The sequence below is a fragment of the Amblyomma americanum genome, chromosome 11, assembly GCF_052857255.1.
Source record: "Amblyomma americanum isolate KBUSLIRL-KWMA chromosome 11, ASM5285725v1, whole genome shotgun sequence".
Lineage (NCBI taxonomy): Eukaryota > Metazoa > Arthropoda > Arachnida > Ixodida > Ixodidae > Amblyomma > Amblyomma americanum.
In genome coordinates, this window is record NC_135507.1 from 29,581,092 (window position 1) to 29,863,373 (window position 282,282).

At 48.4% G+C, this 282,282-nt stretch overlaps 4 protein-coding genes across 9 annotated transcripts in view; 3 read left to right on the plus strand and 1 right to left on the minus strand.

Annotated features, from left to right (window-relative positions):
• Window positions 1–5,096: 5,096 nt before the first annotated feature.
• Window positions 5,097–221,623, plus strand: LOC144110194 (uncharacterized). Of its 3 annotated transcripts, XM_077643033.1 has the most exons (13): window positions 5,128–6,040; window positions 12,062–12,148; window positions 136,689–136,958; window positions 140,340–140,612; window positions 151,295–151,561; window positions 156,161–156,336; window positions 166,138–166,280; window positions 180,954–181,102; window positions 192,095–192,176; window positions 206,330–206,483; window positions 209,493–209,775; window positions 217,268–217,450; window positions 218,197–221,623. In XM_077643033.1, exons 4-13 carry the CDS (start codon window positions 140,444–140,446, stop codon window positions 218,313–218,315), a joined length of 1,725 nt encoding a protein of 574 aa, XP_077499159.1. In that variant the 5' UTR covers window positions 5,128–6,040; window positions 12,062–12,148; window positions 136,689–136,958; window positions 140,340–140,443; the 3' UTR covers window positions 218,316–221,623. The 3 variants fall into 3 exon arrangements, with proteins under 3 accessions (XP_077499158.1, XP_077499159.1, XP_077499157.1); XM_077643032.1 differs by lacking the exon at window positions 12,062–12,148 and having other exon boundaries at window positions 5,097–6,040; XM_077643031.1 differs by lacking the exons at window positions 5,128–6,040; window positions 12,062–12,148 and adding an exon at window positions 118,532–118,753.
• Window positions 221,624–224,223: 2,600 nt separating this feature from the next.
• Window positions 224,224–234,232, plus strand: LOC144110196 (tRNA (guanine-N(7)-)-methyltransferase). 3 transcript variants are annotated; one of them, XM_077643036.1, is made up of 6 exons: window positions 224,224–224,338; window positions 226,092–226,201; window positions 227,835–228,019; window positions 229,238–229,351; window positions 231,591–231,692; window positions 233,965–234,232. In XM_077643036.1, the coding sequence occupies exons 2-6, from the start codon at window positions 226,111–226,113 to the stop codon at window positions 234,094–234,096; spliced, it is 624 nt and encodes a 207-aa protein (XP_077499162.1). In that variant the 5' UTR covers window positions 224,224–224,338; window positions 226,092–226,110; the 3' UTR covers window positions 234,097–234,232. The 3 variants fall into 3 exon arrangements, with proteins under 3 accessions (XP_077499162.1, XP_077499161.1, XP_077499160.1); XM_077643035.1 differs by lacking the exon at window positions 224,224–224,338 and adding an exon at window positions 225,390–225,544; XM_077643034.1 differs by lacking the exon at window positions 224,224–224,338 and adding an exon at window positions 225,568–225,758.
• Window positions 234,233–237,288: 3,056 nt separating this feature from the next.
• Window positions 237,289–282,282, minus strand: part of LOC144110193 (TBC1 domain family member 2B-like) — a 142,900-nt gene continuing 97,906 nt past the window's right edge. The window contains exons 18-19 of the mRNA XM_077643030.1: window positions 239,842–239,919; window positions 237,289–238,799 (exon numbers count right to left, since the gene is read on the minus strand). Of these exons, the coding sequence (XP_077499156.1) occupies window positions 238,701–238,799; window positions 239,842–239,919 (177 nt within the window). The 3' untranslated portion in view covers window positions 237,289–238,700. The remainder of the gene's footprint in view (window positions 238,800–239,841; window positions 239,920–282,282) is intronic.
• Window positions 242,590–282,282, plus strand: part of LOC144110197 (uncharacterized) — a 108,215-nt gene continuing 68,522 nt past the window's right edge. Inside the window, exon 1 of one of the 2 annotated variants that reach the window (XM_077643037.1) lies at window positions 242,590–242,924. In XM_077643037.1, the coding sequence (XP_077499163.1) occupies window positions 242,835–242,924 (90 nt within the window). In that variant the 5' untranslated portion in view covers window positions 242,590–242,834. The remainder of the gene's footprint in view (window positions 242,925–282,282) is intronic. The other variant, XM_077643038.1, reaches the window with a different exon arrangement.

Genomic DNA, 282,282 nt, shown 5'->3' on the forward strand with positions numbered 1-282,282 from the left:
CACACGTGATGGGCCTCGCGTCAGCTTCTCGAGCGATACACCGTACTATGGATGGATGGAAGGTAGGAGCGTCCCCTTTGAAACGGGGCAGTGGTAGTTGCCACCATGCTGTTTTTTTCTTTATTTTTGTTTAACTCTGCTGTAAGTTGTTAATAAAATTCGCCGTTTTCTTTAAAATACGTCTTCCTACACTATAAAACTTTTGTCACCTCTCTGCTTTTGAGCCACCAATCCTCCAATCACTTTTTGCTAATTTCCACCGCAGATTTATTTACATGACTATTGTTATCTCTAAACCCTAAAGCCTCAGGAAGAGTGACTGTGCCTGCATCGACATCGGGATGGATACCATCACATTTTAAAATGAGGTGTTCTATTGTTTCTGCAGATTTACCACACACAACACATGTGTCATCTTCTTCGTTAAATTTCTTTTTGTAGCTGCGCGTTGTAAGACACCCTGACCTAGCTTCAAAGAGGAGGGCACTGCCTCTTGAGTTATCATAAAACATTTCCTTCCTGATCTGCCTTTTCCAGCATCGATATAGTTCCACACTCTGCTTCTTTTCCATTGAATCTATCCAATTTTTACCTTGGACGTTTTTAACCTGTCGTTTAATGCTCTTTCTTTCTCCTTCCTCGTCTCTGGCAAACTTACTGGCCAGCTTTCTAGTTCGTTTCCGCCACTGTGTGTCAACGCTCTTTCTGTACAGGTATTTAAGTACCTTAGCTGCCAACCTGCTATCGTCCAATTTCCTCAGGCGTTCTTCGTATAGTACTTTACTCTGAGCTTCCCGTGCTTCGAACGTCGCCCAGCACATATCCCCAGGGCCAGGGCCAACTCCAGGGCCAACTCGCGCCACCTGGTGATCGATTCGCGAGTAAAGAGCGCTTTCTGTTTTCGGGCCGCGTCGCAGGTGGCGGCGTCGAAGCAGCGCATGTTTTTGAACAACTCGATAGCACACTGCTGCACACTGACACCGCTTACTCGTTAACATTGGTTAGACTTAGGTGTAAGCGTTGTTTTGAATAAAAAAATTAATGAAGTCAAATTTTTTTTCATATCTGAAAGTTCAAAGAAATCGGGAATTGAGAAAAGCTGCTTGAATGCACCTTGAAAAGGCCAGGCCCCCTGGAACGAAATACTCCGAAATAAAACAGCGACCTGAAATTAACTGGAAAGCAATAATTTTAATTTGTTTCACATGAGAGGTGGGCAGTTACCTTTTATAGATGATTTCTTGGATGGCTGTTGTAAGCTGAGGCTGGCTGGAGGGGCGCATATCGTTTACAGGCACCCTATTTATGTTGTTTTGTTTCTGTGTAGCAAAACAATCTTAATCATGGACAGCGCCGGTAAGTAACATTATTTCATGGTAAGTAACGTTACATAAAACTTTAATTTCATCATTATTACTATAAGCAGCCTAGAAGAGTTACATTCCGCCTTATTTTCAGTACGAATTACGCATTGCAGCATTAAATCGTCGAACAGTTCTCCCCGGCAGAATTAAAGAGCAAAATTTGACGAATTTGCTTTCCATAAAATATTTGACGTCAGGTGTACGCGAAAGTAGTAGATAAATAACTTTTTCATAAACGCTGACTTGACGATGTAGTTATTCAGCTTATGAAAGAGTTGGGTGCCGCGTTCCTACGACATGGTTGTGGCGGCAGGCCAGCTTGCAGTTCCAGTTTACGATTCAGCTTACGATAGTATTTAAAAATGCACTTCATACTGTGCGATTCAGATAGAACAAGAGTGTTTCGCGTTGCTCGATTAATAAAGATTAAAACCACGCATGCATGTTATATCGTGCACTACAAGAGGTTTTCAATGAATAGAATACTTGGTGTCTCTGCTTAATTATTTATATATATAAACAGTATTGAACAATTCCGGCCACTCATTGGCAGTTATTGTAGTGATATCTTTCCGATGGTATGACGCATTTTCGGGCTTAAGAAATAACCATTTTCCTTACACGGGTCATATAAAAATATCATAAAGTTAGTTAAAAGACATACTCTGCGATTATTCGCCCTCGCCTTGGTATAAGTGACTTTAATAACTACTTTGAAAGTTCAGTTTCTTCGATCCCCGACAATGCTCCTCAGTTTCTAGGTCACCAGCTTTCTTGAAGGATGGTTTGTATTTGCAGCGCCCATGTTACAGTTGTAAGCGTGCCATCACGGAGGTGGTGCGCGCATGGCTTAACTATTCTTCAAACTTTGTTATTTCAGAAAACAATTTTTCTATACAGACATGCACTTGACAGGATTTACGAAACAGTTCCTGCAACCGATAACCTTATAAGGAAACAACGTATAGTGCCATCACCTTTGAGCTATTGCAATATTAACCCTTCACCTGCCAAATTATTTTTCAAATAAGTGACCAAAAAATATTAATTTTTGAAATTCCTCATTGGATTCTAAAAGAACGTAAAGGAGAGAAACAACGAAAAATATAAATTTATTTCCACACAACATAGTGAAATCAAGTTTTGAATGCGTAAGAAAAATTTCGCATTGACTACAATTTCTGTGGCAGTTTTGATTCTTTGTAGATCATTTCCGGGAGTTAAAACTTGTGCCTAAAGTTTCCGTGCAAAAAATTTGCTTTCTTGTGTCGTTATCTTCAAGAAAATGGTTACAAGTAATATTTTTCTCTGAAATAGCCGGTCCGGCACCTTAAGAGCGTTTGTGCGGTAAATCTCAACGCAGGATACCGCGCCCAGTGCTACGCCACATTCCGCGCATTACCTCCGCATTTTTTTTCAGGTATTTTTTTTTGTTTCTCGCCCTCTGATTGGCTGTTCGAAGTTAAGCAATGGCGTGTAGGCTTCTGTGGCTTTGTTTGTTTGGGGGGGGGGGGGGGGGGGCATACGTTGGAAAGTGGTGACCGATGAGATGTGGCACCGAAATGTCGGACCCTCTTTCTGATTTCGGTTGCGAGGCTGAGCATTTCCAGCATATTCTCCACTTCCTTTAGCTAGAAGTCCTTATGCATCATTATGCCCGAACACTTTAGCCCACATTCGCCGAAGAAGCCGTTTGCTTTGTGGTCCTTGATGTTCTGAAGGCCGCCATGTCGATCAGGTGGCAGAACTTTTTTATAGAAACTTTTCGGCCAATGAAGCAGACACGAATATTATAAGAACAACTAATAACTTCGCAAAAAATGACGGGACAAGAGAGAAGAAGCACACGGGACGAGCGCCTTTTTGCGCAGTTATTCATTGTTCTTATAACGCCGTACCAACTAGCCCCTCGCACTCTTCTGGATTTCTCACACGCATAGCAGGACCCATTCTGGTCACATACTGCTGCTCCACCAGTTTTAATCGGATATACCAGGTGTTTCAACGAACACTTTCAAAAATTGTTAAGAATAGACTTTGCGAGAAAAAAAAGAAAACCTCTACAGGTGGAAACTCTCAGCTGCGGTGGACGTCAGTAGTTGTAAAAAGATTACTAAATAGCTTGATAATGAGGTATAATTTGCTAACTAATTTTTGATTACGAAGTTGGGCGGTTATTGCCAATGACGAGTGTGTAGCCACGGAGAAGACAGTGCCGTACCAGTTTTTAAAGCGAATAAATAGTCATTTTCTAAAGCCCTGCTGCGCGAGAAAAAATTCTTTCCACTCCGGACACAAACACAGCGCACGAGGAGCGCCGGAAGCATGGATGGATGGATGGATGGATGGATGGATGGATGGATGGATGGATGGATGGATGGATGGACGGACGGACGGACGGATGGATGGATGGATGGATGGATGGATGGATGGATGGATGGATGGATGGATGGATGGAACCGGACGGACGGACGGACGGACGGACGGACGGACGGACGGACGGATGGATGGATGGATGGATGGATGGATGGATGGATGGATGGATGGATGGATGGATGGATGGAACCGGACGGACGGACGGACGGACGGACGGACGGACGGATGGATGGATGGATGGATGGATGGATGGATGGATGGATGGATGGATGGATGGATGGATGGATGGATGGATGGATGGATGGATGGAACCGGACGGACGGACGGACGGACGGTCGGACGGATGGATGGATGGATGGATGGATGGATGGATGGATGGATGGATGGATGGATGGATGGATGAATGGATGGAACCGGACGGACGGACGGACGGACGGATGGATGGATGGATGGATGGATGGATGGATGGATGGATGGATGGATGGATGGATGGATGGATGGATGGATGGTCGGGCGGAACCGGACGGACGGATGGATGGATGGATGGATGGATGGATGGATGGATGGATGGATGGATGGATGGATGGATGGATGGATGGATGGATGGAACCGGACGGACGGACGGATGGATGGATGGATGGATGGATGGATGGATGGATGGATGGATGGATGGATGGATGGTCGGGCGGAACCGGACGGATGGATGGATGGATGGATGGATGGACGGACGGACGGGCGGAACCGGACGGACGGACGGACGGACGGACGGATGGATGGATGGATGGATGGATGGATGGATGGATGGATGGATGGATGGATGGATGGATGGATGGACGGACGGACGGACGGACGGGCGGAACCGGACGGACGGACGGATGGATGGATGGATGGATGGATGGATGGATGGATGGATGGATGGATGGATGGATGGATGGATGGGTGGAACCGGACGGACGGACGGACGGACGGAAGGATGGATGGATGGATGGATGGATGGATGGATGGATGGATGGATGGATGGATGGATGGATGGATGGATGGATGGATGGATGGATGGATACGGCTGAACCCTTTAAATCGGGCGGTGGCTCAAGCCACCTAGCCATGACATGAAATTTTACTCTTTAGTGCAGATGGAACGCCCTCTGGCGACACGTTGCAATGACTGCAGTTCGAAACACCTGCGGTAATTTGCCGGACTAGAAAGTCTCAACGTCCAGCTTATATATACCACCGGCGGCGTTATCTAATGCTTCGCCGCTCGGGGCAAAAGAAGTTCCCGTCATCATCATCTACGCGCCGTCTATTCAGTCAGCCTGCAGTTTTCTTTCTTTTTCTTTGCGTCCGCCACTTTCGATGCGATATCGGACAGACTAGACGGGATGCGTCATCATTTAGTCACCAGGCTTCGCTGCTTGTTCGTGCATGATCGCTGCGTGTTAAGAAGTGCATCAGACGAAAAGTTTCGTCCGCGGAGCAAGCAGAGCTTGCGCGGCAGTAACTGTAGGAGTAGCTTATCTTGTGGTTTGTAGCGCCAGTTTCACAAAATGCGTTAACGTTTGCCATTGAGGTGCTTGTTATGGTGGTACGCGTGCGACGTGGCCATTGCAGTGTCAGGGTCTCGAATTACTTAAATGTGCTCAGCTGTCACCTCGCCCGTGTAAATATTAAAACTTCGACGTCGCAGCGTGAATATCGTGAGAATCTCCGTACCAGCGCAGTTACAATACTCCGTTGACAAGACGGTGGACATTGTGATCGCTTATGTGAGCGCGCAAATGGACGCGGAGCTGGCATCCAGACTGCACGCCGCCCAACATCCTGGACTTCATGTGCCGACTCGTCCCATATTTATATTGATATTTAATCGGTTTAGGACCACTGGATCAGTCCGTCTAACAGAAAAGGAAGCGACCAGCCAGTGCTACCAGTGATTTTGACATTGATGTCTCGGTGTAGTACATCTCCCTCAGGTCGGAGTCAAGCGTGAGGGAAATTGCCGGCCCATATGGAGAGAGCCTAATTTCAGTATGAAGGTCACTTTCAAGACACAGCTACCACCCATATAATGTGTGTCCTCACCACGAGCTGAGACCGAACGACTTTGAGAATCGGCTCGATTTTTTTTTTTTTTTGCAACTGCATGGTGCCTGATTCAGAGCGACGAAGACCCGGAACTTCTGCCCAGAGTGCTTTGGACTGACGAGGACCAATTTTGCAGGGACTCGAATGACAATTCTCGCAACAACCATTACTGGTCCGACCAGAGCCGATACTGGCTGCTTGAGCATACGTACCAGGTAAGATGTCAGCAAATTTTTGGTGTAGCATCTGTAACGGCTGTGTTTTTGGCCCTTACTTCATTAATGGAAACCTTTTCTGAGGTTGCATCAGAGTTTCCACTGGGTGTGTTGAAAAAAAAAATGTGGTTCCAGCATGAAGGAGCGTCGCCGCATTTTTCTTTATCGGCTCGGCAATTTATGAACGAGTTCTTTCCCAACCTCTGGATTGGAGTTAAAGAGAGCATGCGGCTTGGCTAGTTGATGCCGTGTTGGGGGATGAATTCACCACTAACACCAGACCAGGGAGGCAAGAAGACACAAGTCATTCACCAGCGCTGGTGATTGTCTTGCGTGCCTTCCTGCGTCACCCGTCGAGTTTTCTTCTCTGCATTCATCCCATCAGTGGAATGGGCGGGGTGGAACCACAACCAGGCCTCCTACGTCGTCAGATTTATCACCCTTTGACTCGCTCTGGAGCTATCTTAGATATATGTCTCAGAATTCCACTTGAAAACATTACTAGACGCATGCCTTTATCTGCTGCGAACGGCATGGAAGACCGCCTCCTTCTGTGCGTCGCAACGGAGGGAAAGCAATTTGAGCACACCATGTAAAAATTGTTCTCGTTCCAAATGATGTTCCTTTCGTTGCAGGGTGCCCGAAATCGGGTTGCAACCAACTTAAACATTGAAATATACAAATTTTGCTTATTCATGTATGTTCTACGATTCGGAACTGCTAAGCACCTGTGTTCAAATTTTCCTAATCATGGACTACCACTTCTTAAAACAAATGAGATGCATCTTTCTGAACGCGTAAACAAAGCTGTGGCATGTGGTCGGACGCAGCATCGCTCTACAATGCCAAAAATTTGTCACCAGCGTAGTGTTTCTCGTTTATTTTAGCTGTCAAGCCGGTACAGTGTAAAACGAACTCTTTACTTAAGAAATTATAGAATGCAAGTCAAGAAACCGCACCGCTAAACAGAAATTTGGACGCCGTCACAGAAGCATGGCTGTATTCCTTTAACGAAACTAGCGTGATGCGAAAAAAAAAAAACCTTGATTCCGGGGGTAGCTGCACAGACAGAGCGCACGGCCAGTGCCTGTCAGGGTTCTGAAATCAGCGGACGCGTAGTTAGCGATGTCTAGCCGTTATCTTGCGCCGAGCGAAAAAGCGTAGGATAACGCCGGCCGGTGTCTCAGCTCGGCGTCGAGGCTTGCTGACCAGGGAAAAGAGCACATCAATTCCGAATTGGCCGCCGCAGTCTTTGCTACACGTCGCCAGCGGACGTTGCGTTCGCGCTAGACTTCAGGCGCTCCTCATGCTCTGAGCTTCGGTTGCTGTCGAAAAAAGCCGCTGCAGAGCTTTAGAAAACGACTTTTTCTTCGGTTTCAAAACTGATGCGGCATTGTCTCCTCTGTGGCTGCAAACTCGTCATTGTCATTAACCGCGAAACTTCGTTAATCAAAAGGTTGAATACTTAATTAGCTGTGAACCCGCCGCGGTGGCTCAGAGGTTAGGGCGCTCGGCTACTGATCCGGAGTTCCCGGGTTCGAACCCCACCGCGGCGGCTGCGTTTTTATAAAGGCAAAACGCTAAGGCGCCCGTGTGCTGTGCGATGTCAGTGCACGTTAAAGATCCCCAGGTGGTCAAAATTATTCCGGAGCCCTCCACTACGGCACCTCTTTCTTCTTTTCTTCTTTCACTCCCTCATTTATCCTTTCCCTTACGGCGCGGTTCAGGTGTCCAACGATATACGAGACAGATACTGTGCAATTTCCTCTCCCCAAAAACCAATTATTATTATTATTATTAATTAGCTGTGATGGGGCAAGGAGATGGTTGAAGGCAAGTACTAAATTTGTAACGTATACCACCACGGGGCACGGCAATGGGATTCGCTGGTATTGGTTTGGTTTGGTTTATGGGGTTTAACGTTCCAAAGCGACTCAGGCTATCAGTTACGTCGTAGTGAAGGGCTCCGGAAATATCGACCGCCTGCAGTTCTTTAACGTGCACTGACTTCGCACAGTGCACGGGTCTCTATCATTTTGCCTCCATCGAAATTCGACCGTCGCGGCCGGGATCGAACTCACGTCTTTCTTCTTCGCTGATATTGACTCGCGCACTTGACAATTAGGGTGAGGAGATAGCGGCTGTCGGGAGCACATCGTTTTTTTTTTGTCTATTGCAAGTTTCACACTTATGTTACCCTGCGCCGTTCACTTACAGGGAAGGTCGTACAATCAGTCGGTAGAATAATTTCTTTGGACGTTCTGAGAAAAGTCTGTAGACAGTCATGAACATTCTACGAACTCACTATAAAAATTCCTGTTGCGAGGGTCAGAGCACTAAATAAATTTCTCGGCACTTAACTACACTGGCAAAGTCTTGACGAAACAGTTGATTCCCAGTGCTTACAAACTTGCATTCTATCGAGTTATCCGGCGTCTTTCACTTACGACGACAGTTCTGTTGGGTCAAAGTGGATAGAACCCTGGCTCGCTCGACGCACTGTTTATGTACGCACATGGTTCTGGAAAAAAAGGAGAGAGACTATACTTCATTGATTTCCGTTGTCCGTCTTCTCATCGAAGAGAGGGGCCCTCTGTCCAGGCCTTCCAGCTTCTTTAACTGGCGAGCACGCCTGCTTCACCAGCTGGAGCTGGTTGTCCGGGTCAAAGCTGTACAGCGCGGCCTCCCATTATGCAGGGGTGGGATTGGGGATCATAGCAGCCTCCGGATTGTGTTGGCACATCTAGCCGGTAATTATTTTTTCCTCTGAGAAGCGGATTCACGCATACTACAACGTTGTTTTCGCACGGCCTTCTGTGCAAACAACACCATTTTTCGCGGTGTCGCAGTGTCAGTGTCATTTTTATAAACGGAAAATCGGTTTGATTCTTGTCTAGCGATTAAACTCGTAGCTTAATTGTGGCATTCTTATAAGGTATTTCAAAGATAGGGACCCATTACGAACGATAAGAAAAATGGCTTGATGAGGCGAGTTTCTGCTCCATACCATCCCTGTCTTTTTGGGCGGATGCTGATACGTTCTGTCCATTGGAGAAGACAGCTCGTTTATCGATCATTGCAATTGAAAATGAAAGAGCCTTTATTGGAGCAATAAGCACAGATAAATATCTGCGGGTGGTGTAAGGACAAAGGCTGAAAAGCCTTACGAGGTCTTAGCCTTCTTTCTCGAGGTTACAGTTTGCAGGCAACCGATCCTCGCGGCAGTATCGTCTCAATGGTCTGCTGGGCATTCTAATGCGAGATCTTTCAGTGAATTCTGCGTCCGGGAAACTTCACAACTCCTTCCAAAACAGCTTTCACCTCTGCACGCATGCGCCTTGGCTCGGAAAGCGTCTCCATACATCTTTAGACACGCCGACTTCATTCGCTCCAAACTGCAACGTATACGCTCCAGCTGTAGGCAACATGTCGCTTGAAGCCTCGGCGACAGCAGACCGTGGAAGTGGCGCGACTTCCAACAGGCGTGTCAATATCTCCCCTCCCCGCCCCCCCCCCCCCCCCCCCCCCCCCCACCCCCTTGCGCACGTGCTGTTTTGCGTGCGCACGTTATGCCCTTACGAGCACGTGCCGTTATAAGCTTGCGTAACTAACCAGACGGTTCATTAAGGCGCAAACTTTACTCTGCCTCACTACAAAACTGTGCAGCACCTCGCGAAGTGGTGCCAGCGGAAAGTGCTATGCGCATTTCGACGACATTCACGGGGCTCGCTTTGACAAAGCACTATATGGCTTCACTCCGCCCATACATGCAGGCTTAGCTCTGCTGCACACTATACTACAGACAGACGCCTGTACAGGTTAATCTCTTGCTGTCGGTGGCATACCTTCAATACAAAATTGCTCCCTTGGGCGTTCAAGCCAGATTTTTCTAGCCAAAGCTCTACGTATGTACTGCTGAGCACAGCTAAAAAGCAATCGCCCAGCTCACCTGAAAAACAACAGACACTCCACATTTCTTTGCCAGCGTGACCACGTGCACATGATCAAGGGTCGAGCCCATAGCATGCATGATAGCTTGGGTAAGACGACAATTTATCCACGTAATGTATATCGGTGATATTAGAAGAAGATGACGAAGTAATAGACGAATAACACTGTCCCGGTGAAATATACAGGCACCCTTGCCAATCCCCCACTACGGCTATTTGCCGCCCCACCTGAGGTCAACAACAACATTATAAGGTTTCTAGACTTTAAATAGAAAGAAGTATAAACGGAGTAAGCTGTCCCCTAGCGCTCGAGGAGCGTTTACTCCTTTTTTTACTCCCATACGGTCCTATTTGTGTTAGAGTGCATGGGGCAATCGCGGCAGATTGCATTTATACACAATTTGGAATCAGAGGAGTTTCGCATATGTATCTGCATTGTTTGCTTGTTATTTTTTTATTAGGTGTTTTCGTTCCCGCTCGTGTTGCTACCCGCCTGTTCAGACCCCAAAGGTAGCATTTCAGACTACTGCACGCATTTAGCGAGACAAGTTTCTAGGCACCTATGCACACATACAACGTCGTCTCAGCAAGCAGCACAACTGTCCGCCCTCGTGTGGTGTCCTCGCACGGCCGAGCTCTATAGTGAAAGCCGTTCTTTGAAAGCGCGCTCGGTGGACGGGGGGGGGGGGGGGGGGGGGGGGCAGTGTCGCAATGCCGCCCACACCCCCAGCTGGCGCACATTCTCTTCGCGTATCTCATCATGGAGACGCAATTAGGAGGCGGCGGCAGGAGGGAGTGATCAAGAACTCGGCGCCTCGGTGAAGGTTAATGACACGCTCGCTCATGGCTGCTTGCACAGGACCCGGTTTCGACACGGGCGTTTTGAATGCAAGTGCTGAAGAGCTAAAGAAGAATGGAGACGCGGGACGTGCCTAGCTGCCGGTCTGGTCCAAGAGCGTCGGAGAATGGCATGAATTAAACTTCGTTTCGTGAACGCATTTCTCCTATCTCGAGAAGGCTCGAAAGATCGCTGGCGTCGTACGAGGCTTGGAAAGTTTGAACAGCGGCGAAGCAGTCGCGTAGTAACCTCCTGAGACCCCGCGTTTACAACATAATGCATAGAGGTTTTTGTAAGGTTTCTTCTTTAAAAAAACAGCGCGCTATGCCTGGAGCCTAAATGAGGATGGAAATCATAGTGCGCGCCGTGCATGCTCTTGCGCAGTCGACTTTTGTGCAACATTTGTGCGATTTGCGCAACAAGAAGCGCTTTGCGCAGTCTTTCCAGTTGGGCGCTTTGTCTGAACAAGTGTTCTGCTCATGGCGGTCAAATAACTACCAAATTTTGCCCGCTTGATTTTCAAATTCTGTACGCTATAACCAACCAACACAAGAAACTAGGGGAACCTGCGCTGCCAAGTTGGCGCTGCAAACGTTCCATTCGGTGACTCAAAACTGCTTTTGTCAGCCGCTTGGGCCGCTGCAAACGCGATAACACATTCTGAGCGATTAGATACCCGTGTTTGGCTGACAGCATTCATTGCCTAGCTTTTCTAGGCGTAGCCCAGATAGCTGACGCACGGCACGTGCGCCTTCGACAGAGCGCGGAGGCTCACGCCAATGAGCGCCTGAAGGTGGCGCGGAAGAGTACTACCCAAAACTACTTGCTCTTCTCGCTAGGCAGCGTGTTATGGCGCTGCAATCAGTACAGCGATCTTCAGCGCTAGTTCCCCATGGCAGGCAATCCGTCTGGCCATGGCACCGCAGCCAACCGCCGTTTACAGTCAAACTCACGGGCCACGATGCGCGACAAACGACGGTCAATTTGTTCGCCGAGACTGATATAGCGACGATAAAGCTGGTACAGCGTTCCAAACGTGCCTTTCCTGCGTCACTCGTAGGTGCCGGTCAGCCAGTGTGGCGTTGGCTCGAGAAGCGTTTGTGCAAGCAGGTGTCATCGTAGGCCAGTTTCTCTGACGACTAGAGTGACGTCTGCTCTAACGCCATACGGCAATGGGAGCACCGACCAAATCCAGAGGATCGAATGTAATGTAGAGGAAATGGGTCGTTACAGGATGCGGCCCCAGCTCACTTCGCGGTTGAAAATTCGCCCCGCTCCGTGGTTCGAACTCCAGACATGGGACCAAAACACCGTTCATAGGTAAGCTAGGATTCCTGTTCCTTTGCGCATCGACAGTCCTTGTACCTCGTGCCGTTGCAACTGGTTATTTCGCAAACGCAGCTCACCTGCGAGCCAACCACGCCTCAGATTTTTTTCTTAATTCAGCCCCGGTGCTTCCACAACACACCTGAAGGGCAGGGCTTTCGAGTTTCACGTCCTTATCGATACCGGTTCCGGCTTCATATCTACCATTCTTTGCAAAAACTAGGCACGTACAGCAGACCTTTTGTGCACCGGTACTAATCTCCGCACGATATCGCACGTTCCTATACGCCACAGAAACCGGATATTCACGCTTGCGGCTTCCCCGCGGCTGGGTAGGCGTTTCGTCACTTCCAGGCGCCGCAACGCCACCGTGTTTGCTCTTGGCCCAGCCCAGCTCCAAGACGACGAGCGTTTGAAAAATGAACCTTCCGGAGAACTCTCGCCTCGCGTTCGCGCCGCTACACGCGCGAAGATCCAAAGCAGCGGCTAGCGCTCGCAGCACCACGTAGCGGGCTCCCCCACCACGGTTATGCCACGCGTCGCTGTAGGTAAATGAGCGAGGCGATCTGACTAGTCACGCTTCAAACTCTGCCTTCCCGCCCCGCCTCCGTCCCTGCTTTCGGGCCCACCCCTCCCCGCTTTCTTTGCTTCAGGCGTGGTCATCCCTTGTTTGCTTCCGCCTTCGCTCTCTCTCTCTCTCTCTCTCAGTTGTCTCGAATCCTTCGGACAGTGTTTGCCTTATGCAGTGTGTCTCCTTAGTTAGATGCAGCGCTGCTGAATCGTCGCTTTGGGACGTTCTCTTCCGTCAAGCATCAAAGGTGCTAAAAACAGCCTGCATTCTTGCCACTTGGTTTGCACAACTTCGAACGTGATAAAGAAGCCAATGTGGACATAGAATGAGATTGGGAAGCATGGATTAACCCGCGAAGCTTTTTTTTAATGCATCCAGTAAGTCGATCCAATAAGCCCCCTCTATCACTGATATCGAGGGCGGATACACCGTCTGAAATCTCGCAAACGTTGTCCTTTTCGTCGCTAACAGTGCACCCTGGTACGGCCCGGAAAACGGAGGCTTAGAACTCTTGCAAATAGTGATATGTGGGTGTCTTAAATAGCCACGCGCAGCGAAATCCGTCAGATTCGCCGAGGTGCTTACGCAATGACAATTGACCCTAGTCATCGCTCAAGTGGATGAAATTAATGCTACCTTCTGACTGGGATCTACGGTGGTAAGATCTGGCTTCTTACTTTGCATTGCTTTGCCTTGCCTTTGCCCAGCGGCGCCTAGCTTTGCTTGAGCAAGGCTCCGTGGCTAGCGAGCCCGCTTGATAGTGGCTTGGCCTTACGCCGGCGTGATGCGCGGAACTATTGCTCGAGACGGAGGGCATCTTTTCGCGCTTGTTACGTCCTCCTCGCAATCGCGGCGTCTTTCCTTGGCGCTTGTATTCCTGGGCGTTCGTAATGACGTGGGCGTCGGAATCGCTGGCCCAGCTGCTCGCGGTCGTTAGGCGCGCTTCACTCTTTGGTTCCGCGTCGACCGGTCAAGCGCAATTTGTGACCCCGCGGGCTACGGCCTTCACTCGACGGCGGCGGGCGCTGCTGTTGCATTGCTCGCCCCCTGGCGGCCGTCAACCGCTGCGTGCGCGACCTCGCTCTGGTAGTTAGTTAATCGACCTTTACGCGCCCTTGTAACGCGCTGTCAGGCACGACGTACACGGTAGAAGGCTCGCGATTAATATTGGCAAGCTGTGGTTATAGTTTAACCTTAACCGAAGTGTCAGTGAACTTGCGGTTTGGATTTCACCCGGGACGAAAAGCGGCTGCCGAGGATGGACGTAATCCGGGAATCTCTGTTCGACACCTGGACTCTGTTCCCACTGAGCCATCGCGGTTAGTAGCCCCGCTCTGCAGTGTTACTGAGCGTGAAATTCGTTTAAAGCTCTAAATCTGCCAAAATTCAGGCTGACACTTCCGGTAACCGCGGGAAATATGCGGCGGAACATGAACCCGAACCTAATATAACGCCGCGCGCGCTATCGAGCTAGAAGGAAAGCGGCTGATGGCGGAGATTAATCGTGTAGTGCAAGCAGCTAGGGAGGCCATACGTCCTTCCTTAGCCGATAAGTAGAAGCGGGAGAAGGTGCTGACGTGTCTGACAAATAAAGGACCTGGCCAATGTACCCTTAAAAAAATTTGGACGGTCCATAGACTGTGCAAACACGCTTGTCTATAAAGTATATAGCCTTTCTGTACACAAATCATATAGGCTTGTCTATAGATAATACAAATTCCATAGATAGGCTATAGATAACCTTCAGATTCGTGGCCTCACACGTTTAGTAAACTTTTATCTATAGAAACTGTGTAGAGCATGAATCGACAGAAGGGAATATCTACAGGAAAGGAATAGTCTATAAGAAGTCCTAGAATGTTCTGTGCCTTTCCTGCAATGCATTTCATCTTAACGCTCGCTCTCCGCATCGAGATAGACTAATGATTGTTTTTTTTTTCTTTTCCGTGGTACTATTGCTTGGTAGTATTTTAATGCGAAACCTCTTTGTGTTCGCTCAGACGTAGTTATAGCGATAGCTGTTAGACACCCGTCCCCTGCTTGCGCGCCGGCGTCGGCGTAACTGGTGATGCGTTAATGACATCCGCCCGGTGGATGGGTGTCATTAACGCACTCACCTTATACCAGCGCCTGGGTAGCATAAGCATACGGGTGACTGTGTTTGGAACAGCCGCCTGCCAATGCAGGGGTGCATCACTTCATCACTACACCAGTGCGATATGAGGTCACTGTATCTATTCAACCTCAAAATATCCCCAAAACTAAATGCCTACGCAGCTGTCACTGAGTCTCGCGTTACATAGTCGTAACCATCTTGTGAGTTATTTTTTTTTCTGGATTCTCAAGACTGTGCGCCCTCTTTTTTTACTTTATTAAGGATGAAAGGGAAAAGAAAAGAAGGGAGTGCTTCGTTTTAAGTTTTCGACGCCACTGGAGGATGAACAGTCCGGGGGTGGCTCGCAGCAGCTCCTCGTGTCCGATTATTAACATCCTTTTACAGCGCCACTAAAGGTTTCCAGATAAATACTGTAGATACTCCTCCCGTCTGTAAATAGTGAACGGGAGGGCCTCCTCTGTTTTATTTTACTTGCAAAGAAACCCTGCATTTTTCGACGCAATGCTAACCACATGCAGTCATTTCATACTTCACTAGCATAACAAAAAATTTGTGCTGTTATAGGCGACCAAAGAAATGTCCAGAGTGAGTGTACACCGCTACCGCGTGCATTACAAGATTTCTAGTTGCAAGAAAGCCTACCTAAGGGCGCCGCTAACACTACTACGAGAAAGCAGAGAGTGAACATATTTTTGCGTTTAGAAATTCAGGAATGTCGTCAACAAAGACTTTCACACAAGGAGCACAGGTCGCGCTACGGTTTTATCTCACGGGCAGCTTTGCGGGAAACAGGCACCTGCGTCTGAAGCAGGAAACATAATTTATATTAATTTCAATTAAAACGCTAGTGAAATAGCCAGATTTAATTGCCCTCGCTGATCGCTAAGAGCACCAAGTTTGTGTTCAAGCGCGTTGGCCTGACGTTCTCCAGAGCACCTTTGTTATTTTAGCCGTTACATCGCAAATAAAAGAGAATAGCTTCTTTAGATAGAGTTCACGTAACACGGTATGGGAAGTTATCTGTAAAAGCCTGCTTCACGGCGATATAATGTACTGGAAGGACAGAATTCAGAGCTTTCCAAGAGCCCCTTAATGCGCCCACGGCTAAGATTACGTATAAGCTGCAACTCCAGATCGTCGGTCAGGCCGCAAATCGCGACACAATGTCGCAGCCTCCTTTCAGCTGCCACCGAGGTGTGCTTTATTTTCTTTCACTTTTTTTTTGCGGTTCAAGCACGAAGTGTGATTTGCCCTTCCTTTTTGTTGTATTTTAAACATCCGTGCTAGCTAAATTGAAAACGCTTCTTGGGACAAGGCGTATGGAGTATCGATGCGGCTATAGTAAATAAAAAAGAGCAAATGAAGGCTGTGCAGCTTTCTCGCAATCGCAGCGGTCAGCGAACGAGCTCTGGCGCGAAGCAACGCTGCGAGCAATCTTCTGGGGGACGGGGCCCATCGTTTTTCAACCCACGCTTCGGCGTTCACGCATGACTTCCGCTTCTAACGCCTTATCTGTTTGCGGTCATGTATCTTGTTTTGTGTTTTGATATATATGAAGCTATGATTCCGCGACAGTGAGATAGAGGGTAACCTACAAGCTGATAATGTACAGTTGGCTTGCTATTGGTTGGGCAGTTGTGTAAGAGCTCCTATGTTCCTTTGGATTAAAAATAAAACGTGAAGATGCTATAAAGATCAGCAAAAGGAAACGATTATGTTATCGAGTAACTCAGTTTTGCTTCCTAAAGCCGACCAGCCACTCAGGATACCTTAATGGGCACTGAAATCTCAGTAAACTATCGTTTAAATGCTAAAGCTTTAGAGGCCCCATTGGGCCAAAATGCGTCCCTGTCATAAAGTTCGGCCACTGGCTGCAAGGAAATGACGTCAGCAGACCGGAGCATTCCCACTGGCTGGAGGAAAGAGATATCACCAGACCATGAAGCGACGTCACTTCCGATTAAGGCATCAACAGCTGATAATGACTTGGTATACCAAACACATAATAGAATTAAGTGTCCCTGTGACTTTTACGTTTTTTGGCTCAATCCAAAGGCACGCACCCTTACCGTGTATCGAAACTCGGGACGGCGACCTAGTGTTCACTGAAGAAATACTGCTAATACGGAGCTACCGCGGAGCTACCAATTTTAGTATATTAACAAGTACTGACAATTCCTCAGGTTATTTGTATCGCATTCCTTATGCAATAGTATTGATACAGTTTCTTTGTCGATTTTGTCGCGGCAATCTACAACTAGCACACCCCACGCGCCGTTTACGACAGTTTAAACATTCATATGTTGTTGGGAAGAGGCCTTTGTGTACGCTTCAAGTGTAGACTGGAGAACAAAGGTAGGGAGAAGAAGATTCTGTCACAGACTATGCGATTTTTATAAGTCAATTTACTGTATTTCACCGACCAATTTTTCTTTGCGGTAATCAGGTGCTTCCCAAAATAAACACATGCCAGGCTATAGTGCGGCGTGGCGCAGCACGCCACTTTAAACAGTATCTTTTTTTTTTTACAGTTGAGAACGTAATTTTTTTGGCTTCGTATGTGGCGTCTGCAAACTCTAACGTTTGAGACCACACAGCAACCGCCTGCTGCCAGGCGGTTGCTCCGCCCCCCTGCTCCGGAGTTCATGGAGATCATACAAGTGGCCCACGCCCATACAAGCGGCCCACGCACGCGCAAGCACTGAAGTGCTTAACGGGGGCAGCAAGCATTGTGCAAAGAAAACCGGAAATTTAGTGTCCTTATTATGCGTATTTTTTTTCATCATCGACACGCTCACTCATGTTGTTGACCTCCCGATTATCATCGTCATGCACAAGCTGTGTCATTTTACTGTCGTCCTGATGCCGAGCAAATAGTGCGTACTCCAGGTCGTGTCTTCAGTTCGTTGTTGAATGAGATCCAACTCAGAGCTCACGCTACGTTGATGATTTAGAATGATTTATGCAGAATTTTTAGTCACGGTCAATTCAGCCGATGCTCTATTTTGTATTTAAATAATACATTCTATTCATACGATGATGTGTGTATATAGGTGCAGTGGTTCCATGTTACATGCAACGGGATGATTAAATCCCGCACAAGTTACGTGATTTACCAGCACCCTGAGCAGGCAGGCTACGCAATGAGTGTAGTGAACTCAAAGGACTCTAACTCACAAATTGAGTGAGCCCTGTGAACGTGACTGCTCGTCAGCGGGATATTAACATGAGTAGGTGCATGCGGGTAAGAAAAAATGTTCTGTGATTAATGTGAGTGAGCCACCGAACAGGGTACCGAAGTATGACCAGCGCACTTTACAATGCTGCCTTGAAAGACTGAGTGGAACTGAGGTTGAGCATCCATCAAAGAACGCCTCCAGGGGAAGCCACCGCACACTTTTCTCGAGCTGGCGACGTGGGCGGCAGCAGCCTTATCTAAAAGCGGATAATGAAAGTCGCCGCCATCTTTGGGCGAGTTCTTTTTCTTCCAGTCCTTTCGGTAACGTCTCTTCAAATCTAGCCTTGAAAATCGTTCGTTTGATGATATCGGCGTGCATTCACCGCGCAGGCCATTATTGAGACCCGAGCAAAAACTCTTCGCCGCGTCACAGGCGTCCCCATTGAAACTCACCACGACAATGAATAGTCCTACCCCGCCCTTCGAAGTCCGTCTCCACGCATAAAACGTTTTGCGTTCTTCAAGCGAGCAACGCAAGTAAAAGAAACGTCACAACGAGGCGCCGGGACTCGCGAAGCGAAGCGGAGCCGGTAACCGTTTGCCTCAGCAAGACGTCCGAAACGCAGCGTCGACTGCACGCCTCGTATACCGAAAGCGCCCGTTAAACGCTCGCCACCGGCGTCGTCCAGCGTCATCGAGCGTCGTCCAGCGCTGTTGGCACCGTCGTGGGAGAAACGGTGCAGATAGCGTCGAGAGACGGCACCGCCTCACGGCCTTAACGGTCTGCCGCCAGCCTGAGGCACCCTCGAGGCGTTTTCACTTTGGGGGAGAAAGACAGGCAAATAAAGCAACAAATAAACAAAATAAGAGACTCCGCCGACGACGACAAGAAAGCCACGTATTCTTCCTCTCCTCTTCCTCTTCTTTGCTTGTCCTCCCCCTTCCGTCTTCGACTTCTTCCGTGGTTCACGGGCTTGAGAAGAAGTGTCTCGGAAACCGGGTGTCGCGGTACGCCTGTGGGAAGTGGAATGGCACAGTTCAAATGGCGGCGCAAGACGTATGCAGCTGTGGAGAGGCTGCATTGTTCGACGGAAGGCGGGGGAGGGTTGAGAGGGGGGGGGGGGGGGGACGTCTCCTCCTTGCCTTACTGTTGCGACAGTGCTCTGCATGGGCCTTGTGGTCGAATGCGACTTGCAGGAATCCGCTCAAGGAGCGGCTTCCGCTCAGTCCTTACGCGTGTATGATTGAGTTACTAGAAGAGTAAGTGAGCGGCATACTTATTTTAGACGTGGTTGGGTTGTTATGATTGAGTTAGTTTCCGGACGCGCCCTGACGCTGGCCAATGCTGATGTTCCACGCATCAAAATTTCAAAAAGCGTAGCATAAACAACTTCATAATTTTCATCCTGGTGTGCGAGGCTTAACGTGCCGTAGCTGCAAGCGGACAATGAGGGAAAGCGTAGGCAATAGGCTCGACCACCTGGCTTCACAGCACCTGGGCGCTTTAGCATTCCACTCTTCGAGTTAGGTGCTCGGCAGATTAAAAGCATACGTTCATTGTCTTTGAGACGAAGTACATAAGATAACTGTACCGTGAACCCTATACAACATTAGCGCCAAATAACCCATGAGCGCTAAGGATCACACTGTTCAGGCGCAAATTGCACCGCATATGCCAGTCAGGGTGAATCCTCGAGATTTGCCATTATCCCAGTCCACATAGTCACAGAGCAAATGATAAATGCGGTATTTTTCGATTGTCACATATAAAGAGGGTGATGGCACTGGCGTTGGTACATGCCATATAGCCCGAAGAAAGTATGATTACCTGCGCAGTAGAAATAAATAAATGGTGTGGATGATTTTTCGCCGCTCCCATTTGGCCGTAAAGAACCATTGTGAACATTTTCGAGAAATGTCCATTTATTGCATCAACTAGCGCTGCCAGCGCAGTTCTGGAGCAGCTCGTCCCTGACTGGATTGCGTAAAGCCGAGATCATGAATTCCATTTTAAATATATAGGTCATCACAGGAGTCCTAGTTTTCTTTATGAAACATACGCTAATATTTGTTGATATCAGTTCGGTAAGTGTTTTAATGCAGGTGTACCGTGGTAAACGACTGAACATATCTCTCTCACTTTTAATTTCGGCTGATCAATGCATTGTACTATTTTGCTAAAGAAGAAATTGCTGGTTCCATTGAAGAACTGTGACGGAAGATCTCCGTGATGGTGAAGTTGATGATGCGGTCACAGCCTTTGGAACTGGTGAACATTATATAAATGTTCGGTCTTCGTAGTGACTCAAGTCCCCGAAGCTTCCAGCTGTATCTTGTGAGAGAACTGTTAAATTGTTTGCTCGCTCAATATTTGCACGTGGTAGACGCAGCACTCTACAAACTTTGCATACCGTGTAGCCTAATAAGAAGTAGCTCCCTTGCACGACTTGGTGGTTTAAGCGCGAGAAAAAGGTGTTGGGCGATAATTGTTGCTTTCTCAAATGTGTGAGACCGTTGCGACCAGATTTTGACTTGTCGAAAGGATGGCTGCAACGATATGCATGTAGATGACGGCTACAAGCAATCTTCCTGCATCGCTATGATATACGGATGTAAAGAGACTTAAAATTAGCAGCGCAACAGACCGCGCGTAGAAGAAGGAAGACAAAGAGGTTATAAAGAGCAGCGTTTCAAACTTAAGTGTACTTCCGGTTTCAACATCGGAAGCCAGCCTTTCTCTCTGTGCTTGAAAGGCTTGACCCAATAACGTAATAACCAGCGTGGCAAATCAGGCTCAGACATCCCCCGGATGAAATTTCGTGCCCCGCTATAGACTCCACGGCCGCTAACAAGTTTAGCGTCGCCCTAAACGTCGATGACTATCTGAACGCGAAGAGGTCGACATTACGTTGGCATAGCGTCGGCCACGATTAAACGCGCACTGCTCGTGACAGACCCGAATTCCGCGCGCTCCGGAACGGTACGCACAACCAGCGTGACGCAACCGCACGAGAGTTTCTAATAACGTCGTGACGACACACAGACGAGATTCTCGTGGGCCGGCCGCTTGACGTCTTCTGGATCGAACGAAGCGCTCTGCCGCGCGCGCGAGATCGCGACGGCACGGCCTGTACACCGTAAAACGTGTTCCCCGATGCCTATCGACCGCTTACCCGTTGTTCCCGGCCTGTGTTGGCCCGGGAGCTCTCCGACCCGCGTCGGCGGCTTGTTACGCAGTTTCGCGTGAGACCTGCGTGGCTATAGCGAGGCCTCGTTGTACACGCTCTCGAGACAGGCAACCAGTGGTAGGGCAGACGAAGACGTAAGGCGTGAGTGCGTGCGTGTTATCTACGGTTAGGCCGGTTAGCCGCCGGATGGAATGCCTGTCACGTGCGCTTGCACTTCCGTTGTGCAGCTTCTGTGCGGTCTGTCCGTAAAATTGACCCACAGTCTTTGAAGGCCTCGTCTGTATAGACGCGTGAGGTTTTCTCTGCCTTCTTAAGTCTTGTTTTTTTTCCTGGTAGATGTTCCTGTTTTTTCTCCTGTAGTTCTGTATGTTGTTGTTGCTTTGTTGTTTAGCGTCCTCTTCATTACGAGTGGTCACTCAGCCAGTTCGAGAGTATCATTAACGCCCCTGGTGGTAGAAAGACTAACTAAACAAAGACTGAAGACTAAGAAAGAACCAATAAACAGCGCATTGCTTGTGTCCTGTTAACCTGCGCCCTGTTTTGCCAAGAATCATGCACCAACTTGCATCACAGCTACTTTCCGTGATACTAAAATGTCGTTTTGACAGCATTTTACGCCAAGGCCGCGTGTGGTAGCAAGGATCTTTTTGAAACTCATAGACGACACTGGCTTCTGGGGCAGAGATATTGGAGTTGTATTTTGCCCAGGGTATTCGATACTCGCGGATCAGTTGCCGGTTTTTTTTTTATCTAGAAGGGTAACCCCGATTGCCTTTAAAGCTACTGCTACCACCACTAGCGCCTACTAGTGTAAGGCTGCATTTGAGAAACACATACCTGTTGGTTGCCTGAGAAGAAGTGGTAGTCTGTGTGCGGGAGTTCGTTTCCAGTATCAGCTCATCATCACCATCGTCATCATCATCGTCAGCCTGACTACACCCACTGCAGGGAAATGCCTCTCCTATGTCTCTCCAATTAACCCTGCTATTTGCCAGCTGTGCCCACCCTATGCCTGAAAAACTTCCAAATCTCATCCGCCCACCTAACCTTCTGCCGCCCCATGCTACGCTTGCCTTCTCTTGGAATCCACTCCGTTACCTTTAAGGACCAGCGGTTATCACGCCTTCCAATTACGTGCCCTGCCCAAGCCCATTTCTTCCTCTTGAATTCTACTATAGGATGTCATTAACACGCGTTTGTTCCCTCACCCACTCTGCCCGCTTCCGGTCTCTTAACGCTACACCTATCGTTTCATGAGTACATGAAAAGGCAGAAAAAAACTGCAGAAAGCAACAGTGAAATCGAATTCGAGTGCATGATGGTAAGAAGTTCAAGCGACTAGACCTGTTCCTTTTGTGAGAGAGGTGAGGGGGTGATGCGGAATACCGGGTAGTATACGTATTTAGACATTTGAAAACCAAAGCGAATGAAAGCGCACAACGAAGACCATGAGAACACTAACGAACCAAGCGTGAACTTCAACTGAGCACGCCAAGCGCTACGTTACCATTTGTACAAGCATAGCAGTTACACTTGCAGACATGAAAACGCAAGGAACCTCACGTACAGGTTCTCAAACCTGCTAGCAAAAACGGATGAGCAAACGGCCCTCCACACAACCACCCCCATGCTCGGATTTGACAGCGTTATCATTGGTATTAGCGCGATTCGAGCTGCACTGCTCCGCTGGGACCCGTCCTGCTTGTCCAGCCGTTCTCGCTTCGGCCTTGTCGTGGACGCAAGAAAGCAATTTCTTCGGTCGCACTTACGTCTTTGCTTTAACGGCAAGTTAATTGACTAAGGCTGAACGAACACAGTCAATTTTTTTATTAATACCATCCGAATCGCAAATTCAAGAAGGCAGTCGCTGTCAGCACTCCAGTCTTTGTCGCTTCTAAAGCCTGTTTCACATGCAAGCGAAACGCTCGCGAATTCTGCCGCCGCGGCGAATACACCCACTTTCAAGCGACGTAGGAAGCCCCAGCGGCTGGAGCGGCGAGGTTCGGGCAAGTTGGAAATTTTCGCGGCGGCGACGCGGCAGCACCGCATCTCAACCAATGACGGCCCGGCGTTGCCACGCGAGTTTGTACGCCGCACGTACAAACTTTTGTTTAAAAAATAAATTGTATAAAGTGCTGTTTAATGTGAAAACGCAAGAATTACATTTATTTAAATGAATTGTGAAAAGAAATTACAAAATAATGTTTTTATATTACGCTTTTTTGTGTTTGCAGGCCACCAAAACCGGTTGCAGGCGCATATCTTTTGCCAGCAACATTGGTTTTCGCAGCGGTGGGAAACGCGCAGAGGCGATGCATGTGAAACGAAAGCTCGCGAACCGCTTCGCAGCACCGCGCCGCTGTTCGCTCTGTTCGCCAGTTCGCTTGCATGTGAACCGCCCTTATCGCCGTATAGCTAAACGCGAAGCCACAGTGTGCGCCGTGCGTCGCTGCATGAATGATGGAGGAGCGCATAGCTAGGGATAGGAGCGAGTTCGCAGATAGACAGACAGCATTCCTTTTCTTTCCCTTTAAGTATGCAATGCCGATTGTTTTTGCTTTCAATAAATTCGGCTCGCCTGTTCTTTCGCCCTTGGCGAAATTCGCCGATTACAATGTTACACACATCCCGGCCCCAAAACGAAGATCAGCTCGTAGCACATTGTAGCATCGTGTTTCCCCGCCGCACAACGGGCGATCATATCGCCGCTGCCTCCCGCACGAGCAACAGCTCCACGTGACCTAAGGCGCTCGCTGGAGACGGCGGATGCATCGGCACGAGCGATTGTCTTCGATCTTCCGCGGAGGATCACGCATCACTCACGAAGCGGCGTCGGACGCGTCTCTGCCGGCCGATCGCGTCAGACCGGCTGACCCGGTAGCCACCGCGCGGGACGAGGCGTCTACAAGGTTCCCACAAGCAGGCATGAGAGAAGGTGATATGCATAGATGCCCGGTGCGCCGCCGGTTTTCTTGTGGAGCTTGCTGCCTGCTCCGCGTATGGTTTTATCGCTACTGGGCGTGTCAGCAGGAGCACCTGCCTTTTCTTCCGCAGTGCATTTTTGTGGTCAGCGCTGGAAGAACACGGCAAGCTTGTCTTGTAACACGGCTCTTCGAAGCGTTCTTCTATCTTCGAACTCAAAAGGAAGGGTGAAGGATTACTGCTTTCTTTTGTTTTAGCACTGCTTTAAACATCGGAGCTTCTTGGAGGGCTTGTTAACATGCTAACTAGTTGCAGGAAATAAAAAATCGACCATTAAACGGCATTGTTCTAGGACGATGAACTGTTTCGAAAAAAAAAAAAGGCAGAGATAAGGTCAACAAAGACGGGGCTTTTTCAAGGGTATTTACTTCTGTTCAGGGGTATAAAGGAGTTTGTTAACTATTTACGAGAGTGAGCAGCTGCCACGGTCCTGGAACAGCAAAAGGCTTCAAAAAGAATGGAAGACAAAGACAATAGCGCTGAAGTTGCGCAACTGTCTTCACCGATGAACTAATTCGACCGAAGGCGTTTTTTTTTTTTTTGTCAACTGTGCGCAGAAGACTCGATGGTGCACGGCTCTGTCGTATTCCGTTCGTTAGGCTTCCATGGCTAGAAAGGAAGCGTAAACGGATGTTTATTCTGCAACCTCGCCGGAGAAGGCTGGAGGAAACGTCCATTGCATTTTGTACCGAGAAGTTCCTTTAGTTTCCGCTGCCTCCCAATTCGGCGCAATTGCTCGTCTATGGGCGAGAAGTACGCGGGTTAGAACGTGCGCAAACTATGGTAGCGGACGAAGCCGCTTCTTTTGTCTTTACCCGCCGGACTTGCTTAGGGACAGTTTGTTCAGCTGCTTAGCCCAACACCAATCAGTCAAGTCAATCAATCAAGTCAATCAATCAAGTCAGTCAATCAAGTCAGTCAATCAAGTCAGTCAATCAAGTCAGTCAATCAAGTCAAATAGTCAAGTCAAGTCAGTCAAGTCAGTCAAGTCAGTCAGTCAAGTCAGTCAGTCAAGTCTAGTCAGTCAGTCTAGTCAATCAACCAAGTCAGTCAGTCTAGTCAGTCTAGTCAGTAGGTCTAGTCAGTACGTCTAGTCAGTAGGTCTAGTCAGTAGGTCTAGTCAGTAGGTCTAGTCAGTAGGCCTAGTCAGTCTAGTCAGTCAGTCTAGTCTGTCTGTCTGTCTGTCTGTCTGTCTGTCTGTCTGTCTGTCTGTCTGTCTGTCTGTCTGTCTGTCTCTGTCTGTCTCTGTCTGTCTCTGTCTGTCTCTGTCTGTCTCTGTCTGTCTCTGTCTGTCTGTCTGTCTCTGTCTGTCTCTGTCTGTCTCTGTCTGTCTGTCTCTGTCTGTCTCTGTCTGTCTGTCTCTGTCTGTCTGTCTGTCTGTCTGTCTGTCTCTGTCTGTCTCTGTCTGTCTCTGTCTGTCTGTCTGTCTGTCTGTCTGTCTGTCTGTCTGTCTGTCTGTCTGTCTGTCTGTCTGTCTGTCTGTCTGTCTGTCTGTCTGTCTGTCTGTCTCTGTCTGGTCAGGTAAGTCAATCAAGTCCGTCAAGTATGTCTTTCTCTATCTTTCTTTTTCTCTTCTTGTCCTCTTCGCCTTCCTTTCGGTCCAGTGTGCTTATGGGTGTTTTTGTTTGCTTCACTTGTTAGTTGAGATCTGATCAAGCGTGGTAGGCCTTCGAAGATGAACGCCAGGCTCGATGCTAGATGCTGCCTTTTTCGAAATTGTGTTTGTAGTCGCCTCAAACAAAAATTCCTTGTAGCGGACTGTTTTTTGCATCGTTTTCAAGACTGCCTTGGCTCTCGGTATTACGGCCGGGTCTCCCGAACTGCGTTCGGCACTTAATTATTACTTATAATTTCCCACTTAAACCTTTCTCAATCCGACTGGGGCACGACCTGACGACTATAGTGCCCGCTCCACGCGCAAGAATTTAATGCCATTAAGAACTTACTGCCTTAAGACTTATTGGCATGTGCGTGGTGCCAGGTGCATACATATAATGAGATTAGCCTTACTGCCATTTAAGTTGTGGTGAACACAGCATAGGTTGTGGAACAGCCTGTGCTGTGGTACACCTAGAACAGCTCATCATTTATTTATATGTTCAGTCAGATAAGACACTTCTCTTACATTTTCGTTACGAACTCGCAATTTTTACCTGCACTTACGACCGACGTCCACTCTCGTCTTGTGTGGTGACACTAAACTTCATGATTAGCTTTTCTATCAGTCTTCCAAGAACAGCAAAGTTTTTCGCGAGATAATTTTTTTAATATTGAATCTCGAGAGCACTGACGACATTTTCTGCTCATGAGAACTGTTTATAAGCAGGCCGATTTTTCTTACCGGCTTGCAGGCGTTATCGTCATCGTGACTTACGTATAAGAACATTATATGTGGACACGTAGCACCAACTACGACAATAATGATATTAACGCACTTACGGCATTAAGTATTTAGTGTCATTACTTGTGCACGTGTGGCGCGAACACGACAATTTTTGTATATGAAATGATAAGGGCCGTCACGGATGATGCGTATTAACATGAAGCAAGAGCGTTGCCATCAGACATGGAAAACGAATGCGTTTTGTTTGCGCCTGTGAAGAAAACATATTGTTTCTTGTGGTGTCCCTCACGTACCGCTTTCGTTGCTCAATTGCAGCAAGCGCCTTTTCTTTAAAACAGACGAGTAAGTTTCACGATATAGTTTTCGAAAGCCGAACAACATTTCTAAAAAAGCTTACGTTTTAGTACGCTACTCAATCAAAGTGACGTAAGCAACCGTTAGCAGCGGGATAACAGCGCGCAAAGCTTCCCTAATAGAGAAATGTACACCCGCCGCGGTGGCTCAGTAGTTAGGGCGCTCGGCTACTGATCCGGAGCACCCGGGTTCGAACCCGACCGCGGCGGCTGCGTTTTTATGGAGGCACAATGCTAAGGCGCCCGTGTGCTGTGCGATGTCAGTGCACGTTAAAGATCCCCAGGTGCTCTAAATTATTCCGGAGCCCTCCACTACGGCACTTGTTTCTTCCTTTCTTCTCTCACTCCCATTTTTATCCCTTCACTTACGGCGCGGTTCAGGTGTCCAACGATATATGAGACAGATAATGCGCCATTTCCTTTCTCCAAAAAACCAACCAACCCTCCGTCAAAAGTATACGGCCCAAGGGGTTTGCGTGTGTGGCCTTCCGCATGCCTCTTTATGCATCATCAGCGACCGTAACCTCACGAAAGAGGGATGGCTTTGCGTACTCAGTTCTCCCAAGCTTCGACGTACAATATGTACTAGGGAACCACGCTAACGAGCTCAGAAGCAAACCCCTCGCGCCGTATATTTAAACCGAGGCTGTACTTGACACCACTCAGCCAATACCAAACGAATCGAATTATTACCCAAAGATAAACAAATTAAGAGCGATTAAGAACTCTCCTGTGGGAAAGCAGCAACAACGCTTGCACAGGCCTCCACCATCGTCGACCATCCTACCGACTCCGCCAGCGAGACATCAGCGGGGGACCAGAAAACGCAGCGGTGGCTGAGGCCAAACAAAACGCCAAAGACGACAGACCCCGCCGCGTTCCCCACGGAGCGGTCGGCGTCCGAAGGGGCCTGCGAACACTCCACGGCAAGCCTCAAGCGTCGTCATAACGGTCGATTCGCCGCACAGCGTCTGGTCTACAGAGGACAAAAGCCTGCGGCGGCGATGGCCTTCAAACATAAAAGGGTGGAGGTGCGGGGAAGGGGGGTGGGAGGCCTGGCGAGGAGAGGGCTGTCGGGCCGTTAGCGTATGCACGGACACTCATCTGCCTCCTCCGCCGCCCCCCCATCGGGCGGGGTGACCCCGGCTAGCCGACCTCGACTTTGAAGATGACCGGTAGGCACTTCTCTCGGTCAGTCCCGCTGCTTCGAGCGCTACTCGCTTCCGTGTGAAGGCCCAGCATGCCGCCAATATACCAGCAGCAGTAGTAGCAGTATCCGCAGCGGCAAGGAGCCTTACCGTGGTCTGGACTCGACACCCACTCGAAGCTGAGATCAGCGGAAGCCGGCTTCTTTGCCGACTGATTCTTTCTCCGGGTCGCTTGACCTCGGACCACATGGCGGTGGCGTCTGGCGTCTGGCTTTGTTCGAAGACGGAGTGACGAGTGCTACAAGGCCGCTCCTGGTGTCACTGTCCCCCCGGCCCTGTCGGAAGTGGTCGTCGAAGATGCCTCACTGCTCCGTCGATGTCGGCGCGCGCTTCTGTGACCCCTTACGTTCGATCAGCAGGCAAGGCGGCCGGCTGGCGACACTGGCCGATTGATCAAGTTCGAATGTATGGTAGTGCGGCTGTGCCGTCCACGAATGGATTGTAGCGGGCCGATTGACTCAGTGGCCCGCATTGCGGTGCTGTATCCAGTCCGGATGACTGATGACGGCAGACGTCTTATTAGAGATGCGTAAGATAAAGGGCTTTACGCAACGACCACTGCCGTTGTGTACTACTGATATACGGTCGGTGTTTGGGAGCGCACGTGTCGGCATGCGGAATGGGGATTGCTGTCTTGGCCGCGAGTGTTATATCCGCTTTATCCCTCGTCTTGGTTCTTCTTATTTTATCTTTGAGAGATAGGATCCCCACTGCGATGACGCACGCGCAGAGTCGAACGCACGGATGGAAGATATTTGCCGTGCTCTCTTCCATGTATATTTGCATAAGTGCAGTCATGGACAAAAATTTCTCGGGATGCAGGTTCGCGGGGAAAAAAATACTTCTACGCGGTGAAACAAACGAGGTTACATCTGATGTGTCTCAGGGCTTCATACTGGGGCCCCATTCTATTCATCATATACATTAATGACGTCATCGAAGTAATACATAACACTCCTGTAAGACTGCGCTTATACGCTTTCGATTGGGTGCTGTGCTCGGTCATAAATAATCCTGGCGACGAGGATGTTTTTGAACGGCACATTTTCTCTGTTTTGTGACTGGAGCGAAAAGTGGGAAATGGCTATCGGTATGAACAAAACCATATCCGTGTCCGTGGTGTTTATTAACAAGAAAAAAAACTTTTCAGTCATTGTCATAATGGGCACGAGTTATCATGCGTCGACGTATTAAATATCTTGGAGTCACCTTCAGGACTAACTTAAAATAGCCCACTAGTGTTGACATCATATGCGCTAAAGCACTCAGAAAACCTTAGTACTTAAAACGCAGACTAAAAAACTCAACTACAGAGTGCGGCGCATTCTTGAATACGCTTCAGTTGTCTGGTCTCCGCACTGCGCATGTGTTACTGACAAACTGCAATTCATTCAAAATAACCAAGAGAGATTGAACTCGGGTCCAATATCGTCAGGGGCGGCCGCGTTTAGCGCTTCCTTGCTTGTACAGTCTATAAGGCTGAGGACACTCGAATATGGAGGGGAGGGAGCCGGGTGAGCAAGAAGGAAGGAGAGTTGGGAGAAGAGGTGGCGGTTTCGCGAGGGAGCCAGGAATCAGCGCATGCTCCAGTTCTAACGCGAGAGCGTTAAGGTTGCCGATGTGACGAATATTCGGCGTCGTCGTCGTCGTCATCCACGTTGTGAGCGACAAAATCCCCGGAAAAGAAACCTAGGTGTGCAACGTAGGTCACGTGACCTCGTGACGTCATCACAACCTTCCCACCGGGTTGTGAACAAACTGACCACAATAGCAGGTGGCAGTTAGTTTAATGGTTCGTCGCGAGAGGTTGCTCAGCAAGAGCAACCTGCTTCGCACAATCCCCACCGGTGGCAGCACCTGCCATCGCAGGGCAGTGGCGCATCACTTAACCGCTGCACGGATGCGCCAAGGGTGGTATGAGGACTCCCAATGTTCTATTAATGTAAAGTCGATAATGAACAATTCCGAGTGTGTGGGCACTAAGCCATTAACGCTATCGCGTCATGTCCCTAAGGCGGTGCGCCCCGCCGCGGTGGCTCAGTGGTTAGGGCGCTCGACTACTGATCCGGAGTTCCCGGGTTCGAACCCGACCGCGGCGACTGCGTTTCTATGGAGGAAAAACGTTAAGGCGCCCGTGTGCTGTGCGTTGTCAGTGCACGTTAAAGATCCCGAGGTGGTCGAAATTATTCCGGAGCCCTCCACTACGGCACCTATTCTTCCTTTCTTCTTTCACTCCCTCCTTTATCCCTTCCCTTACGGCGCGGTTCAGGTGTCCAACGATATATGAGACAGATACTGCGCCATTTCCTTTTCCCAAGAAACCAATTATTATTATTAATTAAGGCGGTGCTTAAGTGTCCCATTTAATCTTTATCAAGGCGAGACGCAGCCCTATGCACGGTAGAGTGATGAAATTTGTTTTAAGAGCCCGAGGCTTCTGCCGTCTGAATCGGAAACGACCGGAGCGCACTCTATCGTGTTTACATACATCAGAGGGAATAAAACTGCCGCTACGGTGCCTCTAGGCAAAGCCATTTGGGTGGCCGGCCGCGTACAATGCCCGCTTGCACTCTTCTATTTGTACTTTTTTCGATACAGAGGTCACACAGTTAACTGGAGACACGGAGCGGCATTGCTCCAAGCACGAAGCGTCAAGTCGCGCGTTAAGTTTGGTTATTGTTCTTCCTCAACTGACCTGCCCTGTTAGGACTAACCCGCACTGCTGCGCAAATTATCCGCACTGAACACTCACGCTACTTTTCTGGTAGCCGGGAAGTTTCAACAAAGCGTCCAGTGTTTCTAGCACGCCGACCCCGTGACGGCGCTGAGCGGTTAACGATGCGGCGAGTCGTCCGGTCAAGTTCAAACTAAGACACGTCCAAGTGCCGGGAAGTTCTGCACAACGCCTTATTTAAGGAAGCTAGGGTTCAGCCTACCCAGGCGCGTCACACAAGAGGTCGACTTAGGTCCGCGGACGCGTGAAGTTTGAGTTATTGCGAACGTTAGTAGTCTACGTTACAACGTGCTCTGAGCCAGGCTCGCTGTATACGTGGAGGGTATCCGGCTTAACACTCTTCCCGAGCTCCGTGTGCTCCAGGAGCGTGGAGTCTATAGTTTCTCTCTCTCTCTCCTTCCCTCTGGCTTGACTCGTGATGGCACGTAGACGAGATTAGAGTGAACGTGGTCAGGCTTTCGAGATATCCATTACGGAATCTTCTTTTCTGCGTGCTTCGCACTCTCCAAAGACGTGTCCCGGAGGCGCTTGCCAACTCTTCCGCGGCACTTCTCGTCTTCCGGGATGACTGCATATGTCTTCGGCGCCGACGTTTTAAAAGTGCTTCCTTTATCTCATTATTCGCTTCACCGGGGCAGAATAGACTTTGAAACGAGCGTGGCGGCATTAAGAAAGAAAAAAATAAAAGAGGGCTAGACGTTCGAGCTTTACCGGCCGGGTCAGACAAATCTAACGCCACGCCGTCTTCGCTTTATGAGACAAGAAAAGGAAGAAATTTAATTGCAAGCGGCGATGTGTGAGAGTGCGCGGGGGGGTGGGGGGTGGGGGGTGGTGGGGGGGGGGGGGGGGGGGGCTTTCAAAAGAAAGCCGAACGGGGAAACCGGCGTGAGGGTTTTGTTTTTTATTCACGCTAAAAGTTGAAAGGACGATAAAGCACGCAGCGCTGTCTTTAAATTTGCGAGCATGAGTGCCCGTCCTATGTGTGCGCTAGCCGGATTATGCGGAGCTTTCCGAGTGAGGAGCGGGTGGAAGTAACGCTTATAGTTTTAAAAAAAATAAAAATAAAGATAAAACTGCGCTGCGGTAGAAGGGGGTTCGGGGGGGGGGGGGGGTGCAGTGAAAGCCAGCAAGATGCGGACGCACAGGCAAGAAGGTAATGGGCTCCTGGCCGGCGAATTTGACGGTATTCGAGTTGAGGCGCGTGATAAGAGTCTTGCGGGTGAAAAAACAACGGCACGCCCTGCACCATGCACGAAACAGGAAAGCTTTTTTATCTTTGCACGCCTACGTTTGCACTTCATGCGGATTACGCGGCGTCAGGGGGGAGAAAAATGCAATAAAATAGGAATGAGAAAGGAGGCTAAAGAAGAAAAAAACGGAGTGCTAGCAGTGTTGCCGAAGTTTTATTTGTGAGTTCACACTGTATATTCACATACGTCTATATTTCGCTAAAGCGGGAGCTGGGTGTGCAGTTGTAGTCGCTATAACCAATTCAGCTCTGATTACAGGTAACCTGACACTCTGAGAATTCATTCTGTCTAAAAAGTCAAGCATGAATTTGGCAGTATAGAACAGTTTGCGATAAATCAAGATCTTCACATTGTGAGATCATTTGATGTCAGCGATCCTCTTTCTGCCAAGAAATATGCTGTAGTACAAGTTGCCCATCTTCTCAGGCTGCAGCGGGGATGGCGATTTTTATGCACAAAAACCATATTTTCCGCCTATACTCGACTAAAGGCCGCACTTTATTTTTAGCTACTTTGGCGCAGTGCGGCTCTTACACAGAATCGGCATTTTGCAGTTGAATTTAGCCCCGCCGCGGTGGCTCAGTGGTTAGGGCGCTCGACTATTGATCCGGAGTTCCCGGGTTCGAACCCGACCGCGGCGGCTGCGTTTTTATGGAGGAAGAACGCTAAGGCGCCCGTGTGCTGTGCGATGTCAGTGCACGTTAAAGATCCCCAGGTAGTCGAAATTATTCCGGAGCCCTCCACTACGGCACCTCTTCCTTCCTTTCTTCTTTCACTCCCTACTTTATCCCTTCGCTTGCGGCGCGGTTCAGGTGTCCAACGATATATGAGACAGATACTGCGCCATTTCCTTTCCCCAAAAAACCAATTATTAATTATTATTATTATTGAATTTACCACGTATATTTCGAAGGAACTACTGCGTTGCACCATACAGTCTGACGCTATATCCGATATTTATTTATTTTTATTTATACAAAATACCCCTAAAGGCCCTCAATTTGAGGGTATTACATAAGGGGGGGGGGGGGTACAGGCAAGTAATCAAAAGAAAGAAACAAATAAGCCAAAAATTCAAGAAACTACAAACAAAAAACAGATAAAAGCATATGTATCCTTGGAATAAGAATACAAAACCGGCATAAACATTGAAGCATAAATGGCAAGAAAACTTCAACAGAGTAAAGTTAATACAAGTTATACAATGTCTATCCACAACGGCATGAAAATAAAACAACGAGAATCGTCAATAACAGAAATAAAAAACAAAAACCTAATGCACTGGTAAGTTAACAACGTACTAAAATATGTTACGCAGAAGTAGTGGCAGACAACCGGAGAAATGACCGGAGGAATGTCACGTCACCCAACCGGAAGCAACGCCACTTTCGGTAAAGGCGTAAACAGCTGGTAATTATGTCGCATGTCTAACACCTAACAGAACTAGGCGTTCCTGTGAATCTTTTTTTTCTTCAGATTTTCGCCTCCCGAGTTGTGGGCAGCGGTCCGCACACGAGTAGGTCTCTTAGTTTGTGTATGTGTGTGTGTATGTAGTGTATGTGGTAGCTGTTAAGGAGGAACAGATATAGAATATCAGGTCATGTTGTTCTCAGCACTGTAGATTTTGTACGACTGTACTGGTGGGGAATCAAATTACATGGCTTTGGTGCTGCCGCAACAACGCTGCGCACTTCATTTACAAGGAAAAAAAATATTTCTTTTCAAAGCCCCGTTTTTCAGTCATACGGAAGAAAAAATTCCCGCTAGAATGAGAGATATAAAAGCTGGCCTCTTTGATTTGTCGTAACAATATCTTTCATCTTTGTAGGCTTGCTTTATGAGTTTCGTTGCTGTTTCTTTTCCTCGCGCTTAATGAAATTAAAAGAATAATTCTGGGCAGTTGTAGGTTACTGGCTTATCTCTAACTAATCTCGGTACATTTTCAATCTACAGTTGAGCCTCGTTATAACGAAGTTTAAAGGACCCCAGTGATTACTTCGTTATAGCCCTAGCTTCGTTATAGCCCGTGTTAACCGAGCTTCCAATTGGAATCGTCATTCCTTCGTTATACGCATATTCCGTTATAATTCGTTTCGTTATAACGAGGGGCGGCTGTACTTGTGTTCAGGGATACTTCAGCCACTATAATAATATTGATAATTGGTCCCGGGGAAAAGGAAATGGCGCAGTATCTGTCTCATATATCCGCGGACACCTGAACCGCGCCGTAAGGGAAGGGATAAAGGAGGGAGTGAACGAAGAAAGGAAGCAAGAGGTGCCGTTGTGGAGGGCTCCGGAATAATTTAGACCACCTGGGGATATTTAACGTGCACTGACATGGCACAGCACACGGGCGCCTTAGCGTTTTGCCTCCATAAGAACGCAGCCACCGCGGTCGGGTTCGAACCCGGGAACTCCGGATCAGTAGCCGAGCGCCATGCCAGAAACTCACTCTCAATACATGCTTTTGCGAGTACAGCTCAACAGCTCTGTCGCGTACCGTCGGAGAAAAATAAACGCCAAGTATAAAAGAAGCCTATAAATTCGTGGTCACGCAAACTACTGCTCTCAGACGGCATTCCCGCGTCCCCCAGAGGATAAAAGAGCCAAAAAAAAAAAACATCCGATTCGGTGGCCCAAAACACCGCCTGGACCTCGAAACTTCGCCGGAGAGGCGCCTCTCAGGGCGCTGATGAAAGCGAAGAAATGCCGGCGGCAATTGGCGGCTTTCGCCAGTGGTCAGTAGGGCTGGCAACACGACTTCATTGGAGAGAGTGAGAGAGAGCCTTCCACCGTCCCCCCAGGAGCAATTTCGCACTCCGAGTCCGATACTTGCGGCCAGCGCTCGCCGATTCGCGAAAGCATTCGATCGCGTGAGGCGACAACAGCGCCCCCTTCATCCACGCACGCGACGATGCGAAAATTTGGACCTGCGCTTTCGTATATGTGCGAGGCATTCCTTTTTGCCAGCCGCTGCTTTCGGTAGGGTGTGTTTGTGCGTTTGTACGTACGTATGGGCGAGTATGCGTGGCTTCTCTGGTAACACGCCTGGAGAGAGGGAAGCCGAGTCCCTCTGGTGGTAATCCTGGAAGATACTTTTGTCTTTTGTGGGGCTGTACGGAACACACGATACGAAACGATGCCGGGATGAGAGGCTCCGCGCTTACGAAAGAACGCGGAATGAATGTCCGCGCGAAGAGCAGTGACCTCTTGGACAAATGATCTCCAACTGAGCGTCCAGTGATGATGGCGTAGTTTTTTTTTTATCTTGGGCGATTCGTAATCAGTGAGCAAAGGGTTGCAGACGCAACCCGTTCGTTGCCCTCTGTAGGGAAGGCTAATCATTGGGCCGACCTCACAAGAAGGTCCTGCTGCCGGCTACTTGCTTTGCCTCTGGCTGAACCCTGGGGGAGGTCGGAGGGGCGTTGTCACAGTTCGAGGGTCGACATCCAAAGTGCATGCGTGGCTGCGTAAGGTCTGGGCAGTTATTTATCCCGGGAGAGTGAAGACATCGCAGACCCATGTCATGAGGAAAGCAGACGCTCGTGCGTTAGAAGAGAGCGTTTGAAAACAACAAACAGCACTAATAATAAATGCCCAAAACATCTGAATACCCTTCGTACGCGCTTTTGGCTGCCTGTAATATAGTATTTACTGCACCGAGAAGTCGTTGCCCATGAAAAGGTTTCGAAAAAATTGGAAGTGGCTTAACTTAGTTAACCCTGGAATTCAGCGAAAAGCAAGGATCCTTGTTAAGCTCGTCCATGGCAGCTTCGCTACACGCTCGCGACAGCAGTTCTATATATGCATCCATACGACCACAGGGCGATGACGTGGTATCACATGGTCTTACAACATCCCCATCGGATGTCATCACGTGGCTTCACATTACCCAATTAGATGTTCTTAAGGTCAAAGGTAAACCAAAAGGTCACCCAATGTCAAAGGTCAACCAAAAGGTCATCCAATGTCAAAGGTCAGGGATCAAAGTTCAACTAAAGGTCATGGGTCCAGGGTTCGACCCCATAAATGTACTACATATGGTCATACACGGCTGACATGGTTGAACTGAAGGTCGTTCAAGGTCATTCCCCGGCCTACGCGACGACTGCTCCACCTAGCGTAGTGAAGCTTTTTGCGGCAAAATCATGCAGTATAAAAACTCCGCACCTTTTTTCGAGGAAGGGAGTACACCGCGAAGACCTCCTTCTAAATTTCGGCACTGATATTTGCCTCGTTTAATATTTGAAGTTACCCAGTGGTATTTAGCGTTGGTTACCGTGCAGTCTGTTTTACCGGTTCGTATTTTCCGAATTTATGGTTACAATCAACAATTTGCGCCTTTCTTTGACTGCTATTTTTGTTAATCACAATTTCTTTCCCGCAACGCAAAGGGTTTAGCGATTAAACCATTTATTGCTCAGCTGTACACATGTCCCATTTGCTTCAAGCGCCGGCAAAAGGACTCGACAGTGATCCCACGCGCCATAGTTTTACATGCTGAATAGTGTGCACTATCAAGCAAACCATTCAGCATGTTTTCATATTTCGCTGATAAAGGTCCCCTTCGAATACTGTTTTTAGTAGCGCGGGTTTCTCTGCTGAGCGTAGACGCTTCCTTTAGCCAGGAAAAATTGCGCATTAATTTCGAATTGGCAGCCATAGTCATGGAAACACGCTACCGGAGGACGTTGCGCCTACACTAGGCTTCCGGCGATCCTAATGCAGTGAATTTCAGTTGGCTGCGAAAAAATACTGGATATTTTCTCGCGTTGCACGGCTTTAGAAAATAGTTTTTCTTCGCTTTAAAAACTGATACGGCATCGTCTTCTCCGCGGCTGCAAACTCGTCTTTGGCAATACCCCAAATTTCGTTAATTAAGAGTTTATTAATATTTTTGTTATTTGTCTTGCTAATAAGCACGTTACGGAAATAAAATGAAGTGAAATGAATTACTGGCGTCTGCCGCTTAGTACTTTTTGACATAAAAAACGCTAAGGCGCCCGTGTGCTGTGCGGTGTCAGTGCACGTTAAAGATCCCCAGGTGGTCGAAATTAGACCGGAGCCCTCCACTACGGCACATCTTTCTTCCTTTCTTCTTTAACTCCCTCCTTTATCCCTTCCCTTACGGCGCGGTTCAGGTGTCCAACGATATGAGACAGATACTGCGCCATTTACTTTCCCCAAAAACCAATTAATATTATTATTTTTGGCATAATAACGAGCCTGCTCCCAGCGGATGGTGGTGTGCCACGAACGCACATGTTTCAACATTATTAATGCGATAAAATTTAGACTGTCGTCATGCAGTTTCCTGCTTCTGCATAAAGAAATTTACTTATTGGAATGAGGACCTCCCCGATGCACTGACTGTAAAGTTGAGAATGACCACTTCTGCATATGTCATTAACGCTATCGCGTAATATTCTTAAAGCGGAGCTTAAGTATTCCCTCCAAATTTTTGTAACTAGAACCACCCCAGAAAATGAATTAAGGTGGATTATTGGGTCGGATTTGTATAATCCAATGTGACAATTCAATGGAAGGCGTTCGAAGATTCCAGAAGGTGTTGACTCATGCGTACCACATAATGGCAATGGAACCATTTCCATCCGGTGTTTCAGCAGGAAAGGCGCAAGACCATTAGACACTTATTGTAGACACCACAGCATTGTAGCACCACCTAAAGGTACCACATTTTCATCTTTAAAAATGTGGTTTATTAAAGGCCCGCAAGGTTTGTTTTTCCTTTCTCATTTTGCACCTCTAATACGCTGTGAGCAGAGTTGTTTTATGGGAAACTATTTGGTCTGAGTGGCAATGCTTGTGGCACGAATAGCAGGACATGAAGGTCTTACGCGGCTTGCAGCGTGTGGCTGCAACACGCGATAGTTCGCTAAAATCTCCTTCCCTATGCGAATACATTTGCTTCTTTGGCTGCGTTATAATTCCCCACTCGGGAAACACAGTAGAAAATTTTCTGTCGTGACAACAGATTTTATGTAGTGTTGTCGCCTATGAACTTGTACCAACGAAAATTTTTGTAATAACAATATAATTATCCGTAGTATTTTTCTGTCCCTTGTCGTAACGACCGAACTGCAGGAAAGGGCTGCAAATAATACAGAAAAATACTACAATACTGCAGAAAATTTGTCGTTACGACAAAACGACAAAACTTTTGTCGTATTTCGGGCACGGTTCTGCCTTTTTAGTTGTTTTTTTCGAATGGAGCAATAGTTCATGCAATCTAAACACGAATGCGGTTTTATGGAAGTAATAATAATAATAATAATAATAATAATAATAATAATAATAATAATTGGTTTTGGGCGGAAAGGAAATGGCGCAGTATCTGTCTCATATATCGTTGGACACCTGAACCGCGCCGTAAGGGAAGGGATAAAGGAGGGAGTGAAAGAAGAAAGGAAGAAGGAGGTGCCGTAGTGGAGGGCTCCGGAATAATTTCGACCACCTGGGGATCTTTACCGTGCACTGGCATCGCACAGCACACGGGCGCCTTAGCGTTTTGCCTCCATAAAAACGCAGCCGCCGCGGTCGGGTTCGAACCCGGGAACTCCGGATCAGTAGTCGAGCGCCCTAACCACTGAGCCACCGCGGCGGGTATTTTATGGAAGCAAAAAAAAAACGAAAGTAACGTGTCCTGTAGCGCATTCCGGACTAAAGGGCACTCTACTCCCATTTTACGACTTTCTGTTTAGAGTGTAGTTTTCTTCCCAGCGTGGCAAACGAACATTGTTTTGTGGTGTGTTGTAATGAAACCATTCCGCATTCACTGGCAAGGGTAAAGATAAGCGATGCGCACCATCGCACTCGCGCTCCCCACATTTCATTCAGAACTCGTTCAGAACTGAGGCGTAATTAGAGGAGAGTGCGGAGACCGGTACGACGATCCGCACTGAGGCGGTGTGCCAGTGACGGCGACAGCGCGAAAACGTCGCCCATCTGCGCGCAGTGACGCCAAGGCGGTGACACACCGACGGACCAATCTCATCCTCACCGCTTCCGTCGCGCCGAGAGCCGTGCCCTGCGGAAGCCTTTAACTCTGAGACTTGTCGAGGCGCGACGGAGTTCAGCGGACAGTATATATTACCATGCATAACAGGAGAGAGGTTTGCATTATGTGCTGTTCTATTATTCTGGTACCTTCGGGAATATTGTTCCATTGCTTAGAGTAGTGTTGTACATTTCCTTGGTAGTGGCACGACTCTGTTACGTGTTCACAATAATAATAATTGGTTTTTGGGGAAAGTAAATGGTGCAGTATCTGTCTCATATATCGTTGGACACCTGAACCGCGCCGTAAGGGAAGGGGTAAATGAGGAAGTAATTGGTTTTGGAGGGAAAGGAAATGGCGCAGTATCTGTCTCATATATCGTTGGACACCTGAACCGCGCCGTAAGGGAAGGGTAAAGGAGGGAGTGAAAGAAGAAAGGAAGAGACAGGTGCTGTAGTGGAGGGCTCCGGAATAATTTCGACCACCTGGGGATCTTTAACGCGCACTGACATCGCTCAGCACACGGACGCCTTAGCGTTTTGCCTCCATAAAAACGCAGCCGCCGCGGTCGCGTTCGAACCCGCGAACTCCCTGGTGTGAACTTGAAAGTTCACACTTTCAAGTTTTTTTATACTTTATCTGCAGTAATTTCGGAAGCAGCGACTCCTCTTTCATCTATTCTAGCGCTATCGACCGCGATAGCTGTTATGTAGGAAGTATAAGAGCGGCTGCTGAAGCGTTTCTTCGTACTTGTCAGGTAAAGCGCTCGAAATTAATTTCGACCAGTCGTTTTTTTTTCACATGCACTCACATCCTACAGCCGGCATTCGTTTTTGCACCCCATTGAAATTATTCCGCCAAGGTAAAGTGCAATAAGTAATATCTGCAGTGCATGCAAAATTTCTTGTCGTTGTTCCGTAATAGAACAGAGAAAAATATGAATGTAATTTCATTGTTATCCCCGGCCCTCAGTGCGCCCTAGCTTCCACGGGGTGTGATTCCGTTTCCTTAATGGTACAGAGTCCCAACTTCCGGTTTCCCCTCTAGGCTGGTTTGGCAGCTTTTTAAGCAGCGTTTTTGGCTCAGATACATTCTAAAACGCAACCCAAATGGTAAGACACAAGGGAACAAGATAAGTGGCTTGTAGTCTCTTAAGTTTTGAAGTGAAAAAAAAAACATGAGAAAAAGTTTTGAACTGCTGCCTTGCGAGTAATAAAACGTAGCGCCACAGCACCCATAAATGAATTGCGCTACTGAAGCTTGTTTTTTGAATGCGGCATTTATTAAAGTGAAATAATGTTTATGTACCAGCAGTGTTTACAAAGCTTTTATGAACCGCGAATAAAGACGTCTATAAAAACGTCAAGGCAATAGAGCACTGGAAGATATAGCCAGGCTGAGAACGCCACGTAGTGGAAGTGCCACTCTGTTCTGTCTGGCCATACACTTCCCTGAGATATCGGGCATAAATGAGGTTTCGTGGAAACAAAATATTCTCAGGGCCAGTCCATCAATCGAGTTTGTCATGAGATGTGCAACCCTCCCAGAAAACGCATATCAAAACGTTCATTAACATAATGCACAGCAGTGAGGTATCGTATAGCACGAAAACCGCAATAATTCGCTTCTTCGGGACTGCTGGGAATGAACGCTTTAATTATGTTCTTATTTTCCACCACGTGGCGCTGATTAACAGGAAGCCGAAATAACTCAGGAGGAAGCGTGCTACTCTGAAGCGAGATCAGGGTGTCTTAGAACGTGAAGCTACAGAAGGAAATTTAACCAGAAGATTACACATATGTGCAGCGTGTGCACGGTAAACCCGTAAAAACAATTGGATATACCTTAGTAAAATGTGGCGGTATCCATCCAGATGTCGGTACAGGCACAGTCAGTCTCCCTGAGGCTTTGGATTTAGATATAAAAAACGTAATGTGAATGACTCTGCGGCAGACGTTATTAAAAAGCGATTAGAAGGTTGGTGGCTCAAGGGCATGGCGGTGACATAACGATGCAAGTTAAGGATTAAAAAATGTCAAACTTAAAAGTAAATAATAAAAACTGGTTTTTTGGGGAAAGGAAATGGCGCAGTATCTGTCTCATATATCGTTGGACACCTGAACCGCGCCGTAAGGGAAGGGAAAAGGGAGGGAGTGAAAGAAGAAAGGAAGAAGGAGGTGCCGTAGTGGAGGGCTTCGGAATAATTTCGACCACCTGGGGATCTTTAACGTGCACTGACATCGCACAGCACACGGGCGCTTTAGCGTTTTTCCTCCATAAAAACGCAGCCGCCGCGGTCGGGTTCGAACCCGGGAACTCCGGATCAGTAGTCGAGCGCCCTAACCACTGAGCCACCGCGGAAAGATCCCCAGGTGGTCGACATTATACCGGAGCCCTCCACTACGGCACCTATTTCTTCCTTTCTTCTTTCACTCCCTCCTTTATCCCTTCCCTTACGGCGCGGTTCTGGTGTCCAACGATATATGAGACAGATACTGCGTCATTTCCTTTCCCCAAAAACCAATTATTATGAAACCTCCCTACATCGTGCTACGTCACCACGTATCTGCTTCCCAGCAGTTTCTGATTCCAAGTTAATGGGAACAACAGTACTTTGGTATGCGAGCCAACTGAAGTCGTCGCTTGTGTCAGTTGTATGGGATGTAGTTTCACCTGTTATTTTTACCCACGTTGCTCTTAAAGAGGAAAGAAAGATACGAACTAAACAGCAGAAAGAAAAGATAGAAACGGGAAAGTGCACTGACTGTTTGCCGCGTTAATCTTCGAGAACCCACGCACCAACGAACGCGAGCGCGAGCATTTTGCAGGCTGGTAGCCAAAGGAGGTAAAACAAACAAACGCCTGCCAAAACGGGGCGCTTAGCGCCGTTGCGTGCAGAGGAGAGTCAGTTTATCCTTCTTCTCGATTGCTCTTTCCACCACCTTCCAAGTTCACGGCCTGACGGCGAGCCAAGTGGCGGAATGAGAGTTACGGTCGGCTGCTCCAGCGCCTCGTCTACTGGCGCCGCCTGGCGCCGTGGCCGCCACCCGCGGCGTCTCTCTTTGAAGAGTGGAAGCGAACGCTCGCGTGACTCGACTTCCTTTCGACGTCGCAGGAACCGGACGTCCTCAGCACGGTATCTCTCTTGGATGGAAGGGTCGGTGCAAGAATATGTACATTGAATCAGTATTCAGACGCCCAGCACGATCACGCCATTTAAAATTTAAAAAAAGAGGAATAAAGTTGCAGGACCGTAGCTTTCAAAAATTCGTGTACCGCAAACGGTCCGAGATTAAAGCTCGCAAAGTCCAGCCACTTTGGAAAACTCCTCGGTCGAGTCATTTGGCGGAATACTTAAGGAAAACCCGAATATGTAAAATATCTTTCTGCGGTGATTACCATGGGGTCCTCTTTTCATTTATAACCGTGCTATGCACTAAGTAGTGCTGATTTCTTTCCATTTTGGTACGTGCAACCTGTGTTGAGAATGCCTACCATGAATTCTTCCTTAAAAAATATCATTCGCAAAAAAAGAAGTTGCGACATGAAATAAACACCGAAGCAAATTCGCCGATTTCTTGGAAAATAGAGCCGCAAAATTCAACCCCTATCCACAGCCTGTTATCGTGTTGAAGGGAGGTGCCGATATAACCAGTGCAGCGCGAGCTGATTGCACACCGTCGCCAATTCGTGGGCTCTTGCCTAGGAAAATATTTTTATATCTTGTAACTTTCTCTGAAAAAGAAAACGTGCCGACGATGTATCTTCTATTATTTAGCTACGGGGCCGGAACTCAGAAGATCAAAAAAAAAGTCTAGATATCAGGATATGAATCGGGCAGCGCGCGATGGAACGAAAAATATTTGCTATAACCGCAAGACACATGATGGGAAAAAGCGTTATCTGGGCGAGCTGACGATATTTTAGATCAAGTTGGAAAAAAATGTACATGGGCAGGACATTCATGTAATGCAATGCACAGAAATGATAGCCGGTCGTCTTTCGTGGTGTCGGAATGGGTACCAATAAAAAGAAAACATAATCGGGGTGACCGAGTCAGATAAAGTGACGAGATAAATAATGACAAGATAAATAGAAAATGTGGCGGAGAGTTTGAAGGTTGCTTCACTTCCGCCACCGGTTGGCCCGGTATTGCACTACCTCCGGGATCGGCCTTGGTCTTTATGCCGCGCGTCTTTACTATCCTGTCTTTCTATCTCATCTTTCAACTCTCCTACTATCTGCACGTGGTAGCGATTGTGGCTCTGATTGAGCGGGTGGGCAGGCCTGTGCACTTTTCTTTCTTCCTGGCAACAGACAGACAGACAGATCCAATAACATAACCACAGGTGGCGTTAAACATCAATAATTGGAGGTCATTGAAAGGCCAGTGTAGTACATGCGCCACAAAGTCAGGTGGGCGGATGAGATAAGGAAGTTTTCTAGGATCAATCACAGCTGACAATGCAGGCTTAATTGAAAGGAAATGGGAGAGGTCTTTGTCCTTTGATGGACGTAGCTAGGCTAGTGATGATTATGATCAAAGGGTTGCTGTGTACTCAATCTACTTGACGTTGATAATGATGTCTAGGAATCAACATATGTTCCGCTATTTACTACATTCGGCTCTTCGTTCATGTTCATGGTATGAACTACAAGCAAGGGCATACAGGGTTACATCTAACTCACTGCATCGTTCCAAATTGAAGTTCCTACCCTTCACCAGACCCGCCGCGGTGGCTCAGCGGTTAGGGCGCTCGGTTACTGATCCGGAGTTCCCGGGTTCGAACCCGACCGCGGCGGCTGCGTTTTTATGGAGGAAAAACGCTAAGGCGCCCGTGTGCTGTGCGATTTCAGTGCGCGTTAAAGATCCCCAGGCGGTAGAAATTATTCCGGAGCCCTCCACTACGGCATCTCTTTCTTCCTTTCTACTTTAACTCCCTCCTTTATCCCTTCCCTCACGGCACGGTTCAGGTGTCCGCCAAGATGTGAGGCAGATACTGCGCCATTTCGTTTTCCCCAAAACCAATATTCAATATTCTCTCATTCTAAACTATAGGGTACGTTCCCTCTTGTGTCCTACAGTATATAGAGAGCCTTCAGGGCATTACGCACCTCATAGGCAACAACGGTGCTTAGAGGGATTGCAGAACGGCTGCGCTTAAGCTCGGCATGCACGGCAGGCTATCAAAGAAATCAGCCGAAATAACGCAGTGCAAGAAAACAAAGAAGAGCAGCGCTCCCGCTTCCTAGGAAGCGGAAAGTGTCGGCGTGAAAAATTCCGTGCTGCTATCTATACAAGTGCAAGAGCTCCAGAAAGACACCAAGAAAAAAATCTTTATAAATAAACGCAAAGAGCGAGCGGTTGGTTTCTCCGGTCTCTGCCGAGGACGGGAAAAAGGAATAACGTCACGTCAGGACGGCAGGTGGCGCGCACCGAAGAGATTTCTGTGTGCACAGAGCACACACACACACGAACACGCCGCCCAGTGGGGACGATATATGTGCGCTGGCCCGGCGACCAGCGGGTGCAGTCGGCTTTACAAGGCTTTCCTTGGTTTCGTGCCTTGCACGAGAGAGAAAGAGAGAAAGGGCGGAAAGAAAGAGATAGTGAGATGCAGCGAAAGGACTCGAGGTTCCCGTGTGTGCTCGGGCTTTTATTCTCCGCGGGGCTTGCCAGGAGGAATGCGCGCCGGAGAAGCCGCGTAGGTGACGCAGGCGTTGTGCGAGGTCGTCCGTTGACTTTGGCCGGCGCGACCGCACGAAGAATAGCGGGAGGCTCAGAAATTCTCTGGAACTCTCTTGCGGTTTCTCCGACCGCGGCGGCTCCGTTTTTATGGAGGGAAAACGCTAAGGCGCCCGTGTGCTGTGTGATGTCAGTGCACGTTAAAGATACCCAGGTGGTCGAAATTATTCGGAGTCCCGATGAGTCTGAGTCGGAGTCAGTCCACATGCGCTGTGAGCGTAAATGAGGCTGAGTCCATGAGTTCGAGTGACCCCGGGACCGGGTGAGTTTGAGCTTTAATGAGCCCGTAGCCTGACCAAACTTTAGTGAGTGAGCCTGAGTGAGCACTCGTGATTTCGGTATGGCGTAAGGACTGTTAAATGAGCGAATGGATAGTAATTCACTGTCGATGAAACTGTCATGCCAGGCCAGTAACCGGCGCATGTAGGTATGCGTTATTACAGGCATAGGCGCGCGCTGAACATTATATCCGCTTTCATGCTTACTCCTGGGTAGTCACCGAATTGCTCTGCGGCACTTGTTGTGGACGTGCCCAGCGACGGCTGCTATCAGAAAACGGCTCCTCAGGGAGGTGGGCCTGCGGTGGAACCGCGAAAGTGACTACGTGAAGTGGACTATGGACAACCGTTTCATTAGCAACCTCTGCGACTACCTCAGCGCAACGGTTCTTCACGCCTTCTTTTAACTTTCAATCCCGTGCATTCCTCCCCCCCCCCTTTCCTTTTTTCAACTTATGCCTCATGGCACACTTATCGAATAAAAAAAAATTGTTCTCGCCGCCATACCCAGAGGAGGATTGCCTCTACACACATCTAGTTAAACGAACTCACGAAGCCCCCTTGTTTTCATCTTCTAAGGTGGGCCATAATAGTCGGCGGTCGTAAAAATCCCCGCCTTGCGCCTGAGTCAACATCACGCGATAATGTATGCGCAACCCGCTTTCACCAAAGCTTGCGTGGGGAGGGTACGATCGCAGCTTAAATCATCCGCGCGCAGCCCAGCCGCCACTAAATTACGTTTACGTAGCTTTCACACACAACGTAGCCACGCAATAGACGGGCGAGTCCATGCTATAAACAGTGCGTTCCACCCTCCGTAACGCATGGTCACTATTACCGCCCTTTCGGGGGCCCGCGCAAGAGTACCGAGGCCTGTGCATACAAGAGATTCAGAGCTTGTGCCGCACATCGAACGCTGAGGTGTTCTGTCCTGTCATTTGTTTTTATATATTTTGTTTAATCTCTCCTCCTCGTTTCTCTGGTGTATAGGAAACTTGGGCGCGCATGTACATTCTTTACCCCACCCTGCGTCGAACGCTACAACGCACGCCCCGCTTCGCTGTCGCTTTTCCAGCCCCTATTTTAACCTTAAATTATACTTAAAACGCCCGCCTTTCCTCCTCTCTCCCTCTCTTGCGCTCTCTGTTTCAAGCGGCTACCGACCCTGGCAAGCACAGACCTGAACCAAAAGGCCGTTTAAACTCGTGCTTTTATAGCTTTGTCTATCGCAAACGCCGCGGCCCCCCGAGCGGCCCCTGAGCCAGAAAACGGCTCTCAAGCAAGGCTGGTGACGTCAGACGAGTGCCTTCAGTGCACTCTCTCACTTACCAGTCGGCTTCTTGCAACTTTCCATTACGGAACCAGTGGCGCGTGCATTACAGCACGCCGGGCTGCGCGCAACGCGTCCTGACACTGCATGATGACGTCGCTGCGCGGCGCACTCCACAGCGCCCCCAGCGGTCGCGATTAGTGCTTTCGGTGGGGCTCCTGCCGCGCAAACGCTGGTTCCTACATAGCGGACTCCGAGGCTTCAGAGGTCAGCCGCGAGGTCTCTTCCCGCGCCCCGCTGGGAGCGAAGCGGTGAAGGAGGGGTTGCCGCGTCGTACGGCCGGCTATTGGCCGGAGAAAGTGAAGGATAGGGATTAGCGTCGGATTACATTAGGAAACACGCCGATGAACCGCTGCTTGCGGCGCAAGCGGGAAATTCCTGCTCTTTTGAATGTCACTCCTTTTATATCATCTCTAAATACGCTCCGCAAGCCGGCTTCGACCGCCGTACCCATGCAACCCGCTATACGTCGGTCCGGAACCTTTTGAGAGTCCCGCTATATGTATACAGCACCCCCCCCCCCCCCCCCCCTCCCCTGCCCGCGAGCGCTGTAGATCATCCGCTCCGAGCAGTGACTCTTCGAGGTCGTCGCTGCGATTTCTTTCACTGTTTATGGATTTGGCGATGCCTTCCTATAGCTTCTCTCCTGGCGTCCGCCGTTTTGCTAATGCTGAAGTATGAGGTCGCTCCGGAGCGCTCTTTAAATTCACTTTCGCCGGACGCTGCGTGCTTATTTCCTCCTCCTCCTCCTCCTCTTCTTCCTAACGGGAAGAAAAGTTTCGGAAGAGGTCATCCACCGCAGCTGAGACGATCGGACGACGGCCGATAGCCCGCGTGGTGTTTAGCCGTCGTCACGAGTTGTCGCTGGTGTGTTCGGGCGTGAGCGAGAAACCGACTCTTAATGAAGTCCACGAGCCATGGCTCTTAACCCCCCCCCCCCCTCCCCTTAAATTCTCCTTCCGCGGTTAATGGTCGGGGCAGTCCGCAGCGGGCTGCCTGATTTATTCGAATGGCGATCTCCAGCAGAGGCTCAGCACCCCGCTGTGTCGACTCGGATGGAATTAACGGGTCCTCTCCGTACTTCTCTATAATATTGCATCATGATCACCGTCACTTCGGTTGGGTATATAGCAGGACAAAGGATCCCGTTCATTAATATCTAATTAGCTCTCTCATACGCCAGCTGCCGCCACCCAATCGCTGCGAATATCTTAATCTTATCTCCTCACTGGACTCTTTGCAATCTGCCCTGCTACGCCCTCCTTCTATTGGAATCCACTCTGCTACGCTAAAGGGCTATCGGTTATCTGTTCCTTTCAATGCATTCACCGCTCATGTCTATTTTCTGTTCTCGATTACTGCTAGGGCATAATTAGATCGTGTTTGTTTTCTTGCCTGATGAGGCGGCATATAAAACAGGAGAATTCGTACGTGGCGTTAATGACAAGAAACTGCCGTAATTAGATTGCATTCGCCGTAATTAGTAGTGCGATGAATGAACTGTGTGACACGGCAGTGCAAGTGATGCGGCTACTTCATACTCGACTGTTCCGGCTCACGTTATATCATGCCGACTAAACTCGCGAGAACAAGCATTTTCGGTTGAACGTACTTTCGTGTACATTTGCAATACAGTTTGTGTCGTTCAAATTTCAATGTTCGTGGCATGTAAAAGACACCACAATTTCAAAGAGATCAATCCCCCAGCAACTAATGATTTCGACCTGGTGACTATTCTTTCTATTATGATATCAATACACTAAAATATAAAATGAACCCTATAGCTATACTTGCATCCTATCCTTCAAGTACAGCATTTAATTAATCGACTGCCTTTCTTATATACACATGCTTAGTTGATGTGACGCACAGTACAGTCAAGTTCTTTTTTTAGCTTTCTTTTTTTTTGCTGGTCTCAATATCTCTTTTAGATTTAGAAGAGTCTTAAATTCAATGTCACTTCAAAGCTGCCAGGCGCCAAATCCAAGTACAACTGGGGACAAAAGTTTCCGGGACGCGAGTGCTAGTAAAAGCGTTTATTGCAGCTCCACCTCGATACCCAGTCGCCTGATATTGTGAAAAGAGGAAGGAGCATTTAGGCCTTTAATGCCTTCACACAATGTCAGGCGAGTGGGTAGCGATGTGGAGCTAATAATAATAATTGGTTTTGGGGGAAAGGAAATGGCGCAGTATCTGTCTCATATATCGTTGGACAGCTGAACCGCGCCGTAAGGGAAGGGTAAAGGAGGGAGTGAAAGAAGAAAGGAAGGGAGAGGTGCCGTAGTGGAGGGCTCCGGAATAATTTCGACCACCTGGGGATCTTTAACGTGCATTGACATCGCACAGCACACGGGCGCCTTAGCGTTTTGCCTCCATAAAAACGCAGCCGCCGCGGTCGGGTTCGAACCCGGGAACTCCGGATCAGTAGTCGAGCGCCCTAACCACTGAGCCACCGCGGCGGGTCGATGTGGAGCTGCAATAAACGTTTTTCCTACAACTCGCGTCCCGGTAAATTTTCTACCTGGGAGTACATACTGAATGCCGCATCCCTGCGCGCAGAACAGAGGAAGCCCAAGCTACAGGTAGGTGCAAGTGAAACGGATGGCGTCTGTCTGGTTGTCTTTTTCTTTTGAATTTTTGGTCTTCCGCCGAACTCGGGAGAAGAAAGTGTATGAACAGCAGTGACGCGATGCATTCATCTGACGTCACGCGAGCGCTTTCTCTCTTTTTGTCTTGCTTTCGCTTAGGGTACCGTTCCGCGGTATTAAATACCCCTCCGAGCACGCGCAGCCGCGATTCGTCATTGCGGCATCGCTGATTTCCGGCAGATTGAATCGGAGACGATCTATAGAAACAAGCGTGGCGGCACGCCGCGCGGTGCCCCGAACCACGATCTCCGCTTACTATTCGTACGCTGATCGAGGCAACCGCTAATTTCACCGCTGCGTCTGTACGCCCTTCCGCAACCACTCACCCTTGCACCCCCCCCCCCCCCCCCCCCAGCCACCTTCTCCTTTACACCATTCTCTTCACAAGCAACCCTTCGAGTACGGCTTCGCACAAGCAAGAAATATTACCGACGTTCATTAGGAAAGCACGCTCCTACTGTCGGGGGAAGGCTAATGCGGCAAAAGTGTGGCTGGCGCCGGCACCAGACGGAAAGCCAAACGTGAGCTGCAATGCCCACCTCTATCTATCTATACCCGGAGCTGCAATGACTGTGTCATTGAACGCTGTGCACGCGGGGAATCCTCTCGCTCGCGGGTTCCTCCCAACCACTTTCATGAACCGCAGCACGCTTTTGGAAGAAGGGGAGTCAATGCCTCCATCGCCACGATGACGCAGTCTGTTTCATGTATTGTTACCTTGCAAATGGAGCAGGGCCCCGCCGCGGTGCCTCAGTGGTTAGGGCGCTCGACTACTGATCCGGAGTTCGCGGGCTCGAACCCGACCGCGGCGGCTGCGTTTTTATGGAGGAAAAACGCTAAGGCGCCCGTGTGCTGTGCGATGTCAGTGCACGTTAAAGATCCCCAGGTGGTCGAAATTATTCCGGAGCCCTCCACTACGCTACCTCTTCTTCCTTTCTTCTTTCACTCCCTCCTTTACCCTTCCCTTACGGCGCGGTTCAGGTGTCCAACGATATATGAGACAGATGCTGCGCCATTTCCTTTCCCCCCAAAACCAATTATTATTATTATTATTATTAATTCAGCGGCTCCTACAGTCTCCTCGGCCAAGGGGCCTAGAGGGGCCGAAGTACCTCATGAGTCGAGGTAACTCATACTGCCTGAATAACTGGGCCCGCTAGCTTCAGCAACATTGTGCTCTAAGCATGAAACGAAGGATGCGCACCCTGGTGTATGCTGGCGAGACCACTGCACGTAACACAGGCAACGGCACACCGTCGGTGGCATCCGCGCCAATGAGTGTGCGCGAAGAGACGATTCCCCGACTACCGTGCACTGGCGCCAGGTCACCGAACTGCCGGAGTTGCTTCATTAGGAGGCAGTGACGGGTGCCCCTGGAACCCCGGCAGTGGTCTCGACTGCTTTTCTCCCTGCTGAGGAAAAATAAATAAACACGCAAAATAAACGACAGCGGCGGTTGCAGATCGAGGAAGATACTTGAGGTTTAACAAGAGCTGCTGTCGGGCTGGAGTTCGTGATCGCCTGCAGAAGCCACTTTATATTGCGCTAAAACCACAACACAAAAGAGAAGAACACATAGCACAGGACGAGCGCTAACTATCAACTGGGTTATTCAGGGGCCGAACCCCTAAATATAGAAAAGGCCCGCGCATGTGCGCTAGGTACATTCACGACAAGCCCTGATACACGTGTACACTCATCATACCGTAAAAGACAGACCTCAAAAATGCCAACTCGTTGTTGTACAAGCCCGCTGGCGCATCACTTACGCAACTGCTATCGTTCTTAATAAAAAAAAACGATTCCAAAACTTATCGCGCGATGAACCTACTGCCCCTGCCAAGAATCTTTATCTCATGAAGACATGGACAGCATTTGCAGTCTCTGCGATGTTCAGACAAAATTGCCCTGCTGTCCTTATCGCCTAATAAACGCTCGTCCTCACCTGCGCGATCATTTTAGCGCAATATAACATGGATTCTGTATCGTTGAGGTTACTAATATTAACACAAAAAAAATGCTTGGCACTGCACTTTCAGTCGGCATACGAAACCCGGCAGCGGCTGCCAGCAGCCCTTACAAAAACTTTTTTAGACAGTCTATAGAATATCCATAGACTTCTGTCTATACACTCTATAGACTCTCTATAGACGTACCTTAGAAAACAGTCTGTAGGCAATACAAATCCTATGGACAGTCTATAGACAACCTATTGATTTATGGTCATGCACTTTTAGTGGACTTTTGTCTATAGACAGTCTACAGACTATGAGTAGACAAAAAGAAATATCTATAGGAAGGCAATAGAGTCAATAAGTCTATAGAGTGTCCATAGACCATTTTTATAAGGGAGGGCTGAAAGCTGCACTGAGGGGCCCATAAGCCACAGACTTGCGCAGAGAAGCGCATCGCCTTTTAACACGTATGTACCTGTTCCTGAGATCGCGGCTATAAGCAGCTACTTCATGTTAAGGCACGTGTGGCTTTAACGGCTACATCGATTTGCATCGATCTCGTCCGTGGAATTAGGCGCACCCGGTTTGACGGACATAAGTATGTCAGCAGTAAATTTAATTGAACCCAGCGGGATCTAAATAATAATAATAATAATAATAATAATAATAATAATTGGTTTTGGGGGAAATGAAATGGCGCAGTATCTGTCTCATATATCGTTGGACACCTGAACCGCGCCGTAAGGGAAGGGATAAAGGAGGGAGTGAAAGAAGAAAGGAAGAGAGAGGTGCCGTAGTGGAGGGCTCCGGAATAATTTCGACCACCTGGGGATCTTTAACGTGCACTGATATCGCACAGCACACGGGCGCCTTAGCGTTTTTCCTCCATAAGAACGCAGCCGCTGCGGTCGGGTTCGAACCCGGGAACTCCGGATCAGTAGTAGAGCGCCCTAACCACTGAGCCACCGCGGCGGGGCCGGGATCGAAATGGTTGGGCTTCATTGAAGCGCCCGTTCTAACATATTGTCACGTGTAGAAGTCAGGCACAGGCGCCTCGCTAAGAAAACCCTTTATTTACTCATTCCAGCTAAACTTTTCAGACTTTTTAGATATATTATAGAGAAATTTTCTTGCAATAATAACTCGTTCTGATATTGTCATTTTTCGCAGTCCGTACGCGAATGGAACGCTTTACAACCATGTATTACAGCGCAGCCAACATTGGAAAAAATTTATTGTGCTCGCTGAAAAGGCAGCTCTTTCTTACACGCATTGTTGAGCCTGTTTCCTCGTGTGTATTCGTTTTCAGTTATTTTCTTCATTTTTCAACCCACTCCTGTAATGACCGCTTCGGGGTTGGCAGTGTTCCAAATAAAATAAACTTGTGCTCAAGCTAAAGAAATTCGAACGGTATGGCGCGGCGGACGTAGGCCGAGCACATTTTGTGCCCGCCTTATCGCTCTTCCGCGAGCCATCAGCGACAGGCGTGCGGCGCTGACAAAGCTTGGTAACAAGGGCGCAGTCGTCGCGCGAACTGAAGATAAGTGCGCAGTCTGTTGCAAGCGGTGAAATGTATAGGGCATAGTTCGAATGGGGAACCTGCGCTGCCAAGGTGGCACTGCAATTGTTCCATTCGGTGACTCAAAACTGCTTTTGTCAGCCGCTCGGGTCGCTGCAAACGTGACAACACATTCTGCGCGATTAGATACCCCCGTTTGGCTGACAGCATTCATTGCCTAGCTTCTCTCGGCGTAGCCCAGGTAGCTGACGCACGGCACGTGCGCCTTCGACAGAGCGCGGAGGCTCACGCCAATAAGCGCCTGAAGGTGGCGCGGAAAAGTACTGATGGTACTACCCAAAACTGCTTGCTCTTCTCGCTAGGCAGTGTGTTATGGCGCTGCAATCGGCACCGCAAACTTCAGCGCAAGTTCCCCATATAGCATGGCGCGCACATCGTAGCCCTTGGACGCATCACTTCCGATCGATTTAGTTCAACGCTACCGTAGATGATGATACATTGCAATAGTATCTGCAGTTACTAACGCCTCTAGTGACGTAATTGTGACATGTCTGGGCGTTCGCATATCGCCGCAACCGAGAACGTAGCGTGCGGACGACGGGGCGCGTATGAACACGTTATGGCGAGCAGCTGCACTGTATACGTATTGAGGGGGTGGAAAGGGGGGGGGGGTTCTGATGCGTACACAGGTACAGTATTGTTTATGTTTTCATCGTGTGCTTTTTTTGTTTTTACTGTGTGAATTGTCCTTACTTTTTTTTTTGGGGGGGGGGGGGGGGGTGCTTTTTAAGTTTTACTACAGTAAACGCGCTGCTCCGAGCCGGTCGTCGAGCTCTACAAGCGCGATTGCTATAAACGCTAAAATACGGCTCCTGCTGGATGCCAGCACTTCAAACTTCTTTCCTGCCTATTCGATAGTTCGGCAGCCAACGGACTTTTTTCCCCTCTGAATTGCACAGTAGCAGCACTAGCAAAACTTCCAAATGAACCCCAAGGTGCATGCAAAGGCTCCTACCATGAATGCGTTATACTACTGCTGCCATGAATGTGCTTTCTCTCCTGTCACGTGGCCCTCATAATCCAGGCCTCTTTGAATGTCGTTCTGTTTACCAACATCCAATGTTGCTGAGTGCCCAAAGTTCACATTTAGGCCTCACAGCTTCGTGACAGACGTGATCGCTTCCTCACCTGCTTTTATCAAAGCCTTTGCCTTCGTAATCATCTCTAAGAATAGGCCCGAAAATAAAGTGAGAATCTTTTTGGACTGCTCAGATCGCGCTCCACTACAGCGAATTCAAAGGCTAACAACTTGATATAGGGGCAGCGCTCGGTGACCTGTGTGCTTATCGTTCTTCAAAGAAGCACTCCTCCAGCTTTTAAGCGCTTCATTTTAAGACATTAAAGGCTCTCGCCTTAGCCACGAAGACTACGCCGCGAACTTCGCCACTGAACGGTCCGGAGTTCGTTGACCTTGACTTCTTAAGACGGGACGACCGTAATTTGCTAAGTTGGCCGCGTATTATCGCTCGTTTAGGAACGCCGAGGCATGACACCGGAAGGGTTAAGCCCCCCGAAGCCACTGCTGCTCACAGAGCAAGCGAGGGCGCGTTCGGCTCACATCGTAAATTATTCCGTTTTGAACAATTCATTCGGGCCATTTTACGAACTCCCTAATTACGGGGCAGCTCCAATTAAAGGTAGAGAGTGAGAGGTGCTAGTATACCGCGCCGAAGAGGGAAGCTGAGCCCAGGGAGGAAGCGACATCGGCCGTTCATCGTCCGTCTTTTAGGGGTAGCAAAGACGTCGCCGACGAGAACCATAACAACGTCGTCGTCGGCGACGCTTTCCCGCGATTGTTTCGTCGCGATTGTTCCGTCGCGATTGTTTCGTCGCGTCTATACCTGAGTTTGGGAGCCGAAAGCAACGATGTGTCGTGCGTACGCGAGCCGTGTTTAATTACACGAGAGGTGACAGATGGCACGACGGAAATGTCCACTCGAGCTGTCCGCAAGATGCGTCAGCGCGACCCGGGAGCGGTCTTGGTTGTTACGGCAGTCGCGGCACGTACACTTTCTTCCTCTCCGAGAAGGCTGTCGCTGCTCACGACCATGTATATTCATATGTGAGCGCGGAAATGGCTTCGTAAGCGTCGCACCCTCTGCAGACTTTGCTGCGCCGGGACCGCTTCCGCCGTGTACCCACTCAACCCCCGCTGTTGGGAGGCGTCGCGGCAAATTGAATTCGGAGACCAATGGCCTTTCTTGACACCTCTTCCTCCTCTGTGTGTGCGTGTGTGTTCCCTCCTCCCAGCGTGGTCGCTTCGTCGTGACCCTTGTGTCGTGTAGTACAGGCAAGGCGCAGTCTTCAACTCTGAGAACGCAGTCTCGAAAGAAAAAAAAACCATTTCAAAAAGTTTGTACGGAACTGTCTAACCCCACCCCGCTACCCTGGCCCGTCGCCCTCCGTTTTCAGCCAGCGAAAAACTTGTGGAATGAGAGAGACATTAAACTTGGAGCAGCGAAACAATGGAGCCTGTCACTTTAGAGGGAACGCGTCCCTTCCACTGAGCCAAAATAGTAGTGGCGAGGTGCCCCATTATTTTGCAAGTACAGATGGAAGGGGAGGTTCCTCGGCTTTTAATTACTGAGAATGTAAAGACTGGAGGCTGGAAGTGTACAGGATGGGAACGGCGTGAATACATGTGCAATTACTTTGGCGTACTTGTCTTTATGCTGTTCCTAAAGAATATGCAATTCCCTAAAAATATGCGCAGCAACAAAGGAGCAGACTCGCGCACGTTTGTTCCAGGCAGACATATATCTGTGAATTGGCGCAAATGGAATGCAACGCGTCTTGAAACTTGTTAGCTGTGTAGTCACTGATTGGTACCGACGCAGGTTAATCCATTTTTTTTTATTTCGTAAGTGCTATAATATGAACTAGATGGCGCTAGCTTGCATCCTCGCCACTTCTCTTGACTCTTTCGCCTATTTAGCACTGTATTTTTTTATTTTTCCGTGTGAAAAAAGGCGCACAGTCCTAATTCTTCGGCGCGTTGTCGAGCACACTGTCTCGCATGTGGTCCTGAGAAATCGTGCACACAGCCGGACACTGCGGCGGCATCCTTAATTACGTCTCGAAAGCTGCGACCTGAAGCCACCAAATACATCAAGCTGCATTCTTAGCGAAGCATAAACCGCTAGAGATGTTTGTAACGGCTGAATGCGCTCAGTGGCATCCATTCAGTGGTGGTGGGACATGGTTCATAGTTTATTGGGTATTAACGTCCCAAAGCGACTCAGGCTATGAGAGACGCCGCAGTGAAGGGCTCCCGAAATTTCGACCACCTGGGGTTCTTTAACGTGCACTGAAATCGCACAGTACACAGGCCTCTAGGATTTCGTTCCGATCAAAATTCGACCACCGCGGCCGGGATCGAACCCGCGTCTTTCGTGTCAGCAGCCGAGCGCCATAACCACTGTGCCACCGCGGCGACCTGGTGGAACAGGTGATCTGGCATACAGATGAGATTTGGGGGTGCATGACTATGGTTTTTAAGTAAACATGTATAATGCAGGCTGGGGCTAGTTAAGAGGAGTTGGTGGTTGCCTACGTGCTTAACTGAAAGCACCGTAACTTCGGCAAACTTCGATCAGCCTTGCTTCAGGAATTTTCGCCCCCAAAGTAATGGCAGGAAGTACGTAACCCCTTTTCCAAAAGTAATCGAGCAACAGGGTTTTGCCTCTCAACCCTACAGCGGAGTATTTACGGAACCCCTAAATATCGAAAGGTGCTAGAACGTGAGCGAAAGGATTCACCTTACTGTACACAGATTCAGCGCTTGAGGGCTGCCATAAGCTCTTCGCTACACGGCTAAACAAACCACATTTCAGCGCTTACTTTTTGGCAAAGATGGTATGTATCTGGGAGTACGCGAAGAGCTCCAAGTGATATGTCTCTCCCCCAAAGCAGTGAAGGTAGAGTCGTGCCCTGTTCATACTACCTCTGTTAATAAGGACGACATGAATTATGAACAGGCCTTGTGGGGACCAGATTTTTTTTTTCATTACATTTACGCCTCGTTAATACGGAAACTCAATGTCCTGACAATGAATAATGAACCTTTAGGGCCCATGTATTTTTTTAGCCTTAATATGTACAGTGATGAGAACAAAACCTTGTCTGCCACAAACAGATGTTTCCTTTCCTGTATTTTGAAAGCAAGCTACTAGCCAAAGGCAGTGCGAAAGTGGAAATGCCTTAGCGATGGTCCCTTTTGGGGGGGCTTTCATCCTTTACAGTGCCTAGCCGATGAGCTTTAAGATTTGCCATATGGCATGAATGGATGTGTATAGAACTCTACCTGCTGCTTGTGCTACATTTCAGGCCACATTCGACAGCTGTCAGCTGACTGAGCATCGATGTACACTAGCGGTTCATGGGATATGAACAGTCGTAGTAGGAGATACGCCATCACATCGCTAGATGTCATCAGACTAATCACTCATCTGAGAGAGCACTGGGCGAATAAAACTGTACCACATTGTTTAAAACAGTATCTGAGGGCGTAGATGCAAAAGAAAGAAAAAGTTCTATCGTCGAGTGTGATAGCAGTTACAAGCTTAACATCCTCCACAACTGCATGGCGTTCGTTTGCACAGACACTCGCCTTTCCGTGAAGTGTGACGGCTGCTGTTTTATTTTCATTGAAAGAGACCAAGTTCTGCACACCCTACTGGAACCCCTTGATCCATCGAGCGTTTATATGGGGCTATTCACATGACGTCACTGGCGCCATTTCGTCGTCCAGCACACAGCTTCAGCAGTGCAGTACGGAGCAGAAGACGATAATCTCTTAAGACACTCCGGCGTCCTTTCGCAATGCAACACAGGCAACAAAATGGCGGCCACTGCGATGTCTGTTAGTATTTCCTTATTTCTTAAAACGGTCGGCTGTTTACGTGCAAATTAGCGTTTATTCAGCACGACGAAATTGTAATGCAAACAGCAGAGTACTGCACTTTTGTGGTCGCCTAAATCCCAAGCAGCACAAGTCATTGGCCCAACATTGGAACTGTATTGGCAAAGCTGGCCCTTCCAAGAACCAGGATTAGACCATCCTGTTGCAACATTGGGCCGATGACCTGTGTTGCTTGGGATATTTCAGAACAACTTTTACATCAGTCGCTAGCTTGGTTAACTGTCTGCTCCCTAAATTCTGATAGAGGCACTTTGTTTTTCGCTAGTTAATAGCTCATCGCCTGACACCTACTTGCCACCTTACGAAAGTGACATACCATAAACTAGGTCCAAAGATTCGTCGTCGGATTGACAGCTCAGCTACAGCTCCTCTTTTAAACCATCGCAGAAAACGAAAGGGAGCCTATGGCACAGCACGTACGCCTGCTTTGCCCTACGTTTAACGACGCAATGTAACGACAAAACGCCCATGCGAGCACTACGCGAAGGTCGTAGCGATGAGACCACCGTAGTCGTCGAACACGCTCCAGCCTCTCCACCGCGCATATGTATACCTCCAGCTTTTCCTCCAGCTTTCCCCAGCCACGCACGCAGGCACACACAAATCCTTGTGACGGCATCGATAGCTCCGATCTCGCTACACAAAAGCGCACTTTCAGAACGGCGTTGTATACACCGCGCGTTGTGTTCAGTTTCCTTCGCTTTTATCGACTCTTCGCGGCTCTCCGTATTTTGCGTTCGTTTCATCGCCCGTATATCCGCAGTAAAGCTACTACCCTCATATCGGAGTCTATGGGGGCTTCCGTGAAGTAGCAGGGAGGGAAGGGGGAGGTATCAGTCGGCTTCTTTATAGCGCACTCGGGCAGTGATCCCAAACAGCGATTTGGCGAAGTCCTTCTTCGGGAAGACGTTTGATACGCTTACGTGGGCCGGGCTCGGCGGCCTCACGCGTTGCGTGATGCGATGCTGGGCGGTGCGTGTCAGAGAGAACGTGTGTAGCGTACTCCCGTGGAAATAAATAAGCGAAAAGAAAAGGGCCATGAAACAGCAGACAGTCCCTACAGCATACGGCCGCAGCAGAAGCAGAAGGAACATCCGGCGCGTTTGTCGGCGGCACCGATGTAGGTAGCGCGGCATCTGAACCACTGCAGAATCATCAGAAGCAGCAGTAGGTATACGTTTTTTTCGGTTCTATTTTCTTCCTTTCTTTCACGTCTTCGTTGCATTCCTTCTCGTGTTCTGTTTTCTTTCGCTTGCTTTCTTTCTATCCCCTTGCTGAGAGTCCTTCCTTTCCTTTCTTTACTTTTTGTTTATTTCTTTCTTTTCTTTTTTATTACCTTCTTTCATTTTTTCTTTCTTTCTTTGTCGCTTCCCGCCTTTGTTTTCCTTTCGTGTGTGCCTCAGTATCTTGCCATGTTCGCGCATTGGAGCTACGGGCTCTCCGCCCGAGCGGATGAGGAACTCCAGCGGGAGTTGTCGTCTGCGCGATGCACCGGAACAGCGATTTGCTCATTCATGCCTAACGGAGGAAAAGCAGTGCGCCCCCATCCCTGCCTGCCTTTACGGTTCTTTTGTTTCTAAACCAAGCGCCTCATTCTTTCCCTCTCAACCCCTCTCGAAGAGCACGGCTACACTGTGGGTGTTGCGTGCCGGGAGTGTATACTCCAGAGGCAGTCTCTCTTACCGTCGTCGTCGACGACGAAGAGAGGCCGCTCTCGCGTGTTTACTGAACCAGTTCCCCGTCGCCGGCAGCGGCGCGGAGTCACGGTCAGCCAGCCGCGAGCACAGAGCCCGACCAACACAGTTCACACAAGCCGCCCCTCTTCGGAACGCGACTACGGATTCGCGTTGTCTGCTACTCTTCGTCTTGCTGCTGCTGCTCCGAAGAGCCCAAATCCGTGCATAGTTTTCCTTGCTTCTCCAGCCTGCGTTGTCTGGCGGGGTAACGTGTCCCGGCAGTGTCTCCGAGGCGGCAGTTTTCTTCGCTGTAATCCGCGCCCTTGAGCGCGGTGGCAGAAGTTGTGCCCTGTTTGTGTTGACCGCATTCTTGTATATTAGCCACATTTTCCGGAGAACTCGGCGCTAATCTCTCGTTCAAACGAGGCCAGCTGCTACTAGTAGCTTAAAGGCGAAAACGATAACTGTTACATGCGCCGATTTCGTGGCCTCTTCTTTTGTTTATACTTTTTTGCGCATTTTCATGGCGAAAGCATTACTTCACGAGGTCTAACCGGCTCGCCGAGTTTGTGCCAAGCTTGACCTAGAGAGTTAACTAGACCCATGCAGAATTAATTAAATATAAATAAATATTAGCCGTGACTGGGTTTCGAACCGGCGGCGGCGCGAACATATCAGCTTCGCTGGCTACTGCACGAGAGCACCATGCTACCTCCACAGCCGATCACGCCTTGTGTTAAACTGCAACACACTCTCGCGCTGTGCATAATAATACTACTACTACTACTAATAATAATAATAATAATAATAATAATAATAATAATAATAATAATAATAATAATAATAATAATAATAATAATAATAATAATAATAATAATTGGATTTGGGGGAAAGGAAATGGCGCAGTATCTGTCTCATATATCGGCGGACACCTGAACCGCGCCGTAAGGGAAGGGATAAAGGAGGGAGTGAAAGAAGAAAGGAAGAGGTGCCATAGTGGAGGGCTCCGGAATAATTTCGACCACCTGGGGACCTTTAACGTTCACTGACATCGCACAGCACACGGAAGCCTTAGCGTTTTTCCTCCATAAAAACGCAGCCGCCGCGGTCGGGTTCGAACCCGGGAGCTCCGGATCAGTAGCCGAGCGCCCTAACCACTGAGCCACCGCGGCGGGTCGTTGCCCATTGTCGCTTTCATCACCTTCCATCTGTCTGGGGAACATATCAGATCAGCTTAACGGGAACAAATCAGATCTGCTCAACATCGATCAGAGCTTAACCTGAGTCTAATATCATCGCCATACGTGCCGACGACCCAGCAAAGCATAACAATGAGCCAATCGGGTTAAACACGTGCTTTCTCACCTATACTCGTCCTTGATATCAAGGGGCAGTGAGCGATGGGCCGTTTTTCTTTGGTAAAGTGCATAAAACTTTGGCCACGTGATGCGAAAATCAAAGACGAAAGAAGCATAGCCCCTCGCTAAGAAAAGGAGCTTTTACACATTAGGACTCTCACTGGCCGTGCCTGTGAAGCGTGCTTTAAAAAACACGGAGGTTAAATTTCGGCAACGATATCGAATTATAAATTTGCTGCCCAGGCGGGAAGTAGCGCGTCTAGGGTTTTTGTTTATTCTTTTGTCGTTGTTTGAACGCCTTTCTTGTTACGCATATGAGCTCATGCGAAATCGTCACTGGCTTCGGGTTTACCAGGAGTGTTTTTAATTTTAATTAAAAATCCCTTTGACAGGCAGTTCTCATCCCCTGTCTCAGTTCTCCTGTCGTTCCCACAGAGCCAAACCTTAAGGTACCGCATCTGCGGATGCGCCTACCATACAGATCTATTCCGTTCACAAGTTTCGTGTCTTTACAAACCTTATCCTTTGTTGTGTACCTATTTGCAAACCTTAGTAGAGGCCCTCGCAGTCCGAGCTACATTTTTAATTTTTTTAATTAGTTTTTTGGGGAAAGGAAATGGCGCAGTATCTGTCTCATATATCGTTGGACACCTGAACCGCGCCGTAAGGGAAGGGATAAGGGAGGGAGTGAAAGAGTAAAGGAAGAAGGAGGTGCCGTAGTGGAGGGCTCCGGAATAATTTCCACCACCTGGGGATCTTTAACGTGCACTGACATCGCACAGCACACGGGCGCCTTAGCGTTTTTCCTCCTTAAAAACGCAGCCGCCGCGGTCGATAAAAGTTGTGCCGGAAGTCACGTGTTTTCGCAACGACTACTGGGAGTCTTTGGCCTATGGCGAAGCCAAGCAGCATCGTCTACTTCGTTGTCTGCTGCGCATGCGCACGCGCGTTGAAACGGCAGCCAACTATCGAGGGGAGCCCTCATATCCGGCTTCAAAAAAATGACGACGTTAACAGCCTCTCCTAAATTCTTTCCTTTCTCCATGAAGCCAACACTCCCGGACACACGGCTTCAAGGATGTGTGCCACAATTTCGAAAGTTTACTATGTATCACGGCACGCAATGCTGATTAACATCTTCGATCCAGACCGCAGCGGCAGCATTTTGTTGGTAATATGGGTGATAAAGTGACCTTGATCGCGACCTTGATCTAAGCCATGAATGTGGGCTCAGCATCGCGTATTCATTTGATTTATGTCAATGCCAGGGTGAAATCGGTAATTTTTAATATGACCGATGCTGCGAGCGTCAACATGGCAGATGCTACACACATTACCATGGCAGATTCTTTCTGCTTGCGCTTAGTTCTCGACATACAGTATGCCTCGTACTCGAGTCATTTTCTAGATACTGTTTACCGTCCACGGAGGCACGCAAAGCTTTGTGCGTGTCAAGAGCACACACGCACACGCACACGCACGCACACGCACACACACCAGCTCCCCGCTGGTCTCTCGTTTCTATGCTTTTACGCATAGCCGTCGTGTGTCGCAAATCGCGTAAGAAGGGTTTCCCTGACTTCGTGCTCGCCGCAGCGGGGAGCCTTCACTATCGCTTTCACGAACTCTCCGGTATAACGAATCTACACGACTCGGCCGCATTCGTTTTCGGAGAGGCCCTGTCCGACGAGTGTCGTGCATTTTTTTTTTTCCCTCGGATTCGGCGGGCGCACTTTAAAGCGCCCTAAGCTAGGACGCACGCACTTCACAGCACGCGTCGTCATTCGTTAGACAATGTAAGTTAAACAATATAAAAAGCACTAGCCCGACGTCCGCTTCGGAGGCAAAACTGGTTGGACCGTATTTACCTCTCCTGATTCTCGAGTCGACAAAAAAGAACAGCGAAAAACACTTAGTATCTGCACGGTCGGTTCGTGCGGGGGCAATGGTTCGATACCTGCTCGCTCTGGTTCGATACCAGCCGCAAAAGGTAGCATCCGAATCCAGCTGAGCGCGTCGCTACGCGACCAGATAACGTGCTCAAACTAGCCGCAGAGAAAGCGCCTCACGTAGGGCGGCATAGGGCCGAGTGCTGACACACATAGCGATGGATTTCGGTGGCCCATGTGTAATGTCCTCGTGATAGCTCCATCCGGATTATCTGAATAACAAGAAGAACGCGCAGTATGTGCCAAAAGTAGCCAGGCTCCAAGGTTCGCTTCTCCCTCGTATAGTCGAACCGCTACGCCTTCCCTAAAAGCCAAAAAGGTGTTTGGAACGTGGGGAAAAGGGTTCTCCTTAACTCACAGTGATTTATAGCTTGCTGGGTGCGATATCTGTTCCGCTATACAACTGAGAAGCCAACCGGGCGGCCTGTTTACTTTTGGCAAAGACTGTGCTTTTGGTATATGAGAAGAACAACGAATGAGGCGGCTACGGAAAGCATGAAAGCATGAATACACAAGCTCTTGCGTCTTCTCCTTTCTTTCATGTTCGTCTTTTCGTCTTCCTTCCATCCAAACATGTACGGCGTGAAACTCGCGCAACTCGCCATCTTGACGCAAGAAATTTGTTTCCTCAGAACGAGCGAATAGTTGCAGGTATTGGTAGTTCCGAAACACTTGCCGGGTGATTTTTTTTTATTCTTTCATAGAGCGAGTGGAGAACAAGAAGAGAAGCCTTCGATTACTGTCGTCACTCCCTCTAAAGTCGCTGATGTAAGATTGTTTCTTTCGTAACTGGCGTTGACATAAAAGCCGTAAAACTTCAAGCAACCACGACCAGAACTGGCTCAGTTTTAGCCAGTAGAATAGATGATAAAACACGGCAAAATGATCTCTTGACAGTCGGTGGGATTATTTCTTGCACGACTGAACACGACATTGTCCTTCATTGTTATATGTGAGGATATTCTTACTTGGAATTCCGACAAAAAGAAATTAAGAAGCATGTAATTACACGACGTTCCAAAGCAACAGCATCACTTCGTAACACTTGCCAATGTCATCGCTTTGCTTCTATGCAAATTAAGGGCTACAATTAATGGCGCGCTTTTTAGCTTCATTTCTCTCTGTCGATAAAGCCGCCGCGGTGGCTGAGTGGTTACGGCGCTCGGCTGCCGGCCCGAAAGACGCGGGTTCGATCCCGGCCGCCGCGGTCGAATTTCGATGGAGGCGAAATTCTAGAGGCCCGTGTACTGTGCGATGTCAGTGCACGTTAAAGAACCCCAAGTGGTGGAAATTTCCGGAGCCCTTCACTACGGCGTCTCTCACAGCCTGAGTCGTTTTGGGACGTTAAACCCCATAAACCATAAACCATCTCTGTAGATAAGACTATGTAATTGATTGAGAAACGTCCAACGAACAGATATTCTTGCGATATTATTCTTATTTAGCGCAGTATATTGGAGAGTAGCGTTTGTCAGAACTGCCCATCGTGTGGTCTAAGAAAACGTAGAATTCGGTTGAAAATAGCTGCAACGCGCAGCTATATGATTCCATTCTTCTGAAAAGAGGGGCCACACCGTCGGCCCAGTCGCGAAGTTCCCACACACAACTCACCCGTATGGGCACCTGACTTGCGTTTATTTATTTATTTATTTATTTATTTATTTATTTATTTATTTATTTATTCACGTTGCCTCACAGGCTCCAAGCATGGAGTATTGTGTGAGGGGGGGATTACATAAATAGGGGTAATAACAGGAGCATGAATGACATGATTATATAATGCTGATTGACTGTTAGTACTCATTCGCTTCTTTACCAAACCAACATGCATGACAGATCCGACAACGGCGATATGCACAGGCGTAATTCGAGTAAATTATTTGCGGAAGGTATCCCAAATTCGTCCTTCGTAATTACTCACCCAGAGCCGGCGCGTGTACAACAGTATGGTAACCACTATCAGAATCATCAACTATCTTCGCTTACATCATCATCATCCAGGTCACGTCCATGGCAGGAAAAAGGCGCGTCTCCCAGTGATGTCCAATCAGTCCTGCCCTGCACCGGCCCTGTGAATTTCCTCATCTCTGTCTCCCCTCCTGATTCGCTGCTGGTCTCTGCCCTGCTGCCCTTCGCTTGAACGCACTCTGTTACCCTAACACACCGTCGACTATCCTCCTCGTTACATTTCCAGCCGAAATAATCCCAGTCACCTTCCATTAGATATCTACTGCCCGAGATACATCACGCCGGTTCACTACGTTCGAACCTTTCCTACGATTCTTGCAACGACGTCTATATCGGTTAGCTTGGGCGGCCCGAACCCTGACCGCGCAACCTTGGCCTCGACCTCGAAGAACAATAACGCTCATTCCTTTAACAGCATCGCACCAAACTGTTTCCACCCAGTGTAAGAGTGCACACGTTTCGGTGTCGTATGCTTCTCACGCATCGCTGCCACCCGGGTTAATTAGTCTCGCATGATGTCTCCACACCTCGCGCCATTCTTGAGGCACCGCTTTTAATGTCCCGTTCACAGACATTCTCGGGGTGCCAGCATGCAGTGGTCGCGCTCGTACTCGCCAGAATTTTATGCGACCGTTATGGCGCGCACAACGGAAGCCATTGCTTGCTTCAAGCTCGAGGGGAGGAAAACGCCGCGTCCACTGACGCCAGAGAGCATGCGCCACCATATACGCACCAGCTCCTTTCGAGGAGGAGAAACTAGGAAGCGTGCACGCGTCCATGAGCGCGCACTGCATCGGCTTCCCTCTGTCAGACTTTCTTCCTCCGTTCTTCTTTCTTACTACTTTATTTACCTCTCCGCGTGATTCCCGTGAGCGCCGCAGTGCGTCGCGTCGGTCAGCATGCAGCGGCAGCGTTGGCTCGGACGGCTGGCCGAGCTAAACACCTCCAGGTCTTCTTCCATAACGGTGAGGTGCGACCCAAGTGCGCTCGGGCACAGCCCGTAGAGACGGAGAGGAGAAAAGAAAGAGAAGACTCTTTCCTCCTCCTCCTCCTTTTCCTCATCGCCGTTCGTCGCCGGGGTCTTTGCGCCACGCCGACGACAATTATCGCTCAAGTGTTTGGTAGCTGCCGGCCGTGACCGTAGGCGCCATCTTCCCCGTCCTCCGCTCGCCGACGCCGTTACGGCCTTCCGGCCAAGTGTGAGTTATAAGGGCTAACTCGCTGCCGAGCACCGTTAGGAAAACGATGCTGCCGCGACAGGAAAGTGGAAAGCGTGGAAAGAGAAAAATGGAAGCAAAGAACCAGGAAAAGGAGAAAGCAAAAAAAGAAGGCTCAGGATGATCAAGAATGGCAGAGACCAGACGGAAGACGGCGGCCGGCAGCGCGTGTGGAGCGCATACACAACTCTCTCTCTCTCTATCTTTCGCTCATTTCCAGGTTCTTTTTCTTTCTTTTCGTCTTCTTCAGACACGCTGGACAAGATGGGATGACCGAGGAAATTGAGCCGGGCGCTTGCTTGCGTAGCGCATGGCTGTACACGAGTTCCAGCAAGGGAAAGCACAGTCGGCGAAGAGGAGAGTGTGCGTATGGAGGGGGGAGGGTGAAGGGGGCAGGATGTTGAAGCTGTGCGCGAGACGCATTACGGCAAATTTGACCGTGCCCTAGCGGTCGGTCGCATAGAAAAGTGACCCGGCGGCGCGTTCGTACGCTCTCCCGTAGTACGCGGCACAACCCCTCCGGTTTCTGCCCGCTCGCCCCCCCTCCCTTACTCTTCTCTACGTATTACAGCCTCTACGTTACGTCATTAGTAAACGGGATGGCGGTGAGGGCACACGCTTTTTTGCTTAGCCGATAGTGTGGCCCCCTTAAGCCTACGTTTCTAAATACGGAAGGCCAAGAAAGCGCACAAATATAATGCGCTGCCTTAATAAGCCCGAGGAAGGTCAAAGTCGTTGCGGCCCCTCATCAGCCAGCCAGCTAGGGCCGCTCACTTTCGGGCAGAATACCGGCAGCCTGATCGAGAGAAGTCTGTAACGAGCCCGTTGACCGGACGGGTCGCTCGAGCCTAGTTGACGCACTTTGTTTATTTTTAAAAAAAAAAAACCTTGGGAAAAGTTGCTGGAGACTTTCGGTTAATAAGAAAGTTGTTGCCTGATACCTGAAGGTGGTCGCGGCAGCAACTGCTGGCTCTGCGGTTTTGGGAAAACGGTTTAATTGGTCTCATAGCTTGTTTAAGTACACGTGTTTCTCATGACTTGTTGATGCATGCAAGCTGCTTGAGGTAGTTGACCCTCGTACATCAAACGGAGGGCTGCAGTCTCTAGTGGGCTGCTGCAGATATGGGGCCTGTTCACTTTTTTGAATTAGCGACTAAATAGTACTACAACAACAGCAGCAGCAGCAAATCTTCGTCCATGGAGCGTAATTTCATGCCTCGAGCGTAAGCCCTCGCATACAGCACTGGAGGCTGTAAGAAGCAATGCCACAAGGCAGAACCCCTTTTACAGGAGAGTGAAGCGCATTGTTCGCAGCGCATTGCTTAAGAGGCTAGCAAGGTGTGAGCGAACAGTTGCTTGAGAGTAGTTTCGTTTTCGCACACGATGACAACAAAAGACGCGCTTAAGTGCATGCTCAAGAGAGTTCTGTGTGGACTAATCGAGGCGTTTATATCTGGGTTTAACTTGTTCGCATGATTAGGGTGCAAAAGGTTTTAAAGAAATAAACGTGAAACACGTGGACAGAATTGGCATTAACCTCGAGAATCCTAATTGCAGTGTTTTCTGAGCGGAAAGACGGTCCATGTATAAAGTTGGTACCCGTGGTTCTACATACGCTTGGGGAAATAAAGAAATAATATCAATTAAATGCCCGAGAGAACGAACTATGGTAAGAAAGAGGCAAGAGGTATGCTAGCCAGTAGCGCCCACATTCGAATGATGTTCGGGTGCAAGCAGTTTTTCTTAAAGAAAATGACTTTATCCGTAGGACAAACGCATTTGCCTTGAGGTTGAGATTTATAGCTAAGCCTTCACTAAATTCGAGCTGGGCGATAGAGCCATGATTCTGGGCGATTCACTTCCACACAGTCAGATGCGCCGGGATGTACCACATAAAAATAAAAATTTCCTAGATTGGACCCATACTTCCCTAATTTATGCCCTTTTCTCTGTGGCAGTTGTAAAAATCTGTAATTTGGAAAACAAAGTGGGACAACTTCGGTTCTTAAAAGCGCCTGAAACTCTATCAAACTTCTCTTTTCGCCAAATTTTACCCCTCGAATTCCCCGAAAAGGGGAAAATTACCCAAATAGAACATTACTGGGTTTGCGCTGTTAGAAATGTTCGCTAAGCCCTTGTCCTTACTGAAGTGCTGGAGTTTTAATGCACTTCTTTGCGCTTGTCGTGGTACTCAGCTGTATTACCTGACCGCGTTCAGTTGTAAGCTGTGAGACTGCCTATCACATCAGATCATGCTTTAACACCGGCGAATATTTCGAAACATTTAGGTGCCAAAAACTGTGCAATGTTTACAGGCAAAACTGGTTCAGGGATCGCAGTTCGTGGCAGATGTGTCCCGCGAAGTTGTGAACGTCAGATTGCGAAGGTTATTAATACAATGGGCAGTTTCCAAGAACTTAATTCGTGCATAGCGACATAGCAGCACACTGATCACTCAATTGTCCTTTTTGTGTGACCTCAGTGAATATTCTATCGGATGTACACTTCGCACTCTCATAATCAGCCCCCGCCGCGGTGGCTCAGTGGTTAGGGCGCTCGACTACTGATCCGGAGTTCCCGGGTTCGAACCCGACCGCGGCGGCTGCGTTTTTATGGAGTCAAAACGCTAAGGCGCCCGTGTGCTGTGCGATGTCAGGGCACGTTAAAGATCCCCAGGTGGTCGAAATTTCCGGAGCCCTTCACTACGGCGTCTCTCATAGCCTGAGTCACTTTGGGACGTTAAACCCCCATAAACCAAACCAAACCTGACTACGCCCTCCGCAGGGCAAAGGCCTCTCCCATGTCTCTCCAATTAACCCTGTCCTTTGCCTGTTGCGCCCACCCTATCCCCGCAAACTTCTTAGTCTCATCCGCCCACCTAACCTTCTGCCGCCCACTGCTACGCTTGCCTTCCCTTGGAGTCCACTCCGTTACTCTTAAGAAGCAGCGGTTATCTTGCCTTCGCATTACATGCCCTGCCCTAGCCCATTTCTTCCTCTTGATTTCGACTAGGATGTCATTAACCCGCTTTTGTTCTCTCACGTACCCACTCTGCCCGCTTCCGGTCTCTTAACGTTACACCTATCATTTTTCTTTCCATAGCTCGTTGCGTGGTCCTTAGCTTAAGCTGAACCCTTTTCGTTAGCCTCCATGTTTCTGCCCCGTAGGTGAGTACCGGTAAGATACAGCTGTTGTACACTTTTCTCTTGAGGGATATTGGTAAACTGCCATTCTTCATCTGAGAGAACCTGCCATATGCGCTCCATCCCATTCTTATACTTCTAGTCATTTCCTTCTCATGATCCGGATCGTCGGTCACTACCTGCCCCAAGTAGGCGTATTCCTTCACCACTTTCAGCACCTCGCTACCACTTGTAAACTGCTGTTCCCTTGCTAGACTGCTGAACATTACTTTGGTTTTCTGCATGTTCGTTTTTAGAACGACCGTTCAAGTTAATAAACAAGCGCAAGGTAGCCGACATAAAAATGTTTAAAATGGATAGAATCGAGCATGCTGTGAAAAACGCAGGTAGCCTAAAAGCGGAGAGGAGGAAAAGAATATCTTGTGTCTAAGCACTCTGTGGTCGAAGCTGCCTTTGCGCCGTATAATTACATCGCCATCCAATATAGTGTCCTGTAAGCATATATAATCGACTACCCATTATTCAAACTCGAAGCAGACCGAAAATTTGTTCTTATAATCCGAAGTCCGTCTTAAACAGAGCGTTCTTGATAACCTCGCTGTTGACGGGATCAAGGTTTGGTTTTTGTTTCGTTTATGGGGGTTTAACGTCCCAAAGCGACTCAGGCTAGGAGGGACGCCGTAGTGGAGGGCTCCGGAAATTTCGACCACCTACATGGGCCTCTAGAATTTCGCCTCCATCGAAATTCGACCGCCACGGCCGGAATCGAACGGGATCAAAGTGGTGGTTCGAATAAACCGAAACTTCGAATTAAGCGGTTTTCAAACAACTATATATTATACTGTATATGGAAGTAAACGTGCGTAACAACGAAAGCACCCTGCATGAGCAGTCCATGCGTTCTATTCGAGTAATTTCCTCCCCCTCCTCCTCCTCCTCCTCCTCCTCCTCCTCCTCCTCCTCCTCTTCTTCTTCTTCTTCTTCTTCTTCTTCTCTTTTTCTCATCATTTCCCCTCTCCGGATCGTACTTCCGGGCCCATCTAAAATTTCTTTCCATCCAGGCTTCTCCGTAGATCAAGAGAGTGGTACAACAGGCCCTATAAATGCTTCGCGCACAAAAAAAAATTTGCTCAGGTTTACTGAGAATAATCCTTAATTCCACATCTTCAGCTGTGCGGCGCCATTAACGGCAACGTTCGTGCTGTTCGGAGTTAAACTACACGCACTAACTGGCTTCGTGAAACAGCTGATCGTCTTTAAAATAATCGCTAAACGCACCGCTCCCAAAGCTGTTGAGTCTTCATCTCCTGCACTGACTACGGAATCGTGCTATGCTTCGCTAAGAACCGAGGCGAAATCTTCCGCTTTCGTTAAACGCTTTCTCGCCATCATCTCGCCAAATTCTGCAACGATCTTCGCTGAGCGCACGCATAAAGGAAACTTTCGCCCGCGTTCCCAAACGCTATACAACGCCGGTCAAATTCAGGAAAATTGCCGCTGCGCTCGCAGTCACGGCCGGCGACTTATCTCGAAATCACGGAAGTTCGGCTCCGAAACTCGCCAAGCGCGGTATACCGTAAAATTACTGCATAAGCTTCTTTCTTGTTTTCAACAGCTACGTGCTCCTGCGGGTTTAGCTACCGTATAATTGCACGAATATCTTCCGTCTTGTTTTTTTTTCCTTTTTTTTTCGCGCTAATCAAAGCGAAACAACGATTGTAGCTTTGATCACAACGTATACACGCGCAGAAGGCACGCGCGCGTCATTGGCGAGGAACAATCACGGTAGTAGAGGGAGCGAGCAGCCCCAGTCAGGAAGCGTGAAGCCCAATCCGGAAACACGTCACGTTCCCGTCATTTCCTGTAACGAGCTCCCGTCTGAGCGAACGCGAGAAAATAAAAGCTGCATAAGAAAGAAAAAAAAATGACCAAAACTCCTGGCTGTGTACCGGCTCCACAAGTTTCTCGGGAAAGAAAAAAGTATTACTACAGAAAAATCGCACCCAAGGAAGCTCGTGGCGTCATATAGACGCGTTCTCTTCAGGTTCATCGTTTCACGTGACACTGGGAAAACAAACCTTTACGTTGTGCCTACATTCCAGACGAATCCTCCAAGTCATGGCTCGTCAGCGAACCGCAAACTTAGCACAGCGAGCGAGTAAACATAAGCACGCATCGCGACAAAGTTCAGTTCCTAAACCAAATGTATTCGTGTATGTAATAAAAAAAGGTGACCTCGCATACTTCGAAATCAGCGCTACAAGTAGCGGGCGGGGTTGCTCGTTGCTCCAGACCCGAGCCCGTCCGACGTGTTATGTAGCGCATCTTTTTTCATTAGCGTCCTTTCAGCCTTGACGGGCTACCTGTCTCTTTATTCTTCATGTATGAGCTGTCTGCCACCTCAAGTGTCTCAACTTTTTTGTTTTTTTGTATTATTTTTGGGTTTTTCCTCCCGTTTGGCTGTACGCACCGAAACGAGATGGCTGAAAAACAAAAGAAAAACAAAAAAACGCGTGACCTTCATGCAGATCACAGACGACCCTCAACTCCGCACCGAGGAGCACTTCCAGTCGAGGAAGTTACGTGTAGGTAAAAAAAAAAAGGGAAATCAATGACGTCAGGAAACAAGAAGCTTTCAAATACAACAACGCGAGCAAAACTCTCCCGGCGCGCTGGGCAGTTGGCTGCGGCAACAAAATATTATTAACGAAAAGGGAAGGAGAAACAGTAATAGCACCAGCGAGTAGGCTTAGCGGTGAGCGACGTGTCTAGACAGGAAGGGCGGACCGCGCGCCGAGCCGCCAAAAAGCGCGCGAAAGCAGCGTGAAGAGCGCGAAGCGAAAAGCCTCAGGAAAGAAAGAAACAAGCGCGCAATCCGAGAGAAAGACAGAAAGGAAGAACGAAAGCAAGAAAGAAGTCAAGAATGTTTTTGCATGCCCGTCCGTCCGCCGCGCGTCGGGGGAGGCATGCGGCCGAGAAACGTGTCCAAAAAAGCAAGTAAAGAACTAGGAGAAAAGTTAGCTAGAGAGATGAGCGGTAAGAAACCGCAAGGAGGAGGAGGAGAAGGAAGAGAGTAAGACGAGATGGCAAACACGCTTCTCAACGTGCTGACCTCTGATGTAACCAACCACGTGCACACGCCGGTACGCTCTCAGAAAAAAAAAAATGGTAGAAAGAAAAAGAACGAACGAGGGATCCCGTTATGAGGCGTTTTTTTTCCTCCTGTTCTTTCCTTCACCCCCCCCCCCCCCCCCCTGTTTTTCCCCGCCCCCTCCGTCCTGGGTGATCCGCGCTGTCTCCTCGGCGGAGTCGGGTGGAACGCATGACCCTGCATACTCCGGCAACCAAGAGACCCGGTGTGGTGTCTCTATTTAAGTCTGTCCGAATTCCCGGCTCCGCCGCTTGCCTCGCGTGTTTCCCCCGAGTCTGAAGGAAACGAGAAGGAATAAATGAGAGAGAGTAAGGTGGTTGTGCTGCAGGCGGGGGAGGACGCCGTCGACTTCTTCATTTTCGGCTCCGTACTCAGCTCGTTAACGTTACGCCAGCACCGAGCACAGCGCGTTCCTCTATTGAAGGAAGAAGCAGCAGGCGCAAGATATTTCTTCCCTCCTTCTCCCATCCTCCTCTCCACGTAGCGCCGAGTTGAACGACCGTTCAGGAAGTCGGTCCGTTCGCATACGCGGCTTTTTTGCTTCCTGGGTCAGTACGGCGAACGGAAGAAGCGCGCGGCTCCCTCACCGTCACCACTTAACCGTTCGTTCGGACCTGCTCTGTTCTTCGGTTCCACGCGCATCCTCCCACTGTCCTCCCTCCCATTCTTCGGCTCTTACCTCCACCCCCCCCCCTCCCCTTCCCCGTCGCCGAACCCCCCCGGTGACGTTTCGGCTCCTTCCGAACTGTTCTCCTCCGTCTACCTCCTCTCCTCTCCTAGATGGCAGCACTCTCGCGTCTTCGGCCCAACCTTTGTTCTCGGCAACGCGTGTTGTCGTCGTCGTCTGCTTGTGCGTTTTTCGTCGTCTGCTCATTTGTTTGCAGACAGCGGGCAAGCGAGGCAGGAGGGCCTAGCCTGCGGCTGTGTGGCCGCCACTATGCACACACAGCAGCCGCGGCGGCCGCTGCCTATAGACCTCACCGCGTTCCTTCGAATGTCGGCCCTTGTGTGTCTGCGTGCGTGCATGCTCGAACAAGGGCAGCGATTGAGTCAAAACAAAAATTTCAAAGACGTCACGCCGCGTCAGGAGCGGTCATCTGTTACGCGCATGAGGCCAACGGGGCTTCGGGCCGCCCTGTGTCGGTCCCGCTCTTCAAGCGAATGCCTCGAAGCTCGCATCGTTAAACGAAAACGCGGTACGCCTGAGGCGACGCCCGAGTAGCTAGCTGCTCCGGGCCAAACAATTTTTGTTTAAGCACTACGAACCAGCACCAGGAACGGACAGGTCAGCGTTGGAGGGTGTACTGTTTTCTTTTGTTTATTTTTCTTTAGTCTCTGGTGTCCAGTGCCCTGGGCAGCTGTCAGTTGCCTGATGACCATGAAGAGACCGAGCGAGGAAGACGGGGGCGCAGTCCCGCTGTGCCGTGGAATGCGTTCGACCATTTACGCCGGGTGGGAATGCAAACAGAAGCCGTTATAATCAATGGGTTCACCGCAGTACGCGGAAGGTCGATGGGCGGCCGGTGTACAGCGTATTTGGCGCGTGTGCGGATTGGCCATAAAGAACGGCTCCTCGGGAGTGCTCTTGGATGTTTACAGAGACTAGGCAGCTGCGAGCCACTTGAGGGTCAGTCGGTTAATCGCAACCTAATAAATAATTATCTAAGTAAGTCAAGTACGTTAAACCCAGTAATATTGAGGAGCTGATGCAGGTCTTTACAGAGATGAGACATCTGTGTTGATTCTTTCTTCAGGCGAGTCACGCGTAACATAATACACCTCTGTGCTGGTCTATCCGCATGGTATGCACGAAAGTAATAAACATCTGTGTAGGGAAGCACGCTGAACACCTGCGCATTATTTACAAACTAGCAGCCTAATCATCTGTGACAGCAGCCAGCACAGGACAGGGTTAATTGCAGAGGTATTGGAGAGGCCTTTGTCCTGCTGAGTATACGTAGTCAGGCTGATGATGCTGACGACCTGCTGGTGTCAGAAACTTGTATTCTTAGGCATGAAGAGGGAACCTCCTAGTTTACTACTAGGGATAGTTTTCTGCAGCTCGGCCGATTTTCCTTAGTGTCCAACTGTTCAGATTTAACGTACGGTTTACAGCAAGTGACCTAAACACAATTTACACTTCTTGCTTCTTCGCAGACGGAAATCATTGGCGAAAGACGCGGGTTCGATGCCGGCCGCTGCGGTCGAATTTCGATGGAGGTGAAATTCTAGAGGCCCGTGTACTCTGCGATGTCAGTGCACGTTAAAGAACCCCAGGAGGTCGAAATTTGCGGAGCCCTCCACTACGGCGTCCCTCATAGCCGGAGTCACTTTGGGACGTTAAACTTCCACAAACTAAACCAAACCAAATCGTTGGCGGTTTCCATGTATTTAGCGTGTGCGTGCTAAGTATAGGGGTTGGATTTTTCGTTGTTAACCGAAAGAAAAAATTAGAAAAACGTACCCTTAATCAGTTCCTACGCTGAACTCATTGTTTAAAATTCTGTTTTCCCCAAAAGAGTTCGGTATGCTTAAGATGTACGCCATGACTTGCTGGCTATTGATTACAATCGGTCACAAAATAGAATTATCAAACTGCGGAAGCCAGCAGCGCGGCGAGCCAGCGGGAGACCGTTGGATTAAGCAGTGGGGGTGTACGTTCTAATGCACTGTACCGCTGCTTTGAGACAAATACCTTGTGCAGACCGAGACGCCCTGCCTCGTTAAGCTTCGTCTACTAGCGTAGCATTTCCTGCTCACAGACTTTCATTCAAAGCCGCTAGTCAGTTATAGATTTTTCGCGCGGCTTGTAAGGACACTGAAAATATTTGTAACCGTGACAAGGCACCTTTAATTCAAAACAATCACAGGCGTGACGAAAAGTGTCATGTTCGTGTTTTCATAACAGTTCATCGACACTTCCATCCCTGCTTTTATCAAGCGGACTATTCGTGATGGGAGGCCGACTGATTCCTCCGAGATTTCGACCTCAGTTACTGTTTTTTTTTTCTAATGCGGTCATACCGGTCAAATAGGCAATTCAGTAAATAAAAATAAGGACGACAGAGAAAACGAACATACTGAAGTGTTACGCACTGATCGCATCATAAACCTTGCTGCAATGCATGTTCATCAACGCCGCCGCGGTGGATCAGTGGTTATGGCGCTCGGCTGCTGGCCCGAAAGACGCGGGTTCGATCCCGGCTGCGGCGGTCGAATTTCGATGCAGGCGAAATTCTAGAGGCCCGTGTGCTGTGCGATGTCAGTGCACGTTAAAGAACCCCAGGTGGTCGAAATTTCCGGAGCCCTTCACTACGGCGTCCCTCATAGCCTGAGTCGCTTTGGTACGTTAAACCCCAATATACCAACGCCATAAGAATATCGAAAATTGTTTGTAATTGCTTTCACTACGTATATATTCATCCTTGGAGCTGCACAGTGTTCTTAAATGTTGAAAAAATTTCCTAGCGCTTGAAACAGTGGACGCATCCGGCATCTAATACGAGGTGAATATGCTTAATATTGCATAGTTTACAAATACTTAAGGAAATAACACAATGCATCTTAACCGCGCATAAAAAAAATAAACACCGGCGTTTGTTAAAAGCCCACTTGGGGCTTCGGTATGGCGGTTTTTTTTTTCTCTGCTTGTTGTCAATTGGACGAGAGGTATCGCATAGCTTCGGGTACATATTCGTCCTGATACCGGGGCATTAGGCTCGGCGCCGCATCCGGTATATGTTCGCCCGTGTTTGCCGCGAATGAAAGGCAAAATAATTTCACGCTTAAAAAAAGGTTTTAAAATTCTTGCACAATTTCACTCTTGCGTGTCGGCAGCTTCTGCGTCCTTCAAGTGACTCGAACTTGTATATAGGGCCTAGGGCGTGGACTTTCCTACATCTCCTCCTTTCCTGCCATTAAAATGCCTTTCTCTATTTTCGAAAAAAATCATCGACTGTTTTTCGGCGTTCATTTACTTCGGAGAAATCGGTGCATCTCGGCTTCGACCCATTCCGTAATCTTTTTGCCTGCGGGTGTTTATCCGTGTTTGTCGGTTAAAACCGGAAAATGCGGGGCCTGAGAACTGAGAAGAAAACGAGTTTTCGTGCCACTACCTCAGAGACAGACGTCTAAACGTAACAGAACGTGTCCAATACACTTATCTCTGTGCATATATCTCGTGAGTCTTTGGTTTGCTGTTTTCTCACCCGTGACGAACCTCGCCCAATGATGCAACTTTGCTGTCTCTATTGTTCTTGTTTGTGTTTTCCTTCTTTTTTCTTCCTGTCCTCTCCTTCCCGCTCCTTCTCGCTCACAAGCATTTGACGTCCGTCCAGCACGCTTCCATCTCCGTGTCATCGACAAGCGCGAAGTCAAGCATCCGCCCCTCCCCCCAACCGCCGCATTGTCTTAACCCGCTATCACGCCGCGAGCTGGCCCCACCGGAAGGAAGCGGCTCAGCCTCCCTTGCGTATCTGGTCATCGAAGTTGTCTTGTTTCTTAATGGCAGACCCCGTTCCTTTACGAGAGCGCCCCCGAGCGCCCACGTTCAATGCGACGAGACGGGAAGTGGTCAAAGGTCACCGCAGCCTCGTCGGGTTACCTTTGCGGCGCGCCGCCGTTATAGGCCTGTGTGCGCGCGGCCAGTCTGTACCAGTCACTCGGCCGCCAGCGCCGCTATGTCTCGGCCGCGCAGAACGGGACAACCAAATTGCAATGCCGGCCACGAGGCCTGACTAAAGGATGCGAGCAGCAACTCCGACCTCCTGTATGCCTTTTCCGCTTCCTTACTCCCACTGAGTAATCTTTATTACGTTTTTTTTTTTGCGATGCCATTAAGGATACCCGCTGTGTTGGAGGTCTCTGGAACAGCCTAGTTTTTTTGTAGGCACCCAAGTATACACGAGTTATGCGCATGCGTACAAGGCGCCCCGCGGCTGCGGTGCATATGCGCCTGGTGCATCCTGCTGGCGTCCGATTATACGGTTCTCACGAAAATTCCCCCCTAGTCATCCGTTAGTCCGGATTAATAGATGTTGAAGTAATGTTTGCGTGTCACACCGGGGTTAAGGAAACGTGTAGGAAGCGGTTTGCTTGGCCAGCGACGCTGGCCGTTTGTTATCTTACGGATATACGTTACTTGCTCGGCCTGCAGAACACGCTTATTTATGGCGGTCAGTGTGCGGTCCTGTGGTGGAGCTAACCACAGAGCTGCACGACCACTCGAATACGCTGATGTGAAACTAGCTACACGCCTGCGCTCATTTATCGGCCAAGCTGACGCGAAGTTGTAATTTTTTTACCTATTTTTAAGACGTGCCGAATGGGCCTGTCAGGCTGCCTAAAACCCTGGGCAGTCGAAATTAGTTCCGTACCCTCTATAGCAGTGGCAAAGTGTAGCCTAGGGACATTTAACGCCCAATATGATAAGTACCATACCACACCGCACCACACACCACACCACACCTCACAACACCATACCATACCATATCATATCATATCATACCTCACCATCTGCACCACCTCACACTAACTTACCTGAAAAAACTTTAAGATGCGTTAGAATCGTAGTTTTATGTATTATCAGCATTACTGCGATAGCATTTAGGTACTTATCTCACAAAAACATCCGGCTTCATCTGTCACGATATTCCCCGAATAGTCGAGAGAGGTCGAGTGGATTTGTGACGTCATATCACAACCTGCCCACCGTGGCAGGTGACAATATGCCCACCGGATTGTGAGCAAACTGCCGTGGCACGTGGCAATGAAATTAATTGAAATAAATTCAACGCAGTTGTGACCTGCCCACCGTGGCGCTGAGCATGAGCCTTACGGAAGCTGGGACAGAGCAGCCTTGGGCTAACAGTTGTCATTAGCACAATATGAGGACCGCCAAAAGAAGTAGTCTCACCCCAGAAATTGGTTTCACGTGAATTAGGCGTGTTATGTTACTGCATGGATTAAGGTGGATTAGTGTCCCAGATTAGTATAATCTCACATCGCAATGATAATAATAAGGTGACGATAACGATTCATGCATATCATACAAGGGCATTGGAACCGGTTCCAACCGGAGTTCTGGCCGGAAAGTCGCAAGAACATTAGACACTCATTGTAGACATCATAGCAGGCAACCTAAATGCCATCGCATTTTCTTCTTCAAAAACGTAGTAAGAAGGCCCACAAGATTTTCTTTTTTGTTACTTCAGACCGAGTAATAAGCAGTGCGGCCACTTAAAGCGAGGCGGTTCCGATGGTGTAGCAAAGAGGACACGCTTTTATATTATTTTTCTCCCTCTGTAATGCGTCGCGTCTGCAGTGGCTCAGTGCCTTTGGTGGTCGCCTGCTGATCCCTAGGTCACGGGTTCGACCGCGACAGCAGCGGTCCTGTTTCGATGGAAATGAAATAGAAAAACTCCCGCATGTTGTGCGATATCAGCGTACGTTAAATAACCTCTGGGGGCCTAAATTAATCCGAAGCATTCTATACTATACGGAGTCCCTCATTGCCCGTGTGTCGCTTCGGAACATTAAACCCCGCAATGTAGAATTTATAAATACTCTCGTTTACAGTTCTTGGTAGTCTTCACACTCGTATTTCCAACTTTCGGGCATCCAGGGTTCACGGTCAGTCAGAAGGAGCAGTAAATGCGCCTGCAACGAACTGTACAGTCTATGTCACCCTTGTCTAGAGCGCTTGAGGACTGTGCAGCATGGAATAAAAATTCGACAGAGGCACGTGTGGGAATGCGAAAGCATGTCGTGGACGCAAGACGTTGACGTTTAATTGAGGTTTGTGAAATGTGTTTATTTCAGGCGATGAGACTTTTTTTAGTATGACACCACCCAGCCACACACGCACACGCACGCGCACACACGCACGCGCACACACGCACGCGCACACGCGCTCGCACGCGCACACACGCTCGCACGCGCGCACACACACACACACACGCACACGCACAGACGCGCACACGCACGCGCACACACGTATGACACCACCCGGAGCTCTGGACGACGATAGGTTGCATCTCAATTTTGATATGAAATTCAGCGAAGGCATACAATTGAAGGTAAATATGTCATCGGTTCGAATTCCGCCCACAAGCTAGCATCCAACCTGACTAGCAAATGTGAGCCATATACAGGCAACGAGAAATCGTATGACTCCACCCGGAAATATGTACGGCAAACGGTTGCGTCACAGTTTTGGTACGAATGTCGGGAAGAGTGGCCCAACATGGAGGTCGGCCAGAGGCGAGTGTATGTAGACGAACTACATGTATGGAATAATTGTTTCAAGTGGCGGTGCTCGGCTTGTTGTATGCGTCTTACAGCCGCCGTTTCATGAGGCCACCCTATTTTTCTTGCCATCGCTACGATTTTTTTGTACCATCTGCGAGTGCACACACACACACTCGCCGCCGGCTTTTCTCGTAATGGTAAAAACTGAAATTAAAAAGCATTCGAGGGTTTCCGGGCAAACTCCTCGTACCCACCTTGTTTAGAGATCTGTGTCGCTCCACTTTTGCGCAAGCATCGCCTCTAAACTCTATAGAAGAGACCACGAGGTGTCAATGTTTATGCAGGAAAGCGAGCCTCTCGAGCGCTCTACATACAAGGGTGACGCAGACTATACAAGAGACGCTTCCCCCGCACCATAGTGAAGCACTAGCTGCTCCTGGCTCTGCCCGTACTGGACGGGCGGAGGACCTATCAGTTCCTGCATCCCTGTACACGCACTGCGATAATCACGGCAGCCCGCATGTTCCAACGCTATACACCAAACCTCAAACAAGCTCATGCGCCGCTCAACGATCAGCAAACCCTATTAGCGCACCTATCTTGGTCTCGAAATCAACCAACCGTGCCGGGCGAATCGCAGAACGGGTTACATAATCGGTCTCTAATCGACCGGATGCACAGAGGCGTCCTACGTTTCAACGCCAGCAGCTCGGGGCGTCGAAGCTTGGGCATCAAAGTAACGCCGGTACACTTCGTTGCAGGCCACCGAATGAGCCGCGTTCGAAACGCAGGCAGCTAATTGTTTCCAGCACGGCAGCTGGCTGGCGGATGGAAGCCGCAACGTCGCTGAACGAACGGGAGGGAGACGAACTAAGGTGCTTCATCTCGGGGTCCTTCGAGAAAGAACGCGGTCGCCAAGACACGCGTCGTCGTGCGCAGGTTGATGACACCGAAGAAAGTGCTTGCGCCTGCGTGTATGCGGCCAGAGACACGAGAGGTCCGAGGAGGGTGAAGCAGCTCACTGGCTATACGCCCCAAGAAGCAAGGCGGGGGCGGCGACAAAGGGGAGCTCGTTTACAAACCTCGCCTCGCTTCGTCCAAGCAGGTCGCTGATTTCGCTTTCTTCTGACTCAGCAGAAAGCAACGACTTCGCCGCTACCGGCCCTCGCGCATGCTTGCCTGCCTGCCAGCTTGCCACGCTCGGAGAAAGGAGCATCGCACGTTCTTTACCCCGACTGTTATTGAGCGAGGAGCATCGACCATCACACTGCGTTGACTCGTAACAAAAGCTGCCCGGCGAACGTTGCATGGCATGAAGCGGAAGAGTAGCGACACGGGTATGGTCCTTCTATCCTTTCGTCGCTCCTTTTCTTTTCCAGTCTTTCGTCTGTCTTTTGGCTAGGTTCTTAACTTTTCTTCTTTTCGTCTATCTCGCTCTTTCTTTGGCTATCTGCGGACTATCTGCGCCGAGCGGGGCGCTTTACTTTCCCTTCTGTTCTCGTCCGGCCGTGCGGCGAGGCTTCCGTGCTAAGCCTAATGGTGTCCGCCCGACGAGACCGGACAGTATTGCGCCCCGAGGCGAAGAAGAAGGCGGGCTCGCGCTGGCTGAGCTAATGGCCCGCCGGTTACTCCGAGTGCGCTTCTGTTTGCGTGCACCCACCCCGTAGTCGAGCAGGAAGAGAGAACGGTCACTCGACTGATGAACGGTCACTCCACTTTCTTTATTTCCTCTTATTTCATTCCGTTCCCCGCTCAGTGCAGGCCCCTCAAAAAGCAGGAAAAAGAGAAGGGGTGAGGCTTCGAGTAACGATGTTCTCGCCTAGCCAAGAGGAGTGCCTTTGACTAGCTCGGGCGTGCAATGAGTTACGACTCGAGAGGAATGATGCGCCGTTGAAAGGTTGGGTGGGCATCTACAGAGGGCGCTATATACGGCTTGACCACCTTCGGAAGCTGGGGTTCGCGTTTGTTGACTTGGCGCATGACTGATGGAAAGCGACAGTGTTTCTACCGGGATCACGAAGCAGTACCGGGCCTTATATCTCCCCACGTTTACTCTGGCTTGATACTTTCGGGCGCCTCTGTTCTATCAGGCCCTATCTTGGCATCATGTCCACCGGGTTTCTCCGCGATTCTGAAGCTAGTCCGTCGGACGCGGTCAGATTGAAGAGCCCTGCAACCTCATGTATGCGTCGCGGGTACTGGTCTCTAAGGTTTCCTTTGTGCTTTTAAACGACATTCCAGAGCTGCATTTATTTGGAGGTCACGCTTCTTGATAACCTGGAACTGGTTTAAACCTGACCCTCGCATCCCTTTCGGTTGCCTTTCAGCACGTACAGCACCGTAAAATTATGCGTTCTTGAATTCACAAGTGCGACTAGAACCACCAGCATTGATTGCGATGGCCACCCAGGCCTTAAGTGCTAATAGTTTGCAGCCACGCGCTAACTAATTTTCATCTGTCCACGTCCACTGCGTTTGAGGTGAAAACGGCTTCGAATTGCACCACTCGCTTCCGGCAGAAGGGCGTACGGACAGGTAGCACGATCTCGGGCAGCCTTTCTTACCCAGGCGATCTATCACCCAGCCCCGTTTCCATCGCCTTATAGTTAGTTCCGCGCGTGTATACAGGCGACTGCCAGAATATTCATAAGCCTTCGGAGCTAACTATAACGCGTTGGAAAAGGCGGCTGTCTATGATCGATCGCCCGGGCACAGGAAAGGCGTCCTGAAATAGTTAGCTGGCGGACCGCCACGCCTTAGTACCTGAATGCTTGCGCAAGAATTACTGCCGCCACTGTTGAACAGCAATAACAATAATAAACAAGGGAATAAAAAAGCCCTAAGTGAAGGGTGCGCGGGTTCTTCATTGGCGCATCCCGAACAGCCTTCGGGCCTAGGAGAACTCACGCGCCCGCCCAAATGCATTGGCGCCAACTCTTTCCTTACCGCGAAGCGTCCTGTACGCACACACCGTTGCACGCGAGCGAAAGAACGGGCGGACCAGCACGCAATCGAAGCGCGAGAGGTCGCCGCCTCCGCTCTGCTGCCGTTCGTGATACATCGAACTTCTTGTAGCACGTCATTGCTGATTAGCGCGCTTCGAACTGACTGCCCCCTTCCCTCCTTCTTATCTATCCCACTTTAACCACGTAGATAGGACATCAAAAACAACAACAATAGCAAAGAGAAGCCCCCACGCCAACGGGCTGGGCGCAGTGTGTGCACCCCCTGCATATACATATGTACAGGGTGTGCGTATGTATATGCGCCGCCAGTTGTACTAGGTACTGGGGGTTCCCGCTGTCGCCGCCGCCGCTACTGCGAGAGCGTTGCTGGCGCGCGCGGGACGTGTTTGACCGATCAGACACCCCCTTCCTTCCGCATTCTCATCGAAGCCGGCAGAAGCGCGGCGCCCTCTGGCGTGGTGTCAATGCGACCGATCTGACGCTGCTTAGTGGCGCAGAGGCGAGTGGGGAGGGGAGGAGGGGGGGGGGGGGGGGGAGAGAAGCCTCCAAGCCGGCACACAAAGGCCAGGGCACAGCGAAAGAATGGCTTCTTGTACGAAGACGTGTTTCGCACGACCTCCGGGCAGGGGGACCACACTGACGTAACAGCGTGCACCGATCACCACCTGGTGTGGTGGTGGTGGATGGTTGTTGGTGGTTTTATTTCTACCGACGCGTTCCGCAGTTGTATGGGTCGCGGCCGCAAGCGGTTACACGGTTGCTTCTCTAGGATAGATAACAAGGATCTCGCCTCACGTTGAATGGACTGTTTGTTATCGGCACGGTGGCCCGCCTGTAAAGTAACCGACACTAACGACTGCGCGCGGATAGGCGAGTACTTCGTGTACTTTAGCTTGACTAGTGTCTCATTTGTTCCGTCTGAAGGCAGCAATTAGCACAGTTTGTTTGTGTCCGTCTTCATTTTTTTTTTTTTGTTCCAAGCCGCCACGGTGGCTGAGTGGTTATGGCGCTCGGCTGCCGGCCCTGAAAACGCGGGTTCGATCCCGGCCGTGGGGGTCGAATTTCGATGGAGGCGAAATTCTAGAGGCCCGTGTGCTGTGCGATGTCAGTGCACGTAAAAGAACACCAGGTGGTCGAAATTTTCGGAGCCCTTCACTACGGCATCCCTCATAGCCTGAGTCGCTTTGGGACGTTAAACCCTCCATAAACCATAACTTTTTTTCCATTTTTTTCTGCTGTCTACCACGAGAGATATCAGTTTTATTTTTCAGTTCAAGGGCGAATCCACTTATTAGCCTCTCTGTTACAGACTCCGGTGTAATAGAGGTAGTGCACAGCGGCCGATTCATTTTATCATTTTGAAAGTGCAGAATTCTCAGTCTAAATAGTGTTAAAAAAGTGGAAAAGGATAGGCATTAAATAGAAAAGGAATTTTTCATGTGCGTTCTCACAGCGTCCGCTCCGGTACCATTGCTGATTAACATATAGCCTTTCTTTCAACAGCAACAGCGCAGCTGACAAGACACAGTAGGGAGGACACTACACAGCGATGTGTCTATGTCTCGCCATTTGCGCTTCAAATACAGGGACCATGCAACTCGCTCAAGAAGTTGCTGGGGCATAACCTCTTGTTTAGGAAGGCGCGCTGTTCACCGATAAACTTACCGGTGAGTTGTGGATTAACGTTCGCAAACACATGCTTAACTAGTTCACCAGCCTCGTCGTCGTTTGTGACACTCATTCAGTACGTAATAGCTTGAGCTATTAGTCCAAAGATTGCCTGGTCTTTCATAGAGGTTCAGTTCATAAAGTTGGACCTTGCGAGGGGTGAACGCACTTACTCGAGAAGTTCCACTCAAACAAGGTAGAGCACTGGTACTGCTTCAGTGCAGTGCCTTTGTTGAAGCACATAATTGCACTCCTAAACAGGTCCCCACAGAGACTGCCCCGCCAAATCGTTCAACCCGTTCCAACAGCTCCGCTGACCTGTCTGTGCTATGTTGGTCTCCTATAAACTGGCCTTCTTCCTGACTTCCAACAATAGGTCGCTTATACAGCGACCTTTTACACCAACGGTCGCCGTCATAACCACCGCCGACCTAGTTTAAACAGGCAGCACCCGTTGTGTGCGCGCGCGCTGGAAATCGTTTCGAGCGCCATCTATGAGGCGCGCCGCCACCTCTCCGTAATGGCTCCGGAGCAATCTCGTGCGCATGCCGACCTACCGCTGAAGAAGAACTGGCTCGCACCGCCGCCACGACGTTGCTGGATTGCGATTCTCAATTAAACGACGAGGCACGTCTGCAGGAATGGGGTGGCTGCTGGCGATGGAAAGAAAATGAGTAAAGACCAAAATGGGAGTTGAGAGAAGACAGCGAAGGGGAGGGGGGGGGGGGGGGGGGGGGGGCTTTGAGAGACGCAGACAGAGCGACCTAACGGGACCCGCCATCTAGCAGGTCGTCCTGACAGCGTGCACGAGGTGCGGAATACCGGAACCAATCTATCTGCCGGCGCCGATCCTGTTGCTGTTGCCGCTAGCGTTATGCCGCAGCAGACGTATGGAAGTCCGCCGCTGCTGCTGCTCCGAAAATGAGCCCCAGAGCAAAAGAGGAAGTCGAGAAGGATTGCGAAGAAGGCTGGGTGTGTTCGCGTGTACGCCGCGACGCGACGAGGGGGAAGTAACACGCGCCGACTTTCCAACGCGAGGCATCCTCCCCCCTCCCCCCTCCCCCCCCCTCGCTTTCCAATCTAACCCGCATTGGTGCTTCTGCTGACGCTTATATTCCTTCCCTTCCCGTTCGTATAAGCCAGTCATCCTCCTTCTCTTCCAGTCAACCCTCTCCCTGTTGCAAGCGCTGGGTGCGTGGTCAACCGTGCGTGGCCATGGCTGTGGAGCGCGACTTAGGTCGCCTTGTTTGAACACGGTGGGGATGCTTTCTGGCCTCGGGGCCAGCCGCGCATATATACATGCATACGCTTTGGACGCTCTCGCGTTCTTTTCACCCAGTCGTCGTGGCCCCCTGGCGATCGTTTCGCTGCGCACAGCCCGCTGCACGTCGGGGTGGAGGGAGAGAGGGGACAGAGGAAAATTAGCTTCCGCGCGGCGCGCTTCGAGCCAAATGAAAACGCCCGTCGGGTGCTGCGGCGTGTATTAATAATACAGTGCAGCGTTATGGCTGCTACGTATCTCGCTTGCCCTAATCGGGGACTCGGTTTTTCAAGGATTATCGAAGGTTGAGAGCGGTGTCTTTTCTGAGTCACGCCCCTTTGGATATCGCGTCTCTGAGTGAGGTTCACACAGGTGCCGGTTATTCATTTAACGCTCGCAAACGCGAACGCATTTCCGAACCTGCGTCCCTATTAGTAGAAGCCAGCTGTATAGCTTCCTGAACGATGCATACCTTTAGCGAGGCAGCGCAAACGCGGAAGCAAGAGGAGATGATGACGTAGCACAGTTGGCTATAGCGGCGTGCTCTATCTGAATTTGTGACGGACAAATAAAGACAACCGAGAAGAGAAATATAAGCGAACGAGCGCACATTGCATTTTGATGGAGTAAGGAAAGAACTGCTGATGAAGCGAGCTTTATAGCTGAGTGTCGGGAAAGTTCCGACATATGCCTCGCGTCACGCATTCGAGCCCTATCCTCCCTCTATTCCTCCAGACACTTCTTCCCTCATCTCTATACCGCTGAGTCGACACTGTTTCAGTGGGGATGTTCAGAACCAGCTTCACTGTCTCCAATAGTGCGCATGTATAGACCCGGCAGCGGTACATGTTCAGCGAGAAGAGCGTGAAGTTGGAAGTGTCTCTTCCAAGTGCTTGTATATATACTCTCTCTGGGGCGTGTTGCTCTTCCCGCAGATTGTGGCTGCAACGACAAACCCGTACTCGAGGCTATTTCCAACGCCTCTGTGTTGGGCGTGCCCCGTGTACCTTAGAGAGGTGGCTTGTGCTGAAGGAAACCGGGGTTGACTGCGATCGGCATGGAGAATAGTCTGCGAACAGTTCCAGTGGGTCTAAAGAGTCGGACAGCGAAACGTTTCGAAGGCTAGATACCTTGCTTCCTGTCTCACTCTTTCTTTGTTCATCTGTATTGTGAAAATGCGAACAGCAAGATACTTACGAATGCGAAGCACGCATCTCTATTCAAAACAGAAATGCGTGTTGCGGGTTGTCGCGTCTATGCAGGTCGGGTTTTTTTCTGTCGTTAAAGTTATGCACGCAAAGACAACGTGAAAACACTCGAGGGCAGTCTACTCCCGCGGCTTCTTAACTATTCTCAGCTGGTCAGTTAGCGCCCCAGTCAGTTGTGTACCGGGCGGGGGAACAACTATACCGAGTGATCAGAAGGCCAGTCGGTAGCGATTCTTAGATTCGACTCGGCGTTTATATTAAAACTTCCTCATTCGCCTGCTGCGCATCTGTGATTACAAGTGTGGGAAAGGCAATACCTCCAGCCGGTTGACCATTTTAACTGCGTATTTTGATATTCACCTACCGTTGCCCGTGCTATTGCTTGTTCGCCTTTTGCTAGCTCTCTGGGAGCGACAGCGTCGGTGGCTCTCACAGAGAAGTCGCCATGGGTGTGGGATGCCCGTTTCAACAACGTGGCGATCCACTGTGCCGTTCACACAAGTTCTCGCTTCGAATTTCCGCAGAGTGGCGACACTGTCGCGAAGCTCGCGCTGCCTGCATGCCAAGCGGCCTCCATATATCGACTCTTCCTGTTTACTAGAGGTTTCCGAAGAATCACTGCACCGTGCACAGGCGCAAGCCCGTGCCAGTAACTTCAGACGTTGGCACCATCGCTTAAGGCGCTGTGGTCGCCGACACCAAAGAAAGCTTTTTGATGGCATCTATGCTGTGATCCTTAACAGCGCGACAGACGGGACAGAGTAGGGAGGACACAACACAGAGCGTTGACTCAACACAACACAGAGCGCTGTGTTGTGTCCTCTCTCCTCTGTCCCGTCTGTCGCGCTGTTATGGATCATCGTAAGCACCAACTCGCCCATCAAATGGTATTGTCGAAATCCATACTGTGAAACCCCCTGTGAGATCCACATGAGGTAATTCATCCGGCACACTGGTTCGCTGTTGTTGTTAGTGGTTATTTATTAATAAAATAACAAAGAAAAGAAAAGATGTTGCTAGCCACAGCATCTGTCATAGAAGCCTGAAGCACATGAGCTGCGGCTGGCGGGAATAAAAGGACAGGGAGAAGTAAAGAAACAGGGGAGTAATAGTTAGAAAGAGTAGGGGGATTCGTATGAAGTCGGGAATTCGGGTGACTGCAGCGCCATTTGCAGCTTTCAGACGAACTGTCCAGCCGTGCTCGAGGCGTTGATACGTTTGACAAAAAAATTCTGCAGACCGTCACTGTAATAGTTGGCTCCTTAAATCGTACGTCGTCTACCCTCTGGCAAATAACGAGAGGGAGAGAGGGAAATACAGAGACTCGCGGCACCTGCCGCCATACGCTTCAAAGGGGACGCTTCTAGCATCCGTCCATCCATCCATCCATACTCCAAGAACTGGATGCAGGTCATGCTCATATGGTGATTCCTATAGTCTCTCAACATGTGGGACGCAAACATTCTTGCTTACACATCAGTTGTCAGTATAGTAGGAACCCGTTGTCTTTGCCTGCAAACTATGATTGAAGTGAGTCTATAGACTGTAAACTCAAGTTTCCGCTGGTTTCAAATGTATCGGTATCACAAGAAAAAACAGGCCTTTGGTTAAGAAGGAGAATTACGTTAACAACAAGGACCTGCGGTGGCTCAACATGCACATTTGGAAACTAAGGCCGATACTGTTTTCGTGACCAGCAAGTTGAGCAACTGCGCCTTTTCAATTTTTTCGAGAAAAAACGGCATTCGGGACCTGAAAAAGCAAGGTACCTTATGTCTTCATCCGCCGAGGTGGCTTAGCGGCTATGGCATTCGACTGAGCTGACACCAAAAATCGCGAAACCAAGCCCGGTCGCGGAGGCCGCATTTCGATGGAGTAAAATGAAAAAAAAAAAGCCAGTGTACGTGCCACAGCCATATCAGCGTAGGTTAACCGTTTAATCCCCTGTGTCGCGAATTCACGACATACCGTTTGCATGCGGTGTGCTGGTTACTATTTGGAGCTGCGTATCAAGTTTGATGCCAACATGTTCTCACTAGCCAGCGCTTTCGGTTGAAAGTGTTTGTGAGCAAACTTCAGGGAGAAAAAGTTGACGGCGATGTGCTACTTTCAAGCAGCGTCAAAAAAATTGCCCGTGTCTCAATTTCTGGCAACTGTTGCGGCAGCTATAGCAAGACATTTGTTGGGTGAAAATTTTTTTATTGTATCCGGACCTTCGACGCGATTCGAGGACTTCGATTTGTTTTTTCACACAACTCGGACTATCTGCACAAAATGGACAAAATCCTAATTGTTGCTAACTGGCGGCGTGCTGATTTCGTTCAGCGGTGCTAAACAATTTTCGATATCGGCTTCTGAACGTGGGTACATTAGCGAGTATAATGTTAAGGTAATGATGCTTATCTTTGATTCATTCATAATTTGGTAATTAAATCCTGCAGCTTTTTGCTGTGCAGGCGATAAACAGCGTGGTGTTTTTAGTTTTCCAGCGGTACGGAGCAGAGTGTCTTTATCAATTCACTAATTGTTCACTCGTCACTGCTTATATAACGTGCGTTTACAGCGCTGGAAGGCTCCGCAGGAATGCATTCGATTATTGTACTGAAGCCACCCATCTTCACTGGTTGCTCGGCGGTTGCAAAAAACTCCACGACTTTCCTTCAACTGCACAAATATATTGGGGAACCAGGCATGCAGCACATTCTGTGTTGCCCGAACACTTGATCACCCCGCTCTATATACTCAGAACTTTATTTCAGTCTCCTCCAAAGAAGCCATCATGCAGTGAACTATCGCGTTACAACTCTCTTCAATGACCGCACTATTTTCTAACACCCTTCTTCCGTCTTGACACCTCAACTCCTTCCCCTGCGCTTGTCAGCGTATATTCACGCCGGCTAAAACCTCTGTTTTCCGTTGAAAAGCGCTCTCTCTCACACCCCCCTCTCTCTCTCTCTGTAAAAAAAAAATCTCCCCCCACGATGTACAGTCGCAAGAAAAGTAAGAGGAACAAGTGTTTTGTACAAATCTTCGAGTTTCTTGGTTATTTCCCAACTAAAGTTTGATAATGACTTTCGGATAATATACGTAAGAGGAAAACTAGTTAGAAGACAGATAAAACTGTGCTTGACATTAGTAATTGCAGAGTAATCAATAAATTAATGGTCGAAATTTTCACACGCTGTACCTTCTGAAGCCGTTCGCCGTGCATGGAAAGAGAGAGAGAGAATCATTGATTACTGAAATGAGGGCACGGGGGATATGTGCTTCAGCTCCCCCCCCCCCCTCGCCCCGTGACTCTCCGGCAGTTCTCGCAGTACTCGCTTCAGACAGTGCGCGAAACCACACAATGCGGTCTGGTTTATACTCTGCACAGAAAAGAGTAAACGAAAGTAAGTTGTCCTTTAGCGCAATGCCTACGCTAGAGGACAGTTTACTCCCTTTCTGCACCCATATAAGTGTATTCATGTTTAGTGTGTAGACCGAACACGCTGGCTGCTGCCTTTCTATCCCTTTTTTTTTCTTAGGCGCAGTGACGGCCTGTCCCTGCTCCAAAATCGCTGTGAAAGCGGCTGAACTAACCGAAACCCTCTAATTCTCAACGTTTAGAAGAAAAGAAAAATTAGTGGCCGCAAAGAGAAGCTTAGAGGTCTCTTTAATACTCTTCCCGTCTCATATTTCGCGTATTGCTCGTTGAGACCTCATGCATTGTCAACTACAGAATGCATTTCATTCTCGAAAGCCATGCTCAATCCGGCTTATGCGAAACTTTGTTACGTATACAAAAAATAACGTACAAAATGAGCTACAGGAGGGTCGCTAACGTTTCGCTGCCTAGCCCAGCGCCCACCTTTCCCCACCGCTGCGCCGCCTTCTTGCCGGGAGTCTTTGCGAGTTCGCCAGCGGCGCCGCGCGAAGGATCGTGGGCCCGCGTTGAGTTGACGGAGCGTGTGTTGGAGTGGACGACGTGCATGGCGAGTGCGGAGCGCAGCGGTGCCTCTGAAAGAGCAGTGCTCGTCTCTCCGTCTTGGGCACTGCAGACTTCCGCATGTCTGCATCCGCGGGCCGCTTGCTCGCAGTGCCGGCACTTGAGAGGTCCATTCTCTGGCATCGCCCTAGAAGGGTGAAGGAGTAACAGAAAGGAAGGGCGGCGAAAATGTGGCGCCAAAAAGGTGGCGCCAAAAAGGTGGCGCCAAAAATGTGGCGCCAAAGATGTGGCCCTAAAGATGTGCCCCAAAGATGTGGCGTCAAAGATGTGGCGCCAAAGTTATGGCGCCAAAGATGTGGCGCCAAAGATATGGCGCCAAAGATATGGCGCCAAAGATGTGGCGCCAAAGTTATGGCGCCAAAGTTATGGCGCCAAAGATAGGGCGCCAAAATGTGGCGCCAAAATGTGGCCCCAAAGATGTGGCGCCAAAGATGTGGCGCCAAAGATGTGGCGCCAAAGATGCGGCGCCAAAGATGCGGCGCCAAAAAGGTGGCGCCAAAAAGGTGGCGGAAAAGATGTGGCGCCAAAAATGTGGCGCCAAAAATATGGCGTCAAAAATGTGGCGCCAGAAATGTGGCGCCAAATAAGGTGGCGCCTAAACGATGGCGCCTAAAAGGTGGCGGAAAAGATGTGGCGGCAAAGATGTAGCGCCAAAAAGGTGGCGCCAAAAAGGAGGCGCCAAAAGGGTGGCACCAAAAAGGTGGCGCCAAAAATGGCGGCAAGTTGCTGAGCGCGGCTGCGGACACTTTCAGACAGCCCGGATTGCGAGAAGATTGCTTTGAAGGCAAGTCGAACCGTGAGAGGACTGACCCTACACTTGTTGCGTGTTGTGCGGAGTTGTGGACGATCGAGCCCCCGAAAGGCTTTACGTAGTGGTTATGCGGCCGGAGCGGTGGGGTTGGAGAACAGGTTTGACGCCTTGAGAAGCCTAAATCAGTAGCGAGGTTTTTTTTTAACTTGTCGCTGATTGCTTGGGTCGTTAGAGATGAACGGCTTCGTCGACGGAAGAGTATTGGTTGTTTATGATGTATAGTAGAGTTTAACGGTGTCTTCCGGATTCTGGTTTGTTAACTGATTAGTTACCAAAACTTCTGAGGTGCCGTGGGCGGCTTAAGAATTTTAGTGAGAAAAAAACTTAAGGTTCAAGTGTGAAGCTGGTTGCCAAGGTTAAGTGGATTTGCTTACCTTCTCTCTTGTTGCAAAGAAAGCTTTCAACATTTTAGAGAATATTTCAGTTGTGTCAGTCTACCTTAGGCGGTCCTCATTAAGAAATTTGTAAATGTAAATTTAACACATTCGCGCCTCGTTATTTACCGTCACTGAAGAGCGAAAATCAAGTTACGGGCTTGTTCTTTTTTTTAGCGAATTTTGTACTACTCACATTGTGGTTTCGGAACATAATTTTGTTTCTCTGCTTCTGCGTTTACGGGCGTAACGCTACAAATTTGAAAAAAGAAACATTCCCTTCTGCTCCTTGGCTTCATTGACTTTTGGCTTCCGTCATATACGCATGGTGTTTCACCTAAGACTACGCAATTTTTAAAAATATGCTTTTTGAGTTCGAACAGCGCTTTTTCCGGTATAGCGTTTTCAGCGGTCTGTCTGTTGTTGCCAGGAAGAAAGAAAAGGAAAGTGCACAGTCCTGCTCACTGGCTCAAGCCGAGCCACAATCGCTACCACGTGCAGATAGTAGGAGAGTTGAAAGATGGGATAGAAAGACAGGATAGTAAAGACGCGCTAAAGACAAGGCCGATCCCGGAGGTAGTGCAATACCGGGCCAACCGGTCACGGGAGACGTTTTCAGCGGTGTAATGCATCAGACTGCAACTAAGACGTGCTAACTAGCTGGCTGGTTAGCTAATATTGAGTAATTAACTTTGTAACTATTACTGTTAGGCTCATTAATTATCCAGAGGCGCGTAGCCCACCGTAAGTAATATCCATATGAGTTTTTATAATTTCGAAAACGCGGTTACCGTCGGCGCTGTGGCCCAACAAATTTTGGCTATTTCGACGAGTTACGTGCACTGGAGAGGTTGCTTTGCCTGCAAGCTTCTCGAAAGCGCGTGTATTTCGGTGTGATGCAGCCAGAATTTGTTCGGCCACAGCGCCGAGGGTAAACGCGTTTTCGAAATTGTAAAAACTGATGTGGATATTAATTACGATTGGCTACATGCCCCTCAATAATTAAGGAGCCTGACAGTAATGGTCAAAAAGTTAAATATTAGTTAACCAGCCTGCGAGTTGGCACACCTTAGCTATATTCCGATTTACTACACCACTGACAATGTTATGCCGAAAAAAGTGCTCTTTTAACTCAAAAGGCCTATTTAAAAGATTTTTGAAGTCTTAGGTGAAACGCCTTTTATATCGGACAAGACAAAATAGCACACAATAGTTAACAGGAAAAGATGAAAGGTGAGCAAAGTTTTCCGTTATGTTTTTCGCCCTGTCCTGTTCTTCTCTAGGTCTTTCACGTTTAATACTTCCCAAACGCCTGTATGAGGATTTCAAAAACTAAATAAAAACTCACGCTCCCATCGCCGTGCGAGTTGATGCCCGGGACGTTTCGGGTACGTTGCATTCATTCCCTGCAATGAGCTGAAATATTCCACTCTTCACGAAGCAACGCTGGTGCTTTTAGGGCGCTTTTCATTCAACACTGCAATCGTTTGGGCCCCGCTTAGTCACTCCTCAAGAATTCCGACACACATGATAAGCAAAATAACAGGCGCATAATAAAGAGAAAGGCCTGACATCGTATTTCTATCGAAGTTGGGCATACGTCGAGCTTTTGTTCTACCCTAGTTGTCTTGCCGTGCTTGAAATCTTGCACACAGCATTGTAATTTTCGTTGCTCTTTTGCTTTCATTGGGAACGATGCGAAGCAAACAGCGGCAGTTCCTGACTGCAAGAAAGAATGGAAGCCGTGGTGATCACACTCTCTGGTTAAGAGTGGAACCAGATGGGGACAAATGTTCGTTGAAACAGAAAGGGCATTCAATTCTGGGTGGTATTAAGGCCACCGAAGTTTTTCAGAAATCTTATATAGCAATCGTCATCGAGATGAATTGACGGGCAGATACAAGCGTCATAATATGACACAGGCTACGGTATGGGGTAACTGAATACCACTACAAAAATTTCACTCTCAGATGACTGAAGAGTAGAACAGTACACATCCTGCTGCAGCGCATTGAGAAACAATGCATATAATATATCTACAGTGTAATATTTTTCATACTTATAACATGTTCCACATTCAAGTGATATTCTATAGATTTGATACTGGCTCCTAGAATTTCAAGAATAGTAACCTTGAGGGCATACACTACACGGGGACATTTCTTGACACATTAGCGTTGTCAGAGACTGAAACAAATGGCGCATTCTAAGCGGCAGCATCTAATTTCGGGGCGCATGGTATCTGACTACTCACAGCCGTCGCTTCAACCGGAGGGACCAGGATATGAAGAAAAGAAGGGCTCAGTAAATCTTTGTCTCATTGGACACCTGAACCACCTCCTGCTGTCGAAAAACATTCTCTATATAGTGCCTAGTAGTGCCTTGAGTACCATCTCGTACGAAGATAATTAATAATAATAATAATAATAATAATAATAATAATAATAATAATAATAATAATAATAATATTAATAATATTATTAATAATAATAATAATAATAATAATAATAATAATAATAATAATAATAATAATAATAATAATAATAATAATAATAATAATAATAATAATAATAATAATTGGTCGTTCGGGAAAGGAAATGGCGCAGTATCTGTCTCGCATATCGTTGGACACCTGAACCGCGCCGTAAGGGAAGGGATAAAGGAGGTAGTGAAAGAAGAAAGGAGGAGAGAGGTGCCGTAGTGGAGGGCTCCGGAATAATTTCGACCACCTGGGGATCTTTAACGTGCACTGGCATCTATCTCACAGCACACGGGCGCCTTATCGTTTTGCCTCCATAAAAGCGCAGCCGCCGCGGTCGGGTTCGAACCCGGGAACTCCGGATCAGTATCCGAGCACCCTAACCACTGAGCCACCGCGGCGAAGATGACCGCAAAAACGCATTTCTCCACATGTAACAGCAGCGTCAAATTAAACACTGACAAAATATTTGAAACGCGAATCCAAAATATACGAAAACATAAGCTTGTCGAGAGGAAGTGCGAGCAGACTCCATTCACACCCACAAAGAGTTGTCTCGTCGCCTTAGAAGTGAAAATCAACTGCTCTAATATTCCGTCTCATTCAACTAAACCATGTTTTTTTCTTCCTTTCTTCTTTCACTCCCTCCTTTATCCCTTCCATTACGGCGTGGTTCAGTTGTCCGACGATATACGAGACAGATACTGCGCCATTTCCTTTCCCCCCAAACCAATTATTATTATTATTTCACTGTTCCAGTTTATAATAATAATAATAATCGCTTTTCATTTGACACTGATCGCACACGTGGTGCGCGGCGTGGATTGAAAGGCAGAAATAACGTTGACACCATGTTCACAACAAGCAGCTCGAGCCGATGGCTTCCCTGTAGAAACTGCGGAAGCGACCCTAGCTGGCAGACACGCCAAGCGCATAGGCGAAGTAACCTTTCGCCCGAGGCGAAAGTTGTGTCGGCGCGCACGTCGAATCTCCCTCCTGTGAAACGGCCACGGCTCCTACAGCTGCTCCTCGCGAGATCAAAGTCCCTTGCGGTTCCCCGTTGGCCGTAGACTCGCAAGCACGTTCCTTCAGGCGGCGCGTCTCCGAGATTGGCTCCATCACTCTTCCGCCAACGCCTCGAGTCTGAGAAGCTCCGCAGCTGGCGTGAATAATCCGCGGAGAAAGGGGGAGAGAGCTGGGAGAGAGGCGAAGGCGAACCGTTCGTATGTCGAGCGCCAGCCTCGCTGGCGTTGTTCGAGAATGCCCGATTTGCAATGGTTCCGGGGCTGTGCGCCCGACGAGGTTTCACTCCGTGGACTCCGAGATGCTTTCCTCTATTTGTTTATTACTTCCTCTAGATCTTGTCATACCAGGAGACTCTGTTGGGTTTGACTGCCTTAGCTGAGGCTACCCGAGGGCAATTTTTTTTTTCCAGTTTCTGCTGGCAACACCTACCTATCTATCTAAGGTTGTTAACATTGTTCTTTTTTTTTTCTTCGCGAGACCGGCCTGCGTGATGTTCTGCGTTGTATGTGTTTACGTGGGTATAGCATGCGGGCGGAATGCACAGTCCACGAATGGTCTCGCCGCTTGAACCAAGCCAAGACTGACCAGCCGAGCTGACGTGTCGCGGTGACCGGCGAATTACGTCATGGGGGCAACGTTGCTGTTTGTAACTGAGCTTAACTTATGCTACTGGGTATAGTAACCAGTATACGTTAAATAGCGTGTATTTTGTTCGTCTAATACCGATTAAAGAAGACGAATGAATCGGGAACAAGCAGAATAGACTGCTTGTCTCGAATTCACAGCCAAAAAAACTGGATTTGAGCTAAAGAAGTATGACCCGCCGCGGTAGCTCAGTGGTTAGGGCGCTCGGCTACTGATCAGGAGTTCCCGGGTTCGCAGCTGCTGCGTTTTTATGGAAGAAAAACGCTAAGGCGCCCGTGTGCTGTGCGATGTCAGTGCACGTTAAAGATCCCCAGGTGGTCGAAATTATTCCGCAGCCCTCCACTACGGCACCTCTTTCTTCCTTTCTTCTTTCCCTCCCTCATTTATCCCTTCCCTTACGGCGCGGTTCAGGTGTACGCCGATAGATAGATACTGCGCCATTTCCTTCCCCCCACAACCAATTATTAATTATTAGCTAAAGAAGTTCAGAAACCAACTGAGGGAAAATTAAAATGGAGCTAAAGCAGGCCTCACCACTCCCCCCTTCACATCCCCCCCCACACACGCACTCACGCACCCACATGCGCATGCGCTCTCACGCGCACACGCAAAAGCGGGCAGATATAGGCAAGCTTGTCAAAAACCCTCGAATTCAGGTGTAGTGCAGAGCAAATAAAGGGGGGTCTGGTTCAATCTTTCGCTTCGTATTTCGTCATCTTAATAATAATAATAATAATAATTGGTTTTGGGGGAAAGGAAATGGCGCAGTATCTGTCTCATATATCGTTGGACACCTGAACCTCGCCGTAAGGGAAGGGATAAAGGAGGGAGTGAAAGAAGAAAGGAATAGGTACCGTAGTGGAGGGCTCCGGAATAATTTCGACCACCTGGGGATCTTTAACGTGCACTGACATCGCACAGCACACGGGCGCCTTAGCGTTTTTCCTCCATAAAAACGCAGCCGCCGCGGTCGGGTTCGAACCCGGGAACTCCGGATCAGTAGTCGAGCGCCCTAACCACTAAGCCACCGCGGCGGGGCTCGTCATCTTACTGAAGAAGTTGGCGCGGAAAAAACGAGGACAAGCGAGACAAACAAAGACGAGCGCTTTTTGTCAAGACGAGCGAGTGTTTGTCTCGCTTGTCCTCGTTTTTTCCGCGCCAACTTCTTCAGTATGCATTTCAACCAACTAGCCCAACTTTCTGCTCTCGTCATCTTAATCGTGAGCCCAGTAATGCACACTTCAGGACAAAGGCCTCTTTCATTGATTCCAAGTTAACCCTGCACATACAGATCACTAAATGCTCCGAGATACTTCGTTCACTTTTCGAAACTTGTGCGGACGGCCTCCCATTCTCGAATAATTATCGAAAGCTCGGAAGTCGAAATTGTCGAATCTGGTCGAAACTTCCGGAGCGCTTCACTACGGCGTCTCTCATAGCCGGAGTCGCTTTCGGACGTTAAACCCTCACAAACCGAAGAGCTACTCTAACCTTGGCGTCGACTGGAGTTCAGTAAACGATTTGCCGGAGGCTCTGACTACGGTTGGAAGTTCCCTAGACGATTCGAGGCTCCTTACCAAGCGTGACATTCACAATTGCTCAATGCGACGAATTGGTAGTGTTGGTACGTAACTGGAAAAGGCGGCAGCGCAAAAAAAAAAAACACAGGTACAGAGACGAGACTAGGACAAGTTCATCGCCACGCATCTTTATCGTCTCGTCTCTGTCCGTCTTTATTTTTTTGTGCTGCGGTGTTTTGTACAGTTGCTTCTGTTTAGCTGTCTAATTAACATATTGATCAAGAGACCCACAACCGGTTCACCCTGAGACTTCTTTCAGCTCTTTAGTCCTCTCTAAACCCTGATATTTCGAGATCAATAAACTCAACTCAGCTCAAGCCAACGACAACTTTGGAGAAGGTGCGTCACTGTATATGAAAGCACAGAGGATGGAAGGAGAGCAAATAACTGATAGCACAGAACAGAATAAAGAGGAAACGGTGGTGTTCTGCTGACCGAGCCTCTAGAAATAATGCCGAGGAGTCAAACAAGGCAGCCAGGAAAGATAATAACGCCCCTAATGCGCCCCTTCGCCTTCCATTTTTAAGGTTCTAATAGCAGGGCTATACTTCCTTATCGGTGTGTCTTGCGCACTCGTTCGAAATCGGCTGGCTGTGTTCTTGACGAGCTCTCTCGGGCGGATGCGGTTGCAGGCCTGCAAATAAAACCGTGCTACCTGATTGTTGCCTTCATCGACTTCATCCGCTTTTTCTTGCGCGTGTGTTAAGCCCGCCCTAGTAAATGAACGGTAAGAGATGGAAAGCTGGAGTCCGACCGCATTTTTTGGCTTTGGGGCTTCACGCTCTATTAAACCCGATCTCTTTTCACCCTTGCTTCAGAATGAAGAAACGGGCTAAGCCTCTGCGTCTGCTCTCTATACCTGTTCGAAGAATGAACCGGATATCGAAGTGGTTGGGTTAAGAGTATCCATGGTACAAAAATGTAAGTCTACTAGTATATCGTTAAGGGTAGCGTGTGTTGCACTCTGTTGCGTCTTATGGCGCAACAGAGCGCAACACACGCGTCTTATGGCGCAATATATATATATATATATATATATATATACCAAAAGTGATTTCTGGCAGCTGATTTGGTCAATATAAAATCACCAAAAATTGAAGAAATATAACAGAATTTAATTCACGACGTTTCGGCTGGAGGACCAGCCTCGAAAAAGACTGGTCTCCAGCCGAAACGTCATGAAATAAATCCTGTTATGTTTCTTCAATGTTTGGTGATATTATATTATATATCTCACTGCTTACATGTGTGCTAAATTATTAAGAACAATTTATAACCTTATAGAGCTTCGTTTGATGCATAGGTTATCTTGGCACTGTTCTCCGCGAATGGAACGCTTTAAAACCAGGGTTGCGCGAATGTCCGAAATTTTCGAATCGCGAACCGAATATGATCATGATGATAAGTTTTTTTTTTATGGCGCAAGGGCATCTGTGGCAAAAGCGCGCGATGGCACAAGGTGTTCTCGTCTACTCAAGGTGGGGTCAAAGACCCATTTCCCAAACAATTCACCCTAAAGAAGTCGAGCACCAGCACCAGGACAGGGGAAAGCTTGCACCCTTTGTATCGCCGGTGGGTACCCGACGGCGCTGGGGATCGAACCCCGCACCTACCGCGTGCGAGGCGGATGCTCAAACCACTATAGGCCACCGCTGCGGTGGCGAACCGAACATTCTTCTATGCGATTTGCTCGAGAGTTGCTCGAAACGATTGGACTATTACCTCAACCGCTAGAACAGTTTTCGAATAATTGGCAGGAAATTTCGAATAAAGCACGCCGTAAATTTCTTCGACAATAAGGTTGCGCGCACTCCGGAGCAAATGGCTGTACTTGCCCCTCGCGAAACTCGTTGTTGGATACTGACGTCAGGGGTCAGTATCAACGGGAGCGAGTGCTGCCATTGTTACCCTCATATTGAAGCCATTCTCGCGATTTAGGCCTCGGGCCCTCTTTTCAACCCAATAACTAACTCTCTTTATTTTTTTTTAATTTCTCTGATGAGTACAGACATTAGAGAGAGCGGTGGTAGCAGCGTGAAGCATAGACGTTAGAAAAAATTAAATCAGACGTTATACAAACAGGAAGTTTCTCCTGATTTCGCAACGTTAGCTAAATATACCAGGATATGTTGGGTTGAGGCAAAATTCCAATTAAATGTGATTCCATTGAAGAGATGTCAGGAGGACAAACGACTTAGAAAAATCTTTCGGGTGGCAACAGTCGATGCAGACTTCTTGAATCTTCTTAGTGAAACAGCGCACCGGCGCGAAGCCAAAAAGTTGGGCTGAGGCTTAGCTAAAGTTAGTTAAGCCTGGATATCTCGAAGCGAAAAGCGTTCAGCAAGGCGTGCCCCTCGTGATTCTGGCGTTTCAGCCGCTTGTCTAGCCTTGCACTTTTCATTTCTTCGCGGCTTTTGAGCCAACTCCCGCGCTACCACTTCTGGGTCTTCTTCCCCTCCTTCCATGGCGAAAGGTCAGACGACGGAGGCAGCGCGCGGTGGCTACGACGGTTGCGGCAGCAGCGACCACCTGCGCTCCGCGTGACGTCACTCGGTTTCGCGCATGCGCAGCTGTGGCAAATATGTTGTGTGGCTCACGCGAAGCCCGGTGTTGACGAGCCTAGTGACGCTCTTCGTTTCAAAAGGGGAAGACGGGACGACACGCTATGTTTCGTGTGCTTAAAAGTGTCAGCGCTGTGCCCTGTGGTGTTCCCCTTTTGGCGTCGCACCACTGCCCTGTTTCGCTAAGAATTACGTCAGACCAACTCGCCCACCAGTTCTTGCTGTACATTTTTCAATGCGATCAGCGCGATAGTAAACGGTGAGAGAGTTGAAGAATTTGTCCTGCAGTGCAAGTCGGCGAAAAAGTTGATAAAATTTGACCCCGTCTTCCTCTCCCAACAATATATATATATATATATATATATATATATATATATATATATATATATATATATATATATATATATATATATATATATATATATATATATATATATATTAATCTAAGTATTATTATCCCAATGATAAGCATAACACATAAAAAAAAATTAACGTTCCCCTATGCACCTTGGTTTCGGTGACTGTTGGCTCCCTTCATAAAATTTGTCAAACGGGCCCCTCATTTCATGTAACTTGTCTGCTAGTAGCTTAACGAGGGTCTCGGTTCTGGCAGTCTTGATGCCATAGGTAGCATAAGAGGGCTCTCGCACAGTTTACGCCCTCGCCGTTAGATGACGTTCTACGTCACGCTCGCGGTATTACAGGACGTGCTACGTCCGCCGCTATGGTCGAGGGTGGCGCTGGCGAACACTGTCAAGGCTCGCTTACACCCAGTAAACATAAATACCCACGAGAGCAGCAGATTGGACAGCCGTCGCCGTAACTCAGTTGGTAAGAGCACCGGACGCGATATTCGGAGGTCGTGGGTTCGGATCCCACCGGCGGCATGGTTGTTTTTTCTGCTGCTTTATAAGTAATTTTCTTTAAGCGATTTATTAATCTAAGTAATATTATCCCAATGATAAGCATAACACATAAAAAAAAATTAACGTTCCCCTATGCACCTTGGTTTCGGTGACTGTTGGCTCCCTTCATAATATATATATATATATATATATATATATATATATATATATATATATATATATATATATATATATATATATATATATATATAGCAGAAAAAGACAAATGACAGACTGGCTTCGCTACTTCAAGAGATTACACGCTTTACGGCCATGTATTTCGACTTTATAATGCCCTTTTCTTTGGCGTGCGCGGAACACGAAATGCGTGGAAACCGTCGCGGAAATTGCTTCCGCGTGGGCGACAGCAAGCAGTAGAGAGGCGCATCCCTAACAAGAGAGACCTCCTCACCCGCATCATCTTTCTGCCCAACATGTACAGTCGGGGACAAAAGTCTCTGGACCACGCGTTCCCGAAACGTAACCGAGATTTCTGCTATTAGCCGGCGGCTTGAGTCCACACTTGTGCTGATGAAAGAACAAAATTCTGATTTTCGCCTCCACAAGTGTGGTCTCGAGCCTCTGGATAATAAAAGGAGAGCTACCGGCTTCGTTTGAGGAACACGTGGTCCGGAGACTTTTGTCTCCGACTGTACGTGGAGGAGAAGGCGTGAGCTTAAGGTTGCGCAGAAGGGCGTGCACCGTTTAGGGGAGGACGTCTGATCGACAGCGTATAGGCGGCGGCAATTACCGGCAATTTTCGCGCTTCACTGTTCTCGGGCCGCTTTGTGACGGAGAAAAGCGGGCCGTCACGATGCATTAATGAGGCCAACGTCGTTGTGAAACATGACGAACAAGCCAGCGCCATGCCTTCCTCATTCGTGGAGCCTTGTTTTTGAGTTGCAGGGCAAAAAAATGAAGTCACGTTGCCCCTCTTCTACGAGAGTACACGCGATGCTGTATTCTCGTGCACCAGAAGGCGTTTTCTACTTTGCATGTTGCTTTGTGACCAGCTTTATGAAAGCGCTCCCGCCGAATCTAATTTATATGCAGAGAAGTCACGCTTTTTATAATTATTTTGAAAGTAACGATTCCTATGAAATCAGACTAATCAGGAACACCACTTTAACGATGTGCCGAAACTACAGTCGGGTAGAACTCAAGAACGAAACGGCTTTTCCCCGAAAGAGGGCCCGCTTCCAGCCAATGGTGTCGGCCGATTCTCACGACCCTGCTAGCGTGACAATGCAGGAAGCGGAGTGACAATGCCGGGAGGGGACTATCGCCGACTATGAAAGGAAGGAGAGGAGTATCTCCTTTCACTGGACACTCCCTGCATTGTCGCGCAAGCAGGCTCATGAGAGTCGGTCGACGCCATTGGCTGGAAATGCGTCGTTTGACGAGAAAAAGCGGTTTCGTTCTGGAATTGTATAAGACTATAATTATAATTATTATAAATATTAATTATTATTATAAATAATAATAATAATAATAATAATAATAATTGGTTTTGGGGGAAAGGAAATGGCGCAATATCTGTCTAACATATCGGCGGACACCTGAACCGCGCCGTAAGGGAAGGGAAGGGATAAAGGAGGGAGTGAAAGGAAGGAAGAGGTGCCGTAGTGGAGGGCTCCGGAATAATTTCGACCACCTGGGGATCTTTAACGTGCACTGACATCGCACAGCACACGGGCGCCTTAGCGTTTTTCCTCCATAAGAACGCAGCCGCCGCGGTCGGGTTCGAACCCGGAAACTCCGGATCAGTAGCCGAGCGCCCTAACCACTATATCCGACTATAGTAAACCGTTTGGCTAAAGGGCTAAGGGCTAAGCCCTTAGCTTTAGGGCTAAGAAAGAGGCTAGGAATGAAGGTAACAGAACAGTGAGTGAAGGTAACAGAAATAACGGGTGTAACATTACGAGAGAAATAAATCTGCGTTTATTTAGGCTGACCTTGAATTGACCTTAAAGGAACTCAACATTGCCACAACTGGGATTTGGACCCGCGACGGCGACCCGCCGCGGTGGCTCAGTGGTTAGGGCGCTCGACTACTGATCCGGAGTTCCCGGGCTCGAACCCGACCGCGGCGGCTGCGTTTTTATGGGGGAAAAAAGCTAAGGCGCCCGTGTGCTGTGCGATGTCAGCGCACGTTAAAGATCCCTAGTTGGTCGATATTATTCCGGAGTCCTTCACTACGGCACCTCTCTCTTCCTTTCTTCTTTGTCTCCCTCCTTTATCCCTTCCCTTACGGCGCGGTTCAGGTGTGCAACGATATATGAGACAGATACTGCGCCATTTCCTTTCCCCCAAAACCAATTATTATTATTATTGGAGAGAAAGCGAGAGTTGGCATTATCTGAGCTGAACTAGCAAGAGGTGGACATGGATGGGACATGCAGTACACATAACTGACAACCGATGATTTGTTAGAGTATCAGGTTGGATACCAAGAAAATGAAAATAATGCCCGAGAGTCACTTTGAGATATATACTGACATAACGTGAGCTCGCCTGGTGTAAACCAGGAATAATTGGAGGTCATTAAGTCGAGGATGATGGTGATGATAAGTGAAGGCTCGATTCCTGATGACTTCTAATTATTGTGCTTGCCAATCCACGCATGGGGTTCAATTCTAGCGGGTAGGGCGAGAACATTAGGCTCAATCGTTAACTGTTCTATCTCAGATAAAGCAGATATCTGTAATATATGACCAGCAAGCTTGCTATGTAACCTCTTCATCTTATCTGGACTGTTTAGTGCCTGTAATTTGGCTCTGTCCAAAAACTGCAACCGTCCGAAACAACCGCGGTCGGCGCGAAGCTAGAAGCGGCGCAAGTTCAGGCATCTGAAATAACCTCTGTCCAGAGGTATGTATATGACTTCAAGAATTCTTGTGAGCTTATTTCGACCAGCATGTAAGAGAGAAACAGGAGGGAAGACTCAGGGTATGGCTCGAAGCCGTTAATGGGTTAATGCCCATATATGTGGAATTCATAATTCTCGACTTTATATTCATAGATCCCCGGGAGTTCTCACACCACTCCTTGCGCAATGGTGCAGCGGCTAAGCGATGCGCCACTGCCCTGCGATGGCAGGTGCTGCCACCGGTGGGGATTGTGAGACCCAGGTTGTTGCTCTTCCCGTACAATCTCTATCGACCAATCATTAATTTAACCGCCACCCGCCATGGTCGGCAGTTTGCTCACAATCCGGTGGGCACGTTGTGATGATGTCAAATGGTCACGTGACCTAGGAGGCCCGCCATTGCCTGGGTTGTTTCTCTAGGGATTTTTCGCTCAGAGCCATCGTCGCTAACGACAACGCCGGCTTTTCTGCGACATGGGAACCTTAAGGCCATATCGCGTTAAGAAATACATCGCGAGATCGTAGTACTTCGATGGTGTTATGCAACGAACATGTGGGCTGCTTACGAATAGAGGTAATTTGCTGTTCATACTCAACAATTCTTGACAAAAGCATTTCTGAACAGGAAATACATTATGTACGCAATTTTCTTCATATATTGTAAGATTTCGCTATCAATATATCCGCAGATCTCCCGTCGGCAAGCTTGTATTTTTTTGCTATTAATATTTCTCTATCGTCAAAAGCGTTCTGCATTAATTGTTATGGCAGTCTTAACTGCTGGATTCGAGTGACAGAAAAAAAAAATTAAAAGAAAGATCTTGCGACGCATCGAAAGAATGGACAATTACCTTGAGTATTTCTGTAACAGTACCTCAAAAAATTTTCCAATATTCAAAATGTTTCTCCAAGAATGTTGGACATGGTTTTCTCCAAATAGTGTAGAGAAAAAAACGTGATACTGTGGCTGAATCCATACCGTGGCGGTATTGTAATCAGGTGTCGAAGGTTCAGTTGAAGTCTCGGACACCGGCACCTTGATTGTCTCGCTTTATTCCTTTGCAAAAATGGTCTATAGACTGTCTATAGACTTCTTATAGACTCATTTGCCTCCGTTTATATATATATATATATATATATATATATATATATATATATATATATATATATATATATATATATATATATATATATATATATATATATATATATATATATATATATATATATATATATATATATATATGGTGTCCCACCTAACCTGGGCCAAGATTTTGAAAAACCTAAGCGTTCTTCAGAAATGTAATCACGTGGATGTTGTTAAGGCTTATCTAAAGTTACAATTTTTTTATCGTCCTACTGAAATAATTAGTCGAGATAAATTAACTTTTTTAAATATAGCTTGAAACGTTCAGGCGTCAATAAGAAATTTGTGGAGCTCCACAAATATTGTCCAACACAGACATTTTCAACGAGATAGATTTAGCGTGACCGTTTTAATTCGGGAAACACGAAAGCCCGCGGAGTTTAAAAAATACCACGGGACAGTGCGCTCCACGCGCCCGAACGCACCGCGATTACAGCGCCCTCATTCGTGCCTTGCAAAAAACATCGCTCGCTTCGCGCCTTTCGTGCTGCACACGACAGAGCTTCGCGTTGTGGTTGGTTCCAAGATAAGCGCCAGTGGGTTCGGGCGACCGTTGAAATAAAGCCGGTTCCCGTTTCTGCGGCGATAATTGCGCTATCACGCTAGCAGATTGTCGAATGCGTCAGAGCCGAGCAAAGATAGAAGCCCTTTCCCGTAAGCGAAGAGAAGGCGCGGCGCTGGCGATGTTTTGTACAAATCACGGATGAGAGCGCTGTAATCCCGGCGCATTTTGGCGCACGGAGCGCGCTGTCACGTTATATTTTTTGAACTCCGCGGGCTTTCGTTTTTCCTGACTAAAAACGGCCACGCTAAGGCTATCTTGTTGGAAGTGCCTGGGTTGGCCATTATTTGTGGAGCTCTTTATAACTTTCCTATTATCGTCTGAACGTTTCAAGCTATATTTAAAAATAGTTATCTCGAATAATTATTCAAATAAAACGAGCGAGAAAATTGTTCTGAAACTTTCGGTAAACCCTAAAAGCATACACGTGATTTCAGTTCCGAAGAACGCTTGTTTTTTTTAATATCTCGGTTCAAGTTAGCTGGGACACCCTGCACACACACACACACACGCACGCGCACACACACACACACACACATACATACATACATACATACATACATACATACATACATACATACATACATACATACATACATACATACATACATACATACATACATACATACATACATATACATGCATGCATGCATACACATACATACATACATACGCATACATGCATACATACATACATACGCATACATGCATACATACATACACACACATACATACACACATACATAAATACAAACATATATATATATATATATATATATATATATATATATATATATATATATATATATATATATATATATATATATATATATATATATATATACAGAGAGAGAGACAGAGGGAGGGAGAGAGTCTATAGACCATATCAACTGTATTGCCTTTCTATAGATATTTTTGTGTCGATTCATAGTCTATAGACAAAGTATGGCCATAAATATATCGATTGTCTATAGAGTGTCCACAGGATTTGTATTGCTTATAGAAGTTTTTCTAGTGTATGGCTATAGAAAGTCTATAGACTTTGTAGATAGAAGTCTATGGACAGTCTATAGACTGTCCAAATAAAAATTTGTAAGGGATTGACCGGTGATTGTGATGACAGACCCTTTTCGGGGGGCAGAGCGAAATCTCTACTGAAAAGGGGTCACCTAGAAGCATCTGCTGCTCAAAAAGGCACCGTCCTTTCCACATGTCTCAACTTTTCAGTTAAACTTCATTTCGACGAACGTCGCGAGTGAGAGAACTAGGAAGTCTCCGCTATGATCCATTAGGAGGTTGTTTAGTTTTACAAGCCGACGCCACCTCAAAGCAACGGTCAACGGCGCGGTTCTTGAGCTAGATGCCTCTAGCGACTATACACGCGGCATCCCGAGGCCTCGGCCAGCATCGATCAAGCGGCCGACACGACAGGAACAGCTCTGGGACGGTTCCGAGCGCGCGCGCTCTCCCGCGCTCTCCCTTTTGTCGGCCCTTAAACGCCGGCGGTTCTCTGGCTGTACAGAGCGAGATTAGGCCCGCTTCTTTTCTCTTCCCCGAGTCGGAGCCCTCACGGCCAGAAGTGGACACGGCCGGGCACAGACACACATTCACCCCCCTCTCCTCCCAGCCACCGACTCTTAACACCTCGCCCGGCCGGTCATCCTTTAGAAAAGACCTGCAATTACCACGACATCTACGTGCTTCTTTCTTGCACAGCTGTACCCTCTCCTGTCTCTCTTGCTGGCGCTCACTTGACTCTCCCTATGGCAATCTTGTTCGACGCGTTTCTATTGCCCCGGTCGATGGAACGTACTCGACCCGTGCTTCCGGATACTGCCGGCAGTCCTCGCGACGCCACTGCCGGGAGTCCTCGCGACGCCAGCTCGCGAAGGCACGCGTGACGTAGCGCTTATGTAGTCTCACCAAAGGACCGGTGAAGAGCCCGTTATACGACGGTCGATATAAGGAGGGACGTGCTCCGATGGAATGTCTATTGTTGAAGGCTTCGAGACTGTCAGAGTCATCATATGGAGAGTGGGCCTCGAGATGAACCGTCAAGGGGAACCCGGTTGGCGGCACTTGAGAAGGCAGCACTTGACATCGGCGTGTTCCAGAGGGTTGCATCTGTAAATGTGCGCCATTCAATTGCGAGTTTTGAGGAAGAAATAAAAAAGAGCGGAGAAAATATTGACAATGGCGTGCCTCCAGCTTCATTATAGTGTGTGTGTTCTAGCATTTCATGCATAAATAAAGCCTGCAAAAGTAACTACCGCATTATTGAAACTACCGCATTATTGTGAAGGTAATGAACGGGCTACTGGCCTCCTGTAGGTCATTGCGTGTCGAAAAAAAAAAGAAGGGTCCTGGATATAATCAGCGCCATGTCTGTTTATTTCCTCACCGCATTCCTTCGCGATGTTTGCTAGAATCATTATTACAGCATTGTTCAATTTCTATTACTTCGATGCTATGTTAGCATTGTTTTCTCGTCCGTGTCCTCAACTTATTTCTGCCTGCGCGCGGGGCTATCATTTCTGGTTCGTCACGCGAGGCAAGTTGTATTCTGTATGCCGACCAGGCGCTGATAAATTTTTCGCCAAGGATCGTGCCCTAACAAAAATGTTTTTAGACAAATGGTTAGGAAAATGGTTTTAGAAAGTCTACAGACTGTCCACAGACTTGCCTGTCAAGTTTATAGACTTTCTGTATAGATAGATCCTATGCACTAGTCTGCAGGGAATAGAAATCCTTTAGACTGTCTACAGAATATCTATAGATTTATAGCCATACACATTTACTAGACTCTTGTCTATAGACTATGAATAGACAAAAGAAGATATCTATAGGAAGGCAATAAAGTGTATAAGAAGTCTACAGAAAGTATATAGACGATTTTTACATGGGAGCGGTCAAGCGCTAGCCACTGGCGAAGATGCATACATCCGTTACCTAAAAGTTATCTTAAAACAGATAGCTGATTACAATGAATTCCGGCTGTGTGAGTAGCTGTCGACATCAACGAATTTCTTTTCTCCTTTATAGAGCACGAGTTCGCGCAGTAAGCAGTTTAATTGAGAACACCCCTTCCGCCTGTCTCTCCCTCCATTTCTTGCTGCTACCACTGCGTGACCGCATCAGTTCATCTCACCCTGCCCTTCTACTTAGAACGTCTTCGTACGCGCAATCAGTGCAAAAGATGGTGGTCGAGAGGATAACCAAAGCAAGATATAAAAAGCATAGATATAAAAAGCGCAACCTTTAACAAAAGCTCTGTGTGTTTGGCGCATCATAGCCTATGTTGCCTTTGCGCTATTAAAATCAATATAACTAACTAACTAACAAAGCAAGACTGGATAAAATTTGTAAGCGATTGAAAGAAACTTTTTTGGAGCCAATAAGTATTGTTTAATCGAATTTTAATGGGATATCGGTTATAAAGCTGCGCAGTGGAGTAAATTCAGCCAGCTAAGGCTAATACAGCGTTAAGCTCACTATATTAAAGCTTTAGCAGTTTTTATCTAGTTCCTCATAAATGTGCGTCGGCGGTGCCATTGGCATATCCCTCCGGGCACCTTATCGGACCCTCAGGGAAGGAAGCAACCCCAAGAGGGGGGGGGGGGGGGGGGGGCTGAACCTCTTGGCAACAGCCGGTAAAAATTCATGTCCCAGCTACGACTCCAACACCTCCCACCCAAGCGCCTCTCTTGTACACTGGCGGATGCTATAAGCACAAAGTCACTCTGAAATGTCAATTTCCTCGTGATCACAGCCCAGCTAACGGTGGATCCTTCACGTTGAAAACTTGTTGACGTCCTGTGATTTCTTTGCTATACTGCGTGCAATGTAATTCGAAGAACGGAATATAGTTTCCAATTATGTCATCTTATGTCATATTATATCATATTATGTCATAGCAAAGTCCTACTCTTCCACATATTAAAACCGTCATAAATATTAAGGCGAGAAATATGTCTGCCCTATCACACAGAGCAGTGAAAAGCTGTTATGAGAGGTTCTGTTCTCTCTTTTTTTCACATACGTAGGCTTTGCTAGCTTGGAATAACTTCACGGTCCAGTGACGCCCGCAAGATCAGTGCTTGTGTTCCTATTTATGTATTTGACACAGCACGAACGGGTCTCAAATTACAGTTCATGACAGTCGTCTTTCTTCTCCTTTCCGCCCTGCCACCGGCTTCGCTCAATGCTTCGCAAGCCTGCGTGCGCACTCAGAGCAAGTGCGCACCGAGACAGATGAACTGCTATGGACCAGTAGAGATTCATGAACTGTGACGCTCACATTCACTTCCTTTCGACACAGCCCCCACTATATCACCTGCAACAATGCAGAGTAGGAGCTGAGAGTACGCGTGCCTACCCACCTAAACGAGCCTACACACAAAAGACCTGCCACATGGAACGGAAATGGACACGAAGACAACGATGGTCATTCTGGCGCGGCAGAATCGGACGCCCTGCGCCCAAAGCAATTCACAAATATCTGTCGCGTGACGGTGCGTGCTTTAGGGTTCTTCTGCTCCAGCCGAATTCAGAACGATGTGTTTTGTTACGTGCGCGACGTTAGACTAATAGTTGAGTTGAGTTGTCGCATGCTACGGGTGGGATGTTAAACTAATAGCCGGAGACTAACCATCAGCTCACATTCACAGAAGCCGAGATGAAAATAATTATCTGCTGAATATCTACAGAGTCAGCCAACCGCATATGTGACCGACCTGAAGGTACATCGCGATATTTTGTTACTAAGCGCACTTTTACTCTTAAAGGTGCAGTGATGACGCCTGTATATCAAGCTGACGTGAGCCACCACATCCCTGCTGCAGTTGTACTTGAAATGACACTGAGAGAAACTCCATCCAATTATTGTTATCAGCAAAAAAATATCTGCCTCTTTCTGGCTATATTGGTTTATGTTCGGCAGCCACAGACGCGTTGATAAGTGAGATAATTGTATTTAAAAATCTTCCTCCCAGTCGACACAAACTCGTGACGTCCTTACCAAAAAAGACGGGTTGTTAGCCACTACTTTGAAGCGAATGGCTACGTAGCTTGGCCTCCGGGATCCGCGAGAAGAAATCAGTGTCCACGCAATTACTTCACTTGCGAAATCGGCCGGTGATGGCGACACCTGTATATCGTTTTTTTGTCTTTTCTAGCTTATAAAAGACGCGGTTTCGGGGAGACTGTTCCCTTTTTTATTAGGATGCGGTACCCTGTCCGATAAATGCCAGTCACATTTTGTCCTTAATGTTCTTATAGGGTTACTGAGATTTTTTTATGCGCGCAAAAAAATTCCAAAGTGAGCCTCGGTGAACAAGAAGGTGGTCGAAAAGGCGCGAAATTCTGTAAGACATATTTTTTCAAAACCGTGCAGCCCAGCCGACCAAGCTTCCTGCAATCTAAACACGGAGTAAGTTTTCCTCTGCTGCACTCTCTTTTTAAGGGGCAGGGTATGCTGCCCGAGCCGTGGGGAGAGTTTAGTCACTAAAAACACGGAATATTTACGGTTGGCAACGGACACAACATCCTTCTTTAAAACATATACGAAGCTCTAGCAGCTACGAAGATTTTAACCAAGGTTTTCATCTCCTTTGTTTGCTAACCTCAAGACTTCCGGGGCCGCGTTTTAAAAGCCTCCTCCCATTGCTGAGTGCATCAAGTTGCTATATTTTGCAGTTGGAATACACCTCCGTTGCCAAGAGCAAGCATTCCGCATGTTTAGTAACTGGAGTGCACTACAGCACAGCTAACTCTCTTTTTACTCCCATAAGGCTAATTCGTGTTTGGAGTGTATGTACACGTACCTCTTTATTACTAGTGGTTATTGGCGTTATTCCATGCAGAGTTTAGGAACCTCGTGTTCTTACAGGGAAATTATTTTATCGCAGAAGGGGCAAAACGCGATATTTTGGTGTTCTCTAGGCCACAGTGTGAAGATGATGGTTTTATTGATTGCCCCAAAGATCTGTCCCTGTTTTATCGCTCTTTAGAAGAGTTTTCCCTCCATAAAAACGCAGCCGCCGCGGCCGGGTTCGAACCCGACCGGGGCGGCTGCGTTTTTATGGAGGAAAAAAGCTAAGGCGCCCGTGTGCTGTGCGATGTCAGCGCACGTTAAAGATCCCCAGGTGGTCGAAATTATTCCGGACCCCTCCACCACGGCACCTCTCTCTTCCTTTCTCCTTTCACTCCCTCCTTTACCCTTCCCTTGCAGCGCGGTTCAGGTGTCCAACGATGTATGAGACAGATACTGCGCCATTTCCTTTCCCCCCAAAACCAATTATTATTATTATTATTATTATTATTATTATTATTATTATTATTATTATTATTATTATTAGTTTGTAGCTGGTCTTGGAACAAAACAGTGCTGCATTCTATCTGGATGTAGCGTTTGTCTTCTCGCTATGGTAGTAAAGATTGTGTTTGATACCCGTGGAGGCAACTTAGGGTGAATTCACAACGAGACTTCGTAATGCCTTTGTTTTAGAAGGGCGTCTCACTTGGCCCCTTGCACTAACGCACATTTCTCCAACCGCTGGGAAAAAAATATTCAAGGAGAACTCTAGTTTGGGCTAGTTGGTTCATGATTCACAAAGAACACGGCGCGAAATGACAAACTTCGCCAAGGGGACAAATGAGAACCAAACGCGGCGCTGGTCCTGTCGTGTTTGTTTCTCTTTTGTCCCCGTATTTCGCGCCTTTTTCTTTGTGACTCTGGGGAAAACGTGACATTTCGAGACTTTTAATATCAAACGAGGCGATGATTCGCTAATATCTGTCGTGGTTTGCCCCACTCTCCCCTAACTTAGCAAAATATAAATATTTATTTTGTGAACTTCATTTTTTATTTGATACTGATTTTTATTTTCTAACAGGAAGGTCTGTGAATGATAAAACCAGGTGTAGTGCACATATTGGTAAGTAAAACAACTTGAACAATCACATAGGGCAAAAATAGTTACAAAATCGTTTAGAGAATTCAAGTTGAGGTACAAACAATAGGCTGCAAACATCGTGACAAGTATATCAAAAAATAAATAAAATCGGCTGCAGTTAGTGCTGTAATTTCAGTCTAGGCACGAACAAAAACTTTAACAAACAGGGCAGAATAGGAAAGTGTGGAAGATGAGAATAACTACTGAGAAACAAACAGGTGATCTCTAACTAGGGCACTAAACGTATCTAATTATGAGCTGTTAGTAGTATCTGTGTTTAGATTGTTTCATTCGCGCGTAGCTCGTGGAAAAAATGAGTATTCGAATATGTCAGTACGGAATGGAAACTCATTTAATTTGTGTGTGAGGTTGTGGCGGGTCGATCTACTCTTTGTCGTCGTTATGTATTTTGTACCGGGCACTTTTAGTTGGTTTTGTATTAGCTGATACATAAATTTAAGTCTTGCAGATTTTTCTGTGTTCTCTAGTTTCAGGAGTTATGCGCTTATTAGTAATGGTGTTGGTGAGTCTGTAAGGGAGTGCTTATTATATACACATGTTAGTGCTTTTCTCTGCATCCTTCAAGTGTTTTAATGCGCTGGTTAGTAAAGGGCAACCAAACGTTTTTGGCGTACTCTAGAATTGGTCTGACAATAGCTTTATATGCTAGTAATTTTGCTTCAGAGGGTGCTAGTTTAAAGCGTCTGTTAATGAAAGACTTGTTTTAGTGCATTAGATGTGATGATGATAACGCCCGAATCCCATTTGAAATCAGAGGTTAGTGTCACACCAAGGTACTTATGCTCAAGGACAGATGCAAGATGAATATTATTAAGCGTGTACTGAAAAGCTGGTGTGTGTTTTTTTCCTAGTTATACATAAAAGAACCGATTTATTTAAATTGATGTCCATCTGCCAGTCTTTACACTACTGGGACACTGCTGTTTAGGCGTTATTTAAAACTATATGGTCATCAAGAGAGTTAATTTCTTAGTAAAGAACGCAGTGATCTGCGGAAAGTTTAATATTCTGTTAAACACAAGCTGGTAGGTCATTTATAAATATTAGGAACAGTACTGGTACTAGGATACTTCCTAGGGGTACTCCCGATGTAACTTTAGTTGTCGCTGATTTCTCATTGTAAATTTCAACAAATTACATGCGATTACTAAGATAGTCTTTCATCCAGTTTAGAATAGTTCAAGTTCCTAAAATAAGTTGAAGTTTTGCAATAAGTTTAGTATTCGAGACGGGATCAAATGCTTTCGAGAAGTATAAAAATATGAGATCAATTTGTTTCTGGTTATCAATGCTCGTGGATATGTCATGTGTTATTTCAATTAGCTGAGTAATAGTAGAAAGGCCCTTACGAAAGCCGTGCTGACACGGGGTTAAAATGTCATTTACTTCAAGATAAGCGTTTATGTGTTTTAAAACTATATGTTCTAATAACTTGCATGCTGTGATAGGTCTGATTTGTGTGTCGGTGTTTTTTTGGCTGTTTTCCAATCCCTAGGGAGGGTGCAAGTGGACAATGATTTGTTAAAAAGTAGTACTAGAAATTTAGCTATCCACTCGGCATATCTATGTAGTAATATATTAGAGATGTTATCAGGCCCTGGTGCTTTCTCAGTGTCCAGATTTAATAACAGGTTTAACACTCCTGGTTCAGTTATCGTTAGTGGTTCAATTGTCACTCCTGCGCTGGAGTTCATTCCTGCTAGCTTTCCATTATCTGTTGTGAAGATGAAGCAGAAGTAGTTATTCAGAGTAGTTGCTGCATTTCTGTCATCCTCCGGCGATGCGTGTCTTTCACCTTGTTTTTTAGGGTTTATATGACGCCAGAATTTTGGGGGAGAATTTTTTTAGAAATTTAAGAAGTGTTTCCTGTAAAATAATATGCCTTGACCCTCTTGATTTTTGATTTCCAATCATCAACAGCGGAAATAAGTTTTTGAACTGTTCGTTGTGACGGATGGTATTTCTGAGCCGTCGAACATTTCTTTTTTCGTGGATTACGGTTCGAGTTATCCAGGGCTTATGTTTATGGGTCCTTTTAGCTTTCAATGGTGCGTAGTTAGGGACAAAGTATGACACAACTGTTTTAAATTTATTCCACAAGGATTGTGTGTGTGTGTGTGTGTGTGTGTGTGTGTGTGTGTGTGTACGTATGTATGTATGTATGTATGTATGTATGTATGTATGTATGTATGTATGTATGTATGTATGTATGTATGTACGTACGTACGTACGTATGTATGTACGTATGTATGTACGTACGTATGTATGTATGTATGTATGTATGTATGTATGTATGTATGTATGTACGTATGTACGTACGTACGTACGTACGTATGTATGTATGTATGTATGTATGTATGTATGTATGTATGTATGTATGTATGTATGTATGTATGTATGTATGTATGTATGTATGTATGTATGTATGTATGTATGTATGTATGTATGTGATGGCCTGCGTTATTGGCGCCCAAGGTGAAGCCTAGTGGGGCGGCGCGCCCGTGTATATGCGTTCATGTGCGCGCCTGTTGCCGTTATTGGCGCCCAACGTGGGGCATGGTAGCGCCGTGAGCGCGCGTACCTGTGTGTGTGTGTGTGTGTGTGTGTGTGTGTGTGTGTGTGTGTGTGTGTGTGTGTGTGTGTGTGTGTGTGTATGTGTATGTATGTATGTATGTATGTATGTATGTATGTATGTATGTATGTATGTATGTATGTATGTATGTATGTATGTATGTATGTATGTATGTATGTATGTATGTATGTATGTATGTATGTATGTATGTATGTGATGGCCTGCGTTATTGGCGCCCAAGGTGAAGCCTAGTGGGGCGGCGCGCCCGTGTATATGCGTTCATGTGCGCGCCTGTTGCCGTTATTGGCGCCCAACGTGGGGCATGGTAGCGCCGTGAGCGCGCGTACCTGTGTGTGTGTGTGTGTGTGTGTGTGTGTGTGTGTGTGTGTGTGTGTGTGTGTGTGTGTGTGTGTGTGTGTGTGTGTGTGTGTGTGTGTGTGTGTGTGTGTGTGTGTGTGTGTGTGTGTGTGTGTGTGTGTGTGTGTGTGTGTGTGTGTGTGTGTGTTTCATTAGACACCAGCAATATATCTACCTCGCGGCCTCAAGCATGATGAAAGCAAGGGATAACTTGGAAAATTGGGCAGAAGGAAGGATTTGTCTTCCTTCGGGTCCTCTGAACAATTATCTAACGCGAAGTCGGATCAGGTGAAACATACGGTCACATTCGTGGGTTTCAAACTTTGGATTGCCTCTTTTTGTACAGGACGCGCTCAATAACCAGAGCGTAAGCTCCCCGTTACACTATTCAGTTCTTAATTGCACCGGTCCGCACTAAATAATTTCAGCAGTATTACATGACAAATTAAGACGCTTCATTAAACAAATCAGTTTGCCTGACTCCATCCCGTAAACGGGCTCTTCAGTACAATAGCGTATATGATGGAGTGCATGTTACAGCACTCACAGTCTTGTGTGCTTGAAATTGTAGAATTAATTACTTTTGTGGTAATAAATTGACGCGTTGTGAACTATAATATGTAAATTATTCCCTTCTTACTCCTCGTTCAACAAAATTAATAATTATTTGGTGGTGACCATAGGGATGCCTTTGCTTGAACGTTCCACTTGACGCATAAAAGCACTTTGCTCAGGATATAAATCCAGGCATTATTTATTCAAACGGGACAGAGCGAGGGTATATATTCCTGTGCATTCCTAGTATAACGCAAGGAGACGTAAACTCACAAGCTTTTCGAGACAGGCGACAAATGTTTGCATTTGTAATAATAATATTATGCATTTGTAGATAGTATATATGAATTTCGTTTGTTACAAATAAAATACTCTACTTCCACAGGTATGAGTAATTTCTTGACACAACTTGCTTCCCTTGAATATCGTACACCAACAGTTAACACTCGTTGTACTGACACTTGGTCCTTACCGCAGTTTCGAACTGATTACAAACTGCAATCCTTGGCTCACAATCTACCATTTTTTTCTTAATAAATATAAAGATACTGCTGGATTTAGTCCAAAACAACTGCGAATATACTTTGTGAAAACGCAATCTGTATTTATTCATATGTCGTATGAGAAAATTTCTGTCATTACTGTACTCTTTTTTTGCATTAATCGATTATTGATAAACATTCTGTTAGCTTATTTCTGTTGTGTTGCTCTCATGCATACGCTGTACAATTTCTTTTCTATTTATTCATTGATTACCACTTCTGTATTGTTCATTAATTGTTATTTCGTTCTGTCTGCTGCCGCCATATAATGGCTTCCTGGGCCTTCGTCAAGCTGTTCGTACAGCTTTTAGGCCAGGTGACCATCCAGATACTTGCTGGAAAATAAAATATGATTTGATTGATTTGATTTGATTCCCATTACACTATTCATGAAGGAACCTAGGGCTGTGCTAATCCTGCAAGGGAGCGACAGTCTTGCGCGTTTGAGGATATCATGGCCTATCTTCAACAAACTTCTTTCTATATATGGAACAGTTCAGCTGTCAGCCTTGCAATTGTCACTCTGAGTGACGTCCAGTCTACTATCTTCTTAGTTTTGGTCCATCCCGTCACCTTGCACAAGCTCCAGTAAGACGCTTAACGACGTCCTGGCCATAATAGCGTTCTACCCTCATCGCGAAAGCCTGCTGTCATACACTTGGTTCGCCATGAAAAAGAAAAGCCGTTAACCCTCCTGTCTACCGCCTCTGCCATGATCCGAGTAGAACACGCGGACCACCGCGCGGCAGGACTTGCACTAGGCGCTGTTACTGAGCCGAAGAACACGGACACTGCGCCGCCGAGGCACCCCGCCGGGAAGACCAGCCACGACAACGACATCGCACCGCTACAGCCAACCCGAAGTACAAAACCAGCCCGACATTTGTTGTCTCGGTGCCGTTTGCGCGTCCGGAGAAGACGTGTTGTCACTAACGACGTCCCCACGTGGACACGTCGGCGTGTGATTCAAGGGCGGACGACTCGGCACGATGAAGCAAAGCGCCCGCCCTCCCGGCCGTGTCTTACCCACACGCCCTGCGACCCGCCCTTTTTTTTTCCTCTGGACCCCTACAAGCCCGCTTCCCACCTGCGGAAATAAAAAACAACACCTTAGCCGACACGAGTACGGCGGCGGTGCACGGGGTCCTGTCTGGCCATCACACGGCTGTCGGAAGCCGCTTCCCGCGCGCGCTCGCCTTGATCCTTCCCGGCGACTTTTTGTTGCGTCACAGCTTGTTGTTTCCTTCGCCGGGCCGTCGGAACGAAGTCAGTTTCTATTTCGTCTTCCGCTTTCTTGGTTTTTCTGAAAGTTCCTCTCCCCTTCTTAACAGGGTGGGGGCGTCGTTGTTGTGGCGAGGGTGGGACGATGACCCGTCTGTCTGCGGGCAAGCAAGGCAGGAGCCCTCTGCTTCGGAGGAGCCCAGTGCCACCCAGCCAGCCGGCCAGCCAGCCGTCGCGAGGAAGAGACCCGCTCCGCTCTTGGACGGCGCCCCTCAGGTTTTGGGAACAAGGCCCGGAGGCGGCGGCAGCGGAACTTGGCCCACCTTTCCACTTGTCCTTCTCCTCTTCTTCCGGTCCCCTCGCCCTCGGGCGCTGTGCATCCAAAAACCGAAACCGACCGAAGAGAGGGGATCACGTGGCTCATATCTTTCCCCCTTACCCATCTCCGTACCGACGTAACGCCAGGCACCCCCCTGCTCCTCCTCTCCAGGCGCTGAATCAAGTTCAGGGTTGCGGCCGGAGCGGCAGACGATCTCTACCAGCTACCGCTACCAGGAGCGGCCAGTTTGTCGAGAACACTCGTCGCGGCGTGTGCGCCTGTGGTGTTGTTGCCGGTGGGTCGTCGAGCACGGCAAAGACAGTACGGCGTCGTCGTAGTCGGCAGCCCGCTTCCTGGTGTGTCCCCCCGCCGCGTGACCGTTGAGGCCACGTTCCGTTCGCAGGGCCGTGCGAGAGCGCGCTGTTTGTTTTGCCGCGCCTCAGCGGGACGTCTTGTCGCTTGTCTTGTCGTCAACTCGTCGCTCCGCTGTCCGGAAGAAGAGCGGCAGTCCCGCTGCCCTCGTTTGCTACCCTGATTGGGACGAGGAAGAGAAGCTAGGGTAGCCCCCTCCCGCAAGCCAGTTGGTCCCGTCGCGAGTTTGCGCGCTGATAAGCAGGGGACACGTTCTCATCGCCGCCTCGTCAAGGAAGGAATGAGCCGGAGGTGATTAATAATTGAGCCGGGCTTCTGCAAGGCCTCCCTGCCCAGTGCTGCTGCTTGAAGAATCTCCGTCGTTAGGAAGAGGACCCGCGGGACACTGCAGTTCACGTACTCCCGACAACAACATGTGTGCCAATGTGCAACTCACCAAAGCCGCTGCCAGTCGGTTACGGCTGGTTGGCATCGGACTGGTGCTCGCGCTTCTCTCCTGTGCGCCACCTTCGGCTGCCCAACAAGAAAGTGAGTACGGCGACGTGCTAGTGCGATGTTCTGGATGTTTAGAGGGTGCATCTTAAATTGCGGCTCTTGTGGGACTCGAAAATCGCAGGCAGTGTCCGAGGAGTCAAGTCACGATGACGCTCACTGAGTTCTTTTCTTTGAACCATAGGCTACTAGGTCAGCGCGTTTTGTGCCGAGATGCTGCGTAACTTGCGGCACTGCGAGTGAACCAGAGCGGCGCTCAATCTGAACGCTAAGTAGAACCTGACAGCACAATGTAAGATCACCGCTTGTGGGTACAATGTGCAGACAAAACTGCCCCACTACTCCTGGTGCTCATCATTAGCCTTAACAAGGAGGTCATCGAGACAATGGGAAGCCTTTCAGCTCCTTTTATGTGGCGCCTTGTTTTGCTGGTGAAGAACTATAATGTGGAGCAGGTCAACATCTTGTTAAGGAAGCAGTTCTCAACATAGGGTTTTAACCCCACTCCCATAGCACAAGAAGACCGTGGGCAGCTCAGAACCTCATAGGAGGAGACAGTGGTCAACGCAGAGTTATAACCACTGTTCAACAGCGCAGGAAGGCCTGCGAACAAATTTCTATGCTTTTTATTTCTTGGGCTACTTACTTTGGGACGTACCATTAGCAGGCCATTGACGGAAACAAGAGGAAACTCGAACTATAAGCTTAAAGCATTGAAACTATCCACTAACCAGCCGTCATATGACTGCCGTCAGACTGCTAACGACGGCATGAGTGACGCTGACAGCGCACATGTGGTAGTTACGTTGAGCGACCAGTACTGCGGAGAGAAAAAGGCACTAAAACCTGACCGAACAAGGTCATGAATTTCAGCAGCTCCAAAAAGAAAACACGCGCATCGCCTAGTGTGGCCCTGACCTCCTGGGCAGCGGCGCAGAGCGCACGGCGCCTTTTCGAAAGTCCGCGATGTGGAACAAGGGCTTTCCGCTCTTCGCGCAATGTTTGTTGCGCGCCGCGGCCGTGATCTTGATCTTGCTCAACCTCTCCTCCTTCCCTCTCCATCTCCTTTCACGTCTGCGCGCCCCGAATCCCAGCCCTTTGTTGGCGCGCGCGAGTCGCCTTGTCTTGTCGCGAGATCCGCCAGTGCTCTGCGCCCGCATGTACTGTAGAACCGCCTTCTTGACCGCTTGCATTGGGGCGCGCGCGCCGCACAATGCAACATCCAGTAGCCTCCCCCCCATTGTGCTCGCGTCTAATTTGCTCCGCACCAGCTGCCATTTCTGGGCAGATGGGGTGGCCCATTAGCGCAGGGAGCTAAGCGCCGGCCGAATTTTCGCCGGCCGGCGCTTCGCGGGCGACGGTGTACGCAAACATACACACACAACCAAGAGGCCCGCGCGCTTAGTGCAGTGAAGTCCGTAGAGCGCGCAATCTAGGTCGCGAGCTTTATCTACTGCCATTTTTTTGTTAGCTTGTTTTTTTTAGGGTGCTATAGCTGGCTTCTGCGTAAAGGGTACCTTCTGTTTAATCGCAGTCCCGTGCATTCCGCGTACTCCGTAATTTAGAGCTCTGAGGCCGCCTGTTAGGATGGGCCTGTCTTCGAGGAAAACAAAAGGGCCGTCATCAACTGTCCCAAACGAGGCTGTCTGAAGCGTTGTTGCGCGTCGCGATTTCCTTGACTCGTGTAGAACTGAGAAGTGGACGACGTAACAACCGAAGCAAGAAAACAAAAAACTCTGAACCTCGATCTGGACGCTTGAACAGTGAGCGCTTGTATGCTGGCCAGTCCGAAATGTAGGCGTGTCCATGAGCGGTTGTTTTTTTACTCGTGGGCTCTTGTGTCGGCAGCGGGAAGATCAAATCGTTTGCACTGAACACTGTTGGAAGCTCAGGGCGATTTACTTTAAAGAGAGAGAGCGTGCGACAGCCATTTGAGTAATCAAGATGCGCTGCTTATTCATGAGATATATCAACTGTGCGACATGCTTTCACTCGAGCTTATTTCAAGTCTACGCGACTGTAGCTTGGCACTCTATAGTTGTAGATGAGTGCACAGCTCGAAGGAAAATAAAAGCGAACGCATTATTAGCGCTCAGTCGATGATCCCTGCCGGCCTAAGTACGAATTGGTAGCGCAGTTATATTTTCAATGTATATTTCCTGGGGCGCATCAGCCCTCGAATTCCTTTGATGCAGAAGTAAAAGTAAATGAGCTTCTTAAGTTAAACCCAACAATTTTCTTTCGTTTGGCTCGTACCTGTACGCGTCAACCTCTCTCTGTAACATACACCGTGCGGTGCGAACCGCGTGGAATTTTCGATGCGTTTACTTTCCGACATTTCACATCTAATATTCAAGGAGTGTCGAAAATTATTAGGTTGTCTGGTTTAGACCAATATTAACAGATCATGACATGACAGAACATGACTTTCTTCAATACAATTCTGCTGCGCACCAAAACACAATCTATGTTATCAGTAACTTCTTTGTAAAAGTTTGTAATTACAGGTCATTTCGCATGCTTCAATAGCTCAACTTTTCCCCACGCACTGTGCCGGCACCTGCTCTTTGCGTTTTAATTCCTCTACTGCAGGCTACAGGCGCATTTTCAACCTATAGGCCCGCTATAGTAGCTAGAATATGAGCAGCGATATCGAAGCTGAAATCAAGTGGAGGTGTCGGATTTGTGCAGGACATACAGTGACCATAACGCATAACCACTAATTTCTTAGCTTAACAGAATGCATTCAGCGAAAAAGAAATTTAACCGGAGGTTGTAGACATTAAGGTGGGAAAATGAGATAGGAAAAGTCGTAGGGATAATGTAGCGGCAGCTGAGGCAGGAAAGTGTTGATTAGAGATTATCGGGAGAGATCCTTATCCGGCGACGGATCCAAGGAGGCGCTATACATAGTGTTCGAGCAAACATTTAACGAAGCTGCATGTCTCGCAGAGCGTTGCAGCATTGCAGTACTGATATGGGTGGCATTTTTGGAAGCGTGAATAAAAATACAGGAAGGAGAATGCAACATCCGCCGCTTTCAGCACGAAAAACAGCGAAGGAGCCGAAATACTGCCCTCCTTTTCAGGGACAAGGGCACTGCACAACCTACATGCGGAAAACACACCGCAGGAAACAAACGCACAAAAACGTGTAGAGCGGGGCCAAAGAAGGCAGTGGCTATAGGTAACGGGGTGAGCAGAGGGCGCGCGGGACCGATGATCGCGAGAGCGCGTGGTCACACCGCGACGCATCGGCCCGCCGTGACCCCGATTCCGCCGCCGCACTCAGATGGTGCTAGCTACCCCACCGAATCCACCAACAACACTGCAAGCAGTAAAAAAAAAACGCGGGCACCGAGCGCGTGAGCGCGCGGTTTGGTTCGGCCACGATCCGTCCAAAACTGGTTCCTTACGGTTGTCGACGCTCTCAGGATCGTCGTCGGCGCGGTTGAGCATGCTCCTATTTTGTTTGTTGTTGTTCTTTGCGTTTTCTGCCCCCCCCCCCTCCCCCCGCCCGTCGCACACAAATTCGTCGAGGAGCACCGATCGGAATGCCCGGTTCCGCGAAGAAAGAACCCTTCGCGCCGAAAACCTCGCCATTCAGGGGTGAGCGCGAGTGGTGGCGAAGAATGACGTCGGTCTTTTGTATGGTCCGACCAGTCGTTCTCCGCATATTTTTTCCCCCCTCCTTTTGTATATGTGGATGTTTCTGAGCGTGCTGCCCGGCACTCTTTCCCTGGGTACGTATTGCTTGACTTCTCTGTCTGTGCCGGCGGTCCGGGCGGCGGCAACATCACCGAGGTCTGTTTCGTGTTTGGGGGCGCGCCGTCAGTGGAATACGTTGGTCACGACTTCGGGAGCGTGAGACGCCGCCAGTGGAGGATAGGAAAAAACGAATAAAAGAAGGGCTCAGCGAGTGTCTTTGCGCTGTCTTCGCGTGATGCAACTGAGTTCGCAGTCTCGGCGGGCTGAGGTGATGACGTAGTCCCCCCCCCCCCCCCCCCCCCCCCCGCGATATCCTGTCGATTAGAGGCACCGCGTGATTAGGGTAAAGCCGGACATGTGACAGACATGCCCCATTACTAAAGGTGGACCGTATAGTCGTACAGTCGTTGTACTTCGTTGTACAGCGGCATGTCGTACAGAGACAGACTTAAGGAAGCTCTCTCAACTTAAAGATATCTGCGAAACAAAATAATTGAATGCCTTCGGCAACGAAGGAAGGGATAATTAGAAGCAGTGAGACCACTACAGATTCCAGATGTGGGCACCAACTCGAAAATAAGGGGGGGGGGGGGGGGGGGGGGGGTAAATTGCCTTTCTCAAAAGTGAAGCAGATTCCACCGAACCACCAAGCATTCCACGCCAGAACTGCTACCTTGGCATTCGGGGTTCCGCCTGGCTCCATATAATGCACAAAAGAAAGACTTTAATAAAGCAAGAAGGAAAGCTAAAGGAATCCTACTTTTGGGGATTTTTTTGTTTCTGTTTCCTTTATTTGTGCTTGCGGTATGCGCGGTTCCCGAGAGCCCCGCACGGTGGCACGTGTGAGGCAGTGTCAAGAAAGTAAACAAGCAAACCAAAAAATACACAACGATATAAAAGTAAGGCACGCGCGGGTGGCCTTGAACCTCTCTTCTTCAACACCGGAGCCGCGCGCCGTCTCGGCTCGTAAATTCTGACCGGCCACGCCCCCTCCCCGGCGGACTCGCGCTCGTCGTTGCAGCAGCGGCGTCCGATTTCGCATGTGCCTCGCCTCCTTCGCCTTCTACTACGTACTTTCCTCTGTTCAAGCCGAGCCATCAGCCAAGCCAGAGCGTTATGCGCTGCCGTAGCCGTAGCCAGTTGCGCCGGAGTGTTTGTAGGCAAAAAAAAAAAATGTTCGAAACGTCCAGTCGCAGGAGCACTTTTATCGCTGAGAGAAAACATTCGTCCCTGGGTGCAACGTCGTTTCGAAGAGCACAGGAGCAGACTGAGTACGTCCACGCATGCTCCTAGTCGAGTCCCTCGTCAAGGAAAAGGGATGATCCAGTGAGGACGACACTTAAAAGCAAATTACGCTTCCCGTTTGTTGGTTGTTTCTTCTTTTTTTTTTCTTAGGTCATTCTAGCCCATACACGCGTGTTTCGTTTCGCTTGCCCCTCAGCGGACATCCGTTGTCGTTATCGTCGCTGTCATCGTTATTTCGCTATCGTTCTCCACACGACCCGTGTACTACTTCGCATTTTTGCTCGCGGCACTGCGCTCTTCAGCTCCTTACTCTTTATAGCGACGAAATACGATGAATTGCAAGGCCTCCGAGATTCCTAGCGTGCCAAGGTAAACAGGTATTGCGAAGTCTATGAGATAGCCAGGACTGGGCTGTTATACCATAGCGTACTCTAAGATACTAAAAAGAGGCTAGGCGTTCCACAAGGAGAGTATTACATCGTAAGGCATAAAAAGAGATCAAGAAAGATCGTAAACCAAGCGCTAGGAGTCCCGTCCCTGACGTCTGCCCTGACTGCCAAACATACCTGTTTAGAGGATGTTAGCAGGAGCTTATAGCAGTACCATCGTAGCCATCATCGGACATGGCGAAAAAAACAAACCGTGACAGGGGCCAGCTTTATATGCTCCTGAGCACCGCTCGTGCTCGGTGCGCTTTGTTCGGCTACGGCGTTCTGTTCGGGCAGTGTCTGCCCTGGTCTGCCTCGCAACTTTTCTTAGTTCCAATATAGCTTGCTTGTTGTGGACCTGCGTTCGTGATTTAGCTCACGCGCACGCGACACCTCACGTCTACAAGTTGGCGACGACGGACTCTCCTAACCATGGCGACGAGTTGCGAGGCGACAAGGACAGATTACCAATGTTTTGGGGAATCCCCCACGGTGGAGTAGATTTGTAATAAGAGAGTAATTAGTAATTATCATACACCCAAGCGCAGCCATACGCCTACAGAGGAAACCTATACAGAAAATTAATAATAATAATAATAATAATAATAATAATAATAATAATTCGTTTTGGGGGAAAGGAAATGGCGCAGTATCTGTCTCATATATCGTTGGACACCTGAACCGCGCCGTAAGGGAAGGCATAAAGGAGGGAGTGAAAGAAGAAAGGAAGAGAGAGGGATCTTTAACGTGCTCTGACATCGCACAGCACACGGGCGCCTTAGCGTTTTTCCTCCATAAAAACGCAGCCGCCGCGGTCGGGTTCGAACCCGGGAACTCCGGATCAGTAGTTCCCGGGTTCGAACCCGACCGCGGCGGCTGCGTTTTTATGGAGGAAAAACGCTAAGGCGCCCGTGTGCTGTGCGATGAAATTTTGTTTTGAGGATAGGAAGTGACGCAGTAACTGTCTCACATGTCTCAGTGGGAACCCGAAGCGCGCCGTAAAGGAAGGGATAAATGAGAGAGTGAAAGAAGAAATGAAGAAAGAGGTGCCGTATTGGAGGTCTCTGGGAAATAAAAGGCGCAGCCACCGGCGGACCTACTATACCAGTTCCTTCTGTAGAGCGGTGGCAGGCTGTACTGATCAGCTCAGACCCGCTGACTTAAGTCCGGGCCACTGAGCGGGCTCACAAGGTCGCCGAGAGCCATGGGCTCGAAGCCATCTAGTATAGTGCCCACGAGGGTTCAGTCATGACAATAAATATTTTCCAATCCAATCCAATCAACCACCTGGGGATCTTTAACATGAATGCACTGACATCGCACAGCACACGGACGCCTGTTGCGCAAAAGAAAATGACTATACAGCTTTCACAGTAACACCGTAGTTGGAAAAAAATCATCCTGGTGTGGGGTTCGAACCCAGGACCATCGTCTCATCGAGGCAGTCGCCCTTCAAACTGAGCTTACCGGGACGGCTAGCATTACTTTGTCACATTGGTCTTGGAACTGCTTTCACACAGAGCTTTTCATACTTAGCATACCGAGGCCACTGTGCGACATCTGCCTACGGAGGTTACGAGGAACACAATGAGTACCTGCGTGTTTCCACTGTCGCAGACATGCCTCACGTTAAGGCAGAGATCCGCAGAAGTCGAATGTTTTCTGCTGTTTCATTGGTCATCCGGGCATGTAGGGCTAGCTCCAAAAAAAGAAAAGTGGAGAAGAATGTTATCTAGGGCGCGTATTAACCAGAAAGATAAGAAGATAAAACGTCAACTAGTTTCACAGAAAAAACGAAATAAGAAGCTCGGGACACTTCGCGGTATGGGGCTCCCAGCGTCGGGACAAACCGAGTTGTGGACGTGGCACGGAGTGCTAATGCTTCTCTTAACGACCCCAGAATGACACGCAGGGCAGTACCCGGTTCTTCCGTTTTTGAGTCAACTCCCTTCTGGGTTATTGTGCCGACACCGCCGCCCGACCTGGCGGTGCCGTATTCTGAGGTGTTGATGAGAGCGCTGCTCAGCCATTGTACTTCTTGTTTTGCATTGCCTAGCTTTAGTTTGTGGTGAATGCAGACATTGGGAACTTTCTCTGTTTTTTTTTTCTTTTTTTGCGCGAGTCGAGGGTTTCGCGTATGCTCTTAGTGGGGCACGGAGTCAACGTTATCACGAATTCTTTCTTTCCACCGTTTATTTTTTTTTCTCCCATCTCATTTCCCTTTTTTTCTTCACTTTCTCTTCTGTCTGCTCAGCGCGTTGCACCCGGACGCAAGGGTGTGTTCTGCTCATCGTCCGAATAGTCATTTTCTGCGTGCCGCCGAAAATTCTTGGTACGCTTAACGCTCGGGGCATTCCAGCTTCCCCCCCCCCCCCCGCCCCCGGGTTATTCCCTTCTGATGCGAGCTTGTCGTTGGTTTATTTTACTTCTTTTTTCTTGCCTTCGCGCGGTTTCGTAATTTGAACGTGTGAATTCACACGCGAGTACCATCGCGCTGCGCCCGCCACAGACGCATTAACCTGGAGACCCCATTGCACGGCAGACAGAGAAACGCAGGCGACATACTCTGTGCGTGTCTGTAGCCTGAACGCCTTTTTTGTGATTGTGAAGTTGACCCGCCGCGGTGGCTCAGTGGTTAGGGCGCTCGACTACTGATCCGGAGTTCCCGGGTTCGAACCCGACCGCAGCGGCTGCGTTTTTATGGAGGAAAAACGCTAAGGCGCCCGTGTGCTGTGCGATGTCAGTGCACGTTAAAGATCCCCGGGTGGTCGAAATTATTCCGGAGCCCTCCACTACGGCACCTCTTTCTTCCTTTCTTCTTTCGCTCTCTCCCTTATCCCTTCCCTTACGGCGCGGTTCAGGTGTCCGCCGACATATGAGACAGATACTGCGCCAATTCCTTTCCCCAAAAACCAATTATTATTATTATTATTATTATTATTATTATTATTATTATTATTATTATTATTATTATTATTATTATTATTATTATTATTATTGTGAAGTTGCTATTTTATTTATCCTTTTACATCTCGTGCCTGATGATGAAGAGGTTCGAAGAGGCCGTTAGCGCAGCAACCCAGCTCGTGCGTGCAGAATTGCACGTTTTTAGCACTCGCTGTGAGGCGAGCCTTACGTAAAAAGTGAAAGCCTTCTTTTCAGCCGCTTTCTTTTTGACGTTGGCCTCTTGCACGAGTTGCTTAAATTACACTGACCTCGCGAGTTGGTATGCGCCTCTGTAAAAGAAAACCTACACTCAGATGTCGAAGGCGCTGTAGATTTTTTTTGCACTTCGATGATTATGAGTAAAATTCCTGTCAGATCATGTTGCCTTTTTCTTCTCGCAGAGATTAAAGAAACTGGATTTTATTTGTTTACCTCTTTGCGATTATACCAGTGTTGAAGCAGTATTCTCACATTTGCTTCTTGCGACACGCGTAAGGTGATATAACGGCGATTTTCATCGATGGTGTTTGCTGTGTTTGTTTTTTTATCCTGTGATGAGGGATGGAAATTTATGTTTCCAACTCTCTCTAATCAAAAAGGAGTTCATTACTACCTCGCTACATATCCTTTTCTATGCGTTTCAAAGGCGAATAATCAACAGTCGGTCATTTGAATGCACGTTGCAAGTTCCCAAGAAAGCTGCGGCTGTTCTCAGTACAGCAAGCTCCGGCTCGGGCTGTTGTCAGAAATGTGGGTCTTGATACACGGACCAGGCTGACACTTGAGCTGTCGTGATCGCGTGCATTACAGAGAACTTGCACGACGCAACACTAGTGTCAAATGGCAGCGCGTATTGAAAGCTGTAACGTGCTCTATCCGCTCGTCTTAAAAACAAGACTTTGCCTGTAGGGAGGTCGAACAGCTTCTATCGCGATAAGCCTATGTGCCATTAAACACAACACAACACAACTTCTATCGCGACACCGGGTGATCCTAACCATTCTCATGTGATAGCTTCTGCCAAGCTCTTCATCTACACCGAAATTAAATTCGACTCGTACAAAGTCTTCCTAGTGTCCATTCATCATCTCCAGCACCAGCAGCAGAGTTAATACTGCTGTAGGAAAAGGTCTCTCAGAATAACGCAGTTTTTTTCGTGCTCTATGCAGGACGCGTTGTTCCCGCTAAATTTTTAAAACTCGTAAGCCGGTTACACCACCCGAGCCACAGCCGTCCTTAGTTACGTTTTCCTTCTAATATGTACCTATATTCTGACACTCTTGTTAGGCCCCCAGCGGTCAATTCCGCTCATTCACCTAAAATGTTCACATCTCCCGGTCACTCCCTAATCCCCCCTCCACTCTCTGTCTCTTAATGTTACACATCGTTTTTCCTTCAGCGGCTTCTCGCCAAAGCTTTACGTCTTGCTTAACCAGCGAATTGTGCCTCGACCACATTAGTTGCCTCTACCCACTAGAGAGGCAAGACGAGATATAATAATCTCCGCAAAATGGCACAAACGTCTTAATTGATTATGGTCAGCTGGGAGGGCCGCAGCAGACCTTCCGTGGACGTCGCTGGGAAACGGGGGGGGGGGAGGGGGGGGGGGGCGGGGAGGAACTAGAATAACTCAAGAATGCGCGCCGCCTCGATCGAAGATTATTGGCTGCGGTGGCGGCGCAGTAGGCAAGACATATCTACAGCGGCGAAAAGGAACAACAAACTATGCTCGTGTCTGAGTCGAAAGAAGTGAAAGTAGTTACCGTCCCTCCTCCCCCCCCCCCTCCCCCCTCTGCCCCCCTTGCTCGCTATGCACAAACAAATTGCGCGAAAACCCACGTCGTATATTTCACTGGCGGCGACCGGCTGGGCGCCCTTTCGCTGCGTGTGTGCTACAAGACCGCATTAACTCTTTGCTGCCAACCTCCCTCTCACTCTCTCCCCTCCCATCCCCCTCACCCAGTCACCGAGTCCCCTCAGGCCGCCCCCTTGTGCATGCCCTTTCTCTTGGATCAATGACTCTTGCGGTGGTACAGAGACCCAGGAACGCAGTCAGACGCCGCGCGTTCTTTTTTCTTCTTTCTTCCTGCATTTCGTCGCTCTATCTGTATCTCTCTTTCTCTCTCTGTTGTTTCACTCGAATCATGAAAAATGCTTTGCTTTCGCGGGCGGACCCCACGCGCGCGCACGATCTGCGAGTTAGCTGCAATCTCTGCCGGGCAGCCCCAGCAGGTCGTCAGCTCCTCAGTGAGCATTCCGTTTTTATTTAGTGTGTGCGCTTATTTGTTCTGTCTTACGATGAACGCCCAAAAAGCCCACTCTCCGGGTCTCTCTCCAAGCTTGTATTCTTTTGTTCTGAGCTTTCACTCTCTCGCTTTGCGAGACATCACGAGACCGCGCGCATTGCGAAAGAAACGCTTAAGGGGTGAACTTGGACCAACAAATGAGACTTTGAAGAAGAGTACCTAGACCCCTGACGCAGACGGTGGCGGCGATGGGCTGAGCTGGGATTTTCTGGCGACGTAGGCGTACGCGGATCCTTTTTCTCGTTTTATCTTTTTTTTTTATTTGTTCTTCCCGCCTTTGCCAGCTTTTTTTTGGACTTCGCTGAGGGCGAGGTGAAAGTTGCCGGAGGGTGTGGATGCAAGGAAGGGGGGATTTCTTTCTCTGTGAACCAGGATACGAGGGTAAGGGGGCTATTCTCTTCTTCTTTTGCTATCGGGCTTGTTACTTTACTGGGAGAGGAAATAAAAAGGAAATTTGGCCAAAAGAATTCCGGCGGAAAGGAGTGTAATTCGCGAGAAAAGCCAGGGGTGGCGAAGCGAGTCTGTCGGTGATATTGAGGGTTCGCGTTTCCAAGTAAGAGGGGAGCGGGGAAAACAGGATGTGGTGTTCTAGTTGCGAAGTTTCGGGGCTAAAGTTAGACGACTGGGGCAAGTAGAACTGGTAGAGAAAAACGAACGCCCAAAACTGGGAGATAAACAGTGACGATTTAGTCCGTACCTGACAGGTGGAAAATCATTATTCAGAAACTTCATTACCAGAAATAAGCCAAAAAATAAATGAAGAACAAATCCGGTTTTTGCTAACCCAGCTCCAGGTTCTTTGTGTTGTAACAGGAGACAAAGTTATATGCAAGCAAGTTGTCCTTTTCCTAACTGGAATGGCAGGCTGTTGACAATAGAACACTATCAGTAACCGTCCAAGTTCTTAGGTTATCAATAATTCTTCTAGCCTCCCGGGGATTTGTCCAAACTTTTTGACCAAGCAGTGCTTCGGATTTTAAAGTGCGAAGAACGAGATAAGTTTCACAACTGTAGCCGGGTACAACTCAAGAACAGAGTGGCTTTTCCGCATCAAAGGACCCCTTTCCAGCCAATGGCGTCGGCCGATTGTCATGACCCTGCTAGCCTGCCAGTGCAGGGAGTGGCCCGATAACGCAGGGACTATCCCCTTTCATCTGTCACTCCCTGCATTGTCACGCTAGCAGGGTCACGAGAATCGGCCGACGCCATTGGCTGGAAGGGAGAAAGCCGCTACATTCTTGAGTTGCATCCGACTATAGGAATCATAAAAACACACCGGGTAACGACATTCAAATGAACGGCAATGTAGTCGGAGGTACAAAGCTTGTCGCTAACCGATAATTTCAAAGCAGCTCCCGAATGCAGCATATCGAGACTACGGCACAGAACAGCTGAAGCCTCGCCAAATTTCAAAAGCGGTCAACACCTTTACAAAAAAAATTTAGTAAGTCTAGAGACTGTACATGGACTTCTGTTTAAAAGTCTATAGACTCTCTATAGATAAATCCTAGAGAGCAGTCTATAGGCAGTATAAATGCTATAGACAGTCTATACACAATCTATAGCTTTATGGCAATACACTTTTAGATTTCTTTCTATAGAGAGTCTATAGACTATGAATAAAAAACAAAACAAATATCTATAGGAAGGCAATAGAGTCTATAAGAAGTCTACAGACTGTCTATAGACGATTTTTATAAGGGCAGGGCGGCCCCGTCAAAGGAAACACGCGTTGGCATGCATAATAATAACGGTGTCGGGACGCACACTTCATCTTCCGTTTCCTTCCGATGTAAACGCGCGAACTTGCTCGTTTCCGAACGCCCTGCAACTCGCCGCATTTCCTCGATTCCCTGGAAGGTCGCTCGACTCGGTATTCCGGCGTTCAGGCACGCCCTCTGGCGCGTGCATATACAACGAGTCGACAAGATTCAAATCGAAAAGCACCATTCGCCGAATTTGCTCAACGACTCTTCTGTCACTCCATTATTCCGTTTCCTTCTTCATTTTTTCCCCTCCTACGCTTCTTTTTCCACTCGTCTTCCTTCAGTTTCGCGCGCGGACTTCACAATTTCGCGCCCATCAAAATGTTTTGGATAAAAGCAAAAACAGGTAACAGAGCAGCGCTTGAGGACGACTGCCGCGCGCGGTGACCGTGACGGAAGACGTGCCGCTCCGCTCGTTTCCGCCGCTGTCAGAGGCCAGCGTCACCGGAGGCTTGAAAGCACCCGGCGTCGGTCTTTTTAGTTCGCTCGAACATTGAGACAGGAAGAAATGCCGTAAAAATGGTTCTCTCTCCCTCCCTCTTTTCTACTCCCTCGCCCTCCTCTACAGCGGAAGTGTATATATGCGCGCTCCATGGGGCTCTTTTTTTTTTTTTTCATCAAAATCGTGCGACACGCGCCTCCATCGACTCTCTTCACCCTCAACAACCCTGTCCCCTGCCTGCATGCATGGGCTGTGTTTGCAGTAGTTTTTCTTTTTCGTTCTAACCTTTCCTCCTCCCCTTTCCTGCTCCCCTTTCCTCCTTTCCCGTTCCCCCCACTACCGTGGGTAGCACGGTGTAACGTTACCCAATACAAAGTGGAAGTGTCTAACGTGAGCAGGTAGTGAATCTGTTAAGGTAGGCTGTCACCAGGTAGATATGGGTTATTACGTCGGGCGTAAGAGCTCCCTCCCGTCATCGCCTACCCTGTACTTGGAGTTGTGGTTTGAGCTGAACGCTTGTTTCTTACTATGCTTAACTCCTTTTGAGGATCGTTTTGTAAGCGGTGCTGGCGCTGTGTTACACAAAGTGGAAGTGTCTAACCTGAACATGTTGTGAATCTGTTAAGGTAGGCAAGGGAGCCTTATAGATATTGGTTATGAAGTCGGGTGTAAGGGCGACCTCCCGTGATCTCCTACCTCGTAACTGGGGCTGTGGTTTGAGTTTAGTTCTTGTTTCTTACTATGCTTAACTGCTTTCCGGCTCGTTCTGTAAATGATCCGCCTCTGGCCAATACATAGTGTAAGTGTCAAACTCGCTTAAGTAGCGAATTTGTTTAAGCACGCTGCAGCTCGGGGCAGCAGCAGAGATATGGGTTATTAAGTCAGCGAAAAGGGAGGTAGTCCGCGCACGCGTTGACAAGCAAAGCGATGAAAAGATGCATGCGTTTGAGCACTTTATAATATGATTTGTAGAGCACCCGTGTAGCGTACACAAACAAACTAAAATTAGTTTACGCTTTCACGGAAAGAGCCTGAAGTGTTATGCCGTTATAAAGTTTGTAAAAAAGAAGGAGTAACATTCACCACTGAAATTTATTTACGTGCATGAGGAGGTCACGTCACCAAACTTTTTAAACTCCTGCCCTCTCCGAAACGAACACACCGCTGCCAGTTATTGAACGTGCCATGTCTTTCAAAAACAAAAGGCCCTCGCTGTTCATTCAATGCGGTAAAAAGAATATAAATGGTCAGTCAGTGACTGATAAGCTACACAAAAAATTGTGCGGCTTTTGTCCCTCATTGCTTGCGGAAGTAATGTATTTTGTACACAGCTGTACACCTCACTGCAGCGACTGTATATCGCCAAGCAAAACATTGACAACTCTATCACCTTTGCGCAACGGAACTGAAAAGCTAATACTATTCACTCGTGGCCAGTGGGGGTGGCTGCTACTTGGAGTGACGTCACTCATAGGCATGCGATTGGTGACCTCCAGTACAACTTAATGTGCTGGGTCTATCATTGAAGAGTCATTAGTTTTTGTTTACGCCTCAAACCACGCAAAAAATCTTTGACAAAACTTTTAGTTTAGGTATAAGAAAAACCCCATTCTGTGTTTCAGCGGGGTTACTGCAATCAATCACTCTTGTATATATAGTAGCGCTAACGCCAACCAGGCTGCACAAGAATAAACGCGGGCCTATGAAAGGTTAAGTGAAACCCTCATTTGCAGTCAGTTCTGCAATACAATTCATCTCTTGTCTGTTCTACGAGTCGCTGCGTTTGTTTGTACTATCTCGATGGAAAGAAACGCGAACAACGCGGCGCAACCACGCTCCGCTGTTTCAATTTATTTTCAGCGCGATTTTACTTCGGTGATAGCAAAAATACCCTAGACTCGTCCTTGATACATTCTTAGACGACTCTAACTTCTTTTTGTATCGCCAAGGTAAAAGCGCGGTTAAAAGAAATTGAAACAGCAGAGCGTATGGCGCCGCGTTGTTCGCGTTTTTTTCCATCGAGGTGGTACGTCTGTTCACCTTAATTGTCGATACAGCAAACCAACTAGCCCTAGGTTGCACTTTGTTTATAATTAAAGTTCCGTATTTCAACTCATTTTCTTCGAAGCTGTTCTTTCTAGCCTTAATGTTAACCATAAATAACAGTGGCCTTCACGTTTGGCCCACTGTGAATTCCCCACAACAACCCCGACTGAAGTTGTTGCCCCAGCTTCCTTTGACTCCTTGCGACCATCTCGTCTCTGACACGTGTCGTACAAGGGAGCGCGCTTTCCAAGCGCACGCCCCGACGCCCACGAGTGCGATCTAGCCTGGCGCAGGCAGGTCAACGCCACAGAGCCCATTAGGCTACCGAACAAGTGAGTGGGACGATGTCTACCTCCGGTAGCTGCAGCCGTCCTCTTACCGGCATCTTACATACATGCGCCCCGGCTAAGTGAAATGAAGAGTTAGTGTCTCAACCCTTCGGTCACGAGTCGTGTTCGCCCAAGCGTGCGCCGTCCTGCAGCAGCAACAGTAGCGCGTGCTCGCGGGAGTCTGAGCGGAAGCACCTTTTTCGAGGGGCGTTGTACCGCACCATCACGCCATCGCCATAAACGAAAGGCTTCCACCGCTCACCGAGCGTCGGCAGCCTGGACGTTATAGCAGCCGCGTGCATGGACCAACTCGGTGGGAATTCCTGGCAGCGAGGACAGAACGCATCGTGCGTCGAGACAGCGAAGGGAGTGGTGAACGACGGTGGCAACAACACGCACAGACCGTTTTCGGGCGCTTTATAGAGAGCCGCTCGTCCTGTTCCTCGCTGTTTTTTTTTCACTCGCCCACTCTCTCTCTCACTTTCCCCCGCCCATCCCGACACCCGCCTCCCAACACCATCTCTGCTTTTGTCGTTGCTGTCGATGAATTTGTTACGAAAGGTGACCGAGCGCAGACCTCGCGCTCATATTCTGCGAGCGGTCGTTGGGCGAACGGTCAATGTCCAGGAATCGAAGTTCGAAGAGGAGATATCATCGGGAGATGCAGTATTCCTGTAGATATCCTTACTGCTTTTTGCAGCTTCCGTGCTTCCTTCCTGCGTGAAATGATTCCCGCGTGACTGATGCCAGCGAATGGAGAGCCTTCGTGGCGCGATTTATTGTGCAGAACCGATTTTCATTGGTCTCACCTTTTTAGCGATTTCTTTCGTGCGCGGAGCGGCTGTCGTGGAAAGCGAGTGACCGCGGTGTCTCGGCATAAAACGATTTCCCCGCTTGAGAATGCAGGCGGCATGTTTTGGAAAGATTCTCTCCGAATCTCTTTCGTCTCTCGAGCATGATGTCATGGCTTACAGGTAGCAAGGGTTATTCGCTGACTGCGGTGCCAGAGGCAGGCTATGCTCCCGTGTTTTCTTTGTCATAACATCGACTGTTAACTGAACATTTTCTTATTCTGAGGGTTCGTATAATGCTCGCGCTTTCTTGATAGCTACAGCTTGTTCTGTGTGCGACGGTACGTGCAATTCCAGCGGCTCGCAGGATTGAGAGGACATAGTAGTAGCGCTAAAAAACAGGTACGGGAGGAAAAAAACAGTGGTCTCTGTTTTTTACCGCTATCCGCCGCGGTGGCTGGGTGCTTAGGGCGCTCGGCTACTGATCCGGAGTTCCCGGGTTCGAACCCGACCGCGGCGGCTGCGTTTTTATGGAGGCAAAACGCTTAGGCGCCCGTGGGCTGTGGGATGTCGGTGCACGTTAAGATCCCCAGGTGGACGAAATTATTCCGGAGCCCTCCACTACGGCACCTCTTTCTTCCTTTCTTCTTTCACTCCTTCATTTATCCCTTCCCTTACGGCGCGGTTCAAGTGTCCAACGATATATGAGACAGATAATGCGCTATTCCTTCCCCAAAAAACAATTATTATTATTATTATTATTATTATTATTATTATTATTATTATTATTATTATTATTATTATTATTATTATTATTATTAGCGCTACCACTATGTCCTCTCAATCTAAACACCAACTAGTCCAGCTTTGTGCCTTAAAAGCTCGGAGGACGTGGGTAATGCGCACAGAAGTTCTTTGAAATGATTTTTTTTCTAAGCTTACACTGAAATAGGTAGCGAAAGAATCTTGGCGAAAGTCCTTTCGTCAGCTATTAATTAGCAGTCAAAGAGTTAGATGTTGGGCAAGTCGGATTTGTGGAAAATTATACATATTTTTAGCGCAACCAGGACCGGAACACGACGAACAAACAAAAACACGAGCGCTATCTAGATCACTGTGATCTTGACAGAAACGAACAATGTCAGTTGAATTCTTTACCAGGAAGGGGTCACTTATATCGAGGACGTTCTAAACTTTTAAAAGGAATTTACTTACACAGTGCTGCCGCGTGCCACTTTCGTTCACAACGGCACGAAACAAGTACCCAGTTTATGTGTCTTAACGCTAAGGAAAACACCAACGCGCCACTTTCCCTAACCGTTATATCTCTTGCAAGCCTCTGAAGATCTAAACGCTTGCAAAACTCGACTGCTTTAGTCTTAATTCTAGTTTGCCCCTTTTTCACACGAGTGAAGTTCTTGTTAAGATCTTCCTCTTCGGTGAGTTTAATCGAATGAACGCATACACTGATTAACTAGGTAAACACTATAACCGAGCGTTATGCCTCAACTCAATTAGCAGGTTCGGCAGAAGCTACAGTGGCCAGCGTCATGCTCTAATTCAAATGCTGAGTCTCTCGAAGGTGCGAACGCACAAAAGACCTGCTTTTTAATTTATCTACTTTGATGCATTGAATAATAATAATAATAATTTTTTGGGGGGGAAAGTAAATGGCGCAGTACCTGTCTCATATATCGGCGGACACCTGAACCACGCCGTAAGGGAAGGGATAGAGGAGGGAGTGAAAGAAGAAAGGAAGAAAGAGGTGCCATAGTGGGGGGCTCCGGAATAATTTCGACCACCTGGGGATCTTTAACGTGCACTGACATCACGCAGCACACGGGCGCCTTAGCGTTTTGCGTCCATAAAAACGAAGGCGATTTGTGTTTGTGTTGTCGTTGTTGTTCCCAACGCATGCCACTCGATGCGTTCTCCGTTTCCGACGTTTGTGTCTCGTTATCGCAGCGTCGGGGTGCCCCAACGGGCGGCTGACGTTCGAGCTGGTCACCGGCTACGTGTACAGCGCCCCGTCGGACACGATCGAGCTGAAGCCCGGAACGCTGCAGCTGACCGACTGCCTGGAGCACTGCCGCCGGAACGCTTCCTGCCAGTCGGTCAACTTCGAGACGGGACTCTGCGTCCTCTTCACGTCCAGCGCCACCGAGCGGCCCGCGTCGCTCGCCGTCTCCCAGTTCCCCGTGTTCACCCTCTACGCGCAGAAGATCTGCCTCTTCGGTGAGTCGCATCGAACGAGAACCTACACTAACACCCCTGTCACACGGGCACCGCAACCCTTACAAAAATTTTTTTAGGTAGTCCATCGACTTCTGTCTACAGAGTCTATAGATTCTCCATAGACAAACCGTAAAGAACAGTCTATAGCCAATACAAATCCTATAGACAGTCTATAGACAGTCTATAGATTTATGGCCGTACACTTTTAGTAGACTTTTCTCTATAGATAATAGACTATGAATAGACAAAAAGAAATATCTATAGGAAGGCATTAGAGGCTGTAAGAAGTCTATAGACTGTATATAGACCATTTTTGTAAGGGAACGGCCTTTGAGAATCATGTCCGTACATCCAAAGGCGTAAGTAGTGCAGCTACATGGCACAAATAATGCGCCTTTTCGGCTAAGGGCCTTGGAGGCGAAGCCGCCCGTCCGAAACTTTGGAGCCCAAAGGAGAGGACTTCGAGAACCTGCGAGCGCAGTGCCGTCCAACGTCAAAAAGCTTATGATTTATGGGGGTTTAACGTTCCAAATATTATAATCAGGCAAATATCTAGTTTAAGCACGTTTGTAAATATTAACGGGCTTATTACCTAGAATTTTGTTATGAACATTTCAGCTCATGCATTGAAGCCACATCTGTGGCGAATAAAATGGGACGCCCTGTATATATATGGCTAACAGGGGTGAAGAAAGACTACGCGGTTTTCGCGTTTTCTTTCTTTTCTGTTTGTTACAGCTACAGTATCTGTTAAATGGTCTGCGGCAGGGTGTAGCATTACGTTAGAAATTCTTGTCGTTTATGACGGAATCTTTTTTATTATGACATGCGAAAGCCCATCATGGCCATAGAAAGAGGACACAAATGTTCGACGTCACGACAGTCGCCTTTATGACCGCAGAAATACTTTGGTAGACATTTTACCCATAGACACGATTCAGGTTGGTTGTGCACTGCAGTTGAAAGTACACGGTTAGGATAATTTTGTTTTTACAGACGCTGTTCGCCTTTTTGGCCTGACTGTATAGGTACATTCTTTCACTAGCTCTTGCAACCTTAAAGATTCTCTCCACTGCTGGAAAAAAGGGTTTTCCATTTTCGGCCCATATTTTCGGCACACACAATAATACCGATAAAAAGAAAAAGCACACTGCTTTACCGCCAGGCACGTCCGCGTGGTTGTACAAATATATACCTCCAGCACTACGCAACCACTCAGCTCTCCAAACTTTGACGCACGGCGTAAACTTCAGCCAGCCGCCTGAATAAGGCACAGCTGAACGCCCTATCGAGTAGGGGCCGCTCCTTTAGTTATTTCCAACCTTCCACTGCCATGGCGTCTATATATGGTCGCCTACCGCTTTTGATAGAAACGGGGCATCTATGCAGCCTCCACCGCCATCTCAGACCCGCAGTTTTCGTTCTCTGCTTCTCGAGTGCACATTGAAAAGTTGGCCAACCGTAGCACGCTAACCTCCCAAAATGCAGGGCCCTTCAGTGCCGTCGGTGTTGAACATCCCGGCGCTGCTGTCACGTACAGAGAGACTTTCGTCACCGTCTCGCCTGAAGGCTCACGGTATAGAAGGAGGGCGTTCTTCGTCCCTTCTCTGATAGCAGGTGTGAATGGCTTTTGTAAGCGGGAAGGGCTCACATGCGAAGCGTATCCGACAAGCAGGCCGGTAATCTTCCCGGGCTTTTCAGGGAGCCGGTGAAAGAACCGGGTGGTTAAAGAGAAAGTAATCGCTCTGTGAATCGCTGAGCCAGAGTAGTGGGAAATTTAGAGGAGTCTTTCACACTATACAGCGAGACGGGTTAGTGGATCATTGAAACTGTTACGGTCTCTTTATATCGCTTTTTTTTTACTGATTTGCCCGAACCAGTAGAGAGGTCGCGAAGGACCTTCTTTCGACAGAGTGTTTAAACTTTCACTGCTGGAGGCCTTTAATAAGGAAGTAGGCTTCAGCGCCGCCCGTGGAGGATTCTTTTTCAGAGGCCCGCACTCCAACGTTTTACCTCCGTCCTTTCGTGATAGTTCTGCAAGGAGAGTCTGTGAGCACTTGTGTTGGTGATATGGCGTTCCCACACTCTACGTTTTTGGTTGCCACTGGCAGTAAGGGCGAACTTCACACAATCACAAAGTTTTCATAGAGACCACATACACGACGAGGCGCCTATACTCACAGCGCGCTTATCTCAAGCTTTTATACCGCGTAAAAACGTCACAGCGAAGTAAGTGGCCTTAGATAGACCGCATGTACGCCGAGAGGCTTCCAGCCCCGTTTTCTTCCACATCACTATTAATTTTGAGACAACTGTGGAACACTGTAAGGTAATGTTATGAACATAATGATGGGAATGGTCTAATCTTCCAATGCGTAACAACATCTAGCTTCTAAAGTTCGTCCTAAGTTCGCACTGAGTAGTTAAAACTTTCGTAGAAAACCAATGGGGTGCATTTCCAACACTAAACAGCAGAGAACTACAAGCGTCTCGTGCTGAGGGGAATCTGAAGGGCGTATCGGTTCTTATGGCGCAGTGTTACGATACGCGAAAAAAAAAAACTGCGTTCATAAACAACTTCCAGTCTAAAAAATTGCGTTTCTCCAGAATAATTGGGTGTAAAACTAAAGGCGGGCACAAACCGAATGTAAGTGGCAAAAAATAAACTCTCCCGGTCTCCTGGAGCTTTGGCCAAGAATTGCTACGGCAAAACACTATATAACCACGTGTTTTCCCTTCTGTCTGTCCGTGTGTTACTATGCTCCTCATATGTGACAAGCAAAAATCTGTAAAAGTTGTTTAAGGCGCCCGTGTGCTGTGCGATGTCAGTGCACGTTAAAGATCCCCAGTTGGTCGAAATTATTCCGGAGCCCTCCACTACGGTACATATTCTTCCTTTCTTCTTTCACTCCCTCCTTTATCCCTTCCCTTACGGCGCGGTTCAGGTGTCCAACGATATATGAGACAGATACTGCGCCATTTCCTTTCCCCAAAAACCAATTATTATTATTATTATTCCCGAGTTCCCGGGTTCGAACCCGACTGCGGCGGCTGCGTTTTTATGGAGGAAAAACGCTAAGGCGCCCGTGTGCTGTGCGATGTCAGTGCACGTTAAAGATCCCCAGGTGGTCGAAAATATTCCGGAGCCCTCCACTACGGCACCTCTCTTCCTTTCTTCTTTCACTTCCTCCTTTATCCCTTCCCTTACGGCGCGGTTCAGGTGTCCAACGATATATGAGACAGATACTGCGCCATTTCCTTTCCCCAAAAAACCAATTATTATTATTATTATTATTATTATTATTATTATTATTATTATTATTGTTTTTGTATTATCAATTTTCTGGGTTCCCATGCCTCGCTGTTCTCCTCTCCCCGCAGGCAAGCGCCGCTGCAAGCGCGACTGGGCCTTCGAGCGGGTGACGGGCTACGCGCTGCGCGACCTTGCACGGAAGCGCCTGCACGCGGTGGCTCGCGAGGAATGCATGGACCTGTGCCTGGACGAGACCGAGTTCCAGTGCCGCTCGGCCAACTTCGACCCGTCGACGGGCGAGTGCGCCATCAGCGACATGGACCGACACTCGGTGGTCGGTGACCGATACTTCGTGCCGGCGGGAGAGGGTAGCGAGTACCTGGAGAGCAACTGCGTCGACGGTGAGCCTTGACCCCTTGTACTTTCTGTTTGAACCCAAGTCGCGCAGGTAATTGGAAATGGATGGTTTTACCCTTTCCCGTTGTACGACCGCCCTTACCAATAAGTTTCCAATATTGGACAATATTGGCAATATTGCTGCTTGGGAAGCTCTGCTCACTCGGACGCTGTACTATCGTTGACGCTACACTGTCACTATCTTTGTGGGCACGTCGAAGCTATGCTCACACTAACGCTGTGGGAACGTTTACGCAGTTGGAATGGATGGTTTCACCCTTCCCCGTTATAGGACCGCCCTTTACCAACACGTTCCCAATATTGGGCAATATTGGCAATATTGCTGCTTGGTTTAGAAGAACTTTTTGTTGGGCTAGATGGTACATACTGTAACAAAAGAACTGTTGCGCGACCAAGACGAACACAAGAATAGAGGCACACAGGACTAGCGCTTGGGAAGCTCCGCTCACTCGGACGCTGTACGATCGTTGACGCTACACTCACACTACTTTTGTGGGCACGTTGAAGCTATGCCCACACTAACGCTGTGGGAACGTTTACGCAGTTGGAAATGGATGGTTTCACCCTTTCCCTTTGTAAGACCGCCATTTACCAATACGATTCCAATATTGGCAATATTGCTGCTTGGGAAGCACTGCTCACTTGGACGCTGTACTATCGTTGATGCTACACTCACGCTACCTTTGTGGGCACGTTGAAGCTATGCTTACATTAGTGTTGTGGAACGTTTACACAATTGGATGGATGGTTTAACCCTTTCCCGCTGTAGAACCGGCCTTTAACAACACGTTCCCAATATTGGGAAATATTGGCAATATTGCTGCTTGGGAAGCTCTGCTCACTCGGACGCTGTACGATCGTTGACGCTACACTCACACTACCTTTGTGGGCACGTTGAAGCTATGCCCACACTAGCGTTGTTGGGACGTTTAAGCAATTGTAAATGGATGGTTTACCCTTTCTCGTTGTAGGACCGCCCTTTACCATCACGTTTCCAACCTTTGTGGGCACGGTGAAGCTATGATCACACTAACGTTGTGGGAACATCAAGGGATGGTTTACCCTTTCTCGTTGTAGGACCGTCCTTTACCAACATGTTTCCAGTATTCGCAAACATTGGCAATATTGCTGCTCGGGAAGCTCTGCTGACTTTGACGCTGTACTATCGTTTGCGCTACATTCACACTACGTTTGTGGGCACGTTGAAGCTATGCTCACATTAACGTTTGGGGAACGTTTACGCAATAAGAAATGGATGGTTTTACCCTTTCCCGTTGTAGGACCGCCCTTTACCAACATATTTATAATATTGGGCAATATTGCTTGGGAAGAACTGCTCACTTGGACGCTGTACTATCGTTGATGGTAACATTCACACTACCATTGTGGGCACGTTGAAGCTATGATCACGCTAACGTTCTGGGAGAGTTGACGCTGTAGCTGGTCACAGAAGCGTTGCGGCCAAGTTGACGATATACTCACACCAGCTTTGTAGGCACGTTGGAGCTAGCTCACACTTGCGTTGTGGGAACGTTCAAGCTGTACTCAGTCCAGCTCTGTCTTTCCGCAGCAAGAACAGCAGAGAAAAAACTGAACCTCGCTGAATCCGATGGAAAAAAAAATGCCGTGAGCGCAACTACCCAGATTTCTTCTCGCTTCCACGACTCTCACACCAGCTATGAGAAAGTGTAGATTTTATTTTTCTTCTGGTACCCATGTTTCGAAAAACATATAAGCCGCCATTGTACGTCTGGTGTCTCGCATAGGAAATCCGCGGGCTTTGTGAGGAGGTTGTGTAAGGAGGCATCCGAACGCGTGCGGCATACTATCGCAGTAGTATGAGTGTTATACAGCCACTCACATGGGAGAAAGGGTTCATCATGTCCCCTACCCATTTTCATTTCTCCGCTCGCGCTCTGCCACATTGTTGTTCATCCCCTCTGGCATCATCAACACGCGGTCTACACTCGACATTCATTAGTGTGCGACTTCTATCCTCATTCTACGGTATCGTTACAGAATCTTCCGCCAGCCGGCGACCCTTTCGCTGTGGACTAGGAGCCATATAGGCTGACGCACACTACCACGACCTCCTGGATAGAACGCGCGGCATCCCCGCAACGCGTCCGATCTATGAGCGGGACGCGACACGACACGCCTACTAATTAGGTTCGTCGCCGCCAGGCAGCGCTCGTTGCATGACAAAGAAACGGGGTAACTGCAGTGTTCATTTTCCTCGAAATTCCCTCGGTGTGCTTGTTGGCTTCCGTCTCCCACGCTCCCATGGGCGCATAATCGTTGCCGAACATCTCCGTTCAGTGACTCCAGCGAGTCCTCCGCTCCGACCGGAAAAGTGCCGCCGGTCGAACCCGGATCGCGTGAAGCGACGGCTTTCGTAAATTAAGCCTGCCAGGAAGCGTCGAAACCCGTCCCCGCCGGATCTGAGTGTCGAATCGCACCTTTAGAGCCACTATATTTGTCTCCTTTTTTTTCTGTTTGGTGTATCGACCATCGCAAAGTATGTGGCTCGGTTTGTGTCCCCAAGATTCCGTTAGTGACACGCGCTATTATATACGCGGCAATGAGATCGAAAGGGTCTCCCTCTCCCTTTCTTTCGAAGTAAAACCGACGTGCTGCTCTTCGCTTTCAATGCGGGCAGCAAAGAGATTGCTGAATCCGGTTGGGCCGTTGCCGGCGAAAAAACGCACTATACGCGCTATCTCAACTGCGCCGCTTTCTCTGGCCGTTTTATTGCCGGCTTTCTCGCGGCGTCTAACGGACAGCGGACGACATTATCCAGGGAAAGGACACCGCCACGTGCAGGAGACGCCGCGCTATAACGGCTGTGGCTTAGTCCGTAGGGCGCGCGAGATAAGGGCGCGGAGATGAAAAGAAAGAAAGAAAGAAGGAAAGAAAGAAAGAAAGAAAGAAAGAAAGAAAGAAAGAAAGAAAGAAAGAAAGAAAGAAAGAAAGAAAGAAAGAAAGAAAGAAAGAAAGAAAGAAAGAAGGAAATAAATAAAGAAAGAAAGAAGAAAGAAAGCGATAGGCATGACGTACACGTAACTTCGGCGCCACCTGAATTGGGCGCTGGTCTGTCTTTCCGCGCTTACGCGGGTTCTTCGACCGGTTGCGGCTTTTCGCCGTAATAAAGTACGATGGAAGGTGAACGAGCGGGAAAGCAAGAAGCGCTGCTATGCAGTGCTTCCTGCGGTTGTCCCGTCGCGATAACGAGGAAGCTCGGGGTGCCGACGAATCATGGTGTCGTCGTTGCCACTCTTTTTTTTTTTTCCCCCGACTGCTGCGCGGTCACTTATCGGACAAGACGCGGGTGAAAGTTTTAAAACGCCCTCGCGTCGGACCGACTGCCTTCCGCGTGCGCCTCGGCTGCCTGTATAGAGCGTAATCTCGAGGACAGTTCACTCAACTTTCTCCCTTACGCAGACGAGTTAAGGAAGTCGGAAACTGAGCGGTCAACCTCTGCTTTTCGTGCTTTGTCTTTTTTTCTATCTCTCTCTCTCGCTCCTTTCACTTAGGCGAGAATCGCAGGAACACACATTCTCTCGGCAAACGCACAGGGCTTCTGATACGAAGGAGTTCGTTATTTTATATCTCTCAATATTTGAACGAGATTAAATGCCCTCACGCTTGGGTACCGAGAGCCCGTTCTTGGGGCGACGTGTTTTGCACTGCCGGCATTTTTTTTTATTTTTTTTTAGAAAAGAAAGCGGAAATACTTGCTCTCCTTATCAGTGTTTGCACATTTATTTTCCCGGGCAAACTGTCCTTTCTCTGATTCCAACTTTTGCCGCCGCTTAGATTCCTTCTCCGCTCTGTTTCTAAAATGCATCTGCGTATTCGACGAATGCATCTGCAATGCGTCTACAATGCATCTGCAGAGCATCTGCGATCGCCACGGTGACGAGAACCTCTGGAGAATTCCTCTCGGGATGCCGTTCGTTTCGTTCGGGGCAAAGAAGGAAAAAAGAAGGGAACTTAGTACGCGGAGGAATTGCAGCGAGAAAGTTTCTTACACGTGCGTTATCGCTAAGTTCTCCAGGCAGGCAACATTGAAGTTTCCAGAATAAATGGCCGCACCTCTGCACGCACCGTTTCGCGTGTAGATATAGAGTTTCTTCAGACTCTCTTCCTGTTATCTCCTCGGCGTTTATTTAGAGCGCTCTCTCTTGTTTTTTATTCTTTCGCTGGGCGGGAATCGTGCTGTGTCTTCTTGCTGCCGGAAACACGGTGTGCACGTTGTTGTCTCGGTTATTTTGGAGAGGAATGTTGAAGCGAGACGTAACGGACCGGACGATATCTTAGTCCTAACTGAACTTTAGGAATTGGAATGCCAAAGAGCGTCTAAACCACAATCCAGGATCGATAATGTAGATTCATAATGAAAAAACACCTAAAGTTGTACTTCAAGAAAGGCCTGTGAGAAAAACAAAACAATGGTGCTTCAGATATGCACTGTATTCCTCGCCATTGCTCCTGATGTAAAGGTGGCTGGAGCCCGTCAAGCTGCCGATAAAGCAGCTTTTTTCTCCAGCCACCTATTCCCGCTCCTCTGTACTCAGTGGCAAAATAAACATGATCGACTATTCAAAAAAAAAAAAAAACGTCAGATGGTATGGCTTCGCAAGACCAGTGGTCAGCGCCGTACGCGTCTAGGACAAAGTTTGCGTTAGCGATTCACGCCATGTTTTTTAATCTGAAAATACCTTCGCTTGGAAGCGGGGATAGTCATTCCTATTGCTACTTTATTTTGCTGCTTATGGCCGGCTTATGCTTGCGCACATTTCATGACCAGCTCGATGGTCTCTACATCAGTGCAGAATGAGAATAGTTATGTGAAGATAACTTCGTTTTTTTTTTCTTTAGTAGACCGTGTAGTTGCTGCTGGTCTTTTCGTGCCTTCCTATCTTACCTTGCTTAGATGTGACCTCTTCTTCTTAAAAGAACGGACTCCGCGCTGTAATTAAGCGTACACGATAAGCATGGATGCCGAGACATAGATGAGAATAAATGCACGCAAAAAAAATACCTGCTAGCAAGTGCTACACATAGCACATGTAACATACAGCGCGAGACACTGCGGCAATGGCCTTAATTCGGCGTCAGGAACAGAGCCTGCTTTGTTTGAGCCAGGGCCTGTTCTAATCCCTTTCGGGGATGAGGTACGGTAATATATATATTTTTTCTGCTGTCCACCGTTCGGACTGGAATTCTCTCAATGTTTCAAACAAGGTTTGCTTCTTGTTCGTCCTGAAGTTCACCAAGGTTTCTGGATGATGTTCGTCTTAGTTTGTCGGCAATGTGAACTTAAACTACGCCATGCTTAAAGCGCGTGAAAAACAGTAAAACCACTCAGTTATTTTTTATTTCCATTTATTTCGAGGACTTCCCATGTGATATAACATGAGTCCCTGAATATACATAGAAGGCCGCGGAAGCTACTGAGAGCTAAAATCGCCCAGTTCCGTGTTCCAGAACTTGCTGCCCTACGTCTATTGTTTTTTTTTATTTATTTCGTAATCAAAACAAAGCTGAAACACAAAAATGCCGCAAAACTTTGAGGCGCAATCGTCAACCGCAGTAGGTCGCGAACTACGCGACACAAAGCTGGCATTTGATACTCGCCCCGTTCAGACCTCTCTGCCTTTGCACAACACCTATTATGGGCTGTCGACGGCAGCTAGCTTAGCGGCTCCGAGTTCTCTGCGTCAACGCCGCGCCAAAACGTTCCCGAAGTAAGAATAGTGATAACAGCAGCGAAGGCAATAGGAGCAAGAAGCGCGGCCGCTACGGAGCGAATCTGGGACTGCACGATGTTCGATTGCAGGCCGTGTCACTCAAGGCTGTCGTCTCGCTTCGCTGAAGATGCCCCGTAAGTGGTGCTGCGGCCGTCGTGGCGACGCCACCCAGATAACGGGTGGTTGTCTAGGTGTTGCTGCTCGTGGGTGATCCCCGGCCAACACGCAGGCTCGAAGGGTGCTCGGAATTCATGACTTGTCGGCCAATGCTGACCCGCGCGACGCCCAAAGGCCGCATCCGCCGCTGTGCTATATATACAATGCTCGACATTTGTGCCACAGCCGGGGCGTGTAATCAATACCGGGCTGACCGTTTCGGGCGCGAACTAGGAAATCGGCGGTGGCCTCGCTGGGTCAAGTGACCTGGTACAAATCGCGCGCGCGCGCTTGAAACCTCATATTTTCTTGTAGCTTTGCGTTTGCTCCTGCCATCTGGGACGGGTCAGCCTGCGTGCTATTCGGTGCGCTGGAAATTCTGTGCACACGGTTGTTGTGTTTGTGTGTGAAGCTCGGAAGGGCGTCATTCCCTGCTGTCCGGCGTTCCGCTTGTCCGACGCGCCCAGACTTGGCCATATGCACTGTGGAAACCGGCACTGACACAAGACGTTTTTTTGCGTTTTAAAAACAACGAGCACTGAAACAGTACAAATACAATGCGAACGCTTGCTCACAATCTTAGTTAAGTGCCACCTTTGCCATTTCTTTCCATTGGAAGGCTCTGGAAGCAATTACGCAAATACGTGGCCACCAAAAGCAACACACCGTGCTGGAAACGTATTTAATTTCAAGTACGGCACCAGGCTTAGACATTATTGCGATTTAAGCTAAAGTAATTACCAAGGGTCTGTGCGAGGAACAAAAATTCTCGATAGGTAGCGAAATATTCAAAATCAATACATCCGCATTGGTCAGACAGCTGTCGCGAATCCGGGACATGAGGAAGAAATTATAGGTTGAATTTTAATGCACTGACGTGCTTTTGGCAGGCTCCGGCATGACATGTTGTCGATATTCTTCGGGAGAAAAGTTCATGATAGTGGTCCCAGTTCCGGCCTGCCGCGACTTAGAGGCTAACGAAAAGGCTTGAAGCTAGACCTTTAATACGCTTTCTACACAATCGCGTACATTGCGTATTCAGACCTTCTTGCAGTGGAAACAGATGGAAGTTTTTTTGCTTCAGACGGATTTAGTACTCTCTGAATCAAAATGAGTGTTTTTTATGCCGGATACTGAACGCAGTATGTAAAAGAGAAGTGAGTCATTTTCATGCAGACAATTTTTGTCACTCTAATATGTTATTTTTTTTTGCCTGCGTTTCAACTTCTATAGGCCCTCTAAATTAACAATATGGGTCTCCCGTTCTCTCGAGTACACATTAGGAAAATTGTGATGCTTCGGTGTTGCAATTTCTAACAATGTGACATTTTGTAATAAGTTTTCTGCGTGCCCTTAAAGCAATTACCGTCGGTGTTGTAAGTTGCAAGCCAGGGCAGTTTCCTTTCTTGAGGCACGCACAAACTGTTTAGACGGGAAAATAATGTTTCGCAGAAAGGGTTGAAATGAGAACAGCACAGCGAGATTTGGAAATAAATGTTTTTGATTGTTTGTTTTTTTTTTTGGGGGGGGGGCTATACCTTGAGGCCGAAAAAAAAATTATACCGTGCATGAAATTAAAAAAAAAATCTTGGACGAGGCCATAGAACAGTCCTCATTTTAATCCCCCAGCCGAATATTATTTTTCCGTCTAAATAGTGCACGCTTGCCTCAAGAAAGCCAATTGTCCTTGTTTGCGACGGACAGCACCAATGTCTATTGGCCTATAAGGTTTAACGTCCCGAAGCGATTCAGGCTATGAGGGACGCTGCAGCGAAGGGCTCCGGAAATTTCGACCACCTGGGGTTCTTTAACGTGCACTGACGTCGCGCAGTACACGGGCCTCTAGAATTTCGCCTCCGTCGAAATTCGACCGCCGCAGCCGGGATCGAACCCGCGTCTTCCCGGTCAGCAGCCGAGCGCCATAACCACTGAGCCACCGTGGCGGCTAACAACACCAACGATAATTGTTTTACGATCATGGGCATAATTTGTTACAAATCCATTTGAGTAATAATAGGGGGAGGGGGGTTGCAGTGGGCGGCAGAAGGTTAGGTGGGTGGATGAGATGAAGTTTGCGGGGACACGGTTGGCGCAGCTGGCAGAGGATAGGGTTAGAATAACTTTTTGTTGGGCTAGATGGTGCACGTTGTAACAAATTAGAACTGTAGCGCAACCAAGACGAACTCAAGAAAGGGGCACACAGGAATAGCGCTAAACTTCATCTAACTTTATTCACTGGCAGCGCAGCAAATATAAGGAAAAACCAGAGCACGTGCAGATACCAGTTCACACAAGCCACTATAGGGCTAATTGGGGAGACATGGGAGAGGCCTTTTCCCTGCAGTGGGTGTAGTCAGGCCTATGGTGATGATAAGGGTGGGTTGCAAGAAGTGGGAGAACCTCATGTTCTGCAGTTAACTGTAACCTGTAGGGTAATGGTGATGATGGGGGTGGTGATGATATTGGTGGCACTGATGATGATGATGATTGTGATCTTTTTTTTTTCTCCCCTTCCGCCTTCCCTTTCTTTCGGACTGCGGCAGAGTCTGTGCGGCTGTGCGAGTTCCGCACGGTGAGCGGAAAGATCCTGAACACGGGGAACCCCATGTTCTGCAGTTAACTGTTACCTATAGGATGATGATGATGGGGGTGGTGACGATATTGGTGGCGATGATGATGATGATGATGATGATGATGATGATGATGATGATTGTGATCTTTTTCTCTCCCCTTCCGTCTTCCCTTTCTTTCGGGCTGCGGCAGAGTCTGTGCGGCTGTGCGAGTTCTGCACGGTGAGCGGAAAGATCCTGAAGACGGGGAACCGCATGTTCTGCAGTTAACTGTTACCTGTAGGATGATGATGTTTGAGGTGGTGACGCTATTGGTGGCGATGATGATGATGATGATGATGATTGTGATCTTTTTTTCTCTTCTCTTCCGTCTTCCCTTTCTTTCGGGCTGTGGCAGAGTCTGTGCGGCTGTGCGAGTTCCGCACGGTGAGCGGAAAGATCCTGAAGACGGGGAACCCCATGTTCTACAGTTAACTGTTACCTATAGGATGATGATGAGGGGGTGGTGACGATATTGGTGGCGATGATGATGATGATGATGATTGTGATCTTTTTCTCTCCCCTTCCGTCTTCCCTTTCTTTCGGGCTGCGGCAGAGTCTGTGCGGCTGTGCGAGTTCTGCACGGTGAGCGGAAAGATCCTGAAGACGGGGAACCGCATGTTCTGCAGTTAACTGTTACCTGTAGGATGATGATGTTTGAGGTGGTGACGATATTGGTGGCGATGATGATGATGATGATGATGATGATTGTGATCTTTTTTTCTCTTCTCTTCCGTCTTCCCTTTCTTTCGGGCTGTGGCAGAGTCTGTGCGGCTGTGCGAGTTCCGCACGGTGAGCGGAAAGATCCTGAAGACGGGGAACCCCATGTTCTACAGTTAACTGTTACCTATAGGATGATGATGAGGGGGTGGTGACGATATTGGTGGCGATGATGATGATGATTGTGATCTTTTTTCTCTCCCCTTCCGTCTTCCCTTTCTTTCGGGCTGCGGCAGAGTCTGTGCGGCTGTGCGAGTTCCGCACGGTGAGCGGAAAGATCCTGAAGACGGGGAACCCCATGTTCTACAGTTAACTGTTACCTATAGGATGATGATGAGGGGGTGGTGACGATATTGGTGGCGATGATGATGATGATGATGATTGTGATCTTTTTTCTCTCCTCTTCCGTCTTCCCTTTCTTTCGGGCTGCGGCAGAGTCTGTGCGGCTGTGCGAGTTCCGCACGGTGAGCGGAAAGATCCTGAAGACGGGGAACCCCATGTTCTGCAGTTAACTGTTACCTGTAGGATGATGATGTTTGAGGTGGTGACGATATTGGTGGCGATGATGATGATTGTGATCTTTTTTTTCTCCCCTTCCGCCTTCCCTTTCTTTCGGACTGCGGCAGAGTCTGTGCGGCTGTGCGAGTTCCGCACGGTGAGCGGAAAGATCCTGAACACGGGGAACCCCATGTTCTGCAGTTAACTGTTACCAATAGGATGATGATGATGGGGGTGGTGACGATATTGGTGGCGATGATGATGATGATGATGATGATGATGATTGTGATCTTTTTCTCTCCCCTTCCGTCTTCCCTTTCTTTCGGGCTGCGGCAGAGTCTGTGCGGCTGTGCGAGTTCTGCACGGTGAGCGGAAAGATCCTGAAGACGGGGAACCGCATGTTCTGCAGTTAACTGTTACCTGTAGGATGATGATGTTTGAGGTGGTGACGATATTGGTGGCGATGATGATGATGATGATGATTGTGATCTTTTTTTCTCTTCTCTTCCGTCTTCCCTTTCTTTCGGGCTGTGGCAGAGTCTGTGCGGCTGTGCGAGTTCCGCACGGTGAGCGGAAAGATCCTGAAGACTGTAACCTGTAGACTGTAAATGTAACCTGTAGGATAATGGTGATGATGGGGGTGGTGACGATATTGGTTGCGATGATGATGATGATGATTGTGATCTTTTTTCTCTCCCCTTCCGTCTTCCCTTTCTTTCGGGCTGCGGCAGAGTCTGTGCGGCTGTGCGAGTTCCGCACGGTGAGCGGAAAGATCCTGAAGACGGGGAACCCAATGTTCTGGAGTTAACTGTTACCTGTAGGATGATGTTGATGATGGGGGTGGTGACGATATTGGTGGCGATGATGATGATGATGATTGTGATCTTTTTCTCTCCCCTTCCGTCTTCCCTTTCTTTCGGGCTGCGGCAGAGTCTGTGCGGCTGTGCGAGTTCCGCACGGTGAGCGGAAAGATCCTGAAGACGGTGGACGCGGTGTTCCAGAACGTGACGACGCTCGAGGATTGTCGCCGCGTATGCCTGAGCGTGCCGTACCGGTGTCATTCGTTCGACATGGGCGACCCGGACAACAGCGTGTGCCGCATCAGCCACCACGCGAGGGCGTCGCTGTCGCACATCGAGAATCCCTACCTGGAGATACCCGGCGCCGCCACCAACGAGCTGGCCGCCTGCTACAACGGTCCGTGCTTCTTCGCTTTTTATCAAGGTTTCACGTTTATGTCACGCTTAGAGTGGCAGAGTTTTTCCTTGCATTGTAGCGCTAAGCCTCTCATCAAAACCATGCCTTACTAACAAGCCAAAACTTTAGCTTAGCTCAAGTCCTTCGCTTTTGCAGCGGTGGCCAAGTGGTTGAGCATCCGCCTCTCAAGTGGGAGGCGCGGGGTTCGATCCCCAGAGCCGCCGGGTACCCACCAGTGTTACAGTGGGTACAAGCTTTCCCATGGCCTGGTTCTCTGCTTATCTGGGGAGAAATGCTTCGAAAATTGGTCTGTGGCCCCACCTTAACAAGTCAAAAATACCTCTGCCATGGCGCACTTTGGCCATAGATGCCCTTGCGTCATAAAAACCCATAATCCGTTCTTCGCTTTTGATCTGTGCGCTTTTTTTATGGGTGGGCATTGTGGGACTGCGCGCTGCACTTCGCTGGCAGAAATAGAAACGTATAGTAATTTTATTTTTGTGCCAAAGAATTATAAGCACGCTAACATTCTACAATCAGTTAGGCTTTAGCTCCAGTCCGTAATTTTGGTGCAAATGCTGGTACTGGTGCTAATATCTAAAGAAATAAAAACGACTAGTATTTTGTTTTTATCGTATAAATATATTAGCGATTTTGTTGGCTTGCATTTACGACCGTGTGGCATGGCTCAGCTGCCGGTATACCATTGACTATGGGCCTGTACTAGCATCATGACATTGGTCGGACAGTTTCTTTGGCGTATCGTTCCCCTACTTGAAGCAGTGAGCGGAATTAAACTGAGCTGAGCAGAGCTTTTGCTTCCGGAATGGGAGACGTCAGGGAACGTTTAAGTTGTAGCGAAGCATGCTTATTTGTTGAAAACTGAGTGGCCTAGAAACGCCGCTCGTACAAATAAATGCCTGTAGTCATCTGACTGCCGTTATGCTTTCTAAGAATGGCGCTCAGATTTTTGGCGCAAAAAAACTAGGGCTTCTCTAAGCAGTGACGTCAGAGTACCATTAGCAGATTAGCCAAGCCCAAACAGAAGTTCGCTATAGTGCTGCTGCCGTCATTACGGTTGTTGCAACAGTCGCAAGTCATCGCGGTGATGCATCTACTGTCAACGCATAGTCTGCAGTGTGCTGAAACAGCAGCTTCCGTTCATTTTCTTTTGTGTATTTCAACGCAAGCTGTCCCAGGTTTTATAAGTTTCACCAACTTATATAAAGGCAACAGCTGAACGCGAGTATTCGTTTATTATAACTTCGCGCACTGGTGACCTTGTTTAATAAACATCCATACTAAGGCTATTCCAAACCTGTGTTTTTGGCTTCTTTAACTTTTCTGGTAAAATATGTGAAAAAGGCTATTCTATGCACCCCTCCTGATCACTGCAGTGTGGTAAACACGGGGATATTACGGTTCGCGAGCTCTGCTGCAAGTGAACAAGGCCATTTTCACAACATAACGAACAGATGCCAGCCCTGTGATAGGACCAGCTACTCACTCCGAATGCAGATATGACAAGGAACTTTGTGAAAAGCTCAGTGTAAGAAATCAGAACAAAGAAAAGAGTATTCGGCACGCGGTGCAGCAACGCTGGGTAAAATAAATTTAATACTTGTGTCATGCATGAACCTGCACCCTTTGTCAAAAGTAAAGAATCTAGAAGGTCTGCCTCAACTATATTGCAGCGAATCTTTGCAGTGTTTGTGTGTTCATTTTTCAAAGCTGTCGCCACACAGCTTTATCGCGTTGTTTGCAATGCAAGACGCGACCCGATTTATCTAGATTGATCGCATCCAGGCAGAGCTGATTCTACGTTGTTCCGGAATATTCTAGTAACTTTGCACGATTTATCTCGAAAGCTGGCTATCAGCTTTAAACTGAGCACAGCCGACAGCGGCGGGCATTCTGTTCGACGACCGCCGAGCACGCTTGTTGCTACGCCGCCGCCGAACGATTCAGTCCATTGTGGGCGCAAGTCAGCCTAAATAAAGAGTTTTGTATAGACACCATTTTCGCAGTCTATCTGCTCTCCGGATTGCAGTCACCACTTCGTGACAATATTGCAATGGCATTTTATGCATCTCCAGCATTCTGAACCTCTTGAAGGCTATACGCGCCTTTGAAAAGTTGGGCTTCCAAGTACGCTAAAATGTCGCCGCTGCTCGACTTAAAAGCAAACTCTCTGGTTCATTTAAATTTGACAACGAACATTAGTGCATAATGGTAGTGCAGCCGTTTTTAGTGCGTGATATTCGCAAACCAGCGAAGCACTACTACGCCTGCTATCTATATATACTCGTAAGTTTATGGACAGGCGTATTTTTTTTCTACCGGAAGTTGTTTATGAACGAAATTTTTTCGCATATCGTAAGACTCCACCGTAACAATCAATATGTACGCTGATCCCCCCTCAGGACCAGTTTTCTGCTACGTATTGTCAAAAATACACCTCACTGGTTTTACAAAAATTCCTTACAAAATTTTTTAGACTGTCTGTAGACTGACCATATAGACTTCTGTCTATAAAGTCTAAAGGCTCTCTATTTACAAACCGTAGAGAACAATCTATAGGAAAAATCCTATAGACAGTCTGTAGAGAATCTATAGATTTATGGCCATATACTTTTAGTAGACTTTTTGACTATAGAGATTTTATAGGCTATAGATAGACGAAAAGAAATAACTAAAGGAAGCCAGTAGCGCCTATAAGAAGTCTGTAGACTGTCTACAGACCATTTTTATAAGGGGTCTGCCTCAGTTAAAACCGATGTCCCAGAAAGCTGGTCTTCACAAGACCAGAGGCACTGGGCTGGCAAGATACACAGTGAATGGCGCTTACGTAAATGCACCAGGAATTCCAGACAAGCCAGCGTCCGGTTCGTCAGCCCCGAAGTCGGGTTCTGTTTGACCGCAGCGCGCTACTAATGGCGCCTCGAGCGAATAAATCACCCACGCTAACCCCTTGCCAGGGGAAAGAGATTGGCCACTTTGTTTCTCGCCGCTTCAATCGCGCCGACCGCGGAGTCCTCGGCGGTTTCTACTTTAAAACTTGGTTAACCCGAAGTCAAAGTAAGACAAAAAAAAACTACGAAGGACTCGAACCATCAATTCAAAACCGCACCCCCTCTTGGTATGAGAGAACACCGTCCTGGTCGTGGCGGTCACAGTTTTTGTGATAAACGAGTACTCGAGGACCCTGTTCGACCCCCCCCCCCCCACCCCCCCCTCCGCTCCTTAACTCGGTTAGTGGAGGAGTCCACACTGCGTCGGTTGGGTTCGCATGGAAATTGGATGTTGCGCGGCGGAGATTGGCATCGACTCGGCGACCCGCGCATGGCACGAGTCGATAAGAGAGCCAATGGCGGCAATTTATTCAACTTGGACGTCCAAGGAGAGACAGCTAGCTAGGGGATTCTGGCCTGGTCGGCGTCTTATTTCATCCGTGACGGAGCGTATTGAGGTCGAAGCCCTCTGGCGGGCGCGTCGGGCATCATCTTTTGTTCTTGGCGTCGCTTGAGACGCTGTTCACTGGCGCCCAGCAGAGCAAATCGTTAGTTTCTATGCAGAAATATTCGTCGAGGGAATTATGCTGGGCCTAACTCACTAAGACCATGTTCAAGAGTTCTTTTATGTATTTTATTTCCCTCGTGACCTGCTCAAGTAAAATTAAAAAGAAGAGAAAATGCTCTGTGCAATGTTGCTTTTGAGAAACTCAAGGTCTAACCTTCGCCACTTATTAACAGGCGCCGTAAACGCGACACATGACTGTATCGCCGACTTTTCTTCTTTGCCTTGACTCGCCCTTAAACCTTTACTGTGTGAATTTGAGTAAATCTGAGATTCATGTGACGTTCTGGAAATCAAACTGTGGCTCATACTAATGTTTTTGTGCTTCCCGCACGACTTAGTTTCGGAAATAGAGCAGCATGGCTTCTCCGCAGTGAAACTTTTGACAAAGTTCAATTTACTCCAGTCTTATTTCCTTTCTTTCTTTTATACTGTTTCTTTAAGGTGGGTTCAGACGAATAGGCCGGGTTATGGACGATCACCATGGGCCGCCCATAACAAGACGCAAACGTCACTCCTCTTAGTAATTGACAAGGGTCAAGGGTGAGAGGAGTAACGTTTGCGTCATTCAGTATGCAGTCCGCTCGTCTGAGCATACCTTTAGACAGAGCCTAAGAGGCGGCCGAGGCTAAAAAGCGACCGAGCATCTGTCAAGGGTCCCGACCCCCCTCAAGAATTATTTTTCGCCACCTCTTCTTCCTTTCTTCTTTCACTCTCTCCTTTATCCCTTCCCTTACGGCGCGGTTCAGGTGTCCAACGATATATGAGACAGATACTGCGCCATTTCCTTTCCCCCCCAAAAAACAATTATTATTATTATCAAAGACTATACATGACTACATGCGATATGTATATGTGCCCACAACCAAGCGAGCACCTTCGAAGAATTGAAAATAAAAAAATAATCTCTCTGTTTGCTCTGAGCAGTTTCCTGTCACGCGAAAAGTCCATTGCCTAAAGCGACGCTACTGGCACGTGTGTCACCCCGGCATCGTCCTGCCTCTTTTCCCTCTCCCACCTCAGTGACCATCCAGTGCAAGGCCCGCGAGATGGTGGCCATGGTCAAGACGAGCAAGATCTTCAACGGCAAGGTGTACGCCAAGGCCAGGCCCAACTCGTGCGTCACGGACGTGGTCAACAGCCTCGACTTCCAGATACGCATGGCCTACCACGAGCTCGACTGTGACGTCAAGCAGGAGGTCAGTGCAGCCGCCATCCCTCTTCTTGGGGCTGTCTGTTTAATTCCTTCCTCTTCCGCCTGTTCGCACAAAATGGCGCCTTTGGCCGCTAACAGAAGCTGAAGAACGAGGGCCTAATAGCGTTGATTTATAGCCTAATTACGATTAACTATTTGATTTTTCCTGAGCCACGAATGTGTGTGAAGCACGTGACTACCACCGGCATCATTTAGGCCTCACCCTTACAAAAGTTTATTCAGACAGTCTATAGACTGTCCATAGACTTTTGTCTGCAAAGTCTGTAGAGTGGGTATAGACAAATCCTAGATAATAGTCTAAAGACAATACAAATCCTATGGACAGTCTATAGAAAATTTGTAGATTTGTGGCGGTACACTTTTGCTAGACTTTTGTCTACAGACTGTGGATATACGAAAGGAAATATCTATAGGACGGCCATAGAGTCTATAAGAAGCCCATAGGCTGTCTATAGACCACATTTATAAGGGCACCGCAGCGGAGGCCAAGTGGTTGAGCATCCGCCTCGCATGCGGGAGATGCGGGGCTCGATCCCCTGTGCCGCCAGGTACCCACCGGTGATACAATGGGTACAAGCTTTCCCCTGGTCTGGTAATCGGCTTCTTTTGGGTGAAATGCTTGGGAAATGGGTCTTTGGCCCCACCTTGAGTAGTCGAAAATTCGTTGTGCCATGGCGCTTTTTTGTGGCCACAGATGCCCTTAAGCCATAGAAATCAACAATCATCATCACTTTTGTAAGGGGCAGTGGCAGCACTGCAAAGCTAACAACGACTAAAGCAATCTCTTCGCCAGGTGTTGGATTCGAAGCTATGAAAAAAAAAGCGAAGACAGAAGTATAAGTAAAATTGTGACCTTAAGGGTATTTCGAAACAGACGTCCGGACCGCCGACGGGACCTCAACGCACAGTTGAAAGCCTGGCGTGGTCTCTCAAAGACCTCCCGCTTATTTCTTTGCTGAGCCGTCCGCGCGAGCTCACCGGGGCGTTAATCAGGACTCTCATCACGAGAGGAGCAAATTGTTTCCATCCATCATGCCAGGCGATCCCATTTAATCCGACAGTTTCGGCAACCGCCCGCCCCACCAGCGCTGTATACGGGCCCTGCGCGTTCTCGAGTCTGCGATTGCGCAAGGACCCTTGTCTGGGAGTCTTCGGCGCCTGAACTCTACGGAGCCTCATTACCTTTTCATTACGGCCGGGCCGCGAATCACTTAGACCTTCGGTGTAGCTTCGTCCGTGCCAGCTCTTAATTGCTCCGTTTCTACCGGCATAGTTGCTCGCGTGTGTTTGCGCGTTGAGGTGAATAGGCGAAAGCGTGGTTCCTTGCCGGCTTTGCCTGCCTGATTTGTGGCCGCGGGAGTCCTCAATGAAAACGAAGCACCACGCGGAACCGGAAACGAGCTTGCATTTTTAACAGTGGGTCTATTTATCTAAAGGAGAATATGGAGTCTGCAGTCTGCAGTCGTCTGCAGTCGCTTCCTACCTGTCTTTCGTAGGCTTGCTAGGAGCCAACTTGCGCATTGGCGTTCACCGCAGAGGCGGAGCGACCATGGTGAACATTGCGGGGATTGTGAAGTAATAAGATGGAAGCGGAGCCCGGCAACTGCCTCCTTTGTTTTCAGGTCTTCCGTACGGTAGCAGAACCGAAGAATAGGAAACAAAAGAACAGGAAAGGGAAAAGGGAGAGTATGAATATTATCGTATATCCTTCAGCAGCTCGCCTCGTTACGCGTTCTTCGGCTTAACTGAAAAACAGAGAGAGAAACGACGATGCTCGAGGCGGGCAGTTTCTCGAGGAGCCTAGTTGCCAGCCTCGACTTCCTACCCCCCCCCCCCCGAGCCTTACCATGCAAGTGCAGCAGAGCGCGACGAATGTGTACATAACGGCCGAGCGCGCCTCGTGAATTCCTAAAACTCTCCTCGGTCCATAGCGGAAGCGGAAAAACCGACGTCACCCGAGACGGCCGCCGCTACGGCTGACGCAACGGGTTGGGATGCTGCTGCGGGTCCTCCTCCTTCCTTGACTGCTTGCACGCACACCACTTGATGCTCACTTTCTAGAGCTCTTGAGTCAACATATAAACCGCCTACCGGAGGCTACTTTGGCGTGGAAAAGAAACCCCCCCGAATTGTTTATATTACAGCTAACGACCTGCTCCTCCTGAGCCTTCGGAGGGCGAGGCTCGAGATATGTGTGGGAGCCAGAGAGCCGCTATGTTTTAAAAGCGGAGTCGTCGCTGTGTGTACTGTATACGCGCGAATTTAAGCGTATGCTTTGTCTCTTGTTTTCCTTGCTTTTTGAAGTCGCGTATCCCTGAACTGAGTGGTTCCTTTTGATTTTTTAGACATAATAATAATAATAATAATAATAATAATAATAATAATAATAATAATAATAATAATAATAATAATAATAATAATAATAATAATAATATTAATTGGTTTTGGGGGAAAGCAAATGGCGCAGTATCTGTCTCATACATCGTTGGACACCTGAACCGCGCCGTAAGGGAAGGGATAAAGGAGGCAGTGAAAGAAGAAAGGAAGAAAGAGGTGCCGTAGTGGAGGGCTCCGGAATAATTTCGACCACCTGGGTATTTTTAACGTGCACTGACATCGCACAGCACACGGGCGCCTTAGCGTTAGACGCCCGCCCCCTCTTTTCCCTTCTCGGCAAACGGTTCAGGAAACGCTGTGGACAACTCTATCCAGTTAATGTTCTTCTTTAAAATTGATTCCTTGGTTCTTTCCGGCTAAGCTGACGTTCGTCAGGCAGTGAAAGACGCATTTCGTTGCAAGAAAATTGGATTTAAAAGTTTTCCCGCCAATAGATACAGACTCGTAACGTCATTACCGAAAACGACGGGTTGCCTCCGTTCTTCGAGTCAGTGGCGGTGTAGCCCCTGGGATCAGCACCCGCAATGCATTTTATTTGCAAAATTTGCCTGACGGCGCCACCTGTATTTCGCTTTTTTTTTCTTTTCTAGCTTATCACAGCTGCGTTTTCGCTCAGAACGGTGCTTGTGATTAGAACGGGGTACCTTATCTACCAGCACCAGCCACCTCCTACTCATCATCAGTATCCCTTTAAGGCATCACTGTGTGCTGTGATGGAAAGAATCGGATGATTTAAATGAAATTTCAAAGATTTGTATTTTGTTATTTATTTGTTTATTTACATTACCCCTCAGGGTCAGTGGCATTACATAGGGGGAGTGGAAAATATGCGAAAAAAACAGAGAAAATACAGTTATTTACATGAATGCTAAATAGCATCTGAATATGCAATGTTAGGAAGTGATATATACGCGGAACTGCTCATGATTTACACTGCCAGCAACTTCTGCGGGAAGGTGGTTCCAGTAACGTGCAGTTCGCGGCAGGAATGAGCGCACGAGAAGCATTTCGTGTTGCATGACACAATTCCGACTTTGTGATTATGATTGTGATCATAAACTGTTTCGACATTTTCTTTTGTGCCTGAATTGTAAACCTGTAGCCATCTCGTTTTCTTTTTGCATATGAGTTCGGCAATCAAACAGCAGGAAGGCGAGGTGGTTTCTTTAAAATCCCTGGGTGCTTACATTCGCCGTAATACGGTACATGTATACACAGACGCCTGTTTCGTCATCCTCGGCTTGGCCTCGCGTGAGCGCGCGTATCGCTGCGTATATACTCCTCGCCCGCGTCCGCCGACAGAGGGCTTCAAAGGCAGCTTATGGAGTCGAATCACGCGAGTCGTGGTTGGTCAAAAGCGAAGCACTGTGCGAACTTTCGTGTCGCCGCTTATGCTTCGGTCCGCGTCCGGGGGCATCGTCCACCAGCTGTAGAGACTGAGTGTCGGTATGCTGCGTCCGTTCGGGTCGCTCGATGTCCATGAGCCGATAGCAGATACACATTTTGTGGTATTAAGGACGGGCTCTGAGAAATCTCGGAAATGCGCTCCGAATGTTGGTGCAGGAATATCTTCGGAACATCCTTTCCCTGCCTCCACCCCCGCCCGCGTTCTTCCTTCTTATCCCTATTTACGAACAAGGGATCAAAAGCTTAAAAAGCACAGAACTTCAGTTTCGTGCACATTTACGAAATGAAAAAGGTTCCAGTGTAACGCCCTTCTGTTTTTGCAAGCGTTTCTGATTTGCATTTTCAAAAAATTAGGCAAAACGGGCGCCTTAGCGTTTTTCCTCCATAAAAACGCAGCCGCCGCGGTCGGGTTCGAACCAGGGAACTCCAGATTAGGGCGCTCGACTACTGAACCGGAGTTCTCGGGTTCGAACCCGACCGCGGTGGCTGCGTTTTTATGGAGGAAAAGCGCTAAGGCGCCCGTGTGCTGTGCGATGTCAGTGCACGTTAAATATCCCCAGGTGGTCGAAATTATTCCGGAGCCCTCCACTACGGCACCTCTCTCTTCCTTTCTTCTTTCACTCCTTCCTTTATCCCGTCCCTTACGGCGTGGTTCAGGTGTCCAACGATATATGAGACAGATACTGCGCCATTTCCTTCCCCCCTCCCCCAACATCCAATTATTATTATTATTATTAAACGATTGAGAGAAAGAGACCAAATATCGTCCCAGTCGCTGGGGCTCAGGCATCACGTCGGTATACTGAACTGGGTGGGGCAGCTGCTCGAAATATTTCTTTCTTCTGGTGCTTTGTTTTTATTTTCCTCCGGTAAAAGCCTGTTTCTCAGACGCAGCTCGTTTCGAGTTGCACCAGTATTGTCACATAAATATTTTATTATTCATATTGTTGTATTTTTGCCTGATGGTCATTGACGTGACTTGGAATTGAGTGAATATCTGCTCTGCGCGCTGACAGAAAGCAGCTTGGCATTGATTGGTACAGGCGAGCACCCTCTTGCAGTGTTTTGACTAATAAGCCCCGGGCAAAGGCTGCATGCCTTTTTTTTTTAAATTCCATCTGTTCCCTTTGATACTAACATTTTTATCTATCTAGTCGAGACTGCAGGCTGCAAAATCCGGCATTTACATAACGTAGGTAAATTCGTACAGTCTAACAAGACCTGTTTATGGGTTGGTTGCCTGATTCACTGAAGCTTACCTGGAGCTTGTGAGTGTATAAGTAGCTAAACAGCATAAATCGCAAGCAAGAGAAGAAAGCGCTTTTCTGTTTTGTATTATATTCGAATGACTCAATTACAAACTCATTACTGGATTTTTTCTTATCCTCTGAAAATACCACCAGTGAAATTGGCATAGCTTATATGCTCGTTTAATATCGAGAATTTGTAGCTTGTTTTTTTTTTTGCTATCAGCCTACTAGTTAAAAGAGATCCTGATTACGCCTCCGGAACATCTTCAAGACGTTGATGACTCTGACGTTGTATAGTCTCCAAGGACTGAATCATCTTCAGCATGTAGCACAAAGACTAGGCAGTCATCAACACAGCATTAAACATTGACCGGTGTCTTGTCTCCTCAAAAGCGGCTAAAACCACACAGTGGCTATCTGAGGATTACTTCTGCGGCTAAGCATATAGGGCAAAAAAAAAAAATACTAGTTTCTCAATTCCTATTTCCCGGAAGTATACCACTCAAGATAGATTATTTGTCCAGCTGTCATTCTAAGACAATGAAGAAGAGAGTCGCGGTTTTTTTTTTCGTTGTTTCACATTTCTCATTCCTGCTTTCGGAAGCCTCTGATTAGCTTGGGTGAATGGATTGCCAGACTACAGTGGCAGCAGAGCTTCGTGTTCACATAACCAGTGTTTTTTTTTCTATTAGTTCAAATCTAGAATAGACGGTAGCAATTCCTTGGAACACGAACCGAAATAAAAGTGGGCAGACCATGCCTGCCCTGTCCTTTCCTTGGCATTCGTATGCGTTCAAAGGATTCGCGCTATTAACTTTTTAAATTGATTTCCCGTAGTAAAACCCTTTTCCATTTGCGTGACGTGTCTGCCTGTGTATCGGGGCCGTGTGAGCTAGTTCGGCGGCATTCATCATGATGCAAGCTAAGGGGCAGAGCATTCTCACAGCCGCCGGGGGCTCACACAGGGTCTCGTTTCATTCACCCGTTCTTTCCGCGTAAGGAGTGAGTGACAGCGTGAGAAAGGACACGGCTCATCGACCGCCGAGCGCGAGAACCGACGACGGGAACATCTTTGCGGGGCCTTTCTCCGAGAGTCCTTCTGGTCGCAGTCTGCCGAAATAACACAAAAGAGCCGCCGATGTTGGCAGTCGCTGTCTTGCTTCATCATGGCATTAATCACGCGCGCAACTTGTATATATTTATTATTGTGTAAATAATTTTCGTGTATATTACCTCCCCCCCCCCCCCCCCCCTATCCTCTCTTCGTGTACCCTTACCTCATTCATTTCATTTCTCCATTCTGCCTGCTATCCTGTATTTCCGCTGCCCCAGCTCAGGTGAGTCAGTATCGATGGCAGATGCCGGGATAGAAAAAATATTTTTCTTTCTTTTTATTATTTTATTAAACCTCTTACCATTACTACTACTACTGTCCCATACATCCATCCTCTTTGTTTATTCGTAATGTGATAGCATTAGAAGAAAATGTGCCGTCGGAAGCTAAATTCGCTGATTGGCTGGATGAAAGTGACGTCATCAGACCAGAGAATTATCATTGACTGGATCCTCTCGGTACAGGCCGGCCTTTATTTGTACTCTGCTCTACATTTACGCCCAAGATACAAGGTGTAACTGTTTATTTTTTAATGCGATATCATTAGAAGTCTCCTCGGGAGGAAAGTGTGTCGTCGGAAGCCAAATTCACTGATTGGCTGGAGGAAGTTGACGTCACCAGGCCGGAGCCGTATCATTGGCTGGATCCTGTCGATACAGGCCAGCCTTTATTTGCAGTCAAGTGTCCCTTTAAGCGCAATATACAAGTTGTAACTCGATCTCGCCACAGCGAATATTACTCATCTCATTAACAGGACAGAACCCAAGCTCAATCAATCAATCAATTAATTAATTTAGTGTTTGCAGATTTCCTAGAACAAGGCAGGGAGAGACAGAAGATGTTCCACGACCGCTGACAGGAGCGTGTCATAACCATAGGGCGTTCAAGAAATTTCGCGGGCACAATTTTCTCACAGGAAACAGTCGCTAACATGGACGCCCACTGCGCCTAGCTCTGCGGCTCAGTGGAGTAATTCAATTCGCCGGATATACAGTACATGAATGCCCTGCTAGGCCTTCGGATGCTAAACGACTTAGAACTCCGCCAACTTTGCCTCTTCCTATGTAGCCAAGCGGGCATTGCATGGTTAACTTCCCCGCCTTTCCTTTTTATCCATCTCTCTCCCTCTCTACAACTGGTTCAATCGTTGGTTGTTTTCCAGCGTTGTCCCCATGTTCGAACCCAACCGCGACGGCCGCGTTTCGATGGAGGCGGAACGCAAAAGGCGTCCGTGTGCTGAGCGATATCAGAGCACGTTAAAGATCCCCAGGTTGTCGAAATTATTCCGGAGCCCTCCACTACGACACCTCTTTCTTCCTTTCTTCTCTTAGTTCCTCCTTTATCCCTTCCCTTACGGCGCGGTTCAGCTGTCCGCCGATATGTGACAGATACTGCACCATTTCCTTTCCTCAAAAACCCCAATTTTTTCCCCAGCGTCATCCCAGCGTCGTTCTCTGCTGGTGTGCGCGTTGAGTTAATGTTAGTTTTCTCCGTCCCTAATAATTAATTAACCTAATTAACTGGCCCATAAAGCTACACTTCTCTAATGAGACCTACACTGTCTACTTCAATACGATATTGCCGGGGCTTGGCAGCAGCAGAGGGCAGCGTTCAGAAGAAGCGCTTCCGCACCCCGTGACGTAAGAGAAGTGAGGACAGCGCCCCCTCGAGGCAGACGCGCATCGTCCACGGCGGTGGCGTTTCCATGGCGCGCTCGAAATTTGAATGTCACGGTCATGGGAGCGAGTCTGAATGCGGGCTTCTTTCTCCTTTTACCTACCGAGCCACGTATACGTACGCGCGTGCTGTTGTGCGTGTGTTTCAGAAAAAGGCGTGCTTGAGGCGTGCGAAGCAAGGGTTTCGCCGGGCACTGCCCGGCACCCTCGGCTGACTCCGGTTTCGTGAGTCGGCTGCCCCCCCCCCCCCTCCTCTACCCCCATGGATAGTCCGACGGAAGGCGCCAATCCGTGTACGCGAGAAGCCAAACAAGCCGGCGGAGGCTGCGGGCGAAAGAGAATGGCGCGGAGAGGAAGTTCCTTGGTGGTCCTCCGGACGCGTGAGCTGCGAATCTGTGAAGAGCGTAATTGCCGGCGAAAGCTCTGACGTATGACTGCCAGCTTTGTAGCGTTTATTTGTTTGTTTTTGTTTATTTTCTTAGTTATTCCCATATCTCCATGGTCCAGGGAACGTTACAGAAGCGAGTCTGTGTTACCAGCTGCAACTGAAGACGAAGATGAACTAAATGTTTTAGTTTTCAACCTTGGATGAAAACTAAAGGAGGCGAGGAAGCGGCGATTGCTCTGGCGGTAGATTCCAGGAAGGTCTCGTGTGTAACTACGGACACCCAGACTGCGTGTCGTAACTATACAAGGGGAAGGATTGGTAAGCACGCAGACAGAATACTCAGAACTGAAGAAGATACAGACTTTAAATCCACAGTCATACAGACTCCAGGACACTGTGGGGTTGCTGGAAACGAAAGCGCTCACGCCACTGACCGCGCGCTATTACCCCGTGTCCCCAACATTCGCAAGAACATAATTATTCTGAACCACTATTAAGCTGCAGGTATTTACTTCAACATTTAAGATTAAAGAGGAAAGTATACGCCGAGCCGCACAAAAATCTACACAGGGAACAATGGGTCATTTTAAGAAAATTGCAATCGAATACTTATATAAATCGTGTCAAATTCAGCTATATGTTTCGAAATTCGTACGATAGGATGATTAGTTAATTAATTAGAGCCAATAATGTAAAAAAAACGTCGAAATAGCGTGGAAGTCGATATACTGAGTGGACGGGAAAACAGCCGTGGACGGAAAAAATAGTGAAAAAATAGGCAAAGTGAAAGTAAAGTTTGAAATGGATTGAAATGTGCTTGATGAGTGATAAGTAATCGAACAAAAAGTTTGATTGGCATAGATTAATTAGTTAATTAATTAGAAGCAAACGTAAATGGGCTCAAAGATGGGCAAAGATTGGGGACGAGTGTCGACAGACGTCAATGCTTTCGCATTCCTCCAAAGCGGGCAGCCACAGTGATCTCTAACGTTTTCCTTTCCCAACGTTGTGACATTGCCCTGGTCAGTGACGCGGGTGTGCTTTAAAGGTTACTAGTCAGAACCTTCTCGGTACGCAGCAACTTCTTTCTCTCTAATCAGCTCCTCATGCGGGCGCACATAACTCCAAAAGCCTGCCAGTTTGTCTCGTCCATTCCTGGAACCTTGTTAAGGTCAGAGACGCCGACTGGGCTTTGGAGGTTACTGGTCACTGCTTTTTTTCGAGCCAAGCGTTAAATCCGCCTAACGTTGTCAGTGTGAAACGTTTGTCCGACAACAAACTCAAATAGCCTGCTTACTTTCTCCTTCTAGTGACTTAGAACAGGTCAGTGTCGTAGCTGTGCTTTAGAGGCTACTGGTCCCAAGCTCACCCACCGAGAGAGCTCATAACTCACTACAATCAGGCCCGCGACAGATGCGGGTCCCGGTAACCAGAATTACTCACCGCGTTAACCGCGCCTATTTCGTCCGTTTATTTTTTTGTTTCGCCACTTGTTTTTTTTTTTCCTCTGTGACCTCGACGATAAATTCTCTCGATTCGTTCTCGTGCGCAGAACCTGGGCCAGTTCTCGACCGACATCGTGATTCAGCACCACGACATGATCGTGACCAACCAGGACCTGGGCCTGTCGGTCCACTGCCAGTACGACCTCGCCAACCGGAGCGTCTCGAACGGGGTGCAGCTGGAAGTCGACGGGTGAGCCCCGGAGTCGTTTGTCACCCACTCTGTCCCTCTCTTCCTCTCTGCCTCCCGGGAAAAGAGAGAGATACCTCCTTCGCACATGCGTTCAGGATGGCTCCCGGGAAGCCGTGCACTCCGTCTTTTCGACCCCCTACGACGACGATGCGGTTGCCAGACTATCGGAGAGGGCACGGGACGTGGGTGTAGGACGTGAAGCTACGAGTCCGTGCGCTACGAGCTATGCACGCAGCCGTTGACGGCATAAATTATCGACCACGTACTACTTTCCCTTTCTCTCGTTCAAACACTTTGGACACAGCTGAAGCGTTCTCTTTCTTTCTTTCTTTCCTGTTTTATTTCTTCCTTTCGTTCTTTCTTCCTTTCTTCCTCTCTTTCTTTCTTTCTCTCTTTCTTCTGTATAGACAGTTGCAACGCTAAACGCGCACCGTAAAATGCTTTTCTCGATTAAACCGCTGAACCTGCCGCGGTGGCTCAGTGGTTAGGGCGCTCGACTGCTGAGCCGGAGTTCCCGGGTTCGAACCCGACCACGGCGGCTGCGTTTTTATGGAGGAAAAACGCTAAGGCGCCCGTGTGCTGTGCGATGTCAGTGCACGTTAAATATCCCCAGGTGGTCGAAATTATTCCGGAGCCCTCCACTACGACACCTATTTCTTCCTTTCTTCTTTCACTCCCTCCCTTATCCCTTCCCATACGGCGTGGTTCAGGTGTCCAACGATATATGAGACAGATACTGCGCCATTTCCTTCCCCCCCCCCCCCAAAAAAAAAACAATTATTATTATTATTATTAAACCGCTCGCTTATTCGCGCTGGAATTCGACGCAGATGTAGCATACGACAGCCTTGCTTTTCAATACCAAGTTTGGAGGATGTACTTACCTCATTTGGTCAGGATTAATTACAAATCTTCGTCGTCCGCAGCTCCGGTGACCCCCGTAACAAGCAGCTTTCGCATAGTGCGCGTCTAGCGTTGCAAGACTCTGTATGTGAGAGCGATGCGCGTCTGAGGTCACCGAGTCGTCGAGGCAGCAAGTCGCGGGTGGTGCACATGTGCTATATGTACGGTCGTACTGTGGGGCGAGGCGGGCGTGCAAATCTTTTCGAAGCGGGGCCGCCGCGTGTTTGAGTGGTTATGGCGCTCGGCTGCTGGCCCCAAAGACGCGGGTTCGATCCCGGCCGCGGCGGTCGAATTTCGATGAAGGCGAAATTCTAGAGGCCCGTGTACTGTGCGATGTCTGTGCACGTTAAAGAACCCCTGGTGGTCGAAATTTCCGGAGCCCTTCTCTACGGCGTCCCTCATAGCCTGAGTCGCTTTGGAACGTTGAACCCTCATAAACCATAAATCTTTGCGAAGAAGCGTAGAAGTTCAGGGAAGTGCTGTCTTTAGCAAGATGAAATGCACCTCTTTCGGCATGAGGTGGGGGGGGGGGAGAATAAACCGGGAATAAACCAAATTTGAGTGAGGCACTGAAGTCAGTCCGGAGCAAGAAGAGGAGAACGCCTACACGCGAGAGGGGGAACCAGGCACTTGCTCTTTTTTCTGATACTCGTTGAGTTATCTCCGTTTCAATTCATTCAGTCCCAGTAGGACTACATTTGATTGCAGAAACACCGATAGATCCGTAGTGTTTCATGAGAGGCAGTATGCGCATGTCTTGAAAACATGCAGTGGTTTCTACAGGGGGGGGGGGGGGGGGGCAGTGTTTCATGAGAGGCAGTATGTGCATGTCTTGAAAACATGCAGTGGTGTCTACGGGGGGGGGGGGGGGGGGACAGTGTTTCATGAGAGGCAGTATGTGCATGTCTTGAAAACATGCAGTGGTGTCTACAGGGGGGGGGGGGGGGTCAGTGTTTCATGAGAGGCAGTATGTGCATGTCTTGAAAACATGCAGTGGTGTCTACAGGGGGGGGGGGGGGGGACAGTGTTTCATGAGAGGCAGTATGTGCATGTCTTGAAAACATGCAGTGGTGTCTACAGGGGGGGGGGGGGGACAGTGTTTCATGAGAGGCAGTATGTGCATGTCTTGAAAACATGCAGTGGTGTCTACAGGGGGGGGGGGGGGGACAGTCAGAAACGAAAAAAAAAGAAAAAGAATGGAGAGTAGCATTTCTGTGCACGTCGCAAAACATCCGGCCTTTTTTTTTTTTTTTGATGAGAAGTAGAAATGGAGAAGGGCGGCGTGGACTAATTCGCAATGCACGTTCAGCCGTGGGAACGTGTCGGCTGCTGTATAAGAGTGATATGCGTAACACCTCTTCGAAGAGCAGATCGCTGAAAACTAATGCACAACTAGGCGTGCCTCGATATCGGATTCCTTGACCCCAGAACGCCGTGAGACAGATGTTGTGGGCCAATAAGATGCGTTCTCGTGATTCTGGTATGCGGTTTAGACTGGAGTGTACCGAGTTGCTTATAGACGGCCGTCAATATGCAGTCGAACCTCGTTATAACGAAACGGTTCATGACGAAATAATGGATACAACGAAGGAATGACGACTCCCCTTCGAAGCTCTGTCCACACGTGCTATAACGAAGCTACGGCTATAACGAAGTAATCGCCGGGCCCCTTCAACTTCGTTGTACCGAGGTGTATTTTCATTTTAAGGCCACCTCATGTTATGTTATGCGGACACAACCATAGCACAGCTAGGCGACCGTTCTCTTCACAGATTTCTTTGCAGGCTGCGGTAGTAGGTAAAGTTTAATGATTAAAACCAGAGGAATGTTTCTTGAGGCTTGTGGGTGGGGTCCTCATTCCAGGGCTCCACTGGCTTGAGCTGTCAGACGGACCTGTTTTATGGGGGCTCTTTGGTCCTCGATACGATCGCTGGTCAGCATCGCCTCCCACCGCTCAAATGAGGTGTACTGCGTCTGTAGAGCGTTTCGGTTTTGCCCCGCATCCCCACGAAGTGTGGAAGTGTGTCGGACGGGACCGGCACCATGGTCACGATGTATGAGGTGAAGTTGGGTGTTGTTGGGTGATGTTGGGTGTTGTGTTGGGTGTATTAGGTGAAGTTTGTGGAGATGAGGGAAAGTGTTCATTCGGACCTGACGCCAGGAAATAGGTACTTTTCAATGAAGTAGAGTGGAAGATTGAAATATTCAGTGACACAGTACAGAGGTCGGCTCGATCAGTGGAACCGGTTGCGCCAGGACCATTGCGGTGGTGCATGAGTAAAACAACTTTTAAATAAATTGACTACGCGTATGCAACAGCATATCGTAGTATCTGATAACATGCAACAAAAAGTAGTCGTCTCTGCACTAGAACTACGGTTATAAGCGTCCAGTACAAACCATCCCGGGAGTCGATTCTTTTGGCGCTCAACGAGCCGTCGCGCAACGTTGATAGACTATATCGAGACTATATAGACTATATCGAGCTCGGTCGCAGTCATTTAATGAGCGGCAAATGAACTACTAACATACTTCTATACGTCTGCAGAAAACGTCAGCGCGTAGCCAGCAATCAATGGCCGATGTACATTGTCAAAGCGACGGAAAACAGGACGCGGAACGCAGGAGGCAACGGGGGTTAGCTGAAATACAGGGGAGCTGCAAGCAATCGCAAGCTTATTCAATTCAATCCCATTCGATCCAATCAATCACTCAATCAATCAATCAATCAATCAATCACGAACTTGATTTTATGGGTGCTATTTCGACTAGCACCAGCATCACTTGAATACAAAGATTCATACCACTGTTCAAACATTTTAAACGTGTGTCAATGGACCCGCTAATTATTTTTCTCCCCTTTCTTTCCTCATGTGTGCTTCACTGCAATGCAGCCTGCAGTTCGTAAGAGATTGCCTCATAGTCGCGTTTGTGGAGAAAGAACAAGGGGTTACGCAGCCAACGAGGAAAGGTGGCAACGACAAAAACGCTAAAAGGCAGGGGAGGGAGGGGGAGGGAGGGGTCGTCATGCCGGCAACGACGACGTGAAGTGAAGTCCCTCGAGGCGTGGCGCCCGGCACGCAGCGACGGCACGCCACGTCTCGGGAGAGGTCCCGCTGGCGCGAGCGGTCGGGTCGTGCGTCACAGGCTCCTGCACCCACGCCGCCTGCGGCGAGAGGGAAAGGGCGAAAGAAAGCAACGCGAAATAAAAGAGAAAACGAAACTATACAACTCATCCGCCGCATAGCTTCGGGCGAGGGGAGGGACAGGGGGGAGGGCGACCGCTTCGAACTATGCGGGCCGTGACCACGTGACCTTGCACGCGGCACGCCCCCATACCAATACCCCAGGTTTTTCACGCGCCGAGAGATATCTCGCGCCTCAAGGCAGTTTCGTGTATGGGGGACTGTGCCGGGCGTCGGGCTTCTTGGTTCATCGGGTCGTTCTGAAGAACCGACGGTATCGAACGAGTTAGGTGTCCGCGAGTCGTCCGTAGCGCAGCGAAGGTCCATATGGTTCACTTCGCACACCTTTTAGGAGCCGGTTTAACCAATCCCCGTACGTGTTCCCTTTAAATATGACACGCACTGTACATTGCATGCAGCCTCATAGGAGGATATTCTATTTGTTGTCTCATATCATACGATGGAAAAATGGTAGAGTTTCAACGTAGTTAAACCGCGTAGAATAGACGTGCGAAAGCATGTGTTTAGCCTGACTGGTTCATGATTTTGCTTTGCTGGGTAGTCGGCACGTCTGGCGACGATATTAGACTCAGGTCAAGCTCTGATCGATATTGAGCTGATCTGATCTGTTCTCGCCGCAGAAGTTGATGAAGGCAACGATGTGCAATGCCCAGCGCGACAGAGCCTGATGGCATCACCATCATCAGTGCATTGCAGTTTTAACAGGAAGCCTGGTCGGCTGCAGGGATAGCATAGTCAATAGACAATAAAAGTAACAAAAAAGCGGTGATAGCATAGTGCTCTCGTGCAGTGGCCATCGAAGCTGATCTGTTCGCGGCGCTGTGGGTTCGAATCCCAGTGCCAGCAATATTTATTTTATTGTTTTATTTATGGTTCACCCAAGGTCACCCTCAAGGTCAAGCGTCGCACAAACCAGCCAGCCGGTTTGACCTCGTCATGTAGTACTTTCGCACACCCAAAAAAAAAAAACAATTCCTCCATTCAGCAAAATAGAATAAACCGCCAACCCTCGCTCGGCTACACTGCACTGAACGGTGTCTCACGGGGTCCCGCCGGCGCAGGCGGATGGGGTCGTGCGTCACAGGCGCGTGCGCCCACGCAACCGCTGTTGTACGGTGCACAAAAAAAAAACAAAAAAGAAATATAAAAAAGAAGCGAGAGAACTGAGAAGGCATAGGAGAACCTGTCGCCACAACAATGCGCGGAAAAGCCGAAGCAGACGCACCGCTGCGGCGGCGGCAGTGGCCCGGGCAACGAGCGGCCCTTCTCCTTTCGCGCGTTTAGCCGCAAGGAAAAACGCCAGGGATAATAGAAAGCGCGGCGAGTGCCTTCGTGCGCGCGTGCGTGCGTGCGCGCGACGCGACCCGACGAACGCGGCGGCAGCCGTGCGTCTGAGAGCGCCGCAGCAGGAAGCGCCGGCAGAGCTGGGGTGTGAATGGTGTAAAGTCGCACGAAGGACAAGGAAAAAAAAAGTATAAGGCGGGAGACAGGCCGTCACCTGTTGTGGCTGCGAATGACGGCGGGCACTGCAAGACGAGCGGAAATTGAATGGGGAAAGAAATAAAGATAAGGAGAGAAGGGGAAGGGGGCGAACTCTTGGAACGGAACTGTGGAGCGAGACTGATGAGCTCCTCACGAAGCGGTGTGTGTCTGTGGAAATTAAAAATATAATAATAAATAAAAACGAATCAGGGAACGGAGATGCATTGGAGATGAAAAAGCAAGGAGCGTTGCGAATGATTGCCTCGTTTCGTCGACATGTCGACGATGTGTACATACATAGCAGCATGCAAAAAGGTGGCGTCTTGTAACCCGGAGACAAATGACGTTCACGATGAAGAGCAAAACCGCAAAACAGGACGGGACTGAGGCAGGCGACAACGCAGGGGACAACTCAGTCCCGTCCTGTTTTGCGGTATTGCTCTTCATGATGTCATACCAACTGGCCTACACCAAAGTCCTTCTAAGTGACGTTCACGACAACGATCGTACGCTGTAAATTACTCAGGTCAAAAATAAAATAAACATATAAAGTAAACTTCAACTGCTGTGGATCTTTCATTCCATTTCTCCTCTTTCATTTCATTTCTCCATTCTGCCTGATATCCTTCATTTCCGCTGCCCCAGCTCAGGGGCTTTAGTATCGATGGCAGATGCCGGGGCTGGCAAAAATCTTTTCCTTCCTTTTTACTATTATTTTAATAAAAACCACTTACTTACTATTTGGGCGCTTAAGTTCCGAGGTCGATCAAAAGAGAGTATTTAAATGGCAAAAGGTGCTGTACGGTACCAAGGCGAATTGTCGTACGAGAACACAAGTCCGAATTATGGCATTTGTGACTTTACGAAATTATGATTTAATTAGTCATTACGCGCGGACTATTCTGCGGGTTATTTTATTGATGCGGTCGCGCATCCCATGCAGCGAGGGGCGTAACGTAAAATGAAGCGCGGAAAGCCGTCAGTTTGGTGTACCTTAACAAAATGGCCCAGAAAAAGAAATCCCGCAATAAGCAGCTGCTTTGCGCTTGTGCTGAGACATTCGAGTTAAATGCGGAATAAGGCAACCAACGACCAGGCTAGTCTGTCAGTCGATAACTTAATGTGGTTGGTTTGTGGTGTTAACCGGGGTTGTGGCAAATTATCTCTCTCCAAGTGACATTATAGGAGTTAAGACAAGTGGGGCTGGAAAGTGGACGAATAAACTTTGGTGTATCCAGCTGTACCAAGTTATCATAAATAGTGGTCAAAAGTTCGAGGCTAACAAAACAATTAAATTGAGAACAGTGTGCAGAAAGTTACAGGAAGAACATGTGTGAAGCATACTCGCGTTAATGATATTCAGGTGCGAACAAAGAGAGGAAAATGAACTTCTACAGAGCTCTTAAAGCAGAGAACACATAATGAGCAGCCCCTTAGGATAACTCCGTAAATTCCTAGAGAAGGCAAGCGTTGCAGAGGTCGGCACTCAGTCAAATGGAGAGATGAGATGAGGAGAGCCGCAGGGGGATAAAATGACGACGGCTGTCGCCAGAGGGCAATAACTGCAGATCCGTGGGAGATACCTTTGTTCTACAGTGGGTGTAATCAGCTTGACGACGATGATTATGGTAATGATTGAATTGTAGCAGCGATGACACATCCCCTGAGTGATTTCAAATTTTTTTGCTTCACATTATCGCAACGACGACTTTTCGGAATTGGATTTGAAGCTTCATGACGATGTACAGTCTCAAGCTGTTTCATAACGCCTAGATAAAAAAGGAGGAACACAATGTTAAGCGGTGCAGCAGACGAACATTTGCTCACCCTCCTCTTAGCTACCGCATTCGCTTAACGTTTCACAACGTCTACGCTGCAACAGGTAATTCCTTTCGCTATTTCATATCATTTTTATTTCCCTTAAAGACCTCCATCTTTGGGTATTACATTTCTTTTTGCTTGACGGCGTGTTCCTCGTCACGTAGTTCCCAGATACTTAATCTCGCTACCTACTTTCTTTCTTCATACGTCATTACTGTCAGCGTTAATTAAAAATTTTCGCTCCCCTTTCGTTATGCTCCCCTCTCATTTTCGTCCTTTACAACAAGAGAAACCCGGAGAACGCTTGCGTCTCGGGACGTAATAAACGTTGCCTTCATAATTTTCTTTGTGTACACGTGAAGAATAAGACAATAAGATAAGGTAATAAGACAACAATAAGATGAGAATAAGATAACAATAAGATGAGAATAAGATAGGAATAAGATATGTATAAGATAAGAATAAGATAGCACAAAATAGGAAGACGGAAGTCCAGCCGCTGTCTTTCTTACACGTGTGTTTCCTTACCTTCCCCAGTACACTGGTGGACAGGTGCTGGAATATTGTACCAACACGGAAAAAATAACCGTTCGCAATGCTTCCGCATTACTCACCGTCTGACAATGAACGCCAAAGAAACAAAATCTGTGGAAACGCAATCCTTCCTCCCTTTCTGAACATTCCTTCGCATGGATAGCGGATTACCAGCATGCAAGAATCACCTTGAGGGCTGCTAATTTAGAGCTCTCACTGCCATTTTTCCTCTCTGTATACCGCTGAAACGAATGTGAGAAATCCGAAGTTGCTCCGCACGGCCTATCTTCTCGAAATGCGAAAGATACACCGGAGCCGGTCCCAAAATACATTTTCTTTTGCCGTCTTGTCGCTACAACAGATTTTTCTGTGGCATCCCGAAGTTGTCTGTTGTCGCGACAAAACTGGCTCTGTCGTTACGACAGAAGACTGCACTATACTAAAGAAAATACTGTTGTCACGACAAGCATTTCTGTCGTCAGGCCTCAAAATACTACAAAAAAAATATCTTGCAAGAACAAAAAAAAATTATGTCGTCAGGCCTCAAAATATTACAAAAAAAAATCTCTTACAAGAACAAAAAAATTTCTGTCTTTTTTTTCTATAGACACGTACAAAACGCTAAGAATTAAAATTTGATGAACCACCTCATCAACGTCGCCACTGACCTGTTATCCTTCAAGCGCAACGGGACTGAAACGTTTATTACTATAACGTTCACTCGACAGCGCTAACTAAAACAACAGCAGAGTAGTGCACGGGGTGGTGGTGTATTATGTAGTGCGACATCAGTGGGCGCTGTTTTTTATTTCATATTAGTAGCATGGTCAAAATGTTACGCGGAAACTCCCAGGGTGGAGTAAATTTGTAATAAGGGAGTAATTACTCACCGGCATCCACCCAAGCGTAGCCACATGGCTACAAAGGACGGCTACGGCTACAAGGGTAGTCATACGGCTACCCCGGATTAAGACGAATTTTTCTGTAACTACTAAGTTTCTTATAAAACTGTAAAGCCGTATGGCTGCGCTTGGGTGGATGCCAATGAGTACTCACTCCCTTGTTATATATTAGTAGCATGCACCACTAGGCCAAGAACGTGCGAATTCATCGCCATGCTCTGGCTACTCGGCGTTCCCATTAGCACTGCTCTGCAGTGTAGTGCAGATAACGTCCACTCAGAAGGCGCATTGCTCATTCCGGTCCTGGCGCAAGAAAAATAACTCTGGCACGATGTCTCTCTCTTCGCCACCTCGCCGGCTTTTCCGCCTCTTTTCCTTTTCACTCCAGGAGAGAGGGAGAGAGATGTGCAGTGTAAAACAGCGTGTAGTACTCCGCCTGGAGGCGTCTTTGCCTCGCGTGCCTGTTACGGGGCGCGTTGGCCGTGACTGAAGCGGTCAGCCGCAGGGATTCCGGGTTGTCCCCTTGTCTACGACTGCCGCTGCCCTCGCGCGCTCTTCTATTCAACGCTGCCACCCCCCTCTTAACCTTCTGTGCCTGCTTGGTCACGCTCTCTTCGCCGGTCATTTAGGAGGGCTGGACGGAAAAAAAAAGCAACGTAACCACTCGCCGGCAACACTATTCAACGTCAGCAGATGCGCTGTCGAGGTACTGGCTTTTTTGTAGAGGGTACGCACGCCTAAGGGGAGGCGCTAAGGGGAGGAAGTATGCGTCTTTTGAAAACACCGTTTTCTAGTTGGCGATGTGCGACCACACGCAAGCTTCTTGACTACAGCGTGCTTTTCTTTTTGCTGTTTTCTGCAGCAGAGGGCACGTTTGAGCAGTCTTGTCGGAAATTTCACAGGCGGAACTTTTCTAGGACTGCAAGTGGGAATACGCAAAGAACGGTCAGTTGACAAGGGGTCAACAATATTTTGGTCGTTCAAACACTGTCGCTGCTTTCCGCGACAAATTATGGGTTTCTCGCTGAAACTGGACATTCACATTGTACAGGTCGAGCAGTGTATAATATTCAAGTCGCGGTGAAAATATGTTGCTGGGCTAGGCGTCAAATAGCCTTTTAGACAGACCAACGTTACGACGTAGTTTTATGGATTGAACCTCAAAGCTTTTCATTGGTCGTGAACATTTGTCAGCTAACAAATACAAGAGAATGTGTGTTCCCTTGTACAGATATTATTTTTTAGCTTTATTGCTCGCTGAATATTTTTTTAATTCTCTAGTTATTATTCGACATCCGTGATACAGCCTTGTGCGCGCGTCTTATTTCTGCGTTCGTTAGATACGAAGCTCTAACCTCTTGAGGTATTTTCTTTGTTTGGTCAATCTATTTTGTGACGAGCTAACTGACGAAGATTTTTTTTTCTTATTCGGCTTGTTTATCTACTGGCCAAATAAGTTTATGGTTTTGGGGTGTTTAAAGTCATAAACCGACTCAGGCTATGGGAGCCGCCGTAGTGAGGGGCTCCGGAAATTTCGACCACCTGTGATTCTTTAACGTGTCTCTAGCATTTCGCCTTCATCGAAATGTGACCGCCGCGGCCGGTATCGAACCCGCGTCTTTCGGGTCAGCAGCCGAGCGCCGTAACCACTGATGCACCGGGGCGGCGGCAGAATTAGTAAAATGTTTAATATTGTTTTCGCGTTCAGCTAGTCTGTACTCAAAGGCGATTAAAAGAGAATGGTTAGTAGGCAGATCACAAAATGTTGCCCATGACAACAGCGACGGCTCTCTCTCTTTGACCTCACCTTACACCGTGCTGCCTGAACAGATGTCTACAAACTGTAGCTTTACCCCAATGAGAAGCATCGATAAGCGTATTCGGGTCTCGCGGCATAGCGGTTATACAGTAGGCAGAAGCGGGAATTCAAATGATAATCTAAACCAAGTCTTTGATAAGGCATAAATAATAAGTTCGCAAAAGCAATCCCACTTCCACTGAACTGTAAAGGAAGCTAAGACTGCACTGTAAAGGCGGCAGCCTCATAACGATGGCATGAGGTCTCTGGTCACGTGGTTATCTGTATGCCGTACAAAGGGGGTGCTTTCGATGGATGAAGCTCTTGTACGCTCGAGGCGACATCCGTACTTCCCACGCATCGGCTCTTTTGCTCGACCGGGAGTCCATGGGCGCGAGGATAGGCGAGATGAGCGATCAGAGAATGGAGAGTTTTAGCTGCTGGCAGCTTTCGCCTCGGTTAGAGCCGCGCATACTGATTAACATCTCAGCCCATTGTGAACCAGGAACAGGTACGACTCGCCAGAGGACATGTTAATGAGACACTGCAGTGTTGAAATAAAATTTACTGACTCTATATTCAAACGAGGTAAGAGAGATTCAGCGCCTTGAGCCGGCTGGTGGGAAGAATCAAGATGGCAAAGCGTGGGGAAGTATCTTTATCAGCGGAAACATTGCCCAGTTTATAGCATAGAAGGGTAAGATAGGTAGCACAAGGTTGATAACAGTGCTGCAGTAAGAAATAGGACTGCGTTTCATTTATCGGCAATTTGCCTCCCTTCACACACCCAATGACGCAGTCGCACCTTCCTTCTCAGAGTCGTCATCGATATAAGAGTGGACGTCGGAGATAGCTGCGGGTCATCTCACCGTTATTAGAACATTGAACTCCTGCAGCCGCTTCAAATAAGCCGGTGGCGGCCATAACATCCGGTCAGTAACGGCCCCGGCAACAGAGACGGAAGCTGTGTAAGTACTGGCGATCGACGACGCCCTAAGCGGACGTAATGTGCCCTACGCCTCGACTGGTGGAATATTTCCAGCGCTGCATTACTGGTATACAGTGCTCCAACGCTAGGTCGCCATCGAGGCAGCAATTGGCGCATCTGAGTCGTATTCAAATGCATGCAAACAAGACTGCGGGGACCACCGTCGTAGATGACCGCGTATAGTCGATGCCTAGCAACCCTGCTGGCCTGTCGGTAGAGAAAAAAAAGAGAAAAAAAAGGAGAGAATGGGCACCGCATTGAACTCGGAAGAGATCTCCAGTGCTGCCAAGGTTTGTCAGGCCGTATTCGCGATTTGCTCCATGTGAGCAGCTCCGGTGTTGGCACCGAACCGGACCTGTAATAAGCCGTCCTAATGCTACGATCGGTACGCACGGGATTATAGGATCTAGTGATGATTAATGGCCGCAATTGGTTCCAAAGCCAGAAGCGCCTGCAGCTATCCAGTGTAGCCTTTGATGACTTAAGCAACAGCTGCTGCTTAAGCCAAAGCTAAACATCGCCGCACTTTTAGAGCACTGGTCAGAAAGTTACACAGATATTTCCCGGAGACGTTTGTAATCCCAGTGAACACGGTTCCCGGCGAATAAAACCAAGCGACCTCCATGGCATCGTCATTCCTCGGGCGGCGGAAAGCAAACCATTCCTTCCATGGGCTTCCTCCGTCCCTGCGCAATGCCCTTTCTGTTCCTCCAGCTGTTCCTTCTGGAGTACACTTTCAAATAACTCTGATCTCTTCCTTCTTCATTTCTTTGCCTTGGCTCTCATTTTTTATACGAAAGCCATTGCACCCTGCTTCCCAAAGAAGGTGGATGGTGGCGGTAGCGGGAAGGGCGGGGGGCACTTCTCGAGGTCAATGACGTACCCTCAGCCGTCGACTGTGTGCCGTCCTCGCCGCGCCAGCGACGGCAGCGGGCACGAGCCGTGTTTGAAGAATCCCTTCGGCAAACACGGCCGACGCAGTCTTTTCCGGTCTGGCTGCTTTGACCGCGCACTCTCCTGCCGCTCCTGCTGGCAGCACCAGCTAGGCCTAACAAGCGGCGACGCTTTCCACCGGCTTGCGTCGCTGACAAGAGACGCGGGACCATCGACGATCTGTCCTGCCTTCCGCTCGAGTCTCTCTTTCTTCGCTCTTGCACAGTACACACATCACTCGACGTTTTGACGTCACGTTCGTCACACCACAGCGGGCGTCTCTGGCCGAGAGGTGTGACTATTGGAAAGCAATTAGGCGTCCGCCCGCTTTGGGAGGAAATTGACTGCATCGTCGTGGGCGGCTACGCCGTTCTCCGAGACAATGGACCTCGCCACGTCTTTCAGAAGCAGTCGTCGCTTTGTTTCGCAAGTGCGAGTGCGGCCTTCTGGCTGGATGCACGTCGGCAGGGTGTTGAACTCGACAACACCAGACCTCTGTGAGATGTGTCATGTAGTTTGTTTCTTTTTTTATTTCTCGAAAGCAGTTACCAAAAGGAGGACCTTCGTCAAGTGTCAAGAACAGTATATTAAGCCGCATTCGTTCTTCGTTACTTTTTCTTATCTGCGCTACATTTTTGTATCTTCCGACTGTTCTTTGTTTTGAGCGGTTTCCACCTGGAGCCCAGGCATTCCATTAACTATGCTATGTCTCAAAATGACTGTAGGCCGAAAACCTCTTTCGGCGCTTTCTGCTCTACCCGCCGCGGTGGCTCAGTGGTTAGGGCGCTCGACTACTGATCCGGAGTTCCCGGGTTCGAACCCGACCGCGGCGGCTGCGTTTTTATGGAGGAAAAACGCTAAGGCACCCGTGTGCTGTGCGATGTCAGTGCACGTTAAAGATCCCCAGGTGGTCGAAATTATTCCGGAGCCCTCCACTACGGCACCTCTCTCCCTTTCTTCTTTCACTCTCTCATTTATCCCTTTCCTTAAGGCGCGGTTCAGGTGTCCAACGATATATGAGACAGATACTGCGCCATTTCCTTTCCCCAAAAAACCAATTATAATTATATAATTCTGCTCTCGACTATCGTTGCGTCTGCTTTACAGCGCAAGCTGTATTAACCTGATTCCCCCGTTTCGCGTCGGGGTCGTAGTCGTCATCTTGCCCACATGCCGCCTCCTCCCCCCCCCCCCCCTTCCTGCTTCCAGAGGAGCAAAAAGATTGTTCTAAACTGGCCACTGGCAGTGGCAGCCATGCGTGACGTCAACACTGCGCTAATCCTTTCGCGAACCAGGTAGCGCTGATCATTTGTCGGGTCCTAAACGAAGGCGGCTGTAATTTTATTTGTCTCGCTTTTGAATCATCACCTTAACAGGTCGTCATGTACAACCATTCCGAAGCGTTCAGTACAGTGTCGTGTCCTTGTATTGCTCAGTGAAGTGCTTACGGTCAGGCTGGAAACAGCGAAATTGTCTTATAACCTCGTCTGATATACGTGGATGCGTTGCGTTTTCACTGCTAACTGGAGCGATGGCAACACTCTGCTAATAGCAGCCTTGAGCGTTTTCACTGAGGCTGCTCGATTTAATCGAAACTACCATGGTTTCTACACAAATCATCAGTGGCAGATACGCCCTCAGGAGAACAGAAACCAGAAAAAGCATCGACCAAGCATCCGCTTAAGTCCGCACTTCAGACCCTTCACGTTGTTTCGATTAGACATACTGAGTGGTAAGACTCCTGGCATGTGTCTTTCGCCTTGCTTGAGCGAACAGAAACAAACTGAGCATGCTATACCATGCTGTTCTAGCAGGAGCCGAAAGAGACGTAGTTCCTTTATGCTCTAGTGCCCCCGGTGCAGTCTTCCATGCGCCCATGCACATTCATGCATGAAGCACATGAAGGCACATGCACGAAGGCGCTGGCGTGCGCATGCGTCCATGCATCCATGCGTCCTCCATAGCTGCCAGCTTCCCCTAAGAGACATGTGAGGGGAGTTCTGGTGACCATTTGTATTTCGCTCTGCGAGTGCACAGTTATACACGTATCTATCTGCATGCACACGACGTGGCGCTGATGTCTGTGCTCTGCACTGCCCCCTGCAGGCGGGAGGTGGAGGCGTCGCAGAGCCAGCTGGCCACAGTGAGCTCGCCCAACGTCACCATGCGCATCACGGACCGCAACGGAGACGACGTGTTCACGGCACAAGTGGGGGACGCCCTGGCGCTACGCTTCGAGATCGTCGACAGCCACAGTGAGTGTCCGCGCCCGCTGTCGCTACGCTATCCTGGCGACTTACTGTGCGTATGTAGTACAATCGTCCACAGACCTGTCGAGAGCGCTCGAACTCCGCGCCGTCTGCGCTCCGCAGCGCTCAGAGTGACGCCTAGCGGCAGCACCTGGTTCGAGACTGTGCATCTTTGAGTGTCGTCTGAGCGCCAGACATGCGATATCTCGAACCAGGCGCCGCCGCTAGACGGCGCTCTGTGAGGTGCGGAGCGCAGGTGGCATGGAGTTCGAGCGCTCTAGACGGTCTCAGGGGAGAGTGCGGGAGCTATACATGTGCCAAACTTTGTGTCGATTACGGGCTCATTCTTCAGGCGCCAGGCAACGAGACTCCAGAAGTGCATAGATAGATATAGCGAGTGAACGCTTGTTTATTTGGTGGGATGGCTCTTAGGCCTAGATAGATAGAGATATAGATGTCGAGAATCAAAGGCAGAGGGATCAACCAGGCATATGCCTTACTGGCTAAGCTTAGCATGGGTAGTGGTATAAACTGTGAAAAAGAAGAGATAAAGTTGAGTTTGTCATGTTCAATAAAAATATACAGATGATTATAGCAAGCAGCTTCCAGCCCCATAACATTAAACGTCACCAGGGGTAGTATGTCTTCTTCTGCGTGTAGTGCAATAAACAGGCACAGAAAAATGCATGGATAAAAAAAATGTGCCAGAGTTTGAAATTCTTCTTTTCCTTGCAAGAATATTTTTCTTGGGTGATTTGAACGCGCTGCAAAAGGCTGTGCAAATTTTATCTCGTTTAAGGAGGAACGCAGGCTTGCGCGCACACACTCAACAAGGTCTTTCCATTCTAGAAGTCTACTGCGAGGACATCTGAAATATATATTTGTTTCCTTTCACTCTCCACATAATATAAGTGTAGTGAAAATAGCGGAATTCTTCCTTTAAAAATGTTTTTTTTTTCAGAGCGCCCTGTAAAAAAAAAATTAAGGCTAAGTTAGCAACCACTATACAGTCCTCGTCTGCTTAACGCAGACGCAGGCTTTCTTAACGTTTTTGCTACAAGTCAGGTGTACAGCATAGGAACAGTGGAAGGAAGAAAAAGACAGCTGACGATCAGTCATCCTATACCTACAAGGATGTAGTGGATTACGTATGAACTAAAAAAATTTTTTTTTCTTTTATGCTTGCTGCTTCCGTTAGGGGCACGGCACACCTCCACTGGGCGTGTAGAGCGGGCATCATTATCAAAGTTCATCTGAGTACTATCGGCGCATCGTTGCAAAACCTACAAAACCTGCGCTAATGAGTTTTTGATAACGCTTTCAGTAAAGCTTCGGATCAGTTATATCGGACGGAGCACAGGCTTGAGCGGTACGCTCGCTTTTCAGGCGCAGCAAAAAAAAAAAAGCTCTCCGGTGTCATCAAGATCAGATCAAGCGATGCCTGAGATGGATGCGCAGCGCCCTGTAGAGAACGAAAACTAGAAACGCTTTACTTCAATCGCGCCGCCCAGTCGATCACCAGATGGCGCCTAGAAAACAATAAGGAAGCATATTAGCTTACAAGCAACAGCAACAACACCAGCAATTCAACAAGTGGGCAAGAATGATAGCCCGCGAACACCTCAACCTTTGCTGATCAGCCAGGTATACACGCAAACGTGCTATACACAACTGATCACTCATGTGGCTGTAACCGTCTCACGACGGTTGAGCACCGGGATGGAAGCTGGCAACCTTGTGTGTTTATTTTGCGCGCGCTGGGCAAACGCATACGACGACCCTAATCTCGTGGCCGGCGACCGTATGCGCTCATTCTGTACAATGGACGGAGTGCATTGATCATCATTAGTGTGGCCGATACCCGTTTCGTTTATTGCGGAGTAATCGAGGGTGAATGGAAGCAAATTGCAGGGCGCGTTCAAGTAAATGCGTTGAATATACGTATGGGCGCAGCCTTGTTCTATACCGTCCTATGCCCGCTGTCCCGATGGCATGCTGGTATGGAACAGTACTGGCGATGTGCGATGCCGTTTGTTAGGAGTACGAAAGTTTGCGTGTTATACGCAAGCAAATGCACCAGGCCGCCATCAGTGCATTTCGGAAAACTGCAGGAGACAAGAGTGCAAGGTAGGGACCCCGGAACAAGGGGGGTGGCTACCCCCCCCCCCCCCACCACCCAACCTCCAAATGCTTGCACTTGCACCAGATTTCTGACAATCGAAACACTTCAGTTCTAAACTCTTTTAATGCAAAGCAGAGTGGAGCTGAGCTACTTGGCTTAATTCCTAGCCAGTTGTAAAGCATTTCGTATATGAGTAGCCTAAACCAGTCATGTCCCAACCGAAGCAGACTGTCTGACCCGTGTACGTGATCATGATTACCACAATTGAAACAAACTATGCACAAACTTTTTTAACCAATTGATCACTCCTCGTGCGCACATTTATAAGCTGCCCATTTCAGTTCGTTTTATATTGCCGTGAATCTTTGCACCGTTTGATCGTTCGCATTCAAAACCGCCGGTACAAGGCTTTATCATTTTGTTTTGTAATGCGAGATGCGACCAGACTTATCTCCGTTGATCGTAGCCACGTGCAAATGCTTCCACATTTTTCCAGATTTTTGTAGTTGCTGTTGATTCTTTATCTCGAAGGTTCCTTGCCAGCTTTAAATTGAGCGCGGCCAGGAACTGCAGGCATTCGCTTCGATGACCACCCAGCGCGCTTGTGGCTATTGCCGCCGCCGAGTCATTCAGCTCTTAGTGGGTGGGAGTCAGCCCCTTAAACAGTTTCTTTTGGAAGCCTTTTCGTTGTCTTCCTGACCGATGGAGTGTCGTCACCACAACGTGACAGTTTGCATCAACCTTTGAACGTTGAAAATAAAAAAATAATACAAAATTTATTATGCAAATTAGCGTGACATAAATAAACAAAAAACAAAATAAACTCGAAGTCTTGCTCCACCACTCAACAAAAAGTTCCGGAGTCGCTGGTGCAAGGCAAATTAAGTGTAAAATATAATAATTATAATAATAATAATAATAATAATAATAATAATAATAATTGGTTTTGGGGGGAAAGGAAATGGCGCAGTATCTGTCTCATATATCATTGGACACCTGAACCGCGCCGTAAGGGAAGGGTAACGGAGGGAGTGAAAGAAGAAAGGAAGAGAGGTGCCGTAGTGGAGGGCTCCGGAATAATTTCGACCACCTGGGGATCTTTAACGTGCACTGACATCGCACAGCACACGGGCGCCTTAGCGTTTTTCCTCCATAAAAACGCAGCCGCCGCGGAGTAAAATATGCAAGGTAGTGGTTTTCACCGGGTTTTCTCGTTCAGACGAGGTATAGCGGTGGTCGGTGGGACTAACGTCGTGAAGCTGCAAATGGTACGAGTGATATCATAGTGGAATGCTCCCGATTAATTAGACCGCCCGGTGTTCCTAACGTGAACTGACATCGCACAGCCCATGACCGTTTGTTCATTTAATTACGCCACCACCTAACTGCTGCCGCTGCCATTAGGATTCAATCTCGCGAGACATTCAGATGAGTAGTCCTGCGTTATGAGCACTGAGTCTTGTCCAGTGTCCGCTGCAGTTTCCGAAGAGGAACGAATACGAACTCGAATTCCAGTTGCAGACGCTGTTGAACTCTGTCAGGACACGAAGTACCTGGAGCACAGGCGGTTATTTTTTGTTTTGTTTGTTTACTAAAAAATGTGAGAACGAAATAATGGAGAGGGTTATAGCAGCGGGAACCAACAAAACAGTTTGCACCTGATGAATTCTGCATTAGTGATAGTCAACTTGAGAACGTAGGGCCTGTGCATTAGTGTCAGTGTTCTGTGACGTAGGCGCATGCGCCACAGCATAATGGATACGTCATGGCTGATGACAGGGCGCAAAATTTCTAAAAAATCCTAAACTCACGCATCTAGCTGCTTCCCTGTCGTGAGTGTGCCTCGTCAGCTTGTGAACTGCACATAGAATGCACTCCAGTTGATACAAATGTAGATTGTTTTTCCTTTGTTATAGTTTAACTGAAGTAATGAAATGCTGGCATGAGTACAAAGTCTGCCTGAAGATTTTCCTTTTTGCTGAGTTCATCAATGCCTTGTGAGACTGCCATCAGCCCAGTATGACATTTGGCAGTGTACAGTCCCGGCCATAATATTACGCGTCGGTGATTCTAACTCTCCCCACACCTTACCTAAAGAAAATTAGGAGGTACTTTTTAGTTCATACACAGCTTAGCGCACGTCACTGGCGCATTCACGTATGAAGAGAAGACGCACTCATATCTCCTTTACAGAACACGTCAGAAAAATTTCAAATGCCGAAGCATGCTCCGTAATATTTTAGCCGCACCTGTACACATATTCTTGATCAATGCAGTAGTACACATCTGCAGGAACTTGCATCAGCCCCAGTACGTCATTTGGCAGTGTACATATATTCTTGATCAATGCAGTAGTACGCATCTGCAGGAACTTGCATCAGCCCCAGTACGTCATTTGGCAGTGTACGTATATTCTTGATCAGTGCAGTAGTACGCATCTGCAGGAACTTTACACTGCCAAATGTCATACGGGGCTGACGCCAGTCTTACAACACACTGATGAATTCAGCAAAAAGAAAAAAACTTCAGGCAGATTTTGTACTCATGCCAACATTTCATTATTTAGTTGTACTATAACAAAGGAAAAACTGGAGCCTACAGATGCGCACTAATGCACTGATACTCACCTAGTGACCAAATGTGCTCTTTGAACTGTTGCTGACAGTATAGTCAGCATGAGGCTCGTGCTGAATACTGTCAGCAACGGTTAAAAGAGCACATTTGGTCACTAGGTTCCATTAGCCACGTTATAAATCACTCCTTGAAACGTTCGTGGTGACAGCTTTATTGCAATGATTTGTGTCGGGTTGTCAGTTTCAGCTGCCTTTTTCTCTGGAGCAGTTCAACAGTCGTGCAAAGCGGGATGCTTAATTTCAGGCTGCCATCCAGCGGGCGCACTTCGTTCGAATTGGGATGATGTATGTTATAGCGTACGCGAATCACAGGTCATTAATCATGAAATATTGCAAATCAGTACAAAAAATAAGCCAAATATAAAGCATCCTCGGCTTTATAGGTTACAATAGCGACATCACGGAGCAGCATTTCGAATTTCTTATGTACCTGCAGTTACTTTTGGCGCACCAGGGCCGGCGTACAACCACAGGCGACCAAATGAAGCCCACGTTCCGAAGCTGCAATCACACGCGTTTCTGGCTTGCTGGATACGCTCTTAATACCAGGGTTTCCGAAGCCGCTACTAAAGCAGGGAATCACGCCGAGCCAGACCGTAATCCGTTAGGGTGATGCCTCGCTGCGCGGTTCGGGCCACACGCTTCGAGCTGCGCCATAAGTTCATTAATATACAACCGTGTACTTAAATCGCTCCCAGCGCGATCCCGACCGGCCCCTAGCTTAGAAAGAGCGGCAGCTATCGAAACGCTTCTCCCACGAAAAAAATAAAAAAAAAGAATCCAACACGTCGCTAACCTGAACGTCGTAGATTGTATCTGAATTCCCTGCCGCCTAGTGCATTAAATAAACAGGAAAACGGAGATCTGCCCCGCCGTCTGTGGGGTAGGGGTACGCACGAAAACCGGTCAGGCGAAGATTTATCTCCGCGTCGGCGTTTTATTTATTTTCCTATCCGCCCACAGAGTGCGCGTGTGTGCTGGGGAGGCCCCAGCGTGCGGAAGCGCAACGTATGATCTCATTTGCCAGGTGGCTATTACAAGAGAAAAAGCGGGTGATAGATGCGCCATTAATCCGAGCTGTGCGTCGGGCGCGGGAGGGACATAATGGAGCGGTGCTCCCTTGATGCTCATTTGAGCTAATGCGAACCGCAGCGCGGTGTTGGCTATAGGCGCTGGTTTTATACGCGGAGTCGCGGAATGTTTGCTCGTGTATTCGTGTGCGGCCTCGGTGGCGCGAGAGCATGCTGAGCATCAAGTGATGTGAAACCGGCGCGCGTGAGCTGTTTCACTTTCGCTTATCGCGCGTAAGTGACGATCAATGTATCAGGAGCGTTGCCTTGCCTTGTTATAGGTTTGCTCCGCTCTCCGGTCAACTTTTCCTTGTTTTTTTCTCTCTCTCACTCTTTCCGCGATGCGCACCGACGTATGTCCCACGTGGAGGCACACATATGTTCACACGCAGGCATACGTGTACCTACGTATGCACACACACGTACACACACATGCGCAGACACGTGCACACCCACAGTTGCACACACGCATGCACATACACATGCACGCACATGCATGCACAGATGTACGCACAGATGTATGCATACATCCAGACACACACATATATACATGCATACACGCAGATGCATATGCAGATGCACACATATAGATACAACACACATGCACACATACATGCATAAGTGCACACACACATATATATATACATATATACATGCACGCACGCAGATGCATACGCACAGATGCACACACACATGCCCACACACATCATCGCGCGTTAAAGAGCCCCAGGTGATCTAAATTTCCGGAGCCCCTCACTACGGCGTCTCTCATAGCCTGAGTCGCTTTGGGATGTTAAACCCCCGTAAACACATGCACACACATATGCACGCACACATATGCAACACACATGCGCACGAACACATGCACACACACACATGCATAAGCGCACATGCACACACGTGCACACATACATGCATACGTGTGCACCGATGCGGGCGCATGCATCCAAAACACATCCAGATATTGGATGCAAAAAACAACTTACCCCCTATCTCATAAACACCCTTGTTTTTCTCATGTAATTACGCAGTCACTCACTACGTAACGTCACTACTAAACAGCGTGGTGTATCGGGTTTAGCTTCCCGAAGCTGTGTGGGCTATTAGGAACGCCGTATTGGAGGCCATCAAGTTAGTTTTCGCCACCCGTGTTTTTTTAACTTGCGCTGACATTGAAGAGCACACTGGCGTCGAGGGTTTCTTGCATTTCGCTTTCATCGAAAGGCAGTCGCCGGAGCCAGGGTTCGATCACCTGACTTCGTGCACAACAGCAGGACACTACTTCGTAGTCTTTTAGAATCTGTGCTGCTAAGGAATTAATACCTTAACAGCTCCTGCCATACGTGCCCCCATATACTGCAGTCAGCTCTATTATAGGGCTTACCGCTACGTAACTCGCCCACCTCTTGTAATCGCGAACTCAATGTAATTAATTACCGTATTTACTAACTTAGTGAACGAGCTGTAACAATGAACGCAGCTTCCTACTTTGGCTCCCAATAAAGTACAATTTTCTTTCCCTTGCGTAATAAACACACATCACTCTATTTTTTGCATGCAAGCGGCTTGAGATGATATTGAATGCTAGTAGGCGCCATTCTTGGAACGCCGAAAAGGTTTCGCAATATTGTAAAGCGCTATCTGTCGAATGTCAAGACTACTATACCTAAGTAACTTACCCTACGGGGCGAAGAAACAATAAGAACGCTCCGAGCAGAATCCGAGAATCAATGGGAGCAACGATTGGTCACTAAGGGGTCTTTGGTCGATCCATTGGTGACCGCATTAAACACTGTATCTGCTTGTCGCGACTGGGTTTCGCGCTGAATGCTGTGAGCTGTATTAGAGTGAACTGTAGTAGCTATATGGTCAGTCTATATGGTCAGAACTATATGGTCAGTCTATATACTGTCTAAAGAAGTTTCTGTAGCCGCCGCGGTGGCTTAGTGGTTATGGCGCTCGGCTGCTGTCCCGAAAGACGCGGGTTCAATCCCGGCCGCGGCGGTCGAATTTCGATGGAGGCGAAATTCTAGAGGCCCGTGTATTGTGCGATGTCAGTGCACGTTAAAGAACCCCAGGTGGTCGAAATTTCCGGAGCCCTTCACTACGGCGTCTCTCATAGCCTGAGTCGCTTTGGGACGTTAAACCCTCATAAACCAAACCATAAACCAGTAAGAACACTCCGAGCAGAATCCGAGAATCAATAGGAGCAACGATTGGTCACTAAGGGGTCTTTGGTCGATCCATTGGTGACCGCATTAAACACTGTGTCTGCTTGTCGCGACTGGGTTTCGCGCTGAATGCTGTGAGCTTTTTTAGAGTGAACTGTAGTAGCGCCCCCATTGGTTAGCATTATAGGCCACTACACGAGCAGCATGTGCGGGTTTAAGATAAAAGTTAATGTCTGTTCTAGATGACGGAACCAATGATGAGTGTCTTGTTTTATTTATAAGCTGAGATGTAACGAATGAAGTATTTGCCCTGTGCACAGCATGGGAAACACTCATTGGTTCTAGACTGCTCCAAAAATGTATTTGTCAGCTTTGGTGTCGTTAAATTCAGCAGATTTTTCCTTAAATTTTATATCGTTTATCGGCAGATCTCGTTACTAGGTTCGTGTAACGGAAATAATGAAAGGTGTAAAATTTTTGCAGCAGATATATATATATATATAAAACCTTGAGAGTGTTCGCTTACACCCAATGAACATAAATACCCACGAGAGCAGCAGATTGGACAGCCGTCGCCGTAGCTCAGTTGGTAAGAGCACCACCGGACGCGATATTCGGAGGTCGTGGGTTCGGATCCCACCGGCGGCATGGTTGTTTTTTCTGCTGCCTTATAAGTAATCTTCTTTATGCGATTTATTAATCTAAGTACTATAATATCCCCCTGATAAGCACAACAAATGAAAAAAAACATTCCCCTATGCACCTTGGTTTCGGTGACTGTTGGCTCCCTTCATAAGTTTGTCAAACGGGCCCCTCATTTCCTTTACCTTATCTGCCAATATATATATATATATATATATATATATATATATATATATATATATATATATATATATATATATATATATATATATATATATATATATATATATATATATATATATATATATATATATATATATATATATGTGTCAGCTTCCCCAGCTTGACCTCTGGGTTCCGCTTCATCTTAATCATCATCATCATCATTAGTCTAACTTCTCCCACTGCAGGACGAAGTCCTCTCCCATATTTTCTCAATCAACCTCGTCGGAGCTCCTTTTGCTTATCGCTTTTTTCTGCAATCTTTTTTTACTTACACAATTTGCTGCTACTACATCTTGGCTGCTTTCAGACAGCAATGCTACTGGATCTAAGTGGTTTGCGCCATAATTTGGGGTCGAGGGATATATTCTAACACATTGCATTAAGATCTTTTCCGTCGTTCGCCTATTTTGCATGTCACAAAATCAAATATCGTCTGCATCGTCAAGCTCTTCTCTGTAGCATTTCGTATTCAAGAAAGTCGGGGAAAGTAGAGCGATTCCCCCCAAGGAGTTGTCGGAAAGGGTACTCTGAATTTCAAATTTAAATGTCTGTATACTACATGCGGCTTATGCAGCATTTCACATTTCCGCCGAAAATTTTCGGAATCGAATTACCCTCTGTGCCAAAGTTATTCTATTATCTTATCCTTCCCCTTTGACCTCTGTACTTACTCGTAAGCATCGCGACCTCCTCCTACACTTTGTATGAGCACTACGCTGCTACAGGAGACTGGAAACTATAGCCGCACACTGCTTATCCTGCATTTACCTCAACCGCTCTTCGAAACACAGCCTTCGCTTTTGCTTCCAGTGCTTGAAATGGGCACCTTTCTAAATCTTCTCTTTCGCCATTTGCTTCGTTACTTGCACCATAGCTTACCCTAACAAAAACTTAGTCTATAGACTGCCCATAGACTTCTGCCTATAAAGACTATAGACTCTCTATGAACGAAGACTAGAGAACAGTCTAAAGACAATACGAATCCTATAGATAGTCTATAGAGTCAATAGATTTATGGCCATACACTTTTAGTAGACTTTTGTCTATAGAATATCTGTAGACTATGAATATACAGAAAGAAATATCTATAGGAAGGCACTAGAGTCTACAAGAAGTCTATAGACTGTCTATAGACCATTTTTATAAGGGTATACCGTAGGCGCACCAATACAATATGTGCCTATGGCAAGTCTGGTTACTGTCCTATGCTTGCAAAGCTTAATATTCCGCCTTTCTGTAATCCGCCAATTAATTTATCCAATGCCAGCAAGAAATTATACCCTTAATTAGAGTAGCTTTTTTGTTCACTTTACTCGTTACATCCGCTTTCTGATCTGGCTTGTAGTTTTTCCCATCGCTCACAATTATTCTAAATATACGAAGGCCCTAGCGGCATTGCAACTAGCACAATAAGCATGAAGTTATAGATTTGCCGCCCATCGCAGCATTTGTGTGAACCAGACCGGACATACACATGCAAAGTGACGTCGCAAGCACCTGTGCCTATGTGTTAGCGTCTAAATTTACTGTGTGCGGGCCCAAAGGAGATAACTCGCCGCGGTGGCTCAGTGGTTAGGAGGCTCGACTACTGATCCGGAGTTCCCGGGTTCGAACCCGACCGCGGCGGCTACGTTTTTATGGAGGAAAAACGCTAAGGCGCCCGTGTGCTGTGCGATGTCAGTGCACGTTAAAGATCCCCAGGTGGTCGAAATTATTCCGGAGCCCTCCACTACGGCACCTATTCTTCCTTTCTTTCACTCCCTCCTTTATCCCTTCCCTTACGGCGCGGTTCAGGTGTCCAACGATATATGAGACATATACTGCGCCGTTTCCTTTCCCCCAAAACCAATTATTATTATTATTATTATTATTATTATTATTATTATTATTATTATTATTATTATTATTATTATTATTATTATTATTATTATTATTATTATTACAAACGAGATAGACGCATGCAAGATGATGTCACAAGCGTCTGTGCCTACTCAACGCGTGACGCGTTAGCGTCTAAATTTATTCTGTGTGGACACCAGAGGGCTAGACAACGTACTTTGCTAAGCATATAAACGGAATAAACGTTGCATCCTTCTTCTTGTATATTTAATTTTCTTTTACCTTCTTTTTTCAAGGTCCCTACGAAATCTTCGTGCGCGAGCTGGTAGCCATGGATGGTGTCGACAGCAGCGAGATACTGTTAGTGGACAGCCACGGGTAAGACTCACGCATTTAATTCCCTTTTGTTGATTTTACTACATGTTCACAACCTTTGTCGCCTGCATACGCGGCAAAGCCAACAGCGGCGCCAGTTTCATAGAACGTGAGAGCAGTGTGCAGGAAAATGATATTCGGGAGCTGGAATCAGCATGTAAAAGAACGTAGCCATAACCCTAAACCGTGTACACATATACACAACAAAGCGGAAACATTATGTTTGATGAGTACTTTCCCGTTTGAAGATTAGTCTGGCAGGGTTTATTCGAACAATAAGCATTCTAGCATGTTTCTTTACAGATTACTGAGTGCTCTGTTCTACTCAAGAGACATAGCGCTAGCGCAGAGAAACACAGAGAAAGCAAGACCAAATGACGACGTGGCGACAAGAGTTAATGTCTTTTGAGGAAAAACAACTTTATTAGCTTGGTCACCTTTACAGCTCTGTTCTAAGCCGAAACACGATTAAACAAAGCGACATATGCACCATCAATGGATTAAAGGCAAGAGCGCAGAACGAAATCGTCATCATCACCAGCCCGACTACGCCCACTGCAGGACAAAGACCTCTCCCATATATCTCCAATTTACCCGGTCCTTTGCCAGCTGCGGTCACCTTATCCCCGCACAGAATATAACTTTGCCCAAGTAGGATGGTATATCCTTTCAATAGGCTTTTGAATAGGATGGTATATCCTTTCAAGTAGCAGCTCTCAGACAGCTGACCTGCTTGTGAGGCAACAAAAACTGTAGGCGAAAAAGCAAGCTGTGTAACGAACACCGCCGCGGACAGCTGGAACCAACTCACGGACAGCTGACCTGCTTCTTGTGTCTTCGAGACTGGAATGCAAGATGGAAAGGGGTGTAAGGAACACCCTTTTCTTCTAAGAGGCTGTAGTGACAGCAAGCTGAGACAGGCGCCATCTCTAAGCGTGCCTTGTAAACTAAACAAGAGCCGCAATAGCTATTGGTACACGACCGCGACTCCTTTCCCTGCACGATCGTAGGTGGCGTGACATTCTTTCGCGGACTTGTTGGTGTCGGGACGACGACAGAACATGACATCGCCACACAGTCAAGCTTATAGTTTATAGGAGGTACCGTGTTGTTGACAGGACTGTGGCAGCCAAAGCAAACCGGACGCGAGGGTGGGCCAGGGAACAAGACTTGTCACCCGTCCTGCGAAACGACAGGACACGACCAGACGCCACGGCACTTTCGGTCTTGTTTTTAGATGTGTTTCGACGAGATGTTTGCGTACAGTCTCCGCACACAAGAGGCATGCACGAAACGCGACCTCTCATATTTCTTTCTCTTTACCTTGCTGGGTTATCAGCGTTCCACAATCAATAAGCCTGCTCATCAAACCACAATGAATGTTAGTGCCAGTACTAAACTCTGTAATTGGCAACATCTTAAAAAGATGCCGCCACCGTCTGGAAGATGTTGAAGTAACGAGCATTAGGTCTTTGGTTTACTAGAATTGATATGTAGATTAATTAATAACGTCATCAATTAATTATCATTATTGACCGACATCTTGGATTTATCACTGACATCACCAGTCAATACCGACTTGGGTATATTAGTGACGCCACCAATCAATCACCAATTGTGTTGCTATATAGATTTACTATTGGGGCCGCCATCTTGAAGTCCTCGAACTTAGAAAATTTCACGCCAAAGAGAGGTAGTAGCAGACCCCAAAAATCGAGAAACGTCATGAGTAAGAGCTAACGCTCTTAAAAGGTTAGTTCGCTCACTTTGCTTTTCACTGAATACTTACCTACAGCTTAAATGAATAGGGAAAATGAGTACTAAAACTCCCTTGGGCGTCCCGCAGACGTCCTAAACGTCCACAGGACGTCCAAGGGAGTTTCAGTACCGACTGGGTATTTAGACACCTTTAATAATTCATGCGCAGTGGAATGTAGATGCTGAGTGTAATAATTGAATGGAAATCGGCACTGAACTTGACGTAGTCTCTTAGGTTAGAACACAACAAAAATGAACTGATTCGCACTGAGGCCGAGGCGAACCATATCTACGTCCTCCATTTCATTCGTCGTTTCGGGCACTCTTCTATTATTTCGCCTTCTTCAATCCACCTCCCCTTTTCTCCTGTTGTTACAAACACAGCTGAGTGACCACGATCTAATGAACATTGAGCATCTTACGTATACGCCGATCAGCGATGATAGGTATATGCGTGTGCAACTCTCCCCTTAATAAACGCTTCGTTTTAACTAAGGTACTGGCACCGGTTAAACTGAAAAAAGAAAAGCTGAACATTGATTAACCACTGAAAACAGTAAAACCACATTGCAGTTCATTTCGTCACCCTTCTACCGTGAAAAAATTTCTGTCGACAGTCTATAGATTTTCCATAGGCTTTTGTCGATACAGGCTATAGTCATTCTATCGGCATATCCTATATACTAGCCCAGACCAGACAAATCCTATAAAGAATGTATTGATTTATGGCAATACGCTTTCAGTAGACTTTTTTCTTTAGACAGTCTGTAGACCATAAATAGACAAAAGGAAATATCTGTAAGAAGGCACTATAGTCTAAAACAAGTCTTAACGTTTTTATAAAGGTACCCTCACGTTCTGTCAATTCGCTCCACGCGTTTATCCGGCCTCGTATATTATTCCCTTTCTAGTTCTCGAACATTTCTGCGGGGAAAGAATTAATCACTGTGCTGAACGTTTGTCAGTTTGTCAACCCGACGTTTTTTTCGCTTACAAGCAACTCCTTTTTTCTTATTTTTTCTGCCCATGATCCATTCTCTTTAGAACGTCCAGGCGTGGCCAAAATTATACTGCACGCGCCTCGGTGTATGGTTGAGTGACACACGTCATTTATTAAAAGCCATCGCGTGTACATTCTTTGCGTAACCCAAAGAAGGAAATGTTGAAGTTTCTGGCATCGTAAGCGCAACAGTGACACCCGCATAAACAGAACAAAAGCTCGCAATCATCCTCCAGGTAACGCGTGAAACAAGTTGGATCACTGCACCGTGCACCAAGCCTGTAGAACATCATCGGTTGACAATAACGTAAACAAAACCCTCAAGCGTCGGACTAAAATTATTCACCAAAAAAGAAGCAGCTGTCTACGCGGGCTGAAGTTCGTTAACCGCCATCCGACGTGCGGACAGCGCTAAAAAGACAGCAGGCGTGGACACCAGCATTGAAAAAAAAAATTAAAATACTGAGAAAACAAACGAGACTTGAGTGGCCTCTCGCTTCCTCCTTGGCGCTGGGTTCTTGGCCGATTATACCTGAGCAACACGCGCGCGCTTTCCGCTTTCCGTGTTACTTTTTTTTCACTCTTTGTTTCTTTTTTTTAAAAAAAAAAACCTCCCCTCGACTCTGCCGCATTCCGGGATAGCTTAATCGCTGGGCCCGACGAGAGAGGGCGCTCGGCACGTCTCTGTCTTTGCCGCTGGTGCCCCGGTATTATCTCGAGACGAAGCTACTCTTTTGCCGTCATTAAGGCGAGGGGGACGCCAACTATGTTACTGCCACGGCAGCGGTAGAAGCGGCATCACGTGCTAGCTCCAGATCCGAGTTGCTGCGTGGCAGGCAGGCAGGCCAGAAGAGGAGCGGCCGTTCTATCCGACATTTCGCCGATCCGGGCCACTCCGCCAAGTCGTCTTCTCCTCTTGGCCGAAAAGTACACTGGCCTTTTGAGACAGTTCCTCACGTCGTCTGCCTCGTCCGGTGTTGCGAGGGGACGTTGGTGTGAGGTGTTTTGTTCGTTTGACGCGCGCGTCTTTCCCCACTTTGTTTGGTTCTTTCCTCCGCGTGCTTCCAGAAAGAGGGAGGTCGTCGCACCCAGAGATTTGTCTGCGACGCCCCCCGGTGGCGAGGGTTTGTCTTTGCGATCCCCCCCTCCGTCTTTGTTTCGACTCTGTCTCCGGGTTCCGGTAGCGCCTGTCTGGAATGATTTCAGGCTTTGTGCGGTTCCATCCCTTCTGCACGCTTTCGACTTTCTCTAGTTCAGGGTTTGCTTTCTTTTTTTGCCTTTTGCTTTGTCGTCGGTTTAACTCAGTAAACGCTGCAACAGAGTAGTGCGATTCACGTCCCACCGAAGTGGTTGGTACGCTTTGCTCGTCTTTGGTAGAGGACGTTATTTTTAAATTTTAAGGACTGCACTTGCGTGTTCTTTTAGTTAAACACTAATAAAATCTTGGTTGTCAATGCTGGGTGGAAGTAAGCAAGCTTCAACTGTTCCCTCAAACGGAACTTTTGCGTTTTGTGCTTTTTATTTTTGCTAAGCAAGTCGTTCACGGGAAGACCGCTTACCATATGTCTCTTCTGTACTAAGTAATGGCAATTAGAGATTACAAGCTTTAACCAAAGCAGTTATTCATCGCAAAACCTGACTTCTGCATCGGAACTCAGTCGCGAAGAAAGGATCTTAGCTAATGTGCACACTCTAAACACGAAAGGAGTAAAAAGGGTTTAAGCTATCCTCTAGAACACTCCCATTTACTGAAAAGGAGTGCTCTAGAGGACAGCTTAGTGCCTTTTTACTTCCATATAGGCGTATTCGTGTTAGAGTGCAGGTACGTTCGATATTAAAGGGAACATGCAGTTTGGCGCCTTTAGGCTTTTGGCATAGCTAACACAATGAGGCAGACAGAGCTTTGTTCAAACTACCGCTGTTGGTTATAGATCTTGCTGGCAAAGGGACCTTTAAGTATATTGAGAGATCTCTCAATCAACCCGTGGAAGTATTTTCAGTTAGCAAATACTATCAACAAAAAATGAAACGCGAGCAAGAGAATTGAAACGGGAACGGCAGACTAACGAACTCTTCGCCGCGGGTAGCGCAGTACTTGCGGAGGACAACTTCGCTTTGAAGGCGCGAAGACTGTTCTTACAGAACTGTAAGACAGGTTCGCTTGTATTTGCTCTCTAGGAGTTTATAAGTGGGTGATTTTGTTTTGGCACTTCAGTTCAATTTAATTCTTTATTTCATTTTGAGAGGAGGAGACAGTTCTCGTATTCGCGGTTCATCGTTCCTGATTATATATTGTGGACAAAATAGGGACTGAAGAGTTCCGCCATAGGGTGTCGAGCTCTTTCATCTCAACACTTGCAACAGCTTCGGCCGGCGTCGTCGAACGTACATCCTGGCATCTCTGTGTTTGGTACACGCCAGAAGCGTGTTTCTTCGAGCAGCACTCTTCCGTCTAGTCCTGGAGGTCCACGTGTGAAAATTTGAGGCGCCCTTGTATCACCTCGGACGCCTGAGGGCCACCGTACCGCAGAAGTGAATTGCTACGTGGTTCTCACGTTCCGAAAGCAGTAATGCTTGCCGCTGCGTCCATTATCCAGTGGCCATAGCCAATGGGAGGTGCTTATGCTAATATAAGGGCGGTCACCGCCCCTTTCTTTAGCGGCGCTAGAAGCCAAAGCGCTGGTTAGAAGCCATTATGGGGCCATTCTCAATGATGGTTCGATGAAGTGAAGCGCAGACCCAGCGAATGGTCAGTGCTAATGTGTCTAGACAGATAAGCTGCTGACCACAGGTGAAGCTGAGAGGTGGTTTCCTGTAAGCACGTTAAACCGCTTGCGTCGTTTATTGCACCAAGGCTGAACGCGAATTTGTCGCAGTAAAGAGTGGCAGAGCGACTCTTGGGGTGCGGGCGTCACAACGCTGCACGGCAAGGAAATAACCTTTACGGCCGTGCTCAACGGGGTAACAGGACGTTTTACTGCAAATGGCACCCGTAGGCGCTTTGGTCTAAGCGGGGAGTTGGATTGGGGAGCCTGGTTACCAAATACACGGATTACAGTGGCCATAACATGGTGAGATAAGCCATGGCTTCTTTGGAAGAGACCGTGGTCTGTAGTTTGAGACCTGTCCTCTTTGCCGGCGCTTTAAGCCCTACCGCACGCGGCAACTAGTCTGGAAATGAATGGGTGCAGGAGTGATCCAAGAAAGTGCGCAGTCTGACTATATTCCTGGCAGGCGCACCAAAGACTTCACCTTCAGAGTTTCCGCTTGTAGATGTCTAGTTTCACGTGCAAGTACGAAGTAAATCGCACGTCGTGCACACTCCAACACTTAGGTATTCAAATTTTGTGGGTATTCTCTATACACTCTCATCACACCCACTGCAGACAAAAACCTCTCTCATATCTCTGTCATTAACCCGGTGCCATGCCAGCTGCTCCGACCCTATCCCCCCGCATAATAATTAATAATCGGTTTTGGGGGAAAGGAAATGGCGCAGTATCTGTCTCATATATCGTTGGACACCTGAACCGCGCCGTAAGGGAAGGGACGAAGGAGGGAGTGAATGGAGAAAGGAAGAAGAAGGTGCCGTAGTGGAGGGCTCCGGAATAATTTCGACCACTTGGGCATCTTTAACGTGCACTGACATCGCACAGTACACGGGCGCCTTAGCGTTTTTCCTCCATAAAAACGCAGCCGCCGCGGTCGGGTTCGAACCCGGGAACTCCGGATCAGTAGTCGAGCGCCCTAACCACTGAGCCACCGCGGCGGGGCGATTTCAGTAGCTCGCTGCGTTGTCCTTAAGTTGCACGCTGTTCATTAGCCTCCACGTTTCTGCCCTATATAGGCGAGTACCTGTAAGATACAGTTGTTACATACTTTTTTCTTTGGGGATATTGGTTAACTGCCATTCATGATCTGAGAGGACCTGCCTATATTCACTCCACCCCATTGTTATTCTTATAGTTATTTCACTCTCGTGAAATCACAATCTGGCCGCTGGTTTTTCAGCAACCTAGTTTCTATACAGCAGATAGAGAGTTAGGATATGCCCGTGTTCCTTGGCTTAAGAGGCATATTTGTATTCGAACCAGAGTTCGAACTGCTGTACGTTATTTCCTTACTGGTGGCCTCTTTCTTCTTGACAACCTTCCTTCGTACTTTCCTTTTTTTCAAATCTAGGCTAAATCTAGACTTCATAATTTTCCGGTCACTACACGGGCGTTCTACACGTTACCGAGATTGGCGCACACTACGAAACGTAAAACTTTACTCTCCACGTTCGCAATGGGCGCTTGCACTCCCTTGGACGTCTTGAGGACGTTTGGGACGTCCTTCGGACGTCCAGTTGCGTTCAGTGCCTACTGTGCTCGGGCTTTCGCCATGTTCACTCTCTCTTCTTGCGCACACAGGGATAATGTATTCGTGAGCTCTAGATTATTTAACTCAACAAACTGCACCAATGCTTCTGTCTTGCTATGCTTTGAGTCTATGATTTCAACTTCCGTGTTCTCCTGCCTGGTACTGCCTACATTCGCATTGAATTCGCTTATCGATATAGCGTACTGCCGCCTTCCTTCCTTCCTTCCTTCCTTCCTTCCTTCCTTCCTTCCTTCCTTCCTTCCTTCCTTCCTTCCTTCCTTCCTTCCTTCCTTCCTTCCTTCCGGGCCGCCGCGGTGGCTGAGTGGTTAAAGCGCTCGGCTGCTGGCCCGAAAGACGCGGGTTCGATCCCGGCCGCGGTGGTCGAATTTTGATGGAGGCGAAATTCTAGAGGCCCGTGTGCTGTGCGATGTCAGTGCACATTAAAGAACCCCAGGTGGTTGAAATTTCCGGAGCCCTTCACTACGGCGTCTCTCATAGCCTGAGTCGCTTTGGGACGTTAAACCCCTATAAACCATAAACCAAACCTACCTACCTTCCTTCCTTCCTTCCTTCCTTCCTTCCTTCCTTCCTTCCTTCCTTCCTTCCTTCCTTCCTTCCTTCCTTCCTTCCTTCCTTCCTGCTTTCATTCTTCCTTTCCTTCTTCATTTATTCGCTGTGATTAGCAATGTTCTGTTCCAACTGTTCATCCTCGAGACCTGCGCGCCGGAGCCTTGCTTTCATAAAGCTTCACATGAAAACTTCAGTTGCGAAGGAGAACACGAATTCCTCGGTGTCTCACTCGAAACGAGTGTGCAGTTTCCTCGAAACGTGCGCACTATACCCGTTCCGTTCGTTCGAACAGCTCACAGCCGGGCTGCCTGCTTTTCGAGGGACGCTCAGAAAACAACAGAGGGATAGAGAGAGGACAAAAGAAAGCATGATGCAAAAGAAAAAAAAAGCGAGGAGGGAAACAAGCTAATCCTCTCCGCCCTCCGCGCCGCCGCAGGAAGAAGCCCTCCGCGCCAAGGTGCGGTGAGCGCATCGCGGCGCTAATTATATACCCCGTCGCGGTCAGCTCGAGGCAGAGAGGAAGAAAGGTAAATTACATAGCGGCGGCGGGCACAGGGGCGAAATCTTTTTCTTTCTCGGGCTTGCCTGTTTCGCCGCTGCCGCTGTGCGTTTTTGCTGGCCCGAACAGAATTCGGTGGTCCTCTATGGGCTATCTCTCCGCTCCCCGGTGCGACCGTGTTCGCGTTGTTGCTGGGATAGCATGCAGCCCGCCGATTGGGTGGACCGGCCTTGGGCTTCTAGGCGCGCGGTGAACGATTCAGAACGCCGCTCCGCTAATTTCGTTCAGCGGAACAGAAGCTAGGCACATGGGCTGGTTCATCTAAGCGTGTACATACATAGTTCGCAGTATATAGACGGTTATAAGACAGCGGTAATAAAGAGTCGGGGGTAATAAAGAGTGCAGACTTTCAACCCGAGAGGTAGCATGGTAGTGTGAGGGTCGGTAGAAGGGTTTTGGCGTGTTTAATCGTGGCTGTGCAAATGTATCTTGTCACGTGAACCTGCTCACGTTTTCCCATACTTTTTGAAAGGTAGTCCCCTAGCAAGGGCATTTTTTTCAGTATTTAATGTCTTCAGTATTGGGATGCGAACTTGAACAAGGGAAATAAGAGTAACCTCCGATCACTCTCGACAAGAAAGCCAAATTGTCTTAGCATCAACGAATGGGCAAGGGGACTTAACTACACATGAATACAAGTCAAGTCCTTGTCACGTCGTCTTCGTGTGATGAAAAATCCTCTTGTGGAAGCTTTGGTCAACACGAAGAAGCGTCCCTCGCTCGGTCTCCAAAAATTTTTTAGACAGTCTGTAGATTGTCCATGGACTTCTGTGTATAGAATTTTATAGACAAATCCTATATACTAGTCTGTAGACAATACAAATCTTAGGACAGTTCATTATAGACAATGTGAAGATTATGGTCATGCACTTTTAGTAGATTTTTCTCTATAGACTATAAGCAGACAAAAAGGAATTTCTATTGAATGGCAATAGAGTATATAAGAAGTCCATAGAAAGTATGTAGATCATTTTTATAGATTGTGCGTTGGACCCACCCCTCGTCCCTTTTACCGTGATTCCTCAGTCCTCGAGGAATGCAGCCGCATGTTATGGCTCAACATGCTTCCAGATAAGCAAAAAAAAAGACAAATGGCCACTTGCTGAGCTAGGCGCTAGTTCGGTCTTCTCTCCTTCCTGGCTGGACCGCCCACGGTTCCAGCCCCTACAGTACTGCACAGAAAACCGGGCTCTATGGCAGCAGCGAGTCGCTCGCGGAATGTTTGCACGGATGTTAGCGTTCCCGAGCACGCATTTGCTCATCTTCTTTGTCTCTTTTCTTGAAGCTGTACTCTCCCTTCGCCAGGGTTCCGTACGTCTGGCAATGCCGCGCCCTCCTCTGAGAGCGAGGTGCACTTCCGGTGTGCCTATAGTGAAGTCATTTCCTGCACGGCTCCATCCCAGGAAGTCTGGGTTCGGATCCTAAGCAAGAGAGCCGTGCTTGTGCACGCACCGAGAGTCTCTAGTGAATTCTGAAGAGCTGTTTTAAGTTCTCGCTTTTTACTTGATTGCTTAGGGAGGCTTCCGCCCAAAGTAGGGGTTGGGTGGTCCGAATGCCGAAGGGGCACGTCATCGTTTCCTTGTGGCAGCGTTGCATTGCTGCGAAGGCTGGTATACCGACCGAATGTTGTTGCCAGGTGTAATATTAACACCTGTAGAGGGCCCTAAAAAAGATCAGTTTCCCTAAGAGCAGGCCTTGAGTTGGCTTCCAAGAGTCGGCCTCTTCTGTGAACTCGGGAGCTTGCATATGACGGATGTCAGTCCATTTAGTACACCTGTAATGTTCTTGGTGATTTTGCTCGCGCAAATCATGCGTCAGTGGAAGCAGACGGGGCGACAAGATGTAAGCTTGACAACTCGCTAAACTGTCGGCTCTCTTTTGCGCAATTTGTCGAACACGGTACGACTGACCTTTGCAGAGCCGGCATGGCGTCCCTCCATTTGCTGATTCTGCAGATAAGAAAAAAAAATATTTGATCACAAGTCAACAACAAACCACCTACCCCGTTGGAGCAACGCAGAGCAGAACCCGTAGAACGGGACCTCGAAACAGCGCTCAGGAACAAAGTATACAGCGTATCGCAAAAGGCAACTCGAGAAACATGAGCGCAATCTGACTGGGCAAGATGTATCATGGCCCGGCCAGACAGAGGAAGACGGAGCGGGCGTTCCGCCGTCTGGTCTACACGTGGAAACTGGCCTAGCAGCGAAGTGGTTGCGTCCGCTTACATAACGCATCGCAGCAGCGAGCGCGCGAGCGAGCGATTCGCGCCGTCCCTTCGCTCGCTGAGGCTAACGAGTTCCTGCGAAACAACTAGCGAAGAAACTCGCCCGGTCGGTCGTTGGTTCACTCTCGTGAAAGGGCGAGCAGGACCGCGCTTTCGGCCGCCGCTGAACGGCGCTGCGGTCGCTACGTGCCGCCCTGCTACTCTTCGGTCGAGCCGTCGAGTCTAGAGGAGAGGCGACCTAGTCACCCAGTCGAACTGACCCCGAGCGCGCTTGCGGCTTGTACGGCGCGTCTGCCTGCTCGAGAAATGAAAGAGGAATATAAAGAGGAGGAAAAGCTTCTCGGAAAGCAAGAAGAGAGCGAGGGGGGTTAGAAGGAGAGAGACGCAGACAGCCGCCGCGTAGCCTGGCTACAGGTCATCACCGGCCCGGCCACCATGTGTCCAGAAGCGGTAATCTTTCGGGGCCCGCTCTTTTTTGAGCCGCCACAAGAGGGAGCTTGTCGTACGATGCGTGAGGGATTTGTTGCTGTTGTCGGTTGGTCGCCGTTGTTGTTGCTGTCGACGTCGTCGTTTCGATGTTTAGAAACGCTGCGCCCCTTTGAACGCGATAGTGCGCTGGAGGCGCGAGATGCGGCACGCTTGAAAACGTGCGGATCCGAGGCGCTGAGCCGGAAAGAACGGTCTTTTCGTGCATTTGCGCGCCAGTCTGCGGTGGTAGGATGGGTCGCTTCGGCGACTCGCGAGTAAGATCCGTGGCGCTTCGTAGTAACGAAATTTACGACGCGTAAGCACACTTTTCGGAGCCGGAAGGGTGCGATTTTGCCAACGTGGCGCCTCCATGGTTTATGGTTGAGGAATAGTCAATATTATTTGCACGGGTACTAAAGCTTCCGGTTACGATTGTGCCGTGAGTACCTGTGGTTTAGTCGACAACAAAAACATACTACACAGTCAAGGGATTAGGCGTATATTTGTATCTTTACAGTTTATGAATATGCCCCATGATGGCCACTTTATAAACGGTAAGTCGTTAAAGTGCAAGGACGAATTTGTCAATAAAGTCCACTTAAAATCCGAATAAAACCCTGAAATCAGCAGTACTGGCATGGATCACTGCGGTGGTAAGTGAGTGGTCCCAGTACACTGCATTTTGAACAGAGAAAAGAAATTCAAAAATTTCAAGATATCCAGTTGAATGTTCTTCCGGGACATAAACTGTTTTAGTATGAATAAGGGCGTGAAATACTGTGAGCGGGCTGAAGTTTGCTCAGCTCAGACCACATGACCCGGTAACAGGAGCTTATTTGTGGATTTCAAAAAAAGAAAAAGAACTGGAGTATAACAGGTGGTGACGTCAAGATGAACGAAAAACACTTTTACCTCTTTCTCCAGCATTTGATTTCGAGAATGTGTGCACAATTTTATAGGGTTACCGGAAAAATTCGTTGAAAGACACTTTAAAAACTAAACAAACCTTGCTTCCTGTAGCAATGTGAAAAGTCTCACACTTTCTTTAGCTTCGCGGATCTAACCTAACCTACCGCTTTGCTGACCCGAAACGTTCGGGTCGGTGCCGAAGTTGAACAATACACGATAAGGCCGGCCTAGCCATGCGTGCAAAAGTTTTTCTTTTGGAGCCGCCTGTGTTGCGCTTGTATTGGCAGCTTTTCTCGGTAACGCACTGGCTTTGCTGGAGCGCTTCTGTAGCGTGCGTGACTAACTTTTAGACGGGCCGTTCTTGGCTAACAAGAAAAAAAAAATAGTTGGAGCAGCAGGCGCACTGTCTTTTTTTTTTATCTTCTCTTCCCGATTTCTATGTTTCATTCTATAGTCTGGAAGTATAACCGGAATCCTGGGAAATCTAGACGCTTGATGAGGCCCAACTTCAAACAATTCTCAGAAAATCGCGCTATCTTTCGCGGTACAGCGTTCGTATCATTGCTTTTATTTTATTTTTCTGGCTTGTACTGATTATTTTCTTTTCGCCCTTTCGTTAGAGCCTTTTCTTCTCTGCGTGAAACACGCTAACTGCAGTAATTACATCCAGGGCGTCCGTGCGCCTCTCAGTTGTTCCATATGCGCATATATTACCAGTGCCGAAATTCTTCTAGTCAGGGACGCGGTTTGCATAATTTATGTTAAGTTTGCGGTTTTCGTTTCTGGTTAATTGTTCGTTTTCTTCCTGTCATCGTAAGCTAACTTACTTCCGGTTAGTTCATCCATATGCACACTCTAAATACGAATAAGCTTTTACGGTAGTAAAAAGCGAGTTGGCTGTCCCGTAGTGTCCTGTAGTGTCATTTTAGTGGCAAGGTGTGCTGCCTAAGTTGGGAAGTAGATTTCAATCACTAAATATACGTAATTCTTACTCTTGGCAGCAGAGGTATATTCCCTGCGCAAACCATAGTAACTTGATGGACTTAGCAATGAGAGGAGGCTTTTAAATGCGGCACCGGAGGTCTTGAGGTTAGCAAACTGAGGAGTCTGAAACCTCAATTAAAATCTTCGTAATTGCCAGAACTTCGCATTTTTGGAAGAGGGGGTTTGTTTCCGGTGCCAGCAATAAGTATTCCGTATTTTTAATGACGGAAATATACCCCAGGGCTTGGGCAGCGTAACCTGCACCGTAAAGCAACTGTGCTGGAGGAGCGCTTACACCCTTCCTACTCCTTTCGTGTTTAAAGTGTACTGCTCCGTGCCTTAGATAACGCGGAGGGGAAGCCGTCGCGATATCGTGTGGGCTTAGCAGTGACGCATGATGACCTTGTTTGACATGCTCACGCCAAAGTTCAGTCACAGTGAAAAGGCCGTGTTTTTTTTCTTTTTACAGCAGTTTGTCCCTTCTTGTTAATTGCTGACATTTGAGAGCGAAGATACAATAGGTTTTCTTGACTGTTATAGCGTGTAAAGCACTTGCCAATTAACAATAAATTATCTCCACCTACTTTTAAAGGTCTTTATACAAAATAATAAATATATGGCTTGTAGCGACAACAGTTCAGTCGTGCTATGAAAGAAAACGTTGGTTTCGCATATGCAAGAAAATATTTAAATCACCGAAATCTATATGCCGCAGTTTGCAGGGACATTCAGTGACAAGTGCGTTGCACACTTAACGACTGCATTGGTTTCACGTATTCAGGGAGGGCAATAACAGGCGCGCATGTTTGGCCCACTTGGGGATATCTGTAAGGTGTCCTTGTGGAACGTCTAGACGTAGTGTCTTGCTTTTCAGAGTCTCATGCATGAAGCAACCGGGTTTACCCCAATGTTGTCATTGAACCATGGCTTGCCCATATATTTCAAACAGTTGTACACTAATTCGTTAAGAATTCGTTGCTCTATTCATACCAGTCAGAGCTTCTGCCATTGTTCTTCAGTACACCATTTCTGCGTGCTTCCAGTTAATTTTGTTCCTTCCTGTGCCTTGTAGCCACCTCTGTAGGGTTTTATCCCGTTTTTTTTCTTAAGGTGGTATATTATGCGCCTATTACTGGCTTTTTTTCTTCTTTTTGTGTTTTTTGTTCTCCGCAAAGTGAATTTGGTAAAGCATGGGCAAACAAAGCAGTGCAAGAGATACCCTCAGCAATGACATAATCCAGATAAGCAATGTTCACTCCTGGGCCCATTAACTGAACCGTTTCTATTTTTTTCCCTATTATCTTTCTCTTAAACTTCAGCTGTCCCACTGACCGCACCATCATGGGCCCGCTGCACAAGGTCAACGACGACGGCAAAGTCCTGCACGCACCCTTCGACGCCTTCAAGTTCCCCACGTCAGAGATCGTGCAGTTCAAGGCCCTCGTTACACCGTGCTTGCCAACCTGCGAAGCGGTGAGTCGGGAATGAGCACAACAAAAGTGGAAAACATTGCATTATAAGACAACGCAAGAGACGCATTTAAAATCTAAACGGTAGTCTGGTGCCATGACCTTTTTTGATTGGCAGAAAATGGAGGTCTATGTCCGTAGGTGTTGGAAGATACAAAATCAGCTCTGGACGTCTGAAATACGACTCGGAATTTACAAAAACAACCGCCGCTGTATTCTGCGGGCACAGTACCAAGATAGCCGCAGAACAACAAACACTTAGACCACATCTCTCAGCGAACGTCTTTTCTCTTTGCTACGATTTCGACCCGAACCCAACGGCGTGAAGCTCGACGGGGTCGCATCTCGACTATCCTTTATTTTTTTCTTTGCGGCGGCATTGTGTTACCGTCTACCCCAACACCACGTGTTAACGAGTTCACTTTGTCTACTTCCTTTAGAACATTTCTTACCAAGCCACTGGGTGCTTCAAGGCGGTCGCGAACAAAGAAGGGCCCCTGTCATGGGCGTGGCAGGAAGCCACTGGGTTTCTTTTATTACTGCTATTATTAACATTGTCTTCCACTGTCAATCGCCTTCATTCTCTTGCAAATGGTTTTGGCAGTCCTGACCTGAAGCGCGCAACGTACAAAGCGACAGCGGTCACGACGGCGGAACATTAGGACAGAACACATTGTTTCGCCCGGCGGTGCAGGGTCAAGTTCACCGCACAATGGAACCGCGCTGTGCTCGAAAGTTGTCCATACCCTTTCAAAGTAGTATACGGAGGGGCACGCCGCACGTAAGCTGAAGGAGGAGTTGAGTACGCGGGTCCACCGCTAACGAACGAGGTCGCAAGGCCGCATTGCGTGTAGCATAAATCTACTTATACACGCAGTGTCCTTCGCAGGTCATCTCCTGTAGTGGCCGGCAGGGGTCGGTAAGAAGAAAAGAACGCGGCTTTGCGATCGTGTGTAGATGAGATCGCCCGATACCACCAAGCGGAACGGGTCAGACGTACTCCTCGGACAACAGTCCGGTCCCTCCGCCGACGTTGGCGCTAAGGGTGCCACGGGTCCGTGAACTCGAACAGAGGACCTCCAGAAGCAGGAACGGTTCTGTTGTCCGGCGTTTTATTCGGCTTGCCGCAGCACCTGTAGCGTGCGTTTGTGCCATGTATTAGCATGGCGTTGTGGGTCCAGGTATTGTCATTGTGCACTCGTCCCGAGGTTCGCAAAACTAACGAATTCTTCGACTGTATCAACATATCGGGACGTAAATTTTGACGCTCCACATTTTCATCAGCTGTAGTAGCTGTAGTGACCGGTTTACAGATGACAGGAAATGATCGTTCCTTTACATGTAAAACGGACATTTTTAATTCTTTTTCGGTGGTAAAAAAAACGCCTCAAATTGTTTCCGGGTTGCGTAGGAAGACAGTGGCTTGATTCTAAGTTGTCCATGGCTATGATTTCCGAGCAACAGTTCCTCTTTAGATGTCAGGTGCCAGAACCATGCATTCCCTTTAAACTGTGGAATGTTTGAGTACGTATTTCTGCAAGATCTGGCCACTTCTATTCATTCGTATACGCTTTCCGATTGTTGCCCATACGAAACTGTCGATGTTCTCTCCCGCCATTCAACCGCTGCCTAAACGCAACCCAAGCAGCGCAGGTAATCAGCCCAATGTTCGAGATGTATTCGCAAAGGCTGGTCCTACAGGGGACCAGTGTGAAACCATCCTTCTCCTATATTCGGCCAATTACCTGTGCCTCTTGGGAAGCTTATGCAACGATGGCACAGAAATGCAAGGTGCTGAGAGGCGCAGCATGCATTTTGTCGATGATAGCGCAGCCTGGCGGGGAATTTCGTACACCTTACTAAACCGAAGCATTTGTGGCTCTCATTTTATGTGAACGACAAGGGATCACAGCTCTGTGCGAATAGGGCTTGTACAGCAAGGAGAAAACCGGGTGTCTTTGGTTTAGGCACGGAAGGAACTTGAGCAAAAATTCAAACAAGATTACGAAGAGGTACACGAAATGGCATGTGCGGCTCGACGTCCCAAATATGCGCTTTAGGCTAATAAGAGACGTCACCGCGAAGGGCTCCGGCCTAAATTCGATCACCCGGGGTATTTTACTGTGCGCTGACACCGCCGCCGCCGCGGCTGGGATTCGATCCCGTGACCTTGCGATCAGCAGAGATAACGATAAGGTTAGAAGTTCGACACCTAGGCTGCAATGTCAACTGCGTAACTACAAGGTCAAGTTACATTAAAGAAAGCAAAGCTGTTTTAGAGCGGGAGCTCTACTCTTCGGGGTACAACTTCAGATTTCGATGCGGATGAGACAATGACCTTCGATGCCTCACAAGGTCAAACCGTACGTAACTGCGTGGTGGTATGGCCCAAGCTATGGTAGTACGACCACGTGATCATATGACTGTGGCCATTAAATACTAATTGACCTTGGACCTTGACGTTTGATTAGAGACAGTGGGCACCACATCGACAATGGCCTTCGATGCCTCACAAGGTCAAACTGAACTTTACTGCGTGGTGGTATGGCTCAAGCTATGGTAGTACGACCACGTGATCATATGACTGTGGCCATTAAATACTAATTGACCTTGACCTTGACATTTGATTTGAGACAGTAGAGACCATGCTTAACAGAGCGTTCGCTCGTATAACTAGGCTCAAGCCACGTTGAACCGCAGCCATTCTTTTACATCTGTTGGGAGCCACCGGCAGTAATTCCCAAGCAGCACAGCTGATCGGCCCAATATTGCAAATCGATGGTCCCATCCTGGTCCTTTGTAGGGCCAGCTTTGCCAATACAGCTTCAATGTTGGGCCAATTACTTGTGCTGCTTGGGTTGCTCCTTCTGTCGACCCTTACAGACAGCGTACGAACATCGTATAGTATTACGTCTGTGGTATTAAAGGTTTTTATCACGTTTAAACCTCCAGCGGGTTCGTTCGGCACGCCTCATGAATTCTCTTGCCCCGGATTCACCTCCGTCGTCCGCAGGCCCGCTGTGCGGAGAAAGGCCAAAGTGCGTATGGCCGGGAGGTGGACTCCTTCGGTCGCCGCCGCCGCCGGTGGACCGAGGACGGTCCCCTCCCTACGGTCGACGGGGTGTGGCGTCGCCGATCTCGCCGCTCGTCCAACGCCCCCGGTCAGAGTGACGACGAGGAGGACGACGAACTGGTGGTGGTGCAGACGATCCACATCACCGACAAGTTCGGCTTCGCCAGGTCCCAGCACAAGGATGGCGAGAACGGGCTGGACGGCTCTTCCAAGCAGGACACCAGTGAGTGGCAACTCGCGCCGGCGGGTATACGCCGGGTGCACACTCCGTCTCACTGCTCCTTTCAGTCGGGTGGAAGCTACCAGCGCGAGGCTGCAGCTTTCAAAAGTAAAGTGTGCAAAAGTAGACTTTTTCATACCCAGCAATTTGGACAAAAGCATGTTTGAGCGGGAACGCGTTTATGAATGCACTTCATGTAATGTAACATTTCACTATAGTAGTATTAAGAAGTTTTTATTAACGTAATAATAAAAAGGAAGGAAACTATTTTTGCTAGCCCCGGCATCTGCCATCGATACTGCAGCACCTGAGCTGGGGCAGCGGGAATCATACCCAGCAATTTGGACAAAATCATGTTTGAGCGGGAATGCGTTTATGAATGCACTTTTTTCATGTAATGTAACATTTCACTATAGTAATATTAAGTGGTTTTTATTAACGTAATAATAAAAAGGAAGGAAACGATTTTTGCTAGCCCCGGCATCCGCCATCGATACTGAAGCACCTGAGCTGGGGCAGCGGAAATCATACCCAGCAATTTGGACAAAAGCATGTTTGAGCGGGAACGCGTTTATGAATGCAATTTTTTCATGTAATGTAACATTTCACTATAGTAGTATTAAGAGGTTTTTATTAACGTAATAATAAAAAGGAAGGAAACGGTTTTTGCTCGCCCCGGCATCTGTCATCGATACTGAAGCACCTGAGCTGGGGCAGCGGAAATCATACCCAGCAATTTGGACTTAAAGCATGTTTGAGCGGGAAACCATTTATGAATGCACTTTTTTCATGTAATGTAACATTTCGCTATAGTAGTATTAAGTGGTTTTTATTAACGTAATAATAAAAAGGAAGGAAACGATTTTTGCTAGCCCCGGCATCTGCCATCGATACTGAAGCACCTGAGCTGGGGCAGCGGAAATCATACCCAGCAATTTGGACAAAAGCATGTTTGAGCGGGAACGCGTTTATGAATGCACTTCATGTAATGTAACATTTCACTATAGTAGTATTAAGAAGTTTTTATTAACGTAATAATAAAAAGGAAGGAAACGATTTTTGCTAGCCCCGGCATCTGCCATCGATACTGCAGCACCTGAGCTGGGGCAGCGGGAATCATACCCAGCAATTTGGACAAAATCATGTTTGAGCGGGAATGCGTTTATGAATGCACTTTTTTCATGTAATGTAACATTTCACTATAGTAATATTAAGTGGTTTTTATTAACGTAATAATAAAAAGGAAGGAAACGATTTTTGCTAGCCCCGGCATCCGCCATCGATACTGAAGCACCTGAGCTGGGGCAGCGGAAATCATACCCAGCAATTTGGACAAAAGCATGTTTGAGCGGGAACGCGTTTATGAATGCAATTTTTTCATGTAATGTAACATTTCACTATAGTAGTATTAAGAGGTTTTTATTAACGTAATAATAAAAAGGAAGGAAACGGTTTTTGCTCGCCCCGGCATCTGTCATCGATACTGAAGCACCTGAGCTGGGGCAGCGGAAATCATACCCAGCAATTTGGACTTAAAGCATGTTTGAGCGGGAAACCATTTATGAATGCACTTTTTTCATGTAATGTAACATTTCGCTATAGTAGTATTAAGTGGTTTTTATTAACGTAATAATAAAAAGGAAGGAAACGATTTTTGCTAGCCCCGGCATCTGCCATCGATACTGAAGCACCTGAGCTGGGGCAGCGGAAATCATACCCAGCAATTTGGACAAAAGCATGTTTGAGCGGGAAACCATTTATGAATGCACTTTTTTTCATGTAATGTGACATTTCACTATAACAATCAATATATCCACAGGTCACCCGACGGCAGCCTTGTATTTTTTTCTATTCACGTTTTTACTATAGTCAAAAGCGTTCCCCATTGGTTTTATATGGCAGTCTGAACTGTTCGGTGCGATCGCTGAAAACACTTTAAAAGAAAGATTTTCCTACACATCAGAATAATGGACCATTACCTTCAATATTTTAATTTCACGGGGAGAAATTTAATGACGAGTTAAGTCTTAACTCCTTAAATCTTATGCGGTTAAAGAAATGCTCCTGGTACCCCGCTGAATGTTTATGAATGGCATATTGGGCGAGTCGGTAATCCATAACGAGCTTTCTCGAAAAGCGTTAGACAGCAGGACATAGAACAAGAAAAGAAAAACACTGCGCTGTTTGTCTCTTGTTCTATGTCCTGCTGTCTAGCGCTGTTAAAAAAAAGCTTGTCGATATCTATGTTGTTAAGAAGTTGATGACAAACTTCTGCGTTACACCTAGACCGGGTTTAGCGACTACTGATCCGGAGTTCCCCGGTTCGAACCCGACCGCGGCGGCTGCGTTTTTATGGAGGAAAAACGCTAAGGCGCCCGTGTGCTGTGCGATGTCAGTGCATGTTAAAGATCCCCAGGTGGTCGAAATTATTCCGGAGCCCTCCACTACGGCACCTATTTCTTCCTTTCTTCTTTCACTCCCGCCTTTATCCCTTCCCTTACGGCGCGGTTCAGGTGTCCAACGATATATGAGACAGATACTGCGCCATTTCCTTTCCCCCAAAACCAATTATATATATAAGAGACTTCATTCAGCGTACGGCCGAGGGCCATGCGGAGATATCAGTTGGCCACTTGTAAAACGAGATGCCTTCAAACACCGTCACAATACCCAATAGAGTAAACATTGTCTTCCTTTTGTGGAGCCTAACGCTTGTAGCATGTAAGCTTTCTTGTTCATCACATCTTAGTCTGGGTACGAAGGCCCCATCTTCTCCATGACTGTCACAACACGACAAAAATTCAGTTAGCCAGTTAGGCAGCGGCATGAACGCAAAAAGCGTCATTCAAGGTGCACTCAAGGTCTCACCAGCTTGCTTTTTAAATTCATAAAAAGCTGATGGTTCTGCCGGTGCTGTTTCAGTCATCCAGAGGTGCACTCTAAACACGAATGGGCCTATATGGGAGTAAAAATGGAGTAAGCTGTCCTCTAGAGCACTCCCTTCTATACACGCGAGTGCACTAGGGGGCAGTTTATTCCCGTTTTTACTCCTTTCTGTTTTAGAGTTTCACGACGCAACCATGACATTGACCCGTAACTGGCTGCAGTGTTCAAAGCACGTTTTCTCAGCCGCGGTTCTTCTTCTTTCCTCTCCGATTTTGAAGATCGTAGCGAGTGGAGAAGCTATCCGAGCCGCCTCGTTACTATCCGAGCTGCCACGATCCCGTAGTCTTTTTTTTCCCCTGACGACGACAGGAGAGAAAAACAGAACTAAGAGCGTGAGGGAGATCATCAAGTTCGCTGCTTTGTTTTATAGCCCAATCACCGTCCAGTAATTAAGCCTTTTTTTTTTCCTCTGTGCTCTTATACGGCCTGGCAGAAATGAGCGGAAAAAGAAGCAGCCGTACGGAGAACGTGTACTCTGCCGTCTCGCGCCTTTGAGCCCCTCCTTGGAGCCCATCTCTCGAGGTAGCTGCGGCGAAGCTGCTGCCTGCCGCTGCTGGTCAGCTGATTGATGGACGCGCAGCTTTCATTACGGGCCCCCCAAAACTTGGCAAATTGCTTCCTCGTGGAGGGCTGACCCCGTGCGCGCTTGGCGGAAAATGGAGCGCCGCTTCTTTCCCGCGCCCGCCGGATAGCCATTAGACGCGCCAGTTCGCCCGGCTTCTCAGGGAAAAGCCGTGCTCAGTCTCGCCACGTCCGTGCAGTGCTGAAGAAGCTACAGCTAGTCTCAGTCACTTCAGGCACATAAATTGGCCTCAAAGGAGGGTACGGACAGAAGGAAGACCGTTACAAAAATTTCTTTAGACAGTCTATAGACTGTCCATCGACTTCTGTCTATAAAGTCTATAGACTCTCTATTGACAAACCCTAGAGAACAGTCTATAGGCAATACAAATGCTACTGTCTATAGACAATCTATAGATTTATGGCCATACACATTTAGTAGACGTTTCTTTATAGACAGTCTATAGACTATGAATAGACGAAAAGAAATATCTATAGGAAGGTACTAGAGTCTATAAGAAGTCTATAAACTGTCTATAAACCATTTATGTAAGATGAATGACAGGACATAAGCTAGGACAGGACATCGGCCTTCCATCTGACCGTGATTTTCCTTTTGCGCCAGTAAATATCCCGTGAATCGTCGAGCACCAACTAGGCAATTACAAGACTTTCTTCAGCGAGTCACGGGTCTAACTCGTCGAGTTATTCACTCGTAATAGCGTATTGTGATTCGTTGGTAGCTTGGCTGTCGAGCCTGTACAGAATACAGATACTGGAACATCATGAACCGATTGGGACGCACAGCTAGCACCAATGTGAAGCTGATAGTCAGCCTGTACACAAGAACGAATTCGAATTGTGTAGCTACTTCAACACTAAAGTCGAAAATATTTCGTGGGATTTAAGCCTCCAGCGTAATCCAACCAACACAAGTAATCGAACCAATATTGGAAATGTATTGGCAAAGGCCGGTCCAATAAAAGCCTGGAGTGATACCATTCATTTATAATATTGGATCGATTGCATGGGCTGCGTGGAGACTTAAGAACAAAGGGAAAAGTGTACTTCTGAGTCACTCTCACGGAGTAATCCTTGGTTGAATGCGGATGATGTGCTCCCTTTTATATTGGAGATACCTGTACAAGCAGCTTTGAAATCGGGCACCCATCTGCTGCTGCCGATGCCTAGCTTATACAGTACTGCACCGTTTTAGCGAATTCGCGCGTGCAAGTTCGTCCATTCGTGCCGGGATCGTTTTCGTCGAGTGCGGAAACGCGGTGGCCCTGGCGCCTGCGCCACGGCAGTGGCGCAGACGCCAGGATCGCCGCTGGCTGCGTGAAAAATTTACGGCGCGCATAAATTTCCATGACTCGTCTCCGGACAGAACCCAAAGCGCTCTGCGAGCCGTCTTCTCCCTTTGTTTCTGTTTCGTTTCTCTTTATTACTTTCTTTTTCTATCCCTCGTTTAAGTTCGATCGAGTTATCGTGCGCTTCTCGCCGAATCCATTCTCGAGCCTCCCGGTTTTAATGCTGCCGCTTCGATCAATCTTGGTTCGATTCTGGTCAGCCTCCAAAGTTTTACTCTTCTTCTTGCTCGTCCCGGTAAGTTTGCAAATGCGCGGCGCCGCCTTGCCGGGTATGCCGAACTGCTTCGCAAAGCCACGCCGCGTTAGTTCAAATTGAGAGGCAGCCGTGTGGGCGAAGACCGCACAAGTTGAAGCGTGATCGAAGCGCCGTAAGTACAAGCGCCTCCAGAGTAGAGAAAATGCACAGTTGCGCGGCTCGCCAGACTGTGCAAAAAAAAAAATAAATAGCCTAAGCTCAACGCCAATAACCAATAGCCAAAATACCCAAGCTCAACACGCCTTTCGTCGTAGGTCGACACGATGACACAGCCTGACCGCTGTGTGCCTATTTAGGCGCGTATCAAACAATTTTAAACGCAGTACAAGCAAAAGGTGCAGCCGCCGCGGTGGCCGAGTGGTTATGGCGCTCGGCTGCTGGCCCAAAAGACGCGGGTTCGATCCTGGCCGCGGTGGTCGAATTTCGATGGAGGCGAAGTTCTAGAGGCCCGTGTGCTGTGCGATGTCAGTGCACGTTAAAGAACCCCAGGTGGTCGAAATTTCCGGAACCCTTCACTACGGCGTCTCTCACAGCCTGAGTCGCTTTTGGACGCTAAACACCCATGAACCATAAACAAGGAAAAGGAATTTAGAATATTTAAATGAGTAACTGAAGCAAACTGAAGAGGCTACAATAGCGTGCGCCCTCTGGTAGCTAAGGCTACAACTGCCAACGTGGCGAAACAGGCCATGAGAAACGCAAGGTTCCACTTAAGCTGCTACCATATAACCGTGGGGGGGGGGGGGGGGGGGGCGCCATATTTTCAATACAGGGGCATTATTTTTCATTCATCGGAATGTGTCGTGAGTAGGCTGCGGCCGGCAAGCCACTGTACAGAAGTGTTGGGAACAAACAAATAGAAGGAAGGGGGCAGACATCATTTCCTGCCGCGGAACCAAACCCACAATCTGCACATCAATAGAGCACCCCCTCCACCTCCCTTGCCCCCCTTCCCCCCATGTACCCGACGAGGCGCGGCGCTCCCCACCTGCAGATATCTATGGCATGCGGTCAGTCTAGTCGAATTGACCGACCAACCCTTTGAGGCCTCACACTGGGTCTCGCATACCGCGCCCCCGTCGTCCCCGTGGGCTCGGTCGTGACGGGTACGAGGCCTTCGACGCCGCTTCATCTCTCGGCCGCCCGAGCATCTGCATACAGATTGCCTTTTCGAGGAAGAGGGGCGGAACGGGAGGGTAGGCTGTGGCAATGCGCACGCCGTGCACGACCTGTGCGTGTAGCTGAGCAGTGCGTTCAACCTCTCGCCACCTTTGCTTTTGTTTTTCCTGCTGTTTCGACGCTGGTTCAAGTGTTCCCTTCTTTTTGCTTTTCAGTATTTTCCTTCCATACTCTCAATCTTCGAGTCCATCTCGTATCCCTTCGTGCACTGGTCAGGCCGCTTCGTTATTGTTCCGAGTCGGCCGTGCTCGGACGCTGCCAGATGCAGTCTATGCCGGTCAAGGGCGCTGGATTCTCTTCCCTTTCTTTTGTGTTGTTCATAGAGTGACGGTAAAGACATCCGAGTTCGCGCGAATAAGCGTGTAGCAACTGTTACCGTGCAGGGTACGTAGAGTTGTGCATGCGCAAGCCACCGCCTAGATCGACGCATAAAGAGTCCCTCCAAAAGGCTGCATGCCTACGGATATCATCGCACGTCCAGTTAGAACATAGGCGCTGGTGGAGCTGTCGTCATCCAAGTGTAACTAGGACTACAGTCACTATCGTGAGAACTCGTATGAAGCACAGACAAAATGTGTTTTCTTATTGATACTGCGCACTGCCTACGCAGTGAAACATGGCCCCCGACTTTTTCGCCGAAGCAAGGTGCATGTCTCATGACTTGCAGATATAGTCAGGTCTATACACCCGAGGTGTCAGCGATATTTTCGGCAAATTAACATAGCAGTGAAGAGGGCGACTAGGAGCGACAACAGACGCAAGTGCTGACGTTTTTATTCGCTCCTGTTCGTCAGTCCGAGATTCGACTTTCGCCCCGGTCCGTCCGGTTCGTTGTGCTGTCTATTTTCCAAAAAAATAAAAATCTGTGAGCCAGCCAATTCAGATACAGTCCACTCTCGGTGATTACAATTCTAACTGGACCGAAAATTTCTTCGAACCACGGCGAGTTGTAATTAAGGGGAGAACTTGATACTGACAGGATCAACGCGTCCTTTTGTATAAATCGTTAATTATTCAGGCCTGTGGCTGAGGCAGGCGTTCCTATGACTATTTATACTAACGGGACCGAAGAGGCAGTTCGAATTAACCGGAAGTTCGAATTCACCGAGTTTTAAATAACCCGCTTCCACTTACCACCGTGCCTGTCACTCACACCATTCGTCGTCCCCGTGTTTGTTCGCAGTGATGATGTCCACGGACGGCTCCGGATGCATCAACGTGGTCGGCCTCATCGTGGCGTGCTCCATGTTCCTCATGGCTCAGGTGGTGCTGCTGCTCGTCTGGGGCTGCGTCTGGCAGCGTCGACGCCGCAACAAGCTCGACGAGTGCAACACGCCCAGCATGGACATACTCTACTCTTCCTCCAGTAAGATCTACTAGCCCAAGACTAGCGAAAGCTGTGCTTCGAAACACTCTAGTGGCTCAAGACAGTGAGTGTGTGTCGGTGTTCCCCAGCGTAGAAACGGCCACTGCTTTCTCCGGCATTAGAGAGGCTCTTGTAAAGCCATAAGTGCAGGCGATCATCAGGCGAGGGATCACTAGCTAGTATATGGAGGCTAAAACGGAAGAAAGCAGTTAAGACAATCATCCTGATTTCTTTCACCGCACCTGGCTTCTAGTCGTAACACGTGTTAAAAAGTCTACTTTTGAGGAGCCATGTTTCTACAGCGAAGCAGGGCGAAGTTTGCAAAGAACACGTACAATAGCGGGCAGCTCTCTGATTTATTCCGAAGGAAGAGAGACAAGTTAGTAGGTTATCATCTATTTTATGTTTTCTTTGTTGTTTTCACCTTGTTGCGCTTCAAGCGCTGTTTCTACTAAGCACCGTTAAGACAAGTTTAAGTACTCTTTTCTAACTATTTTGAGCCCCTAGGCCCTTCTGGGATAAATATTCCAAGACATCCTTGTTGATTTTTTTTAAATTTAAACGGCCTAATTTCACATTCACCGCCATCAGCGCACGTAAAAGCTACAACGCCACTATATACGAAATGATCTCTCTCTAGAAATCAAATTCTGCCAGAGGAACTATACCTGTAGCAGTTAAATTGTTTTTCATCTGAACTTAACGTGTGAACCAGTAAATTATGAGCCGTTCTCTCGAATACGCAGGAGAAAGCAGTGTGCGGTATGTCAGGGACGGTTCCAGCAGTCATCACGGGCCGAGCAGTGCAGCGGCATTCAACTCGATTTTCAACGGACCATGCCGGCACCTGCAGTCCCGGCGCTGAGAGGGCCGCAAGATCTCTGTGTGCGCGAACATGGCCTACTTGGTGAGGGCCGTGCGAAAGCGCCCTCTTTCTACCACCACCACCGACTAGCTCAACACTGCCAATGCTTGACCCCAACGACTTCGATGCGCATCGAGGTGCCCCGACCCGACACGACGGATACCGAGTCTGCGCAGTGAGCGATGCGCACGTGTATACGACCGACATCGTCATCCCTGAAGTCAGCTAAAAGACTGCGACTAGTGTTGGGTGCGTTGTCCACGATACGTGCGTTGCCAATGCCGTGCGTCAGAACTTGGTGCGCCCCCGTGTGTGTCATTTAAGAAACTGCCGCTTTTCCCCATTCCCACATTGTTGTGCAGCGTTCACATTCTGTGCTGGAACATTGCCAAGGTGAACGCCGACAGCGTCTGATGGCGCCATTCCATTGGCCGCATTGTGCCGGACGTTCTATTTGTGCGTTAAATGTGAACTTTCTTTGGACTTACTATGAAGTCAACGTCGCGGTATATCGTGCGCTTCAAAGTGCTCTTGAAGAGTGCGGAGCTTCAGTGAACTTAGTATAGAGAGGCATGGAAGATCGGAACCAGATTAACTTGGAAATCGACTCCCGGTGTGGGACAATCTAGTATTAGGTGCTGGGTTCTCCATATATTTTTTTGCTAGAGGACCTAAAAGCCACTGACGCCCATGAGGTCTCCTTCAGCTTCAATGCTGTTGACGTTGGCGGACACGACGTTCACATCGAGTTTGACCTCAAGGAGCAGCATGGGATACTTACGTTGGTTGGTTCACATGCTGTAATAAGCTTTATTTTTTTTTCTGTTGCAACTTAGTTTATTATAGTTCGCGCTTAGCCCAATAACAGAGTGAAAAGGCAGCTATGTTTCGCGAGTGAAGCAGTCAGTATCTTAGCTTCTTTAACCGGCACAGGCGTCGTCGTTGTAATGCTGTTACATTAGAAGCCTCATTGGGCCAAAATACGTCATCGTTCATAAAATTCGCCCATTGCTGGAGAGAATTGACGTCACCAGACTGGATGTGACGTCATTTTCGGTGAAAGCATCAACAGCTTCTAATCTTATCGCATTGCCAATACATATTGTAATTATGTGTCCCCGTGAATTTTTTTGTTGTTGTGCCTTCCAGTGTCAGCAGCACGTCTTTAGTTTTACTCTTAATACCCTGAGTGCGTAGCTCTTCGCGTTATTAAAACGATTATTCCATTTTTTTACGTTTCATAAAGACCACCGCTACATTATCGTGTTGGGCACGAGATTAAAAGTAGGTATGAACGCTTACGCAATCGCCTAACTAATGCAATTGTTTCCTTTTTTACTAAAATTCAGATAAGATAAGAAAATCACTTTCTCTTTTAGTCTTTCGCGGCTCACGAGCATGGGCACAATTCGTTTTACTTGTATAGAACCTGTGCATTGCGTTTGCTCAGTTCTTTTCTAGCGCCTGCGCAGATAAAAATACTTTCTCCGAAGTTAAACAAAGAAACGTAAAATGAAATTCATTCGAATTCGACGACCGTAAGATTTTCAAGACTTTAATTAGGTCTCGGAATTTAAGCCATAATTTAGAGTGTATAGATTTCAAGTAATTCGCTTTAGCAGCTTAACAAAACCTCTTACCAAAGTTCCCAGTCAGTATCGGGGTTCCTGACGTTGTATGAGCCTCCAGAGAGAAATAAGGACGCCATATTTTGTGAGTCTAAAGTCGACAGTCTTCATTAGAATGTTCCATTAAAATTGTGCGCATGCATCGTCAATTCACTCAGCTGACGCCTCTTACGTGGAAAGACTTGAAAGCCCCTTGCCTAATGCTTCTCAGCTGGTGCTAACCAGATATTTGATATGACACAATTCTCGCAAGAAGCTACACCGTCTGCAGTTGTCTGTGAAAAGCGCAGCATAGCGCAGGTCGGTGTATGTCATTCGCTGTGACATGAATTCTCAATACGATCAAGAAACCATTTCCGGCGTAAATCGCCGATTGGCATCGTAGATATGTTCCCCTTAGGCACTGGCTAGCTCATCCTCGTGTCCCGACGTTTTTCGCAAGCTACTTAACGTGGAACGTTTCTTCGAACACAGATTACGAAGACTTCGAAGGCAGATCTATATTTTAGGTGTCGGCAGTAATACAAAAAGAAACATCCTCATGAAATAGTTGTTTCTTTGTGTTGCGACAAGGACCATGTCGAAGAGAAATGTTCTTGTCGTTTGTCAACCACAAGTTCTGCTGCCCGACACAAAAGTATTTCGTAATACCCGGAGATTTCGCCTGCAGTGCTTTTCGTTTAAGTTATCTTTCGAGACAACTGCTGAGACTAATATCACAAATTCATAAATTCACGTTAGCCAGGTTACCTGCACCTGCTGCGAACAGTTGAAAGGGGACTATTATCTCACGGACTTGGCGAACTAGCTGCATTTCACGCATTACGCAAGTGGCTTTTAACTAGTTTCCTATTGCCTTTTTTAGTTTTGCACCACTGGCGCAGACTGGATCTGCGCGCATTTTTTGCAGTCTCTACTAAGGCATGCAACAAAGGTCTAGGTGTTTCCTCATTTGTGTTTGTGTGTACTTGCTTGATGCGTGCATGCATCATGTAAGCGATGAGAAGAGTGTTTTGTCCGTGTCTCGCGGGACGTATCCATGAAGTTTTTATGTTTGTGTAGAAGCACTTTTTTAGATTTTTAGATTGTCTGTCCCAATCGAAGCTCCTCCGTAGTTTTCATTTTCATAACAAGGCCAGTAAAGAAGGATTTTGGTAGACTGGGGAGACAGAGAACCCACTGCTTTCCATTTTTTAGGACATTTATATTGCAGTGTCTTTAGTCAGCATATGTATTGTACTGATACGTTAAGCATAAATCCTTGACAAAACAGTTCGGGCTTCATTTTGCTGAGGTTTACGCCGGACTGTAGTACGAGATTCAAACGGCACTTCTTGCATTTCGAAGCCCTGGAGAGAAGGCAGAACTTTTCCTCTCCATAGCTTTGAAGCCTCACAGGACGTACACTATAGTGACACCAGGTGACGCCACTGTAGTGCACTATCGTCAGACTGTACGTCCCAAAACAAAGTTCATGTCAAAGCCTGCGAAGTATGTCCAAGAAGTAATAAAGAATGAGAAAGGAATGTCAGCCAAGAACTTCGTTCCTTTTTTCTTCTTTATGGCATCCCAACCAGACAGTCTTTTGGCGAAGAACTGTACGTCAGGGTCATTCCCTTGCTTGTGAAACTTTTTCGAAAAAACTGATTCAATTTGGATCCTTTTGTGTGTGTGTGTGTGTGTGTGTGTGTGTGATAAAAAGTGAAGGTCATGAAGTATCCAGTACGCTTTAACTCTAGGCGCTCCTGCAAGTATGCTCAGCGGATTCCTCCTGGTTTAGCTTTACACAACTGATAAGACATCTTCGGATACTCGGCTATCATTGGAGCGTGTCGTTGTTGTGAATATTTGTGCATGAGGATCAAAGTCATTGTGTTCTGAGGCGCATAGAATTGAGCATGAAAAAAAATCGTGCGAGACTATGTCATCTTATGTGTGGATGTATACCTTCTCGATTCTCACAATAAATATTTATTTCCAGTATTCTTGTGATGGTTCTTCTGTTGTATTGGTGTTGCACTTGGTCCGCCAAGTCCGATGTGCTCGCTGGTCACGCGCCCTCGGTCACATACCAGCATTATGTGCCTGGGATCGAGTCATTATCCAACCACTTAAAAGGCTGCGTCTGACTTTTGCTCGCAGTACGCAGTACGTATTAGGGAAGCCTCACCTCAGCTTTGCCTTGGCAACACAGTCCTACAGAAGAATCGGTGAATTGCATTGCGTTGGCTATTGATTCTCAAAGTCCTGGAGCTCGTTATACAATCAAGGACCAATTAGATATACTAATGACGTCACCAATCAATCACCAATTGGGTTGCTATATCGATTTACCATGGGGCCACCATCTTGAATTCCTCGGGCTTAGAAAATTTCACGCCGAAGGGAGGTGGTAGCAGACCCCAAGAAATCGAGAAACGTGATGAGTAAGAGCTGACGCTCTTAAAACGTGTAGCCCCACAACACAACGAATCACAAATCCTCCACCACCAATGCATGTGCAGACAGTGCACTAAAATTTGCTACTTGTGTTTCTGGATTTGTGAATTTATTTGGTTCCTGTGACCATGTTGGCCGCGTGTTCCGGAGCTGCGCAATGACTTCAAGCATCCATGATGTCCGACAAGTTAGCATACCTCCAACGATTAACGTGAGTACGCGTCTCCTTCGGGCAAAGCGCGTCGGGGCGTTTGGCATCAGGTCTGTCACTGTGCTGCGGCGTCAGCTCATGGCGTTTCCCCTTTGGCAGACGGATGTATGGGGCGATCGGCAAGCACTCGAACGCGCTACTTCTAAAATTTTGTTCGGCCTACTTCGCGTCGATCGCCGGACCTTGCGGCTGCTCCCAGGTTTCGAGCGTAAACTGGCTGACGTAAGCCTGCTCCCTCGATATGACTCCGCTCCGAACGAACGGTATCGCTCGACGCACATGCTTCCCGCTTACTTTCTATCATCCAAGGAAGGAGGGCGAGGGCGCCGGCCTACGTCATCCAGCTAGTTTAAACTCACAACCGGGGTACAGAGGCAACGCCCAGTATCGCAGCGCCGCCGCTCGGCTAATTTTGGCAAAGACGGTACATGACTATAACATAACCTTGCACAGCTAGAAAGTACGATCACTGTTGTTCAACGAGACCCGGCGTTGCCTTGAGCAGTGCGTATTCCTGAATATGCAGTGCTTTCCCTCCTGTGCTGATGACCAAATGGTTTTATTTGTTTTCCGCTAAAGGGACTCACGAGCGGCCTCTGCGGCAGGTTATTCGCCTTACAATCTTTCTGCTGCTGATTGCATGACGCCTCAAGCATGACGAATCAAACTCGAAGTCAAATCACCCGCCCAGATCTCGCACGTTGGCCGAAGAAAATTATTTAAAAAAAGTTCCCGCTGCTGATTGCATGACGCCTCAAGCATGACGAATCAAAATCCAAGTCAAATCACCCGCCCAGATCTCGCACGTTGGCCGAAGAAAATTATTTAAAAAAAGTTCCCGCTCAACGTTCTTGCCTTATGGCATCTTAACAGGTTGGTGGCGCCATCTGACAAATGTTCTACCAACCATTTGAATGCACTTCTTGCATGACACAAAACAGAGGGCGCCACACATAAACAACTACTTAATCGCATCTAAAATCACTTGATAATTATACAGTCGAGTTATTGTGCATGCGAGAAGCATGGTGAAAACAAGAGAACGTACACAAAGGCGTGTTGGCTTAAGAAAGAGAGCGCAGGGCGAAAACACAGTGACACGCAGAGCATGTGATCCTGGCGTGGTGTGGTTGCGCATCAGGTTAATTCATGCTTCCTATTCATAATGTTCCATTTGGTTTATCTAAAGTTTTACGCGTGAATTTTATACAGGAAAACCATGCTGAAGAACATTTTTTTTTTCGACGAAAACAGTCCAAGAAGTTTCAACTGGGACGGCCCGCACGCAACCACCCTCTCCAATCCGCCCTTATCGCGATTTGGTTTTTATCCTTTGCTGAAACCTCGTTTCGCTTCATTATCGCCACAGATACATATGGTGTTATCATCCTCAGCGTCGCTTCACGGGGCGAGTTATCACGAGGCGGGCTCGTCGTGCCACGATAGAACGTACTGACTGTTCGCGATTGATTGAAAGCTGCACTGCTGAGTGTTCAAAACTGTCTTTTCAACTATAGCGTGCTGAACCGGTGACCTACGGCCGGGGAGGCGGGACAAAAACGAAATCCACGAAGGCAAAACGAATAAGACAAAGCGCGTGACGTTACTTTTGCATGACTATGTCAGCTGGCATGGCTGAGAATGGATGTGTGCGCTAGGACCGATTATACCACTGCGCACGGTCCTATTTAGAATCTAATTTGGTACGTCCCAAGCAATTCAAGCTGCCTTTTCTAGCTCTGAAGGTATGCGTGCATATTTTTTACTCCAAATGCTTAAGCGAAATATGTAAATTATTTGGTATGGTACATGGGGTTTAACATCCCAAACCGACATGGACTATCAGGGACCCCGTAGTGCCTCCTGGTAGCTTTTTGCCTGCATCGAAACACGGCGGCCGCGGCCAGGATCGAACCCGCGTCGTGCTCAGCAGGCCGAGCGCCCTAGCCACTAGGGCACCGCCGCGAGGCAATAAATTATCCATATCGCTCAGTACAGATATACTTACCGCATGCAAGGACAGCGCGCACGTTAAAAAAGTCCCTTCTCAAATTGTGGCAACTATTTAAGCCTTGAAAAAAAAGTGGAAAATTTCCAAATATTGATGTCGGAAAACTACGTGTGCCCGTCGTGGTGGCTCAGTGGTTAAGGTGCCCGTACTTGAGCCGGAGAACCCGGGTTCGAACCCGACAGACCGTGGCAGCAGTGCTTCGATGAGGCCGCCTCCGCGGCGCCACTTTCACTCTTTCCTTTATCGCTTCGTTAACGGCACAATTCGGGTGTCTACCGATACTGCGTCATTTCCTTTCCTTAAAATAAAAATTCTTTTTTTTTTCATTATTACAGTGACATGTAAGACGCAATGACGAATGAACTAGCAAGGTCACGTCTACTAAACGTTTTTGAAAATCGAGAATACTTTGAAAACTCCAAAGGTATGTCAGACAAGTAATGTCATACAGCGCGATTATTTTGGTATTTTGTACCGCCCAGTGGTTCCCCTGCACTGTGTAATATCAGGGAATGCTACAAGGAAAACCGCACAATGTACAAAAAAACCAAAAACGGCGTCAAATGGAAACTGGCGCCATCTTTGCTGTGCTCGACACACTATTTTTATTTGTTCGCGTTGTGGTTTCAGGTAGAGACTACTGCAGTACTTTAAACTTATTTGAGCGGCATATATTTTAAGTCAGGAATGTTTTGTTTAACAAAAAGCGTTAGAAGAAGAAAAAAAAATAGCGCCAGACTGCTTTCGCAGCCTGCAGGCGGCGTTACCGAAGCAGGCAGTGCCGTGGAAATAAGCGTGCGGCAGCTCTCACCGTGAAAATAACATCTTTCATTTACCTTTTCGAAAGCATGGCTGGCGAAGTTGAGGTAAAGCTGCCGCAAAAGCGGTACTACCGACAGAGAGCCCACTCTAATCCAATAGCCGACCACTGCTTCAATTAGTAAGTCTATTAAGCAGTATGTGCACTTTATTTTTATTTGTGTGCCCTGGAAATCACACAGTGAGCGCTCAGACATGTGCCAAGTGTGCGCTGAATACGTGCGCGCGCGAGGCAATGTTTACGTCGCGCATACTGCGTGTATTTCTGTGCAAAAACGCCTCGGGAACACTGTACCGAAGCAAATTTCGCACTTTTCTTCCCCTGTCCCGAGCCGGTGAGCCACGCATTTTTTTAAAGCCCTCTTTTTCATTCCTTGATTGAAATAAACCACCGTGTCATATCTTGGACAACCTCGATGCTGAAGTAACATGTTTTTAACGTTGCATATAACGGTCTAGTGCTCTGTGCGTGTACGAATATCAGCCTTCAATAGTAAGACTTTGTTTTGGGAGCACGCACATCCAAGCACGGCAGTTCGATCGGCCATGCAATAAGTTAGCAACTGGATTTTCCCGTTCGTGTGCCGTTGTTGTGCTCACAATACTAAAGCAGCACGCCCCGTAGGACTCGCTACTGATGCAAAGTGCCTGCTCTTGTGAACGTGCAGCCCGCCATGCCCAGACGACATGGACTGGAGCGAGTACTTTCCGCAGGCGTTAACGGAAGACAAGCAGGTCGAGTTCGCCGACATCGGATGCGGATACGGTGGACTTCTTGGTTAGTACTTCCTCGCACCCTGTGCTTGCGTTATCTCCAGATGGAGCTCTGTTTGATCTGCTCTCACCATTAACACTAACCTCTGGGTGTTGCCTACGGCTTTTGACTGTGTTTTGTCTGCCTCGTGTGCCATGAACGTTCATTCTGCTATAGCCTTATCTAGCCATGTAACCGATCAAGCTGTAGTTGCTAATGCGCAGTTGTCGTATTGTCTACCACACCAGGTCGTTCACTACAAAGATGGAGGCAATGTGAGCAATGTTGCAAAACTGCAACACTAAGATCACACTGGATAGCATTGTAGAAGAGCAATATGCTGCAGTAAAAGTGTATTAAGAATGAGAAACTCTGTTACGCTCGAATCCGTGTGCTGTTTTACTGTACCCAAGATCTTTGAGGGCCCCCGTCATAATATATGGTGCCGTGGAATGCGTTTTTTTTTTGCTATCTGCCAAGCAACTTGCATGCATCCTCGTTTCAGCACACATATTTCTTAACATTGGTGTGAGAGTAGCCGTTGTAGGGGCCCATGTTTTACTACTTTGAGAAAGGCAATTCTAGCCTCAGACAGGTTGTCTTGTCTGTCAAGGTAACTTTTTCATTTCTTTCACGTCACATTCTTATGCTTATTGAGGTTTCAGCAGTTAGCTTGTGAGCTTGTGAATCGGTGCATGCACGGTATTCGAGACCAACACTGCATGTTATGCAGCACACCGTAGATCTGCCTGTTAGGTCTGCACATCAGATCGGGCCATGCCTCCAGGCATGTGCTCTTTGTGAGAGAGAGGATTATTATGCAGTAAATGCATCTTTGCCCAGAATTTTCGCTACAGTAAGCTGTAATCTGTCACAGATTTTTATTTATTGTCTCCGTACAAGGGCCCTGCCTCATAGTATGAACATTAAGCAGTGCATTGCAGTAGAATATCCGATATTTCTCTCCTTTGTCAGTAACTGTGGCAGGCAAACACCATGTGGGGATCCATGTATTCTGATGTTTTATGCATCATTACAGAGAAGAAGACATGCAACTAGAATTAGGTGTCTATAGTACTGTAAGCACAGCTTCAAAAAAATGCCCCCACTGACTCTGTAGCATGTAACTTTTCTATGGTAAAACATTGCTACTGCAGTCATACATGCTTATCAAGGTAAAACTGTGCAGTGTGTTCAGTGCTTTTTGAATACTTGTTCAACATGTTCTTGAGGTCTTAGTTCTTAAGTTAACAAACATTGCCAAGAGGTGCTTGAACCAATTGCTAGCTGACGTTTTTCCACACTGGGATATTAAAGGGGTATAGACACCTAGTTTTGAGGGCATGTTTTCTTTGTAGCCATACTTAAAGCATTACTATATGTGGATCACCATGTGGTATTCGCCTACAACTGCTGAATAGTTTATAATCGAAGTTTTCTTTCATGCTGTTTTGGTTTCAGTTTCAACAGCTCTGTGACGTCAAAGTTACCCTAGGCTAGGTGTTGAATTGACATCTGAGGCATACTAACTTGTGCAAAGAGATGACAAACCAAACAGACGTTTAGAGGGCATACTCTAGGATGCCTACCCTTTGGTCCATGACTTTTTGTGGTAGTCAGCATGCCTCACATCTTTTGGATATGCTCATTTTTGCAGTCGCTCTGTCGCCGATGTTCCCCAACACGCACATGGTAGGCATGGAGATCCGAGTGAAGGTGTCAGACTATGTGCAGGACAGGATTAAGGCACTCAGGGTGCAGCATCCGGGCCAGTACGAAAATATAGCATGCATTCGCACAAACGCCATGAAGCACCTGCCAAACTTCTTTAAGAAAGGGCAGGTAAGGCATTGTTTTTTCCTTTTTCTTTTTTTGGCACTGTGCTGATGTGTGAAAGGTTCAGTGCAAGATCAGAACCTTGTAGCAAGCAGGCCGTGGGGTAGATCTGACTTACAAACAGTCACGCAGCCCGCATAGTAATCCAAAAACATTTCCTTCCACCTCCTCTCTTAATCTGTCTCACAGGCACTCTTGAGTCCAGGCGTCACTTTTGATTTTGTATTCTGTAAGGAACAAAAAATTGATGTTGTGTGTGATGAAGCATTTTACATTATCTTCCCTGAATGTTCAGTATACAGGGTTGTTTTTTTTTTTTTTCATCAAGCTGCTGTCATCACCTGTCCCTCCTCTTTTCACCTTTTTTTTTTTTTCCTGGTTGGTTGATATTTTCTTCACTCAGCTTGCTGCAGATGTTATTGTTCAGTTTATGTGTGCGTACCCTTGCTGAAATCAAGAGGAGGAAATAGGTATAGGTAGGGCACGTAATGTAGAGAAGAGATGAGCAGCAGCCCCTTATGGTAATGGAGTGGATCCCAAAAGAAGGAACAGCATCAGGGTGCATCGGAGTGTCAGGTGGGCAGATGATATTAGGAAGTTTGCGGTATTAGGGTGGCCACAGCCGGGACAGGACAGGGTTGAGTGGAGAGATATGGAAGATGCCTTTGTTCTGATGATGATGATGAAATAAGTAAAAGCAGGCAGTACTACAACGGATTAACTAGATGCTATATAAAATGAAACACAGACTGATTTTATGATGAGGCACTCAGCTGCACAAGGCAAGTTTTCAGTTGTTGCTTGGGACAGTCAGTTGCGAAGCGAATCAGAAGTGCTGTTCCATGTTTTATGTGATTTGCAGCACAGGACATGGACACATTGCGAAATCTTCCTTTATTGTTTTTTTTTTGTGCCTTTCTGAAGCATGGAGACGATGCTTTTGCATAGCCTATTGATTTATTACATGTGGATCTGTAAAACTGTCACTGTTCTGTATGTGTGTAAGCTTCATGAAGAAATTGCACTGAACGCTCTCATCAAAACCAAAAGCAACTACATTAAAACCGTTTACCTCAGGTAGGAAAAAGTAATGCAGAGTAATGCTAGACAAAGTGCTTGCATAGCATTCATGGGCAGCTGGTAGTGATGTTTAGGTACAGCATGAAAATTTGTACATGATTGGTTGGCTATATGTCATTTTCTGCTTTCTTTTATTTTTTCCAGCTCTCAAAAATGTTTTTTCTGTTCCCTGACCCCCATTTCAAGAAGCAGAAGCACAAGTGGAGAATAATCAGCAAGCAGCTTTTGGCCGAATACGCCTATGTGCTCAGGGTCCAGGTACGTGACTGGCGAATAATCCATCACTTGTAAATACACAATCAATGTTTAAATGGGTCCAGGGCTGAAATGAATATCAAGACTGTGATGATGCCAAGTACTCATAGACTGGTAGCTTCAGACATCTATGCTTTGTAAAAAAAAAGGGGGGGGTTTATAAGAGGTGATAAATTTCTCTACCATGAGAAGTGTAACCGTAAAACACTTTTCAGTGAGCAGCCTACTGCCATTGGGCATAGAAAAAACAGGCTTAGCTTTGTGGAATCGTTTGCATGTTGCAGATGGAATTGTTGTATTTGTACTGCTGTATGGAGCAGGGCGACATTTTTATTCCTTTTTAAATGCCCAAACTAATGGATATACTGCTCTATGGCTGAACTATTCACCATGTCAAGTTTTCATTCCATAAAGCACTCGTCGGTTTCAGTGCTTGTACTATGGATTCTGTTAGTGTGATGGTGACAGCTCGGGGGAAGGGCAAATAATGAATTTCTCAGTAAAGTATGTTTCAGCTTCATTAAATTTACTCTTTCATGCCTGATAAAGCGCTGTCTTGGGGGGTTTTGTGTGTGAATGCCATTTGAGGCTTTGGTGCCACTTTTCGTACGACTAAGTACATATTTGTGTGAGGCATAAGCAAAGAACGAACTTTTGCACTATGAAAAGTTGACAGTGCCTTCTATTGGCTGATGTAGCATGCTTCGATGAATGTTTTTCATGCGTGACTGGCAAATGAGACTTATAGACTTATAGCTAGAGGTTGGACTTTTGGGTCTAAACCCTGAAAAGAAACCCAATAATAGTGTGCCGAATGCAACTTTTGAAGTCCGGCCTTAATCGAAAAAGGTCAGTATCCCTGATTTGCATGCATCGCGTAGCTGGCTAGCTAGTAGGAGTTACAATCAAAGGAGAAAATTAGCAATGTATGGAAGGCAGTGATGTGGCGAGCCGGCGGTGCCTTGTTGATTAAGTACCGCAGTTGTGCATTTGAAGGTATTGTGCTGCTACCATACGCACTTCTGCAGACTCAGTGGCTCCATCTCCTTGTCAAGCGTCATCTGCTAGTGCAACGCTGTTTCTTCCCCGTCATCACTCGCTTATGGCAGTTAATTGGATAAGTACATTTCTCCACTGCTTGTAAGGACACCGACGCAAAACTATGCATAAGAGCTGGCTACCGTAACAGTCCAGCAGCAGTTCCATCACTGCAGTCAACGCTCAGACCTCTGACTCACCATCTTGTTGAACCCAGTGCAACAAACCAGAGATAACATGACAGCCCTGTGTTAGAGCGCAGCTCTTATGCGACCATTCCTGATATCCGCGTTGTAGTTGTCAGTGTAACTGGTTGTCCAAATAGCAGAGCGAAACACCACGGGAAGATCCTGGAGGGTGGCCAGCAGCGTAAAACGGCGCCTGCCCAGCATGAAGAGCTTCACTCAAATTTCGCACTACCGGTTATCGTAATCGTCTGTCATTTTTTTTAGAAGTAAACTTCCGCTTGCATTTTTGTCTGACGGGTGCATCATTTAAGTTCCATTACTATTTTTACTGGCGACATTTCATTCTACAAGCACTGTTGTATATAATAGCCGTGGAAAAAAGTTTAAGGGATGAGTGTTTGAGAAAAAAAACTATTTGTGCACAGGCAGACAAAGGAGGTTGATCAAAACATAGAAATTGGAGGGGACATACATGCTCCACCTGGTGCAAGGAGCACCAGCCAGCTGGCTAGTGAGGTAATGCGGAAATATATTTTTTTTCTGTGAATCCACACCCAATAAGATTTTGTTCATGAACGTAAGGTCATTTGTGTAGTTATCACTAGTAAACCAATTACTCTTGCAGACAAAAGAGCGAAGGTATACTCAAAGTGTTTCGTGACTGCTCAGGAATGCCGCATTATATCACCAAAAACAAAAACGCTAATTCATTCATCGAATAAAATGCCTATTCACAGAAAAAATTGAGAAACTGCCCTTTGAAATAAACACCAAAAAAAGACGGCCAAATTTTTGAAAACAAAATCAAATAAAGTCCAACCTCTGCTTATAGAACTGTGCTTTTTTGGTGAGCCAGCATGCATTTATTTGTCAAAGTAAGGCTGAGAATTAATTCACAGAAAGATCACTGTGTTGTTTCCACTTTTTATACAGATTATGCTACTCATTGTATTTTTAAGCTTGGTCATCTTGACGTCTTGGGTAGAAAAAGATTTCACCTTTGCGCCTTCCCTCAGGGCCTCCTCTACACTATAACAGACGTCAAAGGTCTTCATGAGTGGATGGTTTCTCACCTGTCTGAGCACCCCCTGTTTGAGCGAGTCTCCGAAGAAGACCTGGTGAGCATATCATTTAAAACACAAGCCGTCGCGGTGGTGCAGTGGTTACGGTGCTTGGCTGCTGACCTGAAAGATGCGGGCTCGGTGGCAGCTGCCACAGCCGTATTTCGATAGACATGAAATGCTAGAGGCCGATGTGTTGTGGGATGTCAGTGCACGTTAAAGAACCCCAGGTGGTCAAAATTATCTGGAGCCTTCCACTAAGACGTACCTCGTAGCCTGAGTCACTTTGAGACGTTAAACCCCGTAAACCAAACTACTGAACACAAATGGAGAACAGATATTAATCATCTTAGCAAAGGTAGCTACAAGCCACTATAGAAATTCTTACTATTTCTCATAGCAGAAGATAAATCTTAGGTAAAACTTTATTCCTTTGTCTATTTTTGTCCTTTCTTTAATATTCTTTAATATGCAAGCGTTTCAAGGCCCTTGTTTTAGATAGCACGGAGTGTCCGGGGAACGAAAAAAGCTAAGAGCTGCATCACATTTTACTCGAAATTCACATGAGTCTTTGATCATCATCATCAGCCTGATTAACTACACCGACAGCAGGGCAAAGGCCTCTCCCATGCCTCTCCAATTAACCCTGTCCTTTTCCAGCTGTGCCCACCCTATGCCTGCAAACTTCTTAATCTCATCCGCCCACCTAACCTTTTACCGCCCCCTCCTACGCTTGCCCTCTCTTGGAATCCACTCCATTACCCTTAAGGGCCAGCAGTTATCTTGCCTTCGCAGTACATGCCCTGCCCAAGCCCATTTCTTCCTCTTGATTTCGACTAGGATGTCATTAACACACGTTTGTTCCTTCACCCACTCTGCCCGCTTCCGGTCTCTTAACGTTACACCTATCATTTTCCTTTCCATGGCTCGCTGTGCTGTCCTTAACTTAAGCTGAACTCTTTTCGTTAACCTCCACGTTTCTGTCCCGTAGGTGAGTACCGGTAAGATACAGCTGTTGTACACTTTTCTCTTGAGGGATATTGGTAACCTGCTATTCATGATCAGAGAAAACCGGCCATAGAGTCCATGGAGTCCTTGATACCAACTTCCTAAGATTCTTGTGAATCTCAGTGAATGCTAGCAGTTCATGGATTTTTTTTCTGGTATGATTCATGTTCACTCGCACTGCAACTGTGTTTGAACTGTGGTGCCTTCAAAATGATGGAGGCTTCTTGTACAAGATACTGTACCAGGCTTGAGATGATCTGTTATCCCTTCTCCAAGTGCATCAAGAAATAAAATGGAGGTTGCAAGGAATACGAACCCTTGACCCTACGGCTGGATCTCTATGTGACCCTAATGTCACAGTCAGCAACTGGGGTTTGATGCCTTATTTTTAAGTCTGTTTTCTCTTGCTGCTGGTAACTTCCATCTGAGTGTAATAAATTCTTCCTAAGTGGCTCCATCTGCGGCAAAGCGCGTTTGTATTTTTGAAGTAACAACCAGCACTCTTTATTCTGGGGCATCACCGCTATGTTTTCAGGCTTGTGAGGTGTTCTCTATTTGTGAATAGCCTCTACTCTGGTGTGCAACATGTTTGGCACTGTAAGGTGTTTTCTAGATTAGAAGCAGAACTGACAATGTTTATGCATCAGTGTTAATGTATCTGTGGTAAGGTGGCAACCACATTTATAACAAGCCGCCGCAGTGGCTGAGTGGTTATGGCGCTCGGCTGCCGGCCCGAAAGACGCGGGTTCGATCCCGGCCGCGGCGGTCGAATTTCGATGGAGGCGAAATTCTAGAGGCCCATGTGCTGTGCGATGTCAGTGCACGGTAAAGAACCCCAGGTGGTCGAAATTCTAGAGTCCTTCACTGCGGCGTCCCTCATAGCCTGTGTCGCTTTGGGACGTTAAATCCCCGTAAACCAAACCAACATTTACGACACTCGACGGCTGGCACTGGCGTGGTGTGGCTATGCCTCCAGCTGAAGAGCGAAGTGTCCGAGCTATTTGCAGTCTTCCAGGTCTCTGTGTTTGATGCTCACGCTCACCAAGGCTCAGCGTTCCAAGCTTACACTCGCCAGCGCAAGGGGCACGGTTCCACAATATAATGATATAGTTGCTGCATATCATTTGTCACTGTTTAATGTACTGCAGAGTTTATGAAGAAGTCTTTTTCTTCCTTTTTTTTATCTTCATATTAATGCTTAATCTTTATTTCAGCAAATAGTTTGTTTGTTTCATTGGTCCCTTCTGTGTTGCACTCTTTTTATCAGTAATGCTTTCATCCCTCGGTGCGCTCTACAAATTGATTTTTGTATCTCCTGCAGAAGGCTGACGTCGTCGTTGAGAAGCTTTATGAAAGCACGGAAGAAGGCAAGAAAGTGACGAGGAACTCTGGAGAAAAGTATCTTGCTGTGTTCAGGAGGATTGAAGATCCCTATGTTGCAAACTGTGGGTGAACTCAAGGTGATTGTGGTTTGATGGAGTGATGCATACCATGATGCTGGAACTCTGAGTGAATGACTGCGTCCAATTGCAACTACGTCACTTATTAAAGCTGAAATGCTGATATTCCTCTAAGTGATCACATCTCCTCAACAGTTTTTGATGTCACTGCTATCCAGCTTTAGTTTGCTTCTCATTTAATGACTGTGAAGCATCCTGCTGCTGCATGGACCATAGAGAAAAAAAAATACACAAAGGGTCATTTTTTTGCATGGCACACACTCTTACAGGTGCTCTAAAAAGCTCATAGCCATTCGCAAGAGGGGGAACCTGGTGATAGCAGCAATGACAATAAGTCATTAAGTTATTCCTGTCTGCAAGTCTTTACTGCGACGTTCTTGGTTAATGCTTTCAAGCGTATACTAGTAAGTTGTCAAAGCATGCTTAGTGGTTCATTCTGCCGCTGGTCTCATATAAAAGTATTGTATGCATTATGAGCTAGCGTGGATCTTTATTAGAAGAAAGTGTGGTCAACCATCCCCCCCCTACCCCCAGAAAAAATTCCATGGGAAAGCCACAGTGGCCAGTGCTGTGGCAAAACAGGTTTAACAAATGCATCGTGCAAATAAGGCCATTGTCTTCTAACGGTCGCCCATGAATCTGTCCCTGTGCATAAGATGCTCATATAAAGGAGGAGGCCAAAGTATATACATTTATGTATGTAATGATATACAGTAGGCTCCTTTTAAGGGGCCAAAATTTGATCATCTTATCAGAAGTACCCCCAAAAAGAATATATAAGCATGCTACATGTGTCGAAATATCTGTTACCAGAGAAAAATTTATAAAAACATATCTAGCAAAAATCAGATAATGACTGGGTATGTTATATATGAAGTGAGGTGAACAGTGAAGGTACGAAAAGCTCATGCCATATGTGAAAACCGCATTGGTATAAATTATTTCTTCTTTCTGTTCTCTTCCTTCCACAGTGGTCACTGCATTTTTTTTCCTCTTTCTTGCTTCTCAAACGGCTTCAAGTGCACCGAAGTTTCTCAGCTGGTCGTTCGCGTGGTACAGGCTCAAATTACCATCTTTATGTCTCTCTTATCTCACTCCTCCAGCAGTGCGCTATACAAGCAGGTGCTCCTCACGCTTTTTGTCCGCTGCTCTCTGTGCCATGAAAACCAATGCTGTACCGTCGCATCAGTTTAAAATTCTGCTTCCATCTATAGCTGTGCTGCACCAAATCGGTTAGCGGATGTACTTACACACCTTTTCACTCGCCGGAGGTCTGGCCATGTCATATTGCTGCGCCACGCGCAGGTCAGCTCGATGGAGCCCTGACATTTTCTACCCGCGCCCGGAAGGACTCTTCCTCGCACCTTCGCGCAAAGACGGGAAAAAGCTGCCTTGATGGAGTTGGCTAAGGATGAGGGGAAGCCCTCTTTCGCAGTATGTTCCCTGTCAAGAAAGTGTTCTTTTGATTTTTTTTTCTGTAGCCTGCCTCGAAGGTGTCACGCGGACACTGTGAGCACCATTGTGTGCCGTGGATCACGGTTGCTGCGAAAGTTCATCTCACCTGAAAGGCACAACAAACAGTTCGTCTTAAGCAGACTTCTTTTTTTACACTGAGTCTATGGGAAACCAACCAAATATTGTGGTGTACAGGTGGCGGCAGTATGAAAGGGAACACAGGAGTGCGTAGCTTCCACGCGTTGCGAAGTGCTGCTGACGAGAGCCGGCAAGAATGGGTGTCACTAAATGCGTGCGCAGAAGAGCAGCCGCCCTTGCTTGCTGCGCATGCACCTTTGCTGCTGATTCTGGCCGGGTCTCGGCAACAGCTGTTCGTGAAGTACGGAAGCCACATGCTCCCGTATTCCCCTTCATATTGCTGCTACCTGTGAGTATTGTCCAAGTATGTCTTAACGGTAGTGTACTGTATAGCCTAATGAGCCGTTCATATACATCCTATTCATTTGCCTGGTCATTGTATAAGCAGCTTTTGTTTCAAGTGAGCAGATGCCACCACCATGTGCACCTCCATAGGTTCCTCTCAATCCATAAAGGAAGAAGTGTACAGGAATGTGGCAGGGTTGACTAAGGTGACACTTTGTAGTCATTTTTGCTCTTCATTTGAACAAGCATCTATTGAAGCTGTAGTGATGTAGGTACAACTGGAGAACACTCAGAATGATAAGCAATCGACATTGGGTATTATGTAGCACTGCCACATTCTGCTGGAGGACCTTATAGCCGGTATATATTAGAGCCCCAAACATGGTAAAGTTGGAAGGAAGGTGGTGTTGGAAAGCAAACACCCTGCCTCCCTCACTCCTATTATATAAGCGTCTTCTGTTTTCCCATGTACCACATGTGTCTCTTCACAACCTAAGGAAACACATCCAAAAAGAACCTCTAAGTTAATGCTTCAGTTGGCGAGTAAAATGAACACTGGGAAAGGGTCGTTTCAATGATATAGTTTAATGATGCTAGCTTTCAGGCTTGCTGCCTCACCCTATGCTTTCTCAGGCTGTTCTCAAGTAATGTTGGTAATCTTTACTTCTGCAAGTATTGAGATAGTTCAGAGGTAGTCATGGATTTAATGATAGCTTTCACTGTCTATTGTGAAATAAGGTGAAGCAAGGCTGTGTACTGATGTGTGTCTATGAATGAGGCAATGTGGCTTTATCGTGTCCCCCGAGACTCCAAAGTATTACTGTGACTTTAATCGAACATTTTCAAGATAAAATCTACCAGACTACTGAGCCAAACATGCATTTTTGCTGGCATGTAGCTCTACAGTAGTGTTCATTGGATGTGAAAGGGTTTCAGTATCTGTGGCTCAGCGGCTGTATCCAGGTTGAGTGTGACTTTTAACGCTAGATGCAATATCTTGGGCTTAAAACAGTTCTGAATGCTAGTCATTCTCTTTACAGTTAAATGCATTTAGTCTCTTCTTACATCCAAAAGACTTCACGTGATGATATGTTCATGTTATTGCCATGTGTGCATAAAGTTGTGTGGAGGTTTGACGCCTGCTGCAAATCAAAATCTAGCCATGGGATTATTGTTAGTCGACGTCTTGATAAAATTCAGTAGAGAGAAGCAACGGAATTGTAGTTATCGTACAGTGCACTGTGATTTGTTTCTTTTAACTGCTACCACAGAGTGGATTGCTGAGAATCTCCACAAAATAGACATAATCCACCAGCAGCTCCGGGAATATTTTTATTCTCCTTCAGTGTGTCGTACAACATGAACAGGCTTTCAAAGGCTGTTCATAGGCACAAAAACATGTGCAAAATATCTCTATATAAAGTTCAAAGAATTATATGTTATGTTACAAAAATATTACACGGCATTTTCCGGCTGGTGTATAAATTGCATGCTTATGAAGTAGTTGCAGTTTATAGTTTTAAGCATGGCACTGCCCGAGTTCCAAGTATAAGATTGTTCTATATGAAGCTATGCAGACCGAGTCCAGTCTTGTTGCAGACACACAGGCTGGTAGGCGTACATTGTCTGCCCGAGTAGACAATGTTGAAGCTTTCTCATCAGTGGAAAGTTAGTCATTGTCTGGAATGCTATTTGCAACATTTTAGTTACACAGAACGAGCACAGAACAATAAAAGCAAATCATTTTCATGCAGAAAAAAAATTTGCACTCGCTCAAGGCACTTCTAGACATACGTCGTGTGTCACTGAGCTTAATATGAAGCACTCGCAAAGGGTTCAGTGCATAAATGTCGCATAGCAAAGGCAAAAGGATATTTTGTTCTGTTGTTCGTAAGGTAAAAAAATGTGAAGTAGACCATGAATTTCACAGTAAGTTGTAAATATATCACAGGACCAAGGCTTGCTGCTCGCAGCATGTCAAATCATTGTAGCATTGTTCTAGCATGCTTACGCTTTCAAAAGAGATTAGAATGCATTGTAAATGGATTGAACTTTTGTTCAACTAGAGCAGTGTAAAGATTATTTGCATTCACGAAGTGGTGCTTTGGATTACAATTCATCATTCATTTGGAGCCGTGACATCGCAAAAGTAGCATGGCTATCTAGCACACAAATGACTCTAAGAACATGGCATGGAAGTCTGGAAACGCGCACAGATTTTCCGCTTCTCGGTCTGCAGTACAGTACACTACTGACGTCTAACACCAGCTGTGATATATGCTTGTAGATGGCTCAGTGTTTTTTGTCCAGTTTCCTTCAAACCATGATTAACTACATGCAAGCAAGTTTTAGTTTCATTGCAAAAGCATATAGGTTCAGCGTGTGAAGTTGCATTTAAGATTTAGTATTTGGTACATAGTCACTCCGAGCGGATAAGCAGCCTGAAACAAGCTATCACATCAAGTCGACGCAATCTGTCAACGCCTTCATCTTGGTCATAGGCCACAGAGCAAGGTGTCGGTATTAAAGTATTCTAACATGGCATGTTCTTGTCGCAAAAGTCTCCAGATACACAACCACATCTGACACCTCAAGGCAACTGACTGCGGAACACATTGCAGCAAATCACTCAGTCGACTCCAGTGGTTGACAAAAGATGGGAGCGTTGCATCCTGTTGGTAACGTATCACTGGTATCCAGGATGTTTGTGTTCGCTGGTCTACTTCGACGGATCGTCCGGTGACACAGGACTGCTGCATTCCACGACCTTCCTTCCTGGTAGGGAGTTGCGTATTTCATCCAGCTTCCGTAGCTGCTCCTGCAGGTCGCCATTTGGTGCATATCATATATAAATTCTATGACTATAAATGCAGGGGCCGCCTTGCATGAAATCCAAAGGGTGCACTTATGTGTGCAATTTGTTTCTTATTCTGGCATTAAGAACAAGCTTTCGGCTGAATTGTTTTGTAGGGAGGCTGCAGGCAACTATTCTTATAAACATACTAGGTCAAAAGTCCACAGGCCACAAGGCCCTCTTTAGCAGAGTAGCCGGGCGCTTACAGCACCTACGAAGCTAACTGTGGTGCTCAGTGGCAACAATAAGACTCCTCTTTGCCCTCCAGAGCTTTTTAGCCTCAGGTTGTTGTAAGTGCCCCACCACAAGGCTTTTAAACGCAGATCGTGTGGCCTGAGGAGTTTTGTCCAACTTTCTGCAAATGAATAACTAGTTTCCCTCATTTTTAGGCTAAAACTATCAGTAGCTGTTCAAGAGGCTTTTCAGTTATTTTTTTAAGGTTTTCTTCTGTAAAAAGTCACTGCGGTGGTTCAGTGGTTACGGTGCTCAGTTGCTGACCCGAAAGATGCGGGTTTGATCCCGACTGCGGCGGTCGCATTTTGATGGAGACCAAATGTTACGAGGCCCATGTACTGTATGATGTCGGCGGCGCACGATGAAGAACCTCAGGTGGTCGAAATTATCCAGAGCCCTCCACTGCGGCATCCTTCATAGCATGAGTCGCTTTGGGACGTTAAAACACCTAAAAATAAACTATCATCTGTTATAAAGGGACTCTAAATAAGCCTGAATTAACTGAACTTTACAGGTACAAAATATGCAGGTCATACAGCAAATTGTCATATTTTTCTGCGCTATCACTAACGACAGCTGGCTCATTGGCTTAGTCTTGTAAATTGTTTGAAGATACCACTGAAGGCACAATAAGTCTATCTTTTTGTTTGGAGAGATTCTGCAGGGTGATGTGGGAATCACAAAATGCATAAAAGCGTGAAAATATTGAAAAGGAAGTTTCCTGTGGCACCGATACTGGCCAAGAAGAGGCTTAATTATTGTGCTCACTTACCTTCACTGCTTGCATGTGAGTGGCTCGCTTGGCATTGATGACTCTCATTGGGAATGGATTGAGATCACCAAAGGCAACCTGCAGGTAGATACTGCACCATAAATACTGGTTTCATGCATTTTTTTATATACATGCAAGAAAATAGTCGACATGCGCTGCATATCGCAGGCTCAGTAGACTACAGTAATGGCATGAACTTCATCGCGACTGTTCGGCCACTAGGCCGTGTCTGGCTGCAATTCCCAGGTAAAAATCCTAACTGGTCCCTACCGGTTTAAAGGGGTACTAAGGACAACGCTATCAATTTTTGTTTTTAGTAAATCCAATAGTTTGACATTTTGTGGCTGTGTTGCCGCTTGTCCGGCAGCAATTAAATTTATTGCTAAGAAATTTGGATTCGAAATTTAAAAAAAAAATTGGCGGTGGTTTAACTTTGGTTAAACCTGGAGTGACGCGACAGCTACAGCTGGCCGAGTGGAACTTGCTCAGTTTAATTGCAAAGTCAGTTTTTCGCCGCTCCGTTTCGCTGGGCGTTCCTTCATCTTCGTCCCACTTGACACGACGCATGCGCACAGCTGTGGCAGCTCGGTTTCGCCGAGCTGCTCCGCACCACGTGGCTGGTCACGTGACGAACCACGTGATCAGCCACGGTGCCGCGCCGCCGGCAGCTGCTCCGCACCACGTGACAGTGTGGCGGCGCACCCACAGGGTGGCAGCGCCGCCATGCTAAAGGCTCGAAATGCTAATGTAGCTTTTTCCCGCCGCTACGATTAAAACTCTGGACTCTGATGACGAAATAGGAGAAGAGTGACGTAAAGCGTCGGAAACGGAAACGAGTACTCTGTGACTGCTGGCGGGGAGCACTGGACTCGCGCCTAGCGGCAGCCGAAAGAAAAATTTCAGAGGGGGGGGGGGGGGGCACTTTGTTGACCTAAAGTGCGGTGAGGCGAAAGCCTTTAGAGCGGTGTTGCTGCTTGTGTCATAGATGTGTGGTTAAGATGTTAAGTACACAATTGTTTGTGAATCTTAAATGCTGGAGACCCTGGAGGGCGTTTTGGAGGCACCCGTCGAAATTATTCCGGAGCCCTCCACTACGGCACCTCTTCTTCCTTCCTTCTTTCACTCCCTCCTTTATCCCTTCCCTTACGGCGCGGTTCAGGTGTCCGCCGATATATGAGACAGATACTGCGCCATTTCCTTTCCCCCAAAAAACCAATTATTATTATTATTATATCACCCGTCTGATTAGACGCCTTTCTGCACTCTCCAGCGTCCCAGACAAGGAGAACTACATATGCGTTGGCAGAAACTAGCGTAGTCGTTAGCACGCACGGCTGCAGACCGAAGGATGGTGGTTCGAATCCCATCATGCACAGATTTTTTTTCTTATCGAGTTGAAGAGCGTAACGGAAGGACGGACGCGAGCATGAGGCATTAACGGCTTTCGCCTTAAAACTGCTCCCGGACGGACGTTAAAGGCCTCTATCAGTCGTCGCCGCTTCGTTTACGTTTGCACAACGTTACGATAGATCCCGTGCCTGATTCCGACAAGGAAGTTCTCGCAAAGAACTGCGGGCTGCATTCAGCGACCTCAACCCCACACAGCGCGCGATGCTTTTGAGGGCTGAGGCGGCGGGTCTGGCAAGAGAGTCGTAGCGCCAAGGAGTTGGCAGTGTCGCTGTCCCCGCCTAGCCACCGTCACGACTGATGCGTAGCGAGTGGTACGTGCGGGCAAATTGAAATTCTGTGATAATAGTCCTCGTAGGGCTGGTTATACAGCCCAGCGTCTTGGTACGTTGACGATGCGAACACGCCGAGCGGTGCGTTTGCTAACGTGGAGGTGATCCGGAGTTCCCGGGTTCGAACCCGACCGCGGCGGCGGCTGCGTTTTTATGGAGGAAAAACGCTAAGGCGCCCGTGTGCTGTGCGATGTCAGTGCACGTTAAAGATCCCCATGTGGTCGAAATTATTCCGGAGCCCTCCACTACGGCACCTTCATTATTAATATTATTATTATTCCTTTCCTCTTTCCTTCCCTTATCCCTTCCCTTACGGCGCGGTTCCGGTGTTCAACAATATATGAGACAGATACTGCGCCATTTCCTTTCCCCAAAAAAACCACTTAATAACGTGGAGGCGCGTTGAACACTGGCTATATACAGCTCTTTTTCCTTGTCGCAGCTGCGTGTTGTTGCACGAATTTCGCCCGAGGAGCACTTGGAGAGGCGCTTGGAGGTCCTCTGGTGATCTGCCCTTATAAATCGAGGCGTATAACGAAACCATGCGGGTACGCAGAACGCAGAGCCGCGAAGCACCCCAAAACATACAGAAAATCAGCTGGTTTTCTTTGACTTCCAACGTTCAGGTTGTCTTTTTTTTTTCAGACTTCCTCGTGTGATAAAAGTGCACTAATGTAATGTCCCACTCGGGACTTCACTGTGGGTGGACACCTGCACCGCGCCGTGCGGGAGGTAAAGAAGTGGGAAGTGCGAGTCTGAACCAACTTGAGGTTAGCGAAATTTGTATTCTCTGCCGGGCATCCTTTTTCCAGTCACGAGCACAAGTGTTCGGCAGCACTGAGAGCGCTAAACGTGTCCAGATTGACGCGCAAACTTATCGGCGCCGCACGGAGACGATGCAGACTCAGCTTCCCCACGCCGCCGCAGCGCGCCGCCACCGCCGCGCCGGACGAGTCAGTCCGACGCCTCCTCTCCACCGTTCTTTCTTGACCAATCATCCCGGCGAAGCAACTTTTGCGCCGCAAAAGAAGCCGCTCCCTCGCATCGCGTGGCGGCGGTGCTCCCTCAGTAGATCCTCTCTCCCGCGCCTCGACCACACCGTCGCTGCGGCAGTCCCGCGTCGAGACGCTCCGTGCGAGAAACTAGTTTTTTGTCTTCGCTCAACGCGCGCACTCTCCGGCCGAACGACAGCGCTTGGCGGATTTCCTTCGTGGTCTTTTATTCGCCGACGACTGTGTGCCGTAGTCTGAAAAGATGGCCAGGATCGCGCTATACCTGGCAGCCCTACTGCTGGCCCTTGTCTGCTTTTCAGCCCTAGCCAGCGCCGACCACCACGAGCCCAAGGTAAGCTGCCCTCACCCGACAAGCGGGCCGGCCGCATGTTCCCGCATTTCTCGTTTCTTTACGGTTCGCGGTATTCCGTGCAAGCACGCAGCGACTCGTGATGCGGTTGTGCCGGTTCTTTTTTGAATCCGGTGCGGGACCACCGAACGCGGGGAATCGCATACCTCGGCCGCGAGCGGAAAGCCGGCGTGCGCGGCGGATGACAGCTGTGGACAGCCTCTCGAAAACAACATTCGACTGATGTTGATTGTTGCACTGCCCGGTTCAGAACTAGCTACACAATATATCGTGCTCGGTCAAAAGATGCATGCTTCACACGTTTCCAGTAGAGCTGTTTCACAGCGTGTATACTGACTGACTGCCTTCCATGCGCATCAACTCTTCTGTGTTGCGAATAAGTTCCTGTAACGATCACACCCTGCAACTCGCTTGCCAGTCCACTGCATGCGGCTCCGTTTGCTGCTATATCAAAGGCGGCGCCGCAACGTTCAACCCTACGGCTGGGCGTATTCGCATTTGTACCGGCTTTAGCCAGTGTGCACTGGAGCAAAAGAAAGTTTTTAGTGCAGTCTCTTGCGCTGCGGTTAATCTTTAGCACAGAAAGCGCCGCCGCTAGAAATCAGGTTGCGATAGGCGCATCTATAGCCGCCTGAAGCTTCGCTTGCGGCGAAGGTTAAATGTTACCACGATGCGGCCTTGAGAGTTACTGCGCCAACCTCCGAAACCGAACGGGGCGAAGATAAGTCAGCGACTCGGTTTTATCGCTGAGGTGAACACGGTCACCAACGCCATCGTCTCTCGCTTTATCGCTTTTGTTCCAGTCTTCGACAAAAAAGAGTTATCTGGTAAGCGCTAAAATCTGACCGACACCAAGCTCTTCCGAAGATAACAGCCCGCCGGGTGTTTTGCTTCTTGAACCGGTAGCATCAAGTGGGCTTCCCGTAACGTCAGTGCCACCGCAGTTGACAACTTTCCAGACACGGGCAGTGTGATGGGCGCATCGCGGTCATTCCCAGCACGCGTACCAATTTTCGCGTCGTCACTTGAGCAGATTCACTTCGGGTTATCAGCCGCTGAATCATTTTCGCCGCGAAAGCTTCGGCCGTGCAGTTAAGATTTCAGCTGCCCGTTTGCAGTCTTTCAACTGAACCGCCGTGCAGTACGGCGTGTCGACTTAAAAATCCAAGAGTTATTTTAAACTTCAGCCAGTATTGCAACTTGGGGCGGAGAAATTCCGTGAACTTGGCGGAAAGGTACTGTTAACACTGTTCGGCAGTCTCGCGTGTTTATTCTTGTCACACGAAGCGAGATATAAGCTGCGTATTCCGCGGCAGTTAAAATGGGGGGGATCATTAGGCTGCACCTAGCGGACTGAACGCTTGACAGTGAAGCTGACGTTACAGGCACTGCACGCCAAGAAACACATTCGCTTCAGGGCTAAATTAACCGTGGCGGTTGCGTCTTTATGGCGGCAAAACGCCAAGGCGCCCGTGTGCTGTGCGATGTCAGTGCACGTTAAAAATCCCCAGGTGGTCGAAATTATTCCGGAGCCCTCCACTACGACACCCCTTTCTTCTTTCACTCCCTCCTTTGTCCCTTCCCTTACGGCGCGGTTCAGGTGTCCAACGATATACGAGACAGATACTGCGCCATTTCCTTTCCCCCTAAAACAATTAAAAATTAATCTGACGTAGTGCGGTGGTTTGTACGCAAGCGTGCATGAATAATGCGTTAGCGAAAAGTAAACAAAAAATGCGCAGAAGCAGTCCTGATGGCTTCATTGCCGGCTTAAACCCTAGAGCAGCTATAATGGGGGACAGTGCGCCACAATTAGCTTCCGGATACAGCCGTCGCACTCTAAAAACGCAGAGACGGCAATCCCACGCCATTTCTTTTTGTTTTGTTTCATCTTTGCGCGAAGTGCTCGTTTCAAAACCGCGGTCAACGGGCCCGCTTTCAATACGAAGTTCACCCAATTTGAGGTACGCGATCCGTGAAACTTTTTTTTTTTTTTTGTCGTCGAGTGCACACGCGACCAAAGAGAAAACGACAAAATGTTTTCGTCGTTTTAATTGGGGTCCGCGTCGTTTGTCATTTCGTCGTCTGCTGCGCAGGTTGGATTTTTGTTTTCAACCCAGTTCAAGTTATTATCGCGTTACTTCTCTATCCTTATCCCCCCCCCCTTTTTTTTTTTCCTTTACGCAGACTACATGATACCCGCACTGGTGGCGCGCAAAAAAAAAATAAAGAAAAAAAACTGGGTGACGGTCTAGTGCCGTTGACCCAAATTGCAGCGGCCGGCGTTTTAACGCCGTCGTACGCTGCGCGCACATAACACACACAACCGCCAATCTTTGTCGTTAGTTTCTTCGTGAGATAATGACGGTACCACACGACTGACCTGTTATCAGTTCCATCTGCACAAAATGTCTCTGCCAGGTGTCGCGGACCTCTAATTATTCTCCCCTCTTAATTTCCGCTGCGTTACGCAAACACGAGCTTCTTCTCTAAACGTCGTTGCTTTTTTTTTTTTTGCCTCAACGTTACTCCAATCACTTTGCTGTTTCCGGCTTTCTTTTTTTCTATCTTGAAGGTCTACTTCGCCACCCTAGAATCCCATCTGCGATGCATATCTCACCGGTAGTTTGATCTTGCTTTTTCTCTATAGTTCGTTCTCTAATCTGCAAGTCAGTGCGCTGATTCTTGGCAGCAGCAGTGATGGGACTGCATTCACTGTACACAGTCGGCAGCAAAAGTTTACGGGATGCTGTTGCACGGAAAACAAAAATTTAATTCAGCGTAGGGACGAAAGGCAACCGCCCCGAAATGGGTACAATTATTTGTGCACGTGTATGCGTCTGCTGGTATATCAAATATACCAGATGATGAATGGGCTACGAGGCGGCGCTGTCGCATTTTTTGAACCCCGAGAACACGTGTCTTGTGAACTTTTGGTGGCCACTGTAGTGCATCAACGTACGTCGAACATAATGAAATTATGCGAGAACTTGAATCGTGAAGCTAGCTTATTAAACCATACGCTTAAGCAGAATGCACATTTTCCTCTCCACAGCTCACCGCGCTGAGGAAATTTAAAAATGAAACGACGCTGAGGCAGCGATCGAATATCGAGCGTTAACACACTTGGCAAAGGTCGCCGGTTCGAATCCCTTCCGCGAGCTAGACTCTAACTTGACATGTAAGTTTATGCTGCGCGAAACGCTGAATCGTATGACATTATCCGGCACATTCTGCGGCAAATGGTTGGCCGACAAATTTTACAAGAATGCCGGGACTATGTGGCCCGACTTTGACGCCTGCCAGACAAGAAATCTTCGAGCTGTGGTGCTCGGACATCACGCTGCCGCCTGTTATTTTATTCCATTATGTAACCACCTCGATTACTATGGCAACCTGCGGGTTACGATTTGCGTTCTAACGCACAACGCTGAGACCCGAAACGCGAGAAGTATAGCTTAACGCTCTAAAAAAAAAAAAGAAAAAACTTCCCCCTTGGGGCTCCCGCAGAGTTGCAAAGTTCATGTGTACATGGTCCGCGCCTTTTAAGAATGACATTCGACACTCGTGCCGGAAGCTGCACACTCTGTAATACTCGCGCGGAGGTATTCTTCGGTCCGAGTTGTTCGCCGCCGAATCGCCTGGCTTCCTGAGAACAATGGCAATTCTGTCGCCGCCTCAACCCTTTCGTGACCTCTCCGGGTCGCGTTCAAAACTGCAGGCATCAGTAACTCGCGCTAACGCTGGAACGTCAGTGCTACGCAAAACTAGATAGCGCTTATGCTACTGAGACCGAACAAGACGAGAGGTCGAGCCGGCTGACAGCAGCTGAGAACGTGACCTTCGGTTAATGTTTATTTGCGCGCGGCGGGGGCCCAGCGAGTCGCCCGAACTTTTAAAAACTGGTTTTGGTCGAGTCCCCCCTCCCCTTTCCTCCATCGCCCTCACTATGGCGATCTCTCCGCTCAAAGAACTACACCGCCGTTTATCAGAACGTGGCTGAGCGACCCAACTCGCTTTAGTCACTAGGGAGTTTTGGAATACGGAGACCCTGTCCATTAGGGGAATAGCGGAGCGCTATAACAACCCTAACCTGGCATGTAATGCCAAAAAGTATCTTCCATTTTCGCCATGATTTCGTCTTTTCTGTTATGTGCATGTACACTGTGCCCCTGTCACCCTATTCTAAAACTCGCTAATTTCGCTCTGATCCGTCGGCGTAGATTCGACCCAAACATTCTCAAGCCGAATCCTCAAAGCAATCGTAAATCTCCCTTCATTACTAATCAGAGTGACCTCATATTAACCGATGTATGGGCCCACTTCACCCCTGACAAACAGAATCACGGCAAGCGGCAACATGCGCGTACGCATTCGCCGAAGACTATGCGGGGAGAGAGACGCGGTGTTTTGTCGCAAGCGAATCGAATCGGTCACTTGAAGCGCGGCACGGTTCGATGCGACACGACACCCCGCAAGCCGCGTTCGCGCCATAACCGCGCCTCATAATGAGGGCCTAAAAAGGTCCGCCGATGCCCGGCCATCAGTCTCGCAGCTTTGCTACCCCAGATGGAAGCCATACAGAGGTCTCGGGTGGGGTGGGGGGTGGCTTCTCCCCAGCCGCACGCGGCAAAGCTGCAAGCGAACACACGTGGCGGCGGTGAAGTTCGCGTCGTCTACTGAAAAGACGGCCGGGCCGGGGCAGTTCAAATAAACAAGCGGGAACTCGCTAGCGAGGTGGCACTGGTGGTGGTGCTTCGCTGGAAAGCTTCGCTGCTCAGGCAGGCGGGCTCGAAATAGTCGCTCGGCCGGGGGGGTGGGGGGGGAGGCTGAAAGGAGGACGCGAGCGACCAGAAAACCGCGGCATCGGCTCGCGCCTCACGGTGTGTCTGTCAAAAGTTCTTCGCGGGGGTGTAGTAACCGTGGCGCGCCTTTTCATCGTTTCCCCCGACGGGCCGTGCCCCTGAGCAGTATCCACCCCACACCCGGTGCTCCCCTCCCTGCTTCTTGCTGGCAGCGGCGGAGACGAGGGGTGTGGGTTGTGAGTGTTCGACGAGAGCGGTGGGTTTTATTTTATTTTTTTTTTGCGCGCGCGGTTTAGTCGGTGTTCAGTTACGGCTGCCGTTACTCATTCGACGAAGTCCGACGTGCGATGCTCTTTTTTTTTTTACGTAACAGTTTAAACACGCGGCGTTTGTAGCCGCTCCGCAAACGCGCGTGTTCTGGTCCGCGTTAGCGCCTCCGTGCGCGGAGCGCGCATAGCTGTGCGAAGTCTCGGTGTTGAGAACCTGTGTATACAGTATTACACACCGCGTCAGACATTTTCCAGATGGTGAGGATATGAAAGGCCTTCTGTGCGTCAAGGCCTCGGAGAGCCGGTAACGAAGTTATACGGTGTGTAGATTAATCGCGGGCCTTTCTTTAGGCGACGTCTTGTTACCCAAGCCTGTCCGACGGTTTCCGCTACTATTATCTTCAGCGCTTGCGACTTTCGGAAAACCTTCGCATACCACAGACTTGTATTCACGAAACACCACTGCTTTCTAGACACCTTTGAGATAGCCACTGCCCAGCACTTGTAGCGGCCAGCTCCGCTTTTAACGAATTACTGCTTATAGTGGCGGTGACCCCGCTTTAACTATAGTCGCTTTCACTTTGCCGTAGCGAGGCAGACTACTCATGGCAGTAGTTACAGCAGTTCTGTTCCGCACTGTGCCGAAAATAGCCTGGAAAAGCGTCACAAAGTGGGTAATGTTTCGGTAGTCCGTCGGATAACCGTTTCTCGCCGAATCCGACTGGAAGTGCATACGACGCTATTTGAGACACATCTCGTCACTTTCCTCCTGGATTTAAGAGATGCCTTAACATAATGTGCTTATCAAATTCATCGGGCAATCGTGTTATCTGTACATCAGCCATTTCATCGGATATAGATCTCATTGGATATAGATTACTTTTCTCACAAACATCCTGCGACAACAAGAGAGCACAGCTTTAGAAGAAGATTTCCCTGGCCAGGTGTTTTTCGTAATTAACCGCCTAAAACGTCCTGATTCGCTTTTTAATTCCTGCTCTTAGGCGAAATTTGCATCGAGTAAAGTGGAACAGCCCGCAAACGTTGACCGCCGTCTTATACCACAACCGTCTGCTGTGATCAAGTCATTTCACGACAAAACATTGGCGCCCTCTATTTCCAACGCACATTGGCTCGGCAGCAATAACCCCTGCGTTTCTGCGGCGCTCTAAAAATGCGAAACGGGCTCATGCACCATTAAAGTAATAGAGACTGGCCTCTTTCTTTGTGACATTCAAAAAAAAAAAGAAAGTATGAGTGAACATGGAAACTTCAACGACCAGACGGGCTATTGCGAAATAAAAACAGTGTATAAATTCAGGCCAATTTGTATACATGTGGCTCGCAATAGACGGCAATCTACATATTTTCGCTGAACTCATCCTGCATGCGCTTCGCTTACGCTCATAACCCTAAAGCCTTTTCCTTTCTTTTTTCTTTCTGGTGAAATAACCTTATCCTGGCCTCGTAAAATACTACAGCCCGAGCGCAACCCCTTCGCTTTCGATAAGGCATGCCACGACTCGCGCGCCTTTATCGTGGGGAAAATGGCTGTTCAAAAATACGCGCAGTCAAGATAAGAGAAGCTCCTTCGCATAGGTGTGGGAGGGGGAAGTGTTGGGTATAAGGGAAGTTGAACGCTCGTCTTAACCCCCCACTGCCCGAACTACGCGACCGAGCCAACCGTATCAAATAAAAATGCACTCATTCACACGTACCAGCCAAGCCAACGAAAAGCTCTTCCATCATCTCAATTCTCGGGAGGCATTTTTAAAACCTTTTTTTTTTCGCCGCAGGATGTTCCTGCAGGTGCACTCTCGCTCCATGCTTTCTAAGCAGAAAGGAGTCACAAGGGAGTAATCCGCACTTTGGTGTACTCCCTTTTGAAAAGGGAATGAGCCAGAGTACACATTACTGCAGACTCCCATATGGGCGTATCTCTAACATGCTTCTTTTCTGAAGGGAGTGATCTAGAAGAGTTTACTCCTTTCTTACTCCCATACAGGTGCATTCGTGTTTAGAGTGGTGTATACTGTAACCCGATACCCGCCTAGTTACGGTGTAAAAGGATAGTAGACAGCTTTAGCTGTGCGTACGCAAGTTCTTGCGTACGCAAAGCGCTACGGCGCTGCGTGCGCTACGCTGTCCGCTCCGAAGTATAGTTTTAGCTGGCCGTGCCGTAGCGTCCCTCAGGCGCACGTGGCGCCATCTAGTGACAAGGCGTCAAACCACATCAACGCTCGGTTGAAGAACATTTCATCCGTGATTACTGATAACTAGTGTGAGTGCATTGTGAGCCTTTTTTTTTGTTTCAAGAAGAAAAACTATGCAAACCGAAATAAATGTAAGAACTGGCTAAAAGCCAGAAAACTGTTTCGCCAGGTGTCGTTGCTACGAGGAAAACACACTGCATATAGTTAGGCCTAGGAGCTTGAAAATCACCAAATTATCTGAAAAACAGGGGCTAATTATCGCTTATACCGGTACGTGTGGGCAAGAGTAGGCGAAATAAGAGCGAACCGCTACCATTTGAGCGAGCTATTGCGTCGGAGAATCCAGCGGCGACATGTATTTATTCCGAAGCGGGCGAGCTGGGCGCCGCCATCTTGTCAAAGTTAGCGTACGCAAGCCACGCAAGCGCAGCAACGCAAAGTCCGCTGGCTAGCGTACGCACGCAAGAAGCAGGGCTTGCGCTTGCGTTCTGCGCATGCGCACTACCGTCCCCGCAAACTCCTTGTGTACGCTAAGCCGTTGCGTACGCACAGCTAAAACTGTCTAGTAACGCGCGGTGAGCCGCCCAACGCGAGGCTGACGGAGGGAAGAGCCAGCTATTTAGAACAAAGGAAGTTAAGGTCGGGGCTGGGTTGCCCCGGCAGACATTGCTTTTCTCGGGGCCTTTACAAAAAACGGTCAAGAAATCGGAGAAGCCCCAGACGACCTTGCGCGCGGTGTATACTATGTTAGGAAGTGAACAACAACAACAAAAAAAAAACTACGTCGAAGGAAGCAAACTCGAAACCGCACGATAGAGTGTGTGTGTGCAGGAGTGCATCCCAGCCGGGTTTCGGCGAACAAAGAACGCCAAAAGCGAAACCTCCCCTCCCCCTCACTGCCACGCTCGAAAAAGACTAATGGCCTCCCCGCTCTCCGTGACAAATGACCAGCGTATAGCTGATACACGTAATTTTCCTCTATACGTGTACAGGAGGAGGTAGGAGAAAGAAGAATGCGTGTGGCGAATAGACTCCGGACTGTGCCGTTTCTCCATTTCTTTTAAACACCGACTCGCTTGCTTTTCCTTCGTTCCATCTTTTTTTTTTTTCACTTTTTCCCCGTTTTCTTTCCTCAAAACGATCAACTCCCGGTAATCATGGCTCCCGCCGCTCTGCGGATCCTGCCTCCTCCTCTGCCTCCTCCGCATTGCTGCTGCTGCTGCTGGTGGTGTGTGTAATCTTCGATCGTCTCAATTAAGGCGTTGCGATTCACGTGCTGCTGTGCTTTCCCTCTCCACTGCGGCGTCCGGAGGGGAGAGAGGGAAGTGCTGAGTTCGATGCGTTAGGTGCAGGCCCGCGCGGCGTTTCACGAGCGAAGAGGAGTATGTGTGTCCAGGGCAGAGTCTCTACGTCTTCCCAGGCGGCAGCGGCCGGTGTATATATTCCAGGGCATCGGCGTGAACGGTCCCGCAGGAACCATTACCCGCGCTGACACGGTACCGCAGGGAACGCGGATGGCTCGAAGAGGGCGAGGGGGTCAGGCAACTGAATTGATGACTATGAGGAGTGAGGTGGGCAGCTGCTGCTGTTCCTCCCGCGTCGTCCTCGGCTATGGCCAGCGACACGCGAGATGAGGCAGGAGAGCGTTGTGTGTGCGCGCGCGTAGGGATGGAGGAGGCCCGTCCGTGCATACGGCTCGTCGTCGGAGGCAAGACAAAGGGAGAGGAGGTTGCGAGGAAGAGGAAAGGCGCGGCGACTGCCCGACTCCGGGTGGACACCGCGCAGGCAGCGGCGATTGTTTCCCGTATAATGCGGGAGGGAATGCCCGCGGGGTCCGTGTCGGGAAGTTCGTGTACACGACTTGATGTCACTGCGAAGATTGCGTCGCCTCCCGTTTCTTTTTTGCTTCGTTTTCGTCGAGGTTACCTGCTCGTTGTTTTGCCCTGCCCTTCGCACGCGCTGATCGACACAGTTCCGTGCAGCGTGGCCAAAGGTTGAAAGATTCTTCGCTGTTGTCTCGCTGCGTGCGCAATCCGTAACACCTCGACGTTTCAGAAGCGACACCTCCGGCGTGCAGAGCGTGTTTATGGCAATAAAAGCGACCATGTGTGCTGGCAGTTCTGGACTGCTTAAACAGAGCGCCTCAATGCCCGCGTCTCCGCTGTATTTGCAAGTCACAAAAAGTGCGGCGATACCTATGCAACTCGGCAGTGTGTTCTAGCTGCTACACCTACAACACGAATACGCCATTATGGACGTATATGGGAGCAAGCTGGCCTTTAGGCAACTCCGTTTAATAAAGGGGAAAGCTTACTCCCTTTCTACTGCTTGCTTGTTTAGAGTGTGCAGTGAAACCACGCGGGCTCGCTAAGACTCGGCACTGCGGTGGCCCCGTAGGTCACGACTGTTCCACGCAACTGTTTACATAAAACAAACACGACTGCGTCTAAGCTACATACGTATGTACCACTTTTTCCAGCCTCGTTTGGGCTAATGAAAAGCGCTTTGTAATGAAGTTGCCGGACGTTTTTTATACGTTTCTTCGCATATGCACCACTATAGGTTTAGCGGCTTCCACTGCTTTCGTGTTTGTACAAGACAAACACGTATAGCGCAGTTCAAAATGCGGTTTGCACGCAACTCAACCCGCAGTGCGTGTGTGTGCGGGGGGGGGGGGGGGGGGGTGGAAAAGAAGTCGAGAAGGATGTGAGAGAGGAGGAGAGCTCGCAAGCACGCAGCAGGGACCAAAACTGAGTTATGCCGATACCCGGGCGGCCTGCCGAATCGCTAATGTATGCGAGAGTCTTCGAGAGCGGCCCCCGGAGGAGAACACCCTCCTCCCCCTCTTCTTTTCTCAAGGGGATGCGGGGGGGGGGGGGGGGGGGAAGCGAGAAAAGTTTTTACGGGCTTTAAAATCCCCCGGACGGTGATTGAAAGCACAACCGCGCCGAGCGAAGGCGCATGGCGAAGATACCGCGCCAAGGAAGGAAGGGCGACGTGCACTCGGCTCGTTGTATTTATTTTTTAGAACCCCGCGCGAAAGAGATGTCGAGGAGGCGGCCGTAAAATTTGTAGCTTCCACGATATTCCCGCCACCTCCGGAACGCTTTATTTTCCTTCCTCTACAGCCCCGGGTAATAAGTTAGGTTAGTTATGCAAAACCGGTTCCCCGCGTGCGCGTGTGTACTGGAGTACAACGCACCGAACTGGAAGTCTTCCGCGTTTCTCAACGCACACCGTTACAGTTGGTTCGGAACAGGTTTGCATACCGATAGGCGGCGAAGGCGCACGGTATCGAACCAACTATTTTGGAAACCGCCTCGTATTGGGTTTTCGACGCTGCGACTCGGAACAGGAGGCTCTCTCTCTCTCTCTCTCTCTCTCTCTCTCTCTCTCTCTCTCTCTCTCTCTCTCTCTCTCTCTCTCTCTCTCTCTCTCTCTCTCTCTCTCTCCTTCTTCACTCATGCGCACATTCACACACTCTCTTTACAGCACGCAACGGAATTTCGGTACATAGAACTGCGTCAATTAAAAGTAGATTACAATTCTAATGAGGTATAATTAAAATCCTAATTCAGTCGCAACTGAGCCAGGACGAGTTCATCTTTTCAAGTTCCAAGATTGCGCGAAAGCTGCGGAGCTCTCTTTTGCACCCGTACATGACCGCTCATGCGGATGCTAATGAGTAATTAATTACCCCCTTGATTGAACCGATCCTTATATAATCATAACTGCGTGTTCTCTCCCACTCTGCCCACGCGCGACATGCACAACCGCTGCGCATTGAAGGAGAAACACCCTCTCGCCTTGCACCAAGTTTCCCCGTTCCTTTACGTTTGTTTGTACGCTTCTCCCGACAAAAACTTTCTCCGCCGCTATATCCAAAGAAAGCCTGCCTGCACAGGAAGGGCCACGATCCACAAGTGCCCGATGGCACGCCCTGGCTCGTTCGCACACCCGTAATACACACGCTGGCGCCTGATCCCGCACCAAGACAGTCAGGCAGGCGAGGCGCGTGGCATAGCATAAGCAAATGGCGGCCAGGGATGGATGGCTTTCGGGGGCCCGTGGGAAAAAGGGCATCTGGCCAACACCCTCTAAATACTTTCTTCAGGCCTCTCCAGGCCCTCCTTTCCACACGCGCTACGTCACGCCAAGTGTCCGGTCAGGCTGCTCACCAAGCGCGGCTCCGCTCCGCTCGGTTGTCTCCCTCGATGTGCTCGCGCTTGCCCGGGCAAGCACAGACACGAACGCAGTCTTGCAGTGAGCGTCTAGCTGCTGCTTGAGTCTTTCAGCCTGGCGTTGGGTGCATTTCCGTTCGCTCCTCGCACGGCTGTGTCTGTTTCGTGTGGCCGTTTCTTGTGTGGCGTGCGTACCTGTGCTAGCGCACGAATGGGAAACTGATTGCCTGCCGTGTAGCGAGTGCAACTTCGTGAAACATGGGCCGGTGCTGTGTTCCCGGGTGCCGCGGGAACTACCAGAATGGTCCCAAAGTACGTGTTTATTGCTTCCCAAGAGACGAAGTACGAAGAAAAGCCTGGTTGCGAGCCATTCCACGGAAGGATTTCACACCTACAGAGCATTCGAGGGTAAGACTCTGAAATATTGCTTAATAGGCGATGGTAATTATCTTAGTTGTGAGCTGTCGCTCCCGGAAAGGCATGCTGTCTTTGTAGGCAATGATATCACTTCTTACACTTATGTATGAATTGTCCAGGAAGCATTTAGTTCTGTGGATGTGCATAAGGCTTGTGTAAAAGCTGTGTAAATATGTAAAAGCTGTTCACTATTCAGACTCTTTTTACTTAGTGTTTTAGGCAATGGAGAGTCATGGCGAATGGCCTTGCTTCATTTTCTCGTGCAGGTGTGTGAACTGCACTTCCACGCAGGCGACTTCATTACGACGTTGTCACACCAAGATGAACTGACAGGGAAAATAATAGAGGTGAAGCGTGACAGGCTACAGTTGAAGATTGATGCTGCGCCTTCTGTTTTTCCAAACTGCCCAAAATACTTGTCCTCAACGCCTGGACGGAGTGAATCGCCAGAGACGAAAAAAGCAAGAAGGGAAAACGCTGCTTTGCAGGAGGCTATGAGGAAGTCACTTCAGTCTAATGAGCTTGAACAGAAAAGAAACAAAGTTTCATCTTACGAGGAGTTCAAATCTAAGTTGCCTGGAATCTGCAACACGAAATTCTGGACCGTTTCTGTCGATGAGCAGTGCGTTAGGTTCCTTCTCATCGAGAATGATCCTTCACCTAATGTGAAATGCGCCTTGGTAGTTCTCCCTGATCTGTCACTTTCTGTTTTCTTGAATGGAGTGAAGCTTCTGTCGCTTCCTTCAGGCAGGATTCTGCCAGCTCAAGTATGCGACACCTCCAGCCTGTCCTTGCTGCTAGAAGAACTCGAGATAGGCTTGCATAATATACCTGAGGTGACGAAAGAGTCGAAACATACTAAAGTATTGCAGTTTGTCGGTTCACTGCTTGCAGACCTCATTGAGGACAGTGATACGACGAAAGAACAGTCTTCTTTGCTGAAATTTCTGGTTGAGCAGATAGAGCTTCTCCTCGCGAAACAGCATGTGTATAGCGCAGAGCTGCTGGTATTCGCCAGTATTTTGAATTCAATTTCTCCTCACGCATATCACTTCACAAGAGCTGCATCAAGAATCATTCTGCCCCATCCTTCCACACTGCGCCGTGTTTGCTCAAATTACAAAGCTGACCCTCTTGTGGAGCAAAATCAACCGCACTGTCTCTCCTACATCCGAGAACGAGTCAAATCAATGAAAGACCACGAGAAGACAGTGACCCTGATGATCGATGAGATCCACATAAAACCATACTTCGACTACAAAGGGGGCACAATAGTAGGATCGTCGGTTCATTCAACGGAACCAGCAACAACAGCCCATGTGTTCATGGTACAATCACTCCTTTCTGCAAACAAGGACGTCATTCACATATTACCTGTGAGCAAACTGAGCGCAGAAATTTTGCACGAGCATGCTAAGAACATAATCATTAATGTTGAGAAAATGGGGCTCAAAATTATCGCTGTGATAACGGACAACAATGCTCTGAACCGCAAGATGATGTCGTTATTTGCTACAAGTCCTCAGGTGAGCATTGTCTATCCCCATCCAGCCGATAACGCTCGCCCTCTTTTCTACGTGGTCGATCCTGTGCATCTCTTGAAGTGCATTAGGAACAATTGGATTAACCAGAAAAACCCTGGAACATGCCTCTATTTCCCTGAAATGGACTTGAGTGGAGCAATGCCCGAAGGGCCTCCTCGTATGAAAGCTGCTTCTTTCGCAGCTGTGCGGCAGCTTTATTCTTCAGAGAAGACGTCGCTTGTGAAGGCTGCTTACAGACTGAACGCAAAAGCCGTGAATCCAACCTCAATGGAGCGGCAAAATGTAAAGCTCGCTCTCGACGTCATTAATCAGTTTGTTTCAAATGCCCTCAGGACACATGGTTCCGCGTTCAAGATTCCTCAAGCTGAGTCGACTGCTCTTTTCATTGACGTTATCCTCACATGGTGGCAAATAGTCAATGTTAAGACCCCTTGCAAAGGCCAGAGGCTAAGGGACAGCATGCAAGACCCTGTAAGGTCTGTTGATGACACACAGTTAGCTTTCCTGAGCGGCGTTGTGGACTGGTTGGACGCTTGGGCAAGAATAAACATCACCAGTGGCTCGCTGACGAAAGAGACTCACAGTGCTTTGCGACTGACATGCTATTCTCTGGTAGAACTCTCGCGCTACTGCTTAGAAGAACTTCACTTCAAGTACGTACTGCTGGGCAAATTTCAGACGGATGCGCTAGAAGACCGGTTCGGCCGTTACCGCCAGCTGGCAGGATCACAGTACCACATTTCCGTGCGTCAGCTCTACGAATGTGAGAAGAAGCTTCGTCTTCAAAAACTTTTGACATTTCCACGCGAGGAAACAGAGTTTGAAGACGTAAGTGAGGATCTTGTCCCATGCAACTTTTCTGTGGCTGTCAGCGACGACGATATTACACACGCCCACTCTGACATGGATGCTATTGTCTACATTGCAGGATACGCTGCTCATGCTGCTTTAAAGAAGCTTTCATGTTCTGCTTGCTTCAGCACATTGGTGATTGAAAATCGAGAGATCGAAGCGGAAAATACTGCCATGATAGCTAACCTGTCGAGAGGAGGGCTGAAGTTTCCCCAGCCATGCACAGTTCACATGGTACTGATGACTAAACTAGTTGCAGAGAAGTTGTCTTTTGGAGCAACCGCGGAAGATTTTCTCTCCTGTAGAAATCAACGTGGTGTCGTGATTTCACAGACGATTTCCCTCCTGGACGAACACGACATTGAGACATGTGAAAATGGCCACACTGCACAAACTCTCCTGCGCTTGGTAGTACGCGTTGCAACCAACGTTGTTCTAAACAACTTTTGCAAACTAAGAAATGATGCCATACAAGACAATGCGCAGCAGAAGGCCGCAGCCCGGAAAGCAGCAACGCTTAAGAAGAAGTAAGTTTTATTCCCAAGCAATAAAAATGCTTTGCGCACACTTCATTGCTGGTGTCTCGTCGTTTTTTATTGTAAGGGTCAGATTAGCTGTACAAATACTCAACAGCGCAACATTATTGTGAGTGTCATTATTGCTGTGTGTGAAAGCTTTAAGCAAAACACAATACAGAATAAAACTAACACAATGCGCAGTAGACGGTGTTTTTTTTTTCAATGTTCACGAACTTCTACTTTAACAACTAGATATACGCATGTGCGGTCTGTGCGGATGGATTTTACCGCACGGCAGACATCATGTACGTGATAGAACCTAATAATTAGATGATTAATTGAAATTAACTAATCAATTTTTTATTATAATGACCAATAATGCGAAATTGGCGGCCGTATGCTAAATTGTTTATTATAAAAAACTGTATTAGCAGCTCGAACTTTCTTGACAATAAGGTGTTCTGCAATAAAAAAAATATATAAAGCAGATAAAATGATAGCCTAAGGCGCGCACAAACTAGCGAATTTCTTTTCTGCAGCAACGACAAAAATGAAAATGAAGGAATCACTTATAAGGCAGCTACGTACGGTAGTACCCGAATAGTGCAGACGGGCGCGGCGCGCTGAAATCGCGGAGCGCGGGGCCTGCACGGTCCCTTGGCGTGACGTCACGCGGCCGGTGGAGAGGCCTTAGCATTGAGAGGGTGTTGATCTGGCCAGCGCTCCTCCGACGTCGGCTCTTCCCCCACCCCCCCCCCCCCCACCCCCCCGGTGGGCCGAGGATGGTATCTGGCTCCCTCGGCACGCAATACTTGTTTGTGACCGCGCTGAACATCGATGCTTCCTCAACTTAGCAGTTCGTTCCCTCGCGTTTCCGGGTATCTTTTCTTTCTTGTTTTCTTAGTTTTGTTCCTCACATAATCGAGTCGAATATAGCTGCCGTTACTATCCAACACGAGCAGTGCATAATGATGCTGCGGGTTGAACAAGGGATGCCGTCTCATGTAAGCTCGTTCCAAGTTTTGGTTTCTGTTCCAGCTGTTATCTTTAAGCGAGAGGATTTCCGACCCTCCTCGAGTCTCTTCTTTTCTCTGCATCTCTAGGTAAAACCGCGCAACGTTGTAGAAGCTACGCAAAGTCGGTTCCAGCCAATCAGAGGTCGAATTTGAGAAGCTCTTCGCAGGTGATTGGTTGGCGAGCACTGGCTGTCCTGACGTTGCGTGTCGTCCCTTGCCAGAGCAGCGAATGCCGACCGATCAGCTGTTATTAATACCAGCGAACAGCTTCGCAAATTCGAGCCCCGTCGGTCGGCTCCCACCCTTTACAGGTCGGTGTTTCGCGATGGTGTGAACTGCAACGCGGTTTTTAGTGAAAACTAACTACGCTGCTCTGTGGTTTAGTATAGTTATGACGTTTTCAAAAGGAATGCAAGCGTATAAAGAGTAGGGGTGACGCTAACACGCGAGGCGAGCTTTGATAGGGTCGGAAAAACGGCGAGCGGCAGTACCTTGATTCCACACCTTAGCATGGACATTTGCAATGCTGCCAGCGAAAAAAAAAAGACAGGTGTTTAGACATTTTCGTGGCTGGTACTCTAGCACGAAAAACAAACTAGACAAAAGTGGGGTCCTCGGAGCAAAAACGTTACGGTGAAGGATATTATTTCTCGTTCGATTATGCGTCAAAACGAAAAAATCTTATCACAAAAACGCAGCATCTCTTCAAGGCATAGTTGGACATGAATCTTCCCACTTTGTGGTTTTGCGGGCTTCTTGCAGCATTTCTTTGAGCCTGTGACCCGATTTTTAGATCGCCCGCTCATTTGAAAGCACTCGCATCAAAAACAGGCTGTCTTGTTATAACTGAGCTTTCCAAAGAACATAGGCGTCCGAATTCGCAAATAACCGATCACACGGTGCAAGTGTGTAATGCGTCACATTGAGGCGGCGACAGTGGCATCTCCAGGACTCCCAAGGCATGCTGCGGAGTGGTAGAAACATGGCTAGAGCACCGAACTATAGTCTTCGGAAATAAATATTCTTTCTCAGTACCTGAATAATATATAATCGTCTTCGTCATCCTAATGATAGTCTTCATAAGATCGAATGTAATGGATAATCAGTAGCAGCAGCAGGCCTGGCTACATATATAGGCCGCCAGGAAATATATTTGGCTATCGTTTGCTCAGTTTCATCACTCTGTTACGCGCACTAAAACAGGTTACAGCTCTGACTGTTAGGGCTGGAACAGTGATGCATACGAAGCGACTACCGCGTCTAGCCAAACGAGCTTTGATCGCAAGAATAATCCCCATACCGTCAAGCCGAACCCATCCAATCCGCTTGGGGCTAAACAATTTCCGATTTGATAGCGCTAAGAACACTGCAGAGCGTTACAGAACTAAACGTTACAGAACTAAACGTTACAGAACCAAACTTTACGGAACCAGACTTTACGGAACCAGACTTTACGGAACCAGACTTTACGGAACCAGACTTTACGGAACCAAACCTTACGGAACCAGACTTTACAGAGCCAGACTTTACAGAGCCAGACTTTACAGAGCCAGACTTTACAGAGCCAGACTTTACAGAGCCAGACTTTACAGAGCCAGACTTTACAGAGCCAAACTTTACAGAGCCAAACTTTACAGAGCCAAACTTTACAGAGCCAAACTTTACTGAAGTAAAGGTTACTGAAGTAAAGGTTACTGAAACTAAGCTCAAATAGATATTTGCAGACCTTCCTCGCGAGTGTGTACGGCAGCAAAGACCGAGTGACAATTTTGCACGTAGGCGTCAGTTGTCGACAGTCTCCAGACGATCTTCCAAGTGCGTTTGTGTATATGCTCTTCGGGGTGTTTCTGAATTCTAATGGCCTCGCACCACGCAAATAATCCGGGCGTAGCTCCGCACACATCACGCAGATCGCGGCCTTCGCCGCCCGCCCAGGGATTCCTCGCTGGAGGGGGCGACCCGTCTCCCCTACTCCGGTTGGCCCAGACCGGTTTCGTGTTTTCTTCTCGCTCCTGGTCCGTGCTCAGCCCAAACATACACACCGCTGCCTCGTCGCCGGCAGCGGCTCTCGTGGCCCGAGCAAATTGGTCCCACTGCCCACTGAGCCGGCGACGGAACCGCGCTACCACGCACTGCCGCGCTCTGTGCTTCGCTCCACAGCAGTATAAACGCGAGTCTGAACGAACCGTCCTTCGTTTGCAGTCATAGTATTCGAGGGTGCAGTATGTAACGGGACGTACAGTCGGGGACAAAAGTCTCTGGACCACCCGTTCCTCAAACGAAGCCGAAAGCTCTACTACCAGCCGGCGGCTGGAGACCACACTTGTAGAGGAGAAAGAACAAAATTATGGCTTTCGCCTCCAAATGTGTGGTCTCCAGTAGAGTCACTAAATAAAGACTTAGAGTACCGGCACTCTTTTCTCCTATTGTTCTGTGCCGCCGCCACGATCATTGGTCAGTTTGCATCACGTGATATTTGTTTACACTGCGACGGTTCATGGGGGCTGCAATTTGTGGCTTGTGCGTTTTCAGTCGGCCAACTGTGGTAGTCCTAGTGCTGCCGGTGACCGACTCAGTGACCAGGGATTCCGCGCCTCGCAGCATTTCAGCTCCGCACGACGAAAGCATAAACAGAAGGCAACAGCTGTACCGTTTGCATCTGAGCGGCTCCATGCCGTGCGGCTACGATCCCCGCCGCAGCGCAGGGTGGCTAACAGCGTTGTTTACACAATGGCCGGGCCAAAGTTAGCGGCGAGGTCGCCGAAGCGGCAATCTGGCAACAATGATAAACAACAAAATGGCCGCCCCTGCTTACCGCCGTGCTGCAGTGACGGTGCTCTAAGTCTTTATTTAGTGACTCTAGTTTCCAGCTGTCGGCTAATAGCAGAGCTATCGGCTTCCTTTGAGGAACGCGTGGCCCACAGACTTTTGTCCCCGATTGTACATCCTTATCGTATCTACTTTAATCATTTTTCCCGCCCGACCCGCTGGTTTGTTTGCAGCCAAACTGCGCACGGAGCTTGCATATTTCGGTAACTTCTGTCTCGCAGTCAGTTTGACAACGGTAATTACCTAGTTCGGCTGTGCATGATGCAAGCTCAGAATCGTGTGTGCCAACGCCAGACTTCCGAAGGGCGGCGCCGGGGGCGCTAGGTGTCGTCCGCAGAGGCACATACGGTTCCGGGCTTGTGTCATGAGCGACAGAATCAAGTAATCACCGTCGTCAAACTTACAGCGGCACGAAAGGTACCGCAATATACAAGCTCCGAGCGCTGTTTCACCGCAGACGAGCCAGCGGTTGGGGCGGGAGCATTTTTAAATGTCGATACGATAAAGATGCACAACACGGTATATCGGTTGAGTACAGGATGACCAGCATGCATTGCGAGACTCCGTAAAAGAACAGAAGAGCGCACCTTCTAAACACAAACACGCTTATTTATGAGGCGCTCGACTACTGATCCGGAGTTCCCGGGTTCGAACACGACCGCGGCGGCTGCGTTCGTATGGAGGCAAAACGCTAAGGCGCCCGTGTGCTGTGCGATGTCAGTGCACGTTAAAGATCCCCAGGTGGTCGAAATTATTCCGGAGCCCTCCACTACGGCACCTCTCTCTTCTTTCACTCCCTCCTTATCCCTTCTTTTACGGCGCGGTTCAGGTGTCCAACGATATATGAGCCAGATACTGCGCCATTTCCCTTCCCCAAAAACCAATTATTATTATTATTATTTATGAGTGAAAAAAATTCGTTGGAGGCACTTGGATATCTCTTAACTGCGGGAAGGCGAAATCCATTTGCGTCTCATTGCACTGATTTGAATTTGCCGCGCTTGAATTCATTTCACGAGAGAGAAGAGCAGCTTGCGCGAGCGTAGCGCCACGTGACCTAGGTCACGTGACATAGGTGGCGATGTAACGGACGGACGGTCACCGCGAGGTCACGTGACCGGACGGACGGTCACCGCGAGTATGAGCCATTAAAGGCTTTCGCCTTAAAAGGGAGTAAGCTGTCGCACAGCATTTTATAAAAGGGAATGCGCTCGATGACAGCTTACACCCTTTTTACTCCTTTCTGCTTAGGGTGTACGCAGGTAGCGAGCGTCTCGTTAACTCTGGCGCTCGGCTGCGAAGCCAAAGGTCGCGAGATCGAATCCCGGCCGCCGCGGCAGTCGATAGAGCCAAAGTCTCCTTTGCGCTGCGAGATGTCAGCGCACGTTAAAAAGAACCCCAGACGGTTGAAATTAATCCGAAGCTTCCCACCACGGCGTACCACTGATAGAACACACTGTTGCTTCGTCACCTAAAAGCCAATTTTCCCGAATAAACAAGACAGAGCGGTGCGAACTGACGGGTCGAAAATGGAAAGCCCGGCTACGCGTTGGCGGCGTATAGGAGCCTCGTTAATTCGCACACTCGCGGGCATCGATCTTGCTTACGCCGGATCCCGATGCCGCGCCGTGGGATCGAGCCATGCCGGCGTGTCTCCTTTCTTTTGCCAGATACCCTTTCTCTCAAAACGCGGCGGCCTCGTATACGGTCTCGACTTGACCTTCCCGCGTCGCGCCTTTGTCGACGGCGATACGCGTGGCCTTGACGTGCCAGGGGTGATCTGCGTATGTTCCTGGCTGACGTTTTATAATACCCCGCGCGCCGGCTTCATTGCATCTCGCGCACGAAAGAGCGCGCTTGTCGGCTGCATTTCCGCACAACGGATGCGCGACAGGTGCTAGCTGGTTGTTCCTGTGGGCTTTGCAATCCGCCGCTTTCTTTTTTTTTTTGTTTACCTGTCCCCCGCAGCGCCCCAAGGTCGTCGCGCGGACGATGGGCATTCCGATTACGTATGGTTAGGTTTGTTACTGTTTTAAGAGCTTTAGCTGTTGCTCATCACGCTTCTCGATTTCTTGGGGTCTGCTACCACCTCCCTTCGGCGTGAGATTTTCCAAGCCCGAGGAATTCAAGATGGCGGCCCCCATAGTAAATCGATACAGCAACCAATTGGTGATTGATTGGTGACGTCATTAGTATATCGAATTGGTGGCTGGTTGGTGACGTGACTGATATATTCAATTGGTGATTGATTGGTGACGTCACTTATAAATCCAATATGTCAAATTCGTATTTTCACTGGTGTATCTCTCTCTTTAATCTCATTCATATCAATTAAACTAAACCAAACAGCTAACGATCGTTACGTCAACGTCTTCCGGACTGTGGTGGCATCTTCTTTATTAGTAAAAAGTAATGAACGTGTGGTCGGAGGCGTGATAGTGACGCGTCGACCATTTCATTGCACCATGTACATGTGTGCAGTCTGCTGCATAAGTTTCCGGAACCCGTAAGCCACACACAACTGACGGCTCGGCGTACCGCAGAAAAGACAAGCGTATATTCCTGAAAACAGCCTGCAGGTCAAGGCTGGAAAGATATGCAGTTTTTGTTTTCAAGTTTCGTAAGCCTTCGTATAACGAGCGGACTGTACATCGGTCGTTCGATAACGTCAGCATGGGCAAACAGCATTCTGGGTTTTTGAAAGCTCCTAACGCCGTCCAATTTTTGCCCAGTAAAGTCGGGCTCCGCGATATAACTTCACCAGACATGTATAGCCGAACCTGCATGTAGTGCTTGCAATCGGAGCGACCAGAGCAATTCCGAACATCGGTTCAAATTTCTGCGACGACCCGAGGCATATACACGAACAAAGAAAACCCGCACATACAGGTTTCGTCATCCAAAGCGTAGCGGCGCCACCGTGAAACAAAGCGCGCCAGTCACCGAATGCGTTCCGCACAGGAATCGGCGCAGCCGAATAATGCAAGAGTAGCAGTGGCCCAGCCACCCGAATGCAAGAGGCCAGTTGAGTCTGCACACAGCGAGTAGTAGTGGCCCAGCCACCCGCGAAAGCAAACAGCGCCAGCCAAAAATTTGCGTGCATTTCTCCTGGTCCTTTCCTTCTCTACCGGATATCCGCTTTTCCGCCCTCACTCCCCTCATTTTCTGCTCCTTACATTTTTTTTCTCATTTTTTTTACCTTATTCTCACGCATGGCTCAGCATGGGTTGCGGCAGCACGTCAGACGAGAGGAGGAGGGGAGGGGGGTGGCTGGTGGCGAACGACCTTCCCAAACCCTCTCCGTGGACTGCTTCGCTGGTGCGAAACGAGCCCGAAAAGCAAAAAAGTGAACAATTTAGCAAACAGGACACCCAAAGATTCATTTTCTTCAAGCTTTGCAGAGTTTGGGCGGGGGGGTGCCTAAAAACAACCGCTCGCCGCCGCCCCTGCTGCTGCTGCTAGCCCCCGCCACAACCAGCACCTCTTGAAAGTACCACAGCCACCATTTCTGTCCCGTGCTTCAGCAGTTTCTTGTAGACCGCTCTCCTAGCTTAAGGGAGAAGGGAGGTCTTTCATTCCTGAAGGGCAAAAACCAAAACAAAAGTAAATACAGTTGCTGCTGCTGCGCCCACGCCTTCTTCACTCTCTCTCTCTCTCTCCTTCTTTAGAGAGCCTGGCGTCTTGGGCATAGTTTTTGCCCATGGCAATGCCCCCAGCCCACCCCCGCCCACCATCACCATGCGCTCTCTCCGCAGTCTGGAAGAAAGAAAACTGCTCCCAATCCCCGCTCCCCCCAACCGTGCCTGGTTATTTAGTGGCGAGCGAGCGAGTCACTGGGGCGTACGTCACGTGACCCCGGTCGTACGATGTCTGGCGAGCAACGTATGGCACCAGTGCCGAGTAGGCCGGCCAGTGAGCACGCTGGTATGGCGTGGCGTACACGACGCTTCGCACGCAACGCCGAACAGAGCAGACGAGAAAAAAAAACGATTAAAGAAAACTGGAGAGAGCGAATGCGGAGCGCCTGCAGTACTCTTCAGCGAGGCTCGCAAGGAGGGTGTCCACTCCGCTGTTCATTCTCCTTCGCAGTTACCTTATTTCAAGGTCTATGCGCGCTTCTTGTTATGTATACGGTCTGGGTTATGCCGGTGTATTTGTAGTACATTTTCTGCGCGCTGTACGCCTGGAACGACGTCTGGCCGGGTGCTCCGAGTTGGAAAACAAAAAAAAATCTTCCCGTTCAACTGCTCCATGTTGCATGCACCGCGCATGCGAGCCGTCACTCGTCGCTAGTCGGGAAAAGCGTCCGGAAATTCCAGCAATGAGCTTTCTCTCGCGCGACTGAGAGTGTACTTGCTAAGAGCACACCAGGCCTTCCGCGTAAGCCACGCGTCTTTTACGGCGGTGGTAGACGGTGTGATTGGATGGTGGACGAAATAGCCAAACTTTTGTGCGTGGTGCGTGCATGGGAGGAAAGCCGTCGCCGGCGTGGTTAATCGGGATTGGTCGGTTATTCACTAACCATGATCAGCGGCTACGCACGAAAAGGACACGGAGAGAAAACACGCTTACTCTACAAGCGCTCAATTTCAACAACGCTGTCTAGTACATGGAAAGCCCGTAAAACGCACGAGCCGTGATTCCTAGCGGCACAAATTCTTGGCGATCAAGACCGCGACGCAAGTGCGCTTCGTCCGTTGTACTCGCCTCGAAGAAAATGTCGCCTTTGAGTCGATGACAGTCGCGTAACCTGTTTCAGATGCCTCGTGGCTGTACTATTATTAATAATAATAATAATAATTGGTTTTGGGGGGAAAGGAAATGACGCAGTATCTGTCTCATATATCGTTGGACACCTGAACCGCGCCGTAAGGGAAGGGTAAAGGAGGGAGTGAAAGAAGAAGGAAGAGAGAGGTGCCGTAGTGGAGGGCTCCGGGATAATTTCGTCCACCTGGGGATCTTTAACGTGCACTGACATCGCACAGCACACGGGCGACTTAGCGTTTTTCCTCCATAAAAACGCAGCCGCCGCGGTCGGGTTCGAATCCGGGAACTCCGGATCAGTAGTCGAGCGCCCTAACCACTGAGCCACCGCGGCAGGGCGCTGTACTATTGACGAAGCTGCTTTCGTTTTCTTTATAGCGTTTAGGTTATTGGAGCGAACATATTTCATTTCATTTTAGTACCTTAAAGGCCCCAAAGGAGGGGTGTTACATAAGGGGTGGCAACAATTAAAAGCACAGATTCACAATAACAGGAAAGTTTTTATATTTTCAACGAAAAGACTGTCCCTGCTTGACGTGCTTTACAATAAACGGCGTTCTTGCGATCCAGCGCTCGTGGTGTTCGTGTCCGGTTTTAGCTGTACTGCAGTCAACAGAACGCGAACACGTGCGCAGACCGGCACAACACAAGACGCGGCTCTACACAGTACACAAGATCCGGCCAACTAAAAAGCACGAAAGAGAAAACGGAGAACCGGCCACTCCGTGCAGTCGCTCGGAAAAAGTCTTCTGGAAGATTTTCAACTTGCGAACGGCACCGTTAGGAAGCACGGTCCTTTCATCCATTCACCGCGGTGGGGAACGCGCTGCAAGACTCATTCCAACGAGCGGAGCCACCCACAAAGGAGTGTGCGCCCACTGGGTTAGAAATGTGCATTAACATTCCTGTCAAAACAGTCATTCGCGTACAGCCGCTCCCTTCTTCACCCCCTGCTGCGGCAAAGGGCACGGGTTCTCCCTAACCAGGCCCACGAATGCGTGTGCTTTTCAGCGGGGAGCTGAGCACCGCGCGGAGCGAACCCCCCTCTGTCGCCACATGCCACCGTTCCCGCGAATGTGTGTGCGAGTTCGGACCACCCGCAATAGGCAGCCGGCTAGGGCCTCCCGCGGGGACCCCTCCGTGCACAATCGATTGTCCCGCTCTTCCCGTCGCGAGGTCCGTTAGGGCACATTACAATTATGGCTGAGCATCTTCACCGCGACTCGGCTCTATAGAGTTCTCAAACGCGTTCCTTCTCCTACACGACTCTTGCGTGCGGCTTTTACTTTTTTAGCAAAAAGTACCCAGGCTTCGGGGTTTATTTCTAATCCGCACTGTAGAGCCCTTACGGCAGCCCCGATAGACCAAAAGGTATCGAAAGGTGTGGACAAGGGTTATCCTTAAGTAATGCACAGTGACGTGAAGCGCTTCGCTACACGGCTAATAAACCCCGGTTACTTTTGGCAAAGACGACGGATCAAACCACCGCGGACTCGGCGCGATACATGAAAGCAGTGCATCGAATTGAATACGACCGCGTGTTTACGAAGCCGCAAGCTCTGCACCGCGCGTTGGCGCTATTAAATACGAATGCTGTCCGTCGCCCAGTAGCTGAATTTTCATTTCGTTTCCTCCGTTCCACGTTGTGTTGTCGGCGAGAGGCTTGCAAAGTCACCTTTCATTCATCGCTGTAGCTTTTCTTTCTTCCTCTTTCTTTCCTTCTTTCTAGTCTTTTCCTTTCTTTGCAAAGTCTTTGTTTACTTTCGTGTAAGGCGATCTAACAGGAAACTTCAGCAGCAGCGCAGTAACGAAACCCTTCACGAACACCTGGAGCGGCAACACGGTCCGGCAGGTGTCGCCGCCGTTGCTCGCAATTACGCCCTCCTTCCGAGTACACCGCGAGGCCATCCGTTGGTGCTATTCGTACGCAGTACACGTGCGAGGGGGCCCCCTGCCCACCTCCACACCCGTTCGTTCATCCATTCAACCGTCCATTCATTCCTGGCGAGCCGTGCCCCCACATGCATCCTACCGTGGACTACACCGAGCTATAGATGTACGCACAGCGTCGACCTTGTTGGAAAACGCACGCGTCGTTGCCTCGGGTGGCGGCTGCTGCCTCCACCCTTTCGACCCCGCAGGGAGCTGGAGAGCAAACGCGCCCGTCGAATACGACCACTGGCCCCCGCGGGGTGGGGGCTGCCTTCAGGGCCGCGCGGGTCTTCCATTGCCGAGCCTTTTTGTTTGTCGAAGCGGGTTGGTAGCGCCGTCTTCCACGACGCGGGAGCGACCCGGCCCGAGACGACAGCGGGTGTTCCGGCCACTCCGTGCCCATAATATGATTCTCTCTCTCTCTCTCCTCTTCACTTTTGTTCTCCTTTTCTAGTTTTTTTTTTCTCTGTCGCTCCGTTTCTTGGTCGCTAGCGCCTCGCGAGCGACCTCGACACCTCGCTCGTTTTCCACCGCGAGAAGCGCGGTCGGTCGGCCGACCTCGTTTCGGGATTGGATTGAGATTGGGCGCCGATTAAAGAGCACTGCGCACCCCCCTCCCTTGCCACCCCCCTCCCCCCATTAGAATCGGCGTCGTCCTCTTCGAGTAGCGATAAATGTATGCGCTCCTTCAGCGCCAGTTGCGATGAGTCTGTCGGTTAGTGAATTCTGGATCTTGCCGCGGGTCATTTTTTTCAGCTAAGTGGAGACCACCGGTTCTGCGGCTTACGCCAGAGGCGACCCAGCGACGGCCAGGCAGCCGCGTCGGTACACGGGAAATTCTTTTTGAGGCGACGTTCTTTGAGTAGACAATATGCTCATAACGACACAGTGCTGTGCGCATGCGCGGATTTAGAGAGAGCCAACCGACCCTCCCTCCGCTTTTCGTTCGACAACTAAGTTAATAATAATAATTGGTTTTGGGGGGAAAGAAAATGGCGCAGTATCTGTCTCATATATCGTTGGACACCTGAACCGCGCCGTAAGGGAATGGATAAAGGAGGGAGTGAAAGAAGAAAGGAAGAAGGTGCCGTAGTGGAGGGCTCCGGAATAATTTCGACCACCTCGGGATCTTTAACGTGCACTGACATCGCACAGCACACGGGCGCCTTAGCATTTTTAACACAACTAAGTTCACAAAATGCGTTCCGCAAGCAGACGCGCCCAGCCTCTACCCGACCACTCCAAGAACTGCTCGGCCCCTGGTTGTGCAATCGTGTATGGTGACCAATTAAGCTGAAGAAAAATGGCTATGACGGCTGTTAATAATAATAATTGGTTTTGGGGGAAAGGAAATGGCGCAGTATCTGTCTCATACATCGTTGGACACCTGAATCGCGCCGTAAGGGAAGGGTAAAGGAAGGAGTGGAAGAAGAAAGGAAGACAGAGGTGCCGTAGTGGAGGGCTCCGGAATAATTTCGACCACCTGGGGATCTTGTACAAAGTATCTCGTCGGGCCAGTTAGTTCTGCTTCGCTAAAAATAGTGTTCGACGAGAAGGACGATGCTCTGTCGTGTTTTACCATCAAAACTTAACTCACTCAGGCTCCTCTTTTACAAACTCACCATCCCTCCCCACAGGATGTGGAAAAGAAATCTGACAATGTACTACAATGTAATTACTGCACCAGCCGACAGGCGGCACCACTGGAAAATGTAAAACACCCATTGCCCGCCACGATTTCTACGCACAAGACGCTGTGGCGGTGAGAAGTATAATTTAAGTCCAACTGTCCGGGTTACGTCATGTGCACCGAAGTCTCGGCTCACCGGCGATTTCCCAAAACGCCCTCCAGAGATCTCGAATCGCACTCGTGACGTGACCTCTCACCATCCCTCCCCACAAGCGTCACAGGGACGTGACGCTCGGCTAGTGATGCGGATTTCCTGGGTTCGAACCCGACCGCGGCGGCTGCGTTTTTGCGGAGGAAAAACGCTAAGGCGCCCGCGTGCTGTGCGATGTCAGTGCACGTTAAAGATCCCCAGTGGTCGAAATTATTCCGGAGCCCTCCACTACGGCACCTCTCCCTTCCTTTCTTCTTTCACTCCCTCCTTTGTCCCTTCCCTTACGGCGCGGTTCAGGTGTCCAACGATATATGAGACAGACACTGCGCTTTTCCTTACCCCAAAAAACTATTATTATTACGTGACTTCTTGCTGGACTTCGTGAACACCGCAGCTATATTGAACTGCGGCGACGTGTCATATTCTGCAGGCGCGAATATCTGCAAGCACTACGCGTGCCTTCTTCCTACACAGCCTAATGGCCGCGTTCAAGCGCACACCCAGAATCACCTCCATTGCTTCACACTTTGCTGTCCCGGCCGCCGTTCGGCTCTGTGGTGCTCCATGCAACGCAGCCGAGCTTTTTTTGTTAGTCGCGCGGTATAATGGGACTGTATACACTGCCCGAGGCGACCTTACGCCTATTTTTAAGCGCGCACTATACAAACCACCGCAATCCCGATTCAACCAGAATGCACGCCCCGTAATCTTCCGAGCACAAGCCTCGCCTCGGATGCTCTCCGACGATGTTCCGATAAAAAACTGGTTTTGGCGCCCGCGCGCTGTATATGTGCATATGCGTCCCATTCTTGTGGCATTGCATCCTATCTGGCGCTGCGATCTCGCCGCGTCTCTTCCCTTTGTCTCTCTCTCAACGTGTGCCTGCTCTCTCTCTCTCTCTCTCTCTCTCCATTGGAGGACGCCTGGACAAAGCGTCGATTGTCCTTAACGCACGTCGCACCGCCTTCGCCGGGTCTTCGCTGCAGAAACTCGACGTCACCACCACCGCTTTCTGGGTGTGGTATACGCTGCGCGTATTGTCGGCGCTGCTCACATTGAGGCGAGGTGAATAAATCAACACGCGGCCCCTAAAAGAAGCCACTATATGGGGAACTTGCGCTGAAGTTTGCGGTGCCGATTGCAGCGCCATAACACACTGCCTAGCGAGAAGAGCAAGCAGTTTTGGGTAGTACTCTTCGTTCTTTTCCGCGCCACCTTCAGGCGCTTATTGGCGTGAGCCTCAGCGCTCTGTCGAAGGCGCACGTGTCGTGCGTCAGCTATCTGGGCTACGGCGAGAGAAGCTAGGCAATGAATGCTGTCAGCCAAACGCGGGTATCTAATCGCGCAGAATGTGTTCTCGCGTTTGCAGCGGTCCAAGCGGCTGACAAAAGCAGTTTTGAATCACCGAATGGAAAAATTGCAGCGCCACCTTGGCAGCGCAGGTTCCCCATAGTCTGCGCTGCCGCCCTACTTTTCTACCAAGTGTTTTTTTTTTTTTAAGTGCGCGACTCGACCGGACGTCGAATTGCTTCATTTGTGAAGGCAGAGAAGGAGGAGCGATCGAAGTACCATTTATCGCGGATTTAAATGATCCCCCCTTACTTCTCCAGTGGGTTCGTTTTACACTTCGCGAGTGTTGTCATTATCGATTGACGATTAAGGCACGGACGATAACGCCAATAGGTTCGTACCGCGTTGTGCAGCGGTGATCTATATAGTGACATCACCTGCCCCCTGTGATGTTTATAGTCGAGTCGCATTGCAGATGCGTTAAGAAGAACCGCGCATGCGTACCGTGTGCCCGTCACTATACGTCGCTATATGCAGAAATAGTCCTAACACTGTATATAAGTGCATAAAACGAAGTCCACTTTGAACATGTCATGCAAAGGCGACGCGTATGATCGTTGCCCGTGTAGTCCGTGCAGCGTTGATATGGACGTCTGTATAAATAGCCCTTCCCGGAAACTGTATACGGACATCTTGGAAGAAATGCGCACCCTCAAGAACAGGTTGGCGGGGTTTATGAAGAACAATACAGGAGAGAAAAAAAAGAGAAATTCATATGCCCGTCGCAGCAATTCTTAATCTAACGTCTGTTGCACTTCGCGATAACAACCGTCTCTAACACTTTGCGTTGTGCGCGACAGAATCCTCCACACGTTCACCTGGCAGTGGGCGTCTTTCTCCGGGAAATCTCACGTCGGCTCTGTGCCCATTATAGGCAGAAGGGAAAGCACATTGAGCTACAGCCAACCGAATCGCGCCGTCGTGTGTTTGTTAGACGAGTGACCACGAACCTCTTCGGCACGTACAAGTCCCTTTGAGTCAATGCCAGCGTAGGAAGCCGGCACAAAACAATAGCGAGACGCTAATGCCCCTGATTAAAAAAAATAATAAAAATAAAAGTTCGCGCGCCATAAACCCGTCCTTGACGTCAGGCCGCGGACGCACGAGGGAGATTTCTCGTCTTCTCCCCGGTCTCGACGCTGAAAAAGCCCGCCAAGAAAAGTGCGCGGTTTGTTAACTGGATGCCGCGCAAGGCTCGAGGAGGAAGACCCTATACCTTCGTCGTTGCCCACGCCGTGCACATGCCCCCCCCCCCCCCCCCCCCCCCATCATTCTCAAGCGCCGCCGTACGAGCGAACACGGTTGCCAGATTGGCCGGCCCGTGTCCGCTTTGTCCGTAAACAAAGGGTCGCCTTCACCGCTGCTGTTGCTATAGCGCTCCTTTTCATGGCGGCCCCGAGACAAGCGTGTAACCCAGGCGCGCACCGTCTTTTCCGCGGCTTTAGCCGTCTTTGTGCCGAATGGATCGGATTGCGCTGAATCCGTGGCCTATCGTGTTGACATAGGCGTACTAGACGTGGCTGAGACCCGTCACCTCGGCATTGTCTTCAAATTTTTGAGAGCACACGACCGCAGGAATGTGCAGTCGAGAGCAATATAAAAGGGAACAAACTTTATGAACACCTCTTTTTGGGCTATAGTTGATGCATACTTGAATTGGAGAAAAAATAGCGCCAGACCATGCACAACACAAGAAATAACGAAGACGAGGCACGAGCGCTTGTGTCTCGTCTTCGTTCTTTCTTGTGTTTTGTGTGTGGTCTGGCGCTATTTCTTCTCCAATTCAAGGAACAAGCTTTGTGCACAAACATACACGAGTTTTAAGGTCATTTCTGCACTAAATTTGAGAATGACTTTTGGATATTACACGCCAAGAGGAAAACTAGATATAAACCGAGAAAAAAAAATTGTTGTCACGCACAATAACGCAGTAATCAATAAATTAATGTTCAAACTTTGTTCCCCGTAATATTTTTCACGACTGTACATCCGACATTGTTGCAGTTAATGTCTAGTGCGGTTGTTTCTGAGTTAAGAGTAAGGCCAGCGCCGAGAGCGAACACTAGCTGGCCAACCGTCGCGTAGGCCTCGTTGACAACTTGTTGCTTACAGAGACGAGATGCTCAAATCAGAACTGTCTCTGTTTTCGCTGTATATATCAGCTGTATATATATCGCTGTATATATCAGTAAGGGCCCAGGTAGCAGCGTGTAGTTGACTGCTCGGACAATGCAGCAGCTATTTCAAAGGAACGCGCTTACTACGGAAATGCCCGGTTATGAGATAGCAGTATACGGCCGCTTCTAAGCCAGATCAAGCACGCATTCGCCTTACGGTTTCACATATCGGCGCCCATTATACTTTAAAAATAAGGAATTAAGAGCTCCATATTGCAAACTGCACTGGCGCTAGTGACGTCGCTGTTTAGAGGAGCGTCACAAACGGAGAAGGCGCCTTGAATGAAGGGTCGCAATCACTTTCCTGAGGGGGGGTCCTGACGTTAGGTTAGCTATCGCTGGCTGTCGTTCGGTTATCGCTGAATAACGTCGGTTATTCCCTGGTTATCGTTGGCGGTTTTCGGCTGCCGTTCGTTATCGTCGCCTGTCCTTGGCGACTATAAAACTTTACTATAGCAGCATTCTGCGTACGGTCCACCAAGATCCTCCGCTATACGTATACCACCCGCGCACCATATACAACCCATGCAAAGTCCCCTTCCACAACCGCGCGCGGTGTGTTAGCCGGAAAGCGCGGAACTCGTCGAAGTATACACGTTCAGCGCGCATCAAGAAAGCAAGGCTAAAATGCAACCTACGTGATTCTCCCCACCGCCTTCTGATCGCTGCCGCCGCCCATGCCGTCTCGCAAGTAGCGCCACAACACAACCGCCTTTCTTCCGCCAGACTCTCAACGCCGTAACTTCCCCTTTCTATCGGCCGTAAACAACCCGCTACACTGCGGCGGCCTTGCCTTGTCTTCTTCTCGTATTGTTTCGCCGCGCAGTTTCCCCGTTCTTGCCCCCCCCCACCCCCCCTTTCTCCGGCCTTCCTCCCCAAGCTGTTCATTTCTCCACGCATCACCCCCTTCTTTTCTTCGCGCTGCTCAAGAGCCTGGTTGCGTCCTTTATTTTACAACCACCCCACAGCCGTTCTGGCCCTGTGCGCAATCTGCCTCAAAGCTCGCCGTGAGCTTCTCCCTCTCCACCTCGGACGGAGAAGAAAGGAGACGCGACCCGCAAATTTGTTCGCGCCGAGGAAACGCGTGGCCGCCGACGATGGGCCGACTTCTTTTTGACGTTGGCGCGTGCTATACGTCTTTCTCTGAGCGGCGGCTCTCGTCAAGGAGCTGCGGCTCTTTGACCGCCGCTCTCTCGGAAAGTCTTGCGCGCGGCGTTAACGAAGTTGTCCGGGGGTCGCTTCGGTCAGGACTGAAGGGACAGCGTCCTCCTTTGCTTGGCCTCGTGACTTTTCCTCGTCGTCTGGCGGTCGTCATTGTTCGTCTTCTGTCTACGCGTGACTGGCGTAACGGTAGCGTTGAGATGCGATGTCTGCAAGTTTGTCGAGTAAAGAAGGCCGTGCGTTTCCGCGACTTTTTTTTTTTTTTTCAAGAGTCTCGGCCGAGCGTGAGTTGTGCGCGCACTAGCCGTACTTAAACAAATAACTGACTTCGCAAACTGTAAATTTAAAGGCGCCCGTGTGCTGTGCGATGTCAGTGCACGTTAAAGATCACCAGGTGGTCGAAATTATTCCGGAGCCCTCCACTACGGCACCTCATTCTTCCTTTCTTCTTTCACTCCCTCCTTTATCCCTTCCCTTACGGCGCGGTTCAGGTGTCCAACGATGATATATGAGACAGATACTGCGCCATTTCCTTTCCCCAAAAAACCAATTATTATTATTAAACTGTAAATTTATCCGTCATATTTTACTGGATTCGGTGGGAAACTTTTAACGTTGTGCCTGGCGCTCTCTGGTCTACGCTGCATTGACACAATAAATTCGTATCATTATCATCGTCATCAATAATAGCAAGACCCTGGATTTCGCGATATTCGAGACGCAGGACACTTCACAACCGCGTGGAAGCCGTGCAAGACAGCATCACCTTTGGAGTGCAGCGTCTGACGACATGACTAAGGTTGGAATCTTCAGTGCTGTGTGCGACGATTACCAATAACGCATATAATTTACGCTTCTCGCGGGCGCTCGAGAAACCACCTTTACGGATAAATCTTTATCGCAACGATGGAAAATTCCGGCGCACGTATAGGTCTGCAAACTTCAAACCACGTATACGGTTCTTGATCGTTTCGTGTGCGCTGTCTCCTTGATCAAAGCGTCAGGACAAAGAAACATATGACGGCGCTCTGCTGCTGGCCCGAAAGACGCGGGTTCGATCCCGGCCGCGGCGGTCGATTTTCGATGGAGGCGAAATTCTAGAGGCCCGTGTACTGTGCGATGTCAGTGCACGTTAAAGAACCCCAGGTGGCCGAAATTTCCGGAGACCTTCACTACGGCGTCCCTCGTAGCCTGAGTCGTTTTGGGACGTTAAACCCCCATAAACCTAAAGAGACATATGACGCACACGCAGGCGTTGTCTTAGAATGATTTGCATTTTACTCAAATAGAAATGTATTACCACACAGCCCAAACAGCCGTCAATATTAATGTTCGCGTTCTCTCAAGCCGCGCAGGTAATTGGCCCAGTATTGGGAATGTATTAGCTAATTCTGGTCCTACAAAAGAACAAGTGTGAAACCGAACCTTTGAAATATTTGGCCAGTAACCTGGGCTACTCTTGGGCTGTTTCATCTCCATATCGAGGCATGTGCGGCGAGCCGTCATCGTATAGCGCGTTCAGCTGGGCGCCCTATAGCTACACTAAACACCGGCGTTTAAAGCGACGGGACCTCGCGAGCCTTGAACCGAACAAGCCACTTGCCCCCTTACATGCGTTGGCGGTGGGTGCTCGACCCGTTAGAACAAAAAAAAAAAAAGGCGGCGTGTTTTTTTTCGCACAGCGTAGGCGCATTCTGCGTTGCCAGCTGGGTGTGGTCGATATTCGATGACCTCCATTAAGAGCGCGCCCTGCCCACGGTGTCTGCCAATAATAATCGGTGTCGGAATTACCACGGCGCTTGTGCTCCGTTCTACATTCACGTAAAGCGGCTTGCCTATCCACCCACCCTTCTGTTAGGTTTTTACCATTTCGAGATTCTATAGAGGCGGTCGACGGGCTTGCTTTTGCGCGCGTTTTTTTTTTAATTTATACTGTAAGTCCCATCAGGGACTGCAACAGGAAGGACGGTGAATAATACAACCAGGTGTAGTGCACGTATTGGTAAGTAAAAACAACTCGAACAATACCATATGCCGCAAAATGTTACAAAATCGGTTAGAATTCAAGTTGGGGTACAAATAATAGGCTGCGAACATTGTGACAAGCAAAAAAAGAAAAATCGGCTGTAGTTAGCGCTGTAATTTCAGTCTATAGGCACAAAAAGAAACGGTAAAAAATAAACAGGGCAGAATAGGAAAGTGTAAAAAATGAGAATAACTACTTCGTGAAGGGGCACAAGCCTGTCGCCGAAGTTCGCTGGCCACGCACGTAAGAAGAGTCGCTTCCCAAGCAGCACAGGTAATAATAATAATTGGTTTTTTGGGGAAAGGGAACTGACGCAGTATCTGTCTCATATATCGTTGGACACCTGAACCGCGCCGTAAGGGAAGGGATAAAGGAAGAGAGAGGTGCCGTAGTGGAGGGCTCCGGAATAATTTCGACCACCTGGGGATCTTTAACGTGCACTGACATCGCACAGCACACGGGCGCCTTAGCGTTTTTCCTCCATAAAAACGCAGCCGCCGCGGTCGGGTTCGAACCCGGGAACTCCGGATCAGTAGTCGAGCGCCCTAACCACTGAGCCACCGCGGCGGGGCACAGGTAATCTGCTCCAATATTGGGAATGGCTGGCTTCACATTGGTCCTTTGTAGGACCGGCCTCTGCCAATACATTTATAATATTGGTCATATTAACTGTGCTGCCACGGTTACACATGCAGGCGCGCGGCGCCAATCCATCAAAGCGGAGAGAAAGCCTTCACTTTTGTGGTCATTTTCGCGTCGTACACTTTGCTGAGGTTAACACTTCTAGTAGACCCGCGCGGGTGTTCATCCAGTGGCAAAATCCTACTCACCCGTCCAACTCATACGGATGCGTGAATGGAGATGGTGATCATTCTCTACAGAAAACTTGCAGTATTTATGTTGTTTAACCGTCCAGTTACGTGCGAGTTGGTTGTTTCTTTACAAATTCGTTTGTCATTGCCTCCAGGCACAAAAGTACGTTGTGCGCTGTTAAGTTGCTTTCTAAATTTTAACCCAACCCTTCGAGTGTTTCCCAAGCGAACGATATCCATTACGCCCTCCTCAGAAGCACTTTTGTCAAATTGTCTGCGAGGGCCGTTTCAAGAAAACTATTTCACATATTCGTGCAACTCCCGCTGTCCTTGCATCACGCGTACAGGCCTAAGCCCCCTGTCTTTCCGGGTCAATAGCCCTTCCGTACTCTTCCAGAGAATGTGTCGAACCCCTTCTTGACGACTGGGGGTTCCTCGAAGTCATTGAAGCCAGCTTCTACACTCAGAAAATAACGAAAGAAAGCATCTACAAGAGCTCTTACACTAATTACCAGAAAGAATCCAACGCAACGCACAAAAGAACCCTGGCGCCGCTGTCAAAAAAAAAAAAAACTGCCACCAGAAGCCGGCCCCGCCTTGACAGGGTGTATCGCGCTTGTGTCTACTCGGCCGCCGTCAGGAAGCTCGGGCATTCCGCGCCATATCTCGGGATCCTCGCGGCCGACAGTTGCACTGCGTACAGTACATCGCCTCTGCACACCTGTATACCCGCGCGCTCGCCCCCTGCTCCTCCTCTTCGAAGGCGAAACAATCAAGGGAAGCCGCCAAGGTCTTCTCAGAAGTGACGCGCGGGCCCAGCGCTGGTAACCCGTCATGGATCCCCAGCCGTAATCACCCCGCCTCGCCTCGGTAGCCTCGGCGCGCAGTGCGCGAGACGCGCCGACCTGCCCCCTCTCGGCATCGCATCCAGCCGGCGTGGTGGCGCTTCGGGCGTTAGAGCGTAATCACTGGCGCATCGCTAGCGACCGTCCGCTGCATCAGCTAGCTATAAAGGCGGAGAGGCCTAGACAGGTAAATGGGAGCGTACAGGAAAGGGGGGATCCTCTCGGCCCACACACGCAAAAAAAGGATGACATAAAAGCGCAGCGGGTGAGCGTTCGTCTGGTCAGGCCAGACGAGAGACGTCGGCCTCTCGTTCAAAATACATGACGCGGCACGGTTGAGAAAAAAAAAAAAGCGGGGGGGGGGGGGGGGGGAACGTCGAAGGGTGTATGGAGAAAGGAGAGCCCGCGATTCGCAGCCTGTTTCTTTTTTTCCATTGGGCGTTCCCCCTTGACGTCACCGACACAGCAGGACCCCTTCCCTCTTGGAGCTAGCGTTGTCTACAAACTGACCCCCCCTCACTTCTTTCCTTGAAGGTGCAACTCTCGCTCGCTCTTCCCTCGGTTGTTTCTTGCGTAGATGTTCAGTTCCGATGACGCACTGCGCATACCACGGCTCTCTGATGAGGTTCCCCTTCGGTGCATGTTTTAGCTGCGCCGACGGACGTCAGCACCACCGCCTTGTTCTGTTTTCGCTCGGGCGAGCGTAAGCCTACTCTGTCCGGCGTTCGTCAACGCGTCACACACTCGAAGCCTTCGCTTCAGCCCTGACCGCGGGGTGTCCCGCGTACCAGGCCACTAAGCTGGAGGATCGACACAGGTTGGCTCGTGTATAATTACACGAGCGCGTTCAGGTAGCCCCCACCGCTACACGCCCGCACGACCCTTATTCACACCTGTCGGGACGTCGGCGTGCAAATATTTCGGCGGTACGCTTCACCGCTTCACCGCCGCGGTGGCCCGGGAGTCGAGTTTGTCCGGGAGGCAAAAACTCCACGCCCACGCTCTTCGAACCCTCGGGCTTGGGAAAACCCGTCGGTTCGCCAGCCTGTACACAACTTGGCAGTAGCGCTTCGCAGATCTCTCCGCGTTGGTGGAGGTCGTGCGCAGTGATTCATCCGGCTACAGGGGGTATACTACTGCGTACGGCCGTGCTCGCTAAGTACCATTTGATTGGTGTGGAAGCGCTGCTGCTCTTCTGTGCCTGTCAGCTTCGCGTTCTCATCTCTGCGAGATGAAATAGGCGCGCCTGGAGCCATCCGTCCACGCCAGTTTAGGGGCATTATTAGAAGCTCTGTCTGTCTACGCGGACACCTAATGTTCATCACATGCGCGAAAGCAGAATGTGCTTGCAGCCGGCGTCTTCCCGTATACGTTTCTGATTACTCGCCACTGTTGTCTGCCCACACTGCCCTGCTGTAATAGGAACAAGTATAGGCGACTGACGCGGTTTTCGTTACCGATGGAACATTTGCCGAATACTTCTCTCGTGTGCTTTCTCTGTATGTACAGAGATCAGAGTTGACCTCTGGGCGACTTCGTTTATGACGAGCATGCTACACCGCGCTGGTATGCCCGACTTTATTGCGATCTGGGGGTATATAGCTCTAGCCTCGCCTACTGCACATAAAGGCAGGCGGATTGTTGCAGAGAAAACCTGGATTCCGAAGGTGACAAACAAACCGAGCGCCATATTAAGCGGCGCGAAAGACGCACCGCTCTTAATCAACGGCGAGGGTTCACAGTGTGATCTGTGATATAGTCCAGCTCTGGTTTTCTTTGCGCAATCTTAGGTTTTCGCCGGCCTAAACGCGTCAAGCTGGAACGCCGCCGACTAACGTCTAATGTGAAGGGATCCGTCCTCAAGAGCCGCGCACGAACGGAACGCGGGGACTGGCTCTTTCGAACAAGTTGCTTGTATATACGCACCTTTTAACCCCCATTGGGTGATCGCTACTTAAGGTTCGCACATGAACACCACAACGGTGCGCTTATACAAAAAAAAAGCGATTGAATACAATAACTGACACCAACGAATACGCTCCGAAATGACTCCCGAAATTCGCAAGTATATTTACGAAATTCGTGCAGCACCGAGCGAGCTGGTTGGTGTTTTCAGCGGGAAAATCTCCGCCCTTCTTGAATGAAGTCTCATTACGTCCAGAAGAATGCATCAACGTGTTACAAATGGCGGTGTTTTGGTAGACCTCAGCCACTTTCCCAGTCCTGAGAAAGCTGAGGTCTTTATTTGGTTCGTTAGGAGCCTCTTTAAGGCTTTTACAAGTAACCGTTTCTAAAATTTGTTTTCTTAGTATAATAACTATAGATAGTACGAATGTTTTAGGTCCTCTACGCCACCGATGATTTTTCACATTTCTTTAAAATTCAGCAAAAAACTTTTCCTATATTACTTTGCACTTGGCGCATGATGACCCCTACTTCCCTATGCGCCATAGAACACAACACAGCAAATGGCGTTCTGACTCGCCAGAAGAGCTGCCAGAAAGCGCACTACTCTATGACCTCACCACCTTTTCTTTCATCACCTGAGGCGTTAACGTACCTGCAACGCTGTCGGGAGTGCATCACCGAACCCTTATCATTTTCCAGCGAAAAAATTTGCAGTGGCTTAACGTAACTAACCCTGGAATTCAGCGAAAATCAAGCACGCTTGCTAAGTGTCCTAGGCTCGTCCATGGCAGCTCCGCTACACGCTCGAGACAGCCGTTCTTTATACTATACCCACACGACCACGTGGCTATGACGTGGTATCACATGGTCTTACGACACCCCCATCGGATGTTCTTAAGGTCAAAGGTCAACCCAAAGGTCATGACTCAAGGACAGGGGTTCGAGACTATAGCTGTACCACATATGCTCTCATACACGGCTAACGTGGTTGGGCTGAAGGTCGTTCAAGGTCATTCTCCGGCTTACGCGACGACTGCTTTGCCTAGCGCAGTGAAGCTTTTCGGTTCATAATAAGGCAGGGCAGCGTATACTGCGATTGCGCTCTCTCGAGCGATGCAGAGTTCACCGAAGCGATCGGCGGAGGAACAGTTGGAAGGGGGGCGTGTGCTTTCATGAGGAGGGAGGGAGGAGGAGAGGGAGGGGAGGGCTTTTAATGGAAGGGCGGTGTACACTGGATCAGCGGCGGCCGACGGCGTGATTTCAGCGGCGCGGCATCCGTGGCCGGGTGGAAGGGGTGGAGCGTGAAAAGACGGCACTGATTGACAGGAAGGCAACAACCGACGGTGCACAGCGAGGCCGTTGTTGAGAAACTTTTTTTTTTTTCACTTCATCTCTGCGCCACCAGGCGGACAGTGGTCTCGTAGTGCCCGCCGAGCCGTGAGAGGGGGGGGGGTGTTAGCTACCGAGCGCAGGGAAGATGCAGCAAGCAGCATCAATCACGGCAATTAAGGAAGGAAAAAAGAAAGCCCGAACACGAGCGATACATTCTATGCGTGTTCGCGTGCATACACAAAGGCTGTCCTGCGCTCTATATAAGACCCCCGTGGGAGTTCGCCAGACGTCTGGGCGGTGGGGCCGGGTGAATGGCTGTCTGTCCGCGTTTATGCAGGCCGACAGCGCGTGTATAATAAACACACTGTCGATGTAAAAGATAGAAAGAGAAGAATGCGGACTTCCAGGGATACGGAGACTGACGGGCAGTGGCAGCGCGTATAGCGGAGCAAGACTGATCACGAGAAAATTGGCCGCTCGGGACGGGAGCTATCGCGGACACCCGCAGCGGGCTGCGCGTCGCATTGCCGGTAATGCGACTCCCTTGA

Bases quoted from the DNA above. Each gene is read 5' to 3' on its own strand.
- LOC144110194 (XM_077643031.1), top strand. From the start codon at position 118,639: ATGTGTGCCAATGTGCAACTCACCAAAGCCGCTGCCAGTCGGTTACGG. The intron at 166,281-180,953 runs GTGAGCCCCGGA...TGCCCCCTGCAG, and splicing joins GTGCAGCTGGAAGTCGACGG to GCGGGAGGTGGAGGCGTCGC. The intron at 192,177-206,329 runs GTAAGACTCACG...CTTAAACTTCAG, and splicing joins CTGTTAGTGGACAGCCACGG to CTGTCCCACTGACCGCACCA.
- LOC144110196 (XM_077643034.1), top strand. From the start codon at position 225,619: ATGTGCCAAGTGTGCGCTGAATACGTGCGCGCGCGAGGCAATGTTTAC. The intron at 226,202-227,834 runs GTTAGTACTTCC...TCATTTTTGCAG, and splicing joins CGGATACGGTGGACTTCTTG to TCGCTCTGTCGCCGATGTTC. The intron at 231,693-233,964 runs GTGAGCATATCA...TATCTCCTGCAG, and splicing joins GAGTCTCCGAAGAAGACCTG to AAGGCTGACGTCGTCGTTGA.